The sequence below is a fragment of the Nuphar pumila genome, chromosome 4 (assembly GCF_984573655.1).
Source record: "Nuphar pumila chromosome 4, dmNupPumi1.hap1.1, whole genome shotgun sequence".
In the NCBI taxonomy this organism is placed as follows: Eukaryota; Viridiplantae; Streptophyta; class Magnoliopsida; order Nymphaeales; family Nymphaeaceae; genus Nuphar; species Nuphar pumila.
In genome coordinates this window covers 103,296,344-103,584,701 of record NC_143252.1, presented here as the reverse complement: position 1 = coordinate 103,584,701, position 288,358 = coordinate 103,296,344, and the positions used below count along the sequence as shown (strand labels likewise).

The window sequence follows — 288,358 nt, the reverse complement described above, 5'->3', positions numbered from 1 at the left end:
TTCGAATTTTGCACAATAAATCTGACAGGGGTTTTGCAAAAGAATGAAATTGGGGTCCCTAAAGCTTGAAAAGGGGTTTGATTTTGGGTGCCTCATTGCTGAGACTAAATAACTTTTGAAATTTCCTTTTTCTGGAATTGGTGGCTTAACCTCAAGCCGAAATTGGACTGTCTATGGTGGGACAGTGGGGACACAGGGAAGTGTGTGAATCTGAGAGCCCAGACGCTCAGATTATACCAAAGAAGGGAAGGAATCTTGAAAACTCCCGTTATCAAGTCCTAAAAGGGATGGTATCAGAATGCGCCAAAGATAAACCTCAAGCTCTCGATTCATGCCAGGATAGCTAGAAAATATTGTCAAAATGTTGAAAATTATTGTTGATTCAAAATAATTGAAAATGATGCATCTTGTTTTGAAAAATATTCTCTCTTTTCTACCTGAAGTATTACCTCCGACTGAGCTTAACTCCGTAGAATCAGGATTCGAATTCAAATTGCTTGCGATTGGCTTTCTTTCAAGGAAGCTATCAATTTCCTTGATATGAGCAGAATAGAGAGTATTCTTGATATTGCGAGAGCTATTGGTGAAAGAATATTGATAGAAGAATTTCACAAAATTAAGGAAGACTCTTGATAGATTTAGCAGTCTGATATCCTGGGATTCTTTTCTCATGATGATCTTTCTGCACTCTCTTTTTAACAGAATTGGAGTTCTCTTGGATTTTTCGGGAAATACATCATCCTTCATTTTGGAGATATCCTGACTTTTCTCTCTTTTTCTTTTTCTTTTTCTTTTTTTGGAAGGGTACGTCACAAACTCCTTCATCTCAGAGATGTTCTGATCCTTCTTTTCTCTCAGGGATTATATTGACGATTATTGGCTCTTTGGTTGAAAATCTCTTGGTGATAGCAGAAATTAAATACCTTTTAGGGATTGTCGAGAGGTTCATAGCATATGCCTTCATCTCGATAATGCTTTGGACTTTCCCTGGAAGGATCCGTCACAAACTCTGTCATCTTGGAGATGATCTAAATCTTCTTTGGCCCCGAAGGTCTACTAGCTTAATTTGCCTTCATCTTGACGACAATTGAGAGATCCCCTTTGCAGATATTTAATTGCAGCTTAGGTGATTGAGGAGATATGGAGATTGAGTGGATTCTTCTGTATTACCCAGGATATTTCAACTGCTTTATTTTCTCAAGAACGATCTTTAAAAATGTGCCATTGACTGCGATCAATATCAATCACTTATGGCTTTGCAACAACATTGAATTTTTTTTACTGGCCGTATCGCAGATTTATTCTTCATCCTTTTGGTTGGCCAATAGAAAGATTTTGAATTTTGAATTTTGAATCCTTTTTCGCGAAAGTTTTGTCCTTTCAGAAGTAATACTGAGGGTATTCTGAGGTAATAATTTTGTGCAATAAAAAATTTTGAAATCAACAAATATTCGACGACAAATTGGCAAAAATTTCTTGAAATCCCTTGTGAAAGCGAGCATTTAAGGCACAATGCAACACATCTATGACAAAAATTCTCTTCTCCTTTCCCCAAAGGAGACGATTCAGAAATTGGAATTACAAATTACTCCTCTCTTCCTGAAGAGGAGGTCGCAAAATGAACTTTCGAAGAGAAATTAAGCTTTCGTCAAAACTTCCTAACATTAGGCTTCTCTTATGGAAAGGGGGCCGGTATTGGTGAGGTTGGTGAATTGGTCACGAAGGAGCGAGTCTATCACACTCTCCCTGAAAAGAGGGTCCTTCATGATGAAATGGCCTAGTCTGAAATTATAGTCACAAGGAAAGCAAACTTCCGTCGAAGCTCTCCCTGAACTAAGGGTTTCTTGTATGAAATTGGAATTTTGTTTTGCAAACGGTTCACAAAGACACGAGTCCCTTCAAACTCTCCCTGAAAAGGGGCTAAATGAACGAATTGGATAGCATGCGAAAAGAACGAGCTCCCTCGAACTCTCCCTATAAAAAGGGTCTCTCGCAAGAGAAAATGATTGAAATTAGATATTGGGTGACCCAAAAGAGTCGAATTTGGAAATTGGAAATTTGAATTTTGGATTCTGAAATTTGGTATTTGAAAATGAAAGTTGGAAATCTGGAAATTGGAAATTTGAATTTTGGATTCTGAAATTTGGTATTTGAAAATGAAAGTTGGAAATCTGGAAATTGGAAATTTGAAAGTTTGAAATTTGAAATTTGAAATTGGAAATTGGAAATTTGAAATTTGGTAATTGGGAATTTAAAAATTGGAAATTGATTGTCTCAAAAGGTCATCATTTGAAATTGGAAATTGGATTACCTGGAGATCAAGATTATGAATGACATTGGTTCACTGGGAACGACATGGCTTCAATAGGGATTCAGCCTAAGAACGGCATTGGTTCAATTGAGAACGGCATTGGTTCACTGGGAACGATATGGGTTCAATAGGAATTCAGCCTAAGAACGACATTGGTTCAATTGAAAACGGCATTGGTTCACTGGGAACGACATGGGTTCAATGGGGATTCAGCCTAAGAACGACATTGGTTCACTGGGAACGACATGGGTTCAATAAGGATTCAGCCTAAGAACGACATTGGTTCAATTAAGAACGGCATTGGTTCACTGGGAATGACATGGGTTCAATAGGGATTCAGCCTAAGAATGATCAATTCCATAGGGATTTAACCTAGGGACCATAGTTTAAGAAGAAAGAGTTCAACTTATGGGTTTTGAATGGACCAGGTGCTAAACTCAGTTTTGAAAAAAGATTCAAATCGAAATTCAAATCTTCAAGGAAAAACTAAATGAATTGGATTTTGAAAGAGAATTCGAGTCGGAACTCTGATTTTCTAGACCAATTCTGAATTGTATTTGGAAGAAAATTCGAGTCGGAACTTAGATTTTCTAGACCAATTCAAGACATTCGAAGGAAAGAAAACTAGATGAATTGGATTTGGAAGAAAATTCGAGTCAGAACTCTAATTTTCTAGACCAATTCTGAATTGGATTTGAAAGAAGATTCGAATCGAAACTTGAATCTTCTAGACCAATTCAAGACATTCGAAGGAAAGAAAACTAGATGAATTGGATTTGGAAGAAAATTCGAGTCGGAACTCTAATTTTCTAGACCAATTCTGAATTGGATTTGAAAGAAGATTCGAATCAGAACTTGAATCTTCTAGACCAATTCAAGACATTCGAAGGAAAGAAAACTAGATGAATTGGATTTGGAAGAAAAATCGAGTCGGAACTCTAACTTTCTAGACCAATTCTGAATTAGATTTGGAAGAACATTCGAGTCGGAACTCTAACTTTCTAGACCAATTCTGAATTGGATTTGGAAGAAGATTTGAATCGGAACTCGAATCTTCTAGACCAATTCAAGACATTTGAAGGAAAGAAAACTAGACCAATATATTTTGTGTTTGGAAACATTGACTAGGAAGAAAACCAAAAGAGTTTCAACGGGATTTAGAAAAGTACCAGCACGAGCATCGGATTTGAAAACAATACCAGTATGAGTACTAGATTTTAAAAGGTTTGCCAGTACGAGCACTGGGTTTTGAAAGATTGCCGGTTGATAGGGGATTTTCAATCTTTACCCTCATAATGACTTGGACAAATGCCACGGGTCTCAGGATTATTCCCTTATCCTGAATGGGAAAGCTTGATGCAAATGCAGATGAATGCGAATGAATGCATGCCAATGCAAATGAATGCAAATGTATGTAAAATGATATAAATGGGTGCACATGCGTGCAAAATGGGAGATTTGTTTGATCCTGCTTGCATATAGAATATTTGTAAATGAAAACAAAATTTTAAAAATGCCCCAGTGTAACTAGGAAAAGAGAATCTTGATTATTACTCGAAGAAAATTTTGGGAGACTTACAAAGAATAGGACATGATTAAGTATAGAATTTTTTCAAATGCTGAGCGTTAATGGGATCTGGTAATTCCACTCCATCGGCATTGACGAGCCGATATGAATTGCGGGGTAATGCCTCTTTGACAACATAGGGACCTTCCTAATTTGGTGACCACTTGCCACCTGGGCGGTGCTTGAGATAAGTCGTTGATTTGAGCACTAGATCATTGACTCGAAATTTTCTTTCAATGACAGATTTTGCATATTGTCTGGCTATCCTTTGACGATACGATTGAGCGTGCTCTGCTGATCTGAGCCTTTTCTCATCTAGCAAATCAAGTTGTACTTGCCGTTGTTGCTGATATTGATCAAGAGGTAATTCTAGAAGTGATACAAATTTCAGAGCAGGTTTCTGAACATGTAGAGGCAGTACTACTTCAGTTCCGTAAACAAGTTCTGACGGAGTAGCATTAGTTGGAGTTCTAATAGTGGTTCTGTATGCCCATAATGCATCATGAATCTTTTTATGCCAGTCACGGCCTGTTTCCAAAGTTCGCTCCAGGATTCGAATCAAAATTTTATTGGTGGCCTCTGCCTGACCATTCCCTTGAGGATAATAAGGAGCGGAGAAATGATGATGAATTCGAAACTTTGAGCAGAATGTTCTCATTCTCTCATTCTTGAAATGACTGCCATTGTCTGACACAATATCATGCGGTATGCCGAAACGACAAAGGATATTCTTGTGAATGAAAGAGACCATGTGTCGACCTTCTACTGTGCGTAGAGTGACTGCTTCTACCCATTTAGTGAAATACTCTGTTGCGGCAAGAAAATATTTGTGACCATTTGAGGCAGACGGAATGATGGGACCTACGACATCGAAGGCTCACATAGAGAAAGGCCATGGCGAGACGACAGATTGCAAGTATGTCGCCGGTGCATGAATGGAAGGTGCATGCATCTGACATTGAACGCACTTCTTCACAAAACGATAGTAATCTTGTTGCATAGTTCTCCAGTAATATTCTGCTCGGATGATTTGTTTGACAAGAGTTTGATAGCCTACATGACCACCGTAAATACCTTCATGTGCTTCTTGCACAACTTCCTTGGCTTCATCTTCGTCCAAACATCTGGAATATTCAGAATTGAATCCACGACGATAAAGGACGTCGACAAGAATAAAATATCGAGCAGACATGCGCTGAATTGCTCGCTGCTCTTTCTTTGAGAATTCTGGAGGAAATTCGCCAGTTTTAATGAAATTCTTGATGTCATGATACCAGAGCTTCTTCTTTTACTCAGCCTGGTTTATCTGCTCTACTGGGACGAAAGTAGGTTGATCGAGTCTACCAATTCAAAGGAACGACAAGATTCTTCGCTCTTGAAAGACATGATGGACCCCAGATTGGCTAAACTGTCTGCAACTTGATTGAAGTCTCTCTTGATATGGAAAAGTTGGAATTCTTCGAATTTGTCGGCAAGAGCTGAGATGATCTTCTGATAAGGAAGTAATTTATGATCCTTCGCTTGCCATTCGGCTAGGACTTGATTGACGACGAGCAAAGAGTCGCCATAAGCATGCACTTTTTTGACATTGAAGTCCTGTAGAATTTTCAGACCTTGTATCAATGCTTCATACTCGGCCATATTATGCGTGCACTAAAAATCCAGTTTGAGAGAAAAGGGAATCATCTCCTTCTCTGGTGTGATTAGCAGAATCCCAATTCCGATGCCTGCCATATTCTTGGAACCGTCGAAGAAGAAATTCCAAATTGGGGATTGTTGAATATTGCAGATCCGCTCATCAGGGAAATTGTCTTCAGCTTTAACATCCTCTGCTAGAGGAAAATCTGCCAATTGATCTGCAATTGTTTGGCCTTTGATAGATTGTTGGGAGACATACTCCAGATCATACTGCATTAACAGAACTTGCCATTTGGCAATCCGTCCACTCAGGAATGGTTGCTCTAGAATGTACTTGAGAGGATTTAATTTGGATAGAATCTTGACTTCAGACGCCACCAGATAGTGTCTCAATTTCTGACACATCCAAACCAGAGCTAGACACATATTCTCTATTTGAGAGTATTTCTTTTCATAATCAATGAAGGTTTTGCTCACATAGTAAATGGCATGCTCTATCAGACTGTCTTCTTCGTATTGCGCCAAGAATCCGCCGCAAGCAACTTGATTAACTGAAATATATAGCAATAGGGGCTTCCCTAATTCTGACGGATTTAAAATAGGAGGATTGAGCAAGTATTTCTTGATACGATCAAACGACTGCTGACATTTCGGTCCCCATTCAAACTTCACTCCTTTTCTGAGTAAATGATTGAAAGGCTCACATCTCATTGCGAGATTGGATATGAATCGCCGAATTGATTGCATGCATCCTTGAAGGCTACGCAATTCTTTGAGATTAGTCAGGGGCGGCATGCCAATGATAGCCTTTGCCTTAGCGGGGTCCATTTCTATCCCCTTCTTGCTGACCAAGAAGCCTAGCAACTTGCCGGATTCGACTCCAAAAACACACTTTTGTGGATTGAGTCTTAGCTTGTAAAGGATGAGTCGCTTGAAGACTTGATTGAGAGCTTCGATGTGATCTTCCTCTTCTTTGGATTTTACCAGAATATCATCGACATATGCATCCATGATTTTATGCATCTGGTCATGGAAAATGACGACCATAGCACGCTGATAAGTGGCTCCAGCATTCGTAAGCCCAAAAGGCATAACCGTATAACAGAAAGTGCCCCAAGGAGTGGTGAAGGACATTTTGGATTGGTCACGAGCGGCCAACTTGATCTGATTATATCCGGAGTATCCGTCTATAAAGGAGAACGTAGCATGTCCAGCCGTGCTATCAACTAGGAGATCAATATTTGGGAGCGGATAATCATCCTTTGGAGTGGATTTATTGAGATCTCTGAAGTCAATGCAGATTCAAACCTTGCCATTCTTCTTGGGAACTGCTACGATATTTGCCAGCCAGTCCAGATAATCAATTGCTTGGATGAATCCTGCTTTAAGCAGATCCTCAAGTCCTTCCTTGACCTGTTGCTCGATTCGAGGATCCATTTTTCTTAACTTCTGCTTAACAGGTTTCGCATCAGGTTTCAGAACGAGGCGATGTTCTACTAATTTAGGATCTAAACCTGGCATATCCTCATAAGTCTATGTGAATACTTCTTCATGCTGCTTGAGAAAATTAGTGAGCCTTTCTTTCTCTTCCAGACTCAAACCGTTGTCAATCTTGAGAATTCTATGATCATCTTCTGATCTGATATTGATGTCCTCAGTCGGATCTTGAACTAAGGATAATGGCTCGTCTTGTTTTTGAACTGATGCAAATTCTGGTAATTCTTGAAGAACTAAATCGAACTCTGCGGACTCTTCTGACTGCTTTGTAGTCTGTCTGCATTCTGTTCTTATTTTGACCTGATGAATTACTACTGACTTCGAACAGGCATTTAAATTAAGGACGAGCTTCTTGATAGATCGGGAAGACATTCTGAAAATTGGAAAGTAAATTGATTCAGGGAAATCACCCATCATAAAACAAATTGCTTTTATTGAGAAGATAATTGGAAAAATAAGAGATCAAAGTAATGACAATTTTGCAAAGATTTGTAATGAGAAGTAAAGAGACAAATGGCATCCAGATAGATAAAGGAAACTTACAACTTTATTGAAAGATAGAATTGATCAAAATGACAATGATGAAAATGAAATGGGACATCCTCCCGACAAAAGAGTAGAAAAGAAAAAATGAATGAATTCTTCTAATGTGTTCCCTTGACGAAAACAGTGCCCTTCTGAGATCTTCTGCCACAAAAGCCTAATCTGACCCTTTTAGGATAGTGCTGAGGAATCACAGGTTCAAGACGATCATCTTTATTTTTGCCTAGGCCTTGAAAAGGCTGATAGTCATCCTTCATTAATAGATCAAATCCCCTTTTGGCCTTCATGAATTGGGAGAATAGAGGATGATCCTTGAGTGTGTTGTAGTCAATTTGTCCTCCAATCTTGAAGAACTGTGGGCCTTCCCATTGGGCCGTAGCCACTGTATGCTCGGGTTGTTCTGTCATTTGCAATATTCCTGAATTTTCTTCAAAGCTGACCTCTTCAATACCCCTAATGCTAGGGATATCAGTAGTAAAAGTGGGCCTGGGAACCATGGGATGTGCCAATCGCTGCTCTGGATCTTCGCCCAAGACTGTTGTGATCATACCACCTTTTGACCACTTGATGCACTGATGTAGAGTAGATGGTATTGCGTTTGTGTTGTGGATCCATGGTCTCCCGAGAAGCAGATTATAGGTGGGCGGCACATTAACCACGTGAAAGAGGATTGAATGGACTGAGTAGTCAATGAAGATTTCCAGAAAGATTTTTCCTTTCACTGTTTGGCCATGATTATCGAACCCATAGATGGTGATTGGATCTGGAATATACTCTTCTTTTTTAATGCCCAAAGCTTTGGCTGTCATTTCTGGACATATATTGAGATTGTTGCCTCCATCAATCAACACATGAGGGACGGTCATCCCTCTGGTTCGAACCACAACATACAGGGCGTTGTTGTGAAATACATGAGGCTTAGGGAGATCCTCATCTGAGAAAGTAACTGGAGCATTAGTCATGGCTTGATTGACTATGTGGGCCATGTCTTCAGGAGTTATGCTTGGCTTCACTTTAATTTTCTGCAGTAGATCATTCAACACATGTTGATGCTTGGTAGAAGCTTGGGTTAAGTCCAAAATTGAGACATTGGATAATGTTGTAACTGGCTTTGTAGTCGATGCCTCATTTTCTTCTGGGGCGGGCTTAATAAAATGCTTGGGGATCCATGGCATTCTTCTGGCTACCTCAGGAGATATCCCAGCAGGCTTGTTAGATACTTTCATTTTTCCGAAGGCTTAAATAAGGTCCATTTTCTAAGCTTTGGACTGAGCCTGCTGCAGCACCAGGACCTGATGTTGAGCTTGTATGTCCTTTTTAGAGCATGGCCTGATATGCTCCTGTGGTTAAAACGACTGTTCGGTGACGATTGTTGTGGAATGGCGGGGAAATGGCTCTTTTAGAATTTCTATATTTTCGTCTTCGGCACCCTCTACCAGAAGATTCTTGTCGATGAGATCCTGAACGATATTCTTGAGAACGAAGCAGTTCTCAGTATTATGCCCCACTGTTCTGTGGAATTTGTAGAATTGATCCTTGAATTTTCCCATGGGCACAGGGGGGTCGACCAGCCTAGGCAATTTAACCATCTCCTTGGTCAACATGTACTCGAGCACAGTCTCGAGTGATTGGTCTAATGGAGTGAACTTCCTGTCATAACTCCATCCTTCATGTTTTACTTTCTCTCGGGGTTTCGGTCCCTGCTCTAACTGAAGTGGTTTGCTGAATTGCGAGATCGGCTTGCCTTTCTGATCATTCTTGTTTGAAATTCCGGCCCCATAACAGAAGTCTCCATTCTGCCCCTTGCGGTGATTCCTTTTATCATTTCGGACAGAGTGAGTGAAATGAGTCTTCTTCTTTGACTCATTTTGGCCGCTGTTCTTGGTGAAGGTAAAGCCTTCATAGAAACCATTCTCCATACTCAACTCGAGCCATTCAGATCGCTCTGTTAATTCAATAAAGGTTCTGGACGGTGCAGTGGAGATGAGGCCTTTCAGAGGCTGCGAGAAATTACTCAATATTAGGGACAAAGCATGCCTCTCTGATATGGGATCTCTCATCTTATTGCAGGTTGACCTCCAACGATGGATAAAATCTCTGGCATTTTCATTTTTTCTCTGCTTGAGGCCGCAGAGATGACTGAGAATGGGAAGCACCTCAGCATTAAAGAGGAATCGCTCGATGAACATGTTCACCACTTTGTCAAATTCTTTCAGCTCGATCGGGTTGACATGCTCCGAGTACCATTTGGCTGTTGTTCCCTCCAGGCTGCGAGGGAAACAAAGGAAAAGTGCCTGATTATCTCGCTTGAATCTTGAACACTCAGCAAAGAACATGGCGAGATGAGCCTTGGGGTCGCCAGAACCATCAAATTTGATAAACTTTCTGAGGAGATTATCTAGATTGTCGTCCCCATCCAAACCATCATAGAAGTCTTCGCTGGTGAAGACTTTCTTGCCCTTGTCGCGGGCCTGCAGGTCTTTAACAATTTTCATCATGTCTTTGAGCTGCGACTGAGTAGGGTCGTCAACGGACAGATTTCTGGACTTATAAGCCGACCCCTGCCCCTGAGTTGACCTTTTGAATTCTTGCTTATTTTCATATTCCTTGTCAGTGTCATCTGCTGATTCTGACTCATCAGACATTTCTTCATGATGACTCTGCCTTTTGATGATTTTCACATTCTTGGTTGTGTGACCCCTATCTTTCTGCTTGCTCTGAGTCTGCTCAGCACTGGCTTCAGCTTGCTCTGCCAGCATCTTGGTCATCATTTTCTTAAACATAACATACATTTGAGGATCAATGTCATCCTCAACCTGCTGTCCTTGACTTTTGGCTGATCGGGGCGAGTCCATTTCTTCTTCTGAAGCGATCGAGTATGCCACGCCTTCAACTAATGAGGTTTTCCTTCCGGACCTTGTATGAACCATCAAGTATCACAAAATGCTCTCTTGAATGTCACTGATGCTCTCTGCAAGGTAGAACTGATGATTAGGCTTTTGAAGGAAATTTGGTTGGAGAAAATATTTGTTGCGAATTTTGGTAGACAATTGAAATAATATCCCATTACTAGGGATTGAGTCGTCGCTGGAGTTACGACAATTGCGTTGTCATTCCTTTGCAAAAATAAACAACTGAAAAATATGCCTTGTTACCTAGGCGAGGTCGTCAAACCAAGGTGAAATGAAGATCAAAGGAATTTTATTGAAAATATGATTTTAATAATACACTTGACAAAGGGAAGGGGGAGAGACAATTTTCCACCACTTCTGATAATCAGAGGACACTCGAGGACCAGGAAAAATAGTAAGAGTAACAAAGAAATCCCAGCCATGTCTGGCAGAATGGTATGCTCCGGACCACTGATCTGATGTGAGATCAAACTCTGGCAATACCCCTGATAGTGGACGAATCTCTACACGCTTTTGTCTCTGAGAGAACTGTCTGACACACCGCTTTGGATGGTAGTATGCGCAGAAAAATGGGCCAAGTAGTCTGAACCGCTTGCCGTATGCATAAGTATATCTGGGAGGTGATTCCTGATGATCAAAATAATCTCACACGACCTCTTCCTCCTGAAGGTTATCGATCAAGAACCGGTATCGCGCAACTGGAAGAAGCTTTTCACCATTGTATCTGAATGAACTGGCTCGGGCTGGCACATGCCGGAGGAACCAAGATTGTAATGCGTAGGTGCATCCTTCGACTAGAATCGATTCTCCAAGTGTGAAACGAGTCAACCCTCGGTACAGAAAGGCGAGTGTGGCCATGGCTATGGAGAGGCGGCTGGTCTGTCGACTTCCCCACCTTCGCAGAAGTTAAACTATCATGATATCTATGTAATTTCGTCCATCTGGAAAGAGAGCGAGTCCCACAGTGCATAAGACCAGCGCATGCTGGATTCTCTCTCGAGCTGACTTCCATAAGTGCCCCATACTGTCTGTAGATTTCGAGCAGGTCCACATATTTGTTTCCATCCTCCTCGATCAATGGCCAAGACTTGCATCCTGTCATGCAAGCTAAAGCGTCTCGGGGGTCTAGACCCTTGACATTAATCAAAAATTGCTTCTCCAATGGATCTTCAGGATGACCGGCTGGCTCGAGCAATCCCATGATTTCTGAGAATTCATTTATCAGCACTATCATCTCGCCCCATGGGAACCAGAAAGTAGAAGTGCTCGGATTCTACCGTTCTGCTAGTGCATGGATCAAATTGCCATTGACTATTTGCTTTTCCACTGCGGACGCCAGTTCTAACCCACAATCGTCCAAGTGGTCCGGAAACATACGAGAGAAGTTCTTGAACCATGAATAGTACCACCGGGGAAAGAAGGATCCGGTGCTAAGGACTCGATGCTCGGGAAGACTTTGTCGCACCTCGTAGGAGATGTGACCCTCAGGGAAGACTGAATCAAGCTGACTGGATGCCATCAGACTGGAAAACACGGAAAATTGGAATAAGAGTTGGGAAAATATAGAGATTTTGAAAAAAATGCAAGCAGGATAAAATGAAGTAGGGAATTTGAGATCCAGAAGAGAGAAAGGATGAAAAATTACCTGGAGTTTTGAAGGAAATTAAGGGAAGTTTGGAAAATCGTCCAGAGTTTGATGAAATATGAAGGAATACTTCATAAAATGGAGAATGAAGTATTTGAAAAAAAATCGTCCAAGGTGGACAGTATATGGAAATGGATTGGGGATTTTTGAAAAATCGTCCAGTATTTTGGAAAATTGGGAAAATATGACTACAACACATTCAGTCACATCCTGCACAAACAAGTATGCACATACAGCATTCCCTAAAAGCTGACTCTAGATGCACAAGTTTTGAAATAGCTGTAGGACCTTAATCCTAACTCTAAGGTTCAGATCATCTGTGTTCAATCATGCTATGCCTATATACTCGAGCCGAGGCTCGATGTACATGGCATAAAATCAATTTCTTTGGTTCTAGGTTCAAGTTTTCCAACATCCTTGAGCACCTGCCGATATACGTTGGACTATGGCCCTTGGTACGTGGCAGGGGGGTTTTCACCCAAATAGGTGGCTCAGTTGTGAGGCTTTGTCCCGAACTATGGTTCTGGAAGAAAGCCCAGCAACGTGAAGACCGGGTAAAAGTAGGTGGGGTGGTTTTTTAAAACATGAGCACATGCAAGCAAATCAGAAGGCTCTAAGTCCTAAAGAGATAGAGATTTTAAAAATTTTAAAGAAGCAAACATTGTTTTCAATCAAACCTAGATTGAGGAGGGTTGTATTAGACCTAAGTCTATGTGAGCACAAAAATTACCTCCTCAATATGATCCTACCAAACCATACTTAGTCTATATGCAATCCATGTCACTTGGGTTCAAGTCTAGGCTTCTAGGTTCACATGATATCATGAAATAAAAGATGACATTCCATGGAACACGATTTTGACAATTTGAACTAAGTTAAGCACACAATTGATCAGGCGAAGACAGGTCCCATCACGGTCGCCAAACCTGTTATCATCGCAAAATTTTTACTTTTTGCGAGTCAAACTGACCTTTGAAAAAGTTTTTTTAAAAATAACTCGCCTCCGTTTTAAAATGCGGGATAATTCCGAAGAATGAGACTCGCCTGTCGGTACGAGGTTCAACCGTTCCTGACGCCTTTACCAGGGGTAATTAAACCAAGGATCAATTATGTGCTTAGCTTTGCTCAACTTGTCTAAATCATGTTCTATTTCCTAAATGCACAAAGAATCAGACATGTGCTATGAATTTTCTAAAAATGCAGGTTTGAAAACATGATGTTTGCTTTAAGGATTGGAAATTATTTGGATATTCTTGGAAAATATAACACTTGGAAAATCGTGAACCATGTTGAAAGAACACTTTTGAGGAAAGTGAAAATCGATTTCTAAAGAATCCAGAGGTTTTTATGAAAATCGATTTTGAGAAATGTGAAATAACTTTGGAAAACTTGATTTCTTTGAATTCAAACTTTGAAATTGAAAATATAACTTAGAAAATCGAATTTGGAACTTGGGAAATACTTGAAATATCATTTGAAAACTTAGAGTTTTGAGAAAATCGATTTTAGAATAAGACTTAGAAAAATTTTGAGAAAATTGATTTTCTGATTTGGAATTTGAACTTGCAAATTGAATGAAATGAATGAATATGGATTTGAAAGACTTGATTTTGAGTAATTGAGAAAATCCTTTTGTATTTTTGAGAAATGCAGTGCATTTTGAAGTTAGCTTAAGAATGTAGGCTGAATGTGGCTAATACGAAGATTATAAATCTAGGTCTCATTCGTATTCTGATTATGGCCATAAATACAAATTCCACCAAGTTTGTCAACTCCATAAGAGCTAGTGCACGTGCCATTCGTGTAAACCATAGTGAATTGGTAAAAATATGCATGAATTGGCATACATAACAGTTATATATCAAAGCTTAAAACTATATGCAATGCATCCTATTCTATGCAGGAATTAAAATTCTTATTACAAAATTAATTATAATTTACATCACTAATTGAATTTAAATACAGAAAAATAAAGGAAAATAAAGTCTTCAATCTTTCTGCAAAACTAGAAAAACTGGTTAGTGAAAATATGTTGGCTTTTCTAGATTTATCCAGCAATATCTAGAAATTGCTGGATTTTACTAGATATAAGCCTTTTTGCCATGATTCCCTTAAATCAAAATGATGCAATATGAAATAAGATTGAATAAATAAGAAATATAAGATATGAAATTTTGAAATTGAGGTTAAAATGACCAAAATACCCCTGATAGCAAGACTATGGCCTTGAAATCAGGGTTTTCAGAAATAGATTTTATAAAATGTAACTTTTGAAAGGCAAATGATGACAAATTGAACTAATTAAGATATGACATGATTACAAATATGAAAATTAGGGTTTAGAATTTCGAAATTGAGGTCAAATGACCAAATTACCCCTGATAGCAAGACTATGGTCTTGAAATCAGGGTTTTCTGAAATAGATTTTGATAAAACTTGAGATTTATAATAGAAATAAACACAAAATCAAACATGAAACACCCTAATATGATTCTAAACATGAACAAACCCTAAAAACATGAAATTACACACAAAAATCAAGAAATATCCCAAATATCATGATTTTGGCAGTGTTTTTGGATCTTTCAAGTACCCTGTTTTGCAATTTGATCTATTTAGACATCAAATGAATTTTAAATTTCATGAAAATTGGAACAGACACTTATTGTAACCCTAAACTTAGATTGGAATTGAAAAAATATTTTTTTGATATTATTTTAATCCGAAAATTGCATTAACAACCTAAAATAAGCTATTTTTAACCTAGGTCACAAACCAGTTTTAGAGTTAGACCAGAATCAGGGGTCAATCCTCCATGAAAACTTCTGAATTTTTACATAGATAAACTAGGAAGAAAAACAAAGATTTCCCAATTTACATATTGGAAAAATCATCTTCGGTTAGGGAGAAACCCTTCTGGCAATCTGAACTAAAATCTAACAAATCTAACAGGGGTTAAAATAGATACTTCAAGTTGAAAATACAGAAATAAATATCAATACTGATCAAAAATATCTTAAATTTTAGAAATAAACAGTGATTAGAAAAATAATAATACTCACTTTTTACAGATCATGAATCGGATCTGTGGTTTGGGATCTATGAATAGCACAAGTCTGATTAGGGTTTTGGTAAACCCTAACGAGTTTTACACAGTACTAAACAGAGGGAAAATACTAAACAGAAATCAAAAATTCCCAAAATTTCACAGTAAATAGATTGTCTCAAAATAAATTCACAACACTTTACGGATCTCAAATCGAATCTAGAATGAGAAAAATATCATAACATCAAGTTACCCTTTTGATTTTAACAACGATTTTAAAGTTTTAAAAACCCGATTTGATGTCTGATTTTTCTGACAGGGTTTTCGAATCCCAAAACCTCTGATTTGTTTACAGTAATTCAATCACATATACACGTATCACATATAAAAAAATCAGATATTAACAATAAATATTTCAATCCGAAACAGCATGCTCTTTTCTGTTCTAAACTAAAAACACACAAAAATCTAAGAAACTTAAGAAAACATGCATTAACTAATGAAAAACAATAAAATAAACACTAAAACAGTAAAATAAAAATTATTTCTATGCTGGAAAACGTGTAATAAACATGAATAAACAGAAAAATAAATAAAACTTAGGGAATCAATGGCTGGAATTCGATGTTACCTTTAAAGCATGGATTTAACCCATTAAAAGGGTAAATCACATGTTTTATTGGTTAATAATGCAAAAACCAATACTAAAATTGATTCTAATGGATTAGAATCCCTGTAAAACACAAAAAACAGAGTTATATCATCTTCTTGGACCGGTCTTGATGGTTCTTGAGGTTGAATCTTGGTTGAATCCACAAAAGGAGGGGTGCCAATGGCTAAATTGATGTTTAAGCCATGAAAAACATTAAACAAAAACTAAAAATTAAGAAAAATATTTACCTTGGAGTTGCAGAAATGGAGGAAGGGCTGGAAAGAAGAGAGAAGCTTCAAGAATTGCCAAAGAGAGAGATGGGAAAATCGTCCCCCCTTATGCCTCTTTTTATAATAAAAAATTAGGTTTTAAAAATTCACACTTTTGAAAATTTTGGACTCTCTAAGGGGGGGGGAGATTTTTGGGTGGAGTTACCTAGCTACCCCTAGCCTAGATTATCTTAAAAAATGCCTAATTAACCCCTAGCTAAACCTAAAAATTCCACAAATGTGATGCCACTTGGCATTTTCCACATTTGGGTTTTTAAAATTCTTTAAAAACCTTTAAAAACACTAGTTTTAAAATCCAAACTTCAAAATGAGTTTTTAAAATAGCTTTTGACTCTTCTAAACCTCTAACACTAACCAAGACACTGACTAACCCTAGTCTAGCCCTGACTTACTCGAATATGGCACCACCCTGAGTGGGCCCTACTTGAGTTTTTCAAAAAAAATGATTTTAAAACTTGAAATTGAGAAAGTTCTCAAAAGATTTTCAAAAGAAAACTTTCAAATTAAAATTTTTGAAATGACATAGGGTTCGAACTGGGTCAGAACTCTTCTGGATATGGTGCCAACTGAGTGAAACCACATCGATTTTTGAAATCTTTGAAATAACACTGAAAATTACTTTGAAAAGGGGTTAAAATCAATAATTGAAATTCAAGATTTTTGAAAACAGAGTCTCAAGCGAACTGGAACTCTGGGTTAGAGTCCTGAACTTTTAGAACTCTGAGATTTTAGATTTTAAAAGTCAACTGAAAGAATTTTGAAAAGAATTTATCAGAAAATGGTGAAATGAGTCAGAAAACACAGTCAGGGTTAGATTCCTAACTCGACCGAACTCTGAAATAGAGTCCTGAACTAACTGGACTCTGTAAAATAACCTAAATTTTGAAAACAAATGGAAAAGATTGAAAATGGAAGTAAAACAGAACTTCAAAACAGACTCTGGACTGGATTAGGACTCTAGGACAGAGTCCTGATCGGACTAAAACTCTAGATTTCTGAGAAATTTGATAAACAAAGGAATTCAGAAGCGACACCACCTAAATGGGTCTCATCTGAGAATTGAAATCAATTGAAATTTGAATTTAAAATGAATCCAGATTGTTTTCTGAGAAAATATTTCGAAATGTAAAGTCCTGGGGTTGGAAAATGACAGAATATTGAATAAAAACCCAGGTTTTAAAAATTGATTCTGAAAGAAAAGCTTTAAAATAGAATCTGGATTAAATGTTTTGAAAACAAGAGTGCTGGATCTCGATAATAAGATATGATGACATGCAATGCTATGCAATGTGATGAGATGATATGCTGAATGCATGCAGTGATATGCAACAACACATGGAATGCATGAACACTGGACGAGGGTGAAAATTTGGGGTGTTTACAGCATCTCCCTCTCAAGAAAACACGCCAGCCTCCCCCCCTCTTCCTCCTCTCTTCTTCCTCCTTCTTGTTCCAAACTGGTTCTCCCTTTTACTCTTCCTCTTTTTTTCCCTTGTTCTTCTTGCTTCTAATCCCTTTTGGTGTCGGTTTCTTCTTGTCTCCAGCGTCGAAGGCACGTGCAGCTCGGAGGAAAGATCACTTCTTCTCAACCCTTCCATTGAAAGCGGATTGTAAGGTTTGCTTCTTCTCTCCCGTCTTTTTTTTGGTTTTTCGCATTTAGATTAGATTAAATTTATTTGTTTCATTACATGCATAAAAAATTATTTTCTCATCGCATACATCATATTTTATTCTTTGGATAGTGCATGGCTTCTATAATACTTTGATTCTGAATTTTGTTTTCTGCATTTAGAATAGAAATCCATCGAGTGCATTGCATTAGCTAGTTATTATGTTTTGTATTGTTCTTTGTTTGGTAAGTATTTATCCCATACTTTTATGATCGATTGAATATGCTAGTTTTTGTTTAAAGAGCATATAACATAGTGGAACTGTACTCTTCAGGCCATCAAATTGAATGTTTGGTTGTGATCTGCATTAGCACGCAGTTCGGTCATCCAACCCGTGTATGATCTTGCATTTTACAAAGCATGACCTGTATTATATAAACCAAAAAATACTGGTGTGCACTTTGAAAGTATAATTATAAAAGATGTTTTTATGAAAAATGTTTATAAAAAATGGCCACCAAATTTTAAAATTTTAACTCTCACAAGTAGTGAGAACCGGATTAAAAGGAAAGTCTGAGTTGGATCTCAGATCTTCGGAGCAGAAATAATTCTTGAGAAAAGACCTGAATCGGAACTCGGATCAACAAAGGAAAAATGGACCATCATAGTTAGTTGTATGTGGTCTTATTTCAGGATCATCCCCTTATCCTGAACGGAGAGGGTTGATGTAAATTGAATGCAAATTTAATGCAGATGAATAAGAATGAGTGCAAATTGATGCAAATGAATGCAAAATTACTACAAGTGGGTGCATATACATGCAAAATGAGAGATTGGTTTATCCTACCTGCATACAGGATGTTTTGAGGTAAAGATAAATTTTCAAAAAAAAATGCCCCATTGTAACTAGGGAGGAATGTTGCGAAACTCTATTTTGATGTCACATAATATGATACACTGTCGTATTTGATTTTATATGATATGATAATATGTCCTCTTGAAAATTGTTTTATTATGACTGAATATGTTTTGCCATAAATCTAACGAGTATTTGATGCAAGGATATCTCACCCAAAAAGGATGGAGACTTCCTGTTCAAGTACAACTAGTGCAATCATACTCCTTGAAGAAAAAGCTTGATGAGCCATGCATTCCTAAAGATCAACTGAAGAGATCGGCTACCTCAAGATGAAGATTTTTTTCTTCTTTAGAGTCATATGTAATAGAACCTTCAGGAACATGCATATTGCATATTACATACTCATTCATAAAAACTATATCATAAAAGTATACAATAGTTTCAAAAAGCTCCTTTTTGAAAACTAATAATTGTACCTTCTTACAACCATTTATGAAAAAGGTATTTTGACATGATTTCAAAATGTAATAATTGTACCTTACATCATATACAAGACAACATGAATAGAAATGTAGGAAAAAGACAAAACATAAAATCGGCTACATAAAGAAAAACAAATATAATATGTTTTTGAAAATACTCTAGTTATCTTCTTTAAAGAAATAATTTTAAATATGGGTAAAAGACAAAACATGAAATCGGCTACATAAAGAAAAACAAATATAATATGTTTTTGAAAAGACTCTAGTTATCTTCTTTAAAGAAATAATTTTAAAATATGAGTAAAAGACAAAACATGAAAATCGGCTACACAAAGAAAACAAATATAATAAAGGTTTTGATAAAGACTCTAGTTACCTTTCTACAAACCCATAGAATGTCGACTTACTTGAAGTCATCATTCTCTTTGTACAAGCATTAAATACCTCCTGTAAGAAATCCTTGCTTAATATCCTTCTCAAGAATGTCGACCTTCTTGTAGTCCTCATTCTCTCTGAAGACTTTGAAAAACACAAAATAAAGAAAACACTTGACATGACTATGTACAAATAAATATCTCAAAGCACTCATTGTACTTACACTCATTTAAAGTAAAGAAGTACTTATGTACCTCAAATCATTAATTAGAATAAAGACAAAACTACAATCCAGCGTTCAATGTACTATTGTAAGAAATAGACTTTTTACATAAAATATGTATTACCTAAAATATTACATCGACTAGTGTACCCTATATTTTACTTTTATGGAAAAAGGCATTCTCGAATTTCTCTAAAAGATGTTTTTGAAATGACATAACATTTCACATTTCAAAAAGGCTACGATTTCAAAATGTAACGACTACTTTTTTAAAAGTTATATAAACACACTCAAATAAACTATTCAACAAGGGAATGGAATAGACGTGTGAGCTTACAACGAGAAAAATTCTATTCATTATTTGAAAAGAGAGCCTTGAAAAAGAAAGAGAAAAAGAAAAGAAAGAAAAGAGAAAAAGTCAAGTCCAGCTCTTTGACAAAGAGTATCCTCTGAGTGACAAACAGAACATTCTGAGAATCCTTCATTCGTGCATTCATATCATTCTGAAGGTTCTATAGGAAGTATTGTAACTATGTTATTCACTGTATTCCTTTTTTGTTGAAAGAAGTAGACCTCTGAGAAAGAGGGTGTTGTCCTTCTCTGTTGAGAGAAGAAGACCTTTGTGGAAGAGGGTGTGCCCCTTCTATGTTGAGAGAAGAAGACCTCTGAGGAAGAGGGTGTTGTACTATTTATCCAGTGACTCGGATGTTATAGTGGAAAGCTCAAGTGGTTTGCTTGGGGACTGGATGTAGGTCTGGGTATTGACCGAACCAGTATAAATTATGTGTTTTATGTGTTATGCCTTATTGCCTGATTATTTTATTTTATCGATTTTTTATCGTATTTCACTATTCACCCCCCCTCTAGTGGAATTTCATTTGGTATCAAAGCAGGTTTGCTGGTTTCGACATAACAAGTCTTCCAGCACAAATGGCATCTACCTCTTATGCTCGTGATATTGAAGGTCAACACGCATCTCGTCCTCCTTTCTTCAATGGCTCCAACTATGGATACTGGAAGTGCAGAATGGCTATATTTCTCAAATCCATAGATTTTGCTGTATGGAAAATTGTTGAGCATCCATACACATCTCCATCCGCAGACTATAACTTATGGTCTGATGAAGAAAAGAAAATGGCAAACCTAAATGCAAAGGCTATGAATGCCTTATATTGTGCCATTGATCAGAACAAATTCAATAGAATATTTATATGTGAATCTGCATATGATATTTGGCATTCTTTGGAGGTTATTCATGAAGGGACCAACAAAGTAAAAGAAGCCAAAATCTCATCTCTTGTCAGAAAATATGAGTTGTTCAAAATGAACAAAGATGAACCCATCACAGAGATGTTTACCAGATTCACCAACATCACCAACGATCTGAAATCTCTGGGTGTAACATACTCCCAGACAGAAAAGGTGAAGAAAATCTTGAGATCTCTCACAACTGATTGGGAGAAAAAGACTACAGCTATTGAAGAAGCTCAAGATTTATCTAAGCTAACTATGGACGACTTAATAGGCAATCTTATGGCCTATGAAGTCCACATGAAAGAAAGAAGGGAAGAAGAACAACCAATAAAGAAAACTCTAGCCTTCCCAGCTCTATCTGAGAATGAAGGCTCAGATAAAGAATCTGAAATTGCGCTACTAACCAGAAAATTTCAGCGCTTCATGAGAAGGAACCGGCTTCCAAACAAGCACAAGGAAAGAAAAGATCCTAAGGAAGATCCCATGTGCTATCAGTGTAATAAGCCAGGTCACTTGAGGCGTGACTGTCCCCTTCTCAAAAGAAAGTCCAAGACCGAGGAATCAAAGAAGAAGTTCTTCAAGAAAAAGGCTCTGCATGCTCAATGGGATGACTCAGAACCATCCACAAGTGAAGAGTCAAGTGATGATGAAGCCAAAACTGCAAACATGTGCTTCATGGCAAACGAAAGCTCTGTAAGTGAAATTTCTGATTTTTCCTTTGAAGATCTTTTAGATGCTTTTCAAGAACTATTTGAAGAATCTAGAAAATTAAGTTTCAAAAATAAAACTTTAAAATCTGAAAATTTAGAGCTTTCCCGGAAAAATGAAAAACTCAGTAGTAAAACCTCTGAGTTGAAAACGAAAAATCTTCATATTACTTCTGAAATCTTATCTACTAGCTTCAAGACTAAAAAACTGCAAGTAGAAATTTCAGAATTAAAAAGTAAAACTGAAAACCTTATGAAAACGGTTTTCAAGTTTACCAAAGGAAAAGAGAACTTGGATAAACTCCTATCTTCTCGAAAAGTCTCTTTCTACAAGAATGGTATTGGCTACTCTCATTTCAACAAGCCTTCTTGTATGAATCAAAAAACCACTTTTGTGAAAAGTTCGTCTGAACCAAATAAGGAGTATTATAATGTTAATTCTTTTAACTCCTCTAAGGTTGTAGACAAACCCAAATCCAAATGGATATGGGTTCCAAGGTCTAACAAAAAGGGACCCGATTGGGTACCAAAAAGAAATTTTACTTGATGATTTGCATGCTCCAAATAAGAAGAACAGATGGATTCTAGACAGTGGATGTTCAAAACACATAACTGGATATTCAGACTTCTTTGTTGTTCTTCATAAAAAGGAAGGAGGAACTGTCACCTTTGGAGATAACAACAAAGGTTTGATAATAGGTATTGGTAATATTGGAAATATAGATAAACCTCTTATCAAAGACGTTCTCCTGGTTAAAGGCTTAAAACATAACCTTTTAAGTATTAGTCAAATGTGTGATACAGGTTATAATGTTAGCTTTAATCATAATGCTTGTCTTATAGCAGACACCAACGAAAATATCATCTTAAAAGGTATAAGAAAAAATAATATATATGAACTATACCTAGAAAACATCACAGAACATTGCCTCATAGCTAATAATGAATCTCAACATCTATGGCACATGAGAATGGGTCATATCAATTCTAAATACATGTCCAAATTAGCTAAAGATAAGTTAGTACGTGGGTTACCCAAAATATCTTTTAAAAAGGATTGTCAATTAGGAAAACTGTCAAAATCATCTTTCAAATCAAAAAATATCATTTCAAGCAAAAGACCTTTAGAGCTTCTCCACATGGATCTTTTTGGTCCTTCTAGGATAGCTAGTCATAATCACAATAAATACGTTTTTGTCATTGTAGATGACTACTCAAGATTTACTTGGGTGATATTTTTGAAAAACAAAAGTGATACGTTTTGTCAATTTGAAATTTTATGTAAAAAATTACAAAATGAAAAATCTTGTTCTATTGTTAAAATCCGTAGTGACGATGGAGGAGAATTTGAAAATGAGCTTTTTGAAAAATTTTGTAACTTGCATGGTATTTCTCATAACTTTGCCTTTCCTAGAGCTGCACCTCAAAATGGTGTAGTAGAAAGAAAGAACAGAACCCTTCAGGAATCTGCTAGAACTATGCTCCAACACAATAATCTTGCTAAATCTTTTTGGGCAGAAGTTGTTAATACTGCATGCTACATAACAAATAGAGTTCTCATTAGACCCTTATTAAATAAAACTCCCTATGAACTATTCTATGACAGAACTCCAAGAATAGACTATTTCAAAGTCTTTGGTTGTAAATGTTTTATCCTAAACACAAAAGATAGCCTAGATAAATTTGATGCTAAATCTATTGAAGGCATATTTTTAGGATATTCAAGTCATAGTAAAGCATACAGGGTTTTCAATAAGTGTTCTAAGTCTATTGAAGAATCTATGCATGTTAGTTTCTGTGAATCTATTGATCAATCTGTTCATAAGCAAACTAACGATGATGATGTTGAAAGTATAGATTTATTTTTAGATAACACAGCTAAGTCTAATGAAGATGATCATCAAAGAACATTTGTCGATATCAAAGATCATCCTCAAAAGCAGATTTTGGGAGAACTGACAAAGGGAGTTCAAACTAGAGCTCAGCTAGAACGGATTGCAAATATGGCATTCATTTCTCAACTTGAACCAAAGAAGATTGATGAAGCCATCATCGATGAGTTCTGGATGCTAGCCATGACTGAAGAACTGAATCAATTCCAAAGGAATGAAGTTTGAGATCTTGTACCAAGACCAAAGGATCATCCGATCATTGGGACAAGATGGATCTTCAGAAACAAGCTAGATGAAACAGGTAATGTTATAAGAAACAAGGCCAGACTAGTAGCTCAAGGATACAACCAGGAGGAAGGTATTGATTTTGATGAAACATTTGCTCCTGTTGCTAGACTTGAATCTATTAGAATGTTTTTAGCATATGCAAGCTATATGGATTTCAAATTATATCAAATGGATGTTAAAAGTGCTTTTCTAAATGGTTTTATAAATGAAGAAGTTTATGTAAAACAACCTCCAGGATTTGAAAATGAACAATATCCAGATCATGTTTTCAAACTCAAACGTGCTTTGTATGGTTTAAAACAAGCACCTCGTGCTTGGTATGATAGACTTAAAACCTTTTTGTTAAAAAATGGTTTTTCTGTAGGCAAAGCAGACTCTACATTATTTGTTAAAATAGTGAATAATCATACCCTAATTGTTCAAATATATGTAGACGATATCATCTTTGGATCTTCTAACAACACTCTTTGTGAAGAATTTTCTAAGTCCATGCAGAAAGAATTTGAAATGAGTATGATGGGAGAACTCACCTACTTTCTTGGACTGCATATTAAGCAAACCAAGGATGGAGTTTTCATCAATCAATCTAAGTATGCTCGTGAACTTCTGAAGAGGTTCAACATGAACTCAACTGCTTCAAAATCTACTCCTATGAGCACTACTACTGTTTTGGACAAAGATGAAGATGGTAAGTCTGTTGATACAAAGGTATACCGAGGTATGATAGGATCACTTCTATATTTAACTGCTAGCCGTCCAGATATTATGTTCAGTGTTTGCTTGTGTGCTAGATTTCAGTCAAATCCAAAAGAATCACATCTTAAAGCTGTAAAAAGAATAATGAGATATTTAAAAGACACAGTTGATTTTGGATTATTCTATTCAAAATCCTCTACATTTGATCTAATCTCATGCAACGATGCTGACTTTGCTGGAAGTAAATCTGATAGAAAAAGCACAAGTGGAACATGTCATATGCTAGGGCACTCTCTTGTATCATGGTTCAGTAAGAAACAAAATTGTGTATCCTTATCAACTACTGAAGCCGAATATATTGTTGCTAGCCTAGCCTGTACACAAGTTATCTGGATGAAACAAACCTTAAAAGATTTTGGTTTAAATTTTGAAAATACAACTATCTTCTGTGATAATACTAGTGCTATAAACTTATCTAAAAATCCTATTCTACACTCACGAACTAAGCACATTCAAATAAGACACCACTTCTTAAGAGAACAAGTCTTAAACAAAATAATTAAACTGGAATTCATACCCACTAATCAACAGTTAGCAGATATTTTCACTAAACCATTGAAACATGAAGACGTTACACGAATTAGAAGAGAACTAGGAATATGCAAACTAAGTGACTTATAAATTAATCACACTTATTATAATAAGTTTTGTTAAAATCTTATTTTAAAAAGTTTTCTTCTTCTTGTCGATTTTTGTTAGTCAAACTAGATTTCCCTATTCACGTACACTTCAAAACTCTTATAAGACACACTCTTTATGTCCTTCAACTTGTCATCTTTTCAAGTACACATCCATTATGACTTCTTGTCCTATCTCCTTTCACTTATATCCATAAAAACTAATTATATTAAAAGCTATCATGACATTGTTCACATCACTCATCTCATAACTCCTTTATTATTTTTGTCCTTTTGTGAAAACTTCTCTTATGATAAATTGATTCACCTTCAACATAATAACATAATTAGTTTATAAAAATCTTGCTTTTCAAATTTTTGGTTAAATTCGGATGATTATTTTTTTTTGTTCTTTTACCTTATTCTAAAGATCTAGTTACTATGTTCTCACGTAAATTTTTTTACTATATCATGTGATATCTCATATATTACGTACACTCTATTATATCTCACGTACATTTTTACTATATCATCTTTTATATCATAGCCTAAAGAACTATCTATTATCATCTCTTCATGTTTTACATCTTTTACAAAAAGTATTGTAAAAACACTTGTACTCCACCCATTAGTACGTTTTGTATCACCTTTTTATCTCTCTCTCTCTCTATATATATATATTATACATAGCTCCTTCTCACCCGTGACCATGACTCTCTCATACATTTTATATCTCTCTCCAATCGAGACTCATTAAAACCTTGTCCTTCATATTTTTTATTCTCATTAGTACCTTTAGTACTTTTTCTCTCTCTCATACGAATTGAGCCTCCATTCTTGTCAATTCATGTTTGTGACTCCTCTACTAATTTAAAATTTAACTTTATTCTTTAAAAACTATGAACTTCCTCAAATCGAGTTTCTTTAAAAATATGTTTATCAAATAAACATTAATTCATGTCAATCATAACTTTATCTCATGTCTTTCATCTCATATCAATCATGAATTTTTATTACTTCTTATCCTACTCGACAATCCATATATGTCATCTCACTTTTCTCCATGACTACTCTCACTCCTTCTACACATATCCAAAAAAAATTTCTTATACAAACAATTATTACTCTTCATTCATAAATATCTTTTTGTCTCATCACTATTTATAGTCAAAGTGTGTCCCTCTAATCTTTACGTATACTCATAAAAAAATACAAATGTGAAGACACATTAATCATGACACATTTTTTTAAAGCATTCTTTTCCTTCAAAAATGTCATATCTTTCAAACCACATATCCGTATCACCCTTCTTTATGTCTATTCATTCTTCTTCCACGCCTATCAAAATATATATTTATTAAATAACCAATTATTGCCTCTCACTCACTCATCTTTGTTTGTCTTATTCCCAAATCACACTTCACGAATTTGGAATGCTTTCATATCAAGTAATATCATGTAGTTAAAGTTGTTTGTTTTATTAGGCCATTATTTTCTTCACTCTCTTCAATAGGTCACTCCATACTCCATTCATAACATCTTTCACTACTCGATACACTCTCCCATAGTATATTTGTTCAAATCTATGTCCTTCTTAACTTACATACCAATATGATACACTATCTTCCACCATTGATTTGATTTATCATTCACAAGTCTCTTATTTTGCAACTCACGCATTTCCTCTTTCCACTACAATCTAAAAATCCTTCACTTCCTTTGCCATTCAATTATTATCACCATTATTTCTCTTCTTCTATTTATTAGATTGATTCATATCTCATTCCCACAATTTTCTCTATTCTCTTACAAACCCTTACTCGTTCCAAGATCTTCTCTCTTGCTCATTTTCTTTTTGCTCTTGCAATGGCATTCTCTGGCACATCCGACTTACTCCAAGCTTCTGAGTTGAGATTTTCTGATCTCGTTCACACTTATCACTCCATAAAATCTTTGACCATCCTACCAGGCAGCTTGATTCACCTTGAAGCCCTTCCAGCATTTGACTTACAAACTTCTCTTTCTGAACTTATTCATGTTCTAGCCTCTTCAAAACAAATGCCCATCTATCCTCACCTTATCAAAGTTTTCTACACCAACCTTTCTATCGACCATGATCACTCTTCTATCACTTTCATGGTACATGGAAAAATTTTCTCCTTTGACATATCTCAGTTAGGCAATATTTTGATTATTTCTTCTTACGGTATTGAACTTCCCAACATTGTTCCTCTCGACCACTCTGTGTTTCAGAAAATCCTCCTCTCCACTCGCTCCACTCACTTCCCATGGCATGAGAGCAATCTCCAACCTCATGCTCTGTTGTTGTCCAAAATTCTTTCGTCCAATATCGTCCCCAAGTTGCCCTCTAGGGGATTTATTGCAAATGAAGTCTCCCTTCTTCTTTATGCCATCTTCTCTGCCTTTCCTATCAACTGGTCCAGTGTCATCTTCCACAACATGATCAACTTTCGTTCTTTTAAGTCTCTTCCCTTCGGATACTTCATCTCACTCATTCTTGAATTCTTCCAGATTCCTCTTGCAACCGATGTCGTCTACTACTCAAACAATATAATTGATGACTCCTCTCTTCATGAAGAAGAGTCCTCTCCTCTAAACTCTGACGACGACGGCCCTCAAGAAGCAGATCAAGCAGCAACTTCTGACCTTGACATCTTCACAGCTATTGTCAATATTCAGAACACCCAGGATCTCCTTCTGAAGAATCAAGCTTCACTACAACTCGGCCAAGATGCATTACTCCAAAAGTTTCACCCTTCCTCCGGCTCAAAATAAACTTTTTTTTTGTCTGTAATAACTTTTAATTACTTTTGGTCTGTAATAACTCTCTTACTCTGATCCCTTCCTTTTTGTCTATGACAAAGGGGGAGAAATCCTATCTCCATTATTGGAGAAATACTCTCTTTAAACATTTTTCAATATTTTATCATATTATTATTTCTATGCATAATGTCTTTTTGACAGGGGAGCATATTTTGTCATCATCAAAAAGGGGGAGAATGTTGAGAAACTCTGTTTTGATGTCACATAATATGATACACTGTCGTATTTGATTTTATATGATATGATAATATGTCCTCTTGAAAAATGTTATATTATGACTGAATATGTTTTGCCATAAATCTAACGAGTATTTGATGCAAGGATATCTCACCCAAAAAGGATGGAGACTTCTTGTTCAAGTACAACTAGTGCAATCATACTCCTTGAAGAAAAAGCTTGATGAGCCATGCATTCCTAAAGATCAACTGAAGAGATCGGCTACCTCAAGATGAAGATTTTTTTCTTCTTTAGAGTCATATGTAACAGAACCTTCAGGAACATGCATATTGCATATTACATACTCATTCATAAAAACTATATCATAAAAGTATACGATAGTTTCAAAAAGCTCCTTTTTGAAAACTAATAATTGTACCTTCTTACAACCATTTATGAAAAAGGTATTTTGACATGATTTCAAAATGTAATAATTGTACCTTACATCATATACAAGACAACATGAATAGAAATGTAGGAAAAAGATAAAACATAAAATCGGTCTCATAAAGAAAAACAAATATAATATATTTTTTAAAAGACTCTAGTTATCTTCTTTAAAGAAATAATTTTAAATATGGGTAAAAGACAAAACATGAAATCGGCTACATAAAGAAAAACAAATATAATATGTTTTTGAAAAGACTCTAGTTATCTTCTTTAAAGAAATAATTTTAAAATATGGGTAAAAGACAAAACATGAAAATCGGCTACACAAAGAAAACAAATATAATAAAGGTTTTGATAGACTCTAGTTACCTTTCTACAAACCCATAGAATGTCGACTTACTTGAAGTCATCATTCTCTTTGTACAAGCATTAAATACCTCCTGTAAGAAATCCTTGCTTAATATCCTTCTCAAGAATGTCGACCTTCTTGTAGTCCTCATTCTCTCTGAAGACTTTGAAAAACACAAAATAAAGAAAACACTTGACATGACTAAGTACAAATAAATATCTCAAAGCACTCATTGTACTTACACTCATTTAAAGTAAAGAAGTACTTATGTACCTCAAATCATTAATTAGAATAAAGACAAAACTACAATCCAACGTTCAATGTACTATTGTAAGAAATAGACTTTTTACATAAAATATGTATTACCTAAAATATTACATCGACTAGTGTACCCTATATTTTACTTTTATGGAAAAAGGCATTCTCGAATTTCTCTAAAAGATGTTTTTGAAATGACATAACATTTCACATTTCAAAAAGGCTACGATTTCAAAATGTAACGACTACTTTTTTAAAAGTTATATAAACACACTCAAATAAACTATTCAACAAGGGAATGGAATAGACGTGTGAGCTTACAACGAGAAAAATTCTATTCATTATTTGAAAAGAGAGCCTTGAAAAAGAAAGAGAAAAAGAAAAGAAAGAAAAGAGAAAAAGTCAAGTCCAGCTCTTTGACAAAGAGTATCCTCTGAGTGACAAACAGAACATTCTGAGAATCCTTCATTCGTGCATTCATATCATTCTGAAGGTTCTATAGGAAGTATTGTAACTCTGTTATTCACTGTATTCCTTCTTTGTTGAAAGAAGTAGACCTCTGAGAAAGAGGGTGTTGTCCTTCTTTGTTGAGAGAAGAAGACCTCTGTGGAAGAGGGTGTGCCCCTTCTCTGTTGAGAGAAGAAGACCTCTGAGGAAGAGGGTGTTATACTATTTATCCGGTGACTCGGATGTTATAGTGGAAAGCTCAAGTGGTTTGCTTGGGGACTGGATGTAGGTCTGGGTATTGACCAAACCAGTATAAATTATGTGTTTTATGTGTTGTGCCTTATTGCCTGATTATTTTATTTTATCGATTTTTTATCGTATTTCACTATTCACCCCCCCTCTAGTGGAATTTCAAGGAAGATTTTGAATAAAAGAAAGATAATTGATGAATAAGATGACAAGCTTCTTGACTGAGAGATGTCCTCAAGATCATTCCTCACAAGAGACACATTGTGAAAAGGAAAGATAAACAAATAAGATGGCGCCAAGCTATTGGAAAGTTTGATGATTTTATTGATGCTTTAAAATCAAGGAAAGAAAATGGGATTACATTATTCTTTTGAAATAATAAAAGTAAGATGAGAAATGGGAAAGTGTCGGCATTGTCAGCTTCTGGAATGATTGTGGAAAAAGCTTAGTCAGGATGACTGGTCCTCCTTTTCATCTTCAACGAGGAGCTTCTTGTCAATGCAGTATTGAAAAATGTTCTTAAGGACGAAGCAATTTTCTATATTGTGCCCTATTGCTCGATGCAACTTGCAAAACTGTTCTTTGAATCTGCCTATAATTGCAGGGGGATCAACGACTTTAGGCGAACAGACAATGTCTTTCGCAAGCATATATTCCAAGATACTCTCAAGTGTATGATCCAGAGGGGTGAATTCTCAATCAGTGCTCCAATCTTTGCGCTTTGGTTTTTCCTGGTCTTTCTCCTTATGTTGAGGGCTAGATTGGAGAGGTTTATCATTGTTGACATCATTTTCCTTTTGCCTTTTGAATCTCTCCAAACTGTTACCTTGATTATTCTTGTTGCCTTTGCTATTATTGAAAGATTTAGCCGAAAAAGTGAAGTGAGCCTTCTTTTTGGCATCTTGATTGTTTCTTGCAATGGTAATGCCCTCATAGACCCCATTCTCTATCCCCATCTCGAGTCATTCGGCTCGTTCAATGAGTTCAATAAAAGACTTGGAGGATGAGGTAGAGATGAGACTCCTCAAAGGCTGTGAATAGTTGTTCAGAATAATTTAGAGTGCATGCTTCTCTGAAATTAGGCTCCTCATTTTATTGCAGGTCTCTCTCCATCTGCGAATGAAGTCCCTTGCTTTTTCATTTTCATTCTGCTTTAGATTACAGAGATGACTCAATATTGGGAGCGCCTCTGTGTTGAACAGAAAGCGTTCAATAAACAAATTTATAACTTTATCAAAATCCTTGAGCTCGATGGGATTGATATGCTCAGCATACCATTTAGCGGCAACTCCTTCCAAGTTGCAGGGGAAGCATAGAAATAGTGTTCTGTTGTCCCTCTTGAACCTTGATCATTCGGCGAAAAACATGGCGAGATATGCTTTGGGGTCGCCAGAACCGTCGAAGTTGATGAATTTTTTGGGGAGGTTCTCCAGATTATCGTCTCCTTCTAAGCCATCGTAGAAATCTTCACTTGTGAAGACTTTCTTACCCTTGTCGCGGGCTTGCAAATCCTTGACTACCCTAGCCATTTCCTTCAATTGAGCTTGGAGTGGGTCTTCTATGATTTGACTTTTTAGCTTGCGGGCACCCATTTGCTATCGGCCATATTTCTGAAATGTTGGGGGTACCTCATATTCTTCATCGGTATCTTTCGTTGATTCTGTTCCATCTGAGATATCTTCTGGCTGAACCTACTTTTTGGAAGTCTTCTTAGCCTTATGACCATGGAACTTCTGCCTGAATGGATTCTTCTCTGAACTGGTCCCGGCGTGTTCGCTCATCATTTTATTCATCATTTTCTGGAACATGGCATATATCTGCGGATCTATGCCATCATCCTCTTGTTGGCCCTGACTTCTGACTGAATGTGGGGAGTCCATCTCTTCTTCTGAAGCTGATGAGTACTAAGATGGTGTTGTCTTTCTTCCTGACCTTGTCTGAACCATCAAATGCTACAAATGTTCTCTGCAGGGCAAAGACCTGATTAGATTCTGAGGAAACTTATTTTTTTTTTGAAGAAATATTTGTTGGAAATATGGTAGACAATTGAAAAAGTATCCCATTACTAGGGATTGAGTCATCGCAGGAATCACGACAATTGTGTTGTCATTCTTTGCAAGAGAAATAAACAACGGAAAATGTGCCTTGTTACCTAGGCGAGGTCGTCAAACCATGATAGAAAGAGAGAATTTTATTGGAATGAGAAAAATATGATTTTATTGATCTTGACAAAGAGGTGAAGGACAAACAATTTGCCACCATTCATGATAGTCGGCAGACACTTTGGGACCAGATTAAAACTTGAGAGTAATAAAGGAGTCTCAACCGTAGCGGGCAGAATGATATGCCCTGGACCATTGTGCAGAGGTGAGATCAAATTCTGGTGTAACTCCTGATAGTAGTCGAGCTTCAATATACTACTGTCTTTGAGAGAACTGTCGAACACATTGCTCTGGTTGATAATAAGTGCAAAAAAATGGCCCCAGTAACTTGAACCGCTTGTCATAAGCATATGTGTATCTGGGAGGGGATAATTGTCGATCAAAGTAGTCTCAAACGATGTCATCTTCCTGAATGTTGTCGATCATGGATCGATACTGCTCCACTGAAAGGAGCTCTTGACCATTGTATTTGAAAGAATTTGCTCAGGCTGGAATGTACTGAAAGAACCATGATTGAAGTGCGTAAATGCATCCTTCAACTAAGGTGGACTCTCCAAGCGTGAAGTGAGTCAACCCTCAGTACAGGAAGGCGAGTGTTGACATGGCTATGGAGAAGCGGTTGGTCTGTCGACTTCCCCATCTTCTCATGAGCTGGATTATTCTAATATCTATGTAGTTTTGTCCATCTGGGAAGAGGGTCAATCCTACAATACATAGAATCATTGCATTCTGAATTCTTTTTCTGGCTGTCCTTGATAGTGAGCTGACTTCAACGAATGTCCCGTACTGACGGTACAACTCAAGTAGATTTCATTTCCATCCATCTGGATCAGGGGCCAAGATCGGTGGCCTGTCATACGAGCTAGGGCATCTCGAAGATCCAAATCCTTGACATTAATCAGAAATTGATGCTTCAATGGATCTCTAGGTTGACTAGCTGGTTAGGGTAATCCCATAATCTCTGAAAATTCATCCATTAAAAGAGTCATCTCTCCCCACGAGAACCAAAAAGTGCATGTACGTGGATTTCATCGCTCCACCATTGCATGGATCAGGTTGCCATTGATGGTCTGTTTTCCGATTGCATGCGTCAATTCTAATCCACACTCACTCAAATGGTCTGGGAACAAGCAAGAAAAGCTTTTGAGCTATGAATAATACCACCGGAGAATGAAAGTTCCGGTGTTGAGGGCTCGATGTTCAGGACAACCTTGTCGCACCTCGTAGGAGATGTGACATTCAGGAAAAATAGGATCGATTTGACTGGATGCCATCGAACTAAAAAATAGAGACAAACTCAGAATCAGACTTAGAAAAAGTATAGGAATTTTTTAAAATTGCAGGCAGGATAAAAATGAGGTGAAAAATTCGAGATCCAGTAGAACGAAAGAATGGAAAATCACCTGGAGTTTTGAGAATAAAAAGGGATAATTTTAAAAATCGTCCAGGGTTTGGAGAAAATAAGAGAAATATTTTATGAAAGATGAAAGATAAGGATATTTGGAAAATGGTCTAATAGTTTGAGAAAAATTGGAAATATGAGAAAATGAGGAAATAAGGTGCATACAATCACATCCTGCACATACATTCATGTATATACAACACTCCCTAAAAGGTTGGCTCTAGATGCATCATTTTGAAAAGCAACAGTAGGACCCTAATTCAAACTCTAGGTTAAGATTATCTTTGTCCAATCTAGTTATGCCGATATACTCGAGTTGTGACCCAAAGTACGTGGCATAGAATTTCAACTCCGGTTCTAAGGTAAGGTTTTCCAACATCCTTGAGTGCCTACCGATATACTTCGGACTGTGGCCCTTTGTACGTGGTAGGGGGTGTAAACACCCCAAATTTTCCTCATCCATACTCAGACAACCCTCCTCGTGCAGTGCCAACCCTGTTAGGTCAGTGTAGGAGTCAAACCCTAAGTCAGTTTCAGAAAATCACCATTTTATCCATTTTCGCTAGGAAAATTATCATTTTACCCTTAGGTCATCCCAGACCCCAGTCAGTCGGAGTCAACCAAGCTCATTGGTCAGTTCAGAACAGTTAGAATGTCAGCCATTTCAAGCTCACCTGAGCTCATGATGAACATATCATTTTCATTTTTGACCATTCCTACCAAAATGGGATCATTTCTTCAAAAATGAGCTCATTTCTCACTCAAATCCAAGCCAATTGTCTTCGAGTCAGTCATTTCCAGTCAATCATATTCTCTAGAGTCCAACCTGAACTCACCAGGAGTTCAAGTGCTTTAGTCCCAGTTCAAAATCATTTCCAAGTGTTTAGGAGCCTATTTTAGCCCATTTCAGCTCATTCAGCTGAAATTGAGCTAAATCCAGTCAGTTGAGCTAGTGTTCGAGCTTCGATTTTAGTTCATGTCAGTATTGTTGATCTTTGTTTTAGCTCAAACCTAGCTCAGATTTGCAATTCACTTTACTCCAGTGACCATTTCTCTAAAAATGGTAGCTTTCTCGATAATTTAGTTCAGAAGTTCAGTCAAGTTAGTGTCTTGTCAGTCCATTTGAGTTTTAAAACTCTAAAACCCAGCTCAATCCAGTTCATTTCAGTTCAAACCAGCTCAAATCCTAATTTTCAGTGTCACTCTGGCCCAGTAGAGCCCGAAAACCATTTCTTGAACCATTTTGCAAATTTTGTCAATTTCAACACTTTTTGAACTGGTACAACTATCAATCAGAGTCTAACATCTAAAATTCTTCATTCAGGGTCAGCATTTTGCATGGCATTTCATGTTATTTCTCATTATTTCATATTATTTCTCAGCATTTCATAACATTTCATAACATTTCATCACATTTTATTTCATTTTCGAAGTCCAGAACTCCACTTTTATAAATTTCAATCCAGATTGAGTTTTAAAAGTTTTCATAAATCAATTTCAAATCCTGGGTTTCCAAAATTGACATTTTTACCCCCAAGAGTCTAAATTTGGAAATATTTTCTCAAGAAAAACAATCTGGATTTCTTTCAAACTCAAATTTTCAAATTTTACATTGGATTTTCTTCGCAACGGGGTATTGAACTTCAAATTCTGAGCTTATTTCAAAAACTACCAAAAATAGCTTGTTTCGTCCATAAACTTCCTAAAAAGACCATTCTACCCCTCTGGTCCTCGAAATGAATTTCAAATTTGGAAAGTGAGCCCACTCTGAGATGGCTCCTTCATTTTCATTTTAAAATAAAAAATTTATCTTTTCCTTTTCTTTTATTTTCTTTCGTTTTAATTTTTAAATTTATTTTATTTTATTTTTTGTGAGAGGAGGTGGGACCCACAAGGGGGTCGACCAGCCCCCTCTCCTTTCCTCTTTATTTCCTTTTTCCTTCCCCCTTTTCCTTCTTCTTCTTCTTCTTTCTTTCCTTTTCTTTGTCTTTTTCTTCCCTTCTTCTTCTTCTTTCTTTTCCTTTTCTTTTTTCCTTTTTCTTTTTTCTTCTTCTTCTTTCCCTTCTCCCTCCACTCACAGTGGATTTCTTCCTGCCCCTCCTTCCTCTCTTCCTTTCCCTCTTCTTTCTTCCCTCTTTTCTTTCCTTTTCCCTTTTTTTCCTCTTTCCTTTCTTCTCTTCCTTTTCTTTCCTTCTTTTTTTCCCTCCTCTCTTTCCTTCCCTTTTCCTTGGTCCAGCCACCATAGGACCCTTCACTTTCTATTCTTCAAGCTCATTCACGTATTCCACAGCCCTCTCCTTCTCTCCCCTCTCACCAAAGCCATCTCCCATTGAAAACTTAAGAAAAATTTTATTTTTTCCTAAGTTTTAACCCAAAGGATCACATGGCTTCTCACATTGACGTCTCTTCACCTCCTCAACACAGCAGTCCCTTGAAGTTCTCTCTCAGCCCCAAGCTCTCATCTCTCATTCCCTTAGCCTCTTTCCCACTGCTCCAGCACTCTCATTCATGCATCACCTTGAGGCAACCTCCATCCTTGAGTCCAACCATGGTTCCAGCTTCAACCACAGCTTCAGCCACACCTTGGAAGCATCACTGTCAAATTTCGTTGCTCCAATAAAGTAACTCCAGCATCTTCAAGGCGTCACCAACACTCCCAGCACAATTGAAGCTTCATCACACGCCCAGCAAACACCTACTTGCGGTCTTGTTCCATCCACCTTCCTGCAACCGCAAGCCTTGAAGCTCTTCAACCGGCGCTCACCATCCCTCTCGGTTAGTAGCAGCAGCCATTTCAAAGTGGCACTATGACATCCCTTTGACATCTCCGAAATTGAAATGTTTTAGGTGTCATAAAGGTCTTTATTTTCATTTTTTATGCATCTTTTGTTCTAAGCATATATGTATTTCATGTACGGGTTAAGAGGATGAAAGATTCATCCATTCGATGGATTTGGTCTTTCATTTCATAAACCATCATAAAAAAAATGAATCATATCCCCATTGAGTTTTGTTTTAGTTTCATATTTCATGAAATTTCATTCAAAAATATGTATTTAATTCGGTTTATTAGTCATTTCATTCATTTTATGCATTTCATTATTATTTAATTTAGAATTCATTAGATTTCATTCGTATGCAAGGTCCTGATGTTATTTTATGTGAATTATTGCATCAATAAATTCTATAAATTTTAGGATCATTATATTTGAGTATCATTAAACTCCTGCAAAAAGAATGGGTTAATTTGAAATTTGGAGCTCCATAAAATAAATAAAAACCCAAATTGGGTTTTGAACCCTCCAGAAAGTTCAATATCTGTTTTAGTAGACATAAACCCATGAGATCTCCTAGATGGATGATCCAATTTTCCCTCAAAAAAATACTATGAGTCCCTATTAGAATATACTATTTCTCAGTAAATTTTTAGAATTTTCTAGTAAGATTTAGTTTCTGCTAAAAATCGATTTTCTCAAACCTCTGGGAAAATCTCACTTTTTCTTTGTCAGGGTCTAGACCGACAATAACCCACTATGTCCGTCCAACCCATAGGTTGTATTTCAAAACTCCCAACATAAAAGTTATTACTAACTCTTTCCTCTATAATTTCCCAAAATTTGGGAATTTTTAGCATAAATTAAGCATTTTTCTTGAAATTAATTTCTCTGTCTGTCATATTCTCATGTTCAAAAATTTCAAAGATCTAGGTCTCTGATAACAGTGTGTTCATTTCCAAACCGTAACCCGAATCCCAATTCTTTAAAAAGATGAAATTTGACTCTATATGTCAGGGACATTTTTCCAGAATTTTGGTCATTTTTGCACCTGTCTGCTATTTTTCCATAATTTGTTCTGAAACCTATCAATCTACCCTAAATCCTAGAGTCGTTGAATTCTGATCTGACTTGTCGGAGCTGTCCAGCTTCGACCATAGGTCAAAACAGAATCCGTAAAAGGCAAAAATCTTTGCCTAACTGTCCTATGTCACTCCATAAAATTTGAGAAATTTTTATGTAAGTCCAGTACCCAAAATCCAATTTAGAGTTAGCATTGTAGGCAAAATCTTGATTTTTTAGTATTTTTAGTTATTTTATATATTAACAAAATAAAAAAAAAAAGATTTTCGAGCTTCATTATGTTTTTAGGGTTAGTCTAGGTGTCCATGCCAAATTTGGATCAATTACAAGTTCATTTGCTTTGTATGTTAGTTTATTTTTAAATTCAGAAGCAAAAATGAGGCAAAAATCAAGTCAAATTCGATATTTTGCAATATTTTTGTCATTTTACGGTTTTTATAATATAAATAAGCATATAGGATCCTATTAAGATTAATTTCCATGTCATTTTCATTTTACATTTCTCATTTTTACAAAATTTATTTCAGAAAACCCTGGTTTCAAGGCCATAGTCTTGTTATCAGGGGCATTTTGGTCATTTTGACCTCAATTTCGAAATTCCAAACTTCAATTTTCCAAATTTTCATGCATATCATTATATTACATCATATTATGTTTAATTTTATTTCATTTTATTTTCAAATTTCTAAATTTTATAAAAATTCTTTCAGAAACCCCTGATTTCAAGGTCATTAGGGGCATTTTGGTCATTTTGACCCCAATTTCGAATTTCCAAGTTCATTTTCGAAATTTATTTCTTATTTATCATGTTTATATCAAAGGGGGTATGAATTTGGGTTTATATCTGAATAATATCTGATAATTTCTAATATTTTCGGATAAATTCAGAAAAACCTACATTTCTGTGCTAACATGTTTTCTAGTTTTTCAGAAAACATTCAAGAAGAAGACTTATCTTTTATTCTTTTATTTGATTCAATGTAAATATCAAATGTAATAATTTGGAATAAGAGTTACTTTTCAACTTAGAATAGGGTTGCATTGCATATAGTTTAATTTCTGCAAATTCTGATATCTGATGCATCATTCATGCATATTTTTCCAAATCCACTATGGTTGACACGAATGGCACGTGCACAAGCTCTTATGGAGTTCATAAACTCGGTGAGATTCGTATTTATGGCCATAGTTAGAATATGAAGAAAACCAAGATTTATGGTCTTCATATTAGCCACATTCAGCCTACACTCTTAGGCTAACTTCAAAAATGCACTGCATTTCTCAAAATTCAAAAAGGATTTCCCAACTCTTTTAAGAATTCTCTTTTAAATTCATGTTCATTCATTCAATTTGCATCATTTTCCAAATCATTTTCCCAATTCCATTTCAGAAAAATCAATTTTCCCAAAAATTTCCAAGTCTTTCTCAGAATTTGATTTTCTCAAAACTCAGAGTTTTTTAAATGATATTTCAAAACATTTTCCAAGATTTGCACATTCTCAATTCCATGTTTTCAATCTCAAAATCAATTTTCTCAGATTTCCCATTTTCTTAAGAATCCATTTTCCATTTCAGAAGCCATTTTCTAATGAATTTTCTCAAGGTTCTCAAATCCATTTCCTTAGAAAAAAATTCAAATCCCAAAATCGATTTTCCCAAAGTTCAAGTTTTCCTAAGAATTCATTTTCCCATACAATTTCTAATTTTCAATTAAATTCAATGATTTTCTCATGTATTTCTCAAGCAATTTCCAAGCATATTTCAATTTTCAAAGCAAACATCATATTTCTCAAAAGCTTGCATTATTTTCAAAATTTCATAGCACAAGCCTGATTCTTTGTGCATTCTAGAAAAATAGAGCATAATTTAGATAATTTAACTTAGTCAAAGCACACATTTGATCCTTGGTTCGATTACCCCTGATTAAGGAGCCAGAAATGATTGAACCTCGTACCGACAGGCGGATCCCATTCCACAGAATTTTCCCGTAAATTTTCAAAACGGAGGCGAGTAAATTTTCAAAACCAATTTTCAAAACTTTGGTCGAGTTTGACTCACAGAATCGTTTCTCTCTCTCTCAAAGGGAGGAAAAAAATTTGCGATGATAACAAGGGGGCGTCAACCCAAATAGGTGGTTCAGTCGTGAGGCTCTGTCCCGAACTAGGGTTCTGGAATAGAGCCCAGCAACATGAAGACCAGGTAAAGATAGGTAGGGTGATTTTGAAAAAATGATCACATACAAGAAATAGAAGGCTCTAAGTCATAGAGAGATAGATTTTTAAAAACTTTTGAAGAAGCATACATTGTTTGCATTCAGATCCTAAATTGAGGAGATTTGTGTTTAGATCTAAGTCTATGTGAGCATGAAAATATCTCCTCAATATAGTCCTACCAAACCATGCCTAAGTTATATGCAATCAATGTCAGCTAGGTCAGAGTCTAGGCTCCTAGGTTTGCATGATATCAGAAAGTAAAAGAGCTGACATTTTGATAACACATTTTCGATAATTGAACTAAGTCAAGCACACTTTTGATCAGACAAGGACAGGTCCCATCTTGGTTGCCAAACTTGTTATCGTCGCAAAAAAATTTCCCTTCTCTGCGGAAGAGAGGGGAAAACGTTTTCGCGAGTCAAACTTGACCAGAGTTTGAAAATTGTTTTAAAATACTCGCCTCCATTTTGAAAATAGCGGGAAAACTTTGAAGAATGAGACTCGACCTGGCGGTACGAGATTCGACCATTCCTAACGCCTTTACCAAGGGTAATCGAACCAAGGATTAAATGTGTGCTTGACTTAGCTAAATTATGAAAATCGTGTTCTATCCTAAATGCACAGAGAATTCAGGCATATGCTATGAAACGTTATAAAATGTAAGTTGGAAAACATGATGTATGCTTAGAAAATGTTTTGGAATTGAAAAATGTTTCTAAGGCAAAGGATGAAAATCAATCTTTCATGAAAACTCTGATAAAAGGATTTAAAATCTTAAGAAAGTTTATAAAGGTTTGGGAAAATCATGAAGGAATGAGAATCCTGGGAAAATAGAAAGACTTCTTGAGGAAAGATAAACATTGAAAGGAAAAATGATTGTCAGGAAAACTTCAACTTTGAGAATTTTCTTTGGGAAATGATTGAAGATTCATAGGAAAATCCTTTTGAGAAATGAAATCAAATCTTAGGAAATGAGAATCTTAGTCTTGCAGCATTTGAAAATCATTTTTTTTTTATTCTTGAGAATGATGAAAAACTCCTTTTGAATACTTGAAAATGAATTCTAAGAAAAGAATATTTCCAAGAAAATCGTGGGAAACTTAGCTTGGGAAAATCAAACTTTGAAAACTTCCAGATTATTTTTGAGAAATCGATTTCCTTGAAAATAGAATTTTCTTGATTCTATGAAAAAGAAGGAATGATGCAGGCTATTCCTAATTGAATGAATGCCCTTTTATGAAAACATTTTTTTTTTAAAATATGCAATTTTAAAATTAAACTAAGGCAAGATTAATACATATTTTGACTATGGCCGTAAATATGCTTGCAACTTACTTAGTTAATTCTAAAATATTTATAAAAATTGAAGATATGCAATGAATTTTGGAAGATAGCCTAAGAGTGTAGGCTCGGTGTGACTAGTAGGAAGATGCTGAATCTGGGTCTCGTCCATATTCCGACTAGGGCCATAAATATGAACTCCATCGAGTTCATCAACTTCCTAAGAGTTGGTGCATGTGCCATTCGTGTTCATCCATAGTGATTTTCTAAATAAAATACATGAATCACATAATCAGGATATTGCAGAAATTCAAACTATATGATATGCGTCTTAATCTAAGCAGAAAAGTAAATCTCTTATTCCAAAGTTACATTTTATTACATCATTAAATAAAATGAAAGAAAGAAAATTGTGGATTCCAGCTTCGTCCTTTGAATGTCCTTGCCAAGCTTGAAATGGGGTTAGCTCAAATATGTGGGTTTTTTCAAGATTTTCCAATAATATCCTGAAATTATTGGATTGAGTTGGATATAAACCCTATTTTCATACTTCATTGATATTAAAATGATGCAAATGCAAAAAATCCGGTAATAAATAGTTTGAAATTCGGAATTATGGTCAAAATGACCAAAATACCCCTAATATTGAGGTTATGTCTTTAAAATCAGGGTTTTTGAAGGGATTTTGATAAAATTTAAGGGTTTTAAAATGCAAATGGAATCAAATAATGATGAAATGCATGATAGGACATAATGGCATGCTACTAAATACGATGGGACTGTAAAAATCAGAATTGACATTTGAAAATTGGCCAAAATAATGAAATTCACTTGTTTTTCGCCCGGATCAGGGTCCCGCGAGAACCCAGATTTGATGATACGATTAAACTGATCATCAAACGGTTCTCAAATCATGCCAAATTCAGTAGAGAGCATTCCTCTACCCTTAGGAATAGCATAGAATTATAAAATACATGAAATGACATGGCCTAGATGCAAAACCTCAAAGAAACCCTAAAATAAGCAAATTTCGCCTACAGGTACAAACCAAACATAGCATTTAACCCAATAGTGCAGAAATCCACCATAAAAATGTCTGATATTTTGCAGGCTGTTGAAGAATATAGAAATAAACATATTTGGTTTTTACAACTTCGGGATTTAACCTACGGTGGGTTCGGTAGCAGAGATTTAATTCTGACGGGACTGAAATCAATAAGGTCTGCTATGAAAATGGATAAAAAATGATAATTGACCACAGAAATTTCCAAAATTTAAAAAGGGGACTACTGACATTCATATGAACAACTTTTATTTGTATGGATTTGGCATTTGGCTAACCGACAGAGAAATAAAAATATGATGTTATATGCATAAATCTGAAGAGCATATATAAATACCAAAATAGGAGACCAAAATAAAAAATATGAAAAGGGGATATATACTGTTCTAAAAATTGCAAAATTTCATAATCAAATAGGGGACATTTAGAACATAAAGTTCATTTTTTACAGATCTAGATTTGGAGCTATATTCAGATAGAACCAGCTGACTTAAGTCGATCCAGAGTCTCAGAGACTCAAATTAGGCTCTGACATGTGTCCCAAACTCTCAGATTTTTGACAGGTAGCAAAAAATTCAGAAAAATCTGATACAATCAGATTAAAAACTAGACTTAATCTTGAGTTTGGAGCATTTTTCAGATCAGGAATCAGATCTCCCATGAAGGAGATCTCAATTTTACAAATCGAGATCCAATATCCTGAGCGTTTCCTGGGTCATAAAACCTGAATTGGCATTTTGAATTTTGAACAAAGCATATGAACTCAAACGATTTTGATTTTTTTGCAGATTATCAGGGACAACTTTTTGCTCACAATGTGATTTTTTGGGTATTTTTGGAGAAAAGTAAAAACATAAAATAATGTGTGGACTGACTGCTAAAAACAGAGAACTACTAAAATGAAACAGAATTGAAATAAACACTAAATACCACCTAAATAACTTCTAAAATATGCTAAATTAATGAAATAAAATATGAATTAAATCTAATTAATGCATGAATGCTGAAAAATCATCAAGAAAGTATGATCATACTTAATATATATCATTTTATGGGAATGGTTTGATCCATCATCCAGACGAACCTTTTCTTTAAAACGAACAATCCATGTGTTTGCACACAGTTTTCTATATGTAAATTGAGACAAGAGCATCATTTCAGTAGAATCAAATCAAATGGGAACTCACCTTGTGTTTTTCTGATGCTTTGAAGATTCAGAGACGGGCGACTACGGGATGGCTCCTTGAGGATGGACTCCAGAGAGGTGCAGAGGAAGTTAGAGAATGAAGATGAGAAAATGAATTGAGGGGTTCTCCAGAGGGGGCGTGAGATGAGAGAGAGAGAGCTATCCAGGGTTCCAGATCCAAAAAGAAGAAAAGTCCTCCCTTGAACTAGGCGTGGGCTAGGGTATTTATAGATTTCTAGGAGATTTTGAAATTCAAACAGGGCATTATCTAGACCCTCCATGTGGCACCATCTCAGAGGATGCTACTTTTGATTTTTTTAAATAAATAAAATGCAAATTTTATAAATAAGACACCTTAGCTGGATTTGAAAATTTTCAAAATAAAGTTTGCTTGATTTTCTCTGCAGGGAGCTCTAGTGTGGCGCCACCTATGTGTGGGCCCACTTTGTTATTTTGCAAAGTGAAATAAATTAAATGATAAAATGGAAAATTCTGGATTTGCACCACCTCAGTAGGGAATTTAAAATTTTAAACTTTTGCTTTTTCTGGAGGAAGCAGAGATGGACATGTGGCGCCACCTCAGGGTGGCTCCACACTGACATGTGTCAGAGGGAAGGAGCAGAGGAAACATATGGTGCCACCTCAGAAGCCTTTTGAATTTTGGTTTTGCCTTTTCCTAAAAGCAAGTTGCAAAGCTATTTTTGAGGAGAGCTCTTTTCAGAGATGGCGACACCTCAAAGGGGGGTGATTCTACTTTTTCTGGAGAAGAAAGAGCTGGACATGTGTCGGCTGCAGGAGGAGGCATCTCAGATAGCGCCACCTCAGGCTCATTTTGAAATTTGAACTTGGTTGATTCTGGAGGAAGGAGGGATGGCCATGTGACGCCACCTCAGGGTGGCCCCACATTGCCATGTGGCAAGTGAATAAGAGAGAAAGAGAATGACATGTAGCATCACCTCAAAGTGACCCCACACTGACACGTGGCATGAAATAAAGGAGACTGAAGACATATGGCACCATTCTAGAGGAGGCCCCACATTGACACATGTCAGAAGGTAAAAAGAGGAAGATGTAGGGAAGATAAGTGGCAATTAATGGAGGTGCAGGGAGGAAGACATGTGGCGTCACCTCAGAGTGACCCCACACTGACACATGGCAGAAAAATGGAAGGTGAGAGAAAATGACATGTGGCGCCACCTCTAGGTGAACCCCACACTAACACATGGCAGAGGATGGAAGGAGAGAGAAAGGGCCCAGTTGCGCCAATTCAGAGACAAGGCTCCTACATTTAAGGGATTTCACTTTTCTAAAGAAGGACACATGTGGCACTACCTCAGGGTGGCCCCATCTTGACAAATGGAAAAATGACAGGATGAGAGAGAATGAGACATGTCGCATCACCACATCTAGCTCTTTATTGATTTAAAATTGGAACTGAAGGCAAAAGGTAAAACTAAAAATCTCTTTTTAGAATTTTTATAAAAACCTAGACCAACTAGCAGATAAGAAATAAACTTGGCCTAATTACGAATATCTTGAAAAGAGGTTGCCCCTGTAGGGTAATTTTGTAAAAGCATGATATTTGAAATTGCTGACAAAAGGGTAAAATCTGAGATAAAATTGCTAAATTCAAAGCTCCATCCCCTTCTTTAGGTAGAGCTGATCCAGTTGATAAAATTTTGAAAATCCATATTGAAAACTATCTAGATCATTTTCCTGAGAAAATCTTTTGAGATTCAGAGTCCTGAGGGTAAAATGGGAAGAAGTGGCAATTTTGAAGACCCAGGAGATTTGAAATCAATTTTGAAAAAGTTAAAAACTCGAATCTGGATTAAGAGTTTTGAAAATCGGGAGTTCTGGACCTCAAAATGACATGTTGTATCGAGCAGTGATATGAAATGCTCATGTGATGATATGCAATGACATGTCTCGGGGGATTTCATACTGCATGAAGAACTGAAGATTTCAATCTCTTGATATGAATAAGACTTTGAGATTTTGTGACTGAAGATGATTTTGAGCAAAACAATAGAAAATTTTTTAGAATTGAGGATGAAATCTAGAGTTTTGCAGGATTCAAGCTCAGAAAATGACCATTTTGCCCTTCGGTGATCCTAAAGGATGGTTCATAATGGTTGGTGGAGATGTCGGGGAGGTGAGTGAAAATTTGGGGTGTTTACACTGGGGGATCGACAACTTTTCGTAAATAGACCATGCTTTTTGCGAGCAAACATTCTACAACAGTCTCGAGATTCTAGTTCAGATGGGTGAACTTTCGATCAATGCTCTAGACTTTGTGTTTTGGTTTTTCCTGACTGTTCTTTTTTTGTTGAGGGTTGGACTGGAGAGGTCGGTCATTTTGCTTGGTTGGCTCCTTTCTGGTGCTTGACTCGGGTAGCTCCAATAGCATCTTTGTCGTCATCTTTTGAAATATCATGTACATGACTGGATCAATGTCATCTTCACTTATCCGGTCCTGCTTCTTGACTGGTCTCAGAGAGCTTGTCACTTTGACACTGTTTGGTGTTGTTCTCTTTTTCAACCTTGTTTGAACCATGGTGAAATGCCAATGCTTTCTGCATGATAAGGGAATGGCTTAGACTGAAGAATTTTTGGGAGAAAGAGAGATGATGAAGGAGATATCTAAGGATGATGAAAGAGATGAAAATTTTGCATAAAATTTAGAAGACATATATGGAGAAAAGAAGTTTGACAAGATTTGAACATTTGAAAAATTGCAGGCAGGATAACAATAAGGCTGGAAATTCGAGATCCAGAGGAAAGGTAGGAAAAAAGGAAATCATGTGGACCTTTTGAGGAAAAATATGGGGTTTTTGAAAATCGACCAGGGTTTTGATAAAACTGTTGGAAAAATAAATGAGATTTGGAAAATGATGTAAAAGGCAAATAAAGGGGAATGAGAAATAAAAGAGAATGCATTCAATCACATCATGCATAAACAATTATGCACATACAATATTCTCTAAAAGCTGACTCTAAATGCATTAGTTTAAAAATGATTATAGGACCCTAATCATAACTCTAAGCTTAGATCAATTGTGTTCAATCATGTTATGCCGATATACTTGAGCCAAAACCTGATGTACGTGACATAAAATCAATTTCTTTGGTTCTAGGTTGGTATTTTCCAACATCCTTGAGCATCTGTCGATATACTTTGGACTATGGCCCTTGGTATGTGGCAGGGGGGCGTCAACCCAAATAGGTGGCCCAGTTGTGAGGTTTTGTTTCAAACTATGGTTCTGGAAGAAAGCCCAGCAATATGAAGACTGGGTAAAGATAGGTGGGGTTGTTTTAGAAATATGATCACATGCAAGAAAATAGAGGGCTCTAAGACCTAAAGAAGTAGAATTTTGAAAATTTTATGAGAAGCAAACATTATTTTCAATCATATCCTAGATTGAGGAGGATTGTATTAGACCTAAGTCTAGTGCGAGCATGAATAGTGCCTCCTTAATCCGTCCTACCAAACCATGACTAAGTCTATATGAAATCTATGCCAGCTGAGTTTGAATCTAGGCTCCTAGGTTCACATGATATTATGAAATAAAAGCTGACAGTAGTAGAACACGATTTTGATAACTTGAATAAAGTAGAGCATTAGATTGATCAGGCGAAGACAGGTCCCATCACGGTCGCCAAACCTATTATCATCGCAAAATTTTTTCCCTCCCTCTACGAGAGAGAGAAACGATTCTGCGAGTCAGACTCGACCAAAGTTTTGAAAATGGTTTTGAAAATTACTCGCCTCCATTTTTTAAATTTGCAGAAAAATTCCATAGAATGGGATCCACATGTCGGTACAAGGTTCAACCGTTCCTAGCGCCTTTACCAGGGGTAATTAAACTAAGAATCAACAGTGTGCTTTAACTAAGTTCAATTATCTGAATCATGCTCTATTTTCCTAAAATGCACAGAGAATTAGGCATGTGCTATTAAGTTTTAAAAAGATGCACATTTTGAATAATATGATGTTTGCTTCTCAGATTTTGAAATTCTTGGAAAAGAGATTCATTAGAAATCAGGAATTGCATTGAAAAATAACTTTTGAAGGGAAAATTGATTCTCAGTATGATTGAAACTTTGAGAAAATCGATTTTTGAGATTTAAATTGCTTTTTCTAAGAAAATTGATTTATAAAGAGGATTTGAGAATTCTGAGAAAACCAATTTCAGAAGTAATGCAAAGATTTTAAGAAAATCGATTTGTGAACTTTGAAAATGAAATTGAGAATGTTAAAACATTGGAAAATCATGATTTGAACTTGAGAAATACTTGAAATATCATTTGAAAACTCAGAGTTTTTGAGAAAATCAATTCCTAAGAAAGACTTAGAAAATTTTGAGAAAATCGATTTTTCTGAATTGAATAGAAAGCATATGATTGTTTGAAATGATTGAAATGAATGGATATAGATTTGAAATATACTTTCTGAGAGAATTGAGAAGATCCTTTTGAATTTTTGAGAAATGCAGTGCATTTTGAAGTTAGCCTAAGAGTGTAGGCTGAATGTGGTTAATACGAAGATCACAAATATGGGTTTCATTCGTATTCTGACTATGGTCATAAATACGAATTCCACCAAGTTTGTCAACTCTCTAAGAGCTTATGCACGTGTCATTCGTGTCAATCATAGTGGATTTGAAAAAATGTGCATGAATCATACATCGGATATTGAAATTATATGAAAGCAAACTATATGCAATGCATCCTATTCTAAGCAGAAAATGTAACTCTTATTCCAAATATTACATCTGATATTACATTGAATTAAATAAAAGAAAAATAAATGAAATCTTCTTCTTGAATATCCCTGCAAAACAAGAAAACTTGTTAGTGAAGATATGTTGGCTTTTCTAGATTTATCCAGTAATATCTAGAAATCACTAGATTTATCTAGATATAAGTCTTTTTCCATGTTTCTCTAAGATAAACATAATGAAATATGGAATAAAATTAAAAAAATAATAAAAATAAATAATTTTGAAATTCAGAATTTGGAGAAAATTGACAAAAATACCACTGAAAACAAGACTATGGCCTTGAAATCAGGGTTTTCAAAAAACATTTTGGTAAAATTTTGGATTTAAGATTCAAAAAAACTCAAATCAAAGCCAAATCGAATATGCAATGTCCTAACATGATTCTAAACATGAAAAAACCCTAAAAACATGAACTTTTATAAAAAAAAATAAAGAATAACACAAAAATACGATTATGCCAGTGTTTTGAGATCCTACGAGCACCCTATTTCGCGATATAATCGACTCAAGCATTAAATGAACTCTAAAATTAATAAAAATAAACACATGTACTTCTGATAACCCTAAAATTAAATTGGAATCATAAAAATCTATTTTTGACATTATTTCAATACACAAATTACACAAAAACCCTAAAATATGTTAGTTTTACCCATGGGCACGTAACTAACATAGTGTTAGACCCGAATCAGGGGTCAAATCACCATGGAAATTCATAAAATTTTACAGAAGAATAATAGAAATAAAAACAAAGATTTTCTTTTTTACAAATTGAAAAAATCATCTTTGTTTAGGGAGATATCATTCCGACAATCTGTACTTAAATTTTACAAATATAAAATATGTTAAAATAAGTGCTTCCGACTTCGGGTACAGAGAAAAATAGTAAACTTCATTCAAAATTTTTGAAATTTTAGCAGTGAATATCAGAAACACAGAGAAAGAGTCTCTTTTTTGCAGATTGTCAATCAGATCTTCGGTTAGGGAGATACGATTGACACAAGTTGAATTAGGGTTTTAATGAAGCATAACAAGTTCTGAGAAGTAGGTCTTACTTTCTGACAGAAGAAAAATAGCATACAGAGACATAAAAATATAAAAAAATTACAGCAAATAATAGACACTAATACAAAGCTACTTCAGTTTACGGATTACAAGTCGAACCTTGGATGACAGAAATATTGCATCTGCAAGTTATACCTGAATTTCAATAGCGATTTTAAGAAACAGGAATCACGGTTCGACTTTGTATTTTTCTGACAGGGTCTTTGAACCCAAAAACATCTAAATTTTTTATAGAAAATTACTAACAAATCTATGAACATACCACAAAAAAACAGAATTTTCTAACAGATATTTAAACACAAAATAGCATGATTTCTACAGACCTAGAATCAAAACACGTGAATATCTAATAAAACCCTAAAAACTATGATTTAAACATGAGAAATAATTAAAAAATACATAAACAGCATAACAAAATTAGATTTGATACTAGAATATATGAAATAAACACTAATATAGCAAGAAAATAAAAAAAATACAGGAAATCTGTAAGGTCCATGATTTATTTTGTGATAATATTATGTATAATGTGTTGAGATCGATGAAATTTTGCTGATTTGGCAATTTTTGTAATTTAGCCTACATTGAGATACGAGTCAAATCGCGTAAATTTACGTAAAAAGGCAATTGAGGGAAAGCTAGAGCTATTTAACTTCTAAAATTTTTAGAGTAAGTTTATAATAGGTCTATTGTGATTCACCCCGAATTTTAAGGTCCGAACGACGAAAAAAACTCATCAGTGCATGTGAGATACGGAAGATCGCTTAGAAATTTAGCGAGGGCCTAAACGAGACCAAATTCGTTCGAAACAAAGATTTCTTTGCTTGAGTAGCTTTGTAATATCATTTACATTGATAATATAAAATAAAATTATTGCATATCATGGGAAAACATTTGGAATTTAATTAAAATTAGAAATCGATATAATAAATTATTTATTCTTTCATTGGTCAAGGTCGACCAAAGCCACATCCGTCCACTCTGGAGGGCCTTGGGACGACCCTGGCCATGAAACCAGCTAGTCATGTTGACCAGCTGGGTTAGTGGCAGCATTGTAAAGAGATTTTAGTAAGTCATAAAGGGAGGGCCACAATTGGCCCTAACCAAATCATTAAAAGAAAATTTTAAAATTCTAAATATTAATGTCATGTCATTAAGAGAGATGTTTTGGCATGGAAGGGTGCCATTCCCTCTTGGGGAATGCGTGAACCCTTGAGTACATGCCTTGGGATTCAAGAGAGATCCCAAGGGCTCTTCCCAAGAGGGAAGAGCCATCATTTGTTTGAACAAAACTCATTGGATGCATGGGGCGGCAGCCCCATGGCATCCCTGTAATTTCTGAAAGCTAATTTGAATTCTCTAAAATGAATGGAAGAGCTGGGCGGTGGTGGAAAATCGTGTTCCACCCCAGCCCTACATCTTGGAGGGTGCTTTTCCACCTTCCATCTCAAACCCAACCACCATAAAAGCTTTTAAAAAAGTCGAGCCCCCCATTAGAGGGGCGATTTTCCTAAAAACCGAACTCTCTTCTCTCTCTCTCTCTCTCTCTCTCTCTCTCTCTCTCTCTCTCTCTCTCTCTCTCTCTTTCTCTCCCCCTTACACTCCCCTCTCTCATTTCTTCTTCCTCCCAATCGTGGGGAGTGTTCCACCATTGACGTAGTGCAGCTGCTACCTACCTTCCTCCTTTCAACACCAAGGTGAAGACTCGACTTGTTTTGCTCAAGGTTTCGGAACAACATGAAACCGATGGATCAATGCATCCATGCATGCATGCTCCTTCGGTGGATTAGCTTGTAGAAGCTTGTTTTCTTACATTAGTTCACCATGATTTACATTGTTAGATTGATGTATCCTTTTGAAATCAGTATCCTTTGTTTTTTTTTATTTTTGTATTTCAGTTTTTCATCTCCTATATGTATTTTTCGGTTAGCTTCAGCACTGCCATGCCCTTCTCTCTCTTAGTTAGGTTCATGGTGTGTTTGTGGATTTGGAAACTTGCTGGGGTGCACTGGACCGAGTTAGGCTCGTCCAGCATGCACCCAGCCCATTTAGGAACTCTCTTGGGTGCATGCATCACAGCTGGTGCGCTGCAGCCGCCAACACTCTCCTTGAGCATTCCTTGGCGCGTTGGGTTCAACCTAGTCCCAACACGTTGGGACTGGTGCTGCAGCCATGTTTTGGCCTGGATCGCGGTGTGACCAGGCCCTGTTAGTAGTGGAAGGCCCATCGCCCTCCGGCATCCATTTCCCCTTTTTGGTTTTTAGCATTTTCTTTAGTTCTTGTTGACGCATCGAGTTACCGTAGCTTAGTCGGTTGGGCAAGCCTTAGCAGGCCCCCAACCCTGTTGGTTGCAGTTGTTCGAGTCCATGGGCTAGGGCCCGTGGATATGGAGGTTGCACGGTCTGGTCCAGCGGACCAGACCCTTCAGCCAACCCTGTTACACCGTGTTTGGAGCTGGGTGCAATGCGGGTGGTCCGCGCGCCCAGCATAAAACATCCAGAATTTTTTTTTTTAAGTTTCTATGTTTCTTTTTTTTTTGGGACTTGTCTTGGGCTGAAGTGCCGATCTAAACCATGGGTTCATACCAGCACTACAACCCGTTTGTGCCGGCAGGTTCGTGAGCCAAGCTCCAGCCCGGGCTTGGCACTTGGTGCCAACCCGGTTTCTCCTTTGTTGGAACCGGGTGGAGCCACTAGGTGTCAGGCCCTTTTCTTTTCGGCAAACCTACCTTTGGGATCAGGTCAAAACCAAAGTTCAGACCTAAGCGCGTTGGCAGTCGGGCATGGCACACGGTGCACGCCTTGGCTTTCCCATTTTAGGAGTCGGGTGCCAGCCGTATGGTGCTGGGCACCCAGGCCGTGTGTGTGGCCAACCCTTGTGGGTCCAGGTCTGAACCAAAATGTTCAGACCTGTATATGTGTTGGCAGCAGCCTGGTCCTATGGACCAGACCCCCTGACCAAGCCCTTAGTACCCAGTTTTGCAAGGCTAGTCGTGGCTGCCCCATTTTGGCAGTTTGATCCAGTCCCAACCGAGCCATTATGGCGGTCTGGTCCGGACTGTGAGTCAGACAAGATTCCCTTGGTAGACCTAGCAGTCTGGTCCGGAGGACCAGACTTACACTTTTTCTGTGCAGCGGGTGTGTGAATCCATCGCCGACACCCTTGCAGCCCATAACCCCATCAAACGTCTGTCAGTGATAATGTCCCTTTTTCTTTTAAAACCAACACGAAAAAACTACACATAACTGAACCATAGTGGTCCAACTCGTGTTTAGTCTGCCCGCACCCTTTCACAACTTGGTTAGGGTGTTTGGCATGCGTGCACATGCCTCGGGGATGCACATGTTATAGATAACCTTATATATAGGTTTATACATATGTAAATATGGGTATATACGTATATGTATATACATGTAAAGGGTTAGACATCGTTAAAAAGAACATGTATATATATATATATATATATGCCGATAACTGTAAGCTTCATAATATATATATATATATATATATATATATATATATATATATATATATATATATATATATGTTGATGCACGTAATTGAGTATTTCGGTGTGACCGAATGGACATGTGACACTCTTGTGTCCCGTCCAAGTGTTTCCTCAGATAATTTTTCACCCTGAACCGTGGAAAAGCTAATGTAATACCCATTAGATGGGTTATTTTCAGAATTCACCTTGTGACACATGGGCGTGTCGTACTGCGTAAGGAAATTACTCACACTGTGGAAATGCAAATGTTATTTCCATAAGTTGGGAATATCCCAGATTCACCGTAACATGTAAGTGTGTTAAATCAAGTATGATGGTCTTTCGTGTCGCGATTGCATCTTTCATTCTGCAAGAGCGACGACCCATCTTGAAATGCGAATGTAATTCCCATACGTATGGAATTATTGTTAAAATCAATCTCAACACTTAAGTACGCAAAATCGTGAATTTATCCTACGAGAATAATTTCATGTTATGCAACGTGTCAATGTTAATGATTCAGAGACAACTTCTTGAGTAATGAAAATTGATGAAATGTCATATGCATGAAACTGTATATTTGCTTGCACGTTTACTTGTCTCTCAGAAATGAAATTGTATAATGCCTCTGTTCTTTATGAATGTGCAAATGATAGAAAGCATGTGGTACTATTACACTTTACACGTGGCACATCCTGACACTGGTACTGAGTAGTGCGTACCTCGACTGGTACAGTGCGTGAGGCATTGGTGAGTGCACAAGGTGCACTTACTTCATGAAATAAAAAAACTGAAACTTGAACACCATAGGGTATGAATGAATATGATGTGTTTTGGACTCAGTTGGAGTCTCTGGGCAATGGCCCTTTTGTTGTGAGTGGACTCACATGTTACTATACCCTGAAATAGAAAAGAAAATAATATGGTGTTGTGATCGCTTTTATGAGCGATGTGCTCTTGTTGGCCGCGTGAGGCTGAGCACGTGGATGGATAGGCCAAGTCCTCGTTTTGTGTACCCTGCGAGGACCACGAGGCAAAATCCTTGTTGAGAGGTATGACTAAACAATGAGCCTAAGAAAGATAAACCTGCTTCGCCCCATTCATAAAATGGTTCACCTTAGAGAGGGTGGATGGTACAACCCTGAGTGACTTGTCGTTACTACGACACGTGTTTTGACAGGAGCCATAGCGCCCTTTGGCCTCCAGTCACTCAGAGTCAGGGAGGTCGAGGTTACCTTTTTAGGACCTCACTACTGCAGTAGTATGGATTGCAATCCTTGCCTATGCGAGAGTGTCTCTCGACTGCGTGCTGCTCGCATGAGGTTTACTCGATGTGTAGCTTCCTCGGTTACCACACTAGAATTTGAATAACAGACATCGGGTGCATGTCTCACAGAATGCGAGGTTCCTTCGCGTACCCGAAGAAGTAACAAGAAGAACTTAAAGACTAACTAATCACAACTGACTTACTGTATTTGCTACTTTACTTGTTCAATAGTTTTCTTTTCAGTTATTTACTTGTTCAGCGGTTACTTTAGTTACTTACTTGTTCAACACTTGTTACAGTTCAGTTACTGCTTTAAGTTACTTGCTTTACAGTTACTTCAGTTGTGTTACCTGTTTTGCTTGTTACGTACGCACTTACCTGACACAGACACTTACACTTGTCAGTTCTTGTTTCTGCTTCCTATTAGATTGATATATATATATATATATATATATATATATATATATATATATATATATATATATATATATATATATATATATATATATATATATATATATATATATATATAAATTGTGGTTGTTTCTTCACCACCTCGCAAAAGGACTGACCCCGTTTTATGGGGATGTAGGTGACGAACAGGTGCAGTGCTGATGCGATGACACACAGTGGAGGCTTGGGGACCCACACTTAAGCTGCAGATCCTGTCTCAGTGGTTTTGGGTTCTTGGTTGGGATGTATTCTCAAATTTTGAGATTTTGTACTAGTTCATTTTGTAAATTTAAACTGTCGGGTGTATATCCTCTTTATAATTGTGGTTGTATTTTCATTTACAATGTTGGTTGCTTTTGTTGCACTCTCCTGTGGTCGTCCAGACTCACGGCTTTTCTACCTTCCTCACACCTTGTTTTCCGCTGTTTTCAGTAAAACATCTTTCAAAAAAAAAATCATAGAAAATCTAAGGTTTTTCCAAAGTCGGGGTCTGGGGCGCCACAAAATCCATGGCTGAAGTTTATTTACCCTTTGAAAATATGGATTTAGCCCATTTAATGGGTAAATCTCATATTTCATTTGTTAATAATATAAAAAATAGCAATTTAAACGATTCTAATGGATTAGAATCTCAAAAAATAGCATTAAACAGAGTTAGATCATCTTTTTGAACCAAACTTGAGGTTCTTGAATGAAATCCATGGTTAAAAACCGTGAACAAGGGGACGCCCATGGTGAAATCCATGGCTAAATCATAAAAAAAAAAAAAAAACATAGAACATTACCTTGGGTGGATGCAGTTGCAAGGAGGAAAGAGAGGGTGCTGGGAGGAGAGAGAATCTCCAAGATTTAGAAGAAGAGAGAATAGGGGTCGACCCCCCCCCCCCCCCCCTCTTACTCCTTTAAATAGATTTTCAAAGTTCAATTTTGAAAATATTTTAGTTGGTTAAAACTTTCCTAAAAAGGTTTCATAAGGGGGTGATTTTTCTCAGATTTCTTAACCTATATGGACTCTAGCTAACCTAATTAGACTTCTAATTATCCTAAAAGACCCCAAATGTGGCACCACATAGCGTGGGCCCACATTGGATTTTTAAAACTACAATTTAAAACTTAGAAAAACAATAGTTAAAAATCAAAGTTAAAATGGATCTTCAAAATTTAATTTTGACTCTTCTAAACCTCTAATCTAACTAGGATACTGACTAACCCTAGTCTAACCCTGACTTCTTCAGATGTGGCATCACCCAGAGTGGACCTCACTTGAATTTTTAAAAATGATTTTAAAACTTGAAAATGAGAGGTTTTTCAAAAGAGATTCAAAAGTAAACTTGGAATTGAAAGTTTTAAAATGGCATGGAGTCCTGACTGGGTCAGAACTCCTCTAGATATGGCGCCAACTGAGTGGGCCCCACATCAGGATTTTGAAAAATTTGAAATGAAGACTGAAAAAGGGAGTTAAAATCAACAGATGAAATTCAAAAGCTTTGAAAGTAGAGTTCTAAGCAAACTGAAACTCTGGACCAGAGTCTCGAACCAACTAGAACTTTAAGGTTTTAGATTTTTGAAAGCCAAATAAAGGAGTTTTTGAAAGATTTTATCAGAACTGGTGAAAATACGTCGAAAAATACAGTCAGGGATAGAGTCATAATTCAACCGAAACTCTAAAATAGAGTCCTGAATCAACCAGAACTCTGCAAAATAGACCAATTTTGGGAAAAACAAATGGAGAAAATGAAAATGTAGGTAGAAACAAGATTCAGAATAGAGTCCTAACCAGATTAGGACTCTGAGATAGAGTCCTGATCGGACTAAAACTCTAGTTTTGGGGTATTTTTTAAAAAACAGATGAAAGAATTTGCGAAAACTCATGAAAATGGCAACAATCAGTAAAATCAGAATAGTGTTCTGATCCAACTAGGACTTTGGGGACAAAGTCCTAATTTGACCAGAACTCTTAAAATTTTGGATTTTTAAGAAAACAAACGAGAGGGATTTGAAAAATAGATGAAAATAAGGTAAAAATTGAAGTTCGATTCAGAGTCCTGATCTGACTAGGACTTTGAGAAAGAGTCCTAATTGCACTAGGTCTGAGAATTTTTTATTTTCAAGAAAACAGATGATGAGATTTCAAGAACTTTTGAAAACCAGTGAGAATAAAGTGAGAAAATGAACTTGAAATAGAAATCTGATTCGATCAGGACTATGGGATAAAGTCTTGATTCGATCAGGACTCTAGGATAGAATCCCGAAATTTTAAAACTCTGTGATAAAAATGTACCAATTTTGATTTCTGAAAAGAAAAATGAAGAGATTTTGGAAGATTCTCTCAAAATTGAAATCAGGGTCAGAGTCCTAATCCAACTGGGACTCTGAAAAAAGTGTCTTGGTTCAACTAAAATTATGAGTTTTGACTCCTTTTGAAAGATTTTGAAGAAATTGGTTGAAAATCGGTAAAAATAACGATGAAAGATAGAGTCCTAATCCAACTGAAACTCTGAAAAAGAATCCTAATCTAACTGAGACTCTGGATTTTTGACTAAAACGAAAGATTTTGAAGGCTTTCTCAAAAAGCAGGTAAAAATGGTGGTAAAAGACGGAGTCTTGATCCGACTGAGACTCTAGAAAAAGAGTCCTGATCCAACTAGGATTCTGGGATTTTGGCCAAAATGAAAAGAATGAGCAAGGGATATGACTACAACTGGTTAAAAATCAAAATGGAGTTTTAAAAAGATTCAAAAAGATGAAAAGACAGAGTCCTGATCCAACTAGGACTCTGAGATTTTTGAGAAATTTTGATAAATAAAGGAATCCAAAAGTGACACCACCTAAATGTGTCTCATCTGAGAATTGAAATAAATTAAAATTGAGTTTAAAACGAATTCAGATTATTTTATGAGAAAAACACTTCGAAATATAAGATCCTGGGGGCTCGCAAATGACAAAATGTCGATTCAAAACCCAAGTATTTGAAATTATTTTACAAAGATGCGTTTTAAAATCGAATCTGGATTAAAAGATTTTGAAAACATGAGTACTGGATCTCGATAATGAGATGTGATGACATGCAATTCAATGAAATGATATGTCAAAAGCATGCAGTGATATGCAATGACACATGAAATGTAAACCCTAGATGAGGGACTTGGAATCTTGGACCCCTGGTAGAGACAAAGAACTTGAAGATTCTCATCTGAGGATGAGAACCGACGATCGAAATTGAGTCAAAATGAAGATTGAATATTTTGAAATATTTGGATTTGAGGCAAAAATTCGGGCTCTGAATGACTCTGGCTCAGATATCAACCAACTGGTTCCCTGAAGGGTTCAGAGAGTGGATCCCAGTGGCAGGAGACAAGTGTTTATGAATGAGGGTGAAAATTTGGGATGTTTACAGTGTTGGGGTTCAGGTTTTACCAGGTCTCGAAAAATGAAATCCCAAACTGGGATCCACATAATTTGATAAGTTCACTTAAAATACATGTAAAACACTGAGTTGGGTATAGTACTCGGCGAAAAAATCTAGGTCGGGTTCGGTACCTAGCAAAAATCCTGACCCAAACCCAGCCCACATACATATTTTTGGGGTCAGTTTCGGGCCGACCCAGATATTATTCGGGTCCGCACTTTTTTGCATGTACCCTAGGATTCGAGCACGGATCGAATATCCGGTACAAACCCGACCCGCTAATCACGGAGCCCTCAGCTCCGAGCCAACCCGACTCTTAACTCACACCAACAAAAAACCCTCGATCGAACCCTACCTCCCTCTGGTGTTCCCAAAACTCGAAACCCCTCTTGCCTCCTTCGCGCAGAAGCAGCCATCAATAGCGGGCGTCTCTCTCTCTCTCTCTCTCTCTCTCTCTCTGGGTCTGTGACCGTGAGCAAGTCCTTTTTTTTTGTTGGGTTCCTATTTTCGTCTCTTTCCTGCGGATAAAATTGCTGAAATTTGTGTCTTTTGATCCTCTAGAGTGTTGTATTGATCCTACGATCGGCGTCTCCTTCGTGGTCGTTGTTCAGTTGTTTTTATAGGTGTGTTCAATTCAAGCACTGTTTAATTTCGCGGGTTTAGGGTTTTGGAAATTCGCGGGTTTGGAACGATGGCTTACATGCATGAGCCTGTATGATTATCACATCGATAACTCGATTGTGCAGGAAAGGCGAAGATGGTTGTGCGCGATGAAGAGGGTCTGGATTTTAAGAAATATCTGCGGGGGAACGATGCCAATTTGGAGGTACCGCAGTGCTTTGTCCTCACCACTGAATTATTTAGTTCACATTGCCTTGCATTGCAGTTAAATGGATGCTATTCACTAGAATTAGGCTTTGCTGAAAGCTTGATGGAAGCTATGCCTTTTGCTTCTGCAGGCGATCAAAGATAAAAAGCTCAGAGGACAATTGGCCGTTAGAGAAGATCTATATGGGAAATCTGCAACAGCTGCTGCTAAAGTCCACAAGGTACTGTTTATTTTCCCGATTTAAGCGTCCTGCTCTTGGCTGTGTTGATCAACATATATGCGTATTTAATTTTGCATATCTGAGAAATGAAGACAATCGCGGAGGTAGGCGATTTCCTGTTCGACACGATCGGGTTTCTTATTCTGTTACACTATAAGGAATCTAAGGTTGCAATTGATGATCCATGTGCTGATTTCTAGAACATAATTTCTGAATACAAGCGTAATCTGGGAATATTACGACTTGTGAGTACACCGTCATACTATTGTTTGGTTGGACTGAAGAATCAATGCTTGAGACACGGAAGATCCTCAGGGAAAACATGATTAGTTTGGTATTCTCCACTTATGTGAAAGATCTTGATTTTTTTTCTGGATAATTTTCGTTGTCAACATGCTTTGTTCTAATGTATTTTAGTGTTGGATCAAAGATATCTTGACAGTGATGAGTGAAATTGTATTTGAAGTGTGTGTTAAAATGAGCATTGCACTTGTCCCAAGCAATAGCTGGCTGCCCCAGTAACTAGAAATTCAGTGATTGATATAAGGATTGTATGTCATGAAAGTGTATATTGAGAGGTGAAACCTTATACCAAATGGTACACTTTATTATGCAGAGCATCAACAGCATTTGGATATTAGCAAGAAGCAGAAGAGCGATCCGTCTGGGAAGTCTTACCCCAGAAGATCCAAGCCTAATTTGACCAGTTTGGATCCAAATGGATCTTAGGGTCATTTTGGTCATTTTATATGATTTAATTTTTTGATATTTTTGTTTCATCCATCTTAGAAAATTCTTTTTGATATGTGGTTCCATTTTTTTTACTTTGAAATCACTCAAAAATATTTGTATTTTTTTGTTTTTTTATAGTTCCCGGATTTTACGAATCCATATAGTTCTAGTGTCCGTTAGAATCTATTTGTGGCACTAGAGAGTATAAGGGGTAAAATGATAGTTTTATATTTTGTTCCAGTCATGGATCTAGATATTGGATCTAATTTTATCTTGAATATTGGAGGTCAAATCCATCTAGGTTGAAGCCCTCCTATTGGCCAACTCTTTTAGAGTGCCATTGGCCAAAGTATGATGTGGCGACTTTAAGGTCGAATCTAATCCAACCACCTCACAGCCTATTCTCATTGGGCCTCTTGGAGGTGCCCCCGAAGGGGGACTATCATCTCACTCTTTGTGGCTCTCTATTGGCCAGCTAAGAGGAGAGTAAGACCAAAATTTCAAAAGATGGCCCTTTATTGGCCTTTTGGCAGTGACCTCCCAAGGGACCAATGAGATCCACAACAATTTTTTTTTATCTTTAAAAGAGCTCTAAAAAATTGTAGGGGAATCTTTTTGCATCTTTGAAAAATTCTGGCAAAGTTTTGGGGGGAAACTTGGAGAAAGAATTGGCGATTTTGGTGTTTTGAGCTGAACTTGGAGTATTCAAGCTTGGAGGAGCCGAGTAGAACACCCTCCATCCTCGTGGTATCGTGCTGGACGTGAAGGCCGTCCACCATTGCTGTTCGAAATGCATCATCACTGTTGTTCGTGACCCATAGTGCTCTGTGTGTTCCTTGGTAGCAATTTTAGACCACTTCTTATCTTGTGACCATTGGAGCTGAAGGAAGTGTTTGTGGCTTGAACCGGCCAATTTTCGTCTCCATCGGTTTGGCTAAAACCCGATTGCTTTATTAAACTTGTGTTGTGGATGTTGTTATTGTTTCTTGAATCTGTCATCTCATTGTTAGAGTTGAATTGTGTTTGCACCATATTTGAAATTTGTTTGTCTTTAAAAGAATTCGGATTTGTGAAGCTATTTCTTGAAATCTTGTGTGGTTGAATATCTTTCATGTTTGAGTTGAGCATTGTCTAACCAGAGTTGGGTTTCGGAGGAAAGGCTGTTGAAAATTGGAGAAATCACCATTAGAAGTGTATTTTTCATGCAGGTCAAACTTTAATCAACCAAAAAAAAATTGAAAATAAAACTTGTGTGTTTGTGTTTGTTGTGCGTTTATGCATTCTGGTCTGTCTGACCCAGTCCCGGTAATTGGAGTGTATCTCCTTAGATATAATTCCATTTTGTGTGTGCTTAGAATTGTTGGAAAGTTAACGAACTTCCCTACATTTTTTGTGTTCGGTCCGACAGATTCTGTCTTTACAGTCACTGAAAATGGACCCAAACAGAGAGTACAATCATTCGGGTGACTGTATTTCTGGTGCGTCAGTCAGACTTATTATTCGTATCATATCTTGGCACCCCGATATCGAAAATTTATGATTTTTGATTCATTGAAAAGATATTTCTGTTGTTTGTGTTTTCTCTGTTGATCATTTTTTTAAATTCAGTGACCTCCTGAGGCAAATTCCAGTAGTATCAATCATTGTCATATTCCTGAAATTTTACCTTGACTGCTTCTGCAATATTTTGTTTCGGTGTCTTGGTTGAGAACCAACTCGTTGTCGATCTGCACGACTTTATTATGATATTTCTTTTAGTCAATTAGTTTTTTCATGTTGATTAGTCTGGCTGGTCAACTTTACCTGTGTAAAGGACTACTAGAATGTTTGCAGCTACGTTTCTCATCCATGTAGTGAAGTTATTAGTTGCTGGTTTGATGTGTTTACAAATACCAAAATTTTAAATGATTTTAGAGGAAAATCAAATTTTTGCTTTTCAGTGCTGGAATTTTAAGAGTGCTTGGTGACTTGTTTTTTTTAGATTTCTTCTGATGTTATCAGGCTTGCATTTTCTTTGGAAAGAATCATGATTTAGGTGTGAAAATGACTACAGTGGTTGATGCCAAGTGATGGTGGATATTTGGAAGCTGAAGGCCTAGAGAAAACTTGGAATATAAAACAAGAAGCTATTCTCCCAGAAGTAGATCTCTTAAGCTCGAGGAAGGCATTTGATATATTCCTACCAGGTGAACTTCTGCATTTACTAGGGATGCTTCATGTAGCACCTACATGCAGCTGCTATTTTGTATTCCTTTGTGCAGCTTTATGTTTTCTCTGATATTTATATCTCAGCTCTTTTATAAATGACCTTGTATTTGTTTTTCTTTCTGCTTTTATTTTCCCTTTTCCACACTTTTTGTGAATAACTTAATCTGATGGCTAAGGTGGAGATTTGAGCTAAATTTAAACTTGGTAATGAACTATATATAATTATAAATCATTAAAATTTTAACATAAGTCTAGTTTTCTTTCTAGTCCGCTTCCCTCAATCTGGCATTTATTCAGTGTCACTTCCCTAGTAAGTTTTTTTTTATTAGTTGATGTGTACCTTGTTAATGAGGTACAAAGTTCCTAGGATTTTTAATGATCTCTTATGCTTATCTAGTATTTTGACATTTTTACATGATCCATTGCTAGAACTTCTTCATTTACTGCACCTGGAAAATTTTCACAATATTGAGGTTTATCAGTTATGAATTCAGAAGCTGTGTCCTTCTCTTTTTTGTCTTTTTCTTTTTTCTGTCACAAATTATATGCTCTGCGACTTATTTTCCTCTAATAATGTGATTAATTGATATGTGTCTCTGACTGGATGAACAGACTTTGGACCATATACACTGGATTATACCATGAATGGTCGCTATATGGTGATTGCAGGACGTAAAGGTCACTTGGCAATAATTGAGACAAAAACTATGGGCCTCAAAAAGGAATTTCAGGTTTTTCTCTTTTGAATCTTTTGGAAAGATTCAGTAGTGTAGAGGATTATGTTTCTGTCAGATAGTTACTGAAAAAAATGATAATTTTACAAAACACTAATCGGTGAGACTAATGTGGCATCCCAGTGTTATCATGTTTGATTTTAAGTTCTTTTTATAACATTGGCAGTGCATAGATAATAGAAAACAGAAATCCATATCTTATGGAATTCCTATAGAGAATATGATTTTCATGATTTCTACTGAAGTTCATTATTCATTATCCTTTTGGAAATCAAACAGATCCTACTTTATTTGAAAGCCTTGTTTTTCTCTTTAGTGATCTAATCGACTGCAGTATTGATTGATTATCATATTCAATTATGTAATGCTGAACTTACCTTCTTTTATCAGATGGTTGGTGTTGACATTATATTTCTCAATAGTGAAGATGTTGAGCTCTATTTTTTGGAGTGGATGTTTTGTTTGTACGTGTGGACATTTTTTACAAATATGGACATAAAGTATGATAAATAATGCATAATTGTATACTTACATGTATTCCTGCATACATTTATGCAATATACATAAATGTATTTACAGTTTTACACATACAACACATACAGACATTGATATACATACACACATACATAAGTGTAAATATAATGTATTTTTTTTAATTTCTTCCATACCTATCAATTTGCCTGTGTGTCATAGGGATACATCCCGTTACCGTTTGTTCTTGTATGAGTATTCAGCAACATAGGCATGCTCACTGAATAATTAACATGTTCAAGGCCATTCTCATGTACAATAATACCAATTTAAGGACAATAATTGATCTTAATTGTTGTGTATGAGATATGTTATCAAACAGCACCAGTATGAACTATGAAGGGATGATATTGTACATGCTGAAGGATTTAAGAAAAGAGATACCAGTGACAATTTTGATAGAGACCTGAATAGAATACAAAAGACTATGGTGCAGCTCATTTATTATATTTAAATATAAAAAAATGTAAAAATGGGTCCTTGTAAAGCCACCCTATGCTATTGGAACATGGCAAGACTATCTGCTATTATTTTAGTTGCTTGAATGCATTTGAATAAATGCACATTGTGGATTTGATAAAGCTGAATGATTATGCATTAAGTTGAAATCAGAGGCAAGTTCATTGTATAACTGCTCTGACTCAATTATGTTTCCTTCCAGGTTCGTGAGACAGTTCGTGATGTGGTGTTCTCACCTATTTTTAACACTTTTGCAACAGCCCAAAAGAAGTATGTATCATCTCAGGAACTTTTCATAATTTAATCTTTTGTTTAGTGAATTGAGAACTTGGTATTATTTGGATCAGAGTCATTGGGCATCTCTGAAAAAGACTAAGGTGTTTGCTTTTCCCATATATTCTCATTGGCATATTGCTGAAATAAATATATTGATGAAATAACCTCATCATAAAGCAAATATTAATTCAACAAGCCATTCTATGATGTTTGTCCTGTGAAAGTACCCAAGGGTCAGCTTTGTCAAACCTTGAAATCCTGTAACCTGGTTGCTGTTTTGCCTTAGATAAAGCAGCCACAATAGCACTTGAAGTTGGTATTGGGCACACTTGTTATTATTATTTTCCACTATTATATTTTCTCGATGTCGTTATTTTTATCAGCCTTGTGGTTAAGTTCTATTGGCCAGATATTCGTTCTATGCTGAAGTTTATTGCCATTGTGACTACATTGTGTTTTGATTATATCTTTTTGTCCACATAAATTAATTGTAGTTCACTTTTTGTCTTTTAGTAATAGTTCTTTGTGTTGCATAAGCTGCTGTTATTTGAATTGAATATCTTTTTGCCAGCTTCCTTAAAGGTTGACACAGTACATGATTGCAGATATGCATATATTTATGACATGAAGGGGACAGAACTTCACTGCCTTAAGGTTCGTATATATTTGGTGTTTCATTGATTCTGCTTCATTTTAAGGAAAACTTCTGTCCTTTCATCAGGTGTTCATGGATGTGCAATTGTCCACCTTTAACTTTGTTTGCTGCAGAAAGAACTGGTTTAAATCGGGATTGTGTTTGCATGGTGCCCAGTGATGAAAAGTTTGTTGTGTCTGAATTGGGCTTTCCTTTTCTTTAAAAGTTGATAATATTATAATGTCTGAAAATCCGTCTGTAAAGATACCCAACCAACTTGTCTGACTAGCCATGAGATTGGTCAACCCAATACAACCTGACCCATCTTATTAGAGCTGAGTTTTTCTCTAGCATTTAATGTTATTCCATACTTTGATATGCTGTTGCTTACTGTGAAAATGGATCTCAGGAGCGTGTATCACCATTGAAGCTTCAATTTTTGCCAAATCACTTGATCCTTGCATCAACAAACAAGTTTGGGCAACTCCATTTTCAAGATATTAGTACAGGTGTAATAGTAGGTCATCACCGGACAGGCCTTGGGCGTTGCGATGTGATGAAGGTAAATCCTTTCAATTCCGTCACAGGCTTGGGTCACACGTGTGGGAAAGTCACAATGTGGAACCCCAACAATGGCACCCCACTCGTGAAGATGTTGTGTCATCATGGTCCTGTTTCATCAATAGCCTTCCATAAGGGAGGACACCTCATGGCGACAGCAGGCATGGATAGGAAAATCAAGTTGTGGGATCTTAGGAAATTCGAAGTTTTATTTACATATTCAGGCCATGCAAAGACCATGGACTTCAGTCAGAAAGGTCTCTTAGCCCTAGCAAGCGGGTCATTGGTGCAAATCTGGAGAGATGAATCTGGAACTAAGGATTATAGATTTTACATGAAACACTCAATGGTGAAAGGTTTTCAAGTAGGGAAAGTAATATTCCAGCCATATGAGGATGTTCTGGGCCTTGGTCACTCAATGGGGATCTCCTCTATTCTTGTTCCAGGTTCTGGTGAACCAAACTTTGATACATTTGTTGCGAATCCGTTCGAAACCACTCGGCAACAGAGGGAGAGGGAGGTGCATGTTCTGCTTGACAAACTTCAGCCAGAAATGATCATGTTAGACCCGACAAAAATTGGTTCCATGAAACCCAAAAGAAAGGGAGCCAACAAAGGCATCAACAATCAGGAAATGGAGGCTGAAATGGCTGAAGCTGTTGCTTCTGCTAAGAACATGTCTAGGAGCAAGAAAACCAAGGGAAGAAGTAAACCAAGCAAAGTGGAGAAGAAGAAGAAGGAAGCAATTAGCAAAGCCAAGAGACCTTTCTTAGAACAACAGATGGAGCAGGAACATTCTAAGAAGCGGAAAATTGAAAAGCAGATGGATTTGCCCGTGGCACTTCAAAGATTTGTGCGCAAGTAGATGCGATCATGTTAGAGTTTGATCCTGATGATAGGCTAAACTCTCAGTGCAGCCTCTAGTATGGAGGTATGGTAGAAGGCTGCTTCTGTTGGAGAATGCAGCACAGAGCGTGTTTTGGTGTATACCGGCATGTGTTGCTTTTTTTTTTCTCTCAACAGGCAATGTTCACAAAATTCTGCTTATGCTTATTTTTGTTACTTCTATTCTCTTGAATGTTGTATTTGCACGAAGCATGTTAAAGTATATGTAGTCGAGAAAAAGCTGCTTGTGGTATCGAGCACATTTTGTTTTATTTTTGAGGATATCATCCGATTACAAAATTAATATTTCTCAAGTTTTTTTTCTTCTCTGAATTCCAAAATTAGCTTTGCCTGAAACTAAAAATATAAATTTCTAGTTTTATGACTGATCTTTTCATTTCTCAGTCAAGTTGAAGTTGGCTTGTATCTTGCTTGAAACATGGCATTGGGGACTCAGTTATATAAGAACATAGATTCTGTTATACTAGGTTATTATTATCATTTTCTAGTACAGTTTAAAATAGAATCCGAATTTATATTTATTTAAAACGGTAATGGGTAAATGTTTGATCCAATATCAAATTCAGATTCCAAGCCCATTTCGTGCAGCTGCTGTCACAAATTGTAATATGGTGTATTTTTTCATGATTTTTAAACTTGAAAATATAAAATTTAAATTATATATGTATTTAAAATTTATAAAATCATGAGAAAACAGTTGCTTTTATAGGTGAAGTCAGTTGGGTTTAGGCATCGCTCAAAGCTCGAAAAAACCAAGTTGAGCTAATTATGAAAAAAAATTTGGTTTCAACTTTTAAATTTGAGTGAAAATAGAGCAAAATTTAAGTTAAATTTAGGCAAAATTCAGATGTGAATATCGTTAGATTCGTTTTAAAATATTGATCGTGTTGATGGCTTGTTTTTTGAAATCAAATTATAGTGGGTTCAAAAATTACATTTTTCAAAAATGACTTATCTTTGTTTTTTACTTTTATTAGATTAAATCATATTGGATCTGGTTTGTTTGATTCAAGTTAATATGAATTTGGTTCATATTGACTAGGATCTGGTTATGATAGGATTCATGTAGATTTGGATATGGATTTAGATTTTGAATTCAAATCTGAATCTCAAATCCATCTGTAACTAATTTAAAACTTTACAATTAATTTTAAATTTAATTTTCAAGAGGTAGAATTCTACCTTAGGCAGTCATCGAGAGGAGGGGGGGTTCCCCAAAAACGATGGCTTATAATCTACCAATTTTTTCACATTACAAGCCAAGTTTAAAAATCGATCTAATTAGATCCACATTAGCAAAAAGCCGCCTGCAAATTTGACTTTTTATTAGATAATATGTGCACTAGGCATTGCAAATGGGTTTGATATAGGTCAGGTCAAGGTTGACCCAACACTGGATCCAACCATCAACTATTGAATATGGTTTCTTATTCTGAATTGAGTAGAGTTCCAAATCTGGATATGATCTAACCCCTTGTAATCAGAAAACAAAACATGTTAAGTATACTGGTTTTCATGTGAAATAGATAATAGGAGTTGGGTCATGCTACCTTATTTTGTCTCGATGCTCAATCTTTTTATTTATCAGACCTGGATCCAACCCAACACAACATTATTTGTTTTAAATCTGACCTGTTGATAAGTACAAACTATTTTATGATTTTTGGCTGTTCCTACCAATCCGGATCCAACTTTTCTATGTATTTAGCTGATCCGGATCCAATCTGTTTGCATCTGCCTGACGGGCCATCATGGCCCTAAAGTCCAGCCTACGGACCCGATTCAATTTCAACCTTCCACAGATGGGGATTTCGGATTCTCAATGACCCACCCAGATCTTGTTGAAGCCCTCGCAAAGATACAGGTACGGGTAGGACCGACACCTGACTCGAATCCCGAAAATCATTTGAAAAATAGTACACAATAAAAATTAATTTTTGATCATTTAATATATAAAAGTGTTTTTTTTCTATTAAGAAATTATAAAAAATGCTAAAACTTAAAACTATTAAAAATACTACATGAACTCTTTATGTATCAGGGGCGTCATTAAACATTCAAAGCGTCATCTCGGAAGGCAATTGCATGGCATATCATTGTGACACAGGCGAAGGCAGTTCAAAATCGCGGGCTTTTTATACCCACCCAACCACCCGCGTCTCGCGCGCGATTTGGCTGAAGACGAGATGGGAGAGGAGGAGGACGGAGATTTCGAGAGGGAAGGCGTCCATCTCGACGACTGCGACGATCCGGTCGCCGGAAAGCTGAGAGATTGAGTTCGCCTGGCGGTAATCAAAATCGCTGAATCGGAAGGTCTGATTTCGCTTTAAACTGCTCTTTTCTTCTCTCCACGAAGCAAGATCTCGTCGTTATTTAATCATCTTTTCGATCTCATCTTCTTTTCCCCTGTTTTTGCTTGGATTCGGCAGCTAAAAGGTACGGAATGGAGGTCTCGCAGCCCGTCGTTTCGTGCATCGCCGATCTCGCCTTCAAATTTACAGGTAAACCGAAAGGGAAAACGAGAGCGGAATTCGTTTTCTCGATTGTTTGAAGAGTAATGCGATTCTGTTTCTTGGTCGTTTTTTTGGTGCTTAAACCTTTTCGTTTCCTTGAATTTTAGGGATTTTGCGGAGTTTTACTCTTCTGGTTAAACGAAAAGCAGATCGCCTATTTTTCTACTCCTTTCTGGATTTAGAGTTTTTGATGAGGCCGATCTCACCTTCAAAGGCACAGGTAAACAAAAAGGGAAAACGAGAGCAGAATCCTGTTTCTCGATTGTTTGAAGAGTACCGCAATTTTGTTTCTTGATCGTTCTTTTATCCTTAAACCTTTTCGCTTTCACTTGGATTTTGTGGAATTTGCTGGGTTTTAGTCTTCTGGTTAAACGGAAAGCAGATCGCTTCGTTTTCTATTCCTTTCTGAATTCAGTATTGTTGATGAGTTGCTAGAATCTGCTAAATTATATGTCTGTTCTTCACGATCCTTTTGTTTGAGTTAAATTGAGTAGTTTTTTTGTTTTCCCTTGGATTTTACTATGCGATTTCTGGAATTTGCGGAATTTTACTCTTTTGTTTTAACGAAAAGCAGATTGCTTCGATTTCTATTCCTTTCTGTTTAGAGTTTTTGATGAGTTGATAGAATCTACTAAATTATCCCTCTGTTCTTCACGATCTTTTTGTTTGGATTAAATTGGTAGTTTTTCTTCCATATTTATTAGTGTATATTGGAATTTTGCAAATACTGAAAGTGTTGTTACTGAAGACGGTGTGTGCTCGTTTTATTTGATTGATGAAAAAAAAAGAGAAGGAAAGGCTCCAAGCTTGTTTTATTCGTTGAATTGAGAGCTGAATCCATGGAATTGAAGTTTTGTTTACGGACACGCATCAGGGAGGGATATGGAATGTAGTTCACAAAGTAGCATTCTTGATTCCATGAGACGAGCTTTCCATTCCATGAACTGAACACTATCCATTTTCTTTTCTTTTTTTGCTTATATATGTAGCGTTCTTGTTGTCTATCGCAATAAAATCTTTAGTTTTCATCTCTCTCTCTCGTTCATTTGAGAACTATTCGAGTGTTTTTTCTTTTCTTTTTTTCATTTCCTCTTTGTTTGGGGAGGAGGTGTGAGGAAAAGGAAATAGCTTCGCTGATCCAAAAGTAATAGTACGCAATTTAAGTGATAACCAAATACTTAAGGTACAGAGGTTCCTCGTAGGCCTAGCGAGGCACTCCACCAAAATCTGAGGCGAGGCGTAAGCCTCGAGGCGCAAAGCGTAAGCCTCAAACAAAAATTATTTTTAAACTTAAAAAAAACTATATAAATTATCTAAAATTATAAATAAATAAGAAATGCTTTATTGATTAAGCGCCAATCCACACGAAATAAAAAATCTCAAATAAATACGAAAAAAATATGAGATTAACATGTAAAAGTAACATTAATGCAACAACTTGATCTATATAAGTATCTAATTGCATAAATATGAGCATTCATTCAATAAAAACTAACATTAACAACAAAATGCATATTAGCACTAACAACATGTCATAATTAAAAAATGCATGTTAACATTAACAACCAAATGTTAATGTATTTGTCCAGAATTCTTCAAAATGAGAGTGTTAACATTCACAATTACAACTCAAAGTCTCAAAAAATATATAAATGGCCAATAGCTCTATGATATGAATTAGGGCCTAGGCTCTTGTTGTGTCTCGTCATCATCAATATTTAAGTCTTCAATATCATCATCTGAAGAATCCATATAAATATGTTCTTCTTCATCTCCATTCTCTGACTCTTCATCCTCTACACTTTCTTCATCCACGTCTTCAATTACTTCTTTTGCTTTTCTTTTTCCTTCAATAAAAAATCATGTATTAAATATTTATGTTATGTAATTAAAAAAATACATTTATATTCATAGCTAGGTAAAAGGAATATAACTTTACCTCGATCTCTTGAAGACATGTCTTGCCTAGAACCACTTTGTAAAACATGAGGTGAAGTGACTTTTTCAATAGGCACATGCTCAATGACATTTATGTCGAAGTTCGGATCTAACTATGAATCCTCCAACCAATTGGGATCACTTGACAACAGTGGATCTTCCTTCTCTACAATCCACTATCGTCTAAGTCTATATGATCTAGACATATAGGGTCTTTGGTAGCCCTCCTCTTCATATTTCTCTCTCTTAATTTCATATTGTACATTACAAAAACCAATGCATTCATCTTCTCTTGTTCAAGTCTATTCCTTCGTTTTGTATGCACCTATAATTTCAAATCATTGATAATCAAATATAAGATAATCTATGTCACAGGGATTCGGCTAGCAGGGTGCCGCACCCGCGTCGACGCGACTCGACGCGGGTGCGGTCAACCCGACCCTGGGTGTGTTGATCGCACCTAGGGTCATTTTTGTCCATTTTTTGGATTTTTTTTTTAAATTTTTTTCCCTATGAAATGGGCTGCAAAATTAAAAAAAAAAATCTTGGGGGGGGGGGGGGGGGGGGGCGCTGCCCCCCTATAACCCACCGCCAGGGGTGCCCCCCTGGACCCCCATCCGCTGACCGCGCAGCGGGACCCACGCCGGGGGGAGCCCCCGGACCCCCCTTCTTGCAAGGGCAAAAACAATGTCCATAAAATACACCCTTGAAGTTTAAAAATGACTTGGCAGCTCCATGCATTAATGGACACCAATAGCTATTTTTGCAATTTTGTGTAAAAATAAGTTACACACTTATTAGTTGTGCATTCAAAATGCACAATTATTAATGTGTTTTCCTAATAAAAATTACTAAAATGTCCATAATTATGACAATTAATACACCTAATCACCATATCAATTTTTAAATTTGTTAAGGGCATATTATTGTGGTGAACGTGCTAACATGCATAAATGTCATGGACCTTAACAGCTACCAGCCTACCATACATTCATACATATACACTATACATGATATATATATTTTACATTTTTGCCCCTACCGCACCCCCGCACCCAGGTTTTTTGGAAGTGCCGAATCCCCGCACTCGCACCCGCACCCGCACCCATGTGACATAGAAGATAATTAAACATATAAAAATGTATTTCAAAAATAAAATACAAAGTCACAAACTAATGAGAAAGTACTCTAATTCCTCTCACAGCCCGATGCACTGCATGCCAAACTTAAAATTCGAATTGCAAAATTCATCAACTCAGGATTTTCGTGCCCAAATGAACTCCACCAATCAGCTGCATTCAAATAAAATAATAAAAAATTCATAAAAACATTAAGAATGTCATAATTAACAAAAACATAAAAAAATATTGACAAATAACAACATAATTGCAAACTTACCAGGACTTTTTAATTTTCTTGTTGTAACAACTGCCTCTCTGCCAAACAAGCCCTTTGCCTTTTTAAATGCATCGATTTGTGTTGTAATTTTCAACCGAATATTTGCATCAGAAACTAATTTTTCAACACAATCATAAAAGCCACTCATAACTTCTCCATCAGGGTTGAAGTTGTCAACATAATGAAAATGTGGATTTAAATAATAGGCAGTTGTATGCAAAGGCTTATGAAGTTGCAAGTCCCATCGTCTATCAATGATATCCCAAATAAGTTTATATTTTCTTTTGACATTGTCAAGGTTTGAAGCAATTTCCTCATTCGCTCTATCCATTGCCTCATACAAAAATCCCATAGCAGGTTCGTCTGCATCAACGAGTCGCAACACTTTCACGAGAGGTAGTGTAACTTTAATTGCATATAATATGGCAGCCCAAAACTTATGATCATTAAGAACAATATAAGAAATGTTCTTAGCATCAGATTTTTTATAGTAATTAGATGTTCTAAAATTTGAAGATAACAACATCGACTTTAACTCTTTCTTATAACATCAAATACTATGAAGTGTAAGATATGTTGTGGCAAAACGAGTGATGACTGGACGCAGAAGTTCTTTCTTCTTTGTGAATTTTCTCATTAAATTTAATACCCATGCATGACTCTAAATGTATCTTGTAATTTTTTTTGCCTTTTTCACTGTATCTTTAAAAATTGATATCTTTCCAATATCTTCTAATATAAGATCTAAGCAGTGGGCTGCACATGGTGTCCAAAAACATGTTTTTCCTGCTGTTAACATATTTTCAGCTGCCACATAATTTGGTGCATTATCTGTAATGAATTGCACCACATTACTTTCACAAACTTCTTTAACAACTTCTTCAAACAACTTACACAAATTTGTACAAGTTTTTTCCATGTCGCTGATGTCAACAAACTTCAAAAATATTGTCCCAGATGAGCTGTTCACAAGAAAATTAATTAAGTTTCTTCCTTTTCCATCTGTCCAACCATCTTCCATAATACTGCAACCAACTTTTGGCCACTCTTTTTTGAACTCTTTCAAAATTTCATGAGTACAATCTACCTCGTCCTTCAAAATCCATGTTCTGATCTCATGATAAGAAGGCAGTTTGAACCCTCGCCCATAATTTGCAATAGTTTCTACCATTGCACCAAAATATGGACTGTTGCAAAGATTAAATGATAAGGCATTTGCATAAAAAAATCTACCAATGGCACGACATACATTTTTTCTTTTATTCCCTTTCTCCTTGCATATTTCTTTTGAATCCTTTTCTAAAACCCTAGATATTTGTTTTGAAGTCTTCTTCTATCTTCTCAAAGTCCAGGTGTATATATTTTCTTTTTCCTTATTTCTTCATAACTATTTCTCCCAAACCCTGGAAATCCTTTTTAAAACTCTCCTTAGATTTTCAAAACTTCAGGTGTATTTTCTTTTCTTCTTTTGATTTCTTCAATTTCTTCGATCCTGTCTGCAATTTTTCAAATATTCAAATCTTGTCATCTATTTTCAAATTTCTCTTCTTCATATATGTCTTTCGAATTCTATTCAAAATTTCCATATAAAATCTCTTTAATCAAGAGATTTCTTTTCAAATCCTTAGATATCTCCTTCATCATCTCTCTCTCCCCCAAAAAATTCTTCAGTCTAAACCATCCCTTTATTCTGCAAAAAGCATTGATATTTCATCATGGTTCAGACAAGGACATGAAAGGAGACTGTTCAGCAGTACAACGACAATGAGGCAGAAGAAATGAATTCTCTCAGATCATCTAGGAGACATGGCCAGAAAGTGGAAGATGATGTTGATCTGGTCATGTATAGTCTTTTAAAAGATGATGGCAAAGATGACATCTGAACAGGCTGGGGCAAATTCGAAGAAAGTATCTTCCAAAGACAAGATCAGGGGAAAGCCCGTCAAGATCAGCAAGAAGAAAGTTCAGCATGATAGCGCTTCAGAGTCGGCAGAAGAAGACTCAGAGGAAGATGTTGAGAAACTCTGTTTTGATGTCACATAATATGATACACTGTCATATTTGATTTTATATGATATGATAATATGTCCTCTTGAAAAATGTTATATTATGACTGAATATGTTTTGCCATAAATCTAACGAGTATTTGATGCAAGGATATCTCACCCAAAAAGGATGGAGACTTCCTGTTCAAGTACAACTAGTGCAATCATACTCCTTGAAGAAAAAGCTTGATGAGCCATGCATTCCTAAAGATCAACTGAAGAGATCGGCTACCTCAAGATGAAGATTTTTTTCTTCTTTAGAGTCATATGTAACAGAACCTTCAGGAACATGTATATTGTATATTACATACTCATTCATAAAAACTATATCATAAAAGTATACGATAGTTTCAAAAAGCTCCTTTTTGAAAACTAATAATTGTACCTTCTTACAACCCTTTATGAAAAAGGTATTTTGACATGATTTCAAAATGTAATAATTGTACCTTACATCATATACAAGACAACATGAAAAGAAATGTAGGAAAAAGACAAAACATGAAATCGGCTACATAAAGAAAAACAAATATAATATGTTTTTGAAAAGACTCTAGTTACCTTCTTTAAAGAAATGATTTCAAATATGGGTAAAAGACAAAACATGAAAATCGGCTACACAAAGAAAACAAATATAATAAAGTTTTTGAAATGACTCTAGTTACCTTTTTTACAAACCCATAGAATGTCGACTTACTTGAAGTCATCATTCTCTTTGTATAGCATTAAATACCTCCTGTAAGAAATCCTTGTTAAAATATCCTTCTCAAGAATGTCGACTTTCTTGTAGTCCTCATTCTCTCTGAAGACTTTGAAAAACACAACATAAAGAAAACACTTGACATGACTATGTACAAATAAATATCTCAAAGCACTCATTGTACTTACACTCATTTAAAGTAAAGAAGTACTTATGTACCTCAAATCATTAATTAGGATAAAGACAAAACTACAATCCAACGTTCAATGTACTATTGTAAGAAATATATTTTTACATAAAATATGTATTACCTAAAATATTACAACGACTAGTGTACCCCATACTTTACTTTTATGGAAAAAGGCTTTCTCGAATTTCTTTAAAGATGTTTTTTGAAATGACATAATATTTCACATCTCAAAAAGGCTACGATTTCAAAAAGTAACGACTACTTTTTTAAAGCTATATAAACACACTCAAATAATCTATTCAACAGGGAATAGAATGGACATGTGAGCTTACAAAGAGAAAAATACCTATTCGATATTTGAAAAGAGAGCCTTGAAAAAGAAAGAGAAAAAGAAAAGAAAGAAAAGAGAAAAAGTCAAGTATAGCTCTTTGACAAAGAGTATCCTCTGAGTGACAAACAGAACATTCTGAGAATCCTTCATTCGTGCATTCATATCATTTTGAAGGTTCTATAGGAAGTATTGTAACTCTGTTATTCACTGTTTTCCTTCTTTGTTGAAAGAAGTAGACCTCTGTGAAAGAGGGTGTTCCCCTTCTCTGTTGAGAGAAGAAGACCTCTGTGAAAGAGGGTGTTGTCCTTCTCTGTTGAGAGAAGAAGACCTCTGTAGAAGAGGGTGTGCCCCTTCTCTGTTGAGAGAAGAAGACCTCTGAGGAAGAGGGTGTTGTACTATTTATCCGGTGACTCGGATGTTATAGTGGAAAGCTCAAGTGGTTTGCTTGGGGACTGGATGTAGGTTTGCGTATTGACCGAACCAGTATAAATTATGTGTTTTATGTGTTGTGCCTTATTGTCTGATTATTTTATTTTATCGATCTTTATCGTATTTCACTATTCACCCCCCTCTAGTGGAATTTCAGAAGAGTAGCTTGCATTTTTCCAAAACTCCTTGTATCGGCCCAAGAAAACCATTGATGAGCCTGAGTTAGTGAACAAGACTAAGTTTCAGATCCCGGTGGAAGACCCGATTCAGCTGCAATTGAAGAAGATGACTCGCGTAGTCAAAGATTTGCAGGCTCGAGACAAAGGCAAGAGAGTCTACACCTGCGAAGATTTCTATGATAGCCTAGAAGGGGATGACAACCTGGAGGACCTTCCCCGAAAGTTCATTAAATTTGATGGAACCGACAATCCCAAGGCTCATTTGACCATGTTCTTCGCAGAATGCAACCGGTTTAAAAGGAACAACAGAGCTTTATTCATATGCTTTCTGCGCAGTCTGGAGGGAATAGCAGCAAAATGGTACGCAGAGCATATCAATCCAATTGAGTTGCGAGACTTTGACAAGGTTGTCAACTTGTTCATCAAACAGTTTCTTTTCAATACAGAGGCTCTGCCAACCCTCAACCATCTTTTTAATCTATGACAGAATGACAATGAAAATGCCAGAGATTTCATTCATAGATGGAGATCCACCTGCAACAAGATGAGAGATCCAATATCAGAGGGGCATGCATTGTCGATGATCTTGAACAACTTCTCCCAACCTCTGAAGGGCTTGATCTCCACTTTTTCATCATAATCCTTTATCGAATTGATAGAATGAGCCAAATGACTCGAACTGGGGATAGAGAATGGAGTATACGAGAGCCTTACACTCTCAAAGAGCAACTCAGATACCAAGAAGAAGTCATGCTTCACCTTCTTCGTGAATACCACTGGCAACAACAATGACAAAAGCAAAAGGGGTGGCAGGAAAAACCACACCAGTGGCACGTGCTAAAAGGGAAACCTGAAATCAAGGAATGAAGTTCTCACAAGAACATCACTGCTTTTGGAGCACTCCCTGCTCATAATGGCAATACAAGGTTTGCTGAAAATGAAGGGGATGAACCAGTGGCCTTGGTTCAGGATGCAGAGATTCTGATGCATAACCTTGTAGGTGAATTTTGGAGTGAGAATCTGATTGCTTATTCTTCAGGAATTGTAAAAAGTGAACCGATAACATTATAACAAGTCGGCATGATCCAACTGGAAGATCATATGAGAGTTGAGTTACAGAAGGTGAATCTGGAGAAGAGGTTCAAGGCAAGATGGTTGAGAAAATTATCTTCAAAATCCTGTTTTAGCTACGAATATAGGGGTGTTGACCAAGTATTTTGCAGGAAAAAGTGAAGATAAACTTAACTTCATTCAAAATTCCAGCAATCTTTTGTTGAACTCTTTTTTTTTTAGCTAATGAAAATTCATTTTCTGTTAAACCTGTAATTTTGTTTCCAAACCTGCTTCTCATTATAATCCATTAGGCATGCCTTCTTTCACAACCTTCTACACTCTGCACTCTCCACTTCCATTACATTGTTGCATTTCTTCATTTACCATTTTCACCCTTTGCAATTTGGCAGCACTACCACTCCGTCCCTGTGCACCAGCCCCTCACAACACCATTTACTACCTCACTCCAGCTTCACGCCCTACTTCATACTTACAGCCCACCCTGCGGCACCTGCTGCATGACATCCCCCTGCCACCAGCTGGGGCTTCACTCACATTCACTCACTTTTGCACACATCTTTAGCTCATCACCTGCTACATAACAACTTCGCTGCACCTACTATGACCTCCTGCATGTTCATAGCATAGCAGCTAAGGAACTGCTGTAATCTTCTACTATCACACACCTATAGCATATCACCCTTCACCGGCAGCCACTTACAACACCACCTGTATCATGTGTTATTGGACTATCTACCACTTCCAACATTACCTACCTGTTGTACACCAATGCAATGCACATCTGCACTTCACTACTATATTTCTTGCTGCACCTTCATCTTCCCTTGCATACAACAACTACATCCTCCAGCACTTACACAACACCCTGTGTTTCATACACTGCTGCAATATTGGCACTCCCACTACACTTTCATCTTCACACCCCTTGTACCAATATGCACAACACTTCACCTATGTTCTGCACCCCAGCTGACTTCCTCAGTAGCTTCCAGCTTCCTCACCTGGCTGCATTTTCATATTCTAGCACCACCATCTACACTCCCTGCACCAACATGCACACTACTTCACCTCATCTACTTGCTGCACTTGTACTGTTACACCTTTTATATCTTCATCACCACAGTATATCTTCATCACCACAACAAATCGTATGCCATTCGTCCTGTACTTGTTAATACTTGAATCCATGTTAGTTAGTTATCATCTAAGTCCATTGTGCTTTTACACATATTGCCATCATTTTCCACCCTCATTAATATTTCTAGTCTCTAATTTAGAGGTTATGTTTGTTATAGCCTTATTCATGTAGCATAAATACCATACTTAGGTAGATATCTATAGATTTCATTTAGATTAAGGTATTACATATGCCTTCTCATCTAGGTCGTCATTAGCCTAAGATATTGCATGCATATTCACACATATACTTTCTCATCAGCATAGTGCATTGTATATGCATTTTTATGTATATTTCCCCATTAGCATTCAGGCATCATATGCATTCTAGTTTCAATACAGCCTCTTAGTTTCTTTTCATATTTTGTGTTTTGCTTTATGCTAACCCCGTTTTTGCAGGAATACATGAAAAATTTAGATTTTCTTTCTTAGATTTGAAATTTTTGATATTTCCAATTCCAATTCAAAGTTGTAATAATTAGACATTAAGGAGAATTTTATCTTTCCAGTTTAGAATAAAATGTATGAGCATGTAAATCTCATAAATTACCTGTTTCATCTCATCTTTTTACTTTTCTTTCAAAAATCCATAATGGTGAAACACGAATGGCACGTGCACCTTTCTAATGAAAGGTAAATAATTCATTCACATTTATGGCCATAGTCAAAATGTGAACAATACTTAGAATTTTTATCTTTTATGAAATAACACTTGATTCCCATCATATTTTTCTGAAATATTCTTTTTTCCTTTATCAGGATTTAATATGTGAATTAACTTAAGATATATTTGTGGCCATAGTCATGGATATATCGAAAGCTAATTTCATTTTAAATCCTATAAAGACACAAAAATTTATTTTATTCTTTATTAGAATTCAAATATAAATTATATTATAATATATTTGTGACCATAGTCATGAATGTATTATGATTTAATCTTATTTCAATTCTCTTAAAAAATATAATATGCTTTTTATTTTCAATCTTCAAATAAATATCAAAAGCATTCATCATTTAGGATAAAATTGCATTCTTCTTCATATTATTTCAAATCATCTTTCAAAAATCCAAGTGATTTTGAAATAAATTTTCAAAACACAGTTTTCATTTCTAAAATTCAAAATCATTTTAAACTTCAATTTATAAATTCAGATTTATCCTTTAATTCTCAAAACCCATCTTATTTCAAATTCCAAATTTCAAATTCCAGGTTTGAATTCAGATTCTATTCTCAATTTCAAAATCCAAATTCAATTTTAAATTCAAAGTCCAAATTTCATTCCAATTTCCAAATTCATTTCCAAGTTCAAAATTCAATTTCAAAATCAATTCAATACTCCAATTTCAAAGTTCAATTCAACTTTGAAATTTCCTTCTGACTTCAAATTCTATTTTTAATTCCAATTTTCAATTTCATTTCAAAATTTAAATCTCAATTCCAGTGTCAATTCCAAATTCAACTCTCATTTTCAATTTCCATTTCACTTCAAGTTCCAAATTTCATTTTCTTTAAATCTTCCTTCCTCAATTCAAAAATTCTAATCTATTTCAATCTTTGATTATTTCAAACTCAGAAATTCAAATCTCCTTTTCAAATCTCAAATTCCAAGTGTAGATTCAAATTTCAGTTTTTCCAATCAAGTTCAACTTTTTGAACAATTTCTTCAAAGATGTTTTCAAACTTATTTTAAAATCACTTGAAAAAGTCCCAAAATTTCTGAGGCATTTCTCAAAAGCATACATCTTTGCATTTTCATAAGCACAAACATGATTCAACGTGCATTTTAGGATTTTTAGAATAATCACTTGGGCAAATTTAGGCAAAGCAAAAGACATTTATTTGATCCTTGGTTTAATTACCCCTAGTAAAGGCGCCAGGAACAGTTGAACCTCGTACCGATGAGCAAATCTCGTCTCTTCATGTTTTCTCACAAATTTTCAAAAATAGAGGCGAGTAATTTCAAAATATCTTTTTCAAATAAAGGTTAAGTGAGACCTTGCAAAAGAGTTTCCTTTCTTTCTTTTCTTTCTTTCTCTTCTCTCTTTTTTCTTTTTTTTTTTTCTTCAAAAAGGGAAAAGGGCGAGAAAGGAAAAAGAAGAGGAAAGAGAGAAAAAGAAAAAAGGAATTTTTTTGCAATGATCACAATACTGTGTGCAAGAAGAAGATATGATGAAGCAAGAGAAGACTGAGAGTGCTCATTTGACAGTAACCTCTAAGGACGGGTTTAAGAAAAAGAAAATGACTAGAGAAGCTGGAGTTGACTCTCAATCGCAAAAGAAACAAAAAAGACATCAGGACCCAAAGTCTAGTTGTTTCTTTTGCAAACGAGAGGGTCACATGAAGAATGATTGTACCAAGTGTCATGCCTGGCGTGAGAAGAAATATATGCTCCTTACTTTGGTTTGTTCTAAAGTTAATTTGACTTATGTGCCCGAACACACTTGATAGATGAATTCTGGTGCTACCACTCACATAAGTGTGTCTATGCAGGGTTGCTTAAGTTGTCGACCGCCAATTGATGCTAAAAGATTCATCTATGTGGACGATGACAAAATAATTAAAGTTGAGGCAATAGGGACATTTAGGTTACTTTTAAAGACTAAAAATTATTTCTATTTGAAAGAAACATTTATTGAGCCATCTTTTAGGTAGAATTTGATTTCTATTTTCATTTTAGACAAACATGGTTATTCTTGTTTATTTAGAAATAATAAATTTAAATTGTTTCTCGGTTCAAATCTTATTAGGACCAGTTCTTTATCTATGGATAAAACACCTTAAGAACCAATTCCATTAAGAAAATATACTAGAGAGAGAAGGGTAATTTCATATGATTATATTGTCTTTCTACAAAAAAATGAGGGTGATATTGGCCTAATGAAGATGATCCAACAAACTTTCATCAAGCCACACAAAGTTTCAACTCTCAAAAGTGGATTAAAGCAATGCATGAGAAAATTAAATCCATGAGGGACAATGGCGTGTGGGATCTTGTCCCATTACTTGAAGGTGTGAAACCCATTGGTTGCAAATGAATATTTAAAACCAAAAGGGATTCAAAGGGTAATGTAGAAAGACATATGGATTGTCTTATTGCAAAAGGGTTTACTCAAAGGAAAGACATTGACTACACAAAGACTTTCTCTCCAGTTTTTACAAAAGACTTTTAGGATTATGATGACACTGTTGGCTCATTATAACTTAGAGCTGCATCAGATGGATGTTAAGGATGCATTCCTTAATGAAGACATCAATGAGACAATATATATGGGCCAACCAGAATATTTTGTCTTAGACGATGCCAAGAAGATGGTTTGCAAACTAAAGAAATTCATCTATGGACTTAAGCAAACCTCCCGTCAGTGGTATCATAAATTTCATCAAGTTGTTCTCTCGTTTGGTTTTGAGATGAATGTAGTTGATGAATGCATATACCATAAGTTCAATGAGAGTAAATTTATTTTCTTGGTTTTATATGTGGATGACATATTGCTTTCCAGTAATGATATAGGCATACTGCACAAAACCAATAGATTTTTGACAAAAAAATTTGAAATAAAAGATCTTGGGGATATCTCTTTTGTATTAGAGATCCAAATACATCAAGACTATTCTCAGGGTATTCTTAGATTATCACAAAAGAGCTATATCAAAAGGATTATGGAAAGATATGGCATGAAGGATTGCAAACCACAAGATACTCCTGCTGTTAAAGGAGGTCTTGCTCAGTGCCCCAAACACCAGTATGAAATTAAGGTTATGAAACAAATTCTCTATGCATCTGTTGTGGGGAATCTTATGTTTGCTCATGTATATACACGTCTGAATTTAGCATACATTGTTGAAATGTTAGGTAGATATCTTAGTAACCCAAGTATGGATCATTAGAGAGCAGTCAAACAGATTATGTGATATTTGCAGAGAACAAAAAGTTATATGCTCACATACAAGAAGTCAGATCAGTTGAAGATCATTGGGTATTTTGATTATGATTTTGTAGGATACCAAGGCAGTCGCAAATCTACATCAAGCTATATTTTTCTATTGGCCGGGAGAGCTATTTCCTAGAGTGCCAAGCAGACACTCATTGCTTCTTCAACCATAGCAGTAGAATTCATAGCTTGTTATGAGACATCCAACCATGGGATATGACTACATAATTTTGTCACAGGGTATAGATTTTAGATAATGTTGAGGGATCGCTAAAGTTATTTTATGACAATAATTCAACAGTGCTATATTCCAATAACAAAAGGATTTCATCGAAGTCAAAGCATATTGACATTAAGTTTCTTGTTGTTAAAGAAAGAGTATAGAATGGTCAAATATCGATAGAACATATTGGCACAAACTTCATAATTGTGGATCCACTTACTAGAGGTTTGCCACACATGGTCTTTCACGAGCATACTGCTCGCATGGGTGTTTTATCATTTTATGATATGCCTGTTTAGTGGGAGTTTGTATTTGGATGTTCTATGATATAATAAAGTTTTTTTTGCCGCTTTAGTATAAAGTTAAAGTTTTAGTTTCATTCTGTACTCATTATATTATGATCTCACTAAAGTTTTTAAGGACCAGTTGGAAACAGGCATGTTTGATCACATTGCATATAATTTCCATGCTTCACATCCATACTTAATCCATGTTATTTGGTTATGTCGAAATACGTGATCATTGATGGGTCAAATTACGTTATTTGTAATGAAGACGTCTTTGGTTCTATGTTGACATGATCAATAAACCGGATTGGTAGAGATATCAATTGATAAGACTGTATTTTTGAGCTCATAAGGTTATAATATGTGATTATAAGGTTACGTATGTGGCCCAAGTGGGAGATTGTTAGAAAATCGTGTGGGCCTACATACGTTGAACCACATATTGTAACACTGTCTTAGGTTCAGACTTGGTTTATGTGATCTAATCTAATTGGGCCTTGTGATATTTCATATGGCATGATACACTATATGGAAATACCTACTCTGTCTATGATTCTGTAATGGCCTGAATTGAAGATAGACTCCTAATCAGATTATGTTATAGTCCCCAAACCATTATATAATGGTTTTCTCTTCAAACTCTCCATAAGTTAGAAAGAGAATTCAGTCCCTTAGATCTAGAGAAAGAAAAAGAGATGGATATACATGTTCTGAAATATTATACCCATCAACCTGAATTCAGGTACGCTTATATATCAAGTTTGCTTTCCATTTTTCTCTTAACGATTTAGCGAGAATATGCATTACTGGTGAATTTCTAAATGCAACGCTTCTCACGTCAAACTTGCACGACCCTCTCCCCCCCCCCCCCCCTTTACCTCTCCTTCCCTATAACTGGCAGAGCATCACTGGAGCTTGAAAGCATCATCATCAGAGCTCTCTGGAACACTTCACTGGAAAAAGAAATCAGATCCTCTAGACGTTGATGCGATTTCCCCCGAACCAATCTATCATTTTTCCTAGCCACTTTTGACGAGCTCTAGATGCGACCTCCCATCCGAGTCAAGCACAAAGTTCAGTATGATCAATGCTAATATCTCAAAATCGACCATGATTCCTTTCAAGCCATTATCTTCCAAACTGAGAAAACCCAAACTCTCCTGATAAACTTTGATTTCTTACCCTGCCAAGTGAAATGCGATGCAACTGCAATATCCCTAGGGAAATTTATGTCATCCAAATCAAGTTATGTTAGTCTCTACGTTCTTTCTGCTTGTGTTTAATTTGATATCTTAGAGGTTGTGGAAATGGGCGCAAAGGTACATTAAGAATGATATTGAGCTCAAATAATTCTTGATTTATTCTCTTGGTATAATGTATGTGAAAATGAGAATTGAAGTTGCAAGCCAAATGTTTGTTGATATGTTTGAGAGGACAAACTTCTCATGGAAATTGCCTAGGAATGAAGATCAATGTGACAATATTCTTCTTTCATAGGTGAAGTACAGAGGTTTATTTATTTATCTATTTATTTTTTGAAGGAAAGTGAAGGAAAGAGTTAACCCCCATGGTTTCACGCTTACTGGTATTTTATCTTATCTGCGTGTTCATATGCAAATTTGCTTGACAACGGATAGAGGCTCTACGTTATCATGGTTGGATGCTATTGATTTCATCCCATGGTTGATAGTAATAGGAACAAAAGTGTACGGCTAACCTTATCGTTGAGTTGGGTGGTATAGATAGGGCTTATTAGCTAGTGAAGCTCATGAGAATTATCAGGTGTATGTATTTGGTGTGCCTTGCCATGTAATGTAGGGAACAATGTATCAGCCGATTATGTATGTTACATGGAGGTGTTGCCACAAGTGATGACTATTATCATGCAAAATTTTACTTTCGCTTTCAAATTGACTTTTTAAAAAGATTTAAGAAAAACTCACATTCATTTTGAAAACATGGGAAAATTGAGAGAGAATGGGACTCACCTGTCGGTACGAGGTTCAACCGTTCCTGGCGTCATAATTAAGGGTAATCGAACCAAAGATCAAACATTGTGTCTTGCTTGCTTAACTGTTTGAAAAATTATTCTAAGTAGAATGCACAAAAAATCATACATGTGCTATGATTTTTGAAAAATATTGATTGAAAACATGATGCATTCTTAGAATTATTAGGAAATACTTTTGAAAAGGATATATTCTAAAAAAAATCGATTTTCCTGAAGAAGGACTAGGCGCAAGATCTTTAGAGACTAAGTCTAAATGAATCAACCTAAATCTAAATGATGCATGAATGCTGTTTTATCAAAATTCTTTTTTGGAAGAAGATTTGAGAAAAATCATTGAAAAATCCCCTTTTGTTTTAGAAATTTATTTTGTATAAAAGGGGTTTTTGTACCTTATAGAATTTGAATGAAATAAATTTGCTACATATCATTGACTATGACCCCGAATATGCTTTGAATATATCTCATTAAATCCTAAAAGGGGGGGTTTCAAATATCTTGAAAACCTTTTGAAATATGCAATGATTTTTGAAGATGTCCTAAGAGTGTAGGCCGTTTGTAACTTAAAAAAAAAATAATAAATCTGAGTTTCGTTCATATTCTGACTATGACCACAAATATGAATTTCACTAAGTTTATCAACTCTTTAAAAGAAGGTGCATGTGTCATTCGTGTTGACCATTGTAGATTTTAAAAATATGCATATGAATTATCAACCATAGCAATTAATATTGAAAATAAACTATATGCAAATGCAACCTTAATCTATACAGAAAATGAATTTTCCATTATTTTTTGCTTTTGATTACAATTTATATTGAATAATTGAATAATAAAATATATGAATAAAGAGAAAAATATAAGAAAATAAAGTCTTGACCTATCCTGCAAAATTAGCAAACAAGTTAGTAGAAATATATCAACTTTTTTGAATTTATCCAATAATATCTGGAAATTGAGAAATATTTGTCCGTAATGAGCATTTTTTCCATGCATTTATAAAATAAAAATTCTAAATAAACTAAAAGATGATGCATGATTTAATAAAATATGAAACAAAACTAATTATAAAATTATAAATTCAGAATTGAGAGAAAAATAACCAAAAATACCCTAGAAAATTGATATTAATTGCAAAATAGGGTAAAAACGAGAGTTTTTCAAAAAGGATCTTTGAAATACGCTTAATCTCTGACATGATCAAGGTCTGAAATTATGAAAACAATTTATGAAAATAATAAAATAAATAAAAAAGATTAAATTTGCCCGTATTTTAGCAAAATAGGACTTTATGGGCATCCAATTTTTGCAAAACAACTAAACAAGATATCAAACGACTTCTAAAAATCATGAAAATTGACATGGATAGTGTTAACAACCCTAAAAATAACATAAAATTGAAAAATTAATTTTTCTGATTATTTAAGAAGCAAATATTAAATAAAAAATGAAAAACTAAGCTATTAAATATGTTATTCTGTACCGGTCATGGTGTTAGATCAGAACAACATATCAAATAAAAATGAAAATTTATGAAATTTAGCAGGGATAAACTAGATATGATGACAGAGAAACTCCGTTTTACATATCAGAAAAAGGATCTCCAGTTAGGGAGAGACGATTCTGGCAAGATGCGCTTAAGTCAGGCCAACGGCTGACGACTCAAGAAATATAGATTCTGGTTTTAGTTTAAAATAAAAAAGCAAACGACCTAAAAAAATCACACAAGAAACTAGACATGTAAATTGAGAGATCACATTTTATGGATCAGAGAGCTCATTTTCGGTTAGGGAGAAATCACTCCGGTAAGATGGTCCTAGATCTGAGCAACGCCTGGTGGTTCAAGAAAAGTAGATCCTAGTTTTGGGTTTCAAGAAAATAGTAAACGATGGTAAAAAATCATAAACATCACACCACAGAAACTAGACATGTAGATAGATTGATCATTTTTTACGGATCAGAAATATAATCTTCGGTTAGGGACATATCACTCCGGCAAGATGAACCTGTATTTGAACAATGCCTGATGGTTCAAGAAGAATAGGTTTTGATGTCGGATGAAAATAAAATAGTAAACAACCATAAAAAATCACAAAAATCATACAGAATAAATGAGATATACAGACGAAGACACCACTTTTTACGGATTTAAAATACGATCTTCGGTGAGGGAGATATGACTCCAGCAAGTTGCTCCAGATTCTACACAACGTTTTGATGGTACATAAAATAGGTTTCGGTTCTTGAATTTATAAACTAGTCATCAGATGCTTAAAAATCATAAAAAATTGCCAGATTCATGAAAATATATGTATCTAACCCTCATAAAAATGTTAGATCTAAACGTTGAAAAAACACACATGAAATAATACTATTAACACATGGCCAAAATCATGATTTGTGCAGGGTTGTAAAGAACATTAAGAACCCTAATCTAAACATGCATAAAACGTAAAAGAGAACATAGATGTAATATTTTTTAATTTTTTTATGGATGAAATAATATAAAACTAAATCTATTATGCATATAAAATAAAGAAAAATACAAAAAACAAAAATAGCATTCAATTTTGCTTTAATGTAGCCGTTGAGAAAGAAAGATTCAATCTATGAGAGATTAGATCTTATTATTTCATGTGGCTGAAATAAAATAGATATTCAAGCATCAAAGATATGAAAAGAGAGCATTAAAACAAGGGTTTACCTGTGGCCAGATCGGTCATGGATGATCTCACATGAAAATCAGAAGAAAAAGAGGAAGAAGAGAAGAAAAGAGGGGGCTACAATGTAGGAAAGCAATGAAAAATAAATAAATAAATAACAAAAAGAGAGAAAAATATACCTTGGTGCTGAGGGAGGAAGATTGAGCTTGAGGGAGGACAGAGAGGAAGTTGAAAAGCATGCGCTGGATGTTCAGCCTGTGGCTCTATTTATAGAGTTTTTTTAGGCTTAAGGTGAAGAGTTCCAACCTAGTTGGAACTCTTCTTAATTAAAGAAGATAAGGTAGAGGGGGATCGACCTTGTAAACACCCCAAATTTTCCTCATCCATTCTCAAACACACCCTAAATGTAGATGCCAACCCTGATAGGTTAGTATAGGAGTCCAACCCTGAGTCTGTCTCAAAAAATTATCATTTCACCCACTTTTATTAGGAAAATTACCATTTTACCCCTAGGTTATCCTAGAACCTTGTCTGTCAGAGTCGACCAAGCTCATTTTTAAGCTCAAAATAGTTAGAATGTCAGTCATTTCTGGCTCACCTGAGCTCACAATGAGCAGGTCATGTTCATTTCTGATCATTCCTGCCAAAATGGGTCATTTCCTTAGAAATGAGTTCATTTCTATTTCAAATCTAAGACAATTGTCTCCGAGTCAGTCATTTCTGGTCAATCCTATTCCCCTGAGTCTAGCTTGAGCTCACCAGGAGTTCAAGTACTCCAGTTTCAGTTCAAATCCATTTCTCACAGTCTAGGAGCCCATTTTAGCTGAAATTGAGCTAAATCCAGTCAGTTGAGCTAGTGTTTGAGCTTCAGTTTTAGTTCATCTTAGTGTTATTGACCTTTGTTCCAGCTCAAACCCAGTTCTTGTCCATAGATCACTTCACTCTAGTGACCATTTTTCACCATTTCTTTAAAAATGACAGCATTTCTTGACAATTCAGTCCAGGAGTTCAGTTGAGCCAGTCTCTTGTCAGTCCATTCGAGTTCTGAAACCCTAGAACCCAACTCATTCTAGTTTATTTCAGTTCAAACCAACTAAAACCTCAATCTTCAGTGTCACTCTGGGCCCGACAGGGACAAAAAAATCATTTCTTGAACCATTTTTGCCCATTTTTATCAATTTTACCTCCTTATGAATTGGTACAACTGTCGATCGAGGTCTAATATCCAAATTTTCTTATCCAGGGTCTGCATTTCGCATGACATTTCATATCATTTATCATCATTTCATTATATTTTATTTCATTTTCCAGATCCAGAACTCTAGTTTTGAAAATTTCAATCCAGATTTGAGTTTTAAAGTTTTCAAAGTTCAACTTTGAACCCTGGGTTTTCAAAATTGACATTTTTACCCCTAGGACTCTAAATTTGGAAATATTTTCCCGAGAAAACAATCTGGATTCTTTTCAAACTTGATTTTTCAAATTTCAAATTGGGTCTGCTCTGCAAAGGGATATATAATTTCAAATTTCAAATTTTATTTCAAAACTGTCAAAAATATTTCATTTAATCCAAAAGTTTTTTTGAGAAATCATTCTACCCCTTTGATTTTCAAAATGAATTTCAAAATAATAGGTGGGTCCATCTTCAAAGTGGCGCCCCACTCAAAGATTTTCAAATTTTTTTTTAAAGAGAAAATCTTTTTTTTTCTTCTTTTATTCTTTTTTTTTTGTTTATTTATTTTTATTTCCACCTAGCGAGGAGAGGTGGTGCCCACAGGGTGGTCGACCCCCTCTTTTTTTCTCTTTCTTTCCTTTCTCTTCTTCTTTTCCCTCCTCTTTTTCTTTCATTTCTTCTTTCCTTCTTTCTTTTCCTTCTTCTTCTTCCTTTCCTTTTCTTTCTTTCTTCTCTTTCCTTTCTTCCTTCTCCTTCCTCCCTCTTCCTCCTTGGTCGACAACCCCTCTCTTTTTTTTCTTCTTCCCTTCATCTTCTTTTCTTTTCCCTTTCCTTTCTTCCCTTTCTTTCCCCTTTCCTTCCCTTTTCTTTCCCTCCTTTCTTCCCCTCTTCTTATTACCTCATTCTCTTTTCAGATCTCATAACACACACCATACGGCTGGCTATTTTCCCTCGCTCTCAATTGATGCCTAACACATCTCCTATTGTTCCCCCTTCTTATTATCAACTCTCAACCCTAACTCTCTCATCTTCACATAGCTGCAGCCCTCTCTTCAACACCATTAGAACCCTCTCTTCAACACCATTGACAACAACTATTGCTGCTACTTGCTCCAGCCTTCATCACCATTGCAGCCTTGGTGAAGCTTCTCCTTGGTGACAGCTATAGCCGCAAGCCTCCAGCAAGAACAAGTTGCCTCTACCTTGAAGCAACCTCCTTCAGCATAGCAGCAACCACCTCCTTCATTTGGTGGCCATCCTCCTTGAAGCAACACCTCCAGCTCTCCCTTACACAAGCTACAGCTTCAGCCCCTCTGGCCGATCGACCAGCCATTGCAACTAGCCTTCAACGCCACCACCAGCACCTATTGTTTCGGCTTCACCACAGCAGCAAGGTACTTCTACCTCCAGCGGCACCCCCTAAGGCCCTTCCTTGGTGCAGTCCCTCAAGTTGGTACAGTCACCACAGTAACCCTTCCATTGCAACTCCTCTCCAACCGTTTCAAGCATAAACCCAAGGTAAGTCAATATACTCTTTCCCTTTACCGATTATTTATTTATTTATTTAGTTAAATTTCAGTGCTATTCTCTTTGAGAGGGAGGAATCTAATGTAAAACCAGTTTAAAACTGGATCCATCTTGCTAAATCTTTTTTTTTAAATCTATGCATTTAAGTAACAGGAAACAAAGGTTTTCATGTTATGGTTACGTAAAGAGGTGATCCATCCGATGCATGGATCAGATCCGTCCTTTCAACAACCAACATCAAATAAATACCGCATCTCCCTGAGTGTCTTTTGTTTTTGTTTTCATGTAGATTACATATTTTAGGCATTGGATTTAGTTTATTTTACTGTTTTAGGTATATCTCATTAATTCCATTAACGCGTGTCTAGTTAATTTATAAGCTTTGGTTTTATGCGCAATCCAATTATGATTTTATGTTTAATTTTGTGTCAATAAATCCTAATTTTTTCATGATAGATGCATATGTTTATCTTTGATTCTCTTCAAAAAACCCATATTGATTTGGGTTCTTGAACTCTATTAAAAAAAATCAAGTACCAAACCGGGTTTTTAACCCTGTGAAAACTATGAATCCCCTTGTAGCAGACTTGTTCATTCGAGATCTCCCTCATGGGAGATCCGATTTATTGTATAAAAAATATAGTAGATTCATGGAGGAATCTACTATTTTACTAGATTTTATAGGATTTTTCTGACATAGTTTGCTTTCTGCTAAAAATCGGCTTTCACAGACCACTGTGAAACATCTGCTACTAGTTTGTCAGGTCCTAGATTGATCTTAATCAGTTGTGACTTTCTGACCTGTAAGTCGTATGCTTTGACTGTCAACAGAGGAATTATTTCTCATTGTGTCTTCTGACATTTCCCAAAATTTCAGGATTTTAGGACTTAGATTTTTATTTTTTCTAGATTTTAGAAGTTCACCTGTCAATTCTCTGTTAGTTCAATTTCATTAGAATTAGGAGTCTGTTAATTCGATGCGTCCTTTGTAACCATAGCTTTAATGCCTAAACTATAAAAGGAGAAGTTATTCCTCTGTTTGTCTATAGTATTCACCTAAAAATTCAGAGCTTTTGGTCATGGTTTGTTATTTTTACCTTAATTTTTATGAAAATCTATCAGTTATCCTTCAATCCTAAACTCATTGGATTTCGATCTATCTTGCCAGAGCTGTAATTCTCTGACCATAGGTCGAATCTTAAATCTTTAAACGTACAAAATCATTGTCTAACTGTTCTTTGTCACCCCATAAAATTTGGTGAATTTCTATGGTATGTTAGTACCCGAAATTATGTTGTCATTAGGCTAGGTTTAGGCATTAGGCAAAAACCATGCAATTTTTAGGGTTTTTATTAATTTTCATATTAGAAAAATACCAAAAAAAAAAAGAGTTTTTGTATTCCATTCTGTTCTTAGGGTTAACATAGGTGTCTATAAACACCCCAAATTTTCACTCACCTCCGCGACATTTTCAGCCAGCATCATCATCCAACCTTTGAAATCGCCGAAGGGAAAAATGGTCATTTTCTGAGCCCGGACCTTACAGAAGTCTAAATTGCATCTGCAACTCTCAAAATTTCTCTATTTTTAGCTCAGATGTTCAAAATTCTACTCCTGACAGGAGTCGGGAATCTCCAAAGCCCGGTTCAGGATTACATTTCATAAGACATGTCATTGCATAGCATTGCATGAGCATTTCATATCACTTTACTGCACAGCATGTCATTTCGAGGTCCAGAACTCTCGATTTTAAAATTTTCAATCTAGATTTGAATTTCAACTCTTTCAAATAAATTTCAAAACCCTTGGTCTTCAAAATTATCAATTCTTCCCATTTTACCCCCAAGACTCTGAATTTCAAAATATTTTATCAGGAAAACAATCTGGATAATTTGCAATAAATTTCATCTCAGACTTTGCCCTTTTGTCAAACAATTTCAAATATCTTCCTTTTACAAAATCGCCCTACAGGGGCCAACTCTTTTCAAAATTTCTGTTTTGCCAATTAGTTCAGATCTTATGAAAATTCCAAAAAAGAGGTTTTATTGTCTTGTCTTTATTTCAATAAAGAAGCAATGTGGGACCCACACTGAGGTGGTGTCACATAGGTTTTTCTTTTGAAAAACCTGAATTTTGATAAACCCAAAAATATAGGAGCCTTGTCCCTGGATTGGCGCCATTGGATCATTTTCTCTCTCCTCCCATTTTCCTACCATGTGTCATTTTCTCTCTCCTTCCATCCTCCGACACTTGTCAGTGTGGGGCCACCTTAAGATGCCGCCACATGTCATTAGACATTCTCTTCATTCTATGCCACGTGTCAGTATCCACCATCTTCACCCTGTGCCATGTGTCATTCTAATGCCACCCTGAGATGCCACGTGTCATGTGCTACCTTGTCCAGAAAAAGTGGAGCTTGCCTCCCCTGAGGTGGCGCCATTTGAATTAGGTCTCCTGCAAGTGACACATGTCACTCTCTCCTTTCCTCAAGAAAAGCAGACTGGCACATGTCACCTTCTGCTTTTCTCAGAAAAGCAAGTGACACATGTCATTTCTAGCTTCTCTCAGAAAAAGTAGAGGACACATGTCATTTTCTGCTCTCTTCAGAAGAGGCAGGATGACACATGTCTCCCCCTACTTTTCTCAAAAAAGTAGGTGACACATGTCACTTCTAGCTTCCTTCAGAAAAAGCAGAGGACACGTGTCACCCCTGGCCTTCTTCAGAAAAAACAACCATTCAAAAAAATTCATACAAGGCCTAGGTGGTGCAAATCCTGAACTTTACTTTTTCTATCTGGTCTGCGATGGCGCCACATGTTCCTTGTTCCTCCCTCCTGCGACATGGCATTGTAGGAGCCACCCTGAGGTGGCGCCACATAGCCACCCTCCCTTCTTCCAGAGCCAACCTCATTTGAATTTCAAATTTCTTCCCTGAGGTGGCACCATCTGAAGAACCTCCTCCAGCAAGCTGACACTTGTCAGGTATGGAACCATCCTGGACTGCCACATGTCCAGATCCCCTTTCATCAGAAAAAGTAGAATTCAAACTCCTCTGAGGTGGCACCTTCTGAGCCCACTGCCCTGTTCTTATGACACGTGTCAAGAGCCACTCTGATGTGGCGCCACATGGCCTGCTCCCACTGCTTCTAGATTCAAACCTCAGACTCCCTTTTGAGGTGACGCCATTCCAGAGCTCCCACTTGGCTTCATTTTTTATCTTTATTTTATTTAAAATAAAAGTAGTCCACCATTAGGTGGCACCACATGAGGGCTCCCTGCAAAAAAGCAAACTTTGAATTTCAAACCTCAGGTAGCACCCTCTGAGGTGGCGCCATTTGGGAGACTCCTGTAGAGAAAATCAAGCTACAATTTTGAAAATTTTCAAACTCCCCTGCAAAGGTGTCTCACCCACAAAATTCTCATTTTTATTTTCTCAAAAATTAAAATGGCATGCCCTGAGATGGCGCCACATGGAAGGTCTAGATTCACTGTGTTTGAATTTTGAAAATCTCCAAAATTTCTACAAATACCCTAGCCCACGCCCTGCTCAGGGAGAGCCCTGTTTGAGAACTAAACTTCATAATTCCATTTTTTTTCTTCTTTCTTGGTTTCCTCTGGATTCATGCCCCTCTGGAGCCATTATCAAGGTAGCCGCTCATTTCGGGAATTCCAAAACCGCAGGAGAACACAAGGTAAGCCCCTATTCCAATCGATTTTATCATGATTTGATTCGTCTTGTCGTTTGAAGAAAGAGCTCATCCGAGGGATGGATCGAGCTATTCTCATAAAATGACATATATCAAAAAAATATTTTTAATGCTTTCTTGATTAGATTTCATGCATTCATCATGTTCATGCATTAAAAATAGGTTATATTTATGTTTTATTTTATTTAACTATCATGTTCCATGAATTTATTTAATATCTCATGCATTCAGCTTCATTTATGTAACTCTCTGTTTTTGTCAGTCAGTCCACACGTCATTTCATGCATTTATTTTTCGTTAAAAATGCTAAAAAAATCATGGTATGCGCCCTTAAGTGTCCCTAGAAATATGCCAAAAATTCGGAATGATTTGAATTTGTTTACTGCGGTAAACGTTCAAAATAGTAGGTCGGGTTTTGTTACCCGGGATATGTTTTAAAAAGTTATCTCCGACTTGTAAAATCGAGATCTCTCTCATATGAGGTCCGATTTTCAATCCGAAAAATGTCCTGAACTCGGGCTGATGTCTAGTATTTAATCTGATTTTCTAAGAGTTTTCGGATTTTTTTTGATGTCTGAAAAAAATCCGAGAGTTCGGGACACGCGTCAGAACCTGATTTGGGTCTCTGAGATTTTGGATCGACTTAAGTCAATGGGTTCTCTTTGGGTATTGCTTCAAATCCGAATCTTGAAAAAATGAATGTCATGTTTGGGATGTCCTCTGTTTGCATCTGAAATTTTATGATTTTTAGAACAGTCTTACTATCAATTTCGGATTTTTCTTGTCAGTCTTCTGTTTTATGATATTTATCTGCTCTGTTGATTTAGGCCTGAAAAATCGTATTTTTATCTCTGTTCTTGTTGATCAAATGCTGAAATAATAAAAATGAAAGTTGTTTATGTGTGTGTCTTTAGTTCCTTAGTTAAATATCAGAAATTTCTATGGTCGGATGCTAGTTTTTTTGCAATTTTACATCGGATCAGGTTGATTTTGCCTCCGTCAGAACCAAATTCTCGTTACCGAACTCACCGTAGTTCAAATCCTGGGGCTGTAAAAGACAAAATTGCTTATTTGTATGTCATTTAGCAGTCTGAAAAATCTCAGATGTTTCTATGGTGGAATTCTCGTATTACTGTATTAAGTGTTAAATTTGGTTCGGGTCTGCAGGCGAAATCCGCCCTTTTTAGGATTTTCTTTAAATTTTAGTATTTAAACCATGTCATTTCGTGAGTTTTAACATTCTAGGCTGTTTATCAGAATAGGGAGATGCTTCATACCGAATTTGATGTGCTTTGGAATTCATTTGAGGCTTGGTTTAGCCATATCATCAAAACAGGGCCCTGCGGGACCTTGATCCAAGCGAAAATCAAGCGAAATTTGTTATTTTTTGATGAATGATAGCATGTCAAAATTCTGATTTTACAGTCTTAATGTGTTTAGCAGCATGTTATCATGCTCCATATTGCATTTCATCATCATTTGGTTTGATTCAAATTTTAAAATCTCAATTTTACCTTCAAAACCCCTGATTTTAAAGATGTAACTTCAATATTAGGGGTATTTTGGTCATTTTGACCACAATTTCGAATTTCAAACTATTTTTTTTAATTTCTTGCATTTACATCATTTTAAATATCAAGAAGACATGAAAATATGGTTTATATCCAACTAAGTCCAATAATTTCAGAATATTATTGGAAAATCTTGGAAAAACCCACATATTTGAGCTAACCCCATTTCAAGTTTGGCAGGGACATTCAAAAGAAGGAACTGAAGTCTGCAATTTCCCTTTCTTTCATTTATTTAGTGATGTAATAATGTAAATTTTGGAATAAGAGATTTAATTTTCTGCTTAGACTAGGATGCATATCATATAGTTTAAATTTCTGCAATATCCTGTTTATGTGATTCATGCATTTTATTTCAAAAGCACTATGGATGTACACGAATGACACATGCACCAACTCTTAGGGAGTTAATGAACTCGGTGGAGTCCATATTTACGGCCCTAGTCAGAATATGGACGAGACCCAGATCCATCATCCATCTACCAGTCACATTGAGCCTACACTCTTAGGCTATCTTAAAATGCACATCATATTTCCAATTTTGCAAAGTATTGTGCATTAAATCAATTAAGCTCTGAACATGGTCATGGCCACAGTCAGAATATGTGAAGGATTTATTTTGACTTAATACACATTTTTCCAACAAATTTCTCAGAAAATCTTTTCAAAGTGCATTCATTCCCTCATATCATTTGCATCATGAAATCATTGGTTTTCTCATGATTTTCTTAAGAAAATTTCATTCTCAAGAAACTCTGAGAATTTTTCAAAATCGGTTTTTCCCAAGTCAAGTTTTTCCATAGTTTTCCATGGAAAAGGTTATTTTCTCAAGATTTTCAAAAGAAGTCTCTCACCTTTCTCAAAGATCAAAATCGATTTCCAAGTGTTTTAAGGCTAAGATTCCCAGGATTTCAGTTTTCCGAGTTTCAATTCTCCCTCTCCAAAGAATTTTCCAATGAATCTCAACCATTTTACAAAAAAAGCTTTCAAAAACTTGAAGCTTTTCCTGACAAGCATTTTCCCTTCAAATGTTTACCCTTTTCTCAAGAATTCTTTCCATTTTCTCAGGATTTTCATCCATTCATGATTTTCCCACATCCTCAGAAACTTTCTTATGATTTTCAAATCCTTTTATCTGAGTTTTCCTGAGAAATCGATTTCCATCATCTGCCCTAAAAAAATATTTCCAACTCCAAAGCAATTTTCAAGCATGCATCATGTTTTCCAACTTGCATTTTGCAAAATCTCATAGCACATGCCTGAATTCTCTGTGCATTTAGGATAGAACACAATTTCGATGATTTAACTATGTCAAGAACAATTTTGGTCTTTGGTTCGATTACCCCTGTTAAAGGCGGCAGGAACGGTCGAACCTCGTACCGACAGGTCGAGCCTCATCCCATGGATTTTCCCGCAATTTTCAAAACGGAGGCGAGTATTTTAAAATAAATTTCCAAAATCCGGTCAAGTTTGACTCGCAGAAATCGTTTTCCTCTTTCTCTCCCGTAAGGGAAGAGAAGACGGGAAAATTTTTGCGACGAGAACATGTTTGGCGACCGTGATGGGACCTGTTCTTGTCTGATCAGAATTGTGCTTGACTTAGTTCAATTATCGAAATTATGTTCACAAAATGTCAGCTCTTTACTTTTGCTATCATGCGAACCTAGGAGCCTAGATTCTGACCTAGCTGACATTGACTGCATATAGACTAGGCATGGTTTGGTAGGACCAGATTGAGGATAAATTTTCATGCTCACATAGACTTAGGTCTAAATACAACCCTCCTCAATTTAGGATATGAATGCAAACAATGTATGCTTCTTCAAGGATTTTCAAAAATCTATCTCTCGAGGACTTAGAGCCCTTTATTTCTTGCATGTGATCATTTTTCAAAATTTCCCTTACCTACTATTACCCGGTCTTCACGTTGCTGGGCTCTCTTCCAGAACCCTAGTTCGGGACAGAGCCTCACAACTGGGCCAATTATTTGGGTTAACACCCCCCCTACCACGTACCGCGGTTCATAGTCCGACGTATATCGGTAGGTGCTCAAGGATGTTGGAAAACCTTACCTTAGAATCAAAGTTGAAATTATATGCCACGTACCTCGGATTTCGGTTCGGGTATATCAGCATAACTGGATTGGACAAAGATGATCTGAACCTAGAGTTAGAATTAAGGTCCTACAACTGTTTTTCAAAATGATGCATCTAAAGTCAGCCTTTTAGGGAGTGCTGTATGTGCATGAATGTTTGTGCATGATGTGATTGTTCGTATGCTACCTTTATTCCTTTCCTATTTTTCCCAAAAATATTTTTTCAAATATCCATATTCTTATCTTTTCCTTTTATTTTCTCAAACCCTTGATGATTTTCCCAAATATCCAATTTCTCTCAAAAACTCCAGGTGATTTTCATTCTTCCCTTTCTACTGGATCTCAAATTTCCAGCTGCATTTTTATCCTGCCTGCGATTTTTAAAAATCATATGTTTTCTCTCATTGGATTTTCAATCCTTTTATCTATTTGCAAAATTTTTCATCTTCTTTTCCTCATGCATACTTTGATTATTGCGGAGGAAATTGTTTACCCACTTGCCTTCTCCTTATTCTAAATCTGTTTGCGGATTGTTTTTCCAAGAGGTATCTCTTTTCTTCAAAATAGTGTTTTCCTCGTGGTTGACGACCTCACCAAGGTAACAAGGCACATTTTCCATTATTATTTCTCTTACAAAAAATGACAACACAATTGTCGTGATTTCAGCAGCGACTCCATCCCTAGTAATGGGATATTCTTCCAATTGTCCACCATATAATTTTCTTCCCAATCCAAAAATTTCCTCAGAATCTAATCAAGACTTTATCCTGCAGAGAGCATCCACAGCATCTGATGGTTCAGACAAGGTCCGGAAGGAAAACATCGTCGCAGCGTATCAGCTACTCATCAACATCAGAAGGAGAGATGAATTCGCCAAGGTCCGACAAAGACCAAGAGCAGCCAGAAGATGACGGTATCGACCCTCAGATGTACGCGGTGTTTCAGAAAATGATGAAGAGGATGATGAGTGAGCAAGCTGGCACCAACTCAGACAAAAACCCATTCAGTCAGAGAATTAGAGATCATGTGGCCAAGAGGTCAACCAAGTCCTCTGAGGAGAATGTTCAAGATACTTCAGACGAAGGTGATACCGATGAAGAATATGAGGTGCCTCCAACATTTCAGAAACGTGGCCAAAGAAGGAGTCACAAATAAAAAAGTCAGGGTGCAGAAGAGCCCCTGCAGACACAATTCAGGGAAATGGCCAGGGTGGTAAAAGATCTGCAAGCCTGCGACAAGGACAAGAAAGTCTTCACCAGCGAGGACTTCTATGATGGCCTCGAAGGGGATGATGATCTCGAAAACTTGCCTCGTAAATTCATCAAGTTCGATGGTTCTGGCGACCCGAAAGCACATCTCGCCATGTTCTTCGCTGAATGCTCTAGGTTCAAGAGAGACAATAGAGCGTTGTTCTTATGCTTTCCCCGCAGCCTGGAAGGAGTCGCGGCCAAATGGTACGCGAAACATATCAATCCTATAGAACTGAAAGAGTTTGACAAAGTCGTGAATTTGTTCATTGAACGATTCTTGTTCAATACTGAAGCGCTCCCAACATTGAGCCATCTCTGCAATCTAAGGCAGAATGAAAATGAAAAGACAAGGGACTTCATTCGCAGATGGAGAGAGACCTGCAACAAAATGAGGGATCCTATATCAGAAAGGCATGCTTTATCATTGATCCTCAATAATTTTTCGCAACCTCTGAGAGGATTAATTTCTACCTCACCATCCAAATCTTTCGTTGAACTCATTGAGCGAGCAGAATGGCTCGAGCTGAGCGTGGAGAATGGAGTCTATGAAGGCTTCACATTTTCCAAGAATAACCCTCAAGGTGAACAAAAGAAGAATGCTCACTTCACTTTTGCAGCCAAATCTTTCAATAATAGCAAAGGCAACAAGAATGATCATGGCAACAATTTGGAGAGAATCAAAAAGCAAAAAAGGAAGGACATCAACAGTGATAAACCTCTCCAATCCAGCCCTCAGCATAAGGAGAAAGATCAAGAAAAATCAAAGCGCAAGGACTGGAGAACTGATCGAGAATTCACCCCTCTGGATCAGACACTCGAGAGTATCCTCGCGTATATGCTTGAGAAAGACCTTGTCTGGTTGCCTAAAGCTGCTGATCTCCCTGCAATTATGGGTAGATTTAAAGAACAATTTTGCAAGTTTCATCGAGCAGTAGGGCACGATACAAAAAACTGTTTCGTCCTTAAGAACATTGTTCAAGACTGCATTGACAAGAAGCTCCTCGTTGAAGATGAAAAGGAGGACTAGTCATCCTGACTAAGATTTTCTCACAATCATTCAAGAAGATGACAATGCCAACAATTTCCCATTTCTCATCTTGCTTTTCCAAAAGAATAATGTAATCTCATTCTCTTTCCTTGATTTCAAAGTATCAATAAAATCATCAAATTTTCCAATAGCTTAGCGCCATATTATTTGTTTCTCCTTCCTTTTCACAATGTCTATTGTGAGGAATGATCTTGAGAATGTCTATCAGTCAAGAAGCTTGTCGCCTTATTCATCAATTATCCTTCTTTTATTCAAAATTTTCCTCCCTAGTTGCACTGGGGAATTTTTTTGAAAATTTATCTTTACCTCAAAACATCCTGTATGCAGGCAGGATAAACCAATCTCTCATTTTGCATATATATGCACTCATTTGCATTAATTTTGCATTCATTTGCATCAATTTGCATTCATTTGCACTTCATTTGCATTTCATGTGCATGTGCATTGCATTTGCATTAACTATGCACCCAATTCCATTCCCCTTCAGGTTAAGGGATAAACCTCAGATTTCCTCTTCAGGTTAAGGGATAAACCTAAATCATTTTCCATAATTCTTCAATTTCGACCCTCGGGTCATTCAATTCTTCAATTTCGACCTCCGGGTCACCCAATTTCCAATTTTCAAATTACCAAAATTCTCAATTTCGACTGCCAGGTCATCCAATTTCCATTCCCCATTCAGGATAAAGGGGATAATCCTGAAACCATTCATAGAAGCGATCCAACTCTCTATAATGGTCCCTGTTCTTCATCGAACTAATAGTGTTTCAAGTGAACTGATAAGTGTTCCAAGCAAACTGATAATCGTTCTTCATTGAACTGATATTGTTCCCAGCGAACTGATAGTCGTTCTTCATTGAACTAATAGTGTTCTTGCAAACTGATAGTCGTTCTTCATTGAACTAATAGTGTTCCAAATGAACTGATAAATCGTTCTTCATTGAACTAATAGTGTTCCAAGTGAACTGATAGTCGTTTTTCATTGAACTGATAGTGTTCCAAGTGAACTGATAAGTGTTCCAAGTGAACTGATAGTCGTTCTTCATTGAACTGATAGTGTTCCAAGTGAACTGATAGTCGTTCTTCATTAAATTGATAGTGTTCAAAGTAAAATGATAAGTGTTCCAAGCGAACTGATAATCGTTCTTCATCAAACTGATAGTATTCTAAGTGGACTGATAGTCGTTCTTCATCGAACTGATAGTGTTCCAAGTGAACTGATAGTCGTTCTTCACTAAACTGATAGTGTTCCAAGTGAACTGATAGTCGTTCTTCATCGAACTGATAGTGTTCCAAAGAACTGATAGTCGTTCTTCATCGAACTGATAGTGTTCCAAGTGAACTGATAGTCGTTCTTCATTGAACTGATAGTGTTCCAAGTGAACTGATAAGTGTTTCAAGCGAATTGATAATCGTTCTTCATTGAACTGATAATCATTCTTCATTGAACTGATATTGTTCCCAAGTGAACTAATAGTCGTTCTTCATTGAACTGATATTGTTCCCAAGCAAAATGATAATCGTTCTTCATTGAACTGATAGTGTTCCAAGTGAGCTGATAGTCGTTCTTCATCGAACTGATAGTGTTCCAAAGAACTGATAGTCGTTCTTCATCGAACTGATATTGTTTCCAAGTGACTGATAGTCATTCTTAATCAAATTGATATTGTTCTCAGTGAACAGATAGTCGTTCTTCATTGAACTGATATAAGTTCCCAGCGAACCAATGATCGTTCTTAATTGAACTGATATTATTCCCAGCAATGGTCGTTCTTAATTGAACTGATATTGTTAGTCGCATCCTTTGGAAAAGAACAGATAATTTTCGTCACGGATGTGTTGAGTCGGACCTCAAATGCTCTCTTTCACCAAGGATTTCAAGAAAATTTTATCAATCTGTCAATCAATTATTTGTTGATTTCAGTATCTTTATTGCACAAATCTCTATCTCAGTTTACCTTCAGCATTACTTCCAAAAGAGTGAAGCTTTTGCGAAAAGAGATCCAAAATTCAAATTCTTTCTATTGGACAACCAAAAGGATGAAAGATAAATCCTCGATATGGCCAGAAAAGAAGATTCAATGTTATTGAAAAGCCATGGATGATTGATATTGATCGCAGTCAATGGCACATCTTTAAAGATTATTCTTGTAAAATGAGGCAGTGAAAATATCGTGAGTGCTAGAAAAGAGAGCATTTATCCAAGCCCTGTCTCCTCAAAATCACCTAAGCTGAAATTAAATATCCGCAAAAGGCATCTCTCAATTGTCGTCAAGATGAAGGCGAATTAAGCGAGTAGACCCCCGGGGCCAAAGAAGATTTGAAACATCTCCAAGATGACGGAGTTTGTGACGGATCCTTCCAGGGAAAGTCCAAAGCACTGTCGAGATGAAGGCAGATGCGATGAACCTACCGACAATCCCTAAAAGATATTTAATTTTAGCTATCATCCAAAGATCTCCCAGCCAATAAGCCAATATCATCAACATGACCCCTGAGACAAAGAAGGATCGAAACATCTCCAAGTTGAAGGAGTTTTGTGACATACCCTTCCCAAAAAGAGAGCAAGAGAGGAAAAAGAAAGAGAGAAAGGTCAGAACATCTCCAAAAGGAAGGAGAATGTAGCCAAAACCCAAGAGAGCCAAAAGAGTGCAGAAAGATTATCGTGAGAGAAGCTCCCAAGATATCAAACTGCCAAATCGACTAAGAATCTTTTTTAAATTTGTGAAATTCTATTATCAATACTCTTTCATCAATTGCTTTCATAATATCAAATTCTCTTTCCTGTTCACATCAAGGAAATTGATAACTTCCTTGAAGAAGGTCAATCACAAGTAATTTCGATTCCCAATCTCGATTCTACAAAGTGAATCTCGTTTGGAGGTAGTGCTTCATGTAGGAAATAAAGAATGTTTTTGCCACAATATGCATCATTTTCAAATATTTTGGATCAATAACAAAATTCTCAACATTTTGACAAAATTTTCTAGCTATCCGGACGCGGAGTGAGAGCGTGATGTCCATCTTTGATACATTCAGACACCAATTTTAAATCTCTCTTAAGGACTTGATTTTCGCCCAATCAGGATAAGGGTACAAACCCGAGCCTCCTTTGATGAGGTATTTCATTTTCCGCCCAATCAGGATAAGGGTACAAACCTGAGCCTCCTTTGATGAGGTATTCCATTTTTCGCCCAATCAGGATAACTGTACAAACCTGAGCCTCAATCAAAGAGGTATTTCATCTTCCCTCCGATCAGGTTAAGGGTACAAACCTGAATCTCATTTTATGAGATATTTGATTCCCCAATAAGGTTAAGGGTTAAACCTGAGCTTCGTTCCATGCGAGGTATTTCTGTCCCATCCAGGTTAAGGGCAAAAACCTGAATTTCACTCTAACAGAGTGAATCTTTCCTCTTCATTCTCCATTTCATATCTACCATGATCATCAGGGCTAATTTCCTCACACCCAGTCAGATCCTTCTAACTGGGGCATTTTTTTATATATAGCCCAAATTTGGTGTGTTTTCTTTGCCACTAAGCTCGGCCACAAGCCGGCTTAGTAGCAAAGAGGGGCATCTGTAAACACCCCAAATTTTCACTCACCTCCCCGACATTTCCACCCAGCATCATCATCCAGCCTTTGAAATCACCGAAGGGCAAAATGGTCATTTTTTGAGCCCGGACCTTACAGAAGTCTAAATTGCATCTGCAACTCTCAAAATTTCTCTATTTTTAGCTCAGATGTTCAAAATTCTACTCCTGACAGGAGACGGGAATCTCCAAAGCCCGATTCAGGATTACATTTCATAAGACATGTCATTGCATAGCATTGCATAGCATTGCATGAGCATTTCATATCACTTTACTGCACAACATGTCATTTCGAGGTCCAGAACTCTCGATTACAAAATTTTCAATCCAGATTTGAATTTCAACTCTTTTTCAAATCAATTTCAAAACCCTGGGTCTTCAAAATTATCAATTCTTCCCATTTTACCCCCAGGACTCTGAATTTCAAAATATTTTATCAAGAAAACAATCTGGATAATTTTCAATAAATTTCATCTCAGACTTTGTTCTTTTGTCAAACAATTTCAAATATCTTCCTTTTACAAAATCGCCCTACATGGGCCAACTCTTTTCAAAATTTCTGTTTTGCCAATTAGTTCAGATCTTATGAAAATTCCAAAAAAGAGATTTTGTTGTCTTGTCTTTATTTCAATAAAGAAGCAATGTGGGACCCACACTGAGGTGGTGTCACATAGGTTTTTCTTTTGAAAAACCTGAATTTTGAAAAACCCAAAAATATAGGAGCCTTGTCCCTGGATTGGCGCCACTGGATCATTTTCTCTCTCCTCCCATTTTCCTGCCATGTGTCATTTTCTCTCTCCTTCCATCCTCCGACACGTGTCAGTGTGGGGCCACCTTAAGATGCCGCCACATGTCATTAGACATTCACTTCATTCTATGCCACGTGTCAGTATCCACCATCTTCACCCTGTGCCATGTGTCATTCCAATGCCACCCTGAGATGCCACATGTCATGTGCTGCCCTGTCCAGAAAAAGTGGAGCTTGTCTCCCCTGAGGTGGCGCCATTTGAATTAGGTCTCCTGCAAGTGACACATGTCACTCTCTCATTTCCTTAGGAAAAGAAGACTAACACATGTCACCTTCTGCTTTTCTCAGAAAAGCAAGTGACACATGTCATTTCTAGCTTCTCTCAGAAAAAGTAGAGGACACATGTCATTTTCTGCTCTCTTCAGAAGAGGCAGGATGACACATGTCTCCCCCTACTTTTCTCAAAAAAGTAGGTGACACATGTCACTTCTAGCTTCCTTCAGAAAAAGCAGAGGACACGTGTCACCCCTGGCCTTCTTCAGAAAAAACAACCATTCAAAAAAATTCATACAAGGCCTAGGTGGTGCAAATCCTGAACTTTACTTTTTCTATCTGGTCTGCGATGGCGCCACATGTTCCTTGTTCCTCCCTCCTGCGACATGGCATTGTAGGAGCCACCCTGAGGTGGCGCCACATAGCCACCCTCCCTTCTTCCAGAGCCAACCTCATTTGAATTTCAAATTTCTTCCCTGAGGTGGCACCATCTGAAGAACCTCCTCCAGCAAGCTGACACTTGTCAGGTATGGAACCATCCTGGACTGCCACATGTCCAGATCCCCTTTCATCAGAAAAAGTAGAATTCAAACTCCTCTGAGGTGGCACCTTCTGAGCCCACTGCCCTGTTCTTATGACACGTGTCAAGAGCCACTCTGATGTGGCGCCACATGGCCTGCTCCCACTGCTTCTAGATTCAAACCTCAGACTCCCTTTTGAGGTGACGCCATTCCAGAGCTCCCACTTGGCTTCATTTTTTATCTTTATTTTATTTAAAATAAAAGTAGTCCACCATTAGGTGGCACCACATGAGGGCTCCCTGCAAAAAAGCAAACTTTGAATTTCAAACCTCAGGTAGCACCCTCTGAGGTGGCGCCATTTGGGAGACTCCTGTAGAGAAAATCAAGCTACAATTTTGAAAATTTTCAAACTCCCCTGCAAAGGTGTCTCACCCACAAAATTCTCATTTTTATTTTCTCAAAAATTAAAATGGCATGCCCTGAGATGGCGCCACATGGAAGGTCTAGATTCACTGTGTTTGAATTTTGAAAATCTCCAAAATTTCTACAAATACCCTAGCCCACGCCCTGCTCAGGGAGAGCCCTGTTTGAGAACTAAACTTCATAATTCCATTTTTTTTCTTCTTTCTTGGTTTCCTCTGGATTCATGCCCCTCTGGAGCCATTATCAAGGTAGCCGCTCATTTCGGGAATTCCAAAACCGCAGGAGAACACAAGGTAAGCCCCTATTCCAATCGATTTTATCATGATTTGATTCGTGTTGTCGTTTGAAGAAAGAGCTCATCCGAGGGATGGATCGAGCTATTCTCATAAAATGACATATATCAAAAAAATATTTTTAATGCTTTCTTGATTAGATTTCATGCATTCATCATGTTCATGCATTAAAAATAGGTTATATTTATGTTTTATTTTATTTAACTATCATGTTCCATGAATTTATTTAATATCTCATGCATTCAGCTTCATTTATGTAACTCTCTGTTTTTGTCAGTCAGTCCACACGTCATTTCATGCATTTATTTTTCGTTAAAAATGCTAAAAAAATCATGGTATGCGCCCTTAAGTGTCCCTAGAAATATGCCAAAAATTCGGAATGATTTGAATTTGTTTACTGCGGTAAACGTTCAAAATAGTAGGTCGGGTTTTGTTACCCGGGATATGTTTTGAAAAGTTATCTCCGACTTGTAAAATCGAGATCTCTCTCATATGAGGTCCGATTTTCAATCCGAAAAATGTCCTGAACTCGGGCTGATGTCTAGTATTTAATCTGATTTTCTAAGAGTTTTCGGAATTTTTTTGATGTCTGACAAAAATCCGAGAGTTCGGAACACGCGTCGGAACCGGATTTGGGTCTCTGAGATTTTGGACCGACTTAAGTCAATGGGTTCTCTTTGGGTATTGCTCCAAATCCGAATCTTGAAAAAGTGAATGTCATGTTTAGAATGTCCTCTGTTTGCATCTGAAAGTTTATGATTTTTAGAACAGTCTTATTATCAATTTCGGATTTTTCTTGTCAGTCTTTTGTTTTATGATATTTATCTGCTCTGTTGATTTAGGCCTGAAAAATCGTATTTTTATCTCTGTTCTTGTTGATCAAATGCTGAAATCATAAAAATGAAAGTTGTTTCCGTGTGTGTCGTTAGTTCCTCAGTTAAATATCAGAAATTTCTATGGTCGGATGTTAGTTTTTTTGCAATTTTATGTTGGATCAGGTTGATTTTGCCTCCGTCAGAACCAAATTCTCGTTACCGAACTCACCGTAGTTCAAATCCCGGGGCTGTAAAAGACAAAATTGCTTATTTGTATGTCATTTAGCAGTCTGAAAAATCTCAGATGTTTCTATGGTGGAATTTCCGTATTACTGCATTAAGTCTTAAATTTGGTTCGGGTCCGCAGGCGAAATACGCCCTTTTTAGGATTTTCTTTAAATTTTAGTATTTAAACCATGTCATTTCGTGAGTTTTAACATTCTAGGTTGTTTATCAGAATAGGGAGATGCTGCATACCGAATTTGATGTGCTTTGGAATTCATTTGAGGCTTGGTTTAGCCATATCATCAAAACAGGGCCTCGCGGGACCTTGATCCAAGCGAAAATCAAGCAAAATTTGTTATTTTTGATGAATGATAGCATATCAAAATTCTGATTTTACAGTCTTAATGTGTTTAGCAGCATGTTATCATGCTCCATATTGCATTTCATCATCATTTGGTTTGATTCGAATTTTAAAATCTCAAGTTTACCTTCAAAACCCTTGATTTTAAAGATGTAACTTCAATATTAGGGGTATTTTGGTCATTTTGACCACAATTTTGAATTTCAAACTATTTTTTTATTGAATTTCTTGCATTTACATCATTTTAAATATCAAGAAGGCATGAAAATAGGGTTTATATCCAACTAAGTCCAATAATTTCAGAATATTATTGGAAAATCTTGGAAAACCCACATATTTGAGCTAACCCCATTTCAAGTTTGGCAGAGAGATTCAAAAGAAAGAACTGAAGTCTGCAATTTCCCTTTCTTTCATTTATTTAGTGATGTAATAATGTAAATTTTGGAATAAGAGATTTAATTTTCTGCTTAGACTAGGATGCATATCATATAGTTTAAATTCCTGCAATATCCTGTTTATGTGATTCATGCATTTTATTTCAAAAGCACTATGGATGTACACGAATGGCACATGCACCAACTCTTAGGGAGTTAATGAACTCGGTGGAGTCCATATTTACGGCCCTAGTCAGAATATGGACGAGACCCAGATCCATCATCTCTTTACCAGTCACATTGAGCCTACACTCTTAGGCTATCTTAAAATGCACATCATATTTCCAATTTTGCAAAGTATTGTGCATTAAATCAATTAAGCTCTGAACATGTTCATGGCCACAGTCAGAATATGTGAAGGATTTATTTTGACTTAATACACATTTTTCCAACAAATTTCTCAGAAAATCTTTTCAAAGTGCATTCCTTCCCTCATATCATTTGCATCATGAAATCATTGGTTTTCTCATGATTTTCTTAAGAAAATTTCATTCTCAAGAAACTCTGAGAATTTTTCAAAATCGGTTTTTCCCAAGTCAAGTTTTTCCACAGTTTTTCATGGAAAAGGTTATTTTCTCAAGATTTTCAAAAGAAGTCTCTCACCTTTCTCAAAGATCAAAATCGATTTCCAAGTGTTTCAAGGCTAAGATTCCCAGGATTTCAGTTTCCCGAGTTTCAATTCTCCCTCTCCAAAGAATTTTCCAATGAATCTCAACCATTTTCCAAAAAAAGCTTTCAAAAACTTGAAGCTTTTCCTGACAAGCATTTTCCCTTCAAATGTTTACCCTTTTCTCAAGAATTCTTTCCATTTTCTCAGGATTTTCATCCGTTCATGATTTTCCCACATCCTCAGAAACTTTCTTATGATTTTCAAATCCTTTTATCTAAGTTTTTCTGAGAAATCGATTTCCATCATCTGCCTTAAAAAAATATTTCCAACTCCAAAGCAATTTTCAAGCATGCATCATGTTTTTCAACTTGCGTTTTGCAAAATCTCATAGCACATGCCTGAATTCCTTGTGCATTTAGGATATAACACAATTTCGATGATTTAACTATGTCAAGCACAATTTTGGTCTTTGGTTCGATTACCCCTGTTAAAGGCGGCAGAAACGGTCGAACCTCGTACCGATAGGTCGAGCCTCATCCAATGGATTTTCCCGCAATTTTCAAAACGGAGGCGAGTATTTTAAAACAAATTTCCAAAATCCGGTCAAGTTTGACTCACGGAAATCGTTTTCCTCTTTCTCTCCCCCAAGGGAAGGAAAGTCGGGAAAATTTTGTGACGATAACAGTGTCCATGCCAAATTTGATTTGAATTTGAGTTTCTTTGCCATGTGTGTTAGCTAAACTGTTAAAATAAAAGCAAAATTCAAGCGAAAATTAGGCAAAATTCAATGTTTCGTGATATTTTTGTATTTTTAAAGTTTTATCATGCATATAATCATCTCATATCATTTTGTGATTGATTTCAATCTCATTTGAATTTCAAAATTCTCATTTTTACAAAAATTATTTCTGAAAACCCTGATTTCAAGGCCATAGTCTTGCTATCAGAGGCATTTTGGTCATTTTTACCTCAATTTTGAATTTCCATACTTTATTTTTGAATTTTCAATACATTAGCATCATTTGTTTCTTATTTTTATATCAAGGAGGTATGAATTGGGTTTATATCTAGATAAAATCCAATAATTTCTCGATATTTTAGGATAAATCCAGATAAACCTACATATTTGTGCTAATTTGTTTTCTAGTTTTGCTGGAACATTCAAGTGAAAGATTTTATTCTTTTATTATTTTTTCTTATTCAATTCAATGTAATATCAGATGTAATATTGGAATAAGAGTTACATTCCTGCATAGAATATTGTGCATTGCATATAGTTTGCTCTCGTAAATTCCAATATGTGAATGCATGGCAATTCATGCACATTTTCGAAATCCACTATGGTTGACACGAATGGAACATGTATGAATTTTAGGGAGTTGACAAACTCAGTGGAATTCATATTTATGGTCATAGTCAGAATACGAATGAGACCCAAATTTGTCATCTTCGTATTAGCCAAATTCAGCCTACACTCTTAGGCTAAGGTCAAAATCACTACATTTCTCAAATGATTTCCTCAGATTCCTCTTAAAATATGCTTTGAAGTTGCATGCATTCATTCACATTTGTATCATGAAAATCTTTCACAGGGCCACACGCTTCTTTTTTTGACTTACTGTCCAATTCCATTTCAGAGAAATCAATTTTCTCAAAATTTTCTAAGTCTTTCTCAAAAACTGATTTTCGCAAAACTCTGAATTTTAAATGATGTTTCAAGTATTTGCCCAGTTCAAATCATGATTTTCCAATGTTCCAACATCCTCAAATTTCAAAATTCAAAGCTCTAAGAAATCGATTTTCTCAAAGTCATTGGGATTTTATCAGAAATCAATCTTTCAAAATCTCATGATTTCTTCAGAAACCAACCTTTCTTTTCTTTAGAAATGCTTTCTCAATGCAATCCATGATTTTCAAGAATCTCATTTCCAAGTATTTTCCAAATATCAGAAGCAAACATCATATCTTTTCCAAATGTGCATTTTTCAAAGATTTCATAGCACATACTTGATTCTCTATGCATTTAGGAAATAGAGCATGATTTAGACATTTGAGCCTAGCTAAGCACACTTTTGATCCTTGGTTCAATTATCCCTGGTAAAGGCACTAGGAATGGTTGAACCTCATATCGACAGACAAGTCCCATTCTACGGGAATTTCCTACAAATTTGAAAAAATGGAGGCGAGTAATTTTCAAAACCAATTTTCAAAACTTTGGTCAAGTTTGACTCGCAGAATCGTTTCTCTCTCTCGTAGAGGGAGAAATTTTTTTTGCGATGATAACAGACCCCCTCTTTAGAGTTCTAATTAATTTTTTAATTTGACTTTTCTAATTTCAACTAATTAAGACTCTAATGAAGACCTAAATGGATTTAAGAAAAACCCAAATGTGGTGCCACCTAGGTGAGCCCCATATTTGGTTTTCAAAACAAGTAAAATAAAGATTTAAAAGAAAAGTTTAAAAACAAAAGATAAAATCGAAAGTGAAAATCAAGGTCCTAAACTAACTAAATATCTAAATGAATTGAAAATTTCTCAAATGTGGCGCCACCTATGTGAGCCCCATATTTGGTTTTTAAAACTTTAAATAAAGCAAGGTTAAAACACTAAAATAAAGATGGATTTTAAAATCGATTTTGACTCTTCTAACTCCTAACCTAATTAGGACATTGGCTAACCATAATCTAACCCTAACTCTTTCAAATATGGCGCCACCTAAGGTTGGCCCCGCTTGATTTTTCAAAAAATGATTTTAAAACCTGAAAATACAGGTTTTTCAAAAAGAGGTTTAGAATGAGGTTGGTTTTGAAATTAGAGGTTTTGAGTCCATCAGAGTTTTGAATGGATTGAGACTCCTTCAGATGTGGCACAAACTGTGTGGGCCCACATCAAGGTTTTGAAAAAGTTGAAATAAAGATTGAAAATGGTTTCAAAGCAGAGTTAAAATCATCGAATGAAAATCATAAGTTTTGAAAATAGAACTCTGAATAAACTGAAACTCTAGACTAAAGTCCTAAACCAACTAAAACTCTAAAATTTATATTTTTGAAAGCCAAATGAAAAGGTTTTTGAAAGATTTTCTCAAAATGAGTGAAAACAAGTCAGAAAAAGCAGTCAGGGTTAGAGTTCTATCTCAACCAAAACTCTGAAATAGAGTCCTGAATCAACTAGAACTCCGTGAAATGAACTACTTTTTGAAAAACAAGTCAAGAGAATGAAAATGAAAGTAGAAACTGAAATCAGAATGGAGTCCTAACCAGATTAGGACTCTGAGACAGAGTCCTGATCGGACTAAAACTCTAGATTTTTGTTTTTTCTAACAATAATTGAGAGAGTTTTTAGAAAATAGGTGGAAGTAGAATGAAATTTGAAATCAGGATTAAAGTTCTAATCCAACTGAAACTCTGAGACAGAGTCCTAGTTCGACCAAAACTCTAAAATTTTGGGTTTGTTTTTGAAAAACAAGTAAAATAAAGGTAACAAATGAAATCATGGTAGAGTTCTGAACCGATTGAGACTCTGAGACAAAGTCCTGATTCGACTGAAACTCTAGATTTTTGCTTCTTTTGGAAAATAGATGAAAGGATTTTAAAAAATAAGTGAAAATAGGAGTTAAAACAGAAATTAGAACAAAGTCCTGATTCGATCAGGACTCCGAGACAGAGTCCTAATTCGACTAAAACTCTAAAATTTTTGATTTTTCTGAAAACAGACAAGAAGATTTTGAGAGTTTTTTGCAAAAACAGGTGAAAACAAGATGAAAACTGAAATCAGAATTAAAGTTCTGATCCAACTGGGACTCTGGGACAGAGTCCTAATTCGACTAAAACTCTTAGACCTTTGAACAAACATGAAGGTTTTAGAAGTTTTTTTTGAAAAAACAGATGAAAACAAGGTAAAAACTGAAATCAGAATTATAGTCCTGATCCAACTCGGACTCTGGGACAGAGTCCTAATTCGACTAAAACTCTTAAAATTTAGGGTTTTCTAGAAAATAAATGAGAGGATTTTAGAAAACAGATGAAAATAAGACAAAAATTGAAGTCAGGTTCAGAGTCCTGATCCGACCAGGACTCCGGGGAAGAGTCCTAATTCGACTAGAACTCTGAGAATTTTTGAACAAACAAGAAGCAAGTGACGGGATTTTTAAAAAGGACTTTTGAAAACCGGTGAAAATGAAATAAAAAATGATATCAGGATTGAGTTCTGATTTGATTAGGACTCTGAGGCAGAGTCCTAATTTGACTAAAACTCTAGAATTTTGGCCAGAATGAAAGGTTTTGAAAGGTTTTCTCGAAATGAGATAAAAATAGAAGTGAAAAGTAGAGTCCTGATCCGACTGAAACTCTAAAAAAGAGTCCTAATCTAACTGGAACTATGAGATTTTGGCCAAAATGATAGAAATGGACAACATATAAGACTACCTCTGATTTAAAACTAAAATGAATTTTTGAAAAGGTTTAAAAAGTGAAAAGATAGAGTCTTGATTCGACTAGGACTCTGAAAATTTGAGAAATTTAAAGAATGAAGGAATCCAGAAGCGACACCACCTAGATGTGTCTCATCTGAGAACTGAGATCAATTAAAAATTGATTTTAAAATGAATTCAGATCATTTTGTAAAGAAAATATTTTGAAAAAAAATATAAGATCCTGGGGGTTAACAAATGAAAAAATGTCTATTTAAAACCCAGGTATTTGGAATTGATTTTAAAAGAAAAGTTTTAAAATCGAATCTGGATTGAAAGATTTTTAAAAAACAACAGTGCTGGATCTCGAAAATGAGATGCAATGACATGAAATGATATGACATGGTATGAGATGATATGCCAAATGCACGCAGTTATATGCAATGACACATGAAATGTAAACCCTGGATGAGGGACTTGGAATCCCGAACCCCTGGCAGACACAAAGGGTTAAAAATTCTCATCCGAGGATGAGAACTGATAATTTTGATTGAGGCAAAATGAGGATTGAATCTTGATTGTAGGATGAAGTATTGAAATTTATTGTAAAATTTGGGCTATGAACATCTCTGGCTTAGATATTGACCAACAAGTTCTCTGAAGGCTTCAGAGGGAAAGTCCTAGTGGCAGGAGGTAGGTGTTTGTGAATGAGGATGAAAATTTAGGGTGTTTACAGATGCCCCTCTTTGCTAATAAGCCGGTTGAAAGCCGAACTTAGTGGCAAAGGAAAACACACCAAATTTGGACTAAAAAAATGCTTCAATTAAAAGAATCTGACTGGGTATGAAAGAATTGACTCGGGTGATAGTGGTAGATATGAGATGTAGAATAAATAAGAAAATTCACCTCATCGGAATGAGGCTCAGGCTTAGCCCTTAACCTGGATGAGACAAAAAAATACCTCGTAGAAGAACGAGGTTCAAGTCTGACCCTTATCCTGAGAGGGAGAAAAATACCTCATAGAAGAACGAGGTTCAGGTTTGACCCTTAACTTGAAGGGGACAAAAACAAAATCCTCAAATCAAGAAACCATGACAGAACCTTCAAATTTTGCACAATAAATCCGAGAGGGGTTTGCAAGAGAAAGAAAATGGGGTTCCCTAAAGCTTGAAAAGAGATTGATCTTGGGCATCTCATTGTTGAGACTGAATGACTTTTAAAACAGATGACCTTTCACAAAAATAATTCAGATTTAACCCTTACCCTGAATGGGAACTGCCTATGGTGGAACAACGGGAAACACAGAGAAGTGTGCGAATCTGAGAGCCCATACACTCAGATTAAAACAAGAAGGGAAGGATCTTGAAAGCTCCTGTTATCAAGTCCTAAAGAGGGGTAAAAACAACACTAGGATATATCAAAATGGACATTAAACTCTCACTTCATGTCGAAATAACTTAAAAATATTATCAATAAGATAAAAATTATAGTTGATGAAAGATAATTGAAAATAAGCACATTTGTTTGAAAGATATTCCCTCTTCTACCTAGAGTATTACCTCCAACTGGGTTAACTTCGTAGAATATAGAGTCAAAATCAAATTATTGCTGTTGAGTTTCTTCAAGGAAGCTATCCATTTCTTTGATATGAAAAAAAAAATTTGTTCTCAGTATCATAAAAGTGTTTGATGAAAAAGATATTGATAAAAGAATTTTACATAAATAAAGATGATTCTTGGTAATTTTGGTAGTTTGATATCTAGGGTTTACCCATGATGATCTTTTTGCACTCTTTTGAGACATAGAAATTAAGCTTTCCTAGGGTTTGACAAGAATTTCGTCACATCAACCTTCAACTCGATAATGTTCTAATTTTCTCTAGAAGGGCACGTGACATACTCCTTTAACTCAAAGATGATCCGAGTCTTCTTTAGTCCCAAGAATTATATTGATAGAATTGTCTCGTTGGATTGAAAATCTCTTTATGATAATAGTGATCAAATATCTTTAAGGGATTGGTGGGAGGTTCATCGCATCAGCCTTTAACTTGATGATGATTAAAACCGTCTCTGGAAGGACACATCACATACTCCTTCAACTTAGAGATGATCCGAGTCTCTTTTGGCCCCGGGGATCTGACTTATCCATCAGTCTTCATCTTGACGATGATTGAGAGATCCCTTTTGCAGATAGTTGATTGTAGCTTGATTGATTGAAGAGATATTGAGATTGAGTGAATTCTTTTTCGCACAGGATATTTTCACTGCCTTATTACCAGAAGAATAGTCTTTAAAAATGTGCCATAGCTATGATCAATATTGGTTCACTTATGACTTTTCAACATCATCGAATTTTTCCTTTGCCGGTCATATCAAGGATTTTTCTTCATCCTTTTGGTTGACCAACAAAAAAGAGTTTGAATTTTCTTCTTTCTTCGCAAAAGCTTTGTTCTTTTAGAGGGAATACTGAAGATAATATGAGGTAAAAATTTTGTGCAATAAAAATTTTGAGATTAACAATTATTTTTTATGACAAATTGACAAAATATTCTTGGAATCCTTGGTGAAAGAAATTGCTTGACGTCTAACTGACATATCTGTGGGTAGATTCTTCTCTCCTTTCCCCAAAGGAGAGACTCAGGCTTGACCCTTACCTGAACAGGTAATAAAAAATACTCCTCTCTTCCTTGAAGAGGAGGTGTTTGCAAAATGAACTTTTAAATAAAAATAAAGTTTTCGTCAAAACTCCTTATCCCTAGGCTTCTCTTATGGAAAGGTGGCCGATAATAAAGATCGAGAAAAATATCATAGAGGAGCGAGTCCATCACACTCTACCTGAAAAATGGTCATCGATGACGGGATGACCTAACAAAAAATATTGGGGGGTCACAAGGAGAACGAGCTTTCGTCAAAGCTCTCCCTAGAAACAGAGTTCCTTGTGCGATAATAAAAAAAATGCTTTGCAAACTATTCGCAAAACACGAGTCCCTTCAAACTCTCCCTAAAAAGGGGTTCAACGAACCAACAAAAAATTGCATGCTAAAAGAACGAGCTCCCTCAAACTCTCCCTATGAGAAAGGGTCCCTTGCAAGAAAAATGATTGATAATTGATTTTGAGCCAATTGGCAGACGAGTTTGACACGAAGGTCAAATCTTGGATGACAATGATTGGCGGATGCAACCCGAAGGTTGGAAAATAATGATTGACTTTGATAGAATTGATGACCCGAAGGTTCGCTTGATAAAAAATGATGACCCAAAGATTGATTCGATAAAATGGGCGATCCAAAGACCTGAATGATAATTGATTGATTTTGACCAAATTGGTGACTAAAAGTCTGATTGATAGACTGCAGTGGGCCAAATGTCCGATAAAGATTGCTTGGCTCGCAGGTCTGAAGATTGGCATTGAGCCCAAGCTCTAATGCGAGACTAGTGTTTGGATTGCGACCAGTATGAAAACTAGATTTTGAAGAAACACCAGCACAAACACTGGGTTTTAAAAAAGTACCAGCACGAACACTGGGTTTTGAAAATAAAGTACCAGCACAAACATTGGGTTTTGAAAAAGTACCAGTACGAACACTAGATTTTGAAAAAGTACCAGCACGAACACTGGATTTTGAAAAAGTACCCATTGATTATGATGGGAGACTTTCAATCTTCACCCTCACGATGACTTGGACAACTGTCGGGAGTTTCAGGATTTGTCCCTTATCCTGAATGGGTAAAAATTTGATGCAAATAAATGCAAATAAATGCAAAATGTAGATGAATGCAAATATATGCAAATGAATGCACATAGATGCAAATAGATGGTGAGAGATTTTGTTTGATCCTGCCTGCATACAGAGTATTCCAAATAAAAGACAAGTTTTCATAACAAAAGATGCCCCAGTGTAGTCTGGGAGGAAGATGTTCAGATGAAAAATAATTGATTATTATTGAAGGAAATTTATTGAGGAATACAAAAGATAGAATAGAAGTTTTCTAAGTGTAGAATTTTTTCAAATGTCGGGCATTGATAGGATTAGGTAATTCTACCCCATCTGCATTAATCAGACGATATGAATTGTGTGGTAATGCTTCTTTGACCACGTAGGGACCTTCCCAGTTTGGTGACCATTTGCCACATGGGCGGTGCTTGAGATGAGTCGTAGATCTAAGGTCCAGATCGTTAACTTAAAATCTTCTTTCGATAATTGACTTGGCATATTTTCTAGCTATCCTCTGATGATAAGATTGAGCTATGCTGCCTTGAGTCTTCTCTCATCGAGTAGATCAAGTTATACCAACCTCTGTTGCTGATACTGATCGAGTGGTAACTCTAGTAATGATGCGAACTTAAGAGCGGGTTTCTGAACATGAAGATGTAATACTACCTCGGTTTCATAGACAAGCTATAAAGGAGTTGCGTTGGTTGGGGTCCGAATGGTGGTTCGATATGCCCAGAGTGCATCATGAATTTTCTCATGCCAATCACGACCCGTCTCAACGATTCTTTCCAAGATGCGAATCAGGATTTTATTTGTAGCTTCTGTCTGACCGTTCCCTTGAGGATAATAGGGAGCTGAGAAATGATGATGAATTCTAAATTTTGAACAAAAGGTCTTCATTCTCTCATTCTTGAAATGAATACCATTGTTTGAAACGATGTCGTATGGTATGCCAAAACGACAAAAAATATTTTTATGGATGAACGAAACCATATGTCGGCCTTCTATTGTACACAAAGTGACAACCTCAACCCACTTGGTGAAGTACTCTGTTGTGGCAAGGAAATATTTGTGTCCATTGGAGGCAGAAGGAGTAATTGAGCCTATTACATCGAAGACCCACATAGAAAATGGCCATGAAGATACGCCTGATTGTAAATATGTGGCTGACGCATGAATGAAAGGTGCGTGCATCTGACATTGAGCACACTTCTTCACGAAATGATAGCAGTCTTATTGCATGGTTTTCCAGTAATATCCTGCCTGAATGATTTGCTTAATAAGAGTTTGGTAGCCGACATAACCACCATAAATGCCTTTGTGCGCTTCTCGTATGACTTCCTTGGCTTCTTCTTTGTCCAAGCATCTGAAATACTCAACACTGAACCCACGACAATAGAGCACATTGACAAGAATGAAATATCAAGCAAACATACGTTGAATCACTTTCTACTCCCGCTTTGACAATTTTGGTGGAAGCTCGACAGTTTCAATGAAATTTTTGATATCGTGATACCAAGGCTTCTTCTTTTGCTCCGCCTGGTTGATTTGCATAACTGGAATGAAGGCATGTGTGATTATTGCAAATTTTTTTCTCTTGTTTTCCTCTTTTTCTTCTCTTTCCCTTTCTAGCCTCTATTCTCTTTTTAAAGGAAAAATAAAAGATAGAAAAGAAGAGAGAATGAGAAAAGAAAGAAGAAAGAAAAACTCTTTTGCAAAGGTCTCACTTGACCTTAATTTTGAAAATGTTTTGAAAATTACTCGCCTTTGTTTTTGAAATATTTGCGGAAAAAAGGGAGAGACGGGATTCGCTCGTCGGTACGAGGTTCGACCGTTCCTGGCGCCTTTACCAGGGATAATCGAACCAAGGATCAAATTTTATGCCTTTTTACTTTGCTAAAATATTATCTAAGAATTTATTCTAAGTTTAAATGCACAAAGAATCATGCTTATGCAATGCAAATGCAAAAATATATGCTTTTGAGAAAACAGTTTGGAAATTTAGGATTTTCCAAGTGATTCTGAAGTAAATTTGAAAATGGAGTGGAGAAATGATTCAAAAAGTTTGAAATTAGTTTGAAAAAGTTAGATTTTGAATCTAACTCAGAATTTTGAGATAGATCTGGAAGAAGACTTGAAGGGAAGATCAGAGACTTAAAAATAAATCTTGAATTTTGAAGAGATTAAGAAAAGGGGAGATTTGAAACTGAGATAGAAATTTTTTAAAGAAAAAATGAATTTTCAAAGTCAGACTGAACTTTGAATTTGATTTTGAATCTGGGATTCGAATTTGAGATGGAATTTTGAAAGGGGATCAAATCCCAGATTTAAAGTCTGAAGCTAGAATGGATCTGGGATCTAGGTGAAATTTGAAAACAGAATTGGATTTTAGATCTGTATTTCAAGATGGATTTGAATCCAAAATCTGGAATCCTATATGGAATTGGATCCGAAGTCGGGAATCCAAGATGGGATTGAATTTGAAACCTGTAATCTTAAATGGAATTGGATCCGAAGTCTGGAATCCAAGATGGAGTTGAATCCGAAATCTGGAATCCTAAATGGGATTGGATCCGAAGTTTGGAATCCAAGTTGGAATTAAATCCAGAATCTGGAATCCTAAATGGAATTGGATCCGAAGTCTGGAATCTAAGATGAAATTGAATCTAGAATCTAGAATCCTAAATGGAATTGGATTCGAAGTCTGAAATCCAAAATGGAGTTGAATCCAAAATATGAAATCCTAAATGGAATTGGATCCGAAGTCTGAAATCCAAAATGGAGTGGGATCCAAAACCCGAAATCCTAAATGGAATTGGATTCAAAGTTTGGAATCCAAAATGGAGTTGGATTTGAAAATCTAAATCTGAGGTGGAATTGGATTCTAAATCTAGAATCCAAGATGGAATTGGATTTTGAAAATCTAAATGGGACTTATCGATGGATCTTGATTTTGGAAATCCAGATTTGAATTTAAAACTTAGAAAAATTTGAATCTTGAGATTCAGAGTCAATCTCAGAACTTTGGTTTTGAATTTGAGAATCAAGACTCAATGAAATATAAAGGATAAACATGATTTAAAGCTTGAATTTTGAAATCAGAAGATGAATCAGGAATTTCAAAGTTTAACTTGAACTTTGAAATTTAATTTAAAATGCTAAATTGAATTTGAATTGGAGTCTTGGAAATAAATTTGGAATTTCAAAGTTGATTTGAACTTTGAAATTTGATTTGAATTAGAAATTGAATTTTAAATATACAAATGAATTTCAAAGTCAATTTGGACTTTGAAATTGAAGTTTGAATTTGTTGAAATAAGATAGAAGGATGAATTTGAGTAAGATTTAAAGATTGATTTGAGGGATGAAGAAGATACTCAAAATCACTTGAATTTTGAGAAAAAATGTTTGAAAATATGATGTAATTCTATCCTAAATAATGGAATGAATTAAAGAATTTAAAATTGGATTTGAAAAAAAGCATATTTCATTTTTAAGTGAATTAAAATAAGATTGAAGATATAATACATCCCTAACTATGGTCATTGAATGTATTAATATAGTAATCATATTTAAATTCAAGTGAAGAATAAAATACATTTTTGGCGCCTTTATAGAGTTTAAAATGAAATTAACTCTCAATATATCCTGACTATGGCCATTGATATATATTTTGAGCTAATTTTAAGTTAAACTCTGATAAAAGAAGAAAATATTTTAAAAAAATATGATTATTTTTTAAAAGAGATCCAGTGTTATTCCATAAAAGATGAAAATCATAAGTTTTGTTCACACCTTGACTATGGCCATTGATGCAAATCTTCAACCTAGGATTTAATCACTTTTTATAAAATGGTGCATGTGCCATTCGTGTTTCCATTTGTGAAATTTTGAAATAAGAGAGCAAAATGATATGAAACACACAATTGTATGAAAAATGCATGCTCATACATTCTAATCTATGCTAGAAATGTAAAATTCTCATTAGAATCTAGCTATTACAATCTTGAATTTACAAAATCCTAATCTATGAAAGGTTTTTAACAATTTACATCTTTTCTGCAAAACAGAGTTAGCGAAAGATAACAGATGTATATAGAGGTTTGCAAAATATCACATTGAACCTAGAATGAAATGCTCATGCATGTATTTTATGTTAATGAGAAAACATGCATATGTATTTAAATATGAGATTCCTGCTAAATGAAAGAAATACATAGCATATGGGAGACATTCTTATAAACAACATAAAAGATGCGAAGGCATCTACCTAAATGGCTTGAGAAGGCATTTAATGAAGTGCACAAGGAATGACTGATGTGGTAACAGGTAAGTGGGGGGAGCTTATGATACTATGTAAGGCTGTGAAACATAATGAAATAAGTTCGGATGATAGGGGTAGATGTGGATGTTGCAACAAGTGTAAAGGGGTGATAGTGATGCTATATGCATATGGGTGTAGGAAATGAAGACCTATTACTAAGATGGATACCCTGTGCACAGGGGCTGTGCATGGACAAGGGATGATAGTAGGTGATATGGTGTACAAACTCAGTGCAGTGGTGTTTCTACATTGGTGATTGCAGAAAATGGAACAACAAAAGAAAAAATGCTATGATGTGCTGAGTTTTTGCTAAGACTCAATTTTGCCAGCCGTTTTCAATGGCTTCAATGCATAGACCCTGCTGCAGCAGGTGATGGTGGAAGATATATGCTGATGGTGGGCAATGATATGACTTGTGACAGGCTACAGGGAGGAGGCGCAGTGAGGTGCCGCTGTAGGATTGGGTGGTAGTTGTGAGGTGTTATGGAGGAGGTTTAAGCAAGGTAAGGCTACTACTGTAGTTGCAGTAGATGAAAGGAGGTGAGTGGGTGCTTGTGATCATCACAAAATTTTTCCTCTCATAATATTCTTTCTCTTCCTTCTCTTTTCCTTTCTAACTTCTATTTCCTCCTTTTTGAAGGGAGAAAATAAAAGACGAAAAAGAAAGAGAGAAGAAAAAAGAAAGGAAAAGAAGAGAAGATGAATTCTTTTGCGAGGTCTCACTTGACCTTAATTTTGAAAAGATTTAAAAGATAACTTGCCTCCGTTTTGAAATATTTGCGGGAAAATGGAGAGACGGGATTCGCTCGTCGGTACGAGGCTCGACCGTTCCTGGCGCCTTTACCAGGGGTAATCGAACCAAGGATCGAATCTATGTCTTTTGCTTTGCCTAAATAATATCTAAGAATTTATTCTAATTCTAAATGCACAAAGAATCAAGCTTGTGAAATACAAGGATGTATGCTCTTTTTAGAAGATGTTTTGAAAAATTTCCAAGTATTCTGATATGAACTTGGTAAGAGAGTGGAAAGATGATTGAATTTGACTTAGAACTTGAGATAGATCAAAGAATTTCTAAGTCTTTGAAGTAAATCAGAGTTGAAAGAATAAATCTTGACTTTGAAAAAGAATGATTTAAAGCTTTGAAATGAAAGGAAATGCAGTTCCAAAGTCAGAAATGGACTTTGAATTTAATCATGGATTTAGGAGAAGAAGATGAAATTTTGCAGTGATATTGAATTTGAATCTTAGAATGGATATGAGAAAATCAAATGGTATTTAAAAATAGAAATGGATTTAGGGAGTTCAAATGAGATCTGAAAATGGACTTGGATTTGAAATCTAGATTTTGAAATGGAATTGGATCTTAAAATGGATTTAAGATATGGGATCTGAGATCCAATGTAAAATTGGGTTCCGGATCCTAAGATGGATTTGGATCTGAAGTCTGAGATCCAAAGTGTGATTAAATTTTGGACCCTAAAATGGATTTGAATTTGAAGTCTAAGATCCAAAGTAGAATTGGATTCTAGATCCTAAAGTGGAATTGGATCTGAAGTCTGAGATCCAAGGTGAAATTGGATTCTGGATTCTAAAATAGAATTGGATCTGAAGTTTGAGATCCAAAGTGGAAGCTGAATTCTGGATCCTAAAATGAAATTGGATCTGAAGTCTGAGATCCAAAGTGGAAATTGAATTTGGAAATCTGGATCCAAGTTGGGATTAGGATCTAACTTTGAATTTTAAAATTGATTTGAGAATTTAAACTTTTTGAATATATAAATGAATTTCAAAGTCAAATTGGACTTTGAAAATGGGATAGAATTGATAATTTGAAATAGGAATTGAAGAAGAGATATTCACAATCACTTGGATTTTTGAAAAAGGATTTTTGAAAATATGATGCCACTCTATCCTAAATAATGAATGAATTTAAAGATTTAGAATTTAGAATTTTGAAAAAGCTATTCCATTCTTTAAATGAATTAAAAAAATGAGGTTGAAGACATAATACATCCCTGACTATGGTCATTGAATGTATTATGTAATAACTACATTTAAATTCAAGTGAAGAATAAAACACATTTTGGTGCTTTTATAGATTTTAAAATGAAATTAACTCTCAATATACCCTGACTATGGCCATTGGTATATATATTGAATTAATTTTAAATTAAATTCTGATAAAAGAGGAAAATACTTAAAGAAAATATGATGAATTTGAAAAGAGGGATCCAGTTGTTATTTCATAAAAGGTAAAAATACTAAGTCTTGTTTACTTCCCGACTATGGCCGTTGATGTAAATCATCAACTTAGGATTAATTTATCTCTTACGAAAAGGTACACGTGCCATTCGTGTTTCGCCATTGTGAGATTTTACAATAAATTGATATGAGAGCAAGTAATTCATGATATTTACAATGCTCCTTTATTCTAATCTAATATAAACCTTCTCATTGATCTAATTATTACAATCTAGAAGTGATAAAATCCTTGATTCAAGAAAGGAAGTCTAAGTTTTCCATATTTTCCTGCAAAGACTGAGTTAGCACAAGACAACAAACAACTATAAAAAGAGATTGTGAATATCAAATGATAAAATGTTCATGCATATGTCTCATGTAAAGAAAAAATGTAATACATCATGCTGATGAGAGATCTGAATGCATAAGGGATGCTTTATACTAAGAAGGAAGTGGATGCTAAAATGCATGCTAAACATCCTAATTTAGTGAGAGAATATATATTATAACATGGGAAGATCTATACATGAATATATATGCACACTAAAAAAACCTAACTGAGAAGGCATAAACAATGATTCATGTGAAATATTGGTTCAGGACTATACCTTTTGCAGCAGACCAGATACTGATTTTTGAATTAGCCTACCAACTGCTTCATGTCATATCCGAAAGCTGACATATAAACCGATGAATCACAGTCTCACAACAAACTCTACTAACCTTATAGCAAGATGTGAATGAAGTGGCAATTCCGGTGGTCTGTCAGCAGTTGAATCAGTTTCCGCAATCCGATATTCAGGGCAACAGTCAAGGGATAGGCTAAAGTGCAGGGGAAAAGAACACACGACAGCTATGTTCATAACAAGGGAGGGAATTATGAAAGGATGTGCTTGAAAATGCAGGAACATCAAGGTAAAAATGGTAAGGTGCTGTGGGCGTGTACTGTGAGGAAATGCAATGCAGTAAGCACGGGTGAGTGTGAAAGTGTGGCTACAAGTGATGCTAATAAAGTGGTTATGGCAGTGAAAATAGGGAAAATGAAGCTGAGCAACGTGAAGACAAGAGACAGGAAGGTAAATAACAAAAGGAAAAGAAAAGAAATAGACATGTGAATGCTGGGAATTTGATGCTATGCAAGGATGAATTAAAATAGATGCCACGTGAATAGGTTTGCGAACGAAATTGAGTAATGCAAGCATATGAGGTCAATCAATAATGTAACTAATAGGTATAAATATGGTTTCACATGAAAGTTTGATCTGGAATGTGCAGAGTGCAGGTGACGTGCAGTGTTATGGAGATATGTCTTTTGAAGTACAGAGGACAACAAATAGGCCATAACAATGGGTAAAAGTAACCAATAAGGTGGGTATAAGGTACATCAACAGTACAGGGATGTGTTATATCTGAGTACAGAGTGAAAACTGGACTGTGGAGGTGACTCATATGTATATCTATTTTTGAGAGTTGTGGCTCTGTCTAGAACCTGAATTAGACTTACCTTGCCAAAGAAAGGCTGACGGATTACTCACCTGTAGCTTGTTTGCTTGTCACCAGGGCTTTGTCAGTGTAACTGGTTTGGTAAATAGTATATTTCTGCTGCAAAGCATTGCTATTGACTTACCCGAAAGTTTCAGATCTCTATCTCTGTTGGCCATAGATGAGGATTCTTGCCCTGTATGGAAGTCTGGGCATGTAACCTCATCTGCCCTTCCTCTGGACCTCCCACATCAGTATGCCTTGGGGGTAGATCAATTTTGGCTTGTGAAGAGGTATAAGGAGGATATAGTGACAATGGGGCTGAAGAAGTTGTGGGCAATGGGTGGTAGTGGCTGTAAAATAACGTGATGGTGCAGAGGTATATACAAAGAAGGAAACATTGTTGTGCAAAGAGAAACATGTGATTAAATGGAGTGCAGTGGGGGAGACAACAGAGGATTGTGATCTGATGTCTGGAGTGGGGAAACACAGTGAGTGAAAAAAAAAGGTAGTGTGGTAGAGACTGAAGTGGGCGCAGGGTATAGTCACCATAGTTACTTTCATCTGTAAGTAGATCCACGTAAGATAATAAAACACCAAGAGCCCCAGATGCATGACTCAACTTTGCAACCAAACCTCTAACAGGTTCTGTAGAACCTTTGACATACCTACCAAGATCCGGTACTAAATCTCTTGATTTGAAGCTTGCTTTCTTCCTCTCAGTCCTGAGCATGTTACACTTTCCTAATGTATCATTCGGATGCCTTGCTTTAACAACTTTACAATCTTTGCTGGTAACAAGCATTCCTTACAACCAAGAGCCACTAACGCCGATTCCACATTTGTGAATTGACTATCATCAAGAAAATCAGCAACACCCATGACTCTCTTGGTCAAATCAGCATATGCCAAACCAATCGTACACTCATTTTCTCTAAAGTTGGGAAACACTACAGCAATAGGGGGTGAATCCTGTATGTCACTGTGGGTGAAGTGAAGGTGGGTTGCAGAGCATACATCAGTCCTGCCCAAGGCGTGACTTAAGTAGCTGTTGTGCGAAGGAGTGGATGTGGAATGGACCGATATGGCATATGCACGGTGCAGGGGAAGGTGGTATGAAGATGATGCTGAAGATGAAGGGCACAACAAGGTAACATGTGTGGTTTATTTGGACTTTAGGAGGTTACAGGGGATGTATAGGGGAAGGTGACCATAGTGCAGGGTCAATGGTTGTGGCTGATGGCTGGGGACACCGTGTAAATGGAGGTGGAGGTAAGTGACATGCGGGTGATGGTATCCTACATGGTGGGGGTGATCAATCTTCATGCTTCAAAACTCCCCAACAAGAGGTTTCCTTCTGAACTCATCCCAAATTTAACATATCGACAGATGATTTCCTCCATAATTTGATCCAAAACTCAACAAAAAACCCTCTTCACCAAAGACAAAATGGGGAAGTTCAACGAATAACTAAAGCAACAACAAGAACCCATCTCAAAGATTCAAGCAGACAGATTAGATTAAGGAAAAGAAAAATAACGACACAAATTCAAAACACCAAAACAATCTCCTACAGAAGTGGATTCAGAATTCAGGAACTACTTTAGACACCATCTCCAAAGAATGCAGAGAGGTCGTAGATGATGCCCCTGTGACTTAAATTCTGTTGAATGAAGATGGAACGCAGGGAAGGTTGGAGGTGATATGGGTGGAGAATTAATGTGACTGTAAGGTATGGATGCTGCAAAAAAAAATGTAGGGATGGAAACACTGTGCCAATGTAATTAATCGTGGCTTTGATCATCCCATCGAGATACCTCTGAATGTCTATCGTGTAACATAAACCAAGAAATTCATCATTTATAAACACTAGATGATGCAGAACAATTGAGAATGATGCAATCATATGATCAGAAAGAATGTTCAAATGACATTAGTGAGTGAATTAGCGGGGGTATCAAGATGCTAAAGCTAAACGACCATGTACGATGCAGTATATAAAACGAGCTAGAGAATCAGAACATGAATCGGAAATTAGAAAGAGCATAATAAATGGAAATAAGAGATATCAATTAAATGAAACTGAAGCTAGACAAATGCTCAAGAATCTGCGAAATTTTAAAGGGATTCAAAAACAAATATCAAAAGGAGAATAAGAAAAAAAGAAAAAAAAAGTGTTGGAATCCTTGCATTCCTTTGATATTGCCAGATATAGACCGATACTGCTACAGGCAGATCAGTGCTATATATAGGGCTTTGCAGCTAAACGATCTTTGAAGGAAAAACCAAAAGGGGAGGAGAGAAGGGTTCTTACCCGGTTTATTGAGGCTTCGGACGACTGAAGTCGATTGGAGCGATTGAACTCCTGTAATTCTGCCGATGTTCTGAAGAAGAAGAGGAAGCCTTCCCTCTCTTTGTATTGTGGAAGCCTTCTTTGCGGTTTCTGAAGGGATTCAGAGGGAGCTTCCTTCTATTCTTTTCTTAAGCTCCTTATCTGATGAAGAAGAAGGAGGGGATCTGAGGGAAAAGGGAAGATGAGCCGTGAAAGAGGAAGGATCAAGAAGAAGAAGAAGAATGGTAATGGGGTCAAAATGGATCGATTGAGAGGAAGAGGGAAAAACAAGAAGAAGAAACAGAAGAGGAAGGAGATGCGTATGGAGGGGTAAAACAAAGTGGGTCATGAAGGAGAAGTAGGTGGAGAGGCAGAAGATGGATTGAAAGAAGCAGAAGAAAAGAACATGCGGGGGTGAGGGCAGATGATGAAGAGAGAGCCCTGCGTGCCCTTTTAAGGGAGGGGAAGAGGATTCGGGAAGGGTCCAGGCCGTTGGACATCAATGATGAAAAGAGAGGAGAGTTCAATCGGTGGATGATGGAGGGTGCGATCGGCAATGGAGGAGAGAGAGAGAGAGAGAGAGAGAGAGAGAGAGAGAGAGAGAGAGAGAGAGAGAGAGAGAGAGAGAGAGAGAGACTTCTCGCCCCCCTTCCCCTTACGAGGGTTTCTCAGAAAAAACCCTAAAAGGATTTTCGATGGGGCCCTCTCATTTTCAAGTTTTTTACAAAGAGGGTCCCTCCCCTTTAAAACGGTTTTCTTAAAATGATTTTAAAAAGAGGTTTTTAGAAAAGGATATTTTTAAGAAGGAAATTTTCAAAACTTTTTTTCTTTTTCTATATTTTCCATTTTTTTTGGTATTTTTGCAAAGATATTTATAAAAGAGAGTTTTATGAGAATTCAGTTTTTTTCCAAAATGGGGTTTTGGATTCGATTTGGATCAAAACTGGGTCAGAGATAAGATTTTGAGTCTGAACTCTAATGAATCCAAGGAATGAATAGAGTTTTTGGTTAAAAATTGACCCGCTTACTCAAATGACGGAGGTCTGGGGCAAAGAAGGAATTTTTGGATTTTTGGAAAATTTGGGGTGTTCACAGATGCCCCTCTTTGCTGCTAAGCTGGTTGTAAGCCGAGCTTAGCGGCAAAGAAGACACGCCAAATTTTCTTTAAAAATGCTCTAGTTAGAGTGTCTGAACCGGGTGTGAAAGAATTGGCTTTAAAAGATTTATTTTTTAGGTTTTGTACCTTACTCTGAAAGGGGTTTGGGAAGAGAATGAAATCCTCAAGAATGAAAATAATCTGGACAGCAAAAAAAATGAGGAAATCGTGATGGGACTCTTGGGATGAATATCCCGAAATGATAAAAGAAGAAATTTTGAAGAAGTCTCAAGGCTGAGACGAAGATAAGGATTTTTGAAAAGACACAGGTTTAACCCTTAACCTGGATGAGACACTTTTGTGAACTACCTCATGGGACGAGGTTCAGGTATAATCTTTATTAGAAAATGGATATACAAAGCATGGATTCTTTGATGGGAAGAACCATGATGGGACTGGGAGAAATATCTCACTAGAATGAGGTAGCTCTCTTTGAAAAATATAAAGAATGCTAGGTTGTATCAAAAATAGATATTGAGCATTTATTTCATTTTTGGATAACTAGAAAATTTTGCCAACAAGATGAAATTGCTCAGGATATTTTCACTGCCTGATTGCCAAAAAGTCATCTTAAAACATGCGTCATAGCTATGATCAATATCGATTCGCTTCTAGCTTTTCAACATCATTGAATATTTCTTTTGCTAATCATACCAAGGATCTTTCTTGCATCCTCTTGGTTGACCAACAGAGAGAAGATTTGAATTTTCACTCCTTTTCGCAAAAAGCTTCACCCTTTTGAAAAGAATACTAGAGGTAATCTGAGGTGATTCTTTTTGTGCAGTAAAATATTGGAATCAAGACATATTTTAGCAAATTAGCAAAGTTTTCGAGAATCCTTTGTGAAATAATCATTCAATATAGATTTTGATAGGACCTCGGGCTGAACATCTTTTATTTTTGGCAATCTTGATCAGTAAAACTGGGTTTTACGAGACCAACTTAAAGAATGAGGTTTAAGTAAAGAATTTTGGTAAAGAATCTTGTAGAAGAACTTGGTAAAGGAATTTTTGGTAAAAAGACTTTGGTAAGGAATTTTTGGTAAAAAGACTTTGGTAAAGGATCAGTGCTAGACTGAAATTTGAATGATCAAATTTTGAGAAAATTAGAAATTTTGAAGGACCAATATACGCATTAGAATTTTGAAGGACCGTTTCATGGAATTGGAATTCGAAAGGACCAATGTAAACATTGGAATTTGATGAAGGACCAATTGGAATTTGAAGGACCAGCGTGAAACTAGAATTTTGAAGGACCAATTTGTGAAAATTGGAATTTCGGAAGGACCAATGTAAACATTGGGATTTTGAAGGACCAATTTGTGAAAATTGGAATTTTGGAAGGACCAATGAAAACATTGGGATTTTGAAGGACCAATTTGTGAAAATTAGAATTTTGGAAGGACCAATGTAAAAATTAGAATTTTGAAGGACCAATTCATGAAATTGGAATTTGAAAGGACCAATGTAAACATTGGAATTTGGTGAAGGACCAAATGGGATTTTGAAGGACCAATTCATGAAATTGGAATTTGAAAGGACCAATGTAAACATTGGAATTTGATGAAGGATCAATTGAGATTTTGAAGGACCAATTCATGGAATTGGAATTTGAAAGGACCAATGTAAACATTGGAATTTTGAAGAAGGATCAATTGAGATTTTGAAGGACCAGCGTAAAACTGGAATTTTGGAAGGACCAATTTGAAATTCCACTAGAGGGGGGGTGAATAGTGAAATACGATAAAGATCGATAAAATAAAATAATCAGGCAATAAGGCACAACACATAAAACACAGAATTTATACTGGTTTGGTCAATTCCCAGACCTACATCCAGTCCCCAAGCAAACCACTTGAGCTTTCCACTATAACATCCGAGTCACCGGATAAATAGTACAACACCCTCTTCCTCAGAGGTCTTCTTCTCTCAACAGAGAAGGGGCACACCCTCTTCCACAGAGGTCTTCTTCTCTCAACAGAGAAGGACAACACCCTCTTTCACAGAGGTCTACTTCTTTCAAAAAAGAAGGAAAACAGTGAATAACAGAGTTACAATACTTCCTATAGAACCTTCAGAATGATATGAATGCACGAATAAAGGATTCTCAAAATGTTCTGTTTGTCACTCAGAGGATACTCTTTGTCAAAGAGCTGGGCTTGACTTTTTCTCTTTTCTTTTTCTCTTTCTTTTTCAAGGCTCTCTTTTCAAATATCGAATAGGAATTTTTCTCGTTGTAAGCTCACATGTCCATTTCATTCCCTGTTGAATAGTTTATTTGAGTGTGTTTATATAGCTTATGAAAAAAATAGTCGTTATATTTTGAAATCGTAGCCTTCTTGAGACGTGAAATGATATGTCATTTCAAAAACATCTTTAGAGAAATTCGAAAAAAAGTTTTTTTTTATAAAAGTAAAATATAGGGTACACTAGTCGTTGTAATTTTTTAGGTAATACATATTTTATGTAAAAAGTCTATTTATTACAATAGTACATTGAACGTTGGATTGTTGTTTTGTCTTTATTCTAATTAATGATTTGAGGTACATAAGTATTTCTTTACTTTAAATGAGTGTAAGTACAATGAGTGCTTTGAGATATTTATTTGTACATAGTCATGTCAAGTGTTTTCTTTATGTTGTGGTTTTCAAAGTCTTCAGAGAGAATGAGGACTACAAGAAAGTCGACATTCTTGAGGAGGATATTTAACAAGGATTTCTTACAGGAGGTATTTAATGCTATACAAAGAGAATGATGACTTCAAGTAAGTCGACATTCTATGGGTTTGTAAAAAGGTAACTAGAGTCTTTTCAAAACCTTTATTATATTTGTTTTCTTTGTGTAGCCGATTTTCATGTTTTGTCTTTTTCCTATATTTGAAAACATTTCTTTAAAGATGGTAACTAGGGTCTTTTCAAAACATATTATATTTGTTATGTAGCCGATTTCATGTTTTGTCTTTTTCCTATATTTAAAATTATTTCTTTAAAGAAGGTAACTAGAGTCTTTTCAAAACATATTATATTTGTTATGTAGCCGATTTCATGTTTTGTCTTTTTCCTATATTTAAAATCATTTCTTTAAGGGTTGTAAGAAGGTACAATTATTAGTTTTCAAAAAGGAGCTTTTTGAAACTATCGTATACTTTTATGATATAGTTTTTATGAATGAGTATGAAATATGCAATATGCATGTTTCTGAAGGTTCTGTTACATATGACTCTAAAGAAGAAAAAAATCTTCATCTTGAGGTAGCCGATCTCTTCAGTTGATCTTTAGGAATGCATGGCTCATCAAGCTTTTTCTTCAAGGAGTATGATTGCACTAGTTGTACTTGAACAAGAAGTCTCCATCCTTTTTGGGTGAGATATCCTTGCATCAAATACTCGTTAGATTTATGGCAAAACATATTCAGTCATAATATAACATTTTTCAAGAGGACATATTATTATATCATATAAAATCAAATACGACAGTGTATCATATTATGTGACATCAAAACAGAGTTTCTCAACATTCTCCCCCTTTTTGATGATGACAAAATATGCTCCCCTTGTCAAAAAGACATTATGCATAGAAATAATAATATGATAAAATATTGAAAAATGTTTAAAGAGAACATTTCTCCAATAATGGAGACAAGTTTTCTCCCCCTTTGTCATAGACAAAAAGGAAGGGATCAGAGTAAGAGAGTTATTACAAACCAATATTAAATATTACAGTAAAAAAAAATAAGTTTATTCTGAAGGTGGAGTAGGATGTGTTCGGTTGACTTGATCCGACTGGAGGGTCCGTAGAGTTTGCTGCAACGAGGCTTGACGGCGAAAAATATGATCCTGAGAGCGCTGGACATCCATCAGAGCAGGGAAGTAATTGAAGGTGGATGTTGGATCTTCTTCATCAGAGCCGGGCATGTGCAGGGACCTTAGATTGAAGGTGGTAGCATCGAGGACCTGAGAGGGATGGAGGATAACTTCGTTGTGAAGGGGTACTTTGAAGTATTTGAGAATGGGAGTTATGAAACACCCGAAAAGAAGAGGCTTGAATTTCTGATAACGAATAAAAAGGTTGAAAAGAATGGAGGACCAGTTTATCGGAGTAGAGGAGAAAATGACGTAGATAAGGAGAGAGATTTTTCGTGGAACTAATTCCTTGCGGGGAAGCTTGGGATAGATGTTGTGGAGAAGAATCTGGGCAAGTAATTGAGCATGAGGTTGGAGATTCTTCATGTGCCAGGAAAGTTGGTGGCAGTTGGTGCAGAGGAGAATTTTTTGAAGTACCGATCGTTCGATTGGTACTATGTTGTTGAGGTCGGTGGCGGTGGAAGGTAGGTTTAGAATTCTACCTAGGTCGGAAGCATCGAAAAACATCAGCTTTCCTCGGACTTTACTGGTGATTGTAGTTTGTTCATGATCAGTAGAAAAGTTTGTATAGAATAGTCGAACTAGTTCAGGATAATAGGCAGCTTGGGATGAAGATCCTAGTAGATGTTTGAGGTCGGGGAGATAGTTGTCTAGGTCAAATAGCATGAAGTCTTCATAGTGAACTAATTTTCCTTCATGAATGGGTCGAGAACAAAGTAAGTTGTAGTCATGAAAAAGTCTTGGATACCTAAGATCTGCAGCAGTGATTGCAGAGGTTGAAGAGGAAGCTATTGCAAAAAGAAGTTGAGAGAGAAGGAGTTTGAAAGTATGTATGAAGATAGTGAGCTACGAGTGGTATTGGTGAGGAATGAACCAAACGGTTAAATAGAAGAGAGAAAATAATTGTGACAATAATTGAATGACAAAGGAAGTGAATGATTTTTTGATTGTAGTTTGAATAAGGAAATTCGTGAGTTGTAAGTTAAGGGGCTTGTGAATGACAAATCAAATCAATGGTGGAAGATAGTGTATCATATTGGTATGTAAGTTAAGAAAGACATAAATTTGAACAAATATACTATGGGAGAGTGTATCGAGTAGTGAGAAATGTTATGAATGGAGTATGGAGTGACATATTGAAGAGAGTGAAGAAAATAATGGCCTAATAAAACAAACAACTTTTTCTACATGATATTACTTGATGTGGAAGCATTCCAAATTCGTGAAGAGTGATTTTGGAATAAGACAAATAAAGATAAGAGAGTGAGAGGCAATAATTTGTTATTTAATAAGTATATATTTTGATATGTGTGAAAAAAGAATGACTAGACATAAAGAAGGGTGATACGGATATGTGGTTTGAAAGATATGACATTTTTCAAAGAAAAGAATGCCTTAAAAAAAATGTCATGATTAATGTGTCTTCACATTTGTATTGTTTTATGAGTATACGTAAAGATGAGAGGGATACACTTTGACTATGAATAGTGATGAGACAAAAAGATACTTATGAATGAAGAGTAATAATTGCTTGTATAAAATTTTTTTTTATGGATATGCGTGGAATGAGTGAGAGTGGTCATAGAGAAAAGTGAGATGACATATATGGATTTTCGAGTAGGATAAGAAGTAATAAAAAATCATGATTGATAAAAGACATAAAGTTATGATTGATATGAATTATTGTTTATTTGATAAACATATTTTTAAAGAAACTCGATTTGAGGAAGTTCATAGAGAATAGAGTTAAGTTTTAAAGGAGTCACAAACTCGGTTTGACAAGAATGGAGAATTAATTTGTATAAGAGAGAGAAAGTACTAAAGGTACTTAAGAGAATAAAAATAAAGGACACGGTTTTAATGAGTCTCTATTGGAGGGAGATATAAGATGAGAGAGTGATGGTCACAGATAAAAAGGAGCTTCGTATAATATATATATAAAGAGAGATAAAAAAATGATACAAAACGTACTAATGGGTGCAGTACAAATACTTTTTATAAGAGATGTAAAGCATGAAGAGATGATAATAGATAGTTCTTTTAGGCTATGATATAACAGATGATATAGTAAAGTTTTACGTGAGATATAATAGAGTGTATGTAATCTATGATATAGTAAATGATATAGTAAAAATTTACGTGAGAACATAGCAACTAGATTTTTTAGAGAAAGGTAAAAGAACCAAAATAAACATTCGATTTTAACTAATAATTCGAAAAGCAAGAGTTCTCATAAACTAATATGTTTTCATGTTGAAGGTGAATCAATTTAACATAAGAGAAGTTTTCACAAAAGGACAAAAATAATAAAGGAGTTATGAGATGAGTGATGTGAACAATGTTATGATATAATTAGTTTTTATGGATATGAGTGAAAGGAGATAGGACAAGAAGTCATAATGGATGTGTACTTGAAAAGATGACAAGTTGAAAGACATAAAGAATGTGTCTTATAAGATTTTTAAAGTGTACGTGAATATGGAAATCTAGTTTGACTAACAAAAAACGATAGAAAAAAAACTTTTAAAATAAGATTTTAACAAAACTTATAAGAAGTATTATAATAAGTATGATTAATTTATAAGTCACTTAGTTTGCATATTCCTAGTTCTCTTCTAATCCGTGTAAAGTCTTCATGTTTCAATGGTTTAGTGAAAATGTCTGCTAACTGTTGATTAGTGGGTATGAATTTCAGTTTAATTATTTTGTTTAAGACTTGTTCTCTTAAGAAGTGGTGTCTTATTTGAATGTGCTTAGTTCGTGAGTGTAGAATAGGATTCTTAGATAAGTTTATAGCACTAGTATTATCACAGAAGATAGTTGTATTTTCAAAATTTAAACCAAAATCTTTTAAGGTTTGTTTCATCCAGATAACTTGTGTACAGGCTAGGCTAGCAGCAATATATTCGGCTTCAGTAGTTGATAAGGATACACAATTTTGTTTCTTACTGAACCATGATACAAGAGAGTGCCCTAGCATATGACATGTTCCACTTGTGCTTTTTCTGTCAGATTTACTTCCAGCAAAGTCAGCATCGCTGTATGAGATTAAATCAAATGTAGAGGATTTTGAATAGAATAATCCAAAATCAACTGTCTTTTAAATATCTCATGATTCTTTTTACAGCCTTAAGATGTGATTCTTTTGGATTTGACTGAAATCTAGCACACAAGCAAACACTGAACATAATATCTGGACGGCTAGCAGTTAAATAGAGAAGTGATCCTATCATACCTCGGTATACCTTTGTATCAACAGACTTACCATCTTCATCTTTGTCCAAAACAGTAGTAGTGCTCATAGGAGTAGATTTTGAAGCAGTTGAGTTCATGTTGATCCTCTTCAGAAGTTCACGAGCATACTTAGATTGATTGATGAAAACTCCATCCTTGGTTTGCTTAATATGCAGTCCAAGAAAGTAGGTGAGTTCTCCCATCATACTCATTTCAAATTCTTTCTGCATGGACTTAGAAAATTCTTCACAAAGAGTGCTGTTAGAAGATCCAAAGATGATATCGTCTACATATATTTGAACAATTAGGGTATGATTATTCACTATTTTTACAAATAATGTACAGTCTGCTTTGCCTACAGAAAAACCAGTTTTTAACAAAAAGGTTTTAAGTCTATCATACCAAGCACGAGGTGCTTGTTTTAAACCATACAAAGCACGTTTGAGTTTGAAAACATGATCTGGATATTGTTCATTTTCAAATCCTGGAGGTTGTTTTACATAAACTTCTTCATTTATAAAACCATTTAGAAAAGCACTTTTAACATCCATTTGATATAATTTGAAATCCATATAGCTTGCATATGCTAAAAACATTCTAATAGATTCAAGTCTAGCAACAGGAGCAAATGTTTCATCAAAATCAATACCTTCCTCCTGGTTGTATCCTTGAGCTACTAGTCTTGCCTTATTTCTTATAACATTACCTGTTTCATCTAGCTTGTTTCTGAAGATCCATCTTGTCCCAATGATTGGATGGTCCTTTGGTCTTGGTACAAGATCCCAAACTTCATTCCTTTGGAATTGATTCAGTTCTTCAGTCATGGCTAGCATCCAGAACTCATCGATGATGGCTTCATCAATCTTCTTTGGTTCAAGTTGAGAAATGAATGTCATATTTGCAATCCGTTCTAGCTGAGCTCTAGTTTGAACCCCCTTTGTCAGTTCTCCCAAAATCTGCTTTTGAGGATGATCTTTGATATCGACAAATGTTCTTTGATGATCATCTTCATTAGACTTAGTTGTGTTATCTAAAAATAAATCTGTACTTTCAACATCATCATCGTTAGTTTGCTTATGAACAGATTGATCAATAGATTCACAGAAACTAACATGCATAGATTCTTCAATAGACTTAGAACACTTATTGAAAACCCTGTATGCTTTACTATGACTTGAATATCCTAAAAATATGCCTTCAATAGATTTAGCATCAAATTTATCTAGGCTAACTTTTGTGTTTAGGATAAAGCATTTACAACCAAAGACTTTGAAATAGTCTATTCTTGGAGTTCTGTCATAGAATAGTTCATAGGGAGTTTTATTTAATAAGGGTCTAATGAGAACTCTATTTGTTATGTAGCATGCAGTATTAACAGATTTAGCAAGATTATTGTGTTGGAGCATAGTTCTAGCAGATTCCTGAAGGGTTCTATTCTTTCTTTCTACACCATTTTGAGGTGCAGCTCTAGGAAACGCAAAGTTATGAGAAATACCATGCAAGTTAAATTTTTTTTCAAAAAGCTCATTTTCAAATTCTCCTCCATGGTCACTACGGATTTTAACAATAGAACAAGATTTTTCATTTTGTAATTTTTTACATAAAATTTCAAATTGACAAAACGTATCACTTTTGTTTTTCAAAAATATCACCCAAGTAAATCTTGAGTAGTCATCTACAATGACAAAAACGTATTTATGGTGATTATGACTAGCTATCCTGGAAGGACCAAAAAGATCCAGGTGGAGAAGCTCTAAAGGTCTTTTGCTTGAAATGATATTTTTTGATTTGAAAGATGATTTTGACAGTTTTCCTAATTGACATGCATCACAAAAATAATTCTTTTTAAAAGATATTTTGGGTAACCCACGTACTAACTTATCTTTAGCTAATTTAGACATGTATTTAGAATTGACATGACCCATTCTCATGTGCCATAGATGTTGAGAGTCATTATTAGCTATGAGGCAATGTTCTGTGATGTTTTCTAGGTATAGTTCATATATATTATTTTTTCTTATACCTTTTAAGATAATATTTTCGTTGGTGTCTGCTATAAGAAAGCATTATGATTAAAGCTAACATTATAACCTGTATCACACATTTGACTAATACTTAGAAGATTATGTTTTAAGCCTTTAACCAGGAGAACGTCTTTGATAAGAGGTTTATCTATATTTCCAATATTACCAATACCTATTATCAAACCTTTGTTGTTATCTCCAAAGGTGATGGTTCCTCCTTCCTTTTTATGAAGAACAACAAAGAGGTCTGAATGTCCAGTCATGTGTTTTGAACATCCACTGTCTAGAATCCATCTGTTCTTCTTATTTGGAGCCTGCAAATCATCAAGTAAAATTTCTTTTTGGTACCCAATCGGGTCCCTTTTTGTTAGACCTTGGAACCCATATCCATTTGGATTTGGGTTTGTCTACAACCTTAGAGGAGTTAAAAAAATTAACATTATAATACTCCTTATTTGGTTCAGATGAACTTTTCACAAAAGTGGTCTTTTAATTCATACAAGAAGGCTTGTTGAAATGAGAGTAGCCAATACCATTCTTGTAGAAAGAGACTTTTTGAGAAGGTAGGAGTTTATCCAAGTTCTCTTTTCCTTTGGTAAACTTGAAAACCGTTTTCATAAGGTTTTCAGTTTTACTTTTTAATTCTGAAATTTCTACTTGCAAATTTTTAGTCTTGAAGCTAGTAGATAAGATTTCAGAAGTAATAAGAAGATTTTTCTTTTTTAACTCAGAGTTTTCACTACTGAGTTTTTCATTTTTCTGGGAAAGCTCTAAATTTTCAGATTTTAAAGTTTTATTTTTGAAGCTTAATTTTCTAGATTCTTCAAATAGTTCTTGAAAAGCATCTAGAAGTTCTTCAAATGAAAAATCAGAAATTTCACTTACAGAGCTTTCGTTTGCCATGAAGCACATGTTTGCAGTTTCGGCTTCATCATCACTTGACTCTTCACTGGTGGATGGTTCTGAGTCATCCCATTGAGCATGCAGAGCCTTTTTCTTGAAGAACCTCTTCTTTGGTTCCTCGGTCTTGGACTTTCTTTTGAGAAGGGGACAATCACGCCTCAAGTGACCTGACTTATTACACTGATAGCACATGGGATCTTCCTTAGGATCTTTTCTTTCCTTGTGCTTGTTTGGAAGCCGGTTCCTTCTCATGAAGCGCTGGAATTTTCTGGTTAGTAGCGCAATTTCAGATTCTTTATCTGAGTCTTCATTCTCAAATAGAGCTGGGAAGACTAGAGTTTTCTTTATTGGTTGCTCTTCTTCCCTTCTTTCTTTCATGTGGACTTCATAGGCCATAAGATTGCCTATTAAGTCGTCCAGAGTAAGCTTAGATAAATCTTGAGCTTCTTCAATAGCTGTAGTCTTTTTCTCTCAATCATTTGTGAGAGATCTCAAGATTTTCTTCACCTTTTCTGTCTGGGAATATGTTACACCCAGAGATTTTAGATCGTTGGTGATGTTGGTGAATCTGGTAAACATCTCTGTGATGGGTTCATCTTTGTTCATTTTGAACAACTCATATTTTCTGACAAGAGATGAGATTTTGGCTTCTTTTACTTTGTTGGTTCCTTCATGAATAACCTCCAAAGAATGCCAAATATCATATGCAGATTCACATATAGATATTCTATTGAATTCGTTCTGATCAATGGCACAATATAAGGCATTCATAGCCTTTGCATTTAGGTTTGCCATTTTCTTTTCTTCATCAGACCATAAGTTATAGTCTGCGGATGAAGACCTCTATGGATTTGAGAAATATAGCCATTCTGCACTTCCAGTATCCATAGTTGGAGCCATTGAAGAAAGGAGGACGAGATGTGTGTTGACCTTCAATATCACGAGCATAAGAGGTAGATGCCATTTGTGCTGGAAGACTTGTTATGTCGTAACCAGCAAACCTGCTCTGATACCAAATGAAATTCCACTAGAGGGGGGGTGAATAGTGAAATACGATAAAGATCGATAAAATAAAATAATCAGGCAATAAAGCACAACACATAAAACACAAAATTTATACTGGTTCGGTCAATTCCCAAACCTACATCCAGTCCCCAAGCAAACCACTTGAGCTTTCCACTATAACATCTGAGTCACCAGATAAATAGTACAACACCCTCTTCCTCAGAGGTCTTCTTCTCTCAACAGAGAAGGGGCACACCCTCTTCCACAGAGGTCTTCTTCTCTCAACAGAGAAGGACAACACCCTCTTTCACAGAGGTCTACTTCTTTCAAAAAAGAAGGAAAACAGTGAATAACAGAGTTACAATACTTCCTATAGAACCTTCAGAATGATATGAATGCACGAATGAAGGATTCTCAAAATGTTCTGTTTGTCACTCAGAGGATACTCTTTGTCAAAGAGCTGGACTTGACTTTTTCTCTTTTCTTTTCTTTTCTTTTTCTCTTTCTTTTTCAAGGCTCTCTTTTCAAATATCGAATATGAATTTTTCTTGTTGTAAGCTCACATGTCCATTTCATTCCCTGTTGAATAGTTTATTTGAGTGTGTTTATATAGCTTATGAAAAAGTAGTCGTTATATTTTGAAATCGTAGCCTTCTTGAGATGTGAAATGATATGTCATTTCAAAAACATCTTTAGAGAAATTCGAAAAAAAGTCTGTTTCCATAAAAGTAAAATATAGGGTACACTAGTCGTTGTAATTTTTTAGGTAATACATATTTTATGTAAAAAGTCTATTTATTACAATAGTACATTGAACGTTGGATTGTTGTTTTGTCTTTATTCTAATTAATGATTTGAGGTACATAAGTACTTCTTTACTTTAAATGAGTGTAAGTACAATGAGTGCTTTGAGATATTTATTTGTACATAGTCATGTCAAGTGTTTTCTTTATGTTGTGGTTTTCAAAGTCTTCAGAGAGAATGAGGACTACAAGAAAGTCGACATTCTTGAGGAGGATATTTAACAAGGATTTCTTACAGGAGGTATTTAATGCTATACAAAGAGAATGATGACTTCAAGTAAGTCGACATTCTATGGGTTTGTAAAAAGGTAACTAGAGTCTTTTCAAAACCTTTATTATATTTGTTTTCTTTGTGTAGCCGATTTTCATGTTTTGTCTTTTTCCTATATTTGAAAACATTTCTTTAAAGATGGTAACTAGGGTCTTTTCAAAACATATTATATTTGTTATGTAGCCGATTTCATGTTTTGTCTTTTTCCTATATTTAAAATTATTTCTTTAAAGAAGGTAACTAGAGTCTTTTCAAAACATATTATATTTGTTATGTAGCCGATTTCATGTTTTGTCTTTTTCCTATATTTAAAATCATTTCTTTAAAGAAGGTAACTAGAGTCTTTTCAAAACATATTATATTTGTTTTTCTTTATGTAGCCGATTTCATGTTTTGTCTTTTTCCTACATTTCTTTTCATGTTGTCTTGTATATGATGTAAGGTATAATTATTACATCATGTCAAAATACCTTTTTCATAAAGGGTTATAAGAAGGTACAATTATTAGTTTTCAAAAAGGAGCTTTTTTGAAACTATCGTATACTTTTATGATATAGTTTTTATGAATGAGTATGAAATATGCAATATGCATGTTCTTGAAGGTTCTGTTACATATGACTCTAAAGAAGAAAAAAATCTTCATCTTGAGGTAGCCGATCTCTTCAGTTGATCTTTAGGAATGCATGGCTCATCAAGCTTTTTCTTCAAGGAGTATGATTGCACTAGTTGTACTTGAACAGGAAGTCTTCATCCTTTTTGGGTGAGATATCCTTACATCAAATACTCGTTAGATTTATGGCAAAACATATTCAGTCATAATATAACATTTTTCAAGAGGACATATTATCATATCATATAAAATCAAATACGACAGTGTATCATATTATTTGACATCAAAACAGAGTTTCTCAACACAATTTGTGAAAATTGGAATTTTAGAAGGATTTTTGATGAAGGACCAGTGCTAGACTGGATTTGGAAAAACCGATGTGAGAATTGGATTTGACGAATGATTTTGATGAAGGACCAGTGTAAAACTGGATTTGGAAGGACCAATGCGAGAATTGGATTTGACAAAATTTTTTTTATGAAGGACCAGTGTTAGACTGGATTAAGAAGGACCAATGTGAGAATTGAATTTGACGAAAGATTTTTTTATGAAGGACCAGTGTTAGACTGGATTTGGAAGGACCAATGTGAGAATTGGATTTGACAAAAGATTTTTTATGAAGGACCAGTGTTAGACTGGATTTAGAAGGACCAATGTGAGAATTGGGTTTTACGAAGGATTTTGTGATGAAGGACCAGTGCTAGACTAGATTTGGAAGGACCATTATAGAAGGCTGTGCTGCTTCTATGAATGGTTTCAGGATTATCCCTTATCCTGAACGAGAATGAAGGGATTTTAAAGAGAATAAAACTCAATTCGGATATTCAAGAAGATGGAATATATAAAAGGGAAAACCCGAGTCGGAACTCAGATCTTCAAGATAAAAGATAAAAGATAAAAGATAAAAGATAAAAGATAAAAGAGGAAATTGAGTTTGAGAATTCAAATTTTCGACGCAACGATTGGTTCCAATACGAGCATTGGATCCAAAAAGAAGTCCGAGTCAGAACTCGGAACCTCAAACGAAAAAAAAGGAAGACCCGAGTCGGAACCCGAATTTTTAAAAGGAAAAGATAAAAGATAAAAGATAAAAGATAAAAGAAAACAATTGGTTCAATCAGAACCAAAGGGAAGCCCGAGTCGGAACTCGGAACTTCAAACGAAAAGATAAAAGGAAAGGCCCGAGTCGGAACCCGAATCTTTAAAAGGAAAAGATAAAAACTAAAAGAAAACAATTGGTTCAATCAAAACCAAAGGGAAGCCCGAGTCGAAACTCGAAACTTCAAACGAAAAGATAAAAGGAAGACTCGAGTCGGAACCCGAATCTTTAAAAGGAAAAGATAAAAAGAAAATTAAGAATTGATGAAAATGGAAGATGATTCAGGTTTATCCCTTAACCTGAAAGGGAAATTCAGGTTTATCCCTTAACCTGAGTGGGAAAAGAAGAAGGAAAAAGGAATACCTCATGGGAGAGAGGCATCAGGTTTATCCCTTAACCTGAAAGGGAAAAAGAATAAATTTGACAAATTCGACAAAATTTAATAAAAGGTTGATAAAGAATTAAAAGAATTGATAACAAATGATAAAGAATCAATAAAATTGATAAGGAATCAGAAATAAAGAATTTGACAAAAATTGACAAAGATGGTAAAATTTGGTAGAAAAATTGAAGATACTTGGAAGATGATGAAGGACTTCAGGATTATCCCTGATCCTGAAGGAAGAAGGACCTCGCGGGACGAGGTTCAGGTTTATCTCTTAACCTGAGCGGGAAAAGAAGAGGAAAAAAAATGAATACCTCATGGGAAAGAGGCATCAGGTTTATCCCTTAACCTGAAAGGGTAATCAAAATAAGAATTGACAAGAAAAATTAATAAAATCAATGAAGGATCAATAAAATTGACAAAATTTGATAAAGATGAATAAAAATTGATAAGACTGATAAAAATTGACAAATGAAAAACAATTAACTGAGAAAAAGGATTTGTTTGATCCTGCCTGCATGTGGGATCTTCAAAATAAGATGAGAATGTTTATGAGAAAAATCATTTTTGAAAAGAAGATTAACTGCAAGAGCTGATCTTTGAAAGGGGATCATTCACGAGAGATCATCATGAGGGTTAATTTTTGAAGCAATGATTTAAAAATCAATTTTTAGAAAATATGACCAACGCGAGGGTTGATCTTTGAATGTAATGATTCGAAATCAATTTTTAGAAAATATGATCAACACGAGGGTTGACCTCTGAATGCAATGTTTCGAAACCAATCTTGAAAGATAAGACCAGCACAAAGGTTGATCTTTTGAACATAAATGATTTGAAACCCATTTTGGAAGATAAGACCAACACAAGGGTTGATCTTTGGATATAAATGTTTCAGAATCAATCTTGGAAGATAAGACCAACACAAGGGTTGACCTTTTAATGCAATGGTTCGAAAACTTATTTTTGAAAACATGATCAACTCGAGGGTTGATTTTTCAATGCAATGGTTCAAAAACCTATTTTCATCAATATGATCAACACGAGGGTTGAAAAGGTTGGACCAAAGGATATTTGAACTCTATGGTCATCATAATGAAGACTTTCAGAATTTCATGATTTTTGGAAAAACCCTCATAGGTAATATCATTTTTCTCATGAATGATGTCAGGATTGTTCCGCAAAGAAATAGGAATCTGATGGCAAAAGAGTATTTTGGAGCGTAATTAATAAAATGTGCTCCAATATGGCGAAAGAAATAAGAATTGAACAAAAATAGGAAGAAAATTGCCATTTCATTGATAAGTAATGACTGAAAACAAAACTTGGCTGTTTACAAGTGATAAAAAGAGATCACAGAAGACTGAGGCTGACTTGCCCCTACAAGATGACTACTAAGAAAAGAAGAAAAACAAAGAAACTTCAACATCATTTGGAGTGGTCCGGGAAAGGCTTGGTTAGGACAACGGGCTGCTCTTCTTCTTCATCCTCTATCAGAAGATTTTTATCAATGCAATCCTGGATGATGTTCTTTAGGACGAAGCAGTGCTCGGTGTCGTGCCCCACTGCTCGGTGGAACTTGCAGAACTTGCCCTTCCATTTTCCCAGGGAGACCAGAGGATCAGCAACTCGCGGAAGTTTAATCATATCTTTACTCAACATATACTCCAAAACTTGTTCGAGGGACTGTTCCAGAGCAGTGAATTGGCGGTCATAACCCCAACCTTCACGTTTTATCTTTTCCTTCTGTTTGTCCTGAACCGGCTTGTCATTCTTCTTAGAGGGTTCCTCTCACTGCCCCATCTGTTTGTTCGTGCTATCCTTACTGCTACTACCCCCAAAATTAGCCAAGAATGTATAATTCACCTTCTTTTTGAGGTCTTGGCCGCCCTTGATGAGAGTAATACCCTCATAATTCCCATTGTCCATCCCCATCTCGAGCCACTCAGCTCGTTCGATAAGCTCTATGAATGATTTAAATGGGTAAGTGGAAATGAGACTTTTAAGAGGTTGAGAAAAGTTGTTCAGGATAACTTAGAGTGTGTGCTCCTCTGAAATGGGGGTTCTCATCTTGTTGCAGGTATCTCTCCACCTCCGAATGAAATCTACAGCTTTTTCCTTATCTCCTTGTTTCAGGTTATACAAGTGATTGAGGGTTGGAAGTGCCTCAGTGTTGAACATGAATCTTTCCACGAACAGATTAACAACTCTGTCAAAATTTTGCAGCTCAACGGGGTTGATATGCGCTACGTACTATTTTGCGGCTACGCCTTCTAAGCTGCAAGGAAAGCACAAGAAGAGGGCTCGATTGTCTTCACTGAATCTGGCACATTCGGCGAAGAACATTGTGAGATGGGCCTTTGGGTTGCCGGACCCATCGAACTTAATAAATTTTCGGGGGAGGTCTTCCAAGCTGCTGTCCTCATCTAGACCAAGGTAGAAGTCCTGTCTGGTATATACCCTTTTTCCTTTATCTCGGATCTGTAGGTCTTTGACCATCTTCGTCAATATTTGAACTGAGTCTTCCGCTGGGATTCCATCTTTAGGCTTGTTGACTGATTCAGGTTCCTCTGCCACCTTTTTGACTTGTCGCAGATGTTTCGGGACGAACACAAATCGTTCTTCATCGAAATCCTCCTCTCCTGACTCTGTACCTTCAGAGGCGCTGTCTTGCTGAACCTTCTTCTTGCTGATCCTGACATGCTTCTTCACTAGCTTCCTTTTGACCTTGTTTTTAGAGGATGTTTTCTTCGAACCTGCCCCAGCTTGCTCGGACATCATCTTTGCCATTATCTTTTGAAAGATTTTATACATTGCTGGGTCGACATCCTCCTCATATGAATCATGTTTTCGGGACAACCTGGAAGAGTTCATCTCTTCCACTTCGCTGTCATCGTGCTGCTGAGCTGCCCTTCTCCCTGCTCTCGTTTGAACCATGATTGGAATGTTGATGTTTTCTGAAGAATAAATGAAGGGTTCAGATCAAAGATTTTTTGAAAGGAAAAGAGATAGTGAAAGAAAATTTTTAAAAGTTTTGAAAAAGCGATCTCTCGATAAAAAGGGATCTTGGATGGGAAGATAGAATTTAAAAGACATATTTTTGAAGATGGATGACAAGTTTTGAATTTTTTTTTTTGAAAAATTGCAGACAGGATCAAAAAATAAATCAAAAGAAAAAGAAGAAGAATACACCTGGACTTTTGAACGATAGAGGAAAACTTAAAAGAATGTCCAGGGCTTAAGAAATTTATAAAAGAAATAAAGGAATGAGAAATATACAATCCTGGATTTTGAGAAAATGAAAGAATTTTTATGAAATAAATATCCAGGGTTTTGAATAAGAATTTTCAAGATAATATCTACAAAAGAATCAATTTATACAAGCAATGATGCACAAAATAGCACTCCCTAGAAGCTGACTCTAAAATGCAATAATTTGAAATGACTTGTAGGACCTTAATCCTAACTTTAAGGTTCAGATCATCTGATTTCAATCAAGATATGCCGATATATTCAAGCTGAAGCTCGAAGTACGTGGCATAGAAATATTCCTCCGGTTCTAAAGAAATGACTTCACAACATCCTTGAGCACCTACTGATATACCTCGGACTATGGCCCTTAGGTACGTGGTAGGGGGGCGCGAACCCAAATAGGTGGTCCAGTTGTGAGGCTCTCTCCCGAACTATGGTTCAGTGAGACAGCCCAGCAACGTGAAGACCGGGACAATATAGGTAATGAGGTTTTCAAAATATGTGCAACATGCAAGTCCTAAAGAGATAGATTAAAATGAAGAGAAGTATACACTTACATACATTGTTTTGCATTTAATCCCTAGAATTGAGGAGAGTTGTATTTCAGACCTAAGTCTAATGTGAACATGGAATAGTCTCCTCAATATGGTCCTACCAAACCATACTTAAATCCTATATGCAATGATGTCAGCTTTAGGACAGAGTCTAGGCTCCTAAGGTTCGCATGAAAATGAAGCTGACATTCGAAGAATAAAGACCGGACGGAGACGAGTCCCATCACGGTCGCCAAAACTATGATCATCGCAAAATTTTTCCTCTAGTAATATTCTTTCTCTTCCTTCTTTTTTCCTTTCTAACTTCTATTTCCTCCTTTTTGAAGAGAGAAAATAAAAGACGGAAAAGAAAGAGAGAAGAAAAAAGAAAGGAAAAGAAGAGAAGAGGAATTCTTTTGCGGGGTCTCACTTGACCTTAATTTTGAAAAGATTTAAAAGATAACTCGCCTCCGTTTTGAAATATTTGCGGGAAAATGGAGAGACGGGATTCGCTCGTCGGTACGAGGTTCGACCGTTCCTGGCGCCTTTACCAAGGGTAATCGAACCAAGGATCGAATCTATGCCTTTTGCTTTGCCTAAATAATATCTAAGAATTTATTCTAATTCTAAATGCATAAAGAATCAAGCTTGTGCAATGCAAGAATGTATGCACTTTTTAGAAGATGTTTTGAAAAATTTCCAAGTATTCTCAGATGAACTTGGTAAGAGAGTGGAAAGATGATTGAATTTGACTTAGAACTTGAGATAGATCAAAGAATTTCTAAGTCTTTGAAGTAAATCAAAGTTGGAAGAATAAATCTTGACTTTGAAAAAGAATGATTTAAAGCTTTGAAATGAAAGGAAATGCAGTTTCAAAGTCAGAAATGGACTTTGAATTTAATCATGGATTTAGGAGAAGAAGATGAAATTTTGCAGTGATATTGAATTTGAATCTTAGAATGGATCTGAGAAAATCAAATGATATTTAAAAATAGAAATGGATTTAGGGAGTTCAAATGAGATCTGGAAATGGACTTGGATTTGAAATCTAGATTTTGAAATGGAATTGGATCTTAAAATGGATTTAAGATCTGGGATCTGAGATCCGATGTAAAATTGGGTTCTGGATCCTAAGATGGATTTGGATCTGAAGTCTGAGATCCAAAGTGTGATTAAATTCTGGACCCTAAAATGGATTTGAATCTGAAGTCTAAGATCCAAAATAGAATTAGATTCTAGACCCTAAAGTGGAATTGGATCTGAAGTCTAAGATCCAAGGTGAAATTGGATTCTGGATCCTAAAATAGAATTGGATCTGAAGTCTGAGATCCAAAGTGGAAGCTGAATTCTGGATCCTAAAATGAAATTGGATCTGAAGTCTGAGATCCAAAGTGGAAATTGAATTTGAAAATCTGGATCTAAGTTGGGATTAGGATCTAACTTTGAATTTTAAAATTGATTTGAGAATTTAAACTTTTTGAATATATAAATGAATTTCAAAGTCAAATTGGACTTTGAAAATGGGATAGAATTGATAATTTGAAATAGGAATTGAAGAAGAGATATTCACAATCACTTGGATTTTTGAAAAAGGAATTTTGAAAATATGATGCCACTCTATCCTAAATGATGAATGAATTTAAAGATTTGGAATTTAGAATTTTAAAAAAGCTATTCCATTCTTTAAATAAATTAAAAAAATGAGGTTGAAGACATAATACATCCCTGACTATGGTCATTGAATGTGTTATGTAATAACTACATTTAAATTCAAGTGAAGAATAAAACACATTTTGGTGCTTTTATAGAATTTAAAATGAAATTAACTCTCAATATACCCTGACTATGGCCATTGGTATATATATTGAATTAATTTTAAGTTAAATTCTGATAAAAGAGGAAAATACTTAAAGAAAACATGATGAATTTGAAAAAAGGGATCCAGTGTGGATCCAGTTGTTATTTCATAAAAGGTAAAAATACTAAGTCTTGTTTACATCCCGACTATGGCCGTTGATGTAAATCATCAACTTAGGATTAATTTATCTCTTACGAAATGGTACACGTGCCATTCGTGTTTCGCCATTGTGAGATTTTACAATAAAATGATATGAGAGCAAGTAATTCATGATATTTACAATGCTCCTTTATTCTAATCTAATATAAACCTTCTCATTGATCTAATTATTACAATCTAGAAGTGATAAAATCCTTGATTCAAGAAAGGAAGTCTAAGTTTTCCATATTTTCCTGCAAAGACTGAGTTAGCACAAGACAACAAACAACTATAAAAAGAGATTGTGAATATCAAATGATAAAATGTTCATGCATATGTCTCATGTAAAGAAAAAATGTAATACATCATGCTGATGAAAGATCTGAATGCATAAGGGATGCTTTATACTAAGAAGGAAGTGGATGCTAAAATGCATGCTAAACATCCTAATTTAGTGAGAGAATAGATATTATAACATGGGAAGATCTATACATGAATATATATGCACACTAAAGAAACCTAACTGAGAAGGCATAGACAATGATTCATGTGAAATATTGGTTCAGGACTATACTTTTGCAGCAGACCAGATACTGATTTTTGAATTAGCCTACCAACTGCTTCATGTCATATCCAAAAGCTGACATATAAACCGATGAATCACAGTCTCACAACAAACTCTACTAACCTTATAGCAAGATGTGAATGAAGTGGCAATTCCGGTGGTCTGTCAGCAGTTGAATCAGTTTCCGCAATCCGATATTCAGGGCAACAGTCAAGGGATAGGCTAAAGTGCAGGGGAAAAGAACACACGACAGCTATGTTCATAACAAGGGAGGGAATTATGAAAGGATGTGCTTGAAAATGCAGGAACAACAAGGTAAAAATGGTAAGGTGCTGTGGGCGTGTACTGTGAGGAAATGCAATGCAGTAAACACGGGTGAGTGTGAAAGTGTGGCTACAGGTGATGCTAATAAAGTGGTTATGGCAGTGAAAATAGGGAAAATGAAGCTGAGCAACATGAAGACAAGAGACAAGAAGGTAAATAACAAAAGGAAAAGAAAAGAAATAGACATGTGAATGCTGGGAATTTGATGCTATGCAAGGATGAATTAAAATAGATGCCACGTGAATAGGTTTACAAACGAAATTGAGTAATGCAAGCATATGAGGTCAATCAATAATGTAACTAATAGGTATAAATATGGTTTCACATGAAAGTTTGATCTGGAATTTGCAGAGTGCAGGTGACGTGCAGTGTTATGGAGATATGTCTTTTGAAGTATAGAGGACAACAAATAGGCCATAACAATGGGTAAAAGTAACCAATAAGGTGGGTATAAGGTACATCAATAGTACAGGGATGTGTTATATCTGAGTACAGAGTGAAAACTGGATTGTGGAGGTGACTCATATGTATATCTATTTTTGAGAGTTCTGGCTCTGTCTAGAACCTGAATTAGACTTACCTTGCCAAAGAAAGGCTGACAGATTACTCACCTGTAGCTTGTTTGCTTGTCACCAGGGCTTTGTCAGTGTAACTGGTTTGGTAAATAGTATATTTCTGCTGCAAAGCATTGCTATTGACTTACCCGAAAGTTTCAGATCTCTATCTCTGTTGGCCATAGATGAGGATTCTTGCCCTGTATGGAAGTCTGGGCATGTAACCTCATCTGCCCTTCCTCTGGACCTCCCACATCAGTATGCCTTGGGGGTAGATCAATTTTGGCTTGTGAAGAGGTATAAGGAGGATATAGTCACAATGGGGCTGAAGAAGTTGTGGGCAATGGGTGGTAGTGGCTGTAAAATAATGTGATGGTGCAGAGGTATATACAAAGAATGAAACATTGTTGTGCAGAGAGAAACATGTGATTAAATGGAGTGCAGTGGGGCGACAACAGAGGATTGTGATCTGATGTCTGGAGTGGGGAAAAACAGTGAGTGAAAAAAAAGGTAGTATGGTAGAGACTGAAGTGGGCGCAGGGTATAGTCACCATAGTTACTTTCATCTGTAAGTAGATCCACGTAAGATAATAAAACACCAAGAGCCCCAGATGCATGACCCAACTTTGCAACCAAACCTCTAACAGGTTTTGTAGAACCTTTGACATACTTGCCAAGATCCGGTACTAAATCTCTTGATTTGAAGTCTGCTTTCTTCCTCTCAGTCATGAGCATGTTACACTTTCCTAATGTATCATTCAGATGCCTTGCTTTAACAGCTTAACAATCTCTGTTGGTAACAATCATTCCTTACAACCAAGAGCCACTAACGCCGATTCCACATTTGTGAATTGACTATGATCAAGAAAATCAGCAACACCCATGACTCTCTTGGTCAAATCAGCATATGCCAAACCAATCGTACACTCATTTTGTCTAACGTTGGGAAACACTACAGCAGCAGCGGGTGAATCCTGTATGTCACTGTGGGTGAAGTGAAGGTGGGTTGCAGAGCATACATCAGTCCTGCCCAAGGCGTGACTTAAGTAGCTGTTGTGCGAAGGAGTGGATGTGAAATGGACCGATATGGCATATGCACGGTGCAGGGGAAGGTGGTATGAAGATGATGCTGAAGATGAAGGGCACAACAAGGTTACATGTGTGGTTTATTTGGACTTTAGGAGGTTACAGGGGATGTATAGGGGAAGGTGACCATAGTGCAGTGTCAATGGTTGTGGCTGATGGCAGGGGACACCGTGTAAATGGAGGTGGAGGTAAGTGACATGCGGGTGATGGTATCCTACATGGTGGGGGTGATCAATCTTCATGCTTCAAAACTCCCCAACAAGAGGTTTCCTTCTGAACTCATCCCAAATTTAACACATCGACAGATGATTTCCTCCATAATTTGATCCAAAACTCAACAAAAATACCCTCTTCACCAAAGACAAAATGGGGAAGTTCAACGAATAACTAAAGCAACAACAAGAACCCATCTCAAAGATTCAAGCAAACAGATTAGATTAAGGAAAAGAAAAATAACGACACAAATTCAAAACACCAAAACAATCTCCTACAGAAATGGATTCAGAATTCAGGAACTGCTTTAGACACCATCTCCAAAGAATGCAGAGAGGTCGTAGATGATGCCCTTGTGACTTAAATTCTGCTGAATGAAGATGGAACGCAGGGAAGGTTGGAGGTGATATGGGTGGAGGATTAATGTGACTGTAAGGTATGGATGCTGCAAAAAAAAAAATGTAGGGATGGAAACACTCTGCCAATGTAATTAATCGTGGCTTTGATCATCCCATCGAGATACCTCTGAATGTCTATCGTGTAACGTAAACCAAGAAATTCATCATTTATAAACACTAGATGATGCAGAACAACTGAGAATGATGCAATCATATGATAAAAAAGAATGTTCAAATGACATTAGTGAGTGAATTAGCGGGGGTATCAAGATGCTAAAGCTAATCAACCATGTACGATGCAGTATATAAAACGAGCCAAAGAATCAGAACATGAATCAGAAATTAGAAAGAGCATAATAAATGGAAATAAGAGATATCAATTAAATGAAACTGAAGCTAGACAAATGCTCAAGAATCTGCGAAATTTTAAAGGGATTCAAAAACAAATATCAAAAGGAGAATAAGAAAAAAAAAGTGTTGGAATCCTTGCATTCCTTTGATATTGCCAGATATAGACCGATACTGCTACAGGCAGATCGGTGCTATATATAGGGCTTTGCAGCTAAACGATCTCTGAAGGAAAAACCAAAAGGGGAGGAGAGAAGGGTTCTTACCTGGTTTATTGAGGCTTTGGACGACTGAAGTCGATTGGAGCGATTGAACTCCTGTAATTCTACCGATGTTCTGAAGTAGAAGAGGAGGCCTTCCCTCTCTTTGTATTGTGGAAGCCCTCTTTGCGGTTTCTGAAGGGATTCAGAGGGAGCTTCCTTCTATTCTTTTCTTAAGCTCCTTATCTGATGAAAAAGAAGGAGGGGATCTGAGGGAAAAGGGAAGATGAGCCGTGAAAGCGGAAGGATCGAGAAGAAGAAGAAGAATGGTAATGGGGTCAAAATGGATCGATTGAGAGGAAGAGGGAAAAACAAGAAGAAGAAACAGAAGAGGAAGGAGATGCGTATGGAGGGGTAAAAAAAAGTGGGTCGTGAAGGAGAAGAAGGTGGAGAGGCAGAAGATGGATTGAAAGAAGCAGAAGAAAAGAACATGCGGGGGTGAGGGCGGATGATGAAGAGAGAGCCCTGCGTGCCCTTTTAAGGGAGGGGAAGAGGATTCGGGAAGGGTCTAGGCCGTTGGACATCAACGATGAAAAGAGAGGAGAGTTCAATCGGTGGATGATGGAGGGTGCGATCGGCAATGGAGGAGAGAGAGAGAGAGAGAGAGAGAGAGAGAGAGAGAGAGAGAGAGAGAGAGAGAGAGAGAGAGAGCCTTCTCGCCCCCCTTCCCCTTATGTGGGTTTCTCAGAAAAAACCCTAAAAGGATTTTCGATGGGGCCCTCTCATTTTCAAGTTTTTTACAAAGAGGGTCCCTCCCCTTTAAAACAGTTTTCTTAAAATGATTTTAAAAAGAGGTTTTTAGAAAAGGATATTTTTAAGAAGGAAATTTTCAAAACTTTTTGTCCTTTTCTATATTTTCCATTTTTTTTTTTGTATTTTTGCAAAGATATTTATAAAAGAGAGTTTTCTGAGAATTCAGTTTTTTTCTAAAATGGGGTTTTGGATTCGATTTGGATCAAAATTGGGTCAAAGATAAGATTTTGAGTCTGAACTCTAATGAATCCAAGGAATGAATGAAGTTTTTGGTTAAAAATTGACCTGCTTACTCAGATGACGGAGGTCTGTGGCAAAGAAGGAATTTTTGGATTTTTGGAAAATGTGGGGTGTTCACAGTGCTATAATATGCTGGAGCTGATCAACACTTCTATGGACACCTACAATGAGATCTTAGCAAGTAAAGGGGTGAAAATATGCTGAATGATATGTACATCAGATGCTGTTACATTTCCACTAGTGTCATCAGATCAAGATTGAACACCTAGATTTTGATTTGCAATGGGCAATTCATCTAGCCAGGAGCTGGAATTCATACTGACCATTTTGATCTGCAGGCTTAATATATTATCCAGGTCAACATAATTTTCAGAGGTAGTGAGTAACTCTGATAATGGAAGATACCTTTATGGGGGACTATTGGACCACTGTCCGACTATCACCAATCATACGCTGGGTCATGGCTATGTCTCATTCATGATTCAATGCATTTTGGACCTTAGATGAATGGTTTTGTGAAGTCAGCACCCCTTGTGGTGATATAGATGGAGTAGGGTTGTTTATGTGAATGAGTGAAGGTAAGTGTTGAGATGAAAATGCAGGAAAGTAGTAATGATGTTATTAGTGTAGTGAGATGCTCTGTAACATGCAGGATGTATGAAACATAGTATATGCTTGGAAATGATATACAAGTCACATAGGTAAATGACACACCTGGGCTAAAGCTGTAGTAGCAAATACATAACTTATGGCACCCCCTATGCAAGAGATAACGTTAATGTGCAGGTGAAAGGGGAATTTTACAAGTTGTGCAGGTGACAATGAGTAGTAAATGACTAAGAGTGAATGCAAGAAGGCTGTGCTAGTAAAATGAGGTGATGATAGGTAGAGATGGGTGCAGTGGTGGGAAGCAAATGTGCACAAGGGATGTGCCAGTACAGAGAATGTGTACAGGAGCTGATGTGTAAGTGCTCCAAGAAGGACCCCCATTAGGAGCTTGCGAAGATGATAACTACTTTGCGGCGACAGCATAGCCTGTACGACTTTAAACATTATCCTGGAAATAACAATCCCAAAACTTCCCTCTAATGGACGAACAATCTCTAGTCGGCGAGGTAGTCGAGCAATTATAACAGACACATTGCAAAATCGCAAGTGCCTTTCTTCAGCAAATTTAACGAGGATGATATGAATCCAATTCTTTCCAACATATTCTCTGCAACAAACATCTTCCCTGTTTCATGCCAAATGGGTGAGAATAAATTGTGATCACGTTAATTGTGTTGATGTGCAGGGATTGGACCAGTGAATCAGGCAGATAACGAATATCTCTTGAACCATTGCAAGGGAATAAGCTTCATGAAGCTGACTGCAGAATTTCAGAAGCCTGGAAGCTCTTCAGCATTTCCAATGAAAAGTTCAAACTGGTTTCAGCAATATTTCCTTTAGTATGCTCAGTTTATGGAATCTATTACAAGCTTCAATTGCTTCCGCTATTGTGGCTGAGATTGAAGCTTCTTCGATCGATCAAAAGGAGAAGAGAAAGTAAAAAAAAAATCGGATGCTAAATGGTGATGGCGTTGGTGGATGCCGAGAGCTTCCTCTCTGTATTCATTTTATATAGGGGAGAGGAAGGCTCTGGAACATGGGGGTCGTTAGAGATGAACGGAGGAGAAAGGGAGAAGACACATGTGAGTGCTTCACGCCCTTCGCCTCTGCGGTTTCTCCTTCGCGATGAGAGGCCGTTAGGGGCTTTTCAAAGCATGTCTTTCCATTTTTCAAAATTTTCAAAAAAATGGTTCCTTTCAAAAACTTTTTCTAAAAAGAGGTTTTATAATAAAGACAACTTTGGCAGAAGGAAGGGGTTTTAAAAACTGTTTTTTTTTTGTATTTTCTTTTCTGTTTTCATTTTTTCATTCATTTTCTCTATATTTTTTATTTTTTTGTGTTTTTGAAATAAAAATTCTAAAACTAAGGGATTTTTACTATTTTTATAAAATTTACAAATATTTACAAAAGAAGGGTTTTCTGAGAATTCGAGGTTATTTTCGAGAAATTTCTTCAGAAAACGGGTTTGGATCCAGATTTTGAGGAAAATTTCAAGTTTTGGATCTCAAAATTGAGAAATACAGAGCAATGGATCTAAACGGATGCCGAATGGACCGTCCGAGCCTTTCAGAAATTATTTTGGTATTTTTGTAAAATTTGGTTTAAAAATTGGATAACGAGGCTCAAATTTGGGTTCTGAACTGGATCCAGATCCGAAATTGAGTCAGATATATAAAATGAATTTGGATTCCAGTAAATCTGAGAAATAAACTGGATTTTTGTTTTAAAATGACTCAATTTACTCAGAAAATGGGGGTCAGGGGCAAAAAGAGAATATTCATAAAATTTTAAAAAATTTGGGGTGTTTACAGATGCCCCTCTTTGCTACTAAGCCGGTTGAAAGCCGAGCTTAGTGGCAAAGAAAATACTCCAAATTTTGAAAAATGCCCCTGTCTGCAGATCTGAACTGGGTGTATAAGAATTATTTTGAAAATATGGCTTCTGAGGCTTAATACCTTACCCTAAATGGCTTTGGGGAGACAAAATCCTCGAAAAATGATAGAACTGGATAACATAAGATGAGAAAATCGTGATGGAACTTTGGGTGAAGATCCCAAAATGATGAGAAATAAAAAATTTGATCAAGTCTCATGGGTGAGACAAGATCAGTTTTGGAATGACTGAGGTTTGACACTTATCCTGGATGGGACGAAAATATATCAAGATGAATTGAATGAGGAAAGGAAATATATGAGGACCTCGATGGAATACTATTGAGAAAAATGCCTTGTGAGATGAAGCTCAAGTATGATAAATTCCTGATGGCTATGAGGAACATGGATTCCATGACGAAAAACCATGATGGGACTGAGAGAACTACCTCGTCGGAGCGAGGCTCAGGTTTAACCCAAACCTGAACGGAAGATACCTCATGGAGCGAGGTTCAAGCTTAACCCTTTAACCTGAAGGGGACAACCATATGGAATCTTCAAACGAAGAAACCATGATGGGACCTTCAGAATTTGGATGAACAAATCCGAGAGCGGGTTTATGAAAGGAGGAAAATGGGGTTCCCTAAAGCTTGGAAAATGGATGATCTTGGGCGTCTCATTGCTCAGACTGAAATAACTTTTGAAATGGATGACCTTTCACAGAAAGTTCAGGTTTTAACCCTTATCCTGAGCGGGTGAGACCGTACGAAATCCTCGAATGAAGAAACCGTGATGGGATAGGAAGAGATACCTCTCTTGAATGAGTTAACTCTTTTGAAAAAAATGTAAACAACGCTAGGTTTCATCAAAATAGATATTTAATATTTATTTCATTCTTGGATAACTAGAAAGTTTTGCCAATAAGAGAAAATTTGTAGTTGATTCAAATGCTTGAGAATGTGCACGTGTGTGAAAAAGATATTTCCTCTTTTTACCTAGAGTATTCATTCCAAATGAGGTTAACTCCCCGATTTTCAGAGTCGAATTCAAATTTTAATGTTGTTGAGTTTCTTCAAGAAAGCTATGCATTTCTTTGATATGAATAGAGAAGAAATATTCATAATTTCATAAAAGCAATGAAAAGATATTGATGAAAGGATTTCGCATAAAAAAAGATGATTTCTGACAATTTTGGCAGTTTTGATATCCTAGGGGTTTTCCCATAATGATCTTTTTGGCACTCTTTTTGAGACATGGAGCTTTCTTGGGTTTCGAGTAGAAGTTTATTACATCATCCTTCCTTTTGGAGATGTCCTGACTTTTCTTTTTTTTCTTCGGGGAAGGGTACGTCACAAACTCCTTCATCTTGGAGATGCTCCCATCTTTCTTTTTCTTAAGAATTATACTGGTAATATTGACTCATTGGTCAAAAATCTCTTGATGATAGCAGCAATCAAATATCTTTTAGGGTTTGTCGGGAGGTTCAACGCAGTCGCTTTCATCTTGACGGTGATTTGAACGTTCCCTGGAAGGATCCGTCACAAACTCCATCTCGGAGATGATCCAAATCTTCTTTGGCCCCGGGGGTCTAGCTCGCATATTCACCTTCAACTTGACGACAATTAAGAGATCCCCTTTGTGGATATTTGATTGTAGCTTAAATGAATAAGGAGATATGGATTAAGTAGATTCTTTTTATCGCTCAGGATATTTCCACTGCCTGATTGCTAGAAAGTCATCTTAAAACACACGCCATAACTATGATCAATATCGGTTCACTTCTGGCTTTTCAACATCATTGAATATTCTTTTTGCTAATCATACCAAGGATAATTCTTATATCCTTTTGGTTGATCAACAGAGAAATGATCTCAATTTTATCAATTTTTGCAAAAAGCTTCAGCTTTTTGAAAAGAATACTAGAGGTAATATAAGATGATTCTTTTGTGCGGTAAAATATTGGAATCAACAAATGTTTTTAGCAAATTGGCACAATGTTCGAGAATCCTTTGTGGAATAACCACTCAATATAGATTTTGATAAGACCTTTAGCTGAAATTTAGAGGAATGGTGTGAAAATCAAACTTTGAAAATCTTGACTGGTGAAAAAACACTAGATTCGGAAATCCTGACCAGTTATAAGAAACTGAATTTTGATAATCCCGACCAATTATGAGAAATTGGATTTTTGACATCCCGACCAGTGGAAATCACTGGATTTTGATAATCCTGACCAGTTATGAGAGACTGGATTTTTGACATCCCGATCAGTGGAAATCACTGAATTTGAAATCTCGACCAGTTATAAGAAACTGAATTTTGATAATCCCGACCAGTTATGAGAGACTGAATTTTTGACATCCCGACCAGTGAAAATCACTGGATTTTGATAATCCCGACCAGTTATGAGAGACTAGATTTTGATAATCCTGACCAGTTATAAGTGAAACTGGATTTTGAAATCCTGACCAGTAGAAATCACTGGATTTGAAATCCCGACCAGTTATAAGAAACTGGATTTTGATAATCCTGAACAGTTATGAGAGACTAGATTTTTTATAATCCTGACCAGTTATAAGAAACTGTATTTTGATAATCCCAACCAGTTATGAGAGAAATTAGATTTTGAAATCCCGACCAGTAAAAAATACTGGATTTAAAATCCCGACCAGTTATGAGAAATTGGATTTTAAAATCCCGACCAGTAAAAAATACTGGATTTAAAATCCCGACCAGTTATGAGAAATTGGATTTTAAAATCCCGACCAGTTATATAAGAAACTGAATTTTGATAATCCCGACCAGTTATGAGAAACTGGATTTTGATAATCCCGACCAGTGAAAAATACTGAATTTGAAATCCCGACCAATTATAAGAAACTGGATTTTGATAATCCCGACCAGTTATGAGAGAAACTGGATTTTGAAATCCCGACCAGTGGAATTCATTGGATTTGAAATTCCGACCAGTTATAAGAAACTGGATTTTGATAATCCCGACCAGTTATGAGAGACTGATATTTTTATAATCCCGACCAGTGAAAAATACTAGATTTGAAATCCCGACCAGTTATAAAAAACTGGATTTTGATAATCCCGACCAGTTATGAGAGACTCAATTTTTGACATCTTGACTAGTGGAAATCACTGGATTTGAAATCCCGACCAGTTATAAGAAACTGGATTTTGATAATCCCGACAAGTTATGCGAGAAACTGGATTTTGAAATCCCGACCAGTAGAAATCACTGGATTTGAAATCCCGACCAGTTATAAGAAACTGGATTTTGATAATCCTGACCAGTTATTTGAGACTGGATTTTTGATAATCGCGACCAGTGAAAAAAGTACTGGATTTTGAAATCCCGGCCAGTGAAAAATACTGGATTTGAAATCCCCACCAGTTATGAGAAACTGGATTTTGAAATCCCGATCAGTTATGTAAGAAACTGGATTTTGATAATCCCGACCACTTATGAGAAACTGGATTTTGATAATCCCGACCAGTTATGAAAGAAACTGGATTTTAAAATTCCTACCAGTGGAAATCACTAAATTTGAAATCCCGACCAGTTATGACAGACTGAATTTTTGATAATCCCGACCGGTGAAAAATACTGGATTTGAAATCCCGACCAGTTATAATAAACTAGACTTTGATAATCCCGACCAGTTATGAGAAACTAGATTTTGAAATCCCGACCAGTAAAAAAAGTACTAGATTTTGAAATCCCGACCAGTGAAAAATACTGGATTTGAAATCCTGACCAGTTATGAGAAACTGGATTTTGAAATCCCGACCAGTTATATAAGAAACTGGATTTTGATAATCCCGACCAATGAAAAATACTAGATTTGAAATCCCGACTAGTTATGAGAATCTGGATTTGATAATCCCGACCAGTTGTGAGAAACTAGATTTTTGACATCCCGACTTGTGGAAATCATTGGATTTTGGTAATCCCGACCAGTTATGAGAGACTGAATTTTGATAATCCTGACCAGTGAAAAATACTGGATTTGAAATCCCGACCAGTTATGAGAAACTGAATTTGATAATCCCGACCAGTTGTGAGAAACTGGATTTTGAATGAAAGATTTAATATGATGGTTTGAAAGTGATTGAATTTGGGAGAGTATAACCCGAGGGTTGAGAAAATGATGAGATTTTGAGGATATTTCAACCCAAGGGTTAGGAATTGAGAGATTAAAAATCTGAAGGTTTGGAAATGATAGAATTGAGAAATTGAAACCTGAAGGTTTGAAAATGATAGATTTGAGAAATTAAAATCCGAAGGTTTGATTGTGAAATAAATTGATTTGGGAGCGTGACTAGTGTGAGCTGGAACCTTTGAAATGCATGACCAGCGAGGGCTGGATCTCTTGGAATACATGACCAGTGAGAGTTGGATCTTTTGGAATACATGACCAACGAGTGTTGGATCGTTTGAAATATATGACCAATGATAGTTGGATCTTTTGAAATGAGTCAAATTTGGGAGTTCAAGTCAGAACTAGAATTTTAGGAGAAACAAACTTTGATTAGAAGATTGAATTTTGAAGAGTTTCCAGTGTGAGGACTGGGTTTTGCAAATGAGCTCGGTATATGATTGAAAATTCTGAGGAATACCCAGTGCAAGGACTGGGTTTTACAAATGAGCTCGATTTTTTAAACTGAATTTATAAAGTAGAGATTTTTTATTTTAGTTCATCTCAGTACTACTGATCTCTGTTCCAGCTCAAACCCAGCTTTGGTTCGTAATTCACTTCACTCCAGTGACCATTTCTCGCCATTTCTCTAAAAATGACAGTATTTCTTGACAATTCAGTCTGGGAGTTCAGTTAAGTCAGTGTCTTGTCAGTCCAGTTGAGTTCTGAAACCTTAAAACCCAGCTCAATCTAGTTCATTTCAGTTCAATCCAGCTCACATCCCAATTTTTCAGTGTCACTCTGGTCCGGTAGAGCCCAAAAAACATTTCTTCAACCATTTTGCAAATTTTATCAATTTTAACACTTTTTGAACTGGTACAACTATCAATCAAAGTTCAATATCCAAAATTCTTCATTCAGGGTCTGCATTTCGCATAACATTTCATGTCATTTCTCAGCATTTCATATCATTTCTGAGCATTTCATACCATTTCATCATATTTTATTTCATTTTCGAAGTCCAGAACTCCCGTTTTATAAATTTCAATCCGGATTGAGTTTTAAAAGTTTTCAAAAATCAACTTCAAACCCTGGGTTTCTAAAATTGACATTTTTACCCCCAAGATTCTAAATTTGGAAATATTTTCTCGAGAAAAACAATCTGGATTTCTTTCAAACTCAAATTTTCAAATTCTAAACTGAATTTGCTTCGCAACGGGGTATGAAACTTCAAGTTCGGAGCTCGTTTCAAAAACTGCCAAAAATAGCTCATTTCATCTAGAAATTTTCTAAAAAGGCTATTCTACCCCTCTGACCCTCAAAATGAATTTCAAATTTAGAAAGTGAGCCCACTTTGAGACGACTTATCTACTTGTATTTTCTTTTAATAAAAAAATAAACATTTTCTTTTGCTATATTTTCCTTTATTTTATCATTTTTTATTTATTTATTTTTATTTCAGTTTTTTTAGAGGTGGGACTCACCAAGGTGGTCGACCAGCCCCCTTCTCCTTCTTTCCTTTTCTTTCCCCTTCTTCTTTCCTTCTCCTTCTTTCTTTTCTTTCCTTTCTTCTTTCTTCTTTTCCTTCTTTCTTCATTTTCTTCCTTTTTTTTTCTTTTTCTTTCTTCTTTTCTTTCTTCCTTCCTTCCCTCTCTCCCTTGGTCGACCAAGCCTACAACTCCTTCCTCCTTTCTCTTCTTTTTCTTCTTTCCTTTTCTTTTTTTCTTCTTTCTTTCCTTCTTCTTTCCCTTTTCTTTCCTTCTTTATTTCCCTCCTTTCTTTCTTTCCCTTCCCTATTGTCCAGCCACCATAAAGCTCTTCCTTTCTTACTATTCTCCAAGACATGACACGTTGGAACATCTTTTCCTCCTCTCAGCCCCTTTAGCTCTCCTCTCTCAAATCCCTATCTCTCTGGATTCCTTTGTTTTGCAGCCAATAGCCTCCAACAAAAAGGCCCTCATTGAAGCAACATCTTCAGCCCAACCGATCCACTCCATCAAGGTTGCAGCTGCAAGCTTCCACCATCTTCAACACCACTCCAACCGATCCACTCCATCAAGGCAGCCATCATCAACCTCCTTGCTCCAGCGGCAGCCGACCCATCTTGTTGCAGTCACCTCCTCTGATTCCACCATCTTCAAGTACTTTAAGCTACAACATACCAGCACCTTCGAGCAACCGTAGCCATCTCCTTCAAACTACTGTTGCAGCCTACTTTTCAGTAAGGCATTCACCATCAATTGCCTACCCTCAACAGGCGTCCAGTACATTTTCACTTGCCACCATCCTTTTCAATTGATGTAGCCTCCTTTCAACTGATCCATACCAGTCCACCGTGACAAGGTAGAAACCCCTTTATTCCTATGAATTTTTTTATCATTATTATTATGATGCTAGCATGAATCTAATTCAAATCATATGCATCCAGTTGCAAAGGCTGTGTCCTTTAGTTCATCATGACATAAAACTTTGATTTCTCATTATAATGTTATGCCATTTTTCTGTGTTGTTATGAATTGAAGCATTGATTTCCCATGATCGTGCTATATAAGAGAGGTGACCTATCCGATAAGTGGATTGGGTCCCTCCCTTTTAAAGCGCATATATCAAGTTAAATGCTAATGCTAACCCCCTGATTTACTTTCTTTTAATCATATTTTCCACATAAATTGCATTTTCTTGATGCATATCATTCAAGCCTATATTCTCATTTAGATCTCATCTTGCACACTTAGGTTAGTTTATTTAGGTTTCTTTATTGTTCTTACAAATTTCAGTTGTAAGCTTAGTCCATTTATTATTTTATGCTTAAATTCTAGTCGATAAATTCTAAAAAAAATATTTATGCGTGCATTTGCTTGTTTACTGATCTCCTACCAAAAACTTAGATCTATTCGGGTTCTATAACCCCATCAAAAAAATCCGGTGTCAAACCGGGATTTCACCCTTCTGGAAATTCCAGGTTTGGTTTTAGCGGATAAGAACATCTGAGATCTCTCAGATGGATGATCCAAATTCTTCTCAAAAAAATACAATGGATCCCTGTTAGAATCCATTGTTTTTCAGCATTTTCCCAGATTTTTCTAATGAGGTTTGGTCTCTGCTAAAAATTGAAGTTTCCCAAAACCTGTAAAAATCTCAATTTTTCATTGTCAGGGTCTAGACCGACCCTAACCCGCTGTGATGCTTCAACCTGTAGGTCAGATGTCAAAACTTACAACAGAGAAGTTGTTCCTCACCATTCCCTTTGTCATTAATTTAAGAATTTTAGGAGCAACCTAGGTATTTTTCTCGGAATTGAACTCCCTGCCTATCAAATTCCAGTGTCTGAGAATTACAGAGATCTAGATCTCTAATAATCCTCTGCACTTTTCCAAACCGTTCATCTAATTCCAAAACAGTCAAAATAGAAAATTTTTCTATGTTTGTCGGGGACATTCTCTCAAAAATTCAGACATTTTCTCTACTTTTTGCTATTTTTTCTGAAACCTGTCAGTCTGCCATAAATCCTAGAGTTGTCAGATTCCTACCTGACTTGTCGGAGCTGTCAAGCTCCGACCATAGGTCAAAATCAGAATCTGTAAAAGGCAAAAATATTTGCCTAACTGTCCTCTATCACCCCATAAAATTTTGGAAATTTCTATGGTAGTTTAGTACCCAAAATTCAGTTTAGATTTAACATTTTGGGCAAAATCTTAATTTTTATGATTTCTAGTTAATTTTTCACATTAAAAAAACATCAAAAAAATATATTTTCGAGCTTCATTTTGCTTTTAGGGTTAGTCTAGGTGTCAATGCCAAATTTGGCTCAATTCTAAGTTCATTTGTCTTATGTGTTAGTTTATTTTTAAATTCAAAGGCGAAAATCAAGCTAAATTCAGTAATTTGTGATATTTTTGCCATTTTAACGTTTTTATCATGTGAATAAGCATATCATATCATACTAGGGTTAATTTCAATATCATTTGCAATTCAATTTCACATTTTTGCAAAATTTATTTCAGAAAACCCTTGTTTCAAGGCCATAGTCTTGTTATTAGGGGCATTTTGGTCATTTTGACCTCAATTCTGAAATTCCAATCTTTAATTTTCTAATTTTTCATGCATATTATCATATTGCATCATATTGTGTTTCATTTTATTTCATTTGATTTTCAAATTTCTAAATTTTAAAAAAATTCTTTTAGAAAACCCTGATTTCAAGGTCATCAGGGGTATTTTGGTCATTTTTACTCCATTTTTGAATTTCCAAGTTTATTTTTGAATTTTATTACTTATTTCTCATGTTTATATCAAAGGGGGTATGAATTAAGGTTTATATCTGAATAATATCCGATAATTTCTAATATTTTCGGATAAATCCAGCTAAACCTACATTTCTGTGCTAACATGTTTTCTAGTTTTGCAGAAACATTCAAGAAGAAGATTTAGTCATTTTATTTCTTTTCTTTTGTTCAATTCAATGTAAAAAAGCAATGTAATATCTGAAATAAGAGTTACTTTTCAGCCTAGAATAGGACTGCATTGCATATAGTTTAATTTCTGAAAATCTCAATATCTGATGTATCATTCATGCATATTTTTCCAAAATCACTATAGTTGACACGAATGGCACGTGCACAAGCTCTTAGGGAGTTCACAAACTTGGTGGGATTTGTATTTATGGCCATAGTAAGAATACGAAGAAAACCAAGATTTGTGATCTTCATATTAGCCACATTTAGCCTACACTCTTAGGCTAACTAAAAAAATGCACTGCATTTCTCAAAATTTCAAAAAGATTTTCTCAATTTCTCAAAGAATTCTTTTTCAAATTCATATTCATTCATTCAATTTTCATCATTTTCAAACTCTTTTCCCAATTCCATTTAAGAGAAATCGATTTTCCCAAAAATTTACAAGTCTTTCTCAGGATTTGATTTTCTCAAAAGTCTGAAATTTCAAATGAGATTTCAAAGTATTTCTCATGTTCAAATCAAGAATTCTCAAGGTTTCCATATTCTCAATTTCATTTTCAAATCCCAAAATCGAATTTTCTAAAGTTCCTTGAATTATTTCAGAAGTTGGCTTCTCAGAATTCTCAAATCTCCTTCAGAAATTGATTTTCATCTCAAACCCAAATTCCAAAAATTGATTTTCTCAGAGTTCCCAGTTTTTTCTGAGAATCCATTTTCCATTTCAAAAATCATTTTTCAATGAACTTCTTGATTTTTTCAGAATTCTCAAATTTATTTCCTCAGAAAAGCAATCCAAATCTCAAAATCGATTTTCTCAAAGTTCAAGTTTTCCTGAGAATTCATTTTCCAATACAACTTTTGATTTTCAATGAAATTCAATGATTTTCCCAGAAATTCCATTTTCAAGCACTTTTCCAATCATTTTCCAAGTACATCTCAATTTTCCAAGGCATACATCATATTTCCCAAACTTGCATCTTTTCACAATTCCATAGCACATGCCTGATTCTTTGTGCATTCTAGGAAAATAAAGCATAATTTAGATAATTTAACTTTGTCAAAGCACACAATTGATCCTTGGTTCGATTACCCCTAGTAAAGGTGCCAGGAACGGTCGAACCTCGTACCGACAGGCGGATCCCATTCAACGGAAATTTCCCGCAAATTTTCAAAATGAAGGCGAGTAATTTTCAAAACCATTTTCAAAACTTTGGTCGAGTTTGACTCGCAGAGTCGTTTATCTCACTCTCGCAGAGGGAGGGGAAAAATTTTGCGATGATAAGAGACACCCTGATTCATTTGTCAAGTACTTAAAATGAATTTTGAGGACAAAATTCATTTTTACGGGGAGAAGATGTAAACCCCAAGAATTTTTGATATTTTTGTAAGAACATTATTTATTCAAAAAGAGACAAGTTTCTCTTATCGTAGTAATACAACTAATGATAAATAAACATAGAGCGAATAAAGTAGTATTTTGACTCTTAATATTGCCCAAAAAGATTTTTATTAAAAGAACATATGAGAAAAATCTGGGAACTAGAATGCGGGAAAGATACCCCAATCTATTTGTTTAGTCCTTGTAACGAATTTCGAGGACAAAATTCTTTTTTAGGGAGAAAGTATGTAAAACCTGCAAAATTTTAGTAATTATCGAAATAAATAAATGTTAAAATTCTTCAAAATAAATACGATAGTATGATATGGATTTGATCCAAATGAATTTTGAATCTAAATAAGATCAAATGAATCCAGTAATTGGATTCAGTTAGGATGAGTGGATTCGGATCCTTGATGGATCAAAAATCTAATTTGAATTAAATTGAATCTCAATGGATCCAAATACGATCAAATCTCAATAAAGATCCAAAAATCTAGTTAGAGAGTTCAGATCTAAAGTATATTTTAGACCCAACTCGGATTTGAGATCTGAATCTCAACCCAATTGCAATTGAATCTTGATAGATCCAAATAACTTGTAGAACCTTATTCAAGTCCCGGAAAGCGATTAATGAAATTTCATAGGTGTGTAAGAGAAGTCGGGAGGATCCACTTGGAAACGTGAAACCCCGTCAAAGGGAAATGTCAAACGAAAGCTTATATAAATTAATTCCGCCAAAATAAACAACAAGAGAGAGTGTGGTGTAGTGGTGAGGCTTGTTACCTCCTAGGGTTTGACGCAGGTTCAAAACCCACCATGCGCACATGTGTAGTATAAAGGAAAGCATTTTTCCTTTTTACATAAAAAAATGAAAATAGGCCCAGACTCGTTTAAGTATAATAAATTTTGCATTATTTGCAAGGAAATGTATCATAGCACAGTGGTGGGGTTTGTTGCCCCTTTAAAAGTAGACCACAGTTTGAAACCCCTTGTGCACTGAGCTTTTTGTATAAACTACTTGTGTTTTTACCTTTTTGAAAAAAAGTAAAATCATGGAGGCTAAAAGAATCCATTTTTTTTAGCCATCTCTCCACTAAAAACCTGAGAGGAGTTCCTCTCACATTTCCAAGAATTTAGGGGAATCCCAACAAAAGTGAGGGAGGGGTACCAAGAATGAAAAAAATGGTAGTTATAAAACCAAATGTTCAAGTTAGGAAGAGGGGCAACATGGGAAGTGAGAGGAATAGTATAAATCATGCATTTTGAGGAGACGGTTTCACCTTTTCAAAAGGTTTTGAAAACCACCTAATTAAGTGGAGATAAATTAGAAGAAGTAGCCTTAAAACATCGTGATGTGTGTATCGTGAGCTTTGATGGTTAGAATGTTATCAAGAAAGTTAGTCTAGGTATTATCAAGGTTTGGATTTTTCTTTGTAGACTATGCGTTAGTTTTGCCTACTAGATGGTTACAAAAAAATATATGTCATGTGTATATTGATATGCCTAACATTTTGTTTTTTTCTGAAACATGTATCGGTTACTAGATATGCGTATGTTCCCATGTAACTATGTGTTGATTTTCCAGATAGATTAAAAAGACCATTTACATCTCACGCCTTTACAAAAAAAATCTTCATATTGTTGGTCTTTCTATATATGTTTAGAAATTTTATTTGAACCATCATGTTATTTCTGGACATTAAACAGATAATTAGGGGTTGTTGAAAATTTAGTACGTGTCTGAAGTTGCAACTGTGAACATGGGTTATGTGAGAAGATAAACAATTAGTGCTAAATCTCTTGACGGTTACATGTAGACACACGTTTTTACCCATATGAGATTAACCATTTTGACTATTTGTTAGGATATACATGGACATCCTTGATGTATACAGATTATGTTGTCGTGTAATCATGTTGGCATATGCAATACCAAGATCTTATGTTATGCATGTTAGATTTATAAGAATATTGAAATGTTATGATCAGATCATAAACCAATGTAGTTGTGTAAGTATTGAGCCATTTTTTTTATGCATATGCGTGTAACCTCAAGCTTGCAAATGTCTGGTTACCCTGGTAGAGCAAATCGTACCGTGTTATGTTCCATTTAACTTAATTACACAGTAGAAAATTCATGTCGTTAGGATCGTGAAACAACATATTTATGTGGGCTTATGAATAGGTAAATGCATGTGAATAACTATGTGAATCTGGTTCCATTAAAGATTTTATGTGCAACTATCCTTATGCAAAAGTCGGCATATTCATATGAATCTGGTTATTTTCTGTGTATGCTAACGTATATCTATTTGTGTGACTAATTAGTTTTGTCATATGCAAATGCCTATCTATCAGATTCTAGTGAATGCTAAATTTCTATTTGTCAGTTCCGATCCAATGGGTTGAACTATATCAACGTAACTGGGGTTTCACCGACCTTGAGCTGGGCACATAGGGTGCCCTAGTTACTCTGTGATGTCTATTTTTGAGAAATAATTTTTGAAAATATTTTTATATGAAAAGCAATGTGAAACCCAGACACCAAATATAAAACCAGTTCTCACAAGTGGTAGAGATCGGGTCGAACTTAGGGAACGGGGAATACTTTGTATTCAAACACGCAACTAAACTACGCTTTATTGCCAAAATGGAAAAGTATGAGAAAATAAAACTACTTAGCTATTACATCAAATGTTTACCCTATGCAGAGGGTTTAAAATGATTTTATTACAAACCCAAAAATTGAATTAAGTTCCTAATTTCTAAAAGAAAAACAAAAGGAGTCTTCTGCACTTGTGCCTCGTGTCACGTGTCGAATGCGTGCCAAAGAATATTGCTAGCTTGCTCCTGCTCCACGCCTTCCTGCACAACACAAGCACATGAGCAGTACAAGAGGAAAACTAACTCCTACGCTAAAAAGAACAGAAATGCAAAAATGAACTAAATTCTAGAATATCAGAGAACTAAATAACAAAAACTATGTGAAATACAATTAGGTGATGTATGCAAGAAACAAAATGCACTAAATGACTGCTAAAAGTTAAATTGAAACAAGAAATGATAATGCTAAAAGAATGCAATTACAACTATAAATGCAATGTTCACTAAATGAAAACTAAATGCTAAATGATAAGTAAACACAAGTAACACTAAACATCAAGTGTTAAACAAAATGAATACAAGTAAACACATGCTAACAACAAAATGCTAAACACATTACTAAATGCTAAACTGATGCTAAACAACAAGTAAACAAACATATGCCAAACTAAATGCTAAATCAAACAGATGCTAAAATCAAATGCTACTGCTGTAAGGAAATAAAAAAAACAAACTGCTGTGAAAAACTTTTAAAACGTGCTGTGAAAATGCAAAAAATGTTAAAAATAAGGCTGTCGTGAAGCCTTTTTTTTTAAACAAAATGTTGTGAAGTGAAATGGGGCTTCACGGCAGAAATTTCATTTGCTGTGAGAATTACAACAGCCGTGAATGGCTCAAGTGAAGATGCTGAGGTGCTTATCCATGAAGACCTTTAAAAACAAGCTTACCGTGAAATTCAAGGTAAAACAACCATGAATTTCAAAAAAAAAATGATTTCACGACGGAGTGGTTTCACGCCAAACCGGACGAGGGATTTCGGAAGGCCTGATTCACGGTGGATGATGAGGGGTTCCAGCAGGTATGAACAGGGAATCGATGCAGGTGGTTCACTTGCAGATGAAGTGGTGTAGAATGCTAATGTGCTGTAGTAAAATGAGCGACATGCAGAAAAGCAAATGCTAAGGTGCTGCAGTGAAATGCTAATGCAGAGGTTACAGGTGAAATGGATGCAGAGATAGGTACTGACAATAAAAGGATATGCAGATGCAAATGCAAATGCAAGGGTTGCGGGATCCAACTAGGTACAAATGCACGCTGAATGCAGAGAAATACGCAAAGTTCAACAAAAATGGTAGTTAGAGTGGATGCTCATTGTAATCAACTAAAATTACAAGAACAACAAAAACACAACAAACGATGCTAAATCAGAAGGTAAAAGAGAAATGAAACAACAACCAGAGAAAATGCAGAATGACATAAACTATAATCTATGTTGTTTTTGGTTTTTATTTAGCTTTTTCAATTTTTCTTTGTATTTTTCATTTTCAAATCAACTATGATATTGAATGGAAGAGAAATAATAGGAGAAGTTAACACTTACCGTAGATTTTGGAAGGGTTGAGAGAAGATTTGTTGGCCTCCACCGTGTGCACTGCCGTCTGACTGTAACTCCACTGGAAAAGAAAGAAAAGGGGAAGGAAAGAGAAGAGGAAGGAAAAAGAGAGGGAAGAAAGAGAAAGGAGAGAGAGGGAACCAATTTAGAGAGGAAGGGGAAGGAGAGAGGAGCATTGCATGGGAGGAGACGGCTCCTCTCTCCCCCTTACGTGGGCTTTTAAAGCCCTTTTTAGGGTATTACAATAAGAGTTGCGAAACCCCCCACTTTATTTTTGGTAATTCTAAAAGCACTCTCCCTAAAAAAAACTTATTGTTTAAAGTGCTCCATATCTCTACATTTGCTAAAACTAAAGCTAAAACTAATTTTAAAAATTGTTTCCTCTTTATTTATCTAACCTAACCTACTCAACTAATTGCAAATAATGAACTATGACATAAATTTCAAAATAAACTCATTTTTCATGCATTTTTCATTTTCTATTCATTTCGCACATTTTCTCGAAACTGTCAATAAACTCAGGATTTTAATATAATTTTATACTGAATCATGCATACTTTAATATGAATTAAACATTAAAATGGATGCATGATCAAATACTCCCATGCTTATTGTCTACTAGTCCTCGAGCAAACTAGAAAAATGCAAGAATCAATACTATTCATACTAACTCACGTTCATAGGAATCACAGTTGCATTTAGCACATGCAACAAGCCCTTTCAACCCCTGGGTTACCCTAGTGGACGAGTGAGGTCTCGTGAGGGTTTGCAGTAATGCTACCTACAAACATCTTTGTCATGAATGCATAATATTTACACATCTTCATAAAGTAGTAGGTAATTAAAGACTTTGTTTTCATAAATATTTTCTGTTATTACATAATCAAAACATAATTAGAGTCTTTTATATACCACCACAGAATAAAAAGATTCCTTTTATTTTTCAAAATATCATAATTATTTATATTTTATTTTTGAAAAGTCCAATAAAAACTGGTTATTATTTACTTATCCTCACTCATATGTTTTCTGCACAGGTTTTCTCAATCACACTTCTAAGCAGTGAACTTTTTTTCTTTTTAAGCTCTTTTTCTTTTTCTTGATTTTTAATTTTTCCCTTTTTTTCTTTTTGCGCACTTATTTTTATTTTATGGCTTGCGTATGGTCTGCTTTTATGCCCTGTGCAATGTCAATATCTTTTATACTTTTTCAATGTATACCAAAAGATATTGACTAAGACTCAAAAGTGACTTCTTTCATTTATCTTTTCGACATGAGATTCAAACACTTCAACTTGTGTCTGTTCTCAACTACAAAGGATCACGAAGATTTTCACTCTCCTTTTTGAAATGAAACTCAAACGCTTCACTTGCGTCTAAGCCTCATCTACTAGCGATTGTGAAATTATCCAAACAACCTAACGCATGCTCTTTTACTTTTGAACTCATTTTTGCGCTTTTGTTCATTTTCTTAGTTTTTCAAAAATAAAACTGTGCATATTCATATTTGTGATTCAAAATAAACTCTAACATGTATCTATCATTATTTCTTCGAAATCTGCATAAACAACCATAATTTCTAGATCCATGTTAGAAATATTTTCGTGGGGCTTAAAAATCCTCTAAAAACATTAGTTTTGAAATACCATTCATATAAGTTTAAACTCTTTCTTTAAAAATCTACTTCTCCTAAAAATATGTAAATATGTGTAAAATGTAGACAAAAATATTTAGGTGAGCCACTACACCCTCCCTCCTGCTTGAATGACACTGTCCCAGTGGCACTCCCCCATGCTTGAATGATACTAAGTAAATGCACATGAGATGCAAAATGAGGGAAATGAATTAGACTCAACCTGAAATGATATCTAAAATATAAAATGTGAAACATGCCTACGTTGAACATGATTTATACATTATGCACATGGACTATATGAAAACAAACTAAATTGAAACTAACAATTCTATTCTATGAATATTTACAAAATCCTATGACTGGTACAATATACACACATGTGCAAGCCTGATGCTTCTAAAAGATCGACATCCTCGATGTCATGTCCTATTACAGTATCTGAAATATAAGGCTTCAGCCACTACCCATTCACTTTGAAAATGCTACCCATGCGAGGGTCTAAAAGATCTATCGCTCCATGTGGAAACACCCTATGCACAATGAATGAACCATTCCATCTTGACTTCAACTTGCCTGGAAAAAAATGAAGACGCGAATGATAAAGCCATACTTTTTTACCAAGCTCAAATTGCTTCCTAACAATATGTCGATCATGAAACTGCTTGGTTCGAGCCTTGTAAATCTTGGCACTCTCATAGGTCTCATTACGCATCTCCTCTAGCTCACTCAACTGTAATCTTCTCTCTGTGCTAGCTTGGGTCATATCAAAATTGAACTTTTTGATAGCCCAATATGTTCTATGCTCCAACTCAACAGGGAGATGGCATGGTTTCCTAAAAACCAATCGATAAGGAGACATGCCAATCGGGGTCTTGAAAGCAGTCCTATAAGCCCACAGGGCATCATCAAGGCGGTGGGACCAGTCCTTGTGGTCTGGTCGAACTGTCTTTTCAAGAATCTGCTTGATCTCCCTGTTAGAGACCTCAACCTGGCCACTAGTCTGCGGGTGATACGGTGTAGCAATCCGATGATGCACATAACATTTTCTAAGTAAGGACGCTACTTGCATATTACGAAAGTGCATACCACCATCACTAATGATCGCTCTAGGGACTCTGAACCGACTAAAAATGTTGTGCTTGATAAATTGAAGAACCTCCTTATGATCATTGGTTCGGGTGGCCACGGCCTCGACCCATTTGGAAACATAATCGACCACCACTAAAATCTATACAAATCTAAATGATGGCGAAAAAGGACCCATAAAATCAATGCCCCATTGTAAACACCCCAAATTTTCACCCTCATTTACAAACACTTGCTTCTTGCCACTGGAACCCACTCTCTGCAGTCTTCAGGGAACCAACTGGTCGACCTCTGAGCCAGGGCTGTCCATGACCCAAATTTTATAAAAAAAAACTTCAAATACTCCATCTTACAATCAAGATTCAATCCTTATTTTAGCTCAATTTTAACTATCAGTTCTCATCCTGAGATGAGAATCTTCAAATTCTTTGTCTCTGTCGGGAGTCCGGGATTCCAAGTCCCTCATCCAGGGTTTACATTTCATGTGTCATCGCATGTCACTGCATGCATTTGGCATATCATTTCATGGCATTGCATGTCATTGCATCTCATTTTCGAGATCTAGCACTCCTGTTTTCAAAATATTTCAATCCAGATTCGATTTTATAATTTTTCTTTCGAAATTAATTTCAAAACCTGGGTTTTGAATCGACATTTTTCATTTGTCAACCCCCAGGATCTTATTTTCTTCAGAAAAATAATTTGGATTTGTTTTAAAATTAGTTTTTAAATCCTCAGGAGAGATCCATATAGATGATGTCGCTTCTGGATTCCTTTATTTATCAAAATTCTCAAAAATTCTAGAGTTCGAGTTGGATCAGGACTTTGTCTTTTCATCCTTTTAAACCTTTTTCAAAATTATATTTTTGGTTTTAAATTAGAGGTGATCTTATCCTCTGTTCATTTCTGATATTTTGGTCAAAATCTCAAAGTCCTAGTTGGATCAGGACCCTTTTTCCAGAGTCCCAATCGTATCAGGACTTTGCCTTTTACTTCTATTTTTAGCTATTTTTGAGAAAATCTTTCAAAATCTCTTATTTTAGCCCAAAATTCTAGAGTTCCAGTTGGATTATGACTCTTTTTCAGAATCCCAATCAGATCAGGACTCTATGTTTTATTGTCATTTCTATCTGTTTTGATACAACTTTTCAAATTCTTTTATTTTGGGTCAAAAATTTAGAGTCTCAGTCAGATTAGGACTCTTTTTCAGAGTTTCAGTCGGATTAGGACTCTATCTTTCATTGTTATTTTTACTTGTTTTCAACCAAATTCTTCAAAATCTTTCGAAAGGAGTAAAAAACTTAGAGTTTTAGTTGAACCAGGACTCTATTCAAAGAGTCCCAATTGGATTAGGAATCTGACCCTGATTTCAATTTTGAGAGAATCTTTCAAAAGTCCTTTCATTTATCTCTTCAGAAAACAAAATTACCCTTTTATCACAGAGTTTCAAAATTCTGGGACTCTATTCCAGAGTCTTGATCGAATAAGGACTCTATCCTGATCTCATTTTCTGAATCCATTTTCACCTGTTTTCAAAAGTTCTTTTTAAAATCTTATCATTTACTTTCTAGAAAAACAAAAATTTCTAGAGTTCTAGTCAAATTAGGACTCTTCCTCGAAGTCCTAGCCAGATCAAGACTCTGAACTGGACTTCAATTTCTGCTTTATTTTTACCGATTTTTCAAAATCCTCTTGTTTGTTTTCTCAAAAATCTAAAAATTTAAGAGTCCTGGTCAAATTAGGACTTTGTCCTCAGAGTCCTAGTTAGATCAGAACTCTGTTCTGATGTCACTCTTGTTGTCATTTTCACTGGTTTTGATAAATTCTCTCATCTGTTTTTCAGAAAAGACCCCAAAACTAGAGTTTTAGTCCGATCAGGACTCTGTCTCAAAGTCCCAATCTGATCTGGACTCTATTATGAATCTTGTTTTTATTTTCATTTATATTTTCTCCATTTGTTTTTCGAAAATTAGTACATTTTGTAGAGTTTCAGCTGATTCATGACTCTCTTTCAAAATTTCGATTGAGTTAGGACTCTAACCCTGACTGTATTTTCTGACATATTTTTACCAGTTCTGAGAAAATCTTTCAAAAACTCCTTCATTTGGCTTTCAAAAACCTAAATCTCAGAGTCCTAATTGGTTTGAGACTCTGGTCCAGAGTTTCAGTTCGCTTAGAACTCTATTTTCAAAACCTTTAAATTCCATTTGTTGATTTTAACTCATTTTCAAAGCCATTTTCAGTCTTTATTTCAACTTTTTCAAAACTTCGATGTGGGGCCAACTCAGTCGGTGCCATATCTAGAGGAGTTTTGACCCAGTCAAGACTCTCTGTCATTTCAAAACTTTCAACTTTAAATCTATTTTTGAATCTCTTTTGAAAAACCTCTCATTTTCAAGTTTTAAAATCATTTCTTAAAATTCAAGTGGGGCCCACTCGGGGTGGCGCCACATTTGCAGAAGTCAGGGTTAGTCAATGTCCTAGTTAGATTAGGGGTTTAGAAGAGTCAAAACCAATTTTGAAAATATATTTTGTTTAAGTTTTTAATCATTAGTTTTTAAAGGTTTTAAATTAGAGTTTTAAAAACCAGTGTGGGCCCACACTAGGTGGCGCCACATTTGAAAGTCTTTTAGGTTAATTAGAAGTTTGTTTAGGTTAGCTAGAGTCCACATAGGTTAGGGAACTTCAGAAAAATCGCCCCCCACTAGTGGCTTTGGATAGGATTTTAAAAGGGCAAACTTGGAATTAATTAACCCTAACTGATACCTAATTTATTTATATAAATAGAGGCCCATAGGGGGGTCGACCCCTATTTCTCTCTCATCCTCTTCTTGGAGCTTCTCTCTTCACCCAACTGCTTCCCCCATTGCTGCAACATCCAAGGTATGATTCTCTTCCTCTTTTTATTATTTTTTTAGTTTTTTCTTTATTTTATTTCATATTCTGACCATTGCCGCCCATTTGATGTTTGATTCAACCATGGTTTTCATTCAAGAACCTCAAAACAAAGCCAAGAAGATGATCTAACCCTATTTGATAGTGTTTTCCAGGATTCTAATCTGTTAGAATCATTTATAAATACATTTTTTATGTTCTTAACCAAAGAAAGGTGCGATTTGCTCGTTAAATGGGCTAAATCCATCTTTTCAAAGGGCAAATCAAATTCAACCATGGATTCCCTGTATTTTTTTTATTTTCTTGTAATATTGTTTTTTATTTTATGTGTTACAACATTAAATTAAATTTTGTTGTATTATTTGTCTATTTTCCATTATTTTTCATGTTTGAATTAGGGTTTTTAGGGTTTTATTGAATGCACATGTGTTTCAAATCTGAGCACTCAAAAAATTGTATTGATTCATGCTTAAATATTCGTTAGAAAATTCTGATTTTTTTATGGTTGGTCGACGGATTTTTCAGTAACTCCCTATAAAAGTTTTAGATGTTTTTAGGTTCGGGAACCCTGTCAGAAAAATACAAAGTCAAACCATGATTTCTGTTTCTTAAAATCACTATTGAAATTTAAGCATAGATTGCAGATGTGATATTTCTATCAACTGAGGTCTGATTCAAGATCCATAAATTGCAATAGCTTTTGTTATCATCGAAAAATTTTACTTTTGCAAGTCAAACTGACCTTTGAAAAAGATTTTGAAAATAATTCACCTCCGTTTTAAAATGCGGGATAATTCCGAAGAATGGGACTCGCCTGTCGGTACGAAGTTCAACCGTTCCTGGCGCCTTTACCAGGATAATTGAACCAAGGATCAAAAGTGTGCTTAGTTTCGCTCAACTTGTCTAAATCATGTTCTATTTCCTAAATGCACAAAGAATCAGGCATGTGCTATAAATTTTCTGAAAATGCAGATTGAAAACATGATGTTTGCTTTGAATATTTGAAACACTTAAAGAATTCTTGGAGAATATGTCACTTGGAAAATCGTGAATCATGGTGAGAGGATATTTATGAGGAAAATGAAAATTGATTTCTGAAGAATCTAAGTGTTTTGTGAAAATCGATTTCTAAGGAATTTCACATAACTTTAGAAAAACTTGATTTCTCTGAATTCAAACTTTGAAATTGAAGATATAACTTAGAAAACCGAATTTTGAACTTTGAAAAATACGTGAAATACCATTTGAAAGCTCAGAATTTTGAGAAAATCAATTTATGAGTAAGACATAGAAAATTTTGAGAAAATCGATTTCTCTGGATTGGAATTGGAATTTGCAAATTGAATGAATATAGATTTGAAAGACATGGCTTTGAGGAATTGAGAAAATCTTTTTGTATTTTTGAGAAATGCAGTGCATTTTGAAATTAGCCTAAGAGTGTAGGCTAAATATGGCTAATACGAAGATCACAAATCTGTGTCTCATTCGTATTCTGACTATGGCCATAAATACGAATTCCATCGAGTTTGTCAACTCCCTAAGAACTTGTGCATGTGTCATTCCTGTAGACCATGGTGGATTTGTAGAAATATGCACATGAATGACAAGCATAACAGTTATATATCAAAGTTTAAACTATATGCAATGCAAATCCTAATCTAAGCAGAAATTGAAATTCGTATTCCAAAGTTTACATTTAATTTACATCACTAATTGAATTTAAATAAATGAAAGTAAAGGAAAGTAAAGGAAAGTAAGGTCTTCAATATCCCTGCAAAACTAGAAAACTTGTTAGTGAAGATATGTCAACTTTTCTAGATTTATCCAGCAATATCTGGAAATTACTGAATTTTGCTTGATATAATCCTTTTTCCATGATTCCCCAAGATAAACATATTGAAATAGGAAATAGAATTAAAAAAATATAAAAATGATATTTGAAAATTCGAAATTGGGGTTAAAATGACCAAAATACCCCTAATAGCAAGACTATGACCTGGAAACCAGGGTTTTCAAAAAGATATTTTGTAAAAATGAGGTTTTGGAATTCAAATGAAAATAAATCAAACATAAGGTGATGTGGTATTATTGAAAATAAGAAAATCCAAGTTAGGAATTTAAAAAATGAGGTCAAATAACCAAATTACTCCTGATAGCAAGACTATGACCTTGAAATAGGGTTTTAAGAAAATATTTTGGTAAAAACTTTGGGTTTAGGATTCAAATAAAATCAAATAACAACCAAATCGATCATGAAATGTCCTAACATGATTCTAAACATGAATAAACCATAAAAACATGAATTTATACATAAAAAACTAAAAATATCACAAAAATCATGATTTTGGCAGTGTTTCGGGATCCTACGGGCACCCTGTTTTGCAATTTGGCTCATCCAAGCATCAGATGAGTTCTACAATTTATAAAAATTGGCACTTGCACTTGTTATCACCCTAAAATTAGATTGGAATCATAAAAATATATTTTTTCTATTATTCCAATTCAAAAATTGCATTAAAACCCTAAAATATGCTATTTTTACTCATGGTCACGTACCAGTTTCAGTGTTAGACCCGAATCAGGGGTCAATTTACCATGAAAATTCTTGAAATTTTACAAAGACAAAATAGACAAAAAGGCAAAGAATTTTTATTTTACAGATTGTAAAAACAATCTTCGGTTAGGGAGATATCATTCCGGCAATCTGGACTTAAATTTAATGAATATAAAATTGATCAAAACAGGCACTTCTGGTTGCAAATATAATAAAAAATAGCAAAGTTCATCAAAAATTTCTGAGATTTTAGAAGTGAATAATAGACAGATAAATAATCAACTTTATTTTTTACAGATCATGAATCAGATCTACGGTTAAGGATTTATGATCAACACAAATTGAATTAGGGTTTTAGTAAGTCATAACGAGTTTTAAAACATGGATCTGACTTTCTGACAGAGGAAAAATATCAAACGGTAACAAAAAATTATGAAAATTTTACATTAAATATCTGACATTAACACTAAGCCACTGCATTTTACGGATCTCAAATTGGATATCGAATGAGAGAAATATCGCATCTAAAAGTTATACTTGAATTTGAACAACGATTTTAATCAACAAAAATCCTGATTCGACTTTGTATTTTTCCAACAGAATTCCCAAATCCCAAAACCTCTGATTTTTTTACAAAGACTCAATAACAGATCCATGTATCACATATAAAAAACTTAGCAATTTCTAACAGAGATTTAAATGTGAAATAACATGCTTTTTACTGATCTAGAATCAAAACACATGAAAATCCAATAAAACACTAAAAAAACATGATTTAACAATGAAAAACAATAAAAAAACACCTAACAGCAAGAATAAATTAAATTTAATGTTGGAACACATGCAATGAACATTAATATGATAAAAGCATAAATAAAACACAGGAAATCCATGGCTGAAATTATTTTCACCTTTGAAAACATGGATTTAATTCATTTAACAGCTAAATCTCATGTTTTCTTTGGTTAAGAACATGAAAAACAATAGCATAAACGATTCTAATGAATTAGAATCATGAAAAACAACATGAAATAGGGTTAGATCATCTTCTTGGATTGATCTTGGGGTTCTTGAGGTTGAATCCATGATAAAAACCATGAAAGAGATGGTGCCAATGGTTAAATTCATTAAAAGAAACAAAGAAAACTAATAAAATCATGAAAAGCCATTAAGGAACTCACCTTAGGGGCTGCAACTGCAATGGAGAAGATGGAGTGCTCAAAAGAGGAGAGAGAATCTCCAAGAATCCAAAAGGAGAAGAATAAAGGGTCGACCCCCCTAAGGGCTCTTTATATAGAAAAGTTTTTTTAGGCTTAATTCAAGAGTTTTAAAAAAAAATGGACTCTAAAGGGGGTGGGTGGGGGGGGTGGGGGGGGGGGGGGTGGATTTTTCTTAATTGAGTTTGACCTTAAATGGACTCTAACCTAACCTAGGTAGACCCTAACCAAACTCCTAATTAACTTAGAAAACCTCCAGATGTGGCGCCACCTAGTGTGGGCCCACATTTGGGTTTTAAAGCTTTTTAATTTAAAACTTTAAAAACAAATGGTTAAAGGTTTAAATAAAATGGGTTTTCAAAATGAGTTTTGACTCATTTAAACCTCTAATCTAACTAGGACTATGACTAACCCTAGTTTAACCCTGACTTTATCAAATGTGGCGCCACCTCGAGTGGGCCCCATTTTGGTTTTTTCAGAAATGATTTTAAAACTTGAAAATGAGAGTTTTTTCAAAAGAGATTCAAAAGTAAATTTAGATTTTGAAAGTTTTAAAATGACACAAAGTTCTGACTGAGTCAAGACTCCTCCATATATGGCGCCAACTGAGTGGGCCCCACATCAGAGTTTTGAAAATTTGAAATAAATACTGAAAATGACTTAAAAAAAGGGTTAAAATCAACAAATGGAAATCACGGGTTTGAAAATAGAGTTCTAAACGAACTGAAACTTTGTACCAGAGTCCCAAACCAATTAGGACTCTGAATTTTTAGAGTTTTGAAATCCAAATGAAGAGGTTTTTAAAAGATTTTATTAGAACTGGTAAAAACAAGTTGAGAAATACAGTCAGGGTTAGAGTCCTAACTCAACTGAAACTCCGAAATAGAGTCCTGAATTAACTGAACTCTGTAAAATAACCTAATTTTTAAAAAATAAATGAAAAGGAATGAAAATGAAAGTAAAAACAAACTTCAGAATAGACTCCTAACTGGATTTAGACTTTGGGACAGAGTCTTGATCGGACTAAAACTCTAGATTTTTTTTGGTATTTTCTGAAAAACAAATGAAAGAACTTGTGAAAACTGTGAAAACAATAACAAATATTGAAATCAAAACAGAGTCCTGATCCAATTGGGACTCTGGGACATAGTCCTAATTGAACTAGGACTCTCAGATTTTTGGATTTTCTGAGAAACAACTGAGGGGATTTTGAAAAACAAGTGAAAACAAGATAGAATTGAAGTTCGGTTCAGAGTCCTGATCTGATTAGGACTCTGAAGAGGAGTCCTAATTCGACTAAGACTCTGAATTTTTTTGGTTTTCTAAGAAGCAAATGATGAGATTTAAACAAAGCTTTTGAAAACCAGTGAAAATGAAGTGAGAAAACAAGGTTTGGATAGAGTCTTGATTCGATCAGGACTCGGGGATAAAATCCCAGAATTTTTGAAATTCCATGGTAAAGGTGTAACAATTTTGAAATTTGGAAAGATAAATAAGGAGATTTTGGTAAGATTCTCTCACAAGTGAAATCAGGGTCAGAGTCCTGATCCAACTGGGACTCTTCAAATAGAGTCCGGGTTCAACCAAAACTTTGAGTTTTTTACTTATCTTTGAACGATTTTGAAAGATTTGGTTAAAAACAAGCAGAATAATGATGAAAGATAGAGTCCCGATTCGATTAGGATTCTCAGAAAGAGTCCGAATTCGACTGAGACTCTAAAATTTTGGCCAAAAACAAAGGATTTTGATAGGTTTTCTCAAAAATAGGTAAAAAGGGTAATAAAAATAGAGTTCTGATTCGACTAGGACTTTGGAAAAAGAGTCATGATCCAACTAGAATTCTGGAAAATGAGTTCTGATTGGACTAGGACTCTGAAATTTTTGCCAAAATAACAAGAATAGGCAAGGGATATGACTATATCTGGTTTAAAATCAGAATGGAGTTTTGAAAAGGTTCAAAAAGATGAGAATACAGAGTCCTGATCCAACTAAGAATCTGAAAATTTTGAGATTTTTGATAAATAAAGGAATCTAGAAGCAACACCACCTAAATGGGCCTCATCTGAGAATTGAAATCAATTGAAATTGAGTTTAAAATGAATCCAGATTGTTTTCTGAGGGAAACATTTCGAAATATAAGATCCTAGGGTTTGGCAAATGGCAAGAATATCGACTTAAAACCCATGTTTTGAAATTGATTTCGAAAGAAGAGTTTGAAAACTTGAATCTGGATTAATATTTTGGAAACAAGAGTTTTGGATCTCGACAATGAGATGCAATGACATGCAATGCAATGAAATGACATGTCAAATGCATGCATTGATATGCAATGACACATGAAATGTAAACACTGAATGAGAGTGAAAATTTGTGGTGTTTATAGATGCCCCTCTTTGCTACTAAGCCGGTTGGAAGCCGAGCTTAGTGGCAAAGAAAAACACACCAAATTTGGATTAAAAAAATGCCCCAATTAGGAGAATCCGACCGGGTATGAAAGAATTGGTTCCAACGGTAATGACAGATATGGAATGGAGAATAAAGAAGAAGATTCATTTTGTAGAAATGAAGTTCAGGTTTTTGCCCTTAACCTAGATGGGACGAAAAATACCTCATGGAAAAATGAGGTTCAGGATTAACCCTTAACCTAAAAGGGATGAAAAACAGAATCCTCAAATAAAGAAGCCATGATAGGACCTTCGAATTTTGCATAATAAATCTGAGAGCGGTTTGCAAAAGGAAGAAAGGGGGGTTCTCTAAAGCTTGAAAAGAGATTGATCTTGGGCATCTCGTTGCTAAGACTAAATGACTTTTAAAATATATGACCTTTTGCAGAAAATTCAGGTTTAACCCTTAACCTAAACGGGAACTGTCTATGGTGGGATAGTGGGGAGCACAGGGAAGTACGCGAATATGAGAGCCCAGACACTCAGATCAAAACAAGAAGGGAAGGATATTGGACAACTCCCGCCATCCAATCCTAAAAGGGATAACAACAACGCCTGGATACATCAAAATAGATATCAAGCTCTTACTTTATGTCAGGATAACTTGAAAAGATTGTCAATAAGATAAAAATTATAGTTAATTTAAGAATGATTGAAAATAAGCACATATATATGAAAAATATTCCCTCTTTTTTGCCTAGAGTATTACCTCCATCTGGACTTAACTTCGTAGAATCAAGATTCAAATTCAAATTACTTGCAATTGACTTTTCTTTCAAGGAGACCTTGATATGAATGAAAAAGAAAGAATTTTCATTGTAAAAGCAATTGGTAAAAAAATATTTATAAAAGAATTTCATAAAATTAAAGAAAATTCTTAGCAAATTTGGCAGTTTAATATCCTAGGATTCTTTTCTCAGGATGGTCTTTCTGCACTCTTTCTTTCGACGGAATTGGAGCTCTTTTGGGTTTCTGGGCAATTCATTATATCATCCTTCATCTTGGAGATGTCCTAGCTTTTCTCTTTTTGGGAAGGGTACGTCACAAACTCCTTCATCTTGGAGATGCTCTGATTCTTCTTTGCCTCAAGGGTTATATTGACAATATTGGCTCATTGGTTGGTGGTCTCTTGATGATAGCTGAAATTAAATATCTTTTAAGGTTTGTCGGGAGGCTCATCACAGTCGCCTTCATCTTGACGGTGATCTGAAGTTTCCCTAGAAGGATCAGTCACAAACTCCTTCATCTTGGAGATGATCCAAATCTTCTTTGGCCCCGGGGGCCTAACTCGCATAATTCGTCTTCAACTTGACGACAATTGAGAGATCCCTTTTGCAGATATTTAATTACAGCTTAAGTGATTGAGGGGATATGGAAATTGAGTGGATTTTTCTGTATCACCCAGGATATTTTGACTGCTTTATTTATGCAAGAATAATCTTTAAAAATGTGTCATTGACTGCGATCAATATCGATCACTTATGACTTTGCAACAACATTGAATTTTCTTTGTTGGCCATATCGAGGATTTATTCTTCACCCCTTTGGTTGGTCAATAACAAGAATTTGGATTTTGAATCCTTCTTCGCAAAAGCTTCACCCTTTTAGAAGTAATACTGAATGTAACTTGAGGTAATTTTTTGTGTAATAAAAGATTTTTAGAATCAACAACTATTTTTCATGACAAATCGGCAAAATATTCTTGGAATCCTTGGTGAAAGAAATCGCTTGAGGTCTAAATGACACATCTGCGGCTAGATTCTCCTCTCCTTTCCCCAAAGGAGAGACTCATGCTTGACCCTTACCTAAACGGGTAACAAAAGATACTTCTTTCTTCCCTAAAGAGGAGGTGTTTGCAAAATGAACATTCGATGAGAAATAAAGTTTTCGTCAAAACTCCCTATTTCTAGACTTCTCTTATGAAAAGGGGGGCGCTAACAAAGGTTGGAAAGAATATCATGGAGGAGTGAGTCCATCACACTCTCCCTGGAAAAAGGGTCCTTGATGACGGGGTGGCCTAACAAAAGACATTTAGGGCTACAAGGAGAACAAGTTTTCGTCGAAACTCTCCCTGGAAAAAAGGGTTCCTTATGTGACAATAAAGATTGTTTTGCAAACTGTTTGTGAAACGTGAGTCCCTTCAAACTCTCCCTAGAAAAAGGGGTTCAACGAACAAACAATAAAGACATGCGAAAAGAACGAGCTCCCTCAAACTCTCCCTGGAAAAAGGGTCCCTCGCAAGAGAAATGATTGATAATTGATTTTGAGCTAGTTGCTGGACAAATTCAACACAAAGGTCGAATCTTGAAAGACCATAATTGTCGGATGCGACCCGAAGGTTGGAAAGATATGATTGACTTTGATAGAATCTGTTAACCCAAAGGTTTCGCTTGCTAAAAATTGATGACCAGAGGTCTGACTAACAAAATAGATGACCTGAAGGTATGCTTGATAGACTGGAGTGACCCAAGGGTCTCACAAAGATTGTTTGGATCGCAGATCTGAAGATTAACATTGAGTTTGAACCCAATGCGAGATTTATGTTGCGACCAGTATGAAGACCGAACTTTGACAAAGTACCAGTACGAGCACTGGATTTTAAAAGACTGCCAGCATGAGCACTGGATTCTAAAAGATTACCAGTACGAGCACTGGATTCTAAAAGATTACCAGTACGAGCACTGGATTTTTAAAAGATTACCAATACGAGCACTGGATTTTTAAAAGATTACCAATACGAGCACTGGATTTTTAAAAGATTACCAATACGAGCACTGGATTTTAAAAAACTACCAATACGAGCACTGGATTTTAAAAGATTATCAGTACGAGCACTGGATTCTAAAATATTACCAGTACGAGCACTGGATTTTTAAAAGATTACCAGTACGAGCACAGGATTTTAAAAGATTACCAGTACTAGTACTGGATTTTGAAAGATTGCCAGTACGAGTACTGATTTTTAAAAGATTACCAGTACGAGCACTGGATTTTAAAAGACTACCAGTACGAGCACTAGATTTTTGAAAGATTACCAGTACAAGTACCGGATTCTAAAAGGTTACCAGTACGAGCACTGAATTTTAAAAGATTACTAGTATGAGCACTGGATTTTAAAAGATCGCCAATACGAGCACTGGATTTTAAAAGATTACCAGTAAGAGCACTGGATTTTAAAAGACTACCTGTACGAGCACTGGATTTTTGAAAGATTATATGTTAGTTGTGATGGGAGATTTTCAATTTTCACCTTCACAAAGACTCGGACAATTGATCGGGATCTCTGGATTTGTCCCTTATCCCGAATGAAATTTGATGCGAATGCAAAATGGATGTAAGCAAATGCAAACACATGCGAATAAACATGAATGTATGCGAATGAATGTGAATAAGTGAATGATGAAAGATTTTGTTTGATCCTGCCTGCATACAATGTATTTTGACTAAAAGACGAATTTTATAAAAAATGCCCCAGTGTAGTATGGGAAACAAAATATTTTGGTAAAAGAATAATTGATCATTTATTAGAAGGGCATTCATTGAAGGATACAAAAGGTAAAATAGCAGTTTTCTAAGTATATAATTTCTTCAAATGTCAAGCATTGATAGGATTGGGTAATTCTACCCCATCTGCGTTAATCAGACAATATGAATTGCGTGGTAACGCTTCTTTGACCACGTAGGGCCCCTCCCAGTTTGGTGACCATTTGTTACGCGGGCGGTGCTTGAGATGAACGGTTGATCTAAGAACCAAATCATTGACTCAGAATCTTCTTTCAATGACTGACTTGGCATACTGCCTAGCTATCCTCTGACGATAAGACTGAGCATGCTCTGCTGCTTTGAGCCTTTTCTCATCGAGTAGATCAAGCTGTACCAATCTCTGCTGCTGTACTGATCGAGTGGTAGCTCTAGAAGATATGCAAATTTAAGGGTGGGTTTCTGAAGATGAAGAGGCAATACCACCTCAGTTCCATAAACAAGTTCTGAAGGAATTGCATTGGTCGAGGTTCGAACGGTGATTCGATATGCCCAGAGTGCATCATGGATTTTCTCGTGCCAATCACGCCACGTTTCAACGATTCTTTCCAAAATGTGAATCAAAATTTTGTTTGTGGCTTCCGCCTGACCATTCCCTTGGGGATAGTATGGAGCTGAAAAATGATGATGAATTCTGAATTTTGAACAAAAGGTCTTCATTCTCTCATTCTTGAAATGAGTACTATTATCTGAAACAATATCATGCGGTATACCGAAACGGCAAAGAATATTCTTGTGAATAAATGAGACCACATGTCGGCCCTCTACTGTGCGTAGAGTGACAGCTTCCACCCATTTAGTAAAGTATTCTGTTGTGACAAGAAAGTATTTATGGCCATTTGAAGCAGAAGGGGTGATGGGACCTACGACATCGAAGAACCACATAGAGAACGATCATGGAGAGACGACAAATTGTAAATATGTTGTTGGTGTATGAATAAAAGGTGCATGTATCTGACACTGAACACACTTCTTTACAAAACGATAGCAGTCTTGCTGCATGGTTTTCCAATAATATCATGCCCGAATGATTTGCTTAACAAGAGTTTGATAACCAACATGGCCGCCACAAATGCCTTCGTGCGCTTCTCGAATGACTTCCTTAGCTTCTTCTTCGTCTAGGCACCTGGAATGCTCAGAACTGAACCCACGACGATAAAGAACATCGACGAGAATAAAATAACGAGCAGACATGCGTTCAATTGCTTTCTGTTCCTTCTTCGACAATTCTGATAGAAGATTACCAGTTTCAATGAAATTTTTGATATCTTGATACCAAGGCTTCTTTATCTGTTCCGCCTGGTTGACTTGCTTTACAGAAATGAAGGCAGGTTGGTCAAGTTTGTCAATTTCAAAAGAACGACAGGATTCTCCGTCTTTGAAAGACAAAATGGATCCTAGGTTGGCCAAATCGTCAGCTATTTGATTAAACTCCCTTTTGATATAAAAAAATTGGAATTCATCAAAATTGTCGATGAGGGCTAGAACGATCTTTTGATAAGGAAACAATTTCTGGTCTTTTACCTGCCATTCAGCTTTGACTTGGCTGACGACGAGCAATGAATCACCGAAAGCGTGCACCCTCTTAACATTGAAGTCTTGCAAAATTCTCAGACCTTGTATTAAAGCTTCATACTCAGCCATATTATGAGTGCACTGAAAATTAAGTTTAAGAGATAAAAGAATCATCTCCTTCTCTGGTGTGATAAATAGGATTCTGACTCCTATGCCAGACATGTTTTTGGACCCATCAAAGAATAGATTCCAAACTAAAGATTATTGAATATTATGGATGCGCTCATCAGGGAAATCATCCTCGACTTTCACTTCTTCTGACAAAGAAAAATCGTCTAGCTGGTCGGCAATAGCCTGACTTTTGATTGACTGTTGAAAACATATTTCAGGTCATATTGCATCAATAGAACTTGCCATTTGGTGATCTGTCCACTGAAAAATGATTGCTCGAGAATGTACTTGAGAGGATTAAGTTTTGAGAGAACCTTGACTTCTGATGCTAACAAGTAATGTATCAACTTCTGACACATGCAAACCAATGCCAGACATGTCTTTTCTATCTAAGAATATTTTTTCTCGTAGTCAATCAAAGTCTTACTCACATAGTAAATGACATGTTCTATCAGACTGCCTTCTTCATATTGCGATAAGAATCTGCCGCAAGCAACTTGATTAACAGAAATATATAGCAAAAGGGGTTTCCCCAATTCTGGTGGTTTTAAGACAGGAGGATTGAGAAAATGTTTTTTGATAGGCTCGAATGATTGTTGACACTCTAGCCCCCATTCAAACTTCACTCCTTTTCTAAGTAAGTGATTGAAAGGCTCGCATCTCATGGCAAGATTGAATATGAATCACTGAATTGATTGCATATGTCCCTAAAGGCTACGCAATTCTTTGAGAGTAGTCAGGGGTGACATATCAATGATGGCCTTTGCATTAGGGGTTTCCCCAATTCTGGTGGTTTTAAGACATGAGGATTGAGAAAATGTTTTTTGATAGGCTCGAATGATTGTTGACACTCTAGCCCCCATTCAAACTTCACTCCTTTTCTAAGTAAGTGATTGAAAGGCTCGCATCTCATGGCAAGATTGAATATGAATCACCGAATTGATTGCATATGTCCCTAAAGGCTACGCAATTCTTTGAGAGTAGTCAGGGGTGACATATCAATGATGGCCTTTGCCTTAGCGGGATCCACTTCTATTCCCTTTTTGCTGACCAAAAAGCCTAATAATTTGCCCGACTTGACTCTAAAAACACATTTTTGAGGGTTGAGCCTTAGCTTGTAAAGAACGAGCCTCTTGAAGACTTGACTGAGAGCATCAATATGATCTTCTTCTTCCTTGGATTTGACCAGGATGTCATCAACGTACACATCCATGGTCTTGTGCATCTGATTATGGAAGATGACATCCATTGCGCACTGATAGGTTGCTCCGGCATTCTTAAGTCCAAATGGCATAACCGTGTAACAAAAAGTACCCCATGGCGTGGTGAAGGATGTCTTGGATTGGTCACGAGCGGCCAATTTGATTTGATTATATCCGGAATATCCATCCATGAAGGAGAACATGACATGACCCGATGTGTTGTCGATTAGGAGGTCAATGTTTGGGAGTGGATAGTCATCATTTGGAGTAGCTTTGTTGAGATCACGAAAGTCGATACAGATCTGAACTTTGCCATTCTTCTTAGAAACTACTACAATATTTGCCAACCAATCGGGATAATCTATTGCTCAAATGAATCCTGCTTTAAGCAAATCCTCAAGTATTTTCTTGACCTGTTGCTCGATTCGAGGATCCATCTTTCTTAACTTCTGCTTAACTAGTCTTGCATCGGGTTTCAGGACGAGGCGATGTTCTACCAATTTAGGATCTAAACCGGTCATATCCTCGTAAGTCCATGCGAACACTTCTTAGTATCGTTTAAGAAAGTCGATGAGCCTTTCCTTCTCATCTGCGCTCAGACCAGTGCCGATTTTAAGAATCTTCGGACTATCCTCTGAACCAATATTGATGTCTTCAGTTGGGTCCTGAACTAGGGTCGATGGCTCATCTTGCTTCTTAATCGCTGCAAACTCTGGCAATTCTTGAAGAGATGAATCAAATTCTACAGCTTTTTCTGACTGCTTTGTGATTTTACTGTCCCCAGTTCTTGCCTTGACCTGATAGATCTTTGCAGACTTTGACACAATTGTTGGATTGACGATTAGTTTCCTTATTGATTGTGAAGACATTCTGAAAATTTGAAAAGGAGTAGCATTTTTAGATAAGATTGGCTTATCATGAAACAAATCACGTGAAACGAAAAGGCTAAATGACAGTGAATTTTGAAGACAAATTGTAGAGGAGAAAAGGAAGGCTGGCATCCCAATAGGCAAGAAAAATTGATAACTTTATTAAAGATTGAAATAATGACATAAAGAAAATTAAATGAAGCGGGACATCGTTCCTACAAAATGCAAGAATCAAAGAACTGAGGTAGAAAAATAATGATAATAAATGCTCCTAATGGGTCCCCTTGATGAAGATAGTATCCTTATGAGAGCGATTGCCTCTGAATCCCAATCCTGCTCTGTACGGGTGATGATCCGGGATTACTGGCTCTAGCCGGCCATCTCCATTCTTGCCTAGGCCTTTGAAAGGTTGATAGTCGTGTTTTAGTAGAAGATCAAATCCTTTTTTTACTTTTATGAATTTGGGGAATAGAGGATGATCTCCAAAAGTGCTGTAATCAAGGCGACCTTCGATTTTGAAGAAATGTGGTCCTTGCTGTCGGACCATTATTGCGGTATGCTTCATCTCTGATGCTACCTCTAGCTTCAACATCTCAAGGCTTTCATTGAGAATAACTTCTTCGCTCTCCCTAATGCTAGGAATATCAGCAGTATAGGTCGGTCGGGGAATCATAGGCTGAGGCAGCCTTTCTTCTGGGTCTTCCCCCAGGACAGTAGTAATCATGCCGCCCTTAGACCATTTGATGCACTAGTGTAGGGTGGATGGCACTGCATTGACATTGTGAATCCATGTTCTCCCCAATAGAAGATTATACGTTGGCGGCACGTTGACAACGTGAAAAAGCACTGTGTGAACAGAGTAGTTGATAAATATTTTCAAGAAAATCTTGCCCTTTGTTGTCTGTCCATGATTATCGAATCCGTAAATGATGATTGGATCTGGTGCATATTCTTCTTCTTTTATACCCAAAGCCTTGGCGATCATTTTGGGGCAGATGTTGAGGCTACTGCCTCCATCTATGAGCACGTGGGGTACAATCATCCCCCTGGTTCGAACGACAATGTATAGGGTATTGTTATGAAATGCATGGGGCTTGGGTAAATCTTCATCAGAAAATGTTATGGGAACATCGGTCATGACCTGATTAACGATCTGGGCCATGTCTTCGGAGGTGATGCCTGACTTAACCTTGATTTTTCACAGTAAATCGTCCAAGACTTGCTGATGCTTGGGAGAAGCATGCGCCAATTCAAGGATCAAGACATTTAAGAGGGCAATTATCGGTCTTCGCACTGTATCCACCTTCTCCTCTGATGCTTTGTCTTTTTCAGATACTGATTTGATGAAGCTTTTAGGGAACCATGGCATTCTTTTGGCTACTTCAGGAGATATTTCAGCAGGCTTTCTTGAGTCTTTCAGCTTGCTAAAAGCTGAAACGAGGTCAATCTTCTGAGCATTAGACTAAGCCTTATGTAATACTAACACCTAGTGTTGAATATCAATATCACTGCTGGGGCATGGTTGGATGTGATCTTGTGGCTGAAATGGGTGATCAGATATCATTACGGTTGAATGTTGGAGGAAGAACTGATTTAATATTCCCATTTTCTCATCTTCGGCACCTTCTACAAGCAGGTTTTTATCGATATAATCTTGTATGATGTTTTTGAGAAAGAAACAGTTCTCAGCATCATGTCCCACTGTTCGGTGGAACTTGCAGAATCTGTCATTTATTTTACCCATAACCACTGGTGGATCAGCTACCCTTGGAAGCTTAATCATGTCACTGCTGAGCATATATTCTAACACCGTTTCGAGGGACTAGTCTCGGAGAGTAAACTTGTGATTATAACTCCACCCTTCACGCTTTGGCTTTTCCTGAGGTCTCGATCTCTGTTCAAGAGTCTGTTGTGGTTGTTTTCCATACTGAGAAATTGATTTGTCTTTCTGATTATTTTTGTTGAGGTTTTGACCCCCTGATCCATAACTGTGATCTTTCCCATTTCTTTTTTGTTGATTTTTGCTATTATTGGCAGAGTAGGTGAAATGGGTTTTCTTCTTAGATTTCTGCTGACTGTTGCCTTTGGTGAAGGTGAAACCCTCGTAGGATCCGTTTTCCATACTCAACTCGAGTCATTCGGCTCGTTTTGTTAGCTCAATAAAAGTTTTTGATGGTGAGGTGGAAATCAATCCCCTTAGGGGTTGTGAAAAGTTGCTCAAAATCAAGGACAATGCATGTCCTTCTGATATTGGATCACACATCTTGTTACAAGCGGATCTCCACCTGTGAATAAAATCCCAGGCTTTATCATTTTCCTTCTGTTTCATACTGCAGAGGTGGCTGAGGGTCGGGAGTGCCTCAACATTGAATAAGAAACACTCGATGAACAAATTGACCACATTGTCAAATTCTTTTAATTTCATGGGGTTAATGTGTTCTGAGTACCACTTTGCTGCGATACCTTCCAAACTACGGGGAAAACAAAGAAATAAGACTCGATTGTTCCTCTTGAACCTGAAACATTCTGCAAAGAAAATGGCGAGATGTGCTTTTGGATCACCCAAACCATCAAATTTGATAAATTTTTTAGGAAGGTTATCGAGATTGTCATCCCCATCCAATCCGTCATAGAAATTTTCACTTGTAAAGACCTTCTTGCCCTTGTCACGAGCTTGGAGGTCCTTGACCATCTTAACCACGTCTTTGAGTTGTGGCTGCGTAGGATCATCGACAGATTGATTCCTAGATCTGTAAGCCGACCCCTGCCCTTGAGTTGACTTTCTAACTGCCTGCTGGGTTTCATATTCCTCATTGGTACCACCCGCTGACTCTGCTTCATCGGAAGTTTCCTCACGATGATTCTGCTTCTTTGGGATTTTCACGTTCTTTTTCACAGTTCGGCCCCTGACCTTTTTCTTAGTGTGGGTTTTTCCTGAACTGGCCCCTATTTCTTCAGATAATAACTTGCTCAGTATTCTCTAAAACAACGAATACATCTGTGGGTCGATGTCATCATTGGCTTGCTGACTTTCATTTCCGGCAGATCGTGAAGATGCCATTTCTTGTACTGAGGCTGACAGAGAACTGATAAGCTAGACTGGTGCGGTTCTCTTGTCGGACCTTGTCTGAACCATGTAAGGATGCAAGTGCTCTTTGCAGGGCAAAACTGAGGGTTAGCTGTTGAAAATGGTTTTGAATATGAAACATTTGTTGGATATTTGGTAGACAATTTGAAAGATGTCCCATTACTAGGGACTGAGTCGTCGCTGGAATCTCGACAATTGCGCTGCTATTCTTTGCAAAACAACTAAAAATGCGCCTTTTTACCTAGACGAGGTCGTCAAACCATGATAGAATAAAAAATGAAGAGAATTTTTTGAAGGAAGTATGATTTAATAATAAACTTGACATAAAGGAGGGGGACAAACAAATTTCCACCACTCCTGATAATCATTGGACACTCGAGGACCCAGAAAAAGAGTAAGGTTTACAAAAGAATCCCAGCTATATCTGGCAGAATGGTATGCTCTGGACTACTGCGCTGATGCGAGATCGAACTTTGGCATGATCCCCGAAAGTAGGCGAGCTTCTACATGTTTCTGCCTATGAGAAAACTGCCTGACGCAACACTCTGAATGGTAATATGTGCATAAGAATGGGCCAAGTAGCATGAACCACTTGCCGTATGCATAAGTATAATTGGGAGGTGATTCCTGACGATCAAAGTAGTCCCACACAACCTCTTTCTCTTGGAGATTGTCGATCAAGAACCAATATCGTGCAGCTGGAATGAGCTTTTCACCATTGTATCTGAATGAATTGGCTTTGGTTGGCACATGCTGAAGGAACCAAGACTGCAAGGCATAAATGCACCCTTCGACTAGAATTGATTCTCTGAGTGTGAAACGGGTCAACCCTCAGTACAGGAAAGTGAGTGCGGCCATAGCTATGGAGAGGCGGCTGGTCTGTCGACTTCCCCATCTTCGCAAGAGCTGAACTATCCTGATATCCATGTAGTTTTGTCCGTCTGGAAAGAAAGTCAATCCTATTGTACCTAAGACCATCACATGTTGAATTCTCTCCTGAGCTGTTCGGGATAAGGAGCTGACTTCCACAAATGCCCCATATTGTTTGTAGATTTCGAGCAGGTTCACATATTCATTTTCATTCTCCTCGATCAATGGCCAAGACTTACGTCCTATCATGTGGGCTAAAGCATCTCATGGATCCAGACCCTTGACATTGATTAAGAATTGTTTCTCCAATGGATCTCCTGGATGACCGGCTGGCTCGGGCAATCCCATAATTTCTGAAAACTCATCCATCATCAAAGTCATTTCTCCCCATGGGAACCAAAAAGTATAAGTGCGCGGATTTCATCACTCTGCTAGTGCATGGATCAAATTGTCACTGACTGTCTGCTTTCCCACTGCGGATGCCAGTTCTAATCCACAATCACTCAGTTGGTCCAGAAACATACGAGTGAAGTTCTTGAGCCATGAATAATACCACAGGGGAATGAAGGATCTGGTGCTGAGAGTTTGATGTTCGAGAATACTTTATCGCACCTCGTAGAAGATGTGACCCTCAGGAAAGACCGAATCAAGTTGACCAGATGCCATCAGACTGAAAAACATGAAAAATTAGAATAAGACTTGGAAAAATACAAGGATTTTGAAAAAGATGCAGGCAGGATAAAAATGAAGCTGGAAATTCGAGATCTAGAAGAACGAAAGAATGAGAAATCACCTGAAGTTTTGAAGAAAATAGAGGGAAATTTGAAAAATTATCCAGGGTTTTTAAGAAAATACAAAAAAGGGTTTCATAAATTGAAAAATGAGGTATTTTGGAAAATCATCCAATATTTTAGGAAAATTGGGAAAATATGACAAAATAAGATAAAAAATAAATACATCACATCCTGCACAGACAATATTCTCCAAGAAGCTGACTCTAAATGCATCAGTTTTGAAAGAGCTTTAGGACCCCAATTCTGACTCTAGGCTCAGATCATCTGTGTCCAACCATGCTATGCCGATATACTCGAGCCGAAGCCCGATGTACGTGGCATAAGATCAATTTCTTCAGTTATAGGTTCATGTTTTTCAACATCCTTAAGCGCCTGCCGATATACGTTGGACTATGGCCCTTGGTACGTGGCAGGGGGGCGTTAGCCCAAATAAGTGGCCCAGTTGTGAGGGTTTGTCCCGAACTATGGCTCTGGAAGAAAGCCCAACAACGTGAAGACTAGGTAGACATAGGTGGGGTGGTTTTTTGAAAAATGAGCACATGCAAGCAAACAGAGGGCTCTAAGACCTAGAAAGATAAATTTTTGAAAATTTGAAGAAGCAAACATTGTTTTCATACAATTCTTAGATTGAGGAGGGTTATATTAGACCTAAGTCTATGTGAGCATGAAAATTTCCTCCTCAATATGGTCCTTCCAAACCATGCCTAATCTACATGCATCCATGTCAGCTGGGTTTAAGTCTAGACTCCTAGGTTCACATGATATCAGAAAATAAAAGCTGACATTACATAGAACACAATTTTAACAATTTGAACTAAGTCAAGCACACAATTGATCAGGCGAAGACAAGTCCCATCACGGTCGCTAAACCTGTTATCATCGCAAAATTTTACTTTTGCAAGTCAAACTGACCTTTGAAAAAGATTTTAAAAATAACTCGCCTCCATTTTAAAATGCAGGATAATTCCTAAGAATGGTACTCGCCTATCGGTACGAAGTTCAACCGTTACTGGCACCTTTACCAGGGGTAATTGAACCAAGGATCAAAAGTGTGCTTAGTTTCGCTCAACTTGTCTAAATCGTGTTCTATTTCCTAAATGCACAAAGAATCAGGCATGTACTATGAATTTTCTGAAAATGCAGATTGAAAACATGATGTTTGCTTTGAATATTTGAAACACTTAAAGAATTCTTGGAGAATATGTCACTTGGAAAATCATGAATCATGGTGAGAGGATATTTTTGAGGAAAATGAAAATCGATTTATGAAGAATCCAAGTGTTTTATGAAAATTGATTTCGAAGGAATTTCACATAACTTTAGAAAAACTTGATTTCTCTGAATTCAAACTTTGAAATTGAAGATATAACTTGGAAAACCGAATTTTGAACTTTGAAAAATACTTGAAATACTGTTTGAAAGCTCAAAATTTTGAGAAAATAAATTTCTGAGTAAGACTTAGAAAATTTTGAGAAAATCGATTTCTCTGGATTGGAATTAGAATTTGCAAATTGAATGAAATGAATGAATATGGATTTGAAAGACATGGCTTTGAGGAATTGAGAAAATTTTTTTGTATTTTTGAGAAATGCAGTGCATTTTGAAATTAGCCTAAGAGTGTAGGCTGAATGTGGCTAATACGAAGATCACAAATCTGGGTCTCATTCGTATTTTGACTGTGTCCATAAATACGAATTCTACCAAGTTTGTAAACTCCCTAAGAGCTTGTGCACATGCCATTCATGTAGACCATGATGGATTTGTAGAAATATGCACATGAATGACAAGCATGACAATTATATATCATAGTTTAAACTATATGTAATGCAAATCCTAATCTAAGCAGAAATTGAAATTCTCATTCCAAAGTTTACATTTAATTTACATCACTAATTGAATTTAAATAAATGAAAGTAAATGAAAGTAAGGTCTTCAATATTCCTGCAAAACTAGAAAACTTGTTAGTGAAGATATGTCAGTTTTTTTAGATTTATCCAACAATATCTGGAAATTACTGGATTTTGCTAGATATAAGCCTTTTTCCATGATTACCCAAGATAAACATAATGAAATAGGAAATAAAATTAAAAAATATGAAAATGATATTTGAAAATTCGAAATTGGGGTTAAAATGACCAAAATACCCCTGATAGCAAGACTATAGCCTTGAAACCAGAGTTTTCAGAAAGATATTTTGTAAAAATGAGGTTTTGGAATTCAAATGAAAATAAATAAAACATAAGGTGATGTGGTATGATTGAAAATAAGAAAATCCAAGTTAGGAATTTCGAAAATGAGGTCAAATAACCAAATTACCCCTGATAGCAAGACTATGGCCTTGAAATCAGGGTTTTCAGAAAATATTTTGGTAAAAACTTTATGTTTAGAATTTAAATAAAATCAAATAACAGTCAAATCGGCCATGAAGTGTCCTAACATGATTCTAAACATGAATAAACCCTAAAAACAGGATCTTATAAATAAAAAACTAAAAATATCACAAAAATCGTGATTTTGGCAGTGTTTTGAGATCCTACGGGCACCCTGTTTTGCAATTTGGCTCATCTAAGCATCAAATGGGTTCCAAAATTCATAAAAAATAACACATTCACTTTTTATCACCCTCAAATTATATTAGAATCATAAAAATATATTTTTGCCATTATTCTAATTTGAAAATTGCATTAAAACTCTAAAATATGCTATTTTTACCCATGGTCACGTACCAGTTTCAGTGTTAGACCCGAATTAGGGAACAATTCACCATGGAAATTCTTGAAATTTTACAGAGACAGAATAGACATAAAAACAAAGAATCTTTTTTTTATAGATAGTAAAAATAATCTTTGGTTAGAGAAATATCGTTTCGGCAATCTGGACTTAAATTTAACGAATATAAAATTGATCAAAATAGGCACTTCCAGTTGCAAATATAGGGAAAAATAGAAGACTTTATAAAAAACTTTTGAGATTTCAGAAGTAAATAATAGACAGATAAATAATCAACTTTCTTTTTTACAGATCATGAATCGAACCTATGGTTAAGGATTTATGATCAACATAAATTGAATTAGGGTTTTAGTAAGTCATAACGAGTTTTAAAACATAGATTTGATTTTATGACAGAGGAAAAATATCAAATTGTGACAAAAAATTATAAAAAATTTAAAGTAAATATCTGGCATTTACACGAAGCCCCTGTATTTTACGAATCTTGAATTGGATATCCGATGAGAGAAATATTGCATCTACAAATTATACTTGAATTTGAACAACGATTTTAATCAACAAAAATACTGATTCAACTTTTTATTTTTCCAACAGGGTTCCCGAATCCCAAAACCTCTGATTTTTTTATAGAGACTCAATAACATATCCGTGTATCACATATAAAAAAAATAGTAATTTCTAACGAAGATTTAAATGCGAAATAACATGTTTTTTAGAGATCTAGAATCAAAACACATGAAAATCCAATAAAACACTAAAAAACATGATTTAATAATGAAAAACAATTAAAAAACACCTAACAGAAAAACGAAATTAAATTTAATGTTGAAACACATGTAATGAACATTAATATGATAAAAAAATAAATAAAACACAGGAAATCCATGGCTGGATATATTTTCACCTTTGAAAACATGGATTTAATCCATTTAACGGATAAGTCTCATGTTTTCTTTGGTTAAGAACATGAAAAACAATAGCATAAACGAGTCTAATGAAATAAAATCATGAAAAATAACATGGAATAGGGTTAGATCATCTTCTTGGATTGAGCTTGAGGTTCTTGAGGTTGAATCCATGGTTAAAACCATGAAAGAGATGGTGCCAATAGTTAAATTCATTAAAAGAAACAAAGAAAACTAATAAAATCATGAAAAGCCATTAAGGAACTCACCTTGGGGGCTGCAACTGCAATGGAGAAGATGGAGTGCTGGAAAGAGGAGAGAGAAGCTCCAAAAATCCAAAAGGAGAAGAATAGGGGGTCGACCCCCCTAAGGGCTCTTTATATAGATATTTTTTTTAGGCTTAATTCAAGAGTTTTAAAAAAAATGGACTCTAAATGGGGGGGGGGATTTTTCTTAATTGAGTTTGACCTTAAATGGACTCTAACCTAACCTAGTTAGACCCTAACCAAACTCCTAATTAACTTAGAAAACCTCCAAATGTGGCGCCACCTAGTGTGGGCCCACATTTGGGTTTTTAAAGCTTTTTAATTTAAAACTTTAAAAACAAATGGTTAAAGGTTTAAATAAAATGGGTTTTCAAAATGGGTTTTGACTCATTTAAACCTCTAATCTAACTAGGACTATGACTAACCCTAGTTTAATCCTGACTTTATCAAATGTGGCTCCACCTCGAGTGGGCCCCATTTTGGTTTTTCAGAAATGATTTTAAAACTTAAAAATGAGAGGTTTTTCAATAGAGATTCAAAAGTAAATTTAGATTTTGAAAGTTTTGAAATGACACGAAGTTCTGACTGAGTCAGGACTCCTCCAGATATGGCGCCAACTGAGTGGGCCCCACATCAGAGTTTTGAAAATTTGAAATAAATACTGAAAATGGCTAAAAAAAAGGGTTAAAATCAACAAATGGAAATCACAGGTTTGAAAATAGAGTTCTAAACGAACTGAAACTTTGTACCAGAGTCCTAAACCAATTAGGACTCTGAATTTTTAGGGTTTTGAAATCCAAATGAAGAGGTTTTTAAAAGATTTTATTAGAACTGGTAAAAACAAGTTGAGAAATACAGTCAGGGTTAGAGTCCTAACTCAACTGAAACTCCGAAATAGAGTCCTGAATTAACTGAACTCTGTAAAATAACCTAATTTTTGAAAAATAAATGAAAAGGAATGAAAATGGAAGTAAAAACAGACTCCTAACTGGATTTGGACCTTGGGACAGAGTCCTAATCAGACTAAAACTCTAGATTTTTTTGGTATTTTCTGAAAAACAGATGAAAGAACTTGTGAAAACAGTGAAAACAATAACAAATATTGAAATCAAAATAGAGTCCTGATCCAACTAGGACTCTGGGGAGAGAGTCTTAATTGAACTAGAATCACAGATTTTTGGATTTTCTGAGAAACAACTGAGGGGATTTTGAAAAAAACAAGCGAAAACAAGATAGAATTGAAGTTCGGTTCAGAGTCCTGATCTGATTTGGACTCTGAAGAGGAGTCCTAATTTGACTAGCACTCTTAAAATTTTTGGTTTTCTAAGAAGCAAATGATGAGATTTAAACAAGGCTTTTGAAAACCAGTGAAAATGAAGTGAGAAAACAAACTTTGGATAGAGTCCTGATTTGATCAGGACTCTGGGATAGAGTCCTGATTCGATCAGGACTCTGGGATAAAATCCCAGAATTTTTGAAATTCCATGGTAAAGGTGTAACAATTTTGAAATTTAGAAAGATAAATACGGAGATTTTGGAAAGATTCTCTCACAAGTGAAATCAGGGTCAGAGTCTTGATCCAACTGGGACTCTTTAAACAGAGTCCTGATTCAACCAAACTCTTAGTTTTTTACTTCTCTTTGAAAGATTTTGAAAGATTTGGTTAAAAACAAGCAAAATAACTATGAAAGATAGAGTCCTGATTCGATTAGAATTCTGGGATAGAGTCCTAATTCGACTGGGGCTCTAGAATTTTGGCAAAAAACAAAGGATTTTGATAGGTTTTCTCAAAAACAGGTAAAAAGGGTCATAAAAATAGAGTTCTGATTCGACTAGGACTTTGGAAAAAGAGTCCTGATCAAACTAGAATTCTGGAAAAAGAGTTCTGATTAGATTGAGACTCTGAAATTTTGGCCAAAATAACAAGAATGGGCAAGGAATATGACTATATTTGGCTTAAAATCAGAATTGAGTTTTGAAAAGGTTCAAAAAGATGAGAATACAGAGTCTTGATCCAACTAGGAATCTGAATTTTTTGAGATTTTTGATAAATAAAGGAATCCAGAAGCGACACCACCTAAATGGGCCTCATCTGAGAATCAAAATCAATTGAAATTGAGTTTAAAATGAATTCAGATTGTTTTCTGAGGGAAACATTTCGAAATATAAGATCTTGGGGTTTGGCAAATGGCAAGAATATCGACTTAAAACCCAGGTTTTGAAATTGATTTCGAAAGAAGAGTTTTAAAACTCGAATCTTGATTAATATTTTAAAAACAAGAGTTCTGGATCTCGACAATGAGATGCAATGACATGCAATGCTATGCAATGTAATGAAATGACATGTCAAATGCATGCAGTGATATGCAATGACACATGAAATGTAAACACTGAATGAGAGTAAAAATTTGGGGTCTTTACAGCTTCATATTTGTGTCTATTAATTTCTGTAATTTTCTCATAATTTTAGGTTTCTATCTGCTGTTTTTCTTCTGTCAGAAAGTAAGATCTATTTTTCAGAACTCGTTATGCTTCATTCAAACCGTAAGTCAACTTGTGTCAATCGTATCTCCCTAACCGGAGATCTGATTGACAATCTGTAAAAAGTAAACTCTTTCTATGTATCTCTAATATTCACTTCTAAAATTTCAAAATTTTGGAATGAAGTTTGCTATTTTTCTCCATGCCCGAAACAGGAAGCATCTGTTTTAACATATTTTATATTCATTAAATTCAAGCGTAGATTGCCGGAATGATATCTCCCTAACCAAAGATGATTTTTTTGATCTGTAAAAAGGAGAATCTTTATTTTTCTGTCTAGTATTCCTTTGTAAATTTTTATGAATTTCTATAGTGATTTGATTCCTGATTCGGGTCTAACACTATGATAGGTACGTGCCTATGGGTAAAAATAGCATATTTTAGGGTTTTTGTGCAATTTTCATATTTAAATAAAGTCAGAAATAGTTTTTTATGATTTTAGTTTACTTTTAGGGTTATCATAAGTGCATGTGTCAATTTTTATTAATTTTTGAATTCACTTGATGCTTGGATTGATTAAATTGCAGAACAGGGTGCCCATAGGATCCTAAAACACTAGCAAAATCATGTTTTTTGTGTTATTTTTTATTTTTTTCATAAAAGATCATGTTTTTAGGGTTTTTACATGTTTAGAATCATGCTAGTACATGGCATATTCGATTTGGCCTTGATTTGAGTCTTTTTAAACCCTAAATCCAAGGTTTTACCAAAATATTTTCTGAAAAACACTGATTTCAAGGTCATAGTCTTGTTTTCAGGGGTATTTTTGTCATTTTTCCTAAATTTTGAATTTCAAAGCTGTTTATCTTTATTATTTCTTCAATTTTATTTCATATTTCATTATGTTTATATCAGGAAAATCATGAAAAAATGCTTATATCTAGATAAATCCAATAATTTCCAGATATTACTGGATAAATCTAGAAAAGCTAACATATCTTCACTAACAAGTTTTCTAGTTTTACAGGTATGTTCAAGGTTGTATTTTCCTTTATTTTCTTTTATTTAAATTCAATTAGTGATATAAATTATAAATAAATTTGGAATAAGAATTTAAATTTCTGCTTAGATTAGGGTTTGCATTGCATATAGTTTAATTTTATAATAATGTCAATGTGTGATGAATGATGATTCATGCATATTCAAACTCACCATGGTCTACACGAATGGCACGTGCACTATCTTCTAGGGAGTTGGTAAACTCGATCGAGTTTGTATTTATGGCCATAATCAGAATACGAACGAAATCCCGATTTACCATATTCTTTTAAGCCACAATCAACCTACACTCTTAGGCTATTTTCAAAAAACCATAGCATATTTTAATCTTTCATAAATGTTTTTATCCTTTTAGAATCAAGTGGGTTATATTCAATCTATATCTATGGCCATAGTCAGGGATATGTAGAGAATTTGATTCATGGAAATTCTATAAGGCACAAAAATTCTTTTTCAAACAATTTTCTCAGAAATCCTTTCTCAAATCATATTCATGCATCATCTAGGTTTAGATTGCATCATGAGAATATTCCATAGGGCTACACGCCCATCCTTTTGATGTATTTTCCAAATTCCATCTCATAAAATCAATTTTCTCAAATTTGCCCTAATCTTTCTTAAAATTGACTTTCTCAAAAACCTTTGGTTCTTCAAGGATTTTCATGTATTTTCCAATCTCAATTCATAATTTTCCAAGTTATATTCTCATTTTCAAAGTTTAAATTCAGAAAAATCAACTTTCTCTAAGTCATTTTGAGTTTTATCAAAAATCAATTTTCTTCAAAACTTCAAGATTTCTTTATAAATCAATCTTCTTTTTCTTCAAAAATATTCTCACAACAGGGCTCACGTTTTTCAAAGAATTTCTTAAAGTATTTCAAATCTCTGAAGTATACATCATGTTTTTCAATCAAAAATTTCTCTAAGTCATAGCACATGCCTGATTCTTTGTGCATTTAGGAAATAGAACACGATTTAGAAAAATTGAACAAAGCAAAGCAACAAATTGATCCTTGGTTCAATTACCCTCGGTAAAGGTGCCAGGAACGGTTAAACCTCATACCGACAAGCGAGTCCCATTCTTCGAAATTATCCTGCATTTTAAAACGGAGGCGAGTTATTTTCAAAAACTTTTTCAAAGGTCAATTTGACTTGCAAAAGTAATATTTTGCGATGATAACATGTTTGACGACCATGATGGGACTTGTCTTCACCTGATCAATCTAGTGCTTTATTTTATTCAATTTGTCAAAATCGTGTTCTACAAATGTCAACTTTTATTTCATGATATCATGTTAACCTAGGAGCCTAGACTCAAACCCAGCTGACATGAATTTCATATAGACTTAGGCATAGTTTGGTAGGACTGATTGAGGAGGCACTATTCATGCTCACACTAGACTTAGGTCTAATACAATCCTCCTCAATCTAGGATCTGATTGAAAATAATGTTTGTTTCTCATAAATTTTTTAAAATTCTACTTCTTTAGGTCTTAGAGACCTCTGTTTTCTTTCATGTGATCATATTTCTAAAACAACCCCACCTATCTTTACCCGGTCTTCATGTTGTTGGGCTTTCTTCCAGAACCATAGTTCGGGACAAAGCCTCACAACTGGGCCACCTATTTGAGTTAAACCCCCCTGCTACATACCAAGGGCCATAGTCTAAAGTATATCGGCAGGCGCTCAAGGATGTTGAAAAACATAAGCCTAGAACCAGAGAAATTCTTTTATGCCACGTACATCGAGCATCGACTTGAGTATATAGGCATAACATGATTGGACACAGATGATCTGAACCTTAGAGTTAGGATTAAGGTCCTACAGCTATTTAAGAACTGATGCATTTAGAGTCAGCTTTTTAGGGAATGTTGTATGTGCATACTTGTTTGTACAGGATGCAATTGAATGTACCTTGGTTATTTCTCTTTATTTTTTTATTGTCTCATATTTTCTATAATTTTATTTTTAAAGATTCGAGTTCTGACTTGGATTTTCGCTCTCTCTCAGGTTAAGGGACAAACCTGAACCTCATTCATTGAGGTATTTTCTTTCCCCTTCATGATAAGGGATAATCCTGAAACCCCAATAATCATTCTCACTTCGATTTCTGAATGTCTTTAGAATGTCGTTCTCCTTTTCAACTCTCAGTTGGCAGATCCAGTGCTCGTACTGGTACATTTTCAAAAATCTAGTGCTCGTACTGATGCATTTTCAAAATCCAGTGCTCGTACTGGTATATTTTCAAAAATTCAAGGCTCGTACTTGTATGCTTTCAAAATCTAGTGCTCGTACTGGTGCATTTTCTAAAATCCAGTGCTCATATTGATACATTTTCAAAAATCCAGTGCTCGTACTGGTATATTTTCAAAATTCAGTACTCGTACTGGTAGGTCTAGCGCTCGTGCTAGTGTCTGACTGACTGATCAGTCAGCTCCTTAGGTTCAGTCTTTGTACTAACCATTCATCACAATTCAAGCTCTAAATCTCAATTCCAACCTTCGGGTTACCATTCTATAAAAAATCAATCATTTTCTCTTGCGAAGGACCCTCTTCCAAGGAGAGTTCGAGGGAGCTCGTTCCTTTCGCATGCAATCATTTTTTATCGTTCGCAAGAACCTTTTTTATAGAGAGAGTTTAAAGGGACTCATTTCTTCGCGAACTATTTGCAAAACAACAACCCAATTTTACACAAAAGAACCCTTTTCCAGGGAGAGCTTCGACAGAAGCTCGTTTCTTTTTGTGGCCCCCAATTTATCATTTTGGCCACCCCCTTCACAGAGGACCCTCTTCTAAGGAGAGTGTGGTGGACGTAAACATGTCGACCCGCCTAACCCGTTTATTAAACGGGTCAAGTTCGTGTTAGGGGTTTGCCAACCCGGCTGACCCATTTAATAAACGGGTTAGGTGGGTGTGTCAACCCGTTTACCCGACCCCGACCCGCCAACCCGTTTACCCGACCCTGACCCGCCCGCCAACCTGCCCACTAACCCGCCAACCCACCCGCTAACACGAACTCGACCCACCAACCCGTCCGCTAACCCGCCAACCTGTTTACCCGACCTGACCCATTTATTAAATGGGTTAACCATATCGTGTCAGGTTACCCGTTTAATAAATGGGTCGGATTCGTGTTTGCCACAGCCAAACCTTTTAATAAACGGATCGGGTTCGTGTTGAGGTATGTTGACCCGCCGACACGACCCGCCAACCGACCCGATTGCCACCCCTAGTAGTGGACCAGGGGAAAACGGGGCCCCGCCCCATCTCGCCCCATATGGACCGGGGATGAAGGGCATGAAACGGGGATGGAGGCAGGGATGAAGGTCAAAATTCATCTTCGTGCAGGGATGGAGGCGGGGATGGACTTACACTTTCCCCCGCCCTGCCTCATTCCCATTAATAAAATTACTAAAATATTTAAACTATATTACACAATATTTAAAAGAAGATAGCAATGATCATTTTGAGTATGCTCCAGTTCCCAACCCTAACCTCTCTGAATTCCTATTATGTGTATACATGAACGGAGGCGCTTCTGGTTGATTGCTAGGGTTTTCCGCTTCTTTTTTTCTCTATCCCGTTAGGGTTTTCTCTGTTCTTCTTTTCATTTAGGATTTTTTTCTGGGGTGCAGCATTTGGGTCTCCTTCCTTATGTTTGCGCCGCATGATCGTTTCATCTGTGTTTTTCATCTTTCTTTAGGGTTTAGGGTTCTGCAGTTTGAGTCTGTTTTTCGGTGGATCTCTGCTCCTAAAAGGTTTAGGTTTGGTGTATTGGTTTTGAATATGCAAGGTCTCTTCCTTTGAAACCGTTAAGATTTGAAGATTTATTTTTATTGCTTTCGGTTTTGTCATTTTTTGGGGGTTTAAATAGCCACTGCATTGGCAGTATTAGTGTGGTGTTTAGTTATTTGTGAGATTTGATTGTTTTAGGGTTTATTGTGCCTAGGGGTAATGTTCTATCTATTCTATAGATTGATTGGTTATCTTCCTGCTTTCGTTATTAGTTCATTCCTGTTATTTGGCTTTATGTATGGTGTCTGATGTTTGTGTTGCCTGTTTTCTTATTTGTTTATTTTAGAAGGGTCTAGTTGATTATAATTTTGTGATTTTATCGTATTGTTATGATTTTCTCTGTTAGTATATCTTATTACACCTTAATATTCTTGTGTTTTGAATACCATGTTACTATGCTGCGTAGACGGGTCACTGGATTTTGTGATATTGTTGGTTGCAAGCTTCTGTGTAGCTGAAGGATGTAATTCGTGAAATGTTAATAAGGAAAAAAGTTCTTTTTTCTTTTTTGAGCCATGGGGAAATCAGTTTCCAAATCGTTTTAGGCTAAACTTTTATTAGCAAACAATATGTGTTGTTGGGGATTTGGGATTTTTGAGAATTGTTGTGAAGATTTGGAATGTGATCTAGATATGTCGGTGTAAAGCATTTTATGTTGGCTATATTTTTTCATAATTCTTTTGTTCTCTTAGATGTGAAGAATAGAGAATAATACTACTGAATTTTCCTGTTCTTTCTCCTTTGTTAAATTATTTTGGTTATTTTCCTGGATGATTTCTGCTTAATAATGCTTTCATAATATGTTGATTGAATATTGGCTCAATGTTAGAGCGTCTGTGAAGGACAAGTTCATACTCACATGATCTTGCAACTAGAAAACATGATCTTAGTGTATTCATACTCAAGTACATGACTTGCTCTCTCTCTCAAAGTATTACGGTTGTTATTGTTTCTTTTCCACCAATCATGGTGGGGCAGGGCTGGACGGGGACGGGGATGGTGATGGAGGCGAGGACGGGGACAAGGATAATTTGTTTGAGACGGGGGCGGGGGTGGGAGACCTTGTCCCTCACCCCGGTCCACTGCCATCCCTAAGAGAGAGAAAAGAGAACGAGAAACAAGAGAGAGACCAGCTGAACTCCGAAAGGCAAGCGTCCTTTTGGGATTTCGTACATTTTTTTAATAACTTTTTTTATTCAAAAATTTGACAGAAACTTAGCACTTAACGGAAACATTAAGTGGTAAGTGTCATTCATTCAAAGACTACAATGATAGGTTAGGATTTTAGCACGAGCAAAAGGCTCTTCTTCCCACTAGGGCTCATAAATGAGTCGATTTTGAAATTCAAAGCCAGATGAGCACTGGCTTTGACTTTTTTTAACTTTTTTTTATTTATTTATTTACATGGAGAAACCACTTTCAAGATTAGAGGCCTAGCTGCGTGGGCTCTGCCTGCCGTACTTTTAGGGTAAAACTCCGTGAGCTTACCCCTTGCCCCCCTAGAGAGAGAGTTGAACGTAGACCGCCTGCCTAGCTGCCTATGCCTTGTCCCATTAGGCCAAACCCCTTTGGTCCACCAACTACGGCTAGGCCCCTTGGGCTTGCACAATTTTTTTTAATAATAAAAAAAACATTGGTCCACCCAATTCCATACCAAATACTCCGACTAAAATTGCCACAATGTTGCATTAAAATTATATGATATATTTTGTGTATGTTTAATGGGCCTAAAGCATTTGAGCTAAGTTGAACATCCCTTGTTTGTCCTTTCTAACTATTTGTGAGCAGCTCATTGCTTGACTTGCTAAGCTTATTTTACAAGCTTGAACGACTAGCAATAATAGACATGAATAAATTAGAATATCTTTTTTTGTGTGTGTGAAAGGCAAGCTGAGGTTAGGCAGACCCCTACCAGATATCTCTTAAAGCCTATGTGACAGAGAGATTCGAACATGAGCCTTCAGCTTTGCACAGGAACCCGCTTTCCACATGGGATACCACCTCGGTGGTAATAAATTAAAGTATCCTTGTGACATAGGTTTTACCCATTTTCGATGGATAGATTACCAATCAACCTGCGATCTTTATAGGATCCAGTTTTTAAAACAGTTCTCAAAAGAGTTTTTTTTTTCCTTTTGAATCATGGGCATGTGCCCCAGTGAATCGTTCTGTATCGGCCAGAAAATAATAAAAAAATATTACATGTTGATCCACGTGTTAAAACTATTAAAATAATATTAAAATTTATTTTTTTGTATTTTTTATATTTATTAAAAATAATCGATTCAGGGGTGAAGCCAATCAATTTTTGTCGATAAGGTGCATATAAGCGATACTGATAACATTGCTCAAGACCCCTAGATTGTGATAGTGCAACCTAACCATCCAGCTATCTCATTTGAGCCCACGGCCTTGGTATTGTTGGTTGGTATAGATTAAGTAGATATTTTAGGTCTTTATATTATCATTGTTTGCCGGAAAGCAGGTTATATGTTCCCCCCCCTGAACAGGGCAGTTAGTTACATCTCATGTTCGGGGGTCCCAAAGCGCACCACGTATGTAAGCATGTGTGTCTCGTATCCCCATGTTTGTCAGCATTAATTAGCATTGGAGTTTGATGCGATTGCAAAGACTTAAGTACCCTCTCCTCCATTGGTGCCAAAAAAAATGACGATTCTTGAAAAGGAGTGGTTGTAAAGACTTAAGTGCCCCGAAGATGATTATTTAAGACCCAGTCTCTGCACTGCAGGATTATCTGAGAAAGAAATCTCCCCTGGAGGAGGCCATGAACATCAACCCTCTCTCTCTCTCCCTTCTCTTTCTGCTTCTATGCACATCCAACAGAAGATCTTACATTGCTCCATCAAGCACCGGCTGACCTGCACATTAGCTGTTGTAGAGCCTGATTCAGAGTTTTTACCCTTACAGGAGGAGGGTTTGGGGGCTCCTCCCAGCGTGGGTAGCATCATTCAACTAAATGAGTTGTAGATCCTGATTCAGAGTTTTTACCCCTACAGGAGGAGGGTTTGGGGGCTCCTCTCAGCGTGGGTAGCATCATTCAACTTGATTCGTTGTTGAGCCTGATTCAGAGTTTTTGCACTTACAGGAGGAGGGTTTGGGGGCTCCTCCCAGCGTGGGTAGCATCATTCAACTAAATGAGTTATAGATCCTGATTCAGAGTTTTTACCCTTACAGGAGGAGGGTTTGGGGGCTCCTCCCAGCGTGGGTAGAATCATTCAACTTGATTCGTTGTGGAGTCTGATTCACAGTTTTTACCCTTATAGGAGGAGGGTTTGGGGGCTCCTCCCAATGTGGATAGCATCGTTCAACTTGATTTGTTGTGGAGCCTGATTCAGAGTTTTTGCCCTTACAGGAGAAGGGTTTGGGGGCTCCTCCCGATGGTCATCCGACGAAACAAACCTGATCCATAAAAAATGTTTGTTTGAACTTTTCATCGTCATCTTCTTCTTCTTCCTTCTCCGTAAAACACTGTAAAACCCTCTCTCTCTCTAGAGAAGAAATCAAGGGAGGCAAAGAGTTCCCCCTGGAGAAAGCCATGAACAACAATCATCTAACTCTCTCTCCCTTCTCTCTCTACTTCTGTGCACATCCAACAAATGATCCTACATTTCTCTATCAAACACCGACTGACCTGCACACTGACTGTAGCATCATTCAACTTGATGAGTTGTGGAGCCTGATTTAGAGTTTTTGCCCTTACAGGAGGGGGGTTTGGGGGCTCCTCCCAGCGTGGGTAGCATCATTCAACTTGAAAAGTTATGGAGTCTGATTCAAAGTTTTTACCCATTCATGTTTTAAGGCATTTAGATCTCATGTTTGAACATCCACGCATGTGCAGTTTGCTTTCATCATGTTCAGTTGCTTTCTAGATTATACTTTGAATTCTGGTGCATTTTAGATATATCGATTTGTATGTAACCAGAGCTCATTTTAATCTAAATTTTTTACTGCAACTTCATGCATATGTCTTCATGCTCTCCACCAAAAATCAAATCATTCTGAGTTTGTTTGACCCACTTTAACAATCGAGATTCAGAACCTGTTATTTTGCACCGTCAGGATTTTAGCAGAATCAGGACCAACTTGCGAGAGTGATTTCTCCCTAACCAAAGATGATCTTTTCGATCCGTAAAAAGGGTTGTTTTCTAAATTGAATCTAGTTTGTTCATACCAAATTTCAGCGATTTCTATGGTGTTTTAATACCAGTTTTGGGTCAAAAACCATAACCCTGTCACCCTATGTCATTTTAACGACTCAAATTTTGATCCATTTTGTTTGAATTTTATTTCCCTAATGGGAGATCATTTTTCAATTCTGTAAAACGGGTTCTCTTTTTTTATGTGTCTAGTTCATCCCTGTAAATTTTTAGAATTTTTTATGGTCAATTACTATTTTATTTTGATTAAATACCAAAACTTGTATCCAGATTTTATACATATTCTGATTTTGGTCCCCATATCATGACTGTTGTAGCACTTCTTCAACAAATCGCTATTTGATTAGCAATATTCTTCAGCAAATCATTGTTATGATTTTTTGGGGTCTTTAATGAGTCCCTACTATGATTTATAGTATTTTTGGGTCTCCAACGAGTCTCACAATGATTTATAGTGTTGTCTGGTCTTTTAACTATGATTTATAGTGCTTTGGGGTCTCTAACGAGCCCCACAGCGATTTGTTGTGTTTTTTGGTCTTTTAACTATGATTTATAGTGTTTTCGGGTCTCTAACGAGACCAAAGCGATTTATATGTCTCCAACAAGTTATAATTAACTTCCATCCACTCAGTTAAAAGAGAATAATAATATGTCTTGGTTTTTAACAGGTTTGAAATATCAAATGAGCATAGAAAGTTATAAAACTTTTCAGATATAAACTAGACACATAGAGGAAGAAAACACATTTTACGGATTTGGAAAATGATCTTCCATTGGGGAGATATGACTCTTACAAAATGAAATAAAAACCTATGTCACTCAAATAAGGCAGACTGATAGGGGTCTGGTTTTAGATCCAAATGGGGTACCAAATGACCATAACAATCACTAAAAATTTACAGTAATAAACTACACTTCATAACAAAGACACCATATTTGACGGATTTGAAATCCGATCTCTGGTTAGGGAGATATGGCCCTGACAAGTTGGTCCTGATTCAGATAGCGATTTGTAGTGTTTCTCGCTAACTACTACAGTGATTTGTGATACAAATCGCTATCCGAATCAGGACCAAATTGTCAAGGTCATATCTCCCTAACCAGAGATCGGATTTCAAATCCGTAAAAAGTGGTGTCTTCGTTATGAAGTCTAGTTTATTCTTGTAAATGTTCAGCGATTTTTATGGTCATTTGATACCCTATTTCGATCTAAAACCAGACCCCTATCAGTCTGCCTTATTTGAGTGACATAGGTTTTTATTTCATTTTGTAAGAGTCATATCTCCCCAACGGAAGATCATTTTCTAAATCCGTAAAAGGGGTTTGCTTTATCTATTTGTCTAGTTTATATCTGGAAAGTTTTATAACTTTCTATGCTTATTTGATATTTCAAACCTGTTAAAAACCGAGACATGTCTCCAACAAGTTATAATTAACTTCCATCCACTCAGTTAAAAGAGAATAATAACATGTCTTGGTTTTTAACAGGTTTGAAATATCAAATGAGCATAGAAAGTTATAAACCTTTCTAGATATAAACTAGACACATAGAGGAAGAAAACCCTTTTACGGATTTGGAAAATGATCTTCCGTTAGGGAGATATGACTCTTACAAAATGAAATAAAAACCTATGTCACTCAAATAAGGCAGACTGATAGGGGTCTGGTTTTAGATCAAAATGGGGTATTAAATGACCATAAAAATCGCTGAAAATTTACAGGAATAAACTAGACTTCATAACGAAGACACCATATTTTACGGATTTGAAATCTGATCTCTGGTTAGGTAGATATGGCCCTGACAAGTTGGTCCTGATTCGAATAGCGATTTGTAGTGTTTCTCGCTAAACACTACAGCGATTTGTGATACAAATCGCTATCCGAATCAGGACCAACTTGTCAGGGCCATATCTCCCTAACCAGAGATCGGATTTCAAATCCGTAAAAATTGGTGTCTTTGTTATGAAGTCTAGTTTATTCCTGTAAATTTTCAGCGATTGTTATGGTCATTTGATACCCCATTTTGATCTAAAACCAGACCCCTATCAGTCTGCCTTATTTGAGTGACATAGGTTTTTATTTCATTTTGTAAGAGTCATATCTCCCCAACGGAAGATCATTTTCTAAATCCGTAAAAAGGGTTTTCTTTCTCTATTTGTCTAGTTTATATCTAGAAAGTTTTATAACTTTCTATGCTCATTTGATATTTCAAACCTGTTAAATACAGAGACATGTTATTATTCCCTTTTAACTGAGTGGATGGAAGTTAATTATAACTTGTTGGAGACATGTCTAGGTTTTTAATAGGTTTGAAATATCAAATGAGCATAGAAAGTTATAAAACTTTTTAGATATAAACTAGACACATAGAGAAAAAAAACCCTTTTTACGGATTTGGAAAATGATCTTCCGTTGGGGAGATATGACTCTTACAAAATGAAATAAAAACCTATGTCACTCAAATAAGGCAGACTGATAGGGTGTCTGGTTTTATATCCAAATAGGGTACAAATGACCATAAAAATCACTGAAAATTTATAGGAATAAACTAGACTTCATAACATAGACACCACTTTTTACGGATTTGAAATCCGATCTCTGGTTAGGGAGATATGACCTTGACAAGTTGGTCCTGATTCGGATAGCGATTTGTATCACAAATCGCTGTAGTGGTTAGCGAGAAACACTACAAATCGCTATCTGAATCAGGACCAACTTGTCAGGGCCATATCTCCCTAACCAGAGATCGGATTTCAAATCCGTCAAAAGTGGTGTCTTTGTTATAAAGTATAGTTTATTACTGTAAATTTTCAGTGATTGTTATGGTCATTTGGTACCCCATTTGGATCTAAAACCAGACCCCTATCAGTCTGCCTTATTTGAGTGACATAGGTTTTTATTTCATTTTGTAAGAGTCATATCTCCTCAACGGAAGATCATTTTCCAAATCCGTAAAATGGGTTTTCTTTCTCTATGTGTCTAGTTTATATCTGAAAAGTTTTATAACTTTCTATGCTCATTTGATATTAGGAACTCATTAGAGACCCAAAATCATAGTTAAAAAGACCGGACAACACTATAAATCATTGTGAGGCTTGTTGGAGACCCAAAAATACTACAAATCATAATAGGGACTCATTAGAGACCCAAAAAAATCATAACAATGATTTGCTGAAGAATATTGCCAACAAATAGCGATTTGTTGAAGAAGTGCTACAACAGTCATGATATGAGGACCAAAATCAGAACTTTTATAAAATCTGGATACAAGGTTCTGGTATTTAATCAAACTAAAATAGTAATTGACTATGAAAAATTCTGAAAATTTACAGGAATAAACTAGACACACAAAAAAAGAGAACCCGTTTTACAGATCTAAAAAATGATCTCCCATTAGAGAAATAAAATTCAAACAAAATGAAACAAAATATGAGCCATTAAAATGACACAGGGTGACAGGGTTATGGTTTTCGACCCAAAACGGGTATAAAAACACCATAGAAATCGCTGAAATTTGGTATGAACAAACTAGATTCAATTTAGAAAACAACCCTTTTTACGGATTGGAAAGATCATCTCTGGTTAGAGAGAAATCACTCCCGCAAGTTGGTCCTGATTCTGCTAAAATCCTGACGGTGCAAAATAACAGGTTCTGAATCTCGATTTTCAAAGTGTGTCAAACAAACTCAGAATGATCTGATTTTTGGTGGAGAGCATGAAGACATATGCATGAAGTTGCAGTAAAAAATTTAGATTAAAATAAGCTCTGGTTACATACAAATCGATAGATCTAAAATGCACCAGAATTCAAAGTATAATCTAGAAAGCAACTGAACATGATGAAAGCAAATTGCACATGCGTGGATGTTCAAACATGAGATCTAAATGCCTTAAAACATGAATGGGTAAAAACTTTGAATCAGACTCCACAACTCTTCAAGTTGAATGATGCTACCCACGCTGGGAGGAGCCCCCAAACCCCCCTCCTGTAAGGGCAAAAACTCTAAATCAGGCTCCATAACTCATCAAGTTGAACGATGCTACAGTCAGTGTGCAGGTCAGTCAGTGTTTGATGGAGAAATGTTGGATCGTTTGTTGGATGTGCATAGAAGTAGAGAGAGAAGGGAGAGAGAGTGAGATGAGGTTTTACCCCTCTCTTGTAAGGGTAAAAACTCTGAATCAGGATATACAACTCATTTAGTTGAATGATGCTACCCACGCTGGGAGGAGCCCCCAAACCCTCCTCCTGTAAGGGTAAAAACTCTGAATCAGACTCCACAACAGTCAATGTGCAGGTCAGTCGGTGCTTGATGGAGCAATGTAGGATCTTCTGCTGGATGTGCATAGAAGCAGAAAGAGAAGGGAGAGAGAGAGAGTGAGAGGGTTGATGTTCATGGCCTCCTCCAGGGGAGATTTCTTTATCGGATGATCCTGCAGTGCAAAGACTGGGTCTTAAATAATCATCTTTGGGGCACTTAAGTCTTTTCAAGAATCCTTCCTTGATTTCTTCTCTAGAGAGAGAGAGGGTTTACAGTGTTTTACGGAGAAAGAAGAAGAAGACTTTGAAGAGTCAACATCATCCTCGACTTTCTGGATGGAGGACATGTTTGTCCTTTTTTTGAACTGTTTGTTTTTTCTTTTTTGAATGAAGGGCATTTTTGTCATTTTCTCAAACCATCACTTTATGAGAAGAATAGCAAGAAAGGGTACTTAAGTCTTTGCAACAACACCAGAGTCCGATGCAAAGTTATGTCAACATACACGGGAATACGAGCCCCATGTGCTTGTATACGTGGTGCTCATTCAAAGCCCTGAACACAGACGTGGGATTCAGTGAATCATCGGGGGGGAACATACACAACCCTCTCTTGTTTGCCCAATGGGGAAATCGGATCACAGATCCTAATGGAAGAACTTGCTAGTGTCTTGCATGAACACGTTAACTGGATATGCTATTAGACAGAAAGCACTCACGAGTTTGATGGCTTTTTCTTTAGAAGCTTGTATTAAAAAACTAGACCACCAACTGTGTCCTGTTCCATAAAAGATTTTTTTTAATAAATAAAGAACTGTTATTTGCGTGTTGGTTATATATATATATATATATATATATATATATATATATATATATATATATATATATATATATAGAGAGAGAGAGAGAGAGAGAGAGAGAGAGAGAGAGATTGCTTGGGCAATGATCATTATGATTGTGCGGTCTAATGTGCGTCTAGATATATAAAAGATGCATTGACACATAAAAACAATCACGAGTTTCGTAGCTAACTAGAGCACCAACTAGCTTTTTTTTGGGACTCAATAAAATGTTATTTGTATGTTGGTTATTATATGAGACAGAGAAAGAGTGGGAAATGAGATGAGCCGATTGTGGCTCAGCTTGGTTTGAACTTGTGAAGTAAGCTCAGCAAGCTGAACATGAACAACCAATTTTCGGTTTTGCTCGGCTTATATAGGTCCATTAATTAATAATGAATATATTTTACATATATTTTATATCATTGAATGTAGGTAGTTTAAGTGTTTGGCTTGTAAGCAATAAGTTTAGAGTTTAAATCATATAGCTTAAAAGTTTGAAGCGATTATTTATTTTGTAAATGAGTCAGTTTTCTTCAGCTTGGTTGAATAGGCTTAGAGTCTAAATTCTACTATTTTCAACTGTAAAAAAAAAACTGTAAAGGAGATGGCTCATGTTCGGCTCGTTCAACTTGAGCACTTCGTCACCTCAAGTTTGATGAAAGAAACCAGCCAAGCCAGAAGATGCTCGTTTGGGTCAATTGAGAGAGAAAGGGAGTTTGGGCAATGATCATTATTGTGTGGTCAAACGTCCATCATAGTTAAAGTGTGGTCCCTTATAGTGTTCCATGACCTTTTCTTTTTTTTATACTTGCATGGAGAAACCAATCGCAGGATCAGAGACCTAGCCACATTGGCTCTACCTGCCATACTTTACGATCACCATCCTGGCAGCCTAAAACTTTATGGGCTTACCCCTTGCCCCCAAAGAGTCGTCATGCTTCAGCTTGCTCAAGAGTTGATGCCCATGGGTTTTGAACCTAGACCGCTTGCCTAGCAGCCTAGGCCTAGGGGTGGCAATCGTGTGGGGTTGGCGGGTCGACCCGACGGGTTGGCGGGTCAGCATACCTCAACCCGAACCTGACCCGTTTATTAAACGGGTCGGCTGTGGCAAACACGAACCCGACCCGTTTAATAAACGGGTAACTCGACACGACCCGCCAACCCATTTAATAAATGGGTTGGGTCGGGTAAACGGGTTCTCAGGTTCGCGGGTCAGGTTGGCGGTCGGGTTGGCAGGTTGATGGGTTGGCGGGTTGGCGGGTTGGGTTGGCGGGTTGGCAGACGGGTTGGCGGATTGACCCACCCGCCTAACCCGTTTATTAAACGGGTCAGCCGGGTTGGTGGGTTGGCATACCCCCAACCCGAACCCGACCTGTTTAATAAACGGGTTACGCGGGTCGACCCATTTATTAAACGGGTTGGCTTAAGCATAACCCGAACCCGCCTAAGAGGTGGGTTGGCGGGTTGTGTCAGGTTTTGCCACCCCTACCTAGGCCCCCATCCCACTGGGCCAAAGGAATTGATTTATCACACATGTTCGCACGGGATAAGTGCCTGCTGTACTTGAATTTCGATGATTTTGAATTCCACCGATTGCTCCAGTAGAATTTATTTTCATTATATCCAAGCACTTGACAAAACAATTTGCCTGATTTTTTCCTATAACTGTATCACTTGTGGATTTTTTTTATTTTTGGATATCCTTGTTTGTTTGGAAACAGAAAACCAGAATTTAATCCCCCCTTTTTGCAATCTATCCGCACGTGAAACTATGATAATATGGGCAACAAATTAATTCAGATTCCACTCCAATTTCACCCAATAATTGGTATCCAAACATGCAGCAAGTATCACTCATGTTCATGTGCTCGTGTGTCTAACTTTCTATTGGCCATAGTACTAATAAAATTATTTAAATATTCCATTATGGAAAAGTGATATACATTCCCAAGGACATTGTGGCAAAAGACTGAAAAACCCTGAGCGTGAGTTTTAATTACCTCCGATCTAAGATCCAGGGTTTTAAACTAAAGATCCTCAAATTAGAGATCCAAGGATGTCTAATCCAAACCCTGGGAAGGAGGGGAGGGGGAGTGTGTGTGGCCCAATGTTGTCAGTATTGGTGCATACCGCCTATACGTATAGTATCGGCAGAAAATCGATAAGCTTCACCCTGAATCACATGTCACGTTTTGATTGACATGTAATATTCTTTTAAAATTTTTTTTTTGGCCGATTCACCTGGATCATTGGCCAAACGATACAGGGCCGATACTGATATTGACAACATTAGTCTGGCCTAAAAAGAATATCTAATGTTTTGAGATCTTCGGTTTGCATGGAGGTATGTTTTGAGATCTTCGGTTTGCATGGAGGTGGATCAAGAGTGGGCCCTTCCCGATTTTGCAAGGTTCTCCTTAGAGATCCCGGGTAATCGAACGCACCCTAAAGGCATTTGAAGGTTAGCTTGGATGTGCCCACTTTTCTGCAAATGTGGGGTTGTCATTATGGGACAAAGATGCAATGTCCTATCTTATACCACTTTTCTAGATCACATAGGCAAATCCACAGACTCCTTAAAAGAGTGTAGGGTGTTTGAATCAGGAGTTTCCAAGATTTTCAGTGTCATGGAATCATGAAGTTTTGTTGTGTTAAAAGATCTAGATTTTTCAAGATCTTTTTAGGCTTTCCAAACATGGTACGGTGTTCAAATTACCATGTTAATTTGTTTATCTTTAGTGGCGTTGAGAACTGAAACATACCTCTTAACCTGCCTTTTAATGCCCTTTAGTTCATAAGGGCCTGTTTGCATGTCACGGAAAAGGGAGAGTTTCTACATAATGGCATGAAACCCGGCACCTCTTTCTAGGATCTCACAGGCACATGCAAACAAGGCACCCCCTTTCCACAAGAAAAGCAATGCCCAAAATCAATGCCAACCCCCTTTTAATGTGGTAAGGTTTCCCATACTAAGGGGTTTCGATTCTTTTACCTAGGAAGGATGCTCCTCACGGATTGTGGGAGCATCCTTCCATCAAAATGGAGGGTTTCAGCGGAATAGTGCCAAACACCACCTATCTAGTGGGACCCACGTGTGCATGAAAACCTGGACCCATAGGTTAAAATCAGCATAAACCCCCTTTTATTGTGATAACGGCTTCCCTTGGGGGGGCAATTTGTTTACCGCTGAAGGATCTGTGCGGATTGCGGAACCGGAGCATAAGATTGGGGCACAAGGAATCCTTTCTGGGACATGCAAACGCACCATTAGCTATTCAACCATATTGATAACGTGGATCTCAATTCAACACAAGTTAGCTAATCAATTCATAGATTCCATATCGGTCACTTTTCATTCATAGCTAAAAAAATTCTAGTTAAAAGAACTAAACATTTTAATTTTTCAATGTTTTTTAAACATCTGATCATGGAGATGTGATCTATATCATATGTTAGGGTGAGTATAAATGAGTGTTTGGATCATGTTATTTCAAAGTATATGCAACATTTTGCAAGGGTTGAAAAATCAAGAGGCTATAATGTGCCAAATTTTTAACCTTTGTAAAATTGTAATTCTATCATTGAAAGAATATGATCCAAGAACCAAGGTGTGTGTCTGCTTATCTGGCAGAAGTTAGTACACGTCACCTTGTGTTCGGATGTTGCAAGTTCGAACCCCAAATGGTATGGTTGTATAACTAGTAGGGGTCTGCCTACGCCCCCCCCCCCCGACAATCCCTCTACAAGTTTCAAGTTAGGGTTCCTTATCCTACGAGGGTACTAAACTTTCTCTCTCTCTCCATAAATAAGTTCACACTTATTAGATGCTTTGATCATATTATTCTTCTTGTCACGGGTTTACTTTTTTCAATAAGCCAGTGCGGCGCGACGGTCCTTACTTACCACCACAAGCCTTTCTATTGCTCTGTCATGAGCATAGAATGCTTTGCAAACCCGTGATACGCCAAGCTGCCCAACCTAATGGCCAAAGGTCGCGTACCAACACCTTTTCATGTGTTGAATTATTTTACCTCGTGCCTAGCAGAAGCTGATCAAACACATTTTCAAATGTGCATTTCAGGTAGTCCATGCCGCTTAGTGCATAGTTGTCTCATACCAGCTATTACTTTCGAAAGAAGCACAAACTTTGTCTTAGCCTTGTGTGCCATGAAGCATATTGTAGCTCCATGCGCATAACATAGCAAAACCTCACCACTGAAGGAACAAGACCTTGTGGCCCTCAGTCCGAAGACCAATTGATGATTAAACACCATAGCGAAGAGCGCCACCTAAACTCATTCGTCGATGCCTAGGCATTCACTCGCCTAGCCCCGAGTTATAATACTCGGTTAGAATCACCTAATGTGATCCCTGGGGGAATTAGCCATAACCCACACGCACCTTCTTGCATCCAACCGCTACACGTGGGAATAATCTTGCAAGCCGAGAGATCCTTAACCAAATCTCCAAAAACAACATCCTCTGATCTGCTGGCACTGCTTAACTGAACAACACTTCATGTCTCTGTCGCCACACAATGATGTACTAACACCGATATCGATATATATTGCATGACATGCTACCACAACACGTCAATGATCAAGCGAATGCATACCACGTGTTCCTACACTCGATGCATTTTCCATTCAGTAGAGCTATGCACTGCACATTCTCCATTCCGAAAGATCAGTCTGGGACATTCTCTCCCACCCAAAACTATTATCGTCCTCGACAATGCTAGTGCACGTAAGAACACAGTCTTCACTAATATGTTAGTTTTCCTTTGTACTTATCTTTAGTTTACTCTTTTTCTTCAGCCTACTCAGCTTATTCTGGATTACATCCACCATTGTCCCAACCTTTAATACGTCAAGTCTCATACCTTTAATGCATCTCCGATCACTTAGACAACGGTCTTCTGCTTTATCAACATCGAGCATTCTCTACTCACGAGACCCCAATGCAATCTCAAACACAAATGGGTCATCCCCGCCTGCACGACAAACTTGTCATCTTCATGCTCATGATTGGGGTGCCTTTCAACCACAACAAGGGCAAATTCAAGTCCTTTGTGGCCCTCACAGAGAAAGACGACCACCAATATGGGCCACAGGGATATAAACTCCCTTAAGCACCAACTTGCGGTTTTCCAATGGTCCAAACTAGTTCTCAAGTGAAGGACACTTTCTTGCATATTACCCAAAAATGGTCATTCAAAGCGTCTTCCTGGGCACTCGTCCTCGCATGGGCACATTTGGCCTAACACTGGAACTCCCCTTCTGAAGTCAGCATGTTGTAACTCTCTCTCTCAGAGTCAGCAAAATGTTCTCGTAGAAATCAATGTGCCACCAACAATAATTTTTTCTATGCACACAATCCATTGAGGATCTGCCAACTCAAGGGTCCAAAACAATGAGCCTTCTACTCAACGTGGGCACTCCGCTAACCCACAATCTTGGGAGAGAATTTAGAAGTTTGATTGAGTCTCCCATACTCAATGGTGCAAACCCATCCAACGTGCATTCCCTGCATGCACAAAACAAACGTCACGCTCCACCTATGAGCCTAACGCACAACTGGTAGGAATCTTTTGCTTATCTACATTCCCTTAGCCAACTGAACAATAACCTTACACTTCTGCTTATCATCCACAAGATGTCCCATACCATCCTGCCAACATCTTGCTTTTATGCTCAATTAACTACACTTCAGCTGTGCAAAATTACGTAACAAAGATAAACCATCGTTGTCCTCTACAGTATCACACGATTAATAACAAGGTCTTCATAAATCTTTCTGCTCTAATACCAATTTGTCACAGGCTTACTTTTTCTAATAAGCCAGTGCGGCGAAACAATTCTTCCTTACCGCCGCAAATCTTTCTATCACTTTGTCACAGACATAGAATGCTTTGCAAACCCGCGATGCGCTAAGTTGCCCATTCTAACAGTCAAAGGCCGTGTACCAACACCTTTCCATGTGCTGAATCATTTTCATTGGCCCTACGCACTACCCCATGCGTAGCTGCCTAGCGAAAGCTGATCAAATGCATTTTTAAATGCGCATTCCAGGTAGTCCATGCCGCTTAGTGCATAGTTGTCTTATACCAGCTATTACTTTCGAAAGAAGCACAAACTTTGCCTTAGCCTTGCATGCCATGAAGCGTATTGCAGCTCCATACACACAACATAGCAAAACCTCACTAGTGAAGGAACAAGACCATGTGGCCCCTAGTTTGAAGACCAATTGATGATTAAACACCATAGCAAAGAGCACCACCTAAACTCATTCATCGACGCCTAGGCATTCACTCACCTAGCTTCGAGTTACCATACTCGGTTAGAATCACCTAATATGATCCTTGGGAGAATTAACTCTAACCTACACGCACTCTCGTGCATCCAACCGCTACGCGTGGGAACAATCTTGCAAGCTGAGAGGTCCTTAACTAAATCTCCAAAGGCAACATCTTCTGATTTGCTGGCACTGCTTAACTGAACAACACTTTGCATATGTGCCACCACACAATGATGCACTAACGACGATACCATACCTATCGTATGCCATGCTACCACCGCACGTCATCAATCAAGTGAATGCATATCGCGTTCCTACACTCGATGTATTTTCCACTCAGTAGAGCTCTACATTGCACATGCCCCATTCTGAAAGATCAGTTTGGGACACTCCCATCGTTGCATTTTTTAGGGTATGTGTGTGTTTCATTCTCCCATCATAAATAAGTTCATCTTTAATGTATTTCCGCGGAGCACACAGCGGCAACTCAAACATCTGGTTTTCTTTTCTCGAGGAAAGATAGCTTAAAATCAATGTTGAACCCCTATTTCAGCAAAAAGTTCCCCATTTGAGGGGTTTGATTTGCTTTCCATGCCATGTCGTGGATAGGCAAACACACCCTTATAGGCCTTGGTCATCCATAATTTTCTTCCCTTAACGACAATCTCTCTCTCGTATCATTGAGAATGCCCAATCGCATTTTTGTGTCTCTAATGGAGGTTGAGTATGCACAAATTCCAATGTGTTGCATAAAACATATTTAATAGACTAGAATAATTAAGAGTGAACAACAGGCCAGCTGAGGGTTCTAAAAAACAGCCCACATCCTAGCCCATACTAGGGTGGCCTGCAATTTGGAAGGGCTGGGCTGGCACCCGGCCATTTTCCTCCCCTAAGCTTAATATCATACTTTGGTTTAATTGATAAATGGGAATTACTCAAGAGAACCATATCCCACATATCTAAATATCTTTTATTTTATTTTTACTCGAAGAAATCGCCCCAGAAGCAAAGACCTGGTTACACTGGCTCAGCCTACCGTAATACGGTAATTGTTCATGCTCATAAAACTCTGAGAGCTTACCCCTCAACCTCAGAGAGTCGCCAAGCTTCGTTTTACACAGGGGTGATGCCCATGGGATTTGAACCTAGATTGTCGGTCAAATGGTCTAAGCCCCATCCCACTACACCAAACCCATTGGGTATACATATCTATATATCTATAAACTAGGGATGGGAATAGTTTGGATATAACCGACTTGACATCGGGCTTATTGAATGTTGAATAAACAGTTTGAATTTGGATGAAAAAAACTCATTAAATCTGTTTTTTTACACACAAATGTTTTCAGATATCTATCAAATTCGGATATTGATAAGAAAAAATATCAAGACCACAACTATATCCAATTATAATCTAGTACAGTTTTATCCTACCAAATCCAATTAAACAAAGTCTGATTCAGTCAGATATCAGATAAAATTTGATTTGTTGACATCCTTACTATAGACCTAGGGCGACATTATATCAAGTCTTTGTGTCCAAGCTGAATAATCAACGCTGAAAGTGTTGTAAATTATGGTAGAATATATAATACACTAAGCAAATTGGCTTAGTTTATCTTAACGGGAGAGTGCAATATACATTTCTTAGTTTGAACCCACACAAAGGGTCTAATTTCTGCTTCTTTTTAATTCAAACACGATGAAAAACTGAGTAATTTAACATGCTTCCACTAATTAAGTAACAAATCACATATTAAACTAATGACCATTAGTATTTTAGAACCATCTAATGCATGTGTATATATTAGAAATCTTGTTAATAATAATATTATATTATATAGTAAAAAATACCTGGCTATTAACATTTTCTTGATTTTTTTTTTGTTGATCATCCTTACAGATAGGATCTACATGGTGTTTATTTGATAAGAAACACATGTTTGGGTCATCCATTTGCATTGTATAGACCAGCTTAATGCTAATGGTTCACAATGCGCCAAAGTTTCACATTAAATAAAGAGTACGGATCCTGACAAAGGATGAGTTTCATAATTTCACCTAAACCGTGTTGAAGAGAGTTGCATTGAGTCGGAGGAAGTACAAATATTGAATTTCAAGGAAAATGGATTTGAGTGGAGTTGAGGACTCCCTCCTTTGTTTGGAAGCATAAACAACTCCTTCAAGAATCCAGGCTTTCAACTACTCATTCATCACCATGTTTGGGAACCAGAGCATGCTATTTGAATAGCAAAGAATGTAGAGAAAAATTCTATCATATTTAATTGCATCATGGATATTTAATTTTTTGAAAAACAATATTAAATATTAATTAAACCCTCTACAATATCAAGTATTCTAAAATCAGTTCAAAACTCTGAACATAAAAATAAAAGTCCATTACAATGAAGTATAATCACTTTATTCAAAAAGTCAATCATTGAAAAAAACATCCAATTTAGTCTTAATTTAGTCCCATCTCTTCAAGAATCCATTCATGCTTTATACATGCAGCCTAAGATAGCACCGGTGTAAGGTCATGCGGACTTGACATGAATCAATTTTTAATCAAGCTCAAATACTTTTACCCATATTATATGAAACAAATGCTCAAATACTTTTACCCATATTATATGAAACAAATACATGGGAGCCACTTCAAAATGCATGCAATATGATAAAATTAAAATAAAATAAGTACAGCTCAAAAACCTAACCAAACCAAAGACATATGAAGATGATAAAAATATACCTTAAGTTGTTCACATGAATCAACCACTAGCCTAGAATAAAAGTCACGTTCCTTTGTAGAAAAATCCACCCTCTTTAGTAATAGACTTTGGAGGCAGTTTAGTGATTGGTTCCCCATTAGCAAAGTGTTCCTAAATCATCTTAAATAACAAAGTATAAATACATCAAATACTAAAGCCACTAAACATGACATGGGCAACATGGATACATGAACAATTATAACCTACCAATTGTGAACACCCTAAATTTTTCAAAATTTTGTAAATATTCTCTTTTTGCCCTTGACCCCCATTTGCTGAATAAATTGAGTCAATTTTAATCTAAATTTCAGTTATTTCTTGGATTTTACTGGAATCAAATCTATTTTCTATATCTAACTCAATTACGGGACTAGATTCAATATCAAAATTCAATTCTAAGCCCCGTTATCCAATTTTTAAATCAAATTTACAAAAATACCAAAAATAATCTTTGAAAGGCACAGACTGTTCATCCGATATCCGTTTGGATCCACTGTTCTGTATTTCTCGATTCAAGATCCAAAACTCGAATACTTCCTCAAAAACCGGATCCAAACCCGTTTTCTGAAGAAATTTCCATAGTTTAAACCAGAATTCTTAGAAAACCTTTTTTTGTAAACATTTTGCAAAAAATAGTATAAAATCCTTTATTTTCTCATAGTTTTAAAGTTTTATTTTAAAAACACAAAAAATAGAGAAAATGTAAAGAAAAAAATAAAAAAAAAATACAAAAAGAAAATAGTTTAGAAACCCCCTCTTTTTTAAAGCATTTCTTTAGCTAAAATCACTTTTTGGAAAATTTTAAGAAAACGAACCACTGTTTGAAAATTTCTGAAAAAGTTGGAGGATCTCCCTTGAAAACTCTAACGACCATCCATTGCGAGAAAGACCGCAGAAGGGGCGATGGCCCTCCTCTCTCTCTCTCTCTCTCTACCCTTGTCGATCTTTCCTCCTTCTTCTATATAAGCAACCCCCAATCTCCTCTTCTCGGATGGCTTCTTCACCCCACCACGACTTCCCTAATCTCCTCCTCCTTCTTTTCCTCTCTGAACAAGTGAAGAAGACCCTTTGCTCCATTCTTGAGATTTCTGCGAAACCAGGCGAGTACCCCTCTTCCTTCTTAGTTTTCTCCAAAATTTCTCTTTTGATTTCCTGTCTTCGATCCTCATTAACACACCTCGGGTAGCATTGGATTGTCTATAACAATCCCAATCCATCCCTGTGCAACAGTAACAGAACCATTGTTCCAATATTTTCTTTCTTTCTTTCTTTCTTTCTTTCTTTCTTTCTTTTTTTTCTTTTTTTCTTTTTCTGTCTCATTTATGCTGCGATTTTGGACTCAGGCTATCGGATTCAATAATCCGACAGGGTTCATCCGAATCCCAGCTCAATTTTGCTGCTAAAATCCGCCTTCATCTTGGTTTTCTGTTGAATTTTAGATTTCCTGTATAGTATCTGCTTTGATGTTATGATTTATTACTCTTGTTGGCCATGATATTTTGATTTTCATTGATGCTACTATCACTGGGTATGGCTTACCTTTGATATTTATTGCAGTTCATTTAAGCGCTTCATGTAATTTTTATGCTCTGCGATAGGCTGTTATTTGCTTTTATCCATGTAATTTTATCTGTTTATTTTCATTCAACTTCATTTCTTGGGTTTGTTGTTTTGCATTTGGAATTGTTTTCTTCATGATGCCCGATCTGATCCAGTATCATGTCAGTTTCGTTTGGTGAAAATCTTTGATCGATTTCGTATTCTTCTCATTATCTTGTCATATTCCTTTAATCATAAGATGGATCATTGTGCTTTCGCAATTTCGCTCTACATTTCGTCTGACTCCCGTTGTATTTTATATCAAATTTCCTTGGATAATTGGATTGTGTTTCGGTCATCATTGGATTGTCGGATTTGCTATTTTTCACTTTGGGATTACTCGTTAAACTTGGCTTTCTGTGTTGTTGCAATGATCTGCTATACTGTATGAGTCCCAACCACCCATTCCCATTTGTGTAATTGACCCTCTGGTTCAGATATAGTTTCATTTTTTTTGGCTGATGGTTTGCATTACTGAGGAATGCCATGGTGTTGTGGGGATCTGTGATTCATCTTCATTAAATAATACATGTGTGAGTTACGTTTTGAGGTGTTTGAATTCGTGATAGTTGAAGATGATTCAGCTCCTGGTGAAAGTTCGATAGTAACCATTGCCCATCATTTATGAATTGCCTAAAAATTCGTTAAACCGACCATCATGAGAGGGAGGGGGAAAATTTAGGAATCTCAGAGTTGAAGGGGTGCCTTTCCAGATCACGGAGAATTCAAAGGGGAATCCCTTGATTCGTTAATGGATGGATCATTGGAGTCTGGCGATTTGATGCCATCAAGTGGCCATTATGGTCCACAAACATCAGTCCTTGTTTCCAAGTTACCAGAACAATTCAAGAAAATCAAAGTATCTTGCTGAGAGCTAAGAGCTGGTATGCTGGGGTGTGAATTTTTGAAAAAGTTCAGGTTTGATAGATGTCCTTTGTGGCATCCAAGTAGCTGCTACGAATACTGGTCCATCAGGTCACGGGTTAATCCAGAATCCCAGACCACCTGGTGTATTAAGAAGTTGTGAATCCTGTGGTGATGCAAAAGCTTCTTCATTTCATCAGTCAGTAGTAGAGGAAATTCTTACCCAGTATTTTAGAAGTGTTGTGAGGTACATTACGGGGATCAATGGGAATTACTTAGGATGCCCTCTTGTATATACTCCATTCTTGAAATTTTGAGAAAGGAATATCTAAATCTCCTTCCAACATTAAGATTTTGTCAGAGAACCTTGAATCCATGGTCTGTGGCAAAAGGCTTCTTTGTTGTTTGGGAACAAAAATATTGCCACTAACTGAAGATTGTTTTGATTATTTATCAAACACCTGATTGGCCTTGAAAGCACTAGTATCCCTTCTTGGTGGATATGGCCGATTCGGGAATCGATTTCTAGGTTTCCTTTGAAGTTGATTCATGTTTCTTACTGAATTGATCTATTGAATGTGCCTGAAGAAATGCCTTGTGGTCTATTCAAACTGATGCTGAGGGAGCTATTTTAGCTACGGGGAACCTAACATATGATTAGAAATTACTCATTGTGGAGATAATGCAAATAAGTTCAATATCATACTCGACTTCAGGTTAGTCTGCATTTTATTTTCTGTAAAATCTGGTCTGGCCCCTCACCTGTTATAGTGTACTTTCACCGCATCCATTCCACAATGCTTGTTACCTTGTCCAGGATATTAGTCTTCACGTATGTCTTTATCGCCATAGTATTCGTTACATCGTTACTATTTACTGATTGTGTCTGTCACATAGTGCACATACACCCTATGCCTTTTATCTCCCTGTAATCACTCACCCCTATACGGTGCATATGCCATTGATGCTTCCCTGTATCTTCTGCAAACATAATTATCCCTGTCAACAGCAGTACAAACTTCACCCTATACCTACATCCCATCAAGGCCCCCTTGGCGATTTTACAGAAATCCGGGCTATTGATTCCCTATCACATACTAACCTCTATACGTTATATCGCCTTCTGTTTTTTCCCAGATCTGTAGGATTCCTCTGTGGTATTCCTTTCAACTAGAAAGTCATGTGGATTAGGCACTACAACAGAATAGTCAATATCCAAATGGCATTTCCAACTAAATTTTTTTTTTCTAGCCTTTTCTGTTTTGCATCCACCCAAGCATGTATCATGTATCTTAATTCCCCAATTTAGATACACCTTTTTTTTTATCATTGCATCAACTTGTTGCCTTCATATTTCCCTATTATTTGCTCAGTATCATGTGAAATGGACTGTGTTCTTGACTATCCCTTATACTCATTATCACCCATCTATGCAGCTATACACCCTTGTTGTATTTTCCTGTTAATACCTATGCACCTCCCTGCCACCAGCTGCATCCATTTGCTTACTTTACTCAGCAACATCCATTTGCTTACTTTACTCAGCAGCATCCTCTGCATCTTTCATTGTCCTACAACCTACCCCACGACTTCTATCTGTAGCAAACATACATACCCTGTATACCAGCATGCTCCTTTCCCACCTAACCTTCATCCTTATTACCTCTATCCCCCTCTCACCTCTACTTTTTGGTCCCCTTTCGTCTTCAGTTAGGTAAATGTGCCCCTATATACATTTAGATGAATGTTTTTATGCACTTCCTATTTCAACATGAGCATAATATCTAGACTTTACTTCATATTGGCAACCTTGTCTTGCACTAACTCTGATTTTTTGCAGGGATTGTATAAAGAGTGTTATTTTTCCCTTTTGAAACTAATGTAAATCCCATTAGATGATGTAATAGCTAAGCATTAATGAGAATCTTTATTTTCCTCCACTAGATTAGAATGTATGAGCATATACATCTTCTAGAATTGATTGTTTCATACCATCTTCTCTTTTCTTTCAAAATTTCACAAATGGGAACATGAATGGCACGTGCCCCATTCTAATAAAAGGTGATTAAATCCTAAGTTGACGATTTGCATCAATGGCCATAGTCAAGATGTGAACAAAACTTAGGATTTTCATCTTTTATGGAATAATATTAAATACACACTGGGTCTCTTTTAAAAAATCATCATATTTTTCTAAATATTTTCTTCCTTTATCAAAGTTTAACTTAAAATTAACGCAAAATATATATCAATGGCCATAGTTAGGATATATTGAAAGTTAATTTCATTTTAAACTCTATAAAGGCACCAAAATGTGTTTTATTCTTCATTTGAATTTAAATATGATTATTATATAATACATTTTATGACCATAGTCAGAAATGTATTATATCTTCAATCTTATTTCAATTCACTTAAAGAATGAAATGTGCTTTTCAAAACCATACTTCAAATTCTTTTAAATTCATTCATCATCTAGGATAGAATTATATCATATTTTCAAATTTCTTTTCATATTATTTCAAAATCCAAGTGATTTTGAGATAACTCCTCAAATATCTTCTTCACTTCTCAAATCAATCTTCAATTCTTGTAAATTCAAATTCCTCTTTCTATTCTCAAATTCTATCTTATTTCAAAAATTCAAACTTCAATTTCAAAGTCCAATTTGACTTTGAAATTTCAAATTCATTTTTATATTCAAAATTCAATTTCCAATTCAAATCAAATTTCAAAGTTCAATTCAACTTTCAAATTCTAAATTCATTTTCAGGATTCAATTTAACATTTCAGATCAAATTTCAAAGTTCAATTTAACTTTAAAATTCCCAGATTCATCAGCTGATTTCAAAAATTCCAGTTTTAAAATCAAGTTTTATTCTTTATTCTTCCCTTCAGGTTTTTAAATCTTCCAGATCATCTTCTAAATTCAGAATTCAAGTCTGAATTCAAGATTTATTCTTTATTTCTCAAAATTCCAAAATTCTAAGTCTTAAAACAGACTTTAAAAGATCAAAACTTGGCATTCACTCTGAAAATCATTTTTTTTTTTTAAAATTCCATCTCCCTTTCAAAATCCATTTAGGATTTCTCAGATCCAATTCTGAACTTCATCTGGATTTCTAAAATCACATTTTTGAAATCCATTCCCCATTCCAAAATTCGGATCTGATTCCATATTGGATTCCAGATTTCAAATCCCATTCCACCTTGGATTCAGATTTTTAAATTCAATCCCATTTAGGATTCCAAATTTCAGATTCAATTCCATCTTGGATTTCAGACTTCGGATCCAATTCCATTTAGGATTCCAGATTTCAGATTCAATTCTATCTTGGATTCCAGACTTCGGATCCAATTCCATCTAGGATTCCAGATTTCAGATCAAATTTCATCTAGGATTCCATATTTCAAATCCAGCTGCATTTCCAATTCTTATTTCCAAAACCATTTTTCAAATCTATTTCTTAAGTCTAAATCCAAATTTAATTCCTCTTTCATGTTCTAAAATTAAGAGTTCCTTTTTCATAATCGATCCATTCAAATTCAAAATCCATTTTGAAATTGAAACTCCATTTTTTTCAAGATTCTATCTCAAGTTCCAAAATTTCCTTTTCCTTTTATTTGTTCAAATTCAAAATCCATTTTCCAAATTCTGATTATTCTAAGACTTGGAATTTCAAGTCTCTCTTTCCAAATATATTTCAAGTTCTAAGTTAGATTCAAAATCTAACTTTTTCAAATCAATTTCAAACCATTTGAATCATTTTCTTCAAGTATCTTCAAATGTATTTCAAAATCACTTGAGAAAATCAAAGTTCTAATTTTTTTTTTCAAAAGCATACATCTTTGCATTTGCATTGCACAACCATGATTCTTTGTGCATCTAGACTTAGAATAAATTCTTAGACAATATTTAGGCAAAGCAAAAGGCATAAATTCGATCCTTGGTTCGATTACCCCAAGTAAAGGCGCCAGGAACAGTCGAACCTCGTACCGACGAGCGAATCCCGTCTCTCTATTTTCCCGCAAATTTTTAAAATACGGAGGTGAGTAATTTCAAAACATTTTCAAAATTAAGGTCAAGTAAGACCTTTGCAAAAGAGTTCCTTTCTCTTCTTTCTTTTTTCTTCTCTCTTCTTTTCTATCTTTTATTCCCCTTCAAAAAGGGAATAGAGGCTAGAAGGGCAAAAGAGAAGGAAAAGAGAGAACCAAGAGGAAAAATTTTACAATGATCACACCAATCTAAACCAAAGGAAGGAGACAGATTAAACTATGAAAATAAATTGCATTATGGTCAACAAAAGGAGCGCATCTACCAGAAAAAATCCTAAAAAATAATATCCCAAAGGAGAAACTAGCAACAAAAACATGATCAGTGAGCATCTTGACTGTGAAAATGTAACAGTCCGAATTAGTTACACACTAGACTTCTAAAATAACCAATTAAACCAGCTTTTATTTTATAGCTCATGCACATGAAATATAGATCACAAATATAAAATCAGATTTAATGATCTGATACACCAACACTAAAATGCCTCTTTGCATATTGAAATCAAAGTTATGGATCACATATAAAATCAAAGTTATCAACGTAAAATCACAGATCAGAGTTATAGATCACATATATAAAATCAGAGTTACAAGCCAAGGAAAGAAAATGATGAATCACAACATACCTCTTTGCATATTGAAAATGCCAATGACAATGTTGAAGGAACCCAACATACGCAGAGTGAAGGAGAGTCAAAATATATAAACCAACAAGGTAGGAGACACAATAAACAAAGCATTTACTGTAGTAAATGTTATAAAAAAATTAAAGTATTTGGTTTTTAGGGAACTCACTGGAATTCTCGTGAATCCAGTAATAACACTTCTTTCTAAAAGGAGTCCAAATGTGTATTTTGGAGGAGTTGGAGTCCCTGATTCCCAGTCGAAAATCTTGACTCTCTCCAACTCCTCCCAAATGTCGATCAAATCCTTTTCTTCAGTGTCACATTAGATAATTGTCTCTCTGGTTACATCCCAACTCCTTTGGTGCCTTGATTCTAAACATAGTAGCCATTGAACCAATGACTAGGATTAGTCCACATTCTCACCTGGATGTAGACTGATGTTAGTCATCGAGATGCATCACACGATACTTTGTATCCTATATGAAAAGATGGGATCTTTTTTGTTAATAGGTTTTCTGGTTTTTCCTAACCAATTGCAGCAAATATCTCTCAAAGAGTGTTTGTGACTAATTTGTGTGGAAGATTTTGGTTTATTATTAGGAAACTTAGGTTTTTATTTAATAACAGGTAGTTTAAAACCATGTTTTTATGACCAAACCACTTCATCAAATATATATGCATCATTTGTAGCTTTAAACCCTTTAGATTAATTATAATAGCATACAACTAAATGAAAAAAAAAAAACTATACTATTCTTCATATTTTTGTGGCCAATGTTTAGTCAATTAAAATCACTAAAACACTTTTAAGGCTCTCTGACTGGGATCATTGCATTGAGAAAGGCGACGTAATTGATGAATTTTGCCACTTCTAACACAGGATCCCAAGCAGAGCATGACAAAAAATAAAAATAAAAAGTTTGACTTACTCTTTTCTTGTTGCTTGTGGCTAAAGAGTTGAGATTGAGATCCAGCCATACTGTTTACAACTCTCATCTTTCTTATTATTTTAGTTAGTTATTTTATTTTTCACTTTGTTTTATCTTATGTGCATACATCTTCGTTCTCTTTAAATGCTTATAATGGGTTTTTCCCTAAGATCTCTCATGTTATAAGAGATATGTGACAACTTCCTTTGTGCATGCTTTTTTTTTGCTAATAGAAGTTTCTACTTGTCTTTTTGCTTGTGTGCTTGATCTCTCATGTTATAAGAGATCTCTCATGTTATAAGAGATATGTGACACCTTTATGTTTTTAGTGATTGCTTGTGTGCTTGAAATACTTTCTTTTGGTGTTGGGGAGCACGAGGGTGTGTTATGGAGGCCTTCGTTGTGTATAACAACTAAGCACACTTGGGCCTAGATACATTTTTGGGAGGCCGTGTGTGTGAAACAGTCTAAGGAACAAGACTGCATTGTTCTACCATATGCAGAAATTTGGTTAGTATTGGCCAACAAATATACGAGCTCACACACCAAATTTCATATGTGAATTCAAAAGAGATGAGAGGATATGAATTTTTGAATAGGGACCAATTTCCTGATTCTGGATGATTCTAAGTAGTGCAAAGGTTCCAAAACAAGTTATACTTCAAAATTAAATATCTCTCCACATATGTCCAAAAAATCTAAAAAATCTGCCAGGGCTTAGGCAGCACCTGGGTAAAGTTCTAGTCAAAGTTTCAAAGTGAGACTCTGGAGCTCAATGAATTTTTGAAGTAGGTCTTTATTCTAGGTTATTATCATAATTGATTTCAATAGTTAGTTCTGATGGGGTTTGGTTGGGAGAATTTTATAGGGCAATGGGGGTAGATCCGTGTTAGATTTTTTTGCAGTCGATTCTTAATGTGTGGGAGATAGAAAATTAATTTTTGGGGATTTGGATGTAGACTCACTCGATCACAATTTTTGAAAGTTGAGCAGACGTCTAATCTTGAACTAAAATTTTGTCTTTGTTCAAAAATCTAGCCCCAACTCCAGAGGGGCCTATTGGGGTCAATACAAATTCGATTTGAGTGAAATAAGATTCTAAATTGATAATGCATAGGATATGTATAAAAAATTTTAAAGTCAATGTATTGCTCTATAAGTCACTCTAACCAAAACACATTGAAGTATCTAGAGCACTCAATAGGGACACGGTCTTTCGGCCATGGATCTGATCTCAAATTGTCAGATCTCATTTCTCATGCCTAAATATGGGTTTCGATAGTTATGAAACTCTATGAAATCCTCCAGGCTTCACTTTGATACCACTGGTTATGACCTGAATTTTAGGCACATAGTTTTGATCCTAAGACAAGCGAGTTATGGGTTGTGTCTAGGCAAATCAGTGGGCTAAAACAATATTATTTTAGAATCAAGTGAGTGGATTTGGTTATTGCAAACTCTTAAACATGTGAAATCAGTTTCAGAGTGTCTAGGGGACCACTATTGATGTGTATAGGGGCTGAGCATACTTGAAAAAAGTATGGACACATTTTAGGAGACCATGTATGTGAAATAGTCCAAGGAATAAGACTACACTGCTCTACAAGATATGAGATGTGGTTTGGGTTCCTACAACTCAACAAGGTATGAGAGGGCTATAAGCTACTCTTAAGAAATGAAATATCATTATAGAGGTTTGGGATACCCGAGAGACACCAGAGAGAGAGGTAGATCAGCAAAACCACAATTGTTGGCAAGGGACAACATCAAATCTTGCAGTGCGGCATCACTTTGTTCTTAGAGACAATGTGCATGACGGGTTTGGTCCCTTGAAAATAGTCATCCAAATCTCTAGGGAGAGTAGGTCATGACCAACACTGCTCATACACATACACGATGGAGTGGAACACGTATAAGAGAGAGAGAGAAGGAAGAAGAAGAGAACATAAATAGTCAATTTAATTCTATAAAATACATAATTTTATAAACTTCAAAATGAAATCCCAAGTCATCATATGTAGTGTTTGTCCTGAGTTGAGTCCAAGGGAGTTGGTTCTGTTCGAATATGAGACAACTAAAATTTGTAAAATCACCATCTCATATTCAAACCATTTGCAACCCTACTCGGTGTTCTTCGTTCCTATCACAGGTTTAACTTTAGAAACAATCAAATACTACAAGAAAAATGTTATTTAGCGACAGAAATGTATGACAGAAATAATCTATTGCAACATTGCAATGGATTAGCGAGAGAAAACTATTCGTCCCTAAAATTTGAATTAGTTGCAGAATTTGCGACAGAAAATTTCTGTCGCAAATTTGCCATGTGTCGTGTGCCATGTGTCGACGATCATGACCGCTGAGCACTGACGCCGTCGTGTGCTATGTGTCGACGACCCCCAAACAACCCGATTTGTTTACAACACCTCGTGGTGCGACAGGGTCCGGACACGACTGGGCTCTCACTCTCTCTGGCGCCCCTTCCAGGGGACTTGGGTCCAGTCCGTTGGTGAAGACGCTTCTACATACTACAATTCAGTAGGCAAATCTTACCTATTCTCAAGCTGAGCTATTCTCGGTTCACTCACCGTTACTAGGGGAATCCTCGTAAGTTTCTTTTCCTCCACTTATTGATATGCTTAAACTCAGTGGGTGGCCTCACCTGACCTGGGGTCGCTAAGCTGAGATGAGTAATCGCCTTTTAGAGTTCTAGCAAACTTCTTATGCTTCATGTGAGCTGCAACAATTCACCGCACATAGAGTGCATGGCTATGGTAATCCCCCGCTTGCCTCACCGCATCGTGCCGTGAGCCAACATTTTAACCGATGGCATACCGATAAAAAAGGCATCGTAGGTCAATCTTCTGTTTGTATATTTGTGCTTTGCAGGTGCGTAGCTGAGCTAATTGCGCGATACTTAGTGCTAAGCATCACATGCGACTAAAAATGCCATACAAAAAGAAATAAGAAATATGCAAAGGCAAAAGCATGCAAATCAGGTAAATACCCGTGGTAAGTAAGTGATACAGGCGTATCACAGGTTATTTAATTTCTTGGATACAACACTTTTTTGTTCACACACTCACTTAATGTGAATATCTAGGACTGCTTTGATGGAGTTCGGAGATCATGTTGAGCATAATTTGAATGTATGAAAATAAAAGTGCTCTTATTTTTGGAGTTTGGATTTCATACTAGTTGATGGCTATTTTTGTTATCATTATTTTTATCATTGAAAGCGTTTTGGAAAATCGCCAATCAAGTCATAATAACTGACTTTCCACGAATATGGCAAGTACGAGTCGAATCCACAGGGAACGGGATGCATTCAAATTAAATCTAAAACTTCAATTTATTAATATCATAAATGTTTACAACTACGTTAATATTACAATTCTAATTGAATCACAATCTAAAAATGAAAATGACTGAAATGGATTGCTAAGTCTTCTTCAGATCGCCAGGGGCAAATTTGTTTTTCACTACACGTGCATCTGCACTTGCATTCCAAATACACTTGTTGATATGTTTCTAACTTATCAACCTAAACAAAGGAAAATCAAAAGTTAGCAACAATTCCAGAAGTAATTCTAAAAATTAGACTAACCCTAATTCTGAACTAATTACTAAACTAAATTATAAAAAACTAGAAATAAAGGAAAATGAAAAGTCAACTAGACTAGCTAATCATATTAATTCTAACTAGTCTAACTACTGTTAGTATATTAACTACATGCTAGAAAACATGAAAAACTATAAAAAATCAACTAAGTAAATGATTGTTTTGTCCCTGAATAGTGCAAAATCGGATTCAAACAGGTTATCGCAAACAGGAAGTTTGAAGGGGCAAATGAAGTCTGATTGTAAGTATTTTTCTTTTATTCTCTTTATGACAAATTGAAGAGTCTGTTGGATTTTACGGAATTGAAAAACTCATCTGGAAACTCCGGATACAAGTGTTTCCAGTTCGATAAAAATTCTAGAACCGTTTGACCTAAAATCTAAAATCGCGAAAAACCTAATTTTGTAAAACACTTAAAAGGCAAACCAAAATCAACTCGAAATGAGCTGAATTTTGGTTTGCAAACAGTAAACACTCTAATGAATAGACTAGAACATTAATATCGAAAAAACTCATAAAATTGTTAGAGCATATAACAGATGCAAATCAAAGCAAAATTCTGGTTTTTACTTCAAAGCACTATTCATTTGTCAAAAACCCACTTTATGCACTATATATTAAAAATATATGTAACCCCAGTCATTCACAGCCTAAAACTAACTAACATAAAATATAACTAATTACACTAAGAAAATAGAATCTAGATTAACTACCTACATTACCTATGAGAAAAACAAATTAAGACTAAGTTAAAATACTAATATGCATGCAAATGATATGCTAATTGGAACTAACATACAAATATAAATTAGATTACTAAATTACTAACATTACTAATCTATTGTAATTACTAAAAAATTATAGCCCAAACCCATGCTGCAACAACATCTTTAATAATATATCAACTACTATCTACTAAGCAGTGCTAACAGTGACTAATCATGAAAATTATATTAAACAACCCTAATCATCAGAGCTAACTAATATGGAAACAAAACGTAGCAAACACAACTACTGTAATCTAATTCAACTCAATAGCTAACCAGGTAACTGATGAGAATCTATTGCTAAGCAACAATTTAACCGAATCTTCCTAATCAAGCAACACACCTAAAACCGCCTCGCATAAAGCTACCTTAAAACAAGGCTAACATTCTAATTAATGCTAAAACCAAAAACCAAACTACTATTCCAGCAAACCATACTGATTCTAACCTAGACCAATCTGCTAACAACAACTAGATGGCTAGGGTAATGCTAATAACCGTAGGGAATGACAATCTAATTGTAATTTTGCTAAATCGCCTGAATCGAGTAGACAAAGGATACTCGATTTTTGGCCTAATGACTAAGACAATTATTTAAACCAACAAAAATCACCCACAACTGATTATAGAATTTGAGGCAACTGGAATTGCACAATACGCCTCATTGAAATATGTAACAGCCCCCATAACACCAATACCTACACTCGGCAAATACCTAAATCGTCTAGCATCGAAATGGACTTAATCAATTCTAACACGAACCATACTAATTATATGCATAAAAATCTATGAAACATACAATATTATTATTATCTAAATTACGCTGCTAGCAGCAAAGAGATAACCACCATAACCATGATAAAAACCATAAACATCCAATTAAATCTAAACACAACAAGCAATTCAGTTAGCATGCATTTGTACTCTAAAAGGAACAATAGTTAACGACCAAATTAATATATTCTGAACCAATCTAACAAAGCACTGAAATCCTCCAAATTGGAAGCTAAAACAATAATAATCTAATTGTTATCATCGCAAATTTTTTTCCCCTCCCTTGCGAAAGAGAAACGAATTTCGCGAGTCAAACTCGACCAAAGTTTTGAAAATGGTTTTGAAAATTAACTCGCCTCCGTTTTGAAAATTTGCGAAAAAATTCCATGGAATGGGATCCACCTGTCGGTACGTGGTTCAACCGTTCCTAGCGCCTTTACCAAGGGTAATTGAACCAAGGATCAATTATGTGTTTTAACTTGACTCAAATATCTAAATTATGCTCTATTTTTCCTAGAATCCACAGAGAATTAGACTTGTGCTATGAAATTTTGAAAATAATGCAAGTTTGAGAAAATATGATGTTTGCTTTGGAAAATTGAATTATGCTTGAAAATGATTGGAAAAATGCTTGAAATTAGAATTCCTGGGAAAATTATTGAATTTTATTGGAAATCAGAAAGTGGATTGGAAAATGAATTCTCAAGAAAACTTGAATCTTGAGAAAATCGATTTTTGAGATTTGGAATTTTCTTTTCTGAGAAAATGGATTTGAGAATTCTGTGAAAATCTAAGAAATTCATTGGAAAAGGATTTTTTGAAATGGAAAGCAGATTCTCAGGAAACTGGATCCTTAGAAAACTAGGAAATCTGAGAAAATCGATTTCTAAAAACTGGGGATTTTGAAATTTGAGAATTTTAAAACATTGGAAAATCTTGGTTTGAACTTAGGAAATGATTTTGAAATCTCATTTGAAAACTCAGAATTCTGAGAAAATCTAATCCTGAGAAACTTGGTAAATCCTTGAGAAAATTGATTTTTCTGAAATTGAAGTTGGAAAATGAATTTGAAAACAATGCAATTTGAATGATATGAATGAATGAATATGAATTTAAAAAGAGAATTTCATTGAGGAATTGAGAAATCCTTTTGAAGTTTTGAGAAATGCAGTGCATTGTTTAAGTTAGCCTAAGAGTGTAGGTTGATATGAAGATCATAAATCTAGGTTTTCTTCGTATTCTGACTATGGTCATAAATACGAGTCCCACCGAGTTTATAAACTCCATAAGAGCTTGTGCACGTGTCATTCGTGTCAACCATAGTGAATTTGGAAAAATGTGCATGAATAATACATCAAATATTGAAATTTGCAGAAATTAAACTATATGCAATGCAACCCTATTCTAAGCAGAAATGTAACTCTTATTTCAAATATTACATTTGATATTATATTGAATTTGAAATGAAATAAGAAAATAAAAATCTTCTTCCTGGATATTCCTGCAAAACTAGAAAACAATGTTAGCACAAAAATATAGTTTTCTGAATTTATCCGAAAATATGGGAAATTATCGGATATTATTCAGATATAAACCCAGATTCATACCCCCTTTGATATAAACATGAGAAATAATGAATAAATTTTGAAAATAAACTTGGAAATTTGAAATTGGGGTCAAAATGACCAAAATACCCCTGATGATCTTAAAATCAGGGTTTTTTGAAAGAAATTTTGTAAATTTTGGAATTTTGAAAATCAAATGAAATAAATCAAATAAAATATCATGAAATATAATGATATGCATGAAAATTTATGAAATTATAAATCAAAATTTAGTTCAAAATGACCAAAATACCCCTCATAACAAGACTATGGCCTTGAAACTAGGGTTTTTTTGAAATAAATTTTGCAAAAATGGAAAATTTGAAATGAAAATGACATTGAAATTAACCCTAATATTATTCTACATGACAATTTACATGAATAAAACCCTAAAATGGCGAAAATATCATAAAATATCAAATTTAACCTGATTTTCGCTTCTGAGTTTAAAGATAAACTAACATATGAAGCAAATGAACTTAGAATTAAGACAAATTTGGCATGGACACCTAAACTAACCCTAAGAACAGAATGGAACTTGAAAATCTAATTTTTTGTATTTTATTAATATGAAAAATAGTTAAAATCCTAAGAAAATCAAAATTTTGCCTAAAATGCTGATTCTAAAGGAGATTTTGGATATCAAACTTCCATAAAAATTTTCCAAATTTTATGGTGTGACAGAGGACAGTAAGGCAAAGTTTTTTTCCTTTCACATTTTATGGTTTGACCTATGGTCGGAGCTGTACCACTCCGGCAAGTCAGTTCGGAATCCTGCGACTCTAAGATTTGGGGGAAACAAACAAGTTTTGGTAGAAAATCTGAGGAAAATAGTAAACAGATGAGAAGAAGACTGAAATTGTTGGAAAATGTCCCTAACAAATAGAGAAAAATTTGATCTTTTTACACCACTGGGATTAGGGTTATGGTTTTGAAAAGGGCACACTGTTATCAGAGACCTGAATCTCTGAAATTTTAGGATATTGAAATTTGTCAGACAGAAAATAAAATTTTGGGAAAAATAATGAAACAGTTTCAAAAATCCCCAAATTTTTAGAAATGACATAAAAATATGTTAGGAACAACTTTCGTGTTGAAAGTTTTTGCATACAGGCTATGGATTGGGAAAACGTTGTGCATTAGGGTCTGTCTATACCCTGACTAAGGAAAATCGAGATTTTCCCAAGGGTCTGGGAAATCCAATTTTTGACAGAAATCAAAACTAATCGGAAAAATCTCAAAATTTCCAGATCATTAGTAGATTCAATTATGAATCTATTATGATTTTTTGAAGAAAATCCAAATCTCCCACAAGGGTGATAATGGAGGTTTTTGTCTGCTGAAGCACAAACTGGAAGTTCAGAGAGACAGAAAACCCGCTTTAGGGTTTGATTAATTTAGAAAAGTTCTGAAACTCGAACGAACCTGGGCTTTTGCAAAAAAATTATAGACAAACGAACATGACTTTCATGAAAATATCAGAATTTATGGACGAAAATTCATGCATGAAATAATGATTGGAGTGGACGTCTAAGATAGAACATGATAAACTGCTAATATAACTAAACTAAGTAATGCAAAATGATGAAATAAAATCAAATGCAATGCTCATAATCATGGAATCTATTCAAAAAATGATAAAAAAAAAGAACTATTAGAGAGTGGTAGAACTTTGTTTAATGTGTGCTACTGAAGAGAGGGGATCCGATCCATCTATAGGATGGATCCCTTTCTCTACGTAGCTTTAATCATAAATAATCAATGCTTCATGCTTTGATTGTTCTTCCAGCCATACAAACCCAAATTTTATTATTATTTTTTTTTTGAACTAATTTCCAGCTGTATTTATAAAAATACCTCACGAAAAATCCTATTGCATCATGATCAATCCTTGGGTTTAAGAAGATCAAAGTTGAAAATGAGGGTTTTACCTTGGTTGTTGGGCGCCGACTGGAATGGTATATACATCAATAGAGGTGCTGTTATGGTTGGCAGGGGTCTTGAAAGGGGTAACACCGGAGGTGCTAAGGCTGCAATGGTGTGCCGACACAGGTGTTGGTGTTGGCGTTAAGGGTGGATTGCTTGTAGGCGGCTGGAACAAATGTGGAGATGGACAACACTTTGTATGTGCTGGAACTTCGGTGGTGAAGGGGCTTAATATGATGGTGGCATCACATGAAGATGCTGCTGAAGGAGGCTGTGTTGGATGGATGGTGGTGCGTCGGCTGAAGGAAGTCCTCTTGTGTGGTGGCTGCCGGCTGAAGCAAGGTGAAGGTGCAGCTACTATTGGTGGTGATGAAGGTTGCAAGGGCTGGTGGCTGTCGTCGCTGCAGCAGCCTCTTATGGTGGTTGTCGGCTTGAAGTAGCAGCGGCTGCAACCTGGTAGGTGCTGAAGATGGTGATCCCAAGGATGGCTGGCTGAAGATGCAGCAAGGAGGGTTGCAGCCAAAAGAGAGAGAGAGAGAGAGAGAGAGAGAGAGAGAGAGAGAGAGAGAGAGGTTGAGTGGGAGATGAATATCTGCCTCTTTTCTTTTTTTCACCTTTTTATCATCAGCCTTGTGCCTTTGAAGAAGATGGAAAGGAGGCAAGGAAGAAAGGAGAAAGAAGGAAGGGAAGGAAAAGGAAAGAAGAGGGGAAGAAGGAAAAGAAAAGAAAGGAAGAAAGGAGAGGGAAAGAGGAAGAGGAAGGAAGGCTGAAAAATAATGTACGTGAGTGAAGGGAGAAGAAAGAAAGAAAGAAAGAAAAGAAAAAGGAAGAAAAAAAAAAGGAAATGAAAAAAAGGAAGTGGGCTGGAAGGTGGGCTACTATTGGTGGTGATGAAGGCTGCAAGGGCTGGGCTGAGAGAGGCTGCAAGGGCTGGTGGTTGTCGTGGCTGCAGCAGCCTCTTATGGTGGTTGTCAGCTTGAAGTAGCAGTGGCTACAAGCTGGTAGGTGCTGAAGATGGTGATCCCAAGGATGGCTGGCTGAAGATGCAGCAAGGAGGGCTGCAGCCAAAAGAGAGAGAGAGAGAGAGAGAAAGAGAGAGAGAGAGAGAGAGACGTTGAATGAGAGATGAATATCCGTCTCTTTTCTTTTTTTCACCTTTTTATCATAACTTAGGTTTTGATTTCTCAAAACCTAAGTTGCTAATAATATTTCATGAAGGGAATTCACGTGAATGGCTGCAGCCGTGTGCCTTTGAAAAAGATAGAAAGGAGGCAAGGAAGAAAGGAGAAAGAAGGGAAGGAAAAGGAAAGAAGAGGGGAAGAAGGAAAAGGAAAGAAAGGAACAAAGGAGAGGAAAAGAGGAAGAGGAAGGAAGGCTGAAAAATAATGTACGTGAGTGAAGGGAGAAGAAAGAAAGAAAGAAAGAAAATTAAAAATTAAAAATAAAATAAAAAAAGGAAATGAAAAAAAAAGGAAGTGGGCTAGGGTGGTCGACCCCCTTGTGGGTCCCACCTTAGGAAGAATAAAATAATTAAAAAAAATAAAATAAAACAAACAAAAAATAAAGAAAAAGATAATTTTTTTTCTTTTCTTATAAATTAAAACAAGAAAATGCAAATGGATGGGCCATCTCAGAGTGGGTCCAAATTCCGCTTTTGAAATTCATTTTGATGATTAAAGGGGTAAAATAGTCTTTTTAGAAAATTTCTGGACCAAACAAGCTATTTTTGGCAGTTTTTGAAACGAGCTCGGATTTTGAAGTTCAATACCTTGTTGCGAAGCAAATCCAATGTAGAATTTGAAAATTTAATTTTGAAAGAAATCCAGATTGTTTTTCTCAAGAAAATATTTCCAAAAAAAAATCCACATGAAATGAGCTATTTTTGGCAGTTTTTGAAACGAGCTCGGATTTTGAAGTTTAATACCTCGTTGCGAAGCAAATCTAGTGTACAATTTGAAAATTTAATTTTGAAAGAAATCCAGATTGTTTTTCTCAAGAAAATATTTCCAAATTTAGACTCCCGGTGGTAAAAACATCAATTTTGGAAACCTAGAGTTTGAAATTGATTTCTGAAAACTTTTAAAACTTGATCTGGATTGAAATTTATAAAACTGGAGTTATGGACTTTGAAAATGAAATGAAATGTGATGAAATGTTGAGAAATGATATGAAATGATGAGAAATGACATGCGAAATGCTAACCCTGAATGGAGAATTTTGGATTTTAAACCCAGATTGGCAGTCGTACTAGCTTAAAAAGTATTAAAATTGATAAAATTTGAAAAATGGTTGAAGAAATGGTTTTTGGACTCTACTGGGTTAGAGTGACATTGAAAATTGGGGTTCGAGCTAGATTGAACTGAGATGAGCTGGATTCTAGAGTTTCAGAACTCAAATGAATTGACCAGACACTGACTCAACTGACCTTTCTGACTAAATTTTCAAGAAAAGCTGCCATTTTTAGAGAAATGGTACTGAATGGTCACTGGAGCGAAGTGAATTATGAGTCTGAGCTGGCTTTGAGCTAAAACAAAGGTCAGTAATACTAACATAAACTAAAATCGAAGCTCGAACACTAGCTCAATTGGCTGAACTCAGCTGAATTTCAGCTAAAAGAGTTGAAATGGACTAAAATGGGCTCCTGGACACTTGGAAATGGTTTTGAACTGAAACTGGAGCGCTTGAACTCCTAGTGAACTCAAGTTAGACTCTGGGGAATATGACTGACTCTGAGACAATTGGCTTAAATTTGAGTGAGAAATGAGCTCATTTCTGAAGAAATGATCCCATTTTGGCAGGAATGGTCAGAAATGGAAATGGTTTGTTCATTGTGAGCTCAAATGAACTTGAAATGATTGATATTATAAATGTTCTGAACTGACCAATGAGCTTGGTTGACTCCGACTGACTGGGGTGTGGGATGACCTAGGGGTAAAATGATAATTTTCCTAGTAAAAATGGGTAAAGTGGTGATTTTCTGAAATTGGCTCGGGGTTTGACTCCTATACTGACCTAATAGGGTTGGCACTGCACGAGGAGGGTTGTTTGAGAATGGATATGGAAAATTTGGGGTGTTTACAGTTGTCCCTCTTTGCTACTAAGCCGACTTGAGGATGAGCTTAGTGGCAAAGAAAAACACACCAAATTTGGGCTATAAAAATGCCCCAGTTAGAAGGATCTGACTGGATATGAAAATATTAGCCCTGATGAAAATGGTAGATATGCAATGGAGAATGAAGAAGAAAATTTTACTTCAAATAGAAGTGAGATTCAGGTTTTGCCCTTAACATGAATGGGACGGGAAATATCTCGTGTAGAAACGAAGCTCAGGTTTGACCCTTAACCTAATCGGGAAATGAAATACCTCATCAAAATGAGGCTCAGGTTTAACCCTTAACCTGACCGGGAAATGAAATACCTCCTCAGAGGAGGCTCAGGTTTGTACCCTTATCCTGATTGGGCAGAAAAATGAAATACCTCATCAAAGGAGGTTCAGGTTTGTACCCTTATCCTGATTGGGCAGAAAATGAAATACCTCATCAAATGAGGCTCAGGTTTGTACCCTTATTCTGATTGTGCGGAAAATGAAATACCTCATCAAAGGAGGCTCAGGTTTGTACCCTTATCCTGATTGGGCGGAAAATGAAATACTTCATCAAAGGAGGCTCAGGTTTGTACCCTTATCCTGTTTGGGCGAGAAATGAATGGAATCCTCGAAGGAAGAAACCATGATAGAACCTTCGGATCTCCGCACAATGAATCTGATAGGGGTTTTGCAAAAGGATGAAATTGGGATCCCTAAAGCTTGAAAAGGGGTTTGATTTTGGACGCCTCATTGCTGAGACTAAATAACTTTTGAAATTGATGACCTTTTGCGAGAAAATGATTGGTGGCTTAACCTCAAGCCGAAATTGGACTGTCTATGGTGGGACAGTGGGGACATAAGGAAGTGTGCGAATCTGAGAGCCCAAGCGCTCAGATTATACCAAAGAAGGGAAGGAATCTTGAAAACTCCCGTTATCAAGTCCTAAAAGGGATAACAACTGATGTCAGGATGCACCAAAGATGAACCTCAAGCTCTCGCTTCACGCTAGGATAGCTAGAAAATATTGTCTAAATGTTGAAAATTATTGTTGATTCAAAATAATTGATGCAAAAATATTTTCTCTTTTCTATCTGAAGTATTACCTCCGACTGGGCTTAACTCCGTAGAATCAAGATTCGAATTCAAATTGTTTGCAATTGACTTTCTTTCAAGGAGGTTATCAATTTCCCTGATATGAACAGAAAAGAGAGTATTCTTGATATTGTGAAAGCAATTGATGAAAGAATATTGATAATAGAATTTCACAAAATTTAAAGAGGATTCTTGGTAGATTTGGCAGTTTGATATCCTGGGATTCTTTTCTCATGATGATCTTTCTGTCCACTTTTTTTTTGGCAGAATTAGAGCTCTCTTGGGTTTGGGAGAATTTTATTACATCATCCTTCATTTTGGAGATGTCCTGACTTTTCTCTCTCTCTTTTTTTGGCAGGGTACGTCACAAACTCCTTCATCTCAGAGATGTTTTGATCCTTCTTTTCTCTCAGGGATTATATTGACGGTTATTGGCTCTTTGGTTGGAAATCTCTTGGTTATAGCAGAAATTAAATATCCTTTATGGTTTATCGGGAGGCTCATCACAGTCGCCTTCATCTTGACAGTGTTCTGAACTTTCCCTGGAAGGATCCGTCACAAACTCCTTCATCTCGAAAATGATCCAAATCTTCTTTGGCCTCAGGGATCTAACTCGTATAATCCATCTTCATCTTGACGACAATTGAGAGATCCCTTTTGCAGATATTTAATTACAGCTTTAGGTGATTGAGGAGATATGGAGATTGAATGGATTTTTTTGTATCTCCCAGGATATTTCGTTTGCTTTATTTCTCAAGAATGATCTTTAAAAATGTGTCATTGACTGCGATCAATACCGATCACTTATGGCTTTGCAACAACATTGAATTTCCTTTGCTGACCATATCAAGGATTTATTCTTTATCCTTTTGGTTGGCCAATAGAAAGATTTTGAATTTTGAATCCTTCTTCGTGAAAGCTTTGTCCTTTCATAAGTAATATTGAAGGTATTTTGAGGTAATGTTTTTGTGCAATAAAGATTTTTGAAATCAACAAATATTTAATGACAAATTGGCAAAAAAATCTTGAAATCCTTTGTGAAAGCGAGCATTTGAAGCACAACGCAACACATCCATTACAAAATCTTTCTTCTTTTTTCCCCAAAGAAGAAGATTCAGAAATTGGAAATAGAAATTACTCCTCTCTTTCCTGAAGATGAGGTGTTTGCAAAATGAACTTTCGAAGAGAAATTAAGCTTTCGTCAAAACTTCCTAACATTAGGCTTCTCTTATGGAAAGGGGGCCGGTAATGGTGAGGTCGGTGAATTGGTCATGAAGGAGTGAGTCCATCACACTCTCCCTGAAAAGAGGGTCCTTCATGATAAAATGTCCTAGTATGAAATTGTGGTCACAAGGAAAGCGAACTTCCGTCGAAGCTCTCCCTGAACTAAGGGTTCCTTGTATGAAATTGAAAATTTGTTTTGCAAACGGTTCACATAGACACGAGTCCCTTCAAACTCTCCCTGAAAAAGGGCTAGGTGAACAAAGAATAGCATGCGAAAAGAACGAGCTCCCTTGAACTCTCCCTGTAAAAAGGGTCTCTCGCAAGAGAAAATGACTGAAATTGGTATTGGGTGACCAAAAGGGTCAAAATTGGAATTTGAAATTTTGAAATTTGAAATTTGATATTGGAAATTGATATTTGGAAATTGGAAATTGATTGACCCGAAGGTCGAAATTGGAAATTGGTTGACCCGAAAGTCTAAATTGGAAATTTGGAATTTGAAATTTGGAAATTGGGAAATTGATTGACCCAAAGATCAAAATTGGAAATTTGGAAATTGATTGACCCGAAGGTCAAATATTGGAAATTTGAAAATTGATTGACTCGAAGGTCGAATATTGGAAATTTGGAAATTGATTGACCCGAAGGTCAAAATTGGAATTGGAAATTGGAAAATTGGAAAATTAGAAATTGAAAATTGGATGACCTGGAAGCCGAAATTGAGAATTGGTTTACTGGGAAAAATATGGGTTCAATAGGAATTCACCCTAAGAACGACATTGGTTCTATTGAGAATGACATTGGTTCACTGGGAACGACCTGGGTTCAATAGGGATTTAGCCTAAAAACTATCAATTACATAGGAATTTAACCTAGGGATCACATCGGTTCAGTAGGGGTTCAACCTACGAACTATCAATTCCATAAGGATTTAACCTAAGGACCCTAGTTTAAGAAGAAAGGATTCAACTTGTGAGCTTTGAATGGACCAGGTGCTAAACTGGGTTTTGAGGGAAGATTCGAATCAGAATTCAAATCTTCAAGGAAAAACTAAATTAATTGGGTTTTGAAAGAAAATTCGAGTCGGAACTTGGATCTTCTAGACCAATTACTAAATTGTAGAAAAAATTGAGTAGGAATTCAAATCTTTAAAGGAAAGCCAAGCGAATTGGATTTGGAAGAAAATTCGAGTCGGAACTCTATATTTCTAGACTGATTCCAGGCATTTGAATTGGATTTGGAAGAAAATTTGAGTCGAAACTCTAATTTTCTAGACCAATTCAGAAGGAAAAGAAAACTCGGGTCGGAACTCGAATCTTCAAAAGAAAACTAGATCCATTGTGGAAGGAAAAGAAATTCGAGTCGGAACTCGAGTCCTGAAGGAAAAGTAGATCACTTTGGAAGGAAAAGAAATTTGAGTCGGAACTCGAATCCCAAAGAAAAACTAGATCGGTTAGAAGGAAAGGAAATTCGAGTCGAAACTCGAATCCTGGAGAAAAACTAGACAAAAAGAAGGAAAGGAGATTCGAGTCGGAACTCGAATCCCGAAGGAAAACTAGACAAAAAGAAGGAAAGGAAATTCGAGTCGGAACTCGAATCCCGAAAGAAAACTAGATAAAAAAGAAGGAAAGAAGATTCAAGTCGGAACTCGAATCCCGAAGGATAAGAAGGAAAGGAGATTCGAGTCGGAACTCAAATCCCGAAGGAAAACTAGACCAAAAGAAGGAAAGGAGATTCGAGTCGAAACTCGAATCCTGAAGGAAAACTAGACAAAAAGAAGGAAAGGAGATTCGAGTCAGAACTTGAATCCCTAAGGAAAACTACACCAATGTGGATACTGGATTTTAAAGTGTACCAGTGTGAACACCAAATTTTAAAAATGTACCAGTACCAGCATTATGTTTTGAAAAAATACCAGTACGAATACTGGGTTTTGGAAAAATTACCAGCACGAATACTGGTTTTTTGAAAAATTACCAGCACGAACACTGGATTTTTGAAAAATTATCAGCACGAACACTGGGTTTTGGAATTTTACCAGCACGAGCACTGAATTTTTGAAAAATTAATAGCACGAACACTGGTTTTTTGAAAAATTACCAGCACAAACACTGGATTTTTGAAAAATTACCAGCACGAACACTAGGTTTGGGAAATTTACCAGCACGAACACTAAATTTTTAAAAAATTACCAATTGATTTTGATAGAAGATTTTCAGTCTTCACCCTCATGACGACTTGGATAACTGTCGGGGCCTCATGATTTATCCCTTATCCTGAATGGGTAGTTCAGATTTATCCCTTAACCTGAAGGGAAAATGAAGATGATGCATATGAATGCAGATGAATGCGAATGAATGCATGCAAATGCAAATGATGTAAATGGATGCACATGTGTGCAAAATGAGAGATTTGTGTGATCCTGCATGCATACAGGACGTTTTGAAGATAATTTTTCAAAATAATGCCCCAGTATAACTGGGGAGTGAGAGGTTGGATTAAAGGATAAGTAATTGATATTTGAAGAATGCTTTTTGACTTTTGATTGATTCTGGGACTCTGAAGAGGGTCATTTCTCGTGAAAGAACATTTTGTAGAGAAGGAGAATAAAAGGTGACATCAAGTTTATGAGGAAAATGAATAATTTATTCAATTATTGAAGAGAAATAACAAGTTGGTATGAAAACTGAGACTGTATTGTCCTTTAAAATGACCAGAAACAAAATGATTAAAGATGACATAGCCTTGGCATTATCAGTTTCTTTGGAAAACTTGATCAGGATGGTCAACTGGTATCTTCCTCATTTTCAACAAGGAGATTCTTGTCGATGCGATCTTGAATGATGTTCTTCAGGACAAAACAATTCTCAGTGTCATGCCCTACTGCCTGATGAAATTTGCAGAACTTTTCTTTGAATCTACCCATGATTGTTGCAGGATCAGCTACTTTAGGTAAACAAATCATATCTTTTGCGAGCATGTATTTTAGACACTCTCTAGTGTTTGATCCAGAGGGGTGAACATTCGATCCGTACTCCAATCCTTGTACTTTAGCTTTTCTTGATCTTTCTCTTTATGCTGAGGACTAGATTGAAGAGGCTTATCATTGTTGGAGAACTTTCCTTTTTGGCCCTTAGATCCCTCTAAATAGCTATCAGGATTGCTATCATTGGCAGAAAGAGTAAAGTGAGCCTCTGGAGGTTCGACCATGTCTTTTGTGAGCATGTATTCCAAGAAACTCTCGAGTATTTGATCCAATGGGACCATCTTGCGGTCCTGGTTCTAATCGTCATGTTGTACTTTTTGTTGATTGCTTGACTTCTGTTGAGACTTGGCCGAGATAGTCGACCAATATTCTTTCTCATTCTCAACGAAGAAATTCTTGTCGATATAATCTTGGACAATGTTCTTGAAGATGAAATAGTGGTCGGTATCATGTCCTACTGCCCGATGAAATTTGCAAAACTGGTCCATGAATCTTCCCATGATTGTGGGAGGATTTGTGACTCTCGGGAGCTTAAGCAATCCTTTGGCCAACATATATTTAAGGATTTCATCGAGGGGTTGCTCAAGAGGAGTAAACTGACGATCGTCACCCTAACCATCTCGTTTTATCTTTTCTTTCTGCTGACTCAATTTTTCATTCTTCTCTAAAGACTTTTCTTTCTGACCTGCATGATTACTCTTGCTATTTTTGTAGTCGCTGGGGCCGACATTGGCAGAGAAGGTGAAATTTTCCTTCTTCTTTTTTGAATCTTGATTATTTCTGATGGGGGTGATGCCCTTATAGAGATCTTTGCTCGTGAAGACCTTCTTGCCCTTGTCGCGGGCTTGCAGATCTCGAACTATCCTGACCATATATCTGAATTGCGATTGGTCAGATTCATTGATAGACTGTTCTTTGAACTTATGGGTTGACCCCTGCCCCTGAGTAGTTCTGTGGAGTACCTGTTGAGTTTCAATCTCTTCATCTGTGTCTTCCACTGATTCTTCTTCATCAGTTGTATAAGAATTCTGAATATGTTTCTTGGCTACTTTCGATGTCTTTTTGACTGCCTGGCCTTTTGTCCTTTTCTTGACTTGGGTTTGTCTTGCACTAGCTTCAGCTTGTTCTGCCAACATCTTAGTCATCATCTTTTTTAACATGGCATACATTTGAAGATCAATGTCATCCTCAACCCTTCTGCTCTTGATTTTTGCCTGAACGCGGGGAATTCATTTCTTCTTCTGAAGCTATTGAATATATCATGCCTTCAACTGGTGCAATTTTCTTCCCTGACCTTGTCTGAACCATTGAATGTCACGAATGCTTTCTGTAAGGCAAAATTGATGGTTAGGATTTTGAAAGAGATTTTGATTGAAAGAAAAATATTTGCTGAGAATTTTGGTAGACGATTGAAAGAGTATCTCATTACTAGGGATTGAGTCATCGCTGGGATTACGACAATTGCGTTGTCATTCCTTTGCAAAGAAAATGAACAACTGAAAATTAAGCCTTGTTACCTAGGCGAGGTTGTCAAACCAAGAATTGAAGAATTGGCAAGATTTTTTATTTATTGAAAGAAAAACATGATTGTATCAATAATAAACTTGGGAAAGAGGGGGCAGACAGACAATTTCCCACCACTCTTTATAACTAGCAGAGACACGAGGACCGAGAAAAAGTGAAAGAGTAACAAAAGAGTCCCAGCCATATCTGACAGAATGGTATATTCCGGACCACTGCGCTGATGTAAGGTCGAACTCTGGCACGACTCCTGATAGCGGCTGCATCTCTATGTGCTTCTGTCTCTGAGAAAACTGTCGAACACACCGCTCTGGATGATAGTAAGCACAGAAAAATGGACCAAGCAGCTTGAATATTTTGCCATATGCATAGGTGTATCTGGGAGGCGATAATTCTCGATCAAAATAGTCCCATACCACTTCTTCTTCCTACAGATAATCGATCAGGAATCGGTACCGTGCAACTGGAAGGAGCTCTTTGCCGTTATATCTAAACGAACTAGCTCTAGTCGACACATGCTGAAGGAACCAAGACTGAAGAGCATAGGTACATCCCTCGACTAAGATGGACTCTCCCATTGTGAAGCGGGTCAGTCCTCTATATAGAAAAGCAAGTGCGGCCATGGCTATCGAAAGACGGTTGGTCTGTCGACTTCCCCATCTTCTCAGAAGCTGTACTATTCTGATATCCACATAATTTTGTCCATCTGGAAAGAAGGCGAGTCCCACAGTACATAGAACCATCGCATGTTGAATTCTCTCTCGAGCTGTTTTGGACAACGAGCTGACTTCTGTGAATTTTCCATACTGTCGGTAGATCTCGATCAGGCTCACGTACTCATTCTCATTTTCTTCAATCAGTGGCCAAGACTTGCGCCCTGTCATGCGAGTTATGGCATCTTTGGGGTTCAGACCCTTGACATTGATCAGAAACTGTTGTTCTAACGGATTTCTAGGTTGACCAGCTGGCTCGGGCAATCCCATGATCATTGAAAACTCATTCATCAGTAGTGTCATCTTGTCCCACAGAAACCAGAACGTGCAAGTGTGTGGATTCCACCGCTCTTCCAGTGCATGAATCAGATTGCCATTAACTGTCAACTTCCCCACTGCAGATGTCAGTTCCAACCCACAATCGCTCAAATGGTCCGGAAACATACGAGAGAAGTTTTTGAGCCAAATGTAGTACCACTGGGGGAAGAAGGGTTCGGTGCTGAGAGCTCGATGTTCGAGAAGACTTTGTCGCACCTCGTAGGAGATGTGACCCTTAGGAAAAATGGAGTCGAGCTGACTGGATGCCATTGGACTGAAAGATAGGAAGATTTGAATTAGACATTGGAAAAATACAAGAATTTTGAAAATTGCAGACAGGATAAAGTGAAATGTTGAAAACTCGAAGTCCAGAGGAACGAAAGAATGAAAAATCACCTGGAGTTTTGAAGAAAAGGTGGATAATTTGGAAAAATCGTTCAAGATTTACAAAGAAATGCTTCATAAATGGGAAAATAAAGTATTTTGGAAAATTATCCAGTATTTTGGAAAAACTAGAAAAAATATGGGAAAATAAGATGGAAATGAATATCATACATTCAATCATAAACAATTATGCACATACAACATTCCCTAAGAAGCTGACTCTAAATGCATCAATTTTGAAAGAGCTTTAGGACCCTAATCCTGACTCTAGGCTTAGATCAACTGTGTCCAATCATGCTATGCCGATATACTCGAGCCGAGGCTCGATGTACGTGGCATAAAATTCATCTTTGGGTCTAGGCTTGTGTCTTCCCAACATCCTTGAGCGCCTGTCGATATACGTTGGACTATGGCCCTTGGTACGTGGCAGTGGGGCGTTAGCCCAAATAAGTGGCTTAGTTGTGAGGCTCTGTCCCAAACTATGGTTCTGGAAGAGAACCCAGCAACGTGAAGACCGGGTAGACATAGGTGGGGTGGTTTTTGAAATATGATCACATGTAGGCAAACAGAAGGCTCTAAAACCTAAAGAGATAGAGTTTTTGAAAATTTTTGAAGACGCAAACATTGTTTTCATACAATTCCTAGATTGAGGAGTGTTGTATTTCAGACCTAAGTCTAAGTGAGCATGAATAATTCTTCTCAATATGGTCCTACCAAACCATGCCTAGTTTACATGCAATCCATGTCAGCTGGGTTCAAGTCTAGGCTCCTAGGTTCACATGATATCAGGAATTAAAGTTGACATTCCACAGAACATAATTTTGATAATTGAACTAAGTTAAAGCACATAATTGATCAGGCGAAGACAGGTCCCATCTCGGTCGCCAAACCTGTTATCATTGCAAAAATTTTTCCCCTCTCTTGCGAGAGAGAAAGGAATTTCGCGAGTCAAACTTGACCAAAGTTTTGAAAATGGTTTTGAAAATTAACTTGCCTCCGTTTTAAAAATTTGTGAAAAAAATTCCGTGGAATGGGATCCGCCTGTCGGTACGAGGTTCAACCGTTCCTAGCGCCTTTACCAAGGGTAATTGAACCAAGGATCAATTATGTGCTTTAACTTGACTCAAATATCTAAATTATGCTCTATTTTTCCTAAAATGCACAGAGAATCAGGCTTGTGCTATGAAATTTTAAAAATAATGCAAGTTTGAGAAAATATGATGTTTGCTTTGAAAAATTGAATTGTGCTTGAAAATGATTGGAAAAATGCTTGAAATTAGAGTTCCTGGGAAAATCATTGAATTTTATTGGAAATCAGAAAGTGGATTGGAAAATGAATTCTCAGGAAAACTTGAATCTTGAGAAAATCGATTTTTGAGATTTGGAATTTTCTTTTCTGAAAAAATGGATTTGAGAATTCTGAGAAAATCTAAGAAATTCATTGGAAAATGATTTTTTGAAATGGAAAGTAGATTCTCAGGAAACTGGATCCTTAAGAAAATGGGAAATCTGAGAAAATCGATTTCTAAAAACTGGGGATTTTGAAATTTGAGAATTTTAAAACATTGTAAAATCTTGGTTTGAACTTAGGAAATGCTTTTGAAATCTCATTTGAAAACTCAGAATTCTGAGAAAATCTAATCCTGAGAAACTTGGTAAATCCTTGATAAAATTGATTTTTCTGAAATTGAAGTTGGAAAATGAATTTGAAATCAATGCAATTTGAATTATATGAATGAATGAATATGAAATTAAAAAGCGAATTTCATTGAGGAATTGAGAAATCCTTTTGAAGTTTTGAGAAATGCAGTGCATTTTTTAAGTTAGCCTAAGAGTGTAGGTTGAATGTGGCTGATATAAAGATCATAAATCTAGGTTTTCTTCGTATTCTGACTATGGCCATAAATACGAGTCCCACCGAGTTTATAAACTCCATAAGAGCTTATGCACGTGTCATTCGTGTCAACCATAGTGAATTTGGAAAAAAGTGCATGAATGATACATCAAATATTGAAATTTGCAGAAATTAAACTATATGCAATGCAATCTTATTCTAAGCAGAAATGTAACTCATATTTCAAATATTACATTTGATATTACATTGAATTTGAAATAAAATAAGAAAATAAAAATCTTCTTCCTAGATATTCCTGCAAAACTAGAAAACAATGTTAGCACAAAAATGTAAGTTTTTCTGAATTTATCTGAAAATATGGGAAATTATCGGATATTATTCAGATATAAACCCATATTCATACCTCCTTTGATATAAACATGAGAACTAATGAATAAATTTTGAAAATAAACTTGGAAAATTGAAATTGGGGTCAAAATGACCAAAATACCCCTGATGACCTTGAAATCAGGGTTTTTTGAAAGAAATTTTGTAAATTTTGGAATTTTGAAAATCAAATGAAATAAATCAAATACAATATCATGAAATATGATGATATGCATGAAAATTTATGAAATTAGAAATTGAAATTTCAAAATTTAGGTCAAAATGACCAAAAACCCCTGATAGCAAGACTATGGCCTTGAAACCAGGGTTTTTTTTAAATAAATTTTACAAAAATGGAAAATGTGAAATGAAAATGACATTGAAATTAACCCTAATATGATTATACATGCTAATTTACATGAATAAAACCCTAAAATGGGGGAAATATCATAAAATATCAAATTTAACCTCATTTTCGCCTGATTTTCACTTCTGAATTTAAAGATAAACTAACATATAAAGCAAATGTACTTGGAATTAAGCCAAATTTGGCATGGACACCTAAACTAACCCTAAAAATAGAATAGAACTAGAAAATCTATTTTTTTGTATTTTCTTGATATATGGAAAATAGTTAAAATCCTAAGAAAATCAAAATTTTGCCTAAAATGCTGATTCTAAAGGAGATTTCGGATATCAAACTTCCATAAAAAATTCCCAAAGTTTATGGGGTGACAGAAAACAATAAGGCAAAGATTTTTGCCTTTTACACTTTCTAGTTTTGACCTATGGTCGGAGCTGTACCACTCTGGCAAGTCAGATAGGAATCCGGCGCCTCTAGGATTTGGCGGAAACAGACAAGTTTTGGTAGAAAATGTGGTGAAAATAGTAAACAGATCGGAAGAAGGCTGAAAATTATGGAAAAATGTCCCTAACAAACAGGTAAAATTTTGATCTTTTTACACCACTGGGATTAGGGTTATGGTTCGGAAAATAGCACACTGTTATCAGAGACCCAAATCTCTGAAATTTTGGGATATTGAAATCTGTCAGACAGAAAATAAAATTTCGAGAAAAATACTGAAACAGTTCCAAAAATCCCCAAATTTTTGTAAATGACAAGAAAATATGTTAGAAACAACTTTCGTGTTGAACGTTTTTGCAGACAGGCTACGGATTGGGCAAACATGGTGCATTAGAGTCTGTCTATACCCTTACAAAGGAAAATCGAGATTTTCCCAAGGATTTGAGAAATTCGATTTTTGACAGAGGTCAAAACTAATTGGAAAAACCTCAAAATTTTCAGATCATTAGTAGATTCAATTATGAATCCAATATGATTTTTGGAAGAAAATCTGGATCTCCCACAAGGGTGATGCCAGAGGTTTTTGTCTGCTGAAGCACAAACTGGAAGTTCAGAGAGACAGAAAACCCGATTTAGAATTTGATCGGTTTAGAAGGGTTCTGAAACCCGAACGAACATGGGTTTTTGGCAAAATATTACAGACAAACGAACATGACTGTCATGAAAATCTCACGATTTATGGACGAAAATTCATGCATGAAATAATGATTGGAGTGGACGTCTAAGCTAGAACATGATAAACTGCTAATATAACTAAACTAAGTAATGCAAAATGCTGAAATAAAATCAAATGCAATGCTCATAATCATGAAATCTATTAAAAAAATGATAAAATAAAAAAAAAAGAACTATTAGAGAGTGGTAGAACTTTGTTTAATGTGTGCTATTGAGGAGAGGGGATCCGATCCATCTATCGGATGGATCCCTTTCTCTACGTAGCTTTAATCATAAATAATCAATGCTTCATGCTTTGATTGTTCTTCCAGCCATACAAACCCAAATTTTATTATTAATTTTTTTTTTGTACTGATTTCCAGCTGTATTTATGAAAATACCTCACAAAAAATCCTATCGCATCATGATCAATCCTTGGGTTTAAGAAGATCAAAGTTGAAAATGAGGGTTTTACCTTGGTTGTTGGGCGCCGACTCGAATGGTATATACAGCAATAGAGGTGCTGTTATGGTTGGCAAGGGTCTTGAAAGGGGTAACACCGGAGGTGCTAAGGCTGCAATGGTGCGCCGACATAGGTGTTGGTGTTGGCGTTGAGGGCGGATTGCTTGTAGGCGGCTGGAACAAATGTGGAGATGGACAGCACTTTGTACGTGCTGGAACTTCGGTGGTGAAGGGGCTTAATATGATGGTGGCATCACATGAAGATGCTGCTGAAGGAGGCTGTGTTGGATGGATGGTGGTGCGCCGGCTGAAGGAAGTCCTCTTGTGTGGTGGCTGCCAGCTGAAGCAAGGTGAAGGTGCAACTACTATTGGTGGTGATGAAGGCTGCAAGGGCTGGGCTGAGAGAGGCTGCAAGGGCTGGTGGCTGTCGTGGCTGTCAGCTTGAAGTAGCAGTGGCTGCAAGCAGGTAGGTGCTGAAGATGGTGATCCCAAGGATGGCTGGCTGAAGATGCAGCAAGGAGGGCTGCAGCCAAAAGAGAGAGAGAGAGAGAGAGAGAGACGTTGAATGAGAGATGAATATCCGTCTCTTTTCTTTTTTTCACCTTTTTATCATAACTTAGGTTTTGATTTCTCAAAACCTAAGTTGCTAATAATATTTCATGAAGGAAATTCACGTGAATGGCTGCAGCCTTGTGCCTTTGAAAAAGATAGAAAGGAGGCAAGGAAGAAAGGAGAAAGAAGGAAGGGAAGGAAAAGGAAAGAAGAGGGGAAGAAGGAAAAGGAAAGAAAGAAAGGAGAGGGAAAGAGGAAGAGGAAGGAAGGCTGAAAAATAATGTACGTGAGTGAAGGGAGAGGAAAGAAAGAAAGAAAAGAAAAAGGAAGAAAAGAAAGAAAGAAAAAAAAAATAAAAATTAAAAATAAAATAAAAAAAAGGAAATGAAAAAAAAAGGAAGCGGGCTAGGGTGGTCGACCCCCTTGTGGGTCCCACCTTAGGAAGAATAAAATAATTAAAATAAAATAAAATAAAACAAACAAAAAATAAAGAAAAAGATAATTTTTTTTCTTTTCTTATAAATTAAAACAAGAAAATGCAAATGGATGGGCCATCTTAGAGCGGGTCCAAATTCCACTTTTGAAATTCATTTTGACGATTAAAGGGGTAAAATAGTCTTTTCAGAAAATTTGCAGACGAAATGAGCTATTTTGGCAGTTTTTGAAATAAGCTCGGATTTTGAAGTTCAATACCTCGTTGCGAAGCAAATCCAATGTAGAATTTGAAAATTTAATTTTGAAAGAAATCCAGATTGTTCTTCTCGAGAAAATATTTCCAAAAAAAATTCCACACGAAACGAGCTATTTTTGGCAGTTTTGGAAACGAGCTCGGATTTTGAAGTTCAATACCTCATTGCGAAGCAAATCTAGTGTAGAATTTGAAAATTTAATTTTGAAAGAAATCCAGATTGTTTTTCTCGAGAAAATATTTCCAAATTTAAACTCCCGGGGCTAAAATGTCAATTTTGGAAACCCAGGGTTTGAAATTGATTTTTGAAAACTTTTAAAACTTGATCTAGATTGAAATTTATAAAACTAGAGTTATGGACTTTAAAAATGAAATGAAATGTTATGAAATGCTGAGAAATGATATGAAATGATGAGAAATGACATGCAAAATGCTAACCCTGAATGGAGAATTTTGGATTTTAAACCCCGATTGGCAGTCCTACCAGCTTAAAAAGCATTAAAATTGATAAAATTTGTAAAATGGTTGAAGAAATGGTTTTTGGACTCTACTTGGTTAGAGTGACACTGAAAATTGGGGTTCAAGGTAGATTGAACTGAGATGAGCTGAATTCTAGAGTTTCAGAACTCAAATGAATTGACAAGACACTGACTCAACTGACCTTTCTGACTGAATTTTCAAGAAAAGCTGTCATTTTTAGAGAAATGGTACGGAATGGTCATTAGAGCGAAGTGAATTACGAGCCTGAGCTGGCTTTGAGCTAAAACAAAGGTCAGTAATACTGACATGAACTAAAATCGAAGCTCGAACACTAGCTCAATTGGCTGAACTCAGCTCAATTTCAGCTAAAAGAGCTTAAATGGACTAAAATGGGCTCCTGGACATTTGGAAATGGTTTTGAACAGAAACTGGAGCGCTTGAACTCCTAGTGAGCACAAGTTAGACTCTGAGGAATATGACTGACTATGAATGACTGACTCGGAGACAATTGGCTTGGATTTGAGTGAGAAATGAGCTCATTTCTGAAGAAATGATCTCATTTTGGCAGGAATGGTCAGAAATGGAGATGGTTTGTTCATTGTGAGCTTAGATGAACTTGAAATAATTGATATTATAAATGTTCTGAACTGACCAATGAGCTTGGTTGACTCCGACTGACTGGGGTGCGGGATGACCTAGGGGTAAAATGGTAATTTTCCTAGTAAAAATGGGTAAAGTGGTGATTTTCTGAAATTGGCTCGGGGTTTGACTCCTACACTGACCTAACAGGGTTGGCACTACACGAGGAGGGTTGTTTGAGAATTTATATGGAAAATAAGGGGTGTTTACACTAATGCTACAACTGAGCCTAAACTACTACTTAAACAGAAATTGTTGTGTGCCCCTTAATCAACCCAAAGCATCTAGTTCGGCTAGAGTTACTCGAACCGAGCTTTGGCCTTAGAGTGCTTCAAATCACCAAAACGAACGCCCAGCAAAATACCATATTCTACAACAGCAACAAGTATAAAAACACACATAGACCTAAGCTAATATACACAAATCAAACACAACTAAAACTCTACGCAACACAACTTCAGCCGACTAGGCTCAATCTAGCCGGTTTGGGCTCAATTTGGGGAAAACGACTCCAAGTAAAATCTAAAATGCAATTCTCACAGAAATTATAAAAGAGGCTGGATCTAGTCTCGATCTACATGTTGTTCTAAGCATCAACAGACTTACACTATGGTTGGAACAAAATAAAACGCAGGCAAATAAAAAAATACAGAAAAAGCACATGCACATATTGGGTTTTATCTAAAAGTAAGGGGAAAGGGAAGACAAACCTCATATTGGGGATATCCAACGATTGAAGGGGTAGAAAGAAGTTGGAATCTGCCTAGGAGACACCTAATCAGCCCTCAATGGTGCTGGCTAACCTTGCTTTGCTGCAGGTCGCTGGAAATGGCAGGTGGTAATGCTTCGAAGGTGGCGTGAAGCTCCAGTGCTTCAAGTGATGCAGAGAGCCGAGGAGCAGACAACACCCCATCCATGGCTGGCGCACTCCATGGCTGCAACTACCTACAAACAAAAGCATGAAGGATTAGTTTAAGCAAGGGGTAAAGAAAGAGCGGTATGGAAGAAGAGAGATGAAGGGGCGGCAATGGCAGCTCCAATGGAGTTTGCCGAAATTTCAACAAACTCAAAGAGGAGGAAGAAGAAGGGGGTGACTGAATGGCTGACGAAGAAGAGGCTGGAAGGAGAGTCGGGCTGTAGGGGCATGAATTCCCAGGCAGAGACGCCTATTAGGGTTTTAAAATGTATTTTTATAGGTAAAACCCGATTTTTGGCATTTTCCAAAAGAGAGATTAAAATAAAAGTATTTGTTGGGGGCCTCTTCTGAAGAGGTTTTTAGCAAATGTTTTAAAAAATGTGAATGGGGTGGAGTGTGGGTTGGATTGTGGAGTTTTGATCCAGATCCAAGGCCCAAATGGCCGTTTTGGATCCAAAATGACCTGGTTCACCTTGAGGTCCGACCTGTTTCACTAAAAATGCAATAACTTTCTCGTTTTAAGTCCAATTCGAACGAAATTCGAACTATAGATCAATGACATCTAAATGCACCTAAGCGTGGGTTTAAAACCTATAAATAATGTATTTATGTAATAAAAATATATTATATTTATGTATAATTAATGCATCATCAAATACTCTCATGCTAGAATAATTGCTAGTCCCTAGCAATACACCCTACCGTTGCAATGAGGATACGAACTACCCAAATAAAATGCAAGCGCTTATTAAACTAGCTAACTCACTTTCGTAGGAATCATGATTGCATTTAGCACATGCAACAAGCCCTTTGAACCCCTGGGTTACCCTAGCGGATGAGTAAGGTCTCGTGAGGGTTTGCAGAGATGCTACCCACAAACATCAGAAATCATGCAGAAATTTCAAAATTTTCTTATAAAATGTTAGGTGATTCCAGAAATCAAATTTAACAAACATTTCATGTAATTTTTCACTTCTCAGAACATAATTAGAGATTTTATGCCTCCACGATAAAAAATTTCCTTTCACTCTTCTAAAAATCGCATTTATCTATGATTGTTTCTCAGAAGATTGTATATTATCATGCTATTGTTCATTTTTCATCACTTGTATCTTTTTCTGCAGTCTTTCATTCTACTTCTAAGTAATGACTTTTTTTTTCATTTAAGCTCTCATTTTCTTTGGATTTTTAATTTTTCCACTTTTTTCAATTCTTTCAGATTCTTTTGTTTTCTTTTCATTTGATAGCTTACGTGTGGTTTGCTTTTGTGCCTTGTGCAATGTTAATGCCTTCTTATACCACTATCTGTATGCCGAGGGCGTTAACTAGGCACAAAAGTGACTTCCTTCATTTACTCTTTCAACATAAGATTCAGACACTTCAACTTGTGTCTGGTCTCAGCTTCCGAGGCTCACAAAGTTTTCACTCTCCTTTTTGGGTGGAATTCAAACGCTTTAACTAACGTCTGAACTCATCTTACTCAAGATTGTGAAATCATCCAAACAACCTAATGCAGGCTCTTTTCTTTTGAGCTTGAGCTTTTTCTTAATGTTTTTAATTTACTTAGTAGTTTATTTCAGACTGTGCTTACTTATACTTTGTGATTCAAAATTATCTTTTCATATTCAAATACAGTCTTTTCTTTGAACTTCACATAAATACTCACTCTTTTTAGCTTTGTTTAGAAAAAAATTCTTCATGGGTCTTCTAAAAATTTCTAATATGTCAGATTATGTCAAAAGCATTCATATATGCTAAAAAAAAAATTCGAAACGCCTAATTTATGAGTTTTAGCTACTGAAACAGAATAAATAGAACAAAATAGTGTGTACCTACTGAACCACACCCCCATGCTTGAATGACATTGTCCCTAGTGGCATGCAGAGATATAAGAATGCAATGTATCTCACTAAAAGAACTTGAAATCAAGACAGGAGAACGAATAGATACAACCTAATATGCGGGGCCTCTTGAGTTGATTCTTGACTGGATCATGCTCCACCACTAAGCATACGCTGATGCTCAGTTTTCAACTGACCTAATCAATTGTCTGCTCTAAAGACCATGCTTTATGTTTGATAACTTGGACTCATGCGTTGAGGCATCAGATGGAACGGTGTTCATGCATGACAACAATGAAATCCAAAAAAAACAAAAAAAAAACACCAAAAACAAACAAAACAATTTTATTTCTAATATACCTATATCTGTTACACCAAGAAAAACAATAAACGAAATAAACACACTAACACATTAAGCAACTAAACTATGTCAGAATTATTCTATGCAATTATGATAACTAACATAAATCTAAATCTAAAATCTATAATTTTAGCAAATACAGAAAAGCACAAGCTATATTCTCTAAACTCACATGTCTATCCGCTCCTTGAATCATGTAATTCAGTAAATCCTAAGAAAAACAGCATGTGAATCCTATATTTGCTAACTATGTTAAATCCTACTGACTAAAACAAATAAAAACAATTAACTAAACACATATTAATAAACTGAAATCTCAAAAATAATCAGAATATAATCATCGTTCCCTGACAACGGCTTCAAAAACTTGACGGCTATTTTTGTTATCATTATTTTTATCGTTGAAAGCGTTTTGGAAAATAGCCAATCAAGTCATAATAACCGACTTTCCACGAATGTGGCAAGTACGAGTCGAATCCACAAGGAACGAGATACATTCAAATTAAATCTAAAACTTTAATTTATTAATATCACAAATGTTTACAACTACGTTAACATTACAATTCTAATTGAATGACAATCTAAAAATGAAAATGACTGAAATGGATTGCTAAGTCTTCTACAGATCGCCAGGGGTAAATTTGTCTTTTCACCACACGTGCATCTGCACTCGCATTCCAAATACACATGTTGATATGTTTCTAACTTATCAGCCTAAACAAAGGAAAATCAAAAGTTAGCAACAATTCCAGAAGTAATTCTAAAAATTAGACTAACCCTAATTCTAAACTAATTACTAAACTAAATTACAATAAACTAGAAATAAAGGAAAATGAAAAATCCACTAGACTAACTAATCATATAAATTCTAACTAGTCTAACTATTGTTAGTATATTAACTACATGCTAGAAAACATGAAAAACTATCGAAAGTCAACTAAGTAAGTAAATGACTATTTTGTCCCTGAATAGTGCAAAATCGGATTCAAACAGGTTATCGCAAATAGGAAGTTTGAACGAGAAGATGAAGTTCGACTGTAAGTATTTTTCTTTTGTTATCTTTCTGACAAATTTAAGAGTCTGTCGGACTTTACAGAATTGAAAAACTCATCTAGAAACTCCGGATACAAGTGTTTCAAGTTCGATAAAAATTCTAGAACCGTTTGACTCAAAATCTAAAATCGCGAAAAACCTAATTTTGTAAAATGCTTAAAAGGCAAACCAAATCAACTTGAAACGAGCTGAATTTTGGTTTGCAAACAGTAAACACTTTAATGAATAGACTAGAACAATAATATCGGAAAAACTCATAAAATTGTTAGAGCATATAACAGGTGCAAATCAGAGCAAAATTCTGGTTTTTACTTCAAAGCACTATTCATTCATCAAAAACCCAGTTTATGCACTATATATTAAAAATATATGTAACCCCAGTCATTCACAGCCTAATACTAACTAACTAACAAAAAATATAACTAATTACACTAAGAAAATAGAATCTAGATTAACTACCTACATTACCTATGAGAAAAACAAATTAAGACTAAGTTAAAATACTAATATGCATTTAAATGATATGCTAATTGAAACTAACATACAAATATAAATTAGATTACTAAATTACTAACATTACTAATCTAATATAATTACTAACTAATTATAACCTAAACCCATGCTGCAACAACATCTTTAATAATATATCAACTACTATCTACTAAACAGTGCTAACGGTGACTAATCATGGAAATTATATTAAACAACCCTAATCATCAGAGCTAACTAATATGGAAACAAAACATAGCAAACACAGCTACTGTAATCTAATTCAACTCAACAGCTAACCAGGTAACTGATGAGAATCTATTGCTAAGCAGCAATTTAACCGAATCTTCCTAATCAAGCAACACACCTAAAATCGCCTCACATAAAGCTACCTTAAAACAAGGCTAACATTCTAATTAATGCTAAAACCAAAAACCAAACTACTATTCCAGCAAACCATACTGATTCTAACCTAGACCAATCTGCTAACAACAACTAGATGGCTAGGGTAATGCTAATAACCGTAGGGAATGACAATCTAATTGTAATTTTGCTAAATCGCCTGAATCGAGTAGACAAAGGATACTCGATTTTTGGCCTAATGACTAAGACAATTATTTAAACGAACAAAAATCACCCACAGCTGATTATAGAATTTGAGGCAACTGGAATTGCACAATACGCCTCATTGAAATCTGTAACAACCCCCATAACACCAATACCTACACTCGGCAAATACCTAAATCGTCTAGCATCGAAATGGACTTAATCAGTTCTAACACAAACCATACTAATTATATGCATAAAAATCTATGGAACACACAATATTATTATTATCTAAATTATGCTGCTAGCAGCGAAGAGATAACCACCATAACCATGCTAAAAACCATAAACATCCAATTAAATCTAAACACAACAAGCAATTCAGTTAGCATGCATTTGTACTCTAAAAGGAACAATAGTTAACGACCTAATTAATATATTCTGAACCAATCTAACAAAGCACTGAAATCCTCCGAATTGGAAGCTAAAACAGTAACAGTCTAATGCTAAAACTGAGCCTAAACTATAGCTTAAACAGAAATTGATGTGTGCCCCTTAATCAACCCAAAGCATCTAGTTCGGCTAGAGTTACTCTAACTGAGCTTTGGCCTTAGAGTGCTTCAAATCACCAAAAGGGATGCCCAACAAAATACCATATTCTACAGCAGCAACAAGTATGAAAACACACACAGACCTAAGCTAATATACACAAATCAAACACAACTAAAACTCTACGCAACACAACTTCAGCCGGCTAGACTCAATCTAGCTGGTTTGGGCTCAATTTGGGGAAACGACTCTAAGTAAAATCTAAAATGCAATTCTCACAGAATTTATAAAAGAGGCTGGATCTAGACTCGATCTACATGTTGTTCTAAGCATCAACAAACATACACTATGGATGGAACAAAATAAAATGCATACAAATAAAAAAATACAGAAAAACCACACACACATATTGGGTTTTATCTAAAAGTAAGGGGAAAGGGAAGATAAACCTCACATTGGGGATGTCCGCTGACTGAAGGGGTAGAAAGGGGTTGGAATCTGCCTAGGAGATGCCTAATCAGCCCTCAATGGTGTTGGCTAACTTTGCTTTGTTGCAGGTCGCTTGCAATTGCAGGTGGTAATGCTCCGAAGGTGGCGTGTAGCTCCAGTGGTTCAGATGATGCAGAGAGCCGACGGGAGAAGGGTCGGCTAGCCATGGAGGGGAAAACAACACCCCATCCATGATCGGTGCACTCCATGGCTGCAACTACCTGCAAACAACAACATGAAGGATTAGTTTCAACAAGGAGTAAAGAAAGAGAGGTATGGAAGAAGAGAGATGAAGGGGCGGCAATGGCAGCTCCAATGGAGTTTGCCGAAATTTCAACAAACTCAAAAGAGGAGGAAGAAGAAGGGGGCGACTGGATGGCTGAGGAAGAAGAGGCTGGAAGGAGAGTCAGGTTGTAGGGGCATGAATTCCCAGGTAGAGACGCCTATTAGGGTTTTAGAATGTATTTTTATAGGTAAAACCTGATTTTTTGGCATTTTTCAAAAGAGAGATTAAAATAAAAGTATTTGTTGGGCGCCTCTTCTGAAGAGGTTTTTAGCAAATGCTTTAAAAATCATGAATGGGGTGGAGTGTGGGTTGGATTATGGAGTTTTGATCTAGATCCAAGGCCCAAATGGCCGTTTTGGATCCAAAATGACTCGATTCACCCCGATGTTCGACCCGTTTCACTAAAAATGCAATAACTTTCTCGTTTTAAATCTGGTTTGAACGAAATTTGAACCATAGCTTAATGACATCTAAATGCACTTAAGTGTGGGTTCAAAACTTATAAATGATGCATTTATGCAATAAAAATATATTATATTTATGCATAATTAATGCATCATCACTAGTCATGGTAATAGTTAGCGAGATATTGGAGTGTGTTTGTTGCAGGTACATGTTTGACATTGTTTTGATATAAATGATTTCAATATATTGCAATATTTGATGTGACTGTATCTATTCTTTCATGAAGTTATTTTCAATTTGATTATGCCTTACATGTAAAATTATATCATGAAAACATGCTTCAAATGAATGTATCGTGTTGATGAGTATGATTTTATCATTTTAAATATCTTTGTGACGAGTGTAAATATGATGTGATGGTTTTCCATTTGAAAATATTAAGTTATCAACGTTTGCATCGTAGTTCTTGTGATTGAATGACATTATATATATATATCTATATATATATATATATATATATATATATATATATATATATATGATTGTGTGTGTGATATATATATCAAATCATTACATCTACCATCAATGCATGATAAATTAAATATTTTCTTCATCATAGCATTCTTATGATTCTCTTTTAACTGGTTAGGATAATATCTGTAACATCATAGGACAAAATGACTGCAAACCATGAATAGATGTACCGTAGGATAGTTAACAATGAATTATCGCTTGAATATATGGATGTTGTTGCCAGTTTTATTGAATTTGCAACGGCAAGTGTCAGTACAGTGGATTCCATTGGTCGGATCAGGTACCTCTGCATGATGTGTAAGAATAAGCGATTTGTAGAACCTCATGGCGTTAGACATCACCTATACATTTAGGGTTTTGTGAGTGATTATCAGAATTGGATGCTTTATGGTGAAAATTTGTGTAACAATTTTGAAGCATGGGTGGATATGGTGCACGATAATCCATATGTGAATTCGATATGTGATGTCGCAACACCAGAACTGGGTTCTGCTATGGGTCCTAATGATATACCAACTTGGGTAGAGAAAGAAGCAACAAACGATACAGCTAGTAGATTTTATGACTTACTTAGAGATGCTGATGAGACACTTTGGAATGGTTGCAAGAGTCACACTATCTTGTCTGCAGTTCTTCAACTACTGAATTTAAAGTCTGAGTATAATTTGAGTCAATCATGTTTTGATTGTCTGTGCTCTATTATGAAGAATATGTTGCCCAAAGATGAGAAATTGCTACAAAATTTTTATTGTGCGAAGGTTATGGACAACGCTCTAGGTATGGGGTATCAAAAGATAGATGCTTGTCCAAATCACTGCATGTTGTATTTTAAAGATCAAGAAAATAGCAGATCATGTCTGTCATGTGGGCATCCTTGGTTCAAGCTAAAGACAATAGGCAATGGTAGCACGAGGTCAAAAGAGGTGTCATACAAGTCGCTCTGCTACTTTTCTCTCACCCCTAGATTGCAACAACTGTATATGTCTTCGATGATAGCTAAACACATGAGATGGCATGCAAATAAAGTTCGACACGATGAAGACAAGATCACGCATCCTGTTGACGTGGAAGCTTGGAAGCATTTTGATTGTACTCATCAGACCTTCGCAATGGAAGTGAGAAATGTTAGGCTCAGTTTATGTACAAATGGATTTAATCCATTTAGGGGTATATCAACTCTATATTTGTGTTGGTCAATATTTGTCACCCCATATAACCTTCCTCCAAGCTTGTGTATGAAGCGTCAAAATCTTTTCTTGTCTCTATTGATCCCTGATCCGACCTCTCCGGGCCAAAATCTTGATGTATATTTAAGATCATTGATTGATGAACTGAAAATACTGTGGGATGACAGTGTTCTCACGTATGATGCCCACAAAAAATAAAACTTTAACATGAAGGTTGTTGTTCTATGGACAATCAATGACTTTCCTGCATATGGTATGTTACCTAGTTTGAGCACACATGGCAGATTAACATGTCCGTACTACATGAAGGATACAAAATCTTTTAGATTGACGCATGGAATGAAGTCATGATGGTTTGATTATCACCATCGATTTTTACCCAGCGACCATCCATTCCGACGACAAAGAAATGAATTCAAAGTAGGCACAACTGAAATAGAAGATTCACCTACACGATTGTCTGGCATAGAGATTTTAAGACGATTGTGATACTTTTTATATGGACTAACAAATGCCTGTATTGCGAGGCCCTTTCTTAGATTTGGGAAGGATCACAATTAAACAAAGAAATCTATATTTTGGGAACTATCATATTGGCCGACCTTATTGATACGACATAATTTGGATGTGATGCATGTAGAGAAAAATGTGTTTGATAATATGTTCAATACAGAAATGAATGTCAAAGGAAAAATAAAAGATAATCTGAAGGCTCGTATGGATTTAAAAGTAATATGTAAAAGAACAAAATTGGAACTCAAAGAGTATAATGCCAAAGTACTGAAACCAAAGGCAAGGTACATGTTTGGACCAGATCAAGTAAAACAGATATGCTAGTGGTTGAGACAGTTGAGATTTCTAGATGGATATGTCTTTAACATTGCCACAACAACAAGAGTCGACAAAGCCTTAGGCATTGTGAAGGTGAATCATAAATCAATGTTTGAAAAATATGAATCATTCATATTAGCCTCGCAAGTTCAACAAGTTTACTATACTTCATATCTGAATACAAAGAAGTCAGGTAGAAATGAATGGTGGATAGTTTGCAAGGTGAAGTCTAAACTATACCCCGAGTATGATCAATTACAGGAAGACAAGATTGCTAAAGAGGGTAATTACTATCAATCAGATGATATGTATGACTTCTCTTATGGTCACGATGTCATGCATGATCTGCATGTCACATCTTCATTATTCGATGACACACGTATGAAAGAATGTGATCCAAATGAAGATATAGAGTTGTGTAACTGATCCAAATAAAATTTTTATTTGTTAGAATATGGTTCGTGGAGGTTACAGTGGTCGAGCACCCAATGGTACCCAGTCTCAGTCTTCATCTTCACGGGCTGCTTCGATAGGTATATCATTTAACTAATTGTATACTTGATTAGCTTAAATATATATTGTGTGAATTTCTAACTCATTTTTCTATAAATAATATTTCGCCTGCACATGACCCACCTACACCAGCTATTCATACATGTCATGAGACAACGCCGAATACAGGGTCTTCTCAGTCTGACACACGATGACTGATTCAAACAGTGTATATCGATAGTCGATCGTAAGTATTTTATTTTCACCTATCCAATACTTATCTTATAAATAGTGTATATCGATAATCGATTGTTAATGTGTACCAATTCATGTAAAGCGTGAGGTTTGAGCTACAAGAAGTAACACGAGAAATTAGACAGTCACTAGTTCAACATCTTTCAGGACCGGTTGCTCAATGAAAAGAGTACCCAAAGGATGTGTTGGATAGATTGTGGTCATCATTCATGGTATACAATCGTTTATCATAGCTAATTTGTTTCATATTTAATTTTTTGTTATAGTCATGTGTACTAACTTTCTAAAATTATTTATAGGTTTCAAATCACTTCGCGTCTGCAAATAAGGAGCAAGACGCGAGGCGGGTGTGGTAGAAGGTGGTTGTCAGTCGATTTGCAGACATGCTGCACAATATGAAGACTGCAACAATAAAAGCATCTGGTGGGATAGATGATCCATTGTAGTGGAAGGGTCATGACCCAACTACTATCAGGTCAGATTATTGGGATGTCATGTCCGACAAGTGGGTAGGACATGAATTTTGAAACCGCTTAGCAAAGGCCGAACAAAACCAATCAAAGATGCTCGATGTCCATCTACACATAGGTGGATCTAGGACCTTTGGGAGCCACCTTAAGAAAATGGTAACTCATCAATATATATATTATCAAATTTATAAGTATTGTTGCATACTTTTTAATTGATTTTTTTATCATTTAACCTCGCAGAAAGTAGAAAAAAATGTATTGTGCCTTACAAGGTTTTGTTTGTTGAAACACATAAACGTAAGACCATGTGAGAGTTCATATCAGAGAAGGCGAGAGCGACAATGATATGTATTTATTATATTAATAAACATTATAATAGAAAAGTTACCATGAATATTGTAATTCTTAATTATTAATCTATATTGTAATTATTACTTTGTAGGAGTCATACGAGCAACAGATGGTAGAGCGATATGGCGATGACTCCACTCAGCATCCACCTTTTGATCCTACAGCATGGGTGACTGCAACCGGTGAACCAAAAAAGGGTTGTGTGTTCGGGTTTGAGATCAATATGAACACTATACCAGTCGTTGCCTCCTCCAGTCAGGGCTCTCAGAGTTCTCCCGTCAGCATCAACTCCCAACGTCCAATTGACCCTGCTAATTCTTGGGATGGTGTCCGTCAGCTTGTTAAGGACACAGTGCATGACTATTACATGAAGTCATTTTCGACGTCCGTAATGAGTTGTGCAACTTTTTTGGGGGCAAAGGAACTTTGTCTGTAGGTGCCCGTTAGGTATGAAATTTTCATGTCATTTGTTTCATGTTATTAGATTTCAAGCTAGTATATGCATGATTTCATCACATATGAGCATGATTTCATCATTATAAAAGTTTTTGGACTGCCTTATAACACATATATGCATGATTGAATCACTCTGAAAGTTTTTTTACAACCTTAGAACTCATATTATCATGATTTCATCATTATGATTTTTTTTTACTGCCTTAGAACACATATATGCATGCTTGAATCACTATGAAAGTTTTTTGACAACCTTAAAACACATATATGCATCAATTCATCATTATGAAAGTTTTTTGACAACCTTAGAGCATATATATTCATGATTTCATCACTATGAAATTTTTTGACTGCCTTATAACACATATATGCATGATTGAATCAATATGAGAGTTTTTTGACAACCTTAAAACACATATAAGCATGATTTCATCACTATGAAAGTTTTTTGACTGCCTTATAGCACATATATGCATGATTTATTCACTATGAAAGTTTTTTGACAACCTTAAAACATATATAAGCATGATTTTATTACTATAAAAGTTTTTTTACTGCCTTATGACACATATATGCATGATTGAATCACTATGAAAGTTTTTTGACAACCTTAGAACACATATGTGCATGATTTAATCACTATGAGAGTTTTTTGACAACATTAGAATACATATAAGCATGATTTCATCACTATGAAAGTTTTTTAACTGTCTTATAACACATATATGCATGATTGAATCACTATGAAAGTTTTTTGACAACATTAGAACACATATAAGCATGATTTCATCACTATGAAAGTTTTTTGACTGCCTTATAACACATATATGCATGATTGAATCACTATGAAAGTTTTTTGTCAACATTAGAACATATATATAAGCATGATTTCATCACTATGAAAGCTTTTTTACAACCTTAGAATGCATATATAAGCATGATTTCATCAGTATGAAATTGTTTGACTGCATTATAACACATATATGCATGATTGAATCACTATGAAAGTTTTTTGACAACCTTAGAATACATATTTGCATGATTGAATCACTCTGATTTTTTTTACTGCTTTATAACACATATATGCATGATTGTGATACAGAATACATTTATTTGACAACCTTATAAACCATATATGCATGCTTGAATCACTATAACATGTTTTTGACAACCTTAGAACACATATTTGCATGATTGAATCACTATAAAAAAAAATTGTCAGCCTTAAAACACATATCTGAATTTTGTTACTGTCCTTCACTTTATTGCTAGCTAGTCTATGTGTAATTCATTCATGTTACTTTGATTGTCTTAGATTAGGTGCATTGCATATAATTTATTTTATTATATTTTGTTTATCAATACTAACCTTTCGGTTCTCTTATAGGATGATGGAGATAATCATCGTAGAGGAGCTGATGGAGGCATGAATGAAGGGACAAATTGAGACAATGAAGAGGATAATGCTTAGAATCTTGAAGATGATTAGATTCATGTGTTGAATTTGTTGCACCTTCTTGTTGTTTCTAACGAAACTCTTTGTATATGTTCACTTATAAATAATTAGAACTTGGCGAGGATTATAGTGAATCGATAAATTTTTTCACCTTGTATCTTGTGTTAAATTTGTTTCACCTGCTTTGTATATGTATTTTTTATGTGTACTTTATTTTTTATACATAGGATATATAAATTGTATAACAAGAAAAATTTTCCCGATATTTATATTTCAAACATTTTTTTTAATTTTTTTAATTTTTTAAATTTTTTGCGATGGATATTATCCGTCGCTAATTAGTATCGGCCTCCAATTTAGCAATGGATTGGGGATGAATATTTATCCATCGTAAAACTGAATCGGTCGATGGTTTGCAACGAATTCTAATCCATCGTAATTCTGTCGCTACAATAGCGACGAAATTAGCGTCGGATGTGTATCTGTTGCAAAACCAAATCTATGCGGATTAACGACGGCCTTGCGACAAATCATGGCATTCGCTAATCCGTTGCAAATTAATGACGAAAGTAGCGACATATATGTTCTGTCGCTAATTAGTGACTAGAAAATTATGATAAAAGTTATCCATCGCTAAACTGTTCAGCGATGGATTACGACCGTCGCTAATCCACAGATTTCTTGTAGTTAAATTAATAATGTCGAGGTCTTCCCATTGAATGTGGGAGGGCTTTTAACTAGTAATTCATAATGCTTGGGTCTTTTCACTAGATGTGCGGGTGCCTTTATCTGGTGGGTTTTACAGGAGCTTGAGTGTCGATGACCTCACTCAGAGTTTACCTTCCATGTGATTCATTAAGTGACCCTCGACAAGGCTTCTTCGCCGCTTTGAACATAACCAACTTAGTGACCATGCAAAGCTTATTAAGTTTTTTTTTATAGTCTAGCTGCGGGTTAGGCAGATCTCTACCAGTTATACAACAATACCTTTGGGTTTTGAACTCGCAAAATCCCAACACAAGATGAAATGCACTAGCTGCTCCTACCGGACAAGCGTAGCCCCCATTGGTTGCTAAGCATTTTAACCATGTCATGTAATTGTTCCTACTTAATTCTAATTAATGAACTGGTAGTGGTAGTGGTAGTGGTAGTGGTAGGGGTCTGCTTAAACTCAGCTTTGCTATATATTGAGGAATGAAATCATGCTTGGGACACAGGTGGTGGATGTAAGAAATCTGTGGGCTAAGAATCTTCACCTTTTTAATGTGGGCCATGTCCGTATGTAAAGTGTGGCCCCACAATCATCTGAACTGCTGGTCTTCATGGTTGATTTTTTCCAAGATGATGCGATGGGTTCACACGTGGTGCATGAACATCCCTACCTCCAACCCAACAGTGGTGATAAGGTGATGAGGTATTTTTTTTTGTTTTTTTTTGAAGTAATTCAGAATGGTCAAGATGGGGGATGAAAGAAAATCTGAGCGATGTAAATATTCATGTGGTAAATTGGTCTCACTAAAGGGTATTGAATGCAGCAACTTTTCCATTCAAATTTTGCATTATAGAACATAATGCCATATCCCGGCTTATGGGGCTGCAAATGGACCGGATATAACCAAATATTCGATCAGAATTTGACATGTTTTTCTCATACTTTGTCCTTTAAGTAAAATTTGAATGTGGGTTTAAATCAGGTTCAGATTTGCTAAACCAGATTTCTTTTAGATTCAGAACAATATTTTAATTTGGATCTAATCCAAAATTGAATTAAAATCCATTCCGATTTTCTTTTTACATGTAAAGAGATTAGTTTCTATTGGTTTTTACTAGATTCAGCATTACCACATATGTTTCGAATCTGGATTCAATCCTACCATATCGGATCAAATTCAGATTTCGATTTTTTTTTATAATGTCCCCCATGTCGATCCCCATTCTATCTGTAACTGGGGTGGTGGTGGTGAAGCAAAAATTACAGTAAAATAAGGACGCGCCGCATCCAAGGTTTATTATATCCTCACGTTTCAAGCATGATTTTCATCCGAAATCCCGTGGGGTCAGGGGATCAAACAACCCCTTATGCGCTAAAAGCACTCTCTTGATAGAGATACACTAACAACTCACAAAGAGAATCACAAGTTATACAATGATACTATTGGGATTCGAACTTGCAACATCCCAACACAAGGTGACGTGCACTAGCTGCTCCTACCAGACAAGCAAAGCCCCTGTTGGTGGATAAACAATAGCATTTAAGAAAGCAAAAGTTATGATTGTTGGCATCGCCAATTTCAAGAGATTGAGCATTCTCAAGCGAGAATCACAATGGAAGCTGCAGCTTTTATGTTTTAGTAAACTTGAGAAAGTGGTGTGCTTGTGATTTACAATCACAGGGTAGCATCACACTCTAAGTTTCTCTCCCCCTCTCATTTTTTAAATTATGTTACATTCATTTGTTGATTATTATTCATATTTGATCATTTATAATAATAATTTAGTTACCATTAAGCCACAATGCTTACACACGGTTCTCTCCAATCAAATGGGTGTGAATTGGGATGCTTGTATTATCTAGGAGAGCACGAACAAAGTTTGTATTAGCTGGCACTATGATACATTGCAGATAATAATGAAGAAAATAAATGACTCAAATATGTTGGAGCCCTCCACCGCACCCCATCAGAAAAGGTAAGAGAAAAAAACCCAACATTTTCCCAAGTATTAGTGATTTTTACAGTTTGCCGTGAATGATAAAAGCCTAATCTGCTCTCTTCTCTTCCCAGTATCTTTTCGGATTATACTTTTATAGTAGATTTAGGGTAAGCACCTTCACCCCACAGAATTTTCACATATGATATGCATGTGAAACTATTGTCTATATGTGCACAAAAAGGAAAAAGTAAAAAAAAAAAAAAACTTCTCTTTACATTCCAACACTAACCCACCTTGATTTCCAACTCCATGCTTAAATATCTCTCTCTCTCTCTCTCTCTCTCTTATATATATATATATATATAACTATGCCTAGTTTACATCTGCCATGGGTAGGCTTTTTTGTCCCGTACTTAAAAATGCTGTCCCTGCCACCAGACATGACTTGATAGTTTCATAGTACCTTGTTTCGTTCAAATTATACTAGCTCACAATTTTCTCTAGACATAACTGCCACACTTTTTTTTTTTATATTGCATCACCTATTGATATTGACAATCTTTAGTTGGTCCCTATTTTGTTTGGACAATCTGTATTGGGCATCGTCATCATCATCATGAGCAGGCCTTTTTCCATCTTCATGTAAAATAATTTTGCTAGTCATCTTTCCCCACTCATTCTTATCTATTGCTACATCCCCAGTTAATGGTTATTCTGTCATTTGTTTAAACAGCAGGGCTGGTGATGTCACATTAGGTGTTTGTCGATTTTTATTTGGAAAGAGTCGAAAGACCTTTCTTAATGCTATCTAAGTCAGCCATTATGTTTTGTGATCATTAAATTCATGCAGTTGTTTTTGGTTCGTCTTGGGTTCTTATTCAGGAGTTTGTTAGACAACCACTTTTTATGGGAATGACTTCATATTTATCTGTTTAGATGCTTGTATTTTTCTGTTGCTAGAGTATCTAACGTGAAATTCTTTATTCATTTGGTTGTAGGACTCGATGGTATATCACTAACCTCGCCTCTTGAGAGCTTTGGACTGATTGGAGTACGTTCTTTAGATCCTTCAGGAAGCCTGCAACCTTATCCTATCAAAAAACAGAAAGTCAATCCTATCCTTGAAAAGAATCGTATTGGATCTCAAAGAACATCTTGTTGGACATTTTGGGTTACGGGTCCAACCCACAATCTGACCCGGTTTGACACCCTCTTAGTGGGTCACCTAACTGGCTGATTAATGGAGATAGTGGGTGGGAGTTATGTGAATGTGGAGAGACCACATCCACGTAACTGCCCAATTCCTCCATTATATAAAGGGCTTAGGGGTTACGAAGTTGATGAGAGTTCGTAACATATCCCTTGCCCAAATTCAGTTCTGCATTCAGGCTTAGCAGAACAGGGTCCTACTCACCGTCGACATTAGGTCTGGGCTCATTGTGGGCGTCGACCGGCTGAGGAGAACGCTGAACTATCTACACGGACAATGGCGAATCCAGGTATGCTCCCTGTCTTGTTTTTACAGGGCATCGCCCAACATTGGGTTATGGGCCCACGACCATGCATTTCAGCTGTGCGTGGCCGTGTAAGCCGTTTAGGCATTTTTGGCGTCGGTGGAGTCGCCGTGGGGCGACAACCACCGATTAGCTGCAGACTGTCGCCATGGGACGACAGTCTGTCTTCACCGGCAAATGTCACCGAAAAGGGCGACATTACATTTTCGGTTTCACGGTTTCAGGCAAAACTCATAAAAAAAATGTATGTTTTTATACCTGTGGCCGGTTTTGTCGTTGCCGGGATTATCGCCGGAGTCGTCACCTGATATCCCCTGCACCGTCGGGTTGCAGGGTGGACGGCATTTGCCGGAGTTAAACGTCGGATGGCCGGCGTCTGGGCCTTTTGCCGGAAAGCTGTAGGTGACAGCGGCGGTCTTGCCGGTGCCACGGATCACCCACCCCATCGCCGGAGGAACCTGCAAAATCGGCGATGACAATAAAAATATATATATATATATTTAAACCCTCACCTGTCGCCGGGGAGGGGGTGGGTTTTCGCCGGGGTTTTCGCCGTGGGGCGTTTTACTGGCAAGGGCAGCCATTGGCCGACGGCATCCTTGCTAATGTCGTCGGGGCTGCCGCCGGACTGGCAGGCACTGCCATGCCCTTCAGCCATCGGACGGCCCAATCACCATCGTCGCCGTGGGGCGACGTCGTCTGACGGGGAGGGGGGTTGTCGCCGGACCGACGTCACCGTGGGGTGACGCAGGTCACCGGCAACCGGTGCCGGTCACCGTGACGGCGACGTGGGTCACCGTGGAACCGAAAAGAGCGGAAACTGAAAACCCCCTTTTCGGTTTCCCTAAAATTGAAACAGAAACCATCGGGTTTCTGTTTAGGTTTTAAAATGGGACCGGCGAGGAGATCCGAGGACAGACCCGATCCAAACCCTTTTGGGTGGATCGGGTCTGCTCTTTTATTTTTGGATCTGACCCAGACCCATAAAGGTACCAGGTCTGATCCGGACAGGATCGGGTTTTTCTATTGGATCGGGTTTGACCCGGTCCATTTTGGACCGGGTCTAACCCGGGTCTGATTTGAAATGGATCCGATCCGGACCCATTAAGAGCCGGGTCGAACCAGAGTCCGTTTCGGACCGGGTCGAACCTGGTATCCGGTTCGGACCGGGTCGAACCCGGTATCCGGTTTGGACCGGGTCGTACCCGGGATCCGGTTTGGATCGGGTGGAACCCGGGTCCTTTTATGGTCGGGTCTAACTCGGTTCTGTTATGGACCGGGTCTGACCCGGGTCTATTATGGACCGGGTCTGACCCGCGTATGGTTCGGTCCGGGTCCGACCCGTATTAAGTATGGGTCGGGTCAGACCCGGATCCCATTTAAACTGGGTTGGATCCATAAAAACAGGATCTTAACACTATTGAGACTAAATCGGATCATGAACCTGATCCGCCTCCTTCCGGAACCGGTTCGGAGCCATTTTGACCGATTCTTTCCAGTTTCTCACCGGTTCCGAGATGCTGAGACCCTGTTTTCATAAATCTAAAGAATTACAGGGATTTTGGCATACGGTTATAGGGTTTTATGAACTTTTTGTTCATATTAAGTATCGGTTTATAAGGTTCAGAACCGGTTCGGACCCTTAGATAACCGGTTCGGGGCAGTTTCAGACCGGTTTAGAGTGTTTTTAGACTGGTTCCTACATGTGGACCCTGAGTTTTACCCATATGAGCATGCTTTTGTTATTTTTCATGCTTTATAAAGTATTTATTTTGAATAATGCATGACTTATGCATGTTAATTCATGTATTTAGCGTTGGTTAAGTTATGCATGATGATTTTAAGCATGAATTATGACTAAATTTATGACAATTAGTTTATGCATTTTTTGTTGTAGTATGAACTGATATTATGTCATGAATATACATGCATTAAAATGTGTGCATGGGTGTGCTCCATAATACAAATAGGTTTTTCGGTAAAAGATTTTGATTAACCGATTCATGTAATCACCAAAGTGATCTGAGTCGTGTTAATTAAGGATTCTTTGAACCGTATTAAGATTCGTAATTATGATTGTGTGTGAATTTATGAAACATCGATTCTACCCAAAGGTAGGTCGTTGTGTTCCAAAATTTACACAGGGTGTGATAGTAGATGTGCATTCCAGCCCATGAAGCATGTTCGTACCCAAAGGTAAAGTGCTGAATTGCCTCTGGATTCATGATCTACTAGTTTCACCAACTGTAGTCAATTCCTTGGGAATTGAAGAGACGGAGCAATTATGAGTATTATCGTTTTCACCAAAGTGAAACGATAATGGCTCAACTATGCTTGTCTCAGAAAAGGTGAAAATAAAGGGTCTCACTTTTACCTTTTCAACACGAGTCTCGTTTGAGCAATAATAGTAACATCTTTCCATTTTTCGTTCCTTTGATTTATCAGGTTCCTTCCATATCGACGGTTCTAGTAGTATCTCTATCTTAGACGGATCGAATTTTTCTGATTGGAAAGAAATGGTGTTATTCACTTTGGGCTATATGGATTTAGATCTGTTTCTTAGAATTGACGAACCTCCTGCTCTTAATGAGCAGAGCACAGTCGATCAGAAGGTTGCCTCTGAGAAGTGGGAGCGCTCGAACAGACTTAGCCTGTTGCTTTTACAATCTCGGGTGGCTAAGAACATTTGATGTGCAATTCCTCACTGTAGGACTGTGAAGAAATTTTTGGGAGCCATTGAGGCTCAATTCATCACTTCTAATAAGGCAAGGGCCAGTACCCTCATATCCAAATTAGTGTCTATGAAATATGCTGGTGACAGTCACATCCGACAGCACATTTTGGGAATGAGGAATATTGCGACTCAACTGAATGACATGAAGTTCGCCATCTCTGACTCGTTTTTAGTCCATCTGATCTTAACCTTGTTACCTACTGAGTATGGACCCTTTAAAATCTCCTACAACACACATAATGATGAGTGGTCTTTTAATGACCTCTTGAGTAAGTGTGTTGAGGAAGAGGAGAGATTGAAGGGTGAAAGGGTACCAAGTGCACATATGGCCTCTCATAAGGATACACAGAGGTCGAGGCCAAAGAAAAACTCCTTCAAAAAGAAGAATCAGAAGAGAGCCATTGGGGAGAGTTCAAACTCTCAGGCGAAAGCCAAATCCCAGTTAGGTGGTCCTTCTATAAAGTGTTTCTTTTGCAAAAAGAAAGGGCATAAGAAGGTGGACTGTTTGAAGTTCAAGAAATGGCTCGAAAATAAAGGTAATAAGTCATTTGTTTCTCATGAGTGCAATCTAATTCATGTTCCATTGCATAGTTGGTGGATTGATTATGGTGCCACGATGTACATTGCCAACTCTTTGCAGGCATTTCTGAACAAAAGGGAACCAACAGAGCATGAAAGAAGCATCTTCTCAGAAAATAAGACGCGTTCACATGTCAAGAGCGTTGGGACCTGCAGAATTGTGTTGGAGTCGGGATTCATGTTGGATTTGGTCAATACATTTTATGTTTCATCTTATAGTCGAAGCCTAATTTCAATTTCAAAACTTGATAAGTTTGATTTTGTGTTTAAATTTGAAAAATCTGAACTTATTATTATAAAAAAATCAATGAATATAGGTTCTGCATATATGTGTGATGGTTTGTATCGATTAAGAACCAAACTCCAAATTCAGGAATCTCACTCCATTGAGAACACAATGATTGGCAATAAACGTGGTCTAAAGGATGATCAATCCTATTTGCTTTGGCATCAAAGATTAGGACATATCTCGAAAGAGAGAGTCCAAAGACTCGTGAAAGAGGGAATCCTTGGATCCCTTGATTTTACGAATATAGAGCCATGTGTTGACTGCATAAAGGCTAAGCAGTCTAACACATACAAGAAAGATGCCAAACGCAGCAATGAAAAGTTAGAAATAGTGCATACGGATGTCTGCGGCCGTTTTTCACCGTGTTATACGGGTGAAAAGTATTTTGTCACCTTTATAGACGATTACTCACGATATATGTATCTCTACTTATTATCTGAAAAATCTGAAGTCTTTCAAGTTTTTAAGGACTTCAAGAAAGAAGTAGAGAAACAAACCGGTGAAGTTATTAAGGTTGTCAGGTCAGATAGAGGTGGCGAATATTATGGTCGTTTCACTGAGATGGGACAAAAGGAAGGTCCATTAGCGCAGTTTCTAAAAGAGGAAGGCATTGTACCTCAGTATATCATGCCTGGTAGTGCTTATCAGAATGATGTAGCTGAGAGAAGAAACTGTACGCTTAAAGAAATGGTTCGAGCGATGTTGAATCACTCAAACCTTCCTTTGACCTTGTGGGGTGAAGCTCTTAGGACTGCAGTGCATATTTTGAATAAGGTTCCTACAAAGGTTGTTCAAAAGACTCCTTACGAGTTATGGACAGGTAGAAAACCTTCTTTGTCATATATGCACATATGGGGATGTCCAGCAGAAGCTAAATTGTATAACCCACATATAAAAGCTTTTGATCCTAGGACAACTAGTGGTTTCTTCATTGGTTATCCAGAAAGATCGAAAGCTTTTAGGTTTTATTGTTCATCTCATACACCACAGATAGTGGAAACAGATAAAGCAAGATTTCTTGAAAATGATTATGTTGGGATAGATGCATCTCAAAATATTGATTTTGAGGAAATGCAGGATTCAGGTTCTACACCTGCTGAGGATAATGACCCGATTTTCTCTATCATTGTTCCTTCGAGTAAAGTAAGAGAAAGTCTAGTCAATGAACATCAATCCCAACTAGATCCGGTTGTTGATGAGGATATACAACAACAACAGGATACAGAGGCTCATTTTGAACCACCTGTAGCACCTGTATGGAGGTCCACCAGAATTAGGAAATATGCTATCCATCCGGACTATGTGGTGTATTTACAAGAGTCAAATGATTTCATAGACATTGATGAAGATCCATTCACATTTGCAGAAGTCATTGAAAGTGAAAGATCAACACATTGGATCAATGCCATGAAAGAAGAGCTTGACTCTATGGCAAAGAACCAAGTGTGGGATCTTGTACCTCGACCTGATGGAGTTAGACCTGTTGGTTGTAAATGGGTTTACAAAACCAAAACAGACTCTAAAGGTCATGTGGAGAGGTACAAGGCTAGGCTTGTTGCAAAAGGTTTCACACAGATAGAGGACATTGATTATAATGAGACTTTTTCTCCTGTCTCAACTAAAGAATCATTAAGAATAATCATGGCCCTCGTAGCTCATTTTGATTTAGAGTTGCATCAGATGGATGTGAAAACCGCCTTCCTGAATGGGGATCTGGATGAGGAGGTATACATGCAACAACCTCCTGGTTTCAGTATAGATGACTCAAATAACTTAGTTTGCAAATTGAATAAGTCAATTTATGGACTTAAACAGGCCTCCCGCCAGTGGTATAAGAAGTTCAATCAGGTAATAATGAACTTTGGATTCACTGAAAACATTGTTGATCAGTGTATTTACATTAAGACTAGTGGGAGTAAGTTCATAATTTTGGTTTTATATGTTGACGATATTCTTCTTGCAACTGATGATTTGAGTCTTTTACATGAAACAAAAGACTTTCTTTCCTCTCATTTTGATATGAAAGACATGGGTGAGGCCACTTATGTCCTTGGAATCGAGATCCGTCGTAACAGAACTAAGGGTGTCCTTGGCCTATCTCAGAAATCCTATATCCTTAAGGTTCTTAAAAGATATGAGATGGAGAATTGTTCTTCTAGTTCGACATCTATAGTGAAAGGGGATAAATTGAGCTTGAAAGACTGTCCTCAGGATGATATTGCGAAGGCTCAGATGGATGTTGTCCCATATGCTTCAGCAGTTGGAAGTTTACAGTATGCGCAGACCTGCACTCGACCTGATATAGCATTTGTTGTGGGAATGCTTGGTAGATATCAGTCAAATCCAGACATTATGCACTGGAAGGCAGCGAAGAAGGTCATGTGCTATTTATAAGGAACGAAAGACTATATGTTGACCTACAGGAAAGTTGACCACCTAGAGGTCGTTGGATACTCTGATGCGGACTTAGGAGGGTGTATTGACAGTAGAAAATCCACTACTGGATACATTTTCCTTCTAGCGGGTGGTGTTGTCTCATGGAGAAGCGGAAAACAGTCTACCACTGTTGCTCATACCATGGAGGTGAAATTTATTGCTCTATACGAGACTTCGTCACAGGCCATTTGGATAAGAAACTTCATTATGGGGTCTTGGTATAATGGACTCTATTGAGAGACCACTAAAGATCTTTTGTGATAATGAAGCAGCCGTGTCCTTTTCAAATAACAACAAGAGCTCAACATCGTGTCGACACATGGAGTTAAAATATTTTGTTGTTAAATAAAGGACTGAGAATCATCTAGTATGTATTGATACAATTGGGACGAAAGAAATGACTGCGGATCCCCTTACTAAAGGGCTAGCACCGGGATTGTATTCCCAACATGTAAAGGGGATGGGTCTTTTTTATTCCTTCTGATGTATGACAATACATTAAGTAATCACATTTGTGTTTATGTTTTGATTCTCTAAGGTTTTGAGTTATTATTGATTTTGCATAAAGAATCTCTCATATGGGTTAGAGAGAATAGCAGAATAACAATATTAAAGGACCAATAGAATAGGTGAGAGACCAACCTATTCATATAGGTAATTTCTTTACATGCCTAAGCACTGAAGGTGAATTGTAGTGTAGTACAAGGAAATATGACATTTCATAAAGGGGTGTCCATATCCTTGACTCATACGATTCATTCTTGTGATAAAGGGTGGCATGTGAACCCACATGAAGAATTAAATCGAGATAACGGTATACACCTCGATTTAGTGCACTTTTGGTGTCAATGGGTCAAGTGGGAGAATGTTGGACATTTGGGGTTACGGGTCCAACCCACAGTCTGACCCAGTTTGACACCCTCTTAGTGGGTCACGTAAGTGGCTGATTAATGGAGATAGTGGGTGGGAGTTACGTGAATGTGGAGAGACCACATTCACGTAACTGCCCAATTCCTCCATTATATAAAGGGCTTAGGGGTTACGAAGTTGATGAGAGTTCGTAACATATCCTCTGCCCAAATTCAGTTCTGCATTCAGGCTTAGCAAAACAGGGTCCTGCTGAGGAGAACGCCGAACTACCTACACGGACAATGGTGAATCCAGGTACGCTCCCTGTCTTGTTGTTTTTAGAGGGCATCGCCCAACACATCTATGTTGTCAACTGCTTCTTGGAGAACAATGGATCACCTACTCCCTCAAACAAACTTCTGCATAAAGCCTTCATCTCCTTTGTTTATGGAAGGTAAGAAGGTTGATATGAGCAAACCTCACTATGAGAATGGGATCTTTTCCAGCTCTTTCTCAAGTATTTGAAAAGATATGTGAGTAATATTTTGTGCATCAGTTTGATATGTTCTTAATTTAAAATGTCAAAAATTCAAAATTGTTTGGCACTAGGTGATGTTTCCTTTTCTTGGATATCCTGTGCTTCTAATTCTTTTGTTCTGTCTAACATTAGGTGTTCCCTACTCCAGTAGACTCTCTTGCCATTACCCATTTCAGAGTTCATAATCTCCAACAGTTTGTCCATTATGTTTTTCTTCTAATCTACTTTCTTTTGAGTGTGCAGTGAGAATGTCATCACGCGATGATGTATTTGGTCATTCTATAGATAATGCTACCTCCCATTTTGGGGAAGATGAACCTTTTGAGTCCCTTGAAGAGATGGAGTTACAAACTATTGGAAATCTCCTCCCTGATGATGATTTATTTTCTGGAGTTATTGATGAGACTGATTGTATTTCTCAAACCAAGAATGGTGATGACATGGAAGATTTTGATCTGTTTAGCAGTGTGGGTGAGATGGAATTAGAAGCTGATGACAGTCTGAGCTGCTATGGAAGCAATAAGGGTCCTGATCTTGTTGGTGTTATTTCAAACAGCCAGCAGGTAGGATCAAATGGATCCTTTGCTGGAGAGCATCCCTATGGTGAGCATCCTTCTAGAACATTATTTGTGTTGAACATTAACAGTAATGTAGAGGATACTGAGTTACGGGCTTTATTTGAGGTATTTGTGCTTTTCTTCCACATTGATTTACATGTAGCTTTGCTCCTGTTTCTTGTCGGGGATTGATTTTCCTTATTATCATGTTGTATTTTTTCTCAGCAATATGGGGATATTCGTGCACTTTATACTGCATGCATACATCGGGGTTTTGTTATGATTTCTTATTATGATATAAGATCTGCCCGTAATGCTATGAGAGCACTTCAGCACAAGCCATTGAGGCGTCGGAAGCTTGACATACACTTTTCGATTTCAAGGGTATACTTCTGTGAAATTAGGTCCTCTTTCATGGTGGTATTAGTTCCATTCATATACCATGCAAATCTTGTGCTTTTACATGTACTGTTTTGATTTTCTATAAGTCCATCTCTTTGAGCAACATCACTGAAACTTTTCATTCTTTTTATCCAAGTTTCTTTTTCCCCCTTTTTCACCTTGTTCTAGATACTTGGTGGTTTTGATTGTAGAACACAATGCCTGGTCGCATGTTGTGGCATTGTGCATGATTGCCATTTTTCTTGCCTCCTCTGCTGGAAACTTTGGTAATTCCAAAATTGGCTGTGGATATGGATTGGACCTTTTCATTTCATTATTCTGTATTTGATTCCATGCATCTCGAGTAGCTCTCCTTCCAATTCATTTTTCACCAACCTCACTCAATACGCGTTCATTGATCCTGGATCATGGAAAGATCTCAGGTTGTGACACAACTGTTTTGAGCCTCTTCATGGTTTACATGTTCTTTGTTTTCTTTATGGAATTTTGTTGCAAGATTGGACACACACACACACACCTGTTTACTTTTCTTTTATTACATTGCCATTTGCATTTATCTTGTTCTGGTGTATGAAGACCTGTGTGTTATTATTATTAGCAGGACAATCCTTCAGAGAAAGATATAAATCACGGTACACTCGTGGTTTTCAACCTTGATTCTTCTGTTTCAAATGATGATCTTCGCCAGATTTTCGGTGTTTATGGAGAAATTAAAAAGGTTTGTGCCCACTCCTCTACTTGGACATTGTTTATAAACCAAATCTGCAAACTCATATATATCTATATGTTCCTTTCTGATGTTGATTTTAGATTCGTGAAACACCTCACAAGCGTCATCACAAGTTTATTGAATTTTATGATGTGAGAGCAGCTGAAGCAGCTCTTAGAGCAATAAACAGGAGTGATATTGCAGGGAAGCGGATAAAGCTGGAACCAAGCCGCCCTGGGGGTGCAAGACGGTGGTATTGTTGATGCAAACTCTGTTAAAATGTGTGTGTATATATATATATATATATATATATATATATATATATATATATATATATATATATATATATATATTTGTCCAAAACACTTGATAGAGATATTTTGGTTTTTTTACATAATTATTCTATAAACAATTATTTAATTAGTTTACATTTTTGTATTTCTTTCTTTTTATTTTTTTCTATTTTTCTTTTTGTCATCCCACCATAGAGTCGTTGAGACCCCCAACGATCATAAATATGATCGTTGGGGGCTCTCAACGACTCCATGTGGGAACCCCCAATGGCTTCTCACTTACTCCTCTTTTGTGTATAAATATGGGGCTTCTCCCCTTGTATTTCTTAAGCTTTTGAGCTCATCTACAATAAATATTACATATTTTTAACTTATGTGTGTAGCCTTTTGAAAAGCATTTTGTATTGTCCCATAGTGGACTTCTCTTATCTTTCTCTTGTGCCTTAGTGTTTGTCCATTGTTGGACATTGTGAATGCATTAGCATTCTTGTTTTACATTTTTGCATACTTCATTACATAGTATCAGAGCCATACGATTCATGAAAGATGAAATTGTGACATTCTTCTTCATTCTTTCTCTCATACTTTGTTGATGCAGTGGAATCCAAAATTGACCTATCCTTCAAGCTCAATGGCAAGAACTACATGATGTGGGCATCCACAATGGAGAATAATCTCAAAGAAAAGAAACTTTGGGATTATGTAATGGGTTCTATTTCAGAATCCCAACTAAAGCTCACTGAGATCGAAGGAGGCCAAGAAAAGGCTCTTGAGAGAGATGCTCGCCTCAAAGCAATTGAAGAACATCAAAGAAAAGTAAAGGATTGAGAGAGAAATCACGCAAAAATCCTTGCATGATATTTATGAATAACGTTGAACTCAAGGTATGTGCAAATATGGCCAAATTTCGTCGAGCCAATGAGGCTTGGTTCTTTATGAAGGGTATGTATACAAAAAAAGATCTTGCAAGCGCCTACTTTTTACAAGAAAATGTGAGAACCACTAAGAAAGGAGATTTGAGCATCCAAGACTATTATAGTGCTCTAAATCTTTTATGGGATGAGTTGGCTCTTTTGGAGCCTAAGTGGGTGGCTATGGAGGATGTTGAACTTAGACAAAAGCAAATGAAACAAGAAAGATTGTTTCAATTTTTATTTAGGCTTTGTCTCGAATTTGAACAAGATCTCCACTCCTTCATAGATCCACTCTTGCTCCTTTAAAAGATGTCATTGCCGAAATTACTAAAGAAGAAACTCAACTTGGCATGAGTAAAAATGTAGATGAAGTCTTTGCCGCGTCTAAACTTGGCAACAATGTCAAAATATACAAACCACCATATTTTGGAAAACAAAAAACTATAATGGAGGTAGAAAGGTAATTGTATGTCATCATTGCTATGAGTTGGATCATATTAAACCCACTTGCTCAAAATTAAGTGAAACTTTCAAGCCTAAGGTAGCTTTCGTTGAAGAATCCACCACCAAAAAGGAAGATGAAGGCAAGAGTGAAGATCTCAAAGAAACTCTTGAACAAATATCTATGACTCTTCAACAAATACTCAAGGCTACCTTCTCTACATCGGTGTCGTCATTGTCTCTACATTGCCACCTAGTATGTATTTTTGGATTCCAGATTTCGAAGCATCTTTTCATATGACTTCTCATGAAAATGCTTTAACCGATGTATACACCAATTCAAAAATATGTTGTGTCTCTACAGCCGATGAAATTTTTCTAAAAATAAAAGGTATACGAACACTAGATTTTAAACATTCCAAAACTTTTTCATTTCAAAAGTTAGAGTGGTTCCAAAATTAAACCTAAATCTTTTTTTGGTTTTCCAAATTCTTGACCATGGATGTGAAATATCTTTCTCATCTAATGGTTGCTTTGTGCAAGATCTTCAGTCCGGAAAGCGGATTGGGCAAGACCACATGAAGGAAGACCTCTATTATATGAATCATTTGACCCTTCCTACAAACTTTTTTTGTACTTATGTCCAAGATAAAAGTATTAAAACTTGGCATAAAAGACTTGGACATCCAAGTTACTCTAAAATGTATCTTTTTCCTTTTAGAAATAATTTTTATAAATATATATATATATATATAAATTGTAAAGATTGCATTTTTGGAAAAATGAAGTCTACTCTATTTCCAACTAAAACATTTATCTTAACAAGACCATTTGAATTGGTGCACTCGGATTTTTGGGGTCCATCTCCGGTTATATCTAAAGGTGATTATTCATATTATGTAACATTCATTGATGACTTTACTAGATATGTGTGGATTTACTTCTTTAATCTTAAATCGGAAGTCTTTTCTTTCTTTAAAGAATTTTACATGAAAGTTCAAAATTAATTTCAAAATAGCATATCCATTCTTATATCCGATTCGGGTGGAGAATACCTATCCAATGATTTTAAAGATTATTTAAAACAAAATGAAATTTGTCATCAAAGATCATGTCCTAGAATCCCACAACAAAACGGGCTAGCGGAAAGAAAAGATAGGCATATTATAGAAACTGCTAGAACATTGCTTATTTCCAAAAATATTCCTAAGAATTTTTGGGCCAAAGCCGTTTTAACTTTCATCTATTTAATAAATTGTATGCCATCTTCAAATTTAAAAAATATCTCTCCTTATGAAAATCTTTTTAAATTTACACCCGATTTAAATCGCCTTCGTATTTTTTGTTGTAAGTGCTTTGTCATCTTGCATAAAAGAGATAAGTTGTCTCCAAAAGTGATTGAATGTGTTTTCCTTGGATATGGTAACAATAAAAAATGATATAGATGCTTCGATTACAAAAATAATAAACTTTATATTTCAAAAGATATGACCTTCTTAGAAGATGAAAATGATTTTGAAAAACTTGATAAGAAAGATTAATTTGACTATATGTTTTTATATGATCTTTCACCAATAGAAGATATGTATGATGATTCTTTGAATCATTTTGAAATAATAGATGATACACATCACGAAGTATCTAATATTGAAACTTTACCAAGTAGTGATGATGTCATTGCAAAAAATCTTCATGTTTATACCCGACGTAAACAAGATAAACCTAGTAGTGCTTTAGAAAAATATTCTCAAAATAATGAATCTATACAAGAGAATACATTCCACCAAATAGGTTTGTGTCATATAAATCACTTACACCAAATTATAGGGTTTGTCTAATAACTTTTCATTCATATCATGAGCCTGCACATTATAATCAAGCAAAAAATATAGTTCATTAGATTGAAGCCATGAAAATTGAACTAGATGCTTTCAAAAAAAGCTAACACTTGGAAAATAGTTAAACTTCCTCCAAACAAAAAACCTATTGGATGACGGTGGGTTTTTAAAGTTAAAAGTAAGAGTGATGGGTATTTAGAACGATACAAAGCAAGATTAGTAGTTGAGGGATATTCACAAGAATATGGTATTGATTATGAGAAAACCTTTGCGCCCGTAGCAAGAATGACTAGTGTTATAACCTTAATAGTTGTAGCATCAACTAAAAAATGACCTATATATCTATTAGATGTGAAAAATGCTTTCCTTAATAGAAAATTAAATGAAGAAGTCTATATAGATCCTCTGCAAGGATTTAACATTGGACAAAGTCAAACTCTTGAACTTTTAAAAGCATTATATGGTCTTAAGCAAGCTCTCATGACTTGGTATGATAGATTTAGTGATGTTATGATTAAACTGGGTTTTTTTTCAGGTTGTACTGACACTGCTCTTTTCGTAAAAAATGCAGGAACTAGTTTTGTTGTTCTTTTACTTTATGTCGATGATATGATTATTATAGGCAATGATCAAGTTGGTATTTGTAATGTTAAAAATATGTTAAAAGATAGCTTTGATATGTCTAAATTGGGATTCTTAAGATATTTCTTAAGAATTAAAGTTGCATGCTCTCCTCGAGGATATATACACTCACAAATGAAACTTGTTGTAGATATATGTTCTAACTCTGGAATTTCAGATGACAAGAAGGTGGAGACTCCTGAAATGATAAATGCTAAATTAAGAATAGAGGATAGGGTTCTCTTAGAAACTCTCACTCCCTACAGACAACTCATTGGTTCTCTCACTTATTTTTTCATTACCAGACCAGATATTGTGTATGTCGTTTACTTTGCCAGTCAGTTTCAACATGCTCCTACAACTATGCATATGAGTGTTGGGCTATGGATTGTCAGATACATCAAAAATACCATCACTAAAGGGCTATTTTTATCCTCATCCTCATTAAATTTACTTGCTTATACTGATGTCGATTGGAGAGGTAACCCTAATGATAGAATCTCAACTATTGGTGATACAAGAAGCAACAGAAAGTCTCGTTGTCCTTCACTGAAGCTGAATATAGGGCTATGTCAACTACCACAATGAAATTCTCTGGAGATGCAAGAAGAAACAAAAAGTCTCATTGCCCTCCACTAAATCTAAATACAGGGTTATGGCAACCACCACAATGAAACTCGTGTGGATACGAAGTCTTCTCAAAGATATAGGTGTAGACATCTCTGGACCTTCAAAGTTGTGTTGTGACAACGAAAGTGTGATTTATATTGTCAGCAATCACACCTTCCATGAGCACACCAAGCATATAGAGATGGACTGTCACTATGTTCATGATGAATATTTGTGAGGGACGGTTACCCTACCATATGTTACATCAGAATTTTAGTTTACAGACTTCTTCACTAAATCTCTTCCTGCTCCCCGTTTTATTTTTCTTTTTAACAAATTTTTGGTCATCTCTCCGTAAAGTTTGAGGGGAGGTGTTAAAATATGTGTATATATATATGTATTGTTTTGTCCAAAACACATGATAGGGGTATTTTGGTCTTTTACATATTTGTTCTATAAACAATTATTTAATTAGGTTAGATTTTTGTATCTCTTTATTTTTATTTTTTTCTATTTTTATTTTTGTCCTTAATGACATTTGGGTCCCACCATAGTCATTGAGACCCCCAACGGTCATAAATATGACCATTGGGGGCTCCCAACAACTCCATGTGGGAGCCCTCAATGGCTTCTCACTTACTCCTCTTTTGTGTGTATAAATATGGGGATTCTCCACTTGTATTTCTTAAGCTTTTGAGCTCCTCTACAATAAAGATTACATATTTTTTTACTTAAATGTATAGCCTTTTGAAAGGCCTTTTGTATTGTCCCACAGTAGACTTCTCTTATCCATCTCTTATGCCTTAGTGCTTGCCCATTGTTGGACATTGTGAATGCATTAGCATTCTTGT

At 36.3% G+C, this 288,358-nt stretch overlaps 2 protein-coding genes and 1 long non-coding RNA gene across 4 annotated transcripts; all 3 read left to right on the top strand.

Moving 5' to 3' along the window:
• The first annotated feature begins 58,104 nt into the window (after nucleotides 1-58,104).
• Nucleotides 58,105-65,858, top strand: LOC149840390 (putative U3 small nucleolar RNA-associated protein 7). Its single transcript, XM_090004419.1, has 8 exons — nucleotides 58,105-58,172; nucleotides 58,296-58,375; nucleotides 58,509-58,598; nucleotides 61,384-61,516; nucleotides 62,151-62,269; nucleotides 63,465-63,532; nucleotides 64,144-64,192; nucleotides 64,582-65,858. The coding sequence occupies exons 2-8, from the start codon at nucleotides 58,307-58,309 to the stop codon at nucleotides 65,596-65,598; spliced, it is 1,545 nt and encodes a 514-aa protein (XP_089860545.1). The 5' UTR covers nucleotides 58,105-58,172; nucleotides 58,296-58,306; the 3' UTR covers nucleotides 65,599-65,858.
• Nucleotides 65,859-67,768: 1,910 nt separating this feature from the next.
• LOC149840389 (uncharacterized) lies at nucleotides 67,769-269,658 on the top strand. Of its 2 annotated transcripts, none has more exons than XR_016431552.1 (4): nucleotides 67,769-67,952; nucleotides 68,069-68,140; nucleotides 68,260-68,372; nucleotides 269,464-269,658. It is a non-coding gene; the product is annotated as an uncharacterized LOC149840389 (long non-coding RNA). The 2 variants fall into 2 exon arrangements; XR_016431553.1 differs by lacking the exon at nucleotides 269,464-269,658 and adding an exon at nucleotides 68,941-69,342.
• An 11,347-nt stretch (nucleotides 269,659-281,005) lies between these two features.
• LOC149840388 (protein MEI2-like 5) lies at nucleotides 281,006-283,054 on the top strand. Its single transcript, XM_090005060.1, has 5 exons — nucleotides 281,006-281,118; nucleotides 281,367-281,806; nucleotides 281,906-282,064; nucleotides 282,684-282,800; nucleotides 282,893-283,054. The coding sequence occupies exons 1-5, from the start codon at nucleotides 281,070-281,072 to the stop codon at nucleotides 283,052-283,054; spliced, it is 927 nt and encodes a 308-aa protein (XP_089861186.1). The 5' UTR covers nucleotides 281,006-281,069.
• The last annotated feature ends 5,304 nt before the right edge of the window (nucleotides 283,055-288,358 follow it).

Coding starts and splice junctions, on each gene's coding strand:
- LOC149840388 (XM_090005060.1), top strand. CDS start 281,070: ATGAGAATGGGATCTTTTCCAGCTCTTTCTCAAGTATTTGAAAAGATA. Junction 281,807..281,905: donor AGTTACGGGCTTTATTTGAG/GTATTTGTGCTT, acceptor ATTTTTTCTCAG/CAATATGGGGATATTCGTGC. Junction 282,065..282,683: donor TACACTTTTCGATTTCAAGG/GTATACTTCTGT, acceptor TATTATTAGCAG/GACAATCCTTCAGAGAAAGA.
- LOC149840390 (XM_090004419.1), top strand. CDS start 58,307: ATGGTTGTGCGCGATGAAGAGGGTCTGGATTTTAAGAAATATCTGCGG. Junction 58,376..58,508: donor GGAACGATGCCAATTTGGAG/GTACCGCAGTGC, acceptor TTGCTTCTGCAG/GCGATCAAAGATAAAAAGCT. Junction 61,517..62,150: donor ATTTGATATATTCCTACCAG/GTGAACTTCTGC, acceptor CTGGATGAACAG/ACTTTGGACCATATACACTG.